Source organism: Aotus nancymaae, unplaced genomic scaffold, assembly GCF_030222135.1.
Source record: "Aotus nancymaae isolate 86718 unplaced genomic scaffold, 86718_ANA_hifiasm-v0.15.2.pri h1tg000131l, whole genome shotgun sequence".
Taxonomy (NCBI): Eukaryota; Metazoa; Chordata; class Mammalia; order Primates; family Aotidae; genus Aotus; species Aotus nancymaae.
The window spans coordinates 10,832,850-11,121,207 of NW_026988546.1; the positions used below are offsets into that span (position 1 = coordinate 10,832,850).

The following is a 288,358-nucleotide window of genomic DNA, read 5'->3' on the forward strand; positions in this document are numbered from 1 at the left end:
CTTATCTCCAATTTTCCTGAGGTAGGAAGCACACTGTGGAATAAGGAGAAAGAAAATGCAGATATGAGTAGCCTCTCCAGGAAGCAATGTGACTAAATACTCTTTATACAAAACCAAAAAATTAGATAAATACGTATTGAAGTGTTATTCCTGAAAGCTGGAGAAAGAAAACTTACTTCTAAGGTAAGTTGGATTAGGTTTCTCTCTTAATCTGATTACATTTAAATACAAATGACTTGCTTCATGAGAGTGGATAAGAACTGATAACTTCTTGGAGCAGAGGGTTACTAAAAAACCATTTGGAGGCAAAAAGAACATGGTATGTGTTCTAAATTCGGGCCCTAAATTAAGTTGAACAATAATTCTGTTCATATATTTCATGTTCTTTCCAAAGATCCCTATTAAAGTCACATTTTTAAATAATTTACATAAAAGAAAAGCTAAAAGTATATTTTAAAATGTAGGGAAACTAGCTACAAACAGTATCCTAAATAGACAAACACAAAATTTTGTTAAAATGGAAAATGGAAGCATGGGAGAAGGAGGAGATAAGAATTTCTAAGTCATAGTATATTATTCTTTCTGAATACAGTATTGATTTTGACATCCACGAATCAATATGGAAATATACAAACATGCAAAAATTCCCAAACTGCCCCCAAAATCTTATCTTGAAAATGATACTAGTCTATACTTTAAGAAAATATTGCAAAGGATAATTCATTCTGTTCTTTGATTATTTAAAGCAGGAAAATCCTTTTCCACTAATAACCTGTTATTTCAACAGTTTAATTAATATCGTTTTATACTATTTAACAGTTTTATAATACCTGGAGTGGATAAAAAAATTGTACTGCCAAAATAAATTTGAAGGATCACTTGGAATTAATATCCCTACAGACTGCATTGTACACTGTTTAGTCACTCTGAACAATTACAAAGACTTTGAAATCACAGCAGTTATTTGTGATACTATTAATATTTCTTCTTCACCTCCTATTATGTAAACATAAGTGAGTGTACAAAAGTACATAGTTTTCCTTTTCAGTTGAGTGCATTTCCCATCCCCTAAGGGAAAAGACAAGATACACTTTTGGATTCTTCAATGATGCCATTCAATTGTTTTCCATGTAAAAAGCATGAATGATTTCTCTGTTACTGACCTATTTCCAAGTTGTTGAATTACTACATTTAAGCAAGAGAAGGAAAAAAAAGAAGAAAAGATATTATTATTCTAACCTTGTATTATGAGCATGTCACGTGTTCTTAAAGAATTGTGGAGTGAGGGAATAAGAAAATGTGACGCCTGGAAGAAAGAACACAGCGCCGAGAGACCTTGTTGCTGAGTGTGCTGAACAATAGGCAACCTCCAAGGATGCTTGCCTGCAATTCCAGCTCTGCCATCAATTCACTGTATGCCTTTGGGTAAGTCACTTAACCTTTCTGGGTCTCAGTTTCCCCATGGGCAAAATGGTGGTTATTATAATAACCCTCTTACCAGTATTTTGCAAAGAACAATGATTACAAATGAATGCAAATCATCTTGTGTGTGTTAAGAATGACATACAAGTGCTAAGAAATAGCACAAGCTTGTAGTTCACAATACACTTTTCCAGAAACAACAGGCAAATGTTGCAAGCATAGAATGATAACAAGAATCAGGGACCACCAAGCAAATTACAACCAAGGGAATCTTTTAGGAAGAATTCACGAGTCACTGGACCAAAATGGCCAAGTGGAAAAGGAGAATTAACTCTCATTTTTTAATTTAAATTATCATCAGAAGTAATGTTGGTGTAACAAACCATGACATATACTTAGTTTGAGTTAGTCTAAAATTCTTCTAGAAATATTGGTTGGGTGTTACATGTTTTCTGTGTGGAAAGCAAATACACAACTTAGAGAAGGTATTTCATATAAAAAAAATAGGATGTCTCGTTTAGGATTTATAATGCATATCCTGTTCTGTAATGCAGGAAGATTTTACAGGTAGCTTTCTGAGAGGATGAAAGAACACATAATGATTAACTAAAAATGTTCAGTAATGCTTTAGTTTGGACCTAAGCAGAGCAGTCTTTATTTGCACTATATATTTGACATGCAATAACCGATGCTTTTGCATCCACATTTACTTCTGAAGAATCAAAATGTTCATGTTTAAAAACAAGTTATATCTAAAAGCATGCTCAAAGTCATATACAGTCATGTATTCTTTTTAATTAAATCTCAAAAATGAAAAAATGACAAATGAAGAGCATATAATACTTATGACAGCAAAAGTTTAATAGCGTACACTCAGGTAGAATTATTACAAATCAGTAAGAAAGGCAAACAAGTCAGTAGGAAAAGACAGTTGGAATGAACAAGCAATTAGCAAAATAATAAATACAACTGTCTAACTCACATATGACAAAGTATTTAATTTAAATGATAGACATACTAATACTCTGTGCCATACATCAGGTGGTAAATGAATACATTGATACTTTCTCAAGAAACCACCAGGAATAACTATCACACACTATAGAAAGTGCTGTGCCTTTATCCCAACCACTTCATTTCTTGGAATTTTTGGTAAAAAAAAAAAATCATTATCATTATTATTATTGTACCCTAAGACTTAATTATAAAGATAAATATTACAGCATCATTAAACTGAGTAAATGGGAACAATTCTAAGTGTGCAACAGTGGAGCAATTGGTTAAATCCACTATGACATGCGCATACCATGCAATGTTATGTAGCTGATAGAAAAGATGCTGTGATGGAGAGGAATGTGTAACAAATAGAAGGATATTTTAAAAGTGTTAGATGCAAAAATAGGTGAGAAACAACAGACAGGGCATGGTCCATTTTGAAGAAAGAAAGAAATATCAGGCAGGATAGGGTAGAGTATGCTGTAATATAACAAAAACACAAAACTTTTTTAGAGGCTTACAACAACCAATGTTTAGAGCTCATCGTATCCCAGGTCCTTCTTGGCAGTAGGGAGTTCTGCTCTGCATCCCCTCACTCTGTGACACCAAAATAGATCAGTCACCACCTCAAACTTGGCTACACTGCAGCAGAATCAAAGAGCACTCCAGAGCCAGCCTCCCCAACTTAGTAGCCACTTGCCCCATGTTGCTATTAAGTACTTGAAATGGGGCTTGGGTGAATTGATATTGCTATAAGTGCTAAATATATACCTGATTGCAGACTTTGTCCAAATAAAAATAGTAATTAAAAAAGAATATAAAATATCTCAATAATTTTATATGGATTTCATGTTGAAATTATATTTTAAATATCTTATGTTAAAGAAGATATATTATTAAAATGAATTTCACCTGTTTCTTTAACATTTTTAATGTGTTACTAGAAACTTTAAAATTACACACCTGACTCAAATTTGTGGGAGCCACAGTCCTCTAGAGTGTCTTGTACCAGTGATTGAATGCTGCACCTGGTTGGCTAGAATCAGTCACCCAATCTCAGGAAGGCCAGAAAATGCAATCCCACAACATAGCTGGAAGGCAGCTAACTGGAAATCAATGGTGAGAAGACCTAAGAAGTACCATAGTAAGAGAGAGAGGCAGGAGTAGGCAGGGGTCAGAACAAATTTTGGAAAGTAGATTTAAGATCATCTGGGTTAAATGTGTGTTACTTGACATCCAAAAATTTATTTGGAAAGCCCTTGAGAATACCTCCAGGATCTAAGCAATCAACCTCTAAAGCAACCATTAATAAAATGGAGTCATGAGACTGCCCTATAATAGCTTGTGGAGAAAGAAATGTCTCAAATATTGCATTAGTGTGGGCAAAGAAGAAGATCAGCAACAATTCGGGCACACACACACACACACACACGCAGACATTCGCAGACTTTGGTTTGCTATTGAGCTGCTTCTTATCAGGGCAATTCTATGTAGTACACTCTAGGGTACCAAGCAACAGTTAGGCGAAACACACACACGCTCACACGTACAGACATTTGCACACTTTGATTTGCTATTGAGCTGCTTCTTATCTGGGCTACTTTATGTAGTACACTCCAGGGTGAGAAGCAACAGGGATTGATTGATTGATCGGTCAATGAGTATTATTCTCCTGAGAAAAGCTAAGGGGTCGACAAATGTACGCAAATGTGTGGGTATGTCCCTAAGTATTGAAAACCTTGAAATACACACTGCAAAAGGTACACCATCATTGTCACTGGATACAGGAATCCCACGTGATTTTAAATTCTTTCTTTTCCCTTATCTTTCTTTTCAGATCATCTACAAGAAATGAATGATGTTCAAAATTACTTGTCATGCCCTTTGCTTGGGGCTAAAAACAAGATGCAGTCATACAGATTTCAACTACAGAAGGGCAAGCAAACGGAGTGTGTACTCTAGAGGCAGACTGTCTGGGATCAAAATGCTTGCAGTATAACCACTGACAGCTTCCATAACTTATCTCTTCCCAGGTTAACCAACCTGTAAAATGGGGGTAATATTTGTTCCTTCTTCATAGGGTTGTGCATAAAAATCTGATGAGATTATAGGTGTAAAGAAGTGAGAACCTACAGAAACCTTTCCATAAATGCTACCTATTATTATTAAATTGCAGCTTTCATTTAGTTTTCAAATTTAAAGTAAAGACTAAAATCAGCTGAGATATGCTCCAATCTCCAGCTAATGTTTGCAAAAGTATTAGTAGTATTCCCTTCATCTTTCCTCATCCCTTTTTTTTTAAAGAACTTTAACTGGTAAAATGCATGTATTTCCCTTCTATCTGTACAAGCCATTGATTTGTCAGGAGAGAAATACAAAGACTTTCACATTTTTACTGCTCTCTATCCTGAATTAACACTCTGCCTCTGAATTTAAGGCAGCAAAACTCTATTCAGTGTTTTAAGAGTGGCTAAAATATATAGAAATGAGAATAGCCTTGACAAATTAACATCAATGTGAATGAGACTAGAGAAATAACATTCTGTATATGAGTGCTTTTCTTTTAAATAGTCTTACCAACTTTCAAATGATTAGACAATTTTGTTTCATTCCCTTCAAATTTACAAATTAGTATTTTTAAGAGATGGAGTTAATAATCAGTTAAAAACTATAAAGACTTCCTCAACTGAAGTTCGGAGTTTTGCTATATAAAACTGACTTAGAGTTACAATAAAAATAGCAATATCATGCAATACTATATTTGTATTTCTCCATTTAATTGCTTTTTATTTTCAAACAGTATGCAACTAAGGCATGCCTGAGTGAAGTTTCCTAGGAGCCAAATAATTAATCCAACATTTATCTGAAATGAAGAACTAACTTGCATAATTCTTCAATTGAATATCACAACTTTGATGGGGATATACAAATTGTTTCAACCTGAGGCTTGAAAAGATGTGTCATAAAGTATTCTGATTAATCAATAACACCTTGTAATTTGCTGCATTTGGAATGTAGATACCTAACTTCCTGAATATTTTAACAAAATACCTGTAAAATTGCACGATCAAAACTATACCTCCACTGAGCAAAGTGACAGAGATGGTACTAACATCAACAAAAGGTAAGAGAAGGGTAGATTTCAAAAGGTTCTAGTTGTTTCTGTACGCTCTGCACTCTTACAGTGAAATCAAGAGCCGAAAAAGATTGTAGGGTTTAAAATTCAATTAAAGCAAACACTTTTGACATTTATTTTACTATTTGATGTAAAAAACTAGATTTTTTTGGTCTAATACTTTAGTCGTTTGCCTCTTTTTAATTTTTTCATATGTATGATTTTATTTTAAAGTTCCACTGAGGCAGTATACATATGCCAGCCAGAAAATGCAGATATTAAGGGATTTTATTCATAACAGGCTAAATTTGTCTCTTGTGAAAGATAAAAACACTTTAGAGTTGATGAGTCTATGATTTTAAGTAAAATCCTCATTCAAATGTGATTGCTTTATAGGTTTAACTCTGGTCAGAGTAATTTGTGTTCTTTCTATATATTACTCCAACTATAATAAAGCTGTTTATGCAAATGTGAAATTGTTGCTATTGCAGAATCTTTCCAACCATGTAAGGTTGTAATGTTAAGTTCCCATTCACGATCAAAATTCCACATATTTACAACCTGCAAATATCCAAAATTCACACTTCAACATCTGTGTGGCTGCCAACTTCTACTGAAATCTATAGTATGCTTTTTTAGAAGTGGAAGAAAAAGAATATAAAACCTTGAGGTAAGTACAGTTCAATACTTATGCTAAATATTTACCAAATGTTTGTTAGGGAATATATTTTATTAGTTGATAACACTTAGAAACTGATTAGGGATGCAAAAGGCTTAAGAAGTTTGCAGAATTTTTACAGCAGACTGTGGATCAAGAATTTAAAGCATGCCAAAAACACACAGCATGCACAATTCTCAAACACAAGCCTTAAAAGTTTTTTCATTTACAATACTCAATTCCTCCAAATTCCTTTTATTATACTAACTTTGGCACTGTTCTGATAATGAGTATCGTTACACTCTTAATAGAGCCTTTATCTTCCCATATTCTCTCTCATTGAAAAAGTCAAGAGTTTCTATCATATCTAGTATGCTAAATATCTTCAGAGTAAATAATTTAATGTGTAATATTTTCCCAGATCTTTTAAAAATAGTTTAAGTGATGCTTCGTGTTTCTGCACATTAACTGGATTATGAGTTAGTATTTTAAGGGGATTATGAGTTATTAAAATCAGACCATAGGATCTATGGACAACCCAATTTCTTTTTCGACTGTTTTTTTATCATATCTATTATTCCTTCAAACTGTATTCTGGTCCCTCTGAATTTGGAGGTAAACGAAGAAGGCAATAGGTTTTGCAGGAAAAGTGAGTAAAATGACAAGCTGCTCTGACACATGAGCTAGTTGCTGCCTTTTGGAGGAAAAGGAATTACAAGTTACACGGGAAAAATGACCATGTGCTACTCTGCGGCACATCTGGTCACCATGGAGTGTCTTACTCTGTTTGGGTGCTTGCACCGTGACGTCCTCAGTGTCTATGGCTCTCTGCCCTGGACTCTCTATTCTCTAGTCCATTCCCTACAAGGCTCAGATAGAGACACCTCCTCCACCAGGGCTGCCTAGTCTAACATCCCATACGTACCACTGTATTTCAAGGACAGCTATCGTCTCCCCTGTATAACATGTTGTAGTCTTATTTCTGCCAGTAAATCTGTGTTGCCTCAGTTTGCTCATGTCTGAAACATGAATACAGTGTAATAATAAGTAACATCTTCCTCGTTATTTGGCCATTATAGCTTTTGTGAATTCCACTGCACCTCCTTCAAGTAAGTTGTATCGCTGCATTCTGCTGATGCACAGTGTTATGTTTTGTTTTGATTTTTTTGATTGTATCTTCCAACCAAGTAAAAATAAACACCACTGGGATGTTGAGGCCCAAAAGATAAAATGCAGTAGAAATAAATAGGAGGCTACACATTTAGGTTTGAAAATCAGTTTCAGAGTACAATATTTATGCATCTGATGGGCGTTTGTATTAAGTACCCACTAGGTCTGGGCTAGGCTCTGATGACAGAAAGATTTTTTTAAGTCCCCATAGGTAATAAGCTCACAGGCTTACAGTATTCACAAGAGGGAAGTAAGATGAACATTTAACAAATAGAGTATATATTTCAATAAATATTATGATAAACTTGAGTACATACTCTATGAGAGTACAAAAAATGAAAAAATTAATTTTACTCCTGGGAGGGTGGGTGCAGGTTGGGGAAGCCTGGGAGGATTCTGAAAGGAGAAAAAGCTGTCAGCCATTTGGCTAGTGGTTGCTGTTAGCATTGATTCACCCAGCTTCTTGCTAAGATAATTATGAAGACAGAGAAGATAAGAATTCATACTATCACCAGCTGATAAGTTACAGAGTAAGTTGCAGAGCTGAGCCATCAAGACAGGGGCATCCTGCTTTTAACCAGGAAACGAAGCTGCCTCTCAGTCTAATAAATGGCAGCCTCCTGCTCCAGCTAAGCTTATCACACAATTGAGACACTAGGAGAACTATTACATTAAAAATGCATTTTTTTTCCTTCCAAGAAATCTGTAAATAAAATAATAGGATATTTTTGGCATTATGATATTTTTATTGCCAAAAACTTGAGTAATGTTTTAGTGCATCTTTAGAGGAATGCCTAAACCATTTAGGATTGTTTTCTTTTAATCAATAAAGACCACTAAGGCACCCAGGGGCAGCTGTTATCTACTGCTAAACTACCCCTTCACAGGCTCTTCCGTGTAGAAGCTGTGACTATTCCTGTGCCAGGTATTCCCAAAAATCATGTCAAAAGTACACCCTTTAGATGTTCATGGAAAAAAAAGTCCTAAGCAAATACATTGAAATATAGGGTGAAATTCTAGGAAATGTTTTCTTTTGGACCTTTCTATATATTTTAAATATTCTACCAAGAAAATACTTTTAAAATTAATCAAGGAAAATTTTTAAAATTCTTTAGGATTTTTTATTTTTTAAAAACCTGTGGGAGGTAAAGTAGCCAAAGTTACATATAGAACTATAGTGATTTCTGCTTTGTTGCATGATTTGTTGTCTTGTATTTTGTTTTCTTTTCTTTTTTTTTTTTTTTTTTTTTTTTTGAGATGGAGTCTCATTGTGTGGCCCAGGCTGAAGTATAGTGGCATGATCTCAGTTCACTGCAACCTCCGCCTTCCGGATTCAAATGATTCTCTTGCCTCAGCCTCCCGAGTAGCTGGAATTACAGGTACACACCACTATACCTGGCTCATGTTTTGTACTTTTAGTAGAGACAGAGGTCTCACCATGTTGGCCAGGCTGTTCTCGAGGTCCTGACCTCAGGTGATCCTCCCACCTTGGCCTCCCAAAGAGCTAGGATTACAGGCGTGACCCACCGCACCTGGCCTGTTTTCTCATATTTTCTAAAATGAGCTTTTATCAATCCTAAAATTGACTATATTAATCTATTAAGAGCAAATGTCGATGAATGACAATAGATAAGCAAAAGAAGAGGGAAGCCCTAGCAGGGCTGTCCAGGCAGAGGATGGAGGCTGGAGCAGCCTTGGCACATCACAGGGTTACAGCCTACCAAGAAAATGGCTCGGTCCCAGCATCACGAGGGAAGGAGAGAGCCCTAGCCCTTGAGGGCTGGAAGAGGATGGGATTGAGAGCCCACCTGAAGGTATCTCTCTATGAAAGGAATAGGGATGGCCCTCCCAGAGAGAGATAAGACAGATGGGTGAAGATACTCTGCCTAGAGGTACAGAGTGAGAAAGCTAAAGAAATGTGCACCCATACTTACCTGGCAAGAGAGATACCATGATCATGAAGGTGGTTTTCCCAGGGCACGGCTTATCCGTTGCACTCCGGATGTGCTGACCCCTGCGATTTCCCCAAATGTCGGAAACTCGACTGCATAACCTGTGGTAGTGGGGGACTGCATTCGCGCTCTCCCCTGGTATTAAAAAAAAAAAGAAGAAAGAAATGTGCACCTGCGCCAGGAGACAGAAAAGGGGCAGAGTAGCACTTGAGTGGTGCCACAGTTATAAAGGAAAAATTGAACCAGGAGAGGGGATGAGTTTGAAATTAGGGGCCAGGATGTGACATGATGGAGGTGGTCACACCTTGGGCTGGCAAGGTTGGCGAACAGAAGCAGTATCGGAAGCAGCATCCGGATTCTAGTCCTAACAGGCCACTCACCAACTGTGCAAATGTGGGCAGGACAGGCCTCCCCTGTCTGCAGCCTTTTCAGAGCCAGAGCCAGTAGCTCTCACACCACATCCTGCCCTTGTTCTCACTGACTTTTTACTCACTTCTTGCCCTTGTTTGAATTTGTCTGGTCATCCCTTGAACAACTGTAATTGAATGAATCAGGATGCCACCACCCCCATCGTCCTTGAGGTGCTCACATAACAGCTGCCTTTTGAAGGCAGTATGGAGGGAATAAGAGATGCTGCATTCCACAATTCCACAAATAAGTGACAATCCATGTGTGTTGCTGAACTCTGTCCAACGAAGAGTTGACATGCCCAGTGTCTCCTCCAGAAGACAGGGCAGAATCTTATCATTCCTGGTCATTCTCCCAGGAGGTTCATCCTTTCTCCCCTTTCAGGAAGTGAGTTTCATAATTTCATCTGCAAATTTATTTATTTATTGAGTCAAAGAAATAGCTCGCTTCATATTTTAGGTAAACTGCTTATTCTTAATTTACCTGAATTTTCAAAACAGCCTGTAACTGAAAACTCCACTGTAGCCTGGTAGGAACAGGACTTCCTGAGCATTTTGCCAGGAGCACTTGGCCTCCGACAGACCAGGAATTCTATAGTGCCCTTCATTACTAGGTTTCAGTATTTCCATTTCAAGCCCTGGTAAATACAGGGCTATGAAGAAAAAAAATTAATGGGAATATTTTCAAACCTTGGAAAACTTAGGATTTGGTATTTGGCAGGAGGGCTAAGAGGGTGGTTAAAGAAAAAAAGTGCAAATGCTCAAAACGTTCTTTAAGGTTGCATTTGAGTCCAATTTATTCTGTTCCTTTTTCACACTGGAGCTAGCAAGGTTGCATTTTTTTTTCCCCTCGCTAACAACTCTCTCCTTATTCTATGGAATGTTTAATTTGCCCTTTGAAAGAAAGTATGATTTGTTCCATTTTTCCATGTGCAATTTCTATGCTATTTACAGACTAAGATAAGAATCAAGAAGGATTCATGTGCCAAAAGCGCACATTCAAGCCTGGGAGAGGAAATCAGAGTCCTAAGCCCCAACTTGGAATGACTTACTAGATGATTGTAGTGACAGAGCCATCTCCGCGCCGGGCTCTCATCTGACTCAGTGATACACTCTGCACTAACAGAGACGATTATCCCAAGCAGCCAGTGAATCAAAGCAGAGTCTAAACCACAATCAAAGACTGTGTCTAGCAAAGTATCACAACTTCTAGAGGATTTGCTGAACAAAGCTACCAAAAACTTTAAAAACTGCAGTCTTAATCTAGTCACCCCTTACACCTAAATGATGACAGTGTGATATGAAAACACCAGTTATTATGCTTTACAAGTCAGCATGCTCATCAGCAAAGGATCTAAGTTAAAATGAATCCCTGTCAATATAGAGGACAATATCAAACCAGGGCCTTTCAAAAAAAAAAAAGAAAGAAAGAAATATGCAGACTGAACAAACTCAAACTTCTAACCAAAAACGAAGTGATAAACCAGTTAATCAAGCTATGAGAAGAACCAGGTAAATCTGATAGGAAGCCACCATTTTACTAGAGCAAACGCTTACTAAGCTCTGTTTACATCAGTTCTGCCTTTTTCTCTTTCTCGGTAGCTCAGCTATGGATGGTCTCGTGGACGCTCACCATTGGAATGATTTGCTTTCTATTCCAGTCTGTTCTCAGCTGTCTGGCCCTGCACAAGTGTTTGCAGAGCTCACTAATACCGACCACCCCCCACCCCCCACCCCATCTGCTTTTTACTCTGAGCATGCAGGGCTCTAATCAGTTCTCCATAGCACAGAGACTACTTCTTGTTTTTACAGACAAACATGTTAATTGCCATCACACTCACAAGCAGAATGAAAGACTGTCTTTTTACCCTCCTCAGTCCACCCGCCTGGATGCAACACAAACTACAATCTCCATCTCACACAAGCAAGGACACGCCCCCTCTTCTCTAAACAGCACACATTCTTTCAAACAAAAAATCCCCACAGCTTAAACACATACATACACAATTAAGATATGTATGCATAGAAAGTGCATCATTGCAATGATGGATGTAACTTATTACATTGACCTTACTAGCTAAAGAGTAAGTGGTAAAAGAGACTCAACAATATGAGTTAGAGCATCTGGATAAGTCCAGCATCTTCAGCTGGGGAGTCAGCATTCCTGAAGTCTGTTTTCTCATCTGATCCTATAACCAACCTCTCTCTCTACCACTGACTCTTGGGAAGCAGTGTATTTTAGTTTTAAAAAAAAAAAAAAAAAAAGTCTCCCTTTGATCCCTCTTTAAATGTCAAGAGTAAGCCCTTACAGGCACCCAATAGTCAGTACCCAGAGTTGGTACCCAACCACCAGGAAAGAGATTAGAAGAAGGTCTTGTGTGGAAAAAGATGTAGACCTCTTTCCCTTTCTGAGGACACACTGTCATCACCCACATTACAGGAAAGATGAGGCTGCTGAATGATGACTGGGTGGCCAAGGACTCTGGATTAATTGCCTTAAATAAAAGGCATTATTTTTATAAATATTTTCAAGTAAGCATAATATTTGTCTATAAAATGATTGTTGAGAGCTGCATTTCACCTTTCATATTTGTGTCTTGAAGACTTTCAGGTTCATTTCTGTACTCTGGGAGTAGCCACCTAAGGGAAATCTGCTCTTCAGGGTTACTCTTCCAACATCACCCAAAAATCACCAGTGAAAAGTGCTGTAAGGTCGCCTTCATCTAAGAAACCAGCAGCTTCCAAAACAAGCTCTTGTACATTATCCACCAGTGGCCAAGGTCTGGTGAAACAAAAACTCTCTCCCATATGGAAGCAGAGAATATAAATGAGGGCAAACTTTCTGAAGAGCAGATTGACCACATAGATCGAGATTCTTACAAATGTTCTTATCCTTTGACTTAATAATTACGGTTCTTGGAATTTATCCCAAGGAAATTATCGGAGAAGCAAACAAAGAATTATGTACAAGGATGTTCATTGCAATGCTATTTATAATAGCAAAAAATTGCCACTGCCTAATTAAGCAACAATAGGGATTTAGTTAAGTAAATTATAGTAAATCCATAGAACAGAATGCTATTCAGGCATTAAAAACCATGTGTTCAAAGAATGCAGAATGGCCCAGGGAATTGCTGACAAGATAATGTTAAGTTAAAAAGCAGGCTGCAGCAGGTTAAATGCAATGTGACCCCAGTTTTGTAAATATTACATATGCATATGACACGTAATATGTCTACATGAAGTTTGGAAGAAAGAAAAAGAACACTGAAGTTTACTAAGTGCCAAGGAATGAATAAAACCTTTACATAATTATTTTATTCACTCATCAAAATAATTCACAGGATGAACTACTTTGATCTCTATTTTGACAATGGGAAACCCAGAGCAAAGAGAGATTAAGTCGCCTAAGATCATTCAACTAATACATTGGGTGGCCAGTGTTTGATCCTAGACAATCTATATCCTACATAACACTATCCTCTGTGTCGTTCTATGGGTTATTTTCTCCCTTGTGTTATTTGTGTAATGTTCCATTTTTTTAAATAAATGTATTTCTTTTATAACCAGTTTTTAAAAGGTTCTTAATATTGCAAAGTGAGAGTAATTAGCGTAAGTATGGAAATTAAACTCATATTCTTACTGAAGTGAACAGGGTATTTTTGATTTGTTAAAAGCAGAACACAGTTTTGGGTTTTTTTTTTACCTATTAATTATTTAGATTCTGAAAATGTACCATTTGCTTTGCTTTTTATGTATTTTGGTACTTTTATGTTTAATATGGCATTTTGTGAAGCAGAAGGGGAGCACTGAAGTGGGGATTTATTAAAAGATAAGGAAAAATACAGACAGGGATTTTCTAGGTGTCTTCAATCTTCCTAATGGAAGGTAAGGTAAGCTGCTAGGAGTGAGTCAAGCAGGGGTGGAAATTGAAATTAAGGAGAGTAAAAGATCTGAAATAACTGCCATGATATGAGCCAATAAGAAATAAATAAAGGATGGAATACTATGGTTATTAATAATGATGACAAAGGAGACGTGAACAGGGAGAAGGCTTCAGGTTTGCATGCGCTTGAGTGGTGGGTGGAAGATGGAAAGTATGGTGAAGACGGATAGGTTTCTTCACAGAGCATCAGCTGGGCAGCAGCGTGGTTTTGGCCATGAAGACTGTGATGGGCAGAGAAGCAGTGCCCGTCCAGGAAGGGCCCGTGTGACAGCCACCAAAGACAGATGTAGGGCAGGGAAGATGGTGGGCAATGCGAGCTTGCTACCTGAGACCCCACAGACTGCAGATAGATTTGTTAGGTTGATTGGCAGTGTCGCAGAAGCGAAAGGAGACATCTAAGAGTGGACACTGTAAATGCAAGGGCAAGGGAGGGAGTGCCCATAGGTGGGTCTGATGTCCTCAAGGGAGCTGGCTGTGGTCCAAGAGGGAATGGGGCCCCTGCTGCCATGAGTTTTAGTCAGGTGGCACAGATTTCCAGTAAGGAAAGGAGTAAATTGGGGTATAATTGTGATGTATTATGAAAACAAGGGTTAGACAATGTATAATACAATTCCTTTATAAAAGTTTAATGCTGAATGGCAGTACTATACCAACAGGCTACCCTAAAACAGGGGAAAATATATGTGAATTCTGGGATATGATAGAGCCATTAAAATTATGCTGATTGAATTGTAGGAACATACATAAGGGAATTTATACAAAGCTATACATATGCAAATTTACATGTTTACAACATATACACATTTATAATAAGGAAAATATTCAGAACATGTATATAATATCTTATTTGTTTTTCTTAACTTTGTAAAACAGAAATAAGCAGGAAACACCTCTGAAGATCAGTGGCAGTGTATGTCAAGATGGATGGGTGTCTTAGTCTGGGCTGCTTTAACACACCATAGACCAGGTGGCTTATACACAACAGAAATTTGTCAGCTGGGTTCGGTGGCTCACACCTGTAATCCCAGCCCTTTGGGAGGCCAAGGCAGGCAGATCACCTGAGGTCAGGAGTTTGAGACCAGCCTGGCCAACATGGTGAAACCCCATCTCTACTAAAAATACAAAAATTAGCTGTACATGGTGGTACACACTTGTAATCCCAGCTACTTGGGAGGCTGAGGCAGAAGAATTACCCGAACGCAGGAGATGGAGGTTGCAGTGAGCCAAGATGGTACCACTGCACCCCAGACAAAGTAAGACTCCATCTCAAAAAAAAAGAGAAAAGAGATTTGTCTCTCACTATTTTGGAGGCTGGGAAGTCCAAGACCAAGCCACCAGCAAATCTACTGTCTGGTGAGGGCCTTCGTCCTGGCTCATAAATGGGGCCTTCTCATTGTGTCATCACAGAGTGGACGGGGCTCATTTAACAGCACTAATCCCACTCACCAGGGCTCCACCCTCAGGACCTAATCATCTTCCACAGGCCTCACCTCCTAATACCATCACCTTGGGGGTTAGGATCTCAGCACATGAATTGGGAGCAGGTGAGGGAGAATAAGCATTCAGAACATAGAACAGGGTTACAAGGGATATTTTTCTTCTTGATGCCTCTAAGTCGTTCCTGATTTCTCAGAAAATAAAATATTTGGAAAATCCTTTGGCAACTCTGACTGAGATGATAACCACCGTCTTGGTCCACCACAATCAACCCCCACCACACCCATCACCTCTCTCACAGCCCTTCTTCTCTCCCCACCAGTACACACACACCTGCACACATATGCACGTATGCACACCCATAGTCAGCGCCTGGGTCACCACTCTACGCTTAGCATTTATCATCCTACCTGTCTCTGATTCCTGCTCTTTGTGGTCTTAGTGATCTTCCCCTGACACCCAAGCTCTGATATCTAATAACTGAATCCCAACCACAGTTCAAGACCCATCAGAAGTGCCACCACTCCCTGTAGTTTTCCTCCATCCTTTTATGGAGAATAATTTTACTGCCTATTCTGCAACACTTCAAATCTCTTTTCTATTCCCATATTGGATCCTAAACAGTGATGTGTGGGAATAGAACTTTCCTCTACCCAAGCCTCGCCTTCTCCATGGCTGGAACGCTCATCTTTGTATTTCGGTATCTACTCCCTTCCCCTAGTCTCCAGCATCTAGCATTTGCAATATAATAACCACGCAACAAGGATTTACTGAATTGATTTGAAAATCTTCCCCCAAAGAACAATGAGAGGTATGATTTCCTCCTTTCAGTTTGGCTCCTGGGCTCTCGAATGTAACCTCCCTATGAAAATGAACAGAAACTAAAGCATATTTGGAGAAAGACAAAGCCCAGTCCTGTTAAGAATTTAAAAGAAGAGATGAAAAATGTGTTTCTGATCTCTAGGCTCTGCCCACCATGAGGCAGTGAGATTCTGGGAGACAGACCAGAGTGTGGGAAAGGGGACAAGAGCAGGAATATGACTTCACCTGAGGACGACAGCAGGGTAATAGATGTGCCTTTAACAAAGTGGCGCTGAAGGCCATGAAGGAAGCTCCTGCCTCCTCCAGAGCTGAAGCCAAAGCAGAGGCTCTGAAGACCAAGAAAGCACTGCTGAAAGGCATCCACAGCCACACACACTTGCACGCATGCGTGCACGCACGTGCGCACACACACACACACACGATCCACATGTCACTCACCTTCCAGCAGCCCAAGGCACCATGGCTCTGAAGGCAGCCCCAGGAAAAAGTAGCTTAACCATGCTTCCATCAAGTTCTCCCAACCACTAAATCTGCCATGAAGAAGTTAGATGAAAGAACACACTTGTGCTCATTGTGGATGTTAAAGCCAGCAAGCATCAGATCAAACAGGCTGTGAAGAAGCTCTCTGGCATTGATGTGGCCAAGTCCACACCCTGATCAGCCCCGATGGAGAGAAGAAGGCACGTGTTCCACTGGGTCCTGATTAAGATGTTTTGGATGTTGCCAACTAAATTGGGATCATCTAAACCAAGTCCAGCCGGCTAATTCTAAATATGTATCTTTTTACCATAAAAAAAAGAAACGTGCGCTCAAGGCTTCTTCTCCACCACGGTATGATGTGCAAAGTGGAATGAAAATGAGTAAGCGAAGAGGAGAGGCACCTGCAGTGTTTCAGAAGAGAGCTAAGTCACTAGGAGGAAGAGGTATCACTGTGTGTACTGGGTCCTGAGTGAACACATGCAGGTAACAATAGCCTGCTGAGCGGACCCCAGGAAGTAGAATGGAAGGTATCCTTAGATCCAGAAGCTTCCTCTTCTAACCAATATAATTTTAATCAGAATCTTTGGAAAATTATTTAAATCTAAATACTTAGTTTTATTTTCCTACAATCATTTCCTAATCTGGTTCTTCACAATCAAACCTTAAGTAACCTGTAGTCAGTGCATTGGCTAAAAGTTTAAGTGGGAAAATGATACTCAGTGCTTTTTTTTACCTACTGTTTAAGACATACAGGGACTAAATGCTAACAGTAGAATCTTCTGTTGTCCTGGAGCTGGTACTAGAGAGTCCATTTAACCACACTAACATTTTCCTAGGAAGCTACAGTTTTAATATGGAATAATTCAACATATTCATTATCGCCTATTTACACTCATGTAAACCAGTGCTCCCTGAGTAACCAAACTTTAAAATGTTAATATAAACATTATGCCTCTTTTAATTGCAATAGACACATTCCTAAGTAACTTAATTCCAACAAGACCCTTTACCAATAAACAAAAAACACATTTTGGGCAGCTTTCCTGTACAGTACGTAGTAAGGAAGAAAGTAAACCATTTCCACAGCAAGGACCAGCAAGATGACTTGCAGCCTCTGGGTTCTGAGGCCAAAGTTGTAGATTGACTCTCTCCAATCACCAGTTTGTTCTCAGAACATCTAGAAACTAAGGGGAGGTTTGAACTTGGCTACCTATGGGCTTGTGGGTCAGATCTGGAAAGTTATATAAAGGTGCAAACCACCAGGGTTTGTCTAAATGTTGGCTTCTCCAGAAATTATTTCCACCATGTTGGAGAAGGAAGGGCCCAGGCCATTTTCATGAAGGTCATTTACTGAACTGAACAGCTCCCCTGGCCCAGCTGGGACCACACAGCCTGCAGCAGGACAGGCCCAGTCGTCCCTGGGAGCCACCAAGCACAGGTCGAAGTGACTGGCGTTTATTTGGATCACTGAAATAATAAGCAATTCCAGAGGAATTTGTTTTTACTAACCTGTTGGATAATTTGATGTGACGGGATTGCATTCCCACATAGAAAACTGAGAAGAATTCTTGGTGTCAACTGAAGAGACTGCTTGACTTTTTACTACAATGGATTTTCTTTCTCCAAAGCTAAAAGTCTCTTAAGTGTAGTCTCTGTGTATGTGTTCCAATTTAGGCTTTAGTTCGCTGATTACTCGACAGTTACCATTAAATTGCTTTCTTCCTTCCCAACCTTGATGAAGTTGTTGCTCAGTCCATCATTACTCATACCCCATTTAAACGGCTGAGTTTACACAGGAGGGTGATCTTGCAAAAGATAAGGATTTGTTAATATTTTAATCAGCATTTCTGGTACAGCATTTATTCTCTTCTCCCAATACCGGTGTAGTTTAAGTGTTTGGTTTTGAGGCTTTTTGCTTTGGGCACCAAAGTTACCGCCATACTTGTTTTTGCTTTTGTTTTTGTTTTTCAGAAAGTGCATATGAAAAATACCAGACAGGTCTTCTTTCACTTGGAGACTTGTGTACCTCAGCACACACTTGATTTACGTGGGCAGAACCACTTAATCACTGGGTATTGGCTTTGATAAGTTTGTGTGGCCCCGCTGCCTTTCCAAATTTATCTTGGGAATAGTTTCCTCTTCCCCTGCAATGGAAAGAAATTGAATCCTTGTCAATATGACATTCACGTCATGGCATTAACACAGAATAGATGATGGTTGATCATGTTTCTCTAAACTTGGGAGAAAAAAAACAGTAAGAACTGTAAACATGACTCTACAGGAACTTTGGTGATCTAAGCGGTCTTCAATTAACACTGTATGACAGTTAGTAGAGTCCATTCTAATATAATTTTTAATATTGTGTTAACTACATAAGTAGAAATTCTAAATATTTATAAAGTGGCTTATATGAAGACTATAAACATTGTTAGGATAAAAATCCTATTATTTCTGGAATTCATGAAATAAAGAACAAAATAGCATTTATTCTCTTACCAAGGTACTAACCTTATAAAGGCAAATAGAGATATAGTTAATGTTAGGGCTGGGGTTTAACTAAGAAGTTCAAGGGGGGCAAACAAGGCTTCATTTAGAATTTGTAACAGTACACCATCCTTACAATTCCTTCATTTTTCTGTGGTTGCCATAAGGTATGTGGTGTTTGCCAATAAGTAATTTTATGACAAGGCCAAAATCCAAGCCCCAAGTCACTCTTAGTCCAAAGGCTTTGGAAATTAATGTGGAACGGTGTCAAAAACCACCAAATTGGAATTCAGAGAACTCAGACCGGGTGCCTGTTTAATCCCAATTTTTCACATGGCTAATTTGATATGGATTTCTTAGTTAAGAAGTCGTACTTAATCATAGATAGTAATTATGACGAGGCCAGATCCTCTCTGGGCCTCCATTGCCCCTGAGCTCCTTTCAACAATGATGTCTCTGCGGCAGTCCAGATCTACAAGCAGGGTGTGGCCCAAATGCTGGGTGTGTCTTTATAAGGTTTTTAAAACAAAGGGAATGACCCTAAAGGAATTGAAAAGCGTGAGGAGACCACTCTAGACTTCAGAAAAGATGCAAAGGTGATGGAAGATTAAAGCTGCTGAAAATAAGAGAGAAAGGGTTCTTTCAAGGTATAGGAACTCAGAATGTCATGAAGTAACAGCATGAATGAGAAAAATAACCAACAAGATAAAGAGACAGAACCATTGCCTTCCATCTGCTGTTGTCTGCTAAATGTCTGTATTTAATGATCATTTGCCATTGACAATGATTAATTCATGTCATTTTCTCCGTTGGCAAATGCTCTCCTCTATTCAAGAAAAAGTGTCCTTGTGAAATTGGATTGGATTACATTCACTATAATTTAAATGTATCTGTGTCTTTTGATATAACTATAAGCCTTTACTGAGCACTTACTGTGTCCCAAGAATTGCTTTAAATATTTTCACTGCACTAATCTTCACAATAGTTCTATGAGTGAGCTTCATTATCGAGCACCTCCTGCAGAAGCACAGAGAGGGTCAGTAAGTCACCAAGCGCTGCCCAGCTGATGAGTGATGGAGCTAGGATGCAAACATGGTCAGCTGGACTCTCCAGCTTGAACTTTTTCACAGCTCCCTTCTTATCACACTTACCTGCTCATGTTTTATTTCTAACTGAAGTCTGGGAGTATGGAGCATTTGGGTGCAATGCAGTTACTTTTCAAGAACACAAGAATTAAAAATATAAAATGTCACCTGTGACTCAATGAAGAAAAATAATTGAGGAAGTTATGTTATTTTTTTAATGTGCTATCTGCTAAATTTGAAAATCAAAGACAAAATTTCCAAGAATCCTTGCCTTGCCATGGATATAACCACAGAGCATTGTTAAGCTAGCAAGATTAGCTACTTCTGTACTTGAAGTAGGTCAATTCTGTGCCTCTGGACTTGATTCAGTAATAAATGGACTGTATGTCTGAATAGCAAATTGTGTGCTATTGTTAGGTACAAGCAGCAGAGAGCAAGAGGCGTCGCCTTTCACCCATGGTAGTGCCTCAGTACCTTCATTCACATGCTCCGGGAACTTTTCCTTCCAGATAATGTCCTATAAAAAACCTACTAGTGTTCTCCAGAGAACTGTTTCTACAAGTCTAGTGTTTAATGTTTTTAAATGACAATAGGTTAATGTCAGTAGCCAGGCAAGTACCATTTCCTGGAATGGTGTGGCGAAGTATTACACTTGGATACATTTTTTTAAATTACATATCACGTAGTAGGCTCTCTATAAATATTGGATAAATGAAATAGATTTGATAAGTAAATACAAAGATGAGTGGTCTTCAATTAATACTCTATGACAGTTGGTAGAGTCATGCAAACATAATTTTTGAATTTTCTGTAAGAATCATCCTCAGACTTCAGGACACATTTTTAAATATCTTTCTAATAGTTTAATTGATTTTCTTTCATTTTCCAAAATTGATATATATTATTGCTCACCTATTGGTATAACTATAGATAGATCAAATTATTGAGATTTGGAGAGGGACATTGACAATACAAGCCCAGGTTTTTATCCTGTGAGAAAACATCCAATAAGTAATGATGTATTTTTAAAAAGGCCAATTTAACAACAAATCAAAATTCTGTTTTGTTTCAGAAAAAAAAGAGGCAGAATAATAATTCTCTTAAGGTACATAAGAATTTCATAAATGAAAAGATTCGTAGTATCTGGATAAAAGAAGAAAGAGAAGGAAAGAAAAAGGAAGGTAAAATGAAAACAAAAAGTGGAAGGGCAAACAGAATTTTCTTCCCAAGCAGCAACTGTGGAGGAAGGCAAGTGTCCTGAGAATATTAATTGTGCAGATGTGTGCTAAACCTTATTTTTATTTTTCACTTGTCTTGTTCAACGTAATGGAAAATCTATGGCAAAACTGTAACCAGTGTTAATTCATGTCCACTGAAAGAATTGCACAACCTCTTTATCCATGCAGGATGGACCACATAATGCCAAAATGCTCAATCATACCCAAATAAAATGATGTGGTTTTTCTTTTCTTTCTTATTTTGAGACAAGGTCTCACTCTGTCACCGCAGCTGGAGTGCAATGGTATGATATCGGCTCATTGCCACCTCCCACTCCTGGGCCCAAGCAATCCTCCCGCTTCAGCGTCCTGAGTAGCTGGGGCGACAGGTGCACACCATCACACCCGGCTAATTTTTGTAGAAATGGAATCTCCCTGTTTCCCAGGCTGATCTTGAACTCCCTCAAAGTGCTGGGATTACAAGTGTGAGCCTCTGTGTCTGGCCCATAAAGAGTTTTTTGTTTTTGCTTTTAGAAAAGAAGAGCTACCACGAGCAGTAGAATAGTATTTTCACTAAAGAATGAACAAGAAAAAATTAAAATAAGACCCAAAGTAAGGCTTAAAAGGTCACATGCTAAGCTAGGGACTAGCAAAGAGAAAGCACTTCAGGACCCCAGTAGAAACCTTTGAACTACAGAAGATGTACACTGCATTGTTTCCATTGATTGATTTCTGACAAACTATTTTTCCTAACTCACCTTTGTGTTCTAATAAAATTTGTAACTTGACATTCCTAATATCCCGAGTTTGGGGCCAGGCTTGTTCTGTCGCCCTCTTTTCCAGTTTTACAGGTTTCTTATCACCTTCCCCATCTTCAAGCTCACAAAAATCTTATAGAGAGGACCGACCAAGGAAATATGCCATTCAATAGGTGACTTTTTAAAATAGGAGAATTTGGTACCAACTTAGAAAAAAGACTTGATGACAATGTTAGGTGTTGAACAAAGGTTATCCCAAACTAAGCAGATCAAACTGGAATGCAGAGAGGAGCAGGGCTCCCCCTCTAGGAATTTCTATTGGTTAGAATGTTCCTGAGCTTAGCATCTCTATGTATGGTCTCCAGAGTTAATGTACCACATTTTCCATGGTTTGATGAAGACTCCAGAGCCCTTAAGATATGAATTGCTATAATTCCTAAATCAAACAGCATTCAATTCAGTTCCAGACCATTTCAGGGTAATAAGACCGGTATTTCTTATTTTAATTAGTCATTTTATATTTCTAACAACTTCTTTGACAATCTTGGATTACTTGTTTGTTTATATGTGATAAAAGCCATGTTTGGCTAAAAATACGAATGCTACATTTGAATGTCCATTTACATTTTAGTAGTTATGGAAATAAACTATCGAGGCCTTTAGATTATGGCTTTTTATAGACACTGAATACAATCACCTAATCTATTTTAATATTATCCCTTTCAGCTGTCTCGTGAGCATCCCTTAACACAGCAGAGATATCAAGTTGATAATATAAATTCAAGACAAAATGCCTGAACACTCATCAGAAACTGTTTTTTAGTTTGCAGAGAAATTTGTGCCTGACATTTGAAATTTTCAAGATAAATAAAAAAGTCATGTGGCCACATAGAAGTATTATGTTCTATTTCTAGATTTTAAACTCCTTAAGTGTGAAGACTGTTTCTTATCCTTGTAACCTGAATACGGTCTCTTTATACATGATGTTTACCCAAGAAAAATTTTATTGCATTAATAAATACAAAAACAAGTGAGATTCATATCATAATTAAAAACTGTATTTTCTCCAAGTCTATATGCTAGTGACAGCATCCCTCAAGCACAAAAAACAACTAAAATAATATGCAAAAGTATATAAACATATATATGTGTACAGATACATAGATATAATGATATATATTCATCCTTTGATCATTGACAGTAATGTTTCCTATTGATTATATATCTACTATGTTATTTTTAATAAATTAATTCCAGCTGGACATGGTGTCCCATGGCTATAATTCAGGCACTTTGGGAGGTCATAGCAGGACCACCTGGGGAAACATGGCGAGACCCAATCTCTACAAAGAGTGGGAAAAAAATTAACCTGGCATGGTGGTGTTTCTGTAATCCTAGCTGCTCAGGAAGTTGAGGTGGGAGAACTGCTTGAGCCTGCGAGGTTGAGGCTGCAGTGAGCTGTGATGGCACCACTGCACTGCAGCCTGGGTGACAGAGTGAGACCCTGTCTCAAAAATTTTATTTTTATATACAATAAAAATAAGTTAATTCTTAGCATCAGCATACAAAGGGAATTACATTCTCCATGTCACAAAGAAGCAAAATAATATGGACAAAGGACACAGCTGAAATGCACCTGAGTCAAGATTCAGTCTAAAATTTACCTCCCTGTCTTTAGGTAGCACAGTCACTCATTTCACCCCCTGTTCCTACGGTTGGCAGAATTCTGGAATGATTCTCATCCTGAGGGCAAGTTGAGCGGCCCCAGATGCCATGCCTGCGAAAGGGAGCTGAGACACTGATCCAGTCCCTCCAAGTCCTTCGGTGTTTGTGCAAAGGTTATTACTAAACTTTAAAACCAAAACAGCTCTCAATACACACGTTCCTCAAAATTAGATATGCTGACAAGAGAAATGGAGACCAAGTTTCTAAAGCTCAAAAATGAATGTCAGTGTTACAGAGTTCTGTATACACAGGGACCATTTGGAAGCCCCAAGGAAGCACCTGCGATTGGAATCAAAGCTTTCGTCCTCACTCCTCTGGCCCCCAGTGTGTGACATTAACAAGTCACTTATGTTCCTTAGAGGCCGGGTCCTTCCTTCTAATAAAATTGTATATAAAATTACAATGTAGAAAACAAACACAAGAGGGACTGATGGCTGCCACCAAGGCAGCCTCCCCCCTGAAGGCTCCATCACAGCCTCTGGGACCTCAGTGAAACTCTGGGATCCTGAGTATTCAGGCACCTATCAATCCAAGCCATAAGATCATGAAACTCTTAACTACATCCTCGACTAACGTTAATTTTTTAGAATTCCTTTAGGATCCAGTTTACAAAAAGAGAACCCATGAGTCATGATCACAATCATATGGGTCACGAAGAAACGTAACTTCCAGAATATATTCTTGGTTTCTGTAACTGCAAGTTGCAAATGTCCTGAAAAGGTCTGATTTTATTCCAGAAACAGAGAATAGATGTTGCTGCTTTACAAGCTTGAGAACCACAGATGCAGGCCCAACCTTGCTAGAATCAACTAATGAAATGCTGGATGTGGAGGCAACCTCACGAGGCACTGCAGGCCCAGAGAGGCAAATGTAAAGGCCATGGCATGAAATGGTGTCAGACCCATAAGCTGAAAGGTCATCTAGGAACTAGAGGCCAGTGAGAAGAGAGGAGCCCAGGACCCAGGGAACCAGGATGGACCCTAGGGAGTCTCCTGCTCACTCAGGAGCACCCAGCCTGAGTGAGGCCAGCAGGAGAGGGTGCTGTGTCAAAGGCCAGGAGTTCCAGAAGGAGGGAGCTTCCCGAGCTTCCAGAGTTGCTGTAAGTGCTGAAGGCTGAGTAAAGGGGTGACTGAAGACAAAGCAGCCCTGCCAGTGGCAGCCTGGACAAGAACACAGGAGCGCAGCTAGGGGCAGAAGCCTGGCCCTCGTGGGCCCAGGAGGAGCCCGAAGGGAAGAAGCGGGTAGGGTGTGGTCAGTGCCACCCGTGGGGCTGTCTGCACTGACACCCTGTGCTTGGAAGTCAGTGCCCCATGCTGGCCTGGACATTCTTATGACTTTTGTCTTTGAATTTGCTTTGTAAGTGAAGTCTGATGGAATGACGAGCAGAAGAGCATGCACTGGGGCCCTGGGCTCTCAGGTCTGCACAGTCCTGCCCCGCCTCCTTCTTCAGCCTCCAGGGGATGGGGTATCCCCGACCCCCAACCCCAAACCCCAGGCTCTGCCCAGCCTTCTCCTCTCCCTCCTGCCCACCACCACTTGTTGACTAAGAGAGACCACCACTCTGCAGTCACCCTCGGCCCCCTGATCCCCAGTGGGACCTGGGCCAGGATTTGTGAAGGTAGAAGGTCAGGTTCAGTTGTGGGCCTTGTGACATCTCAGTCAGGGGTCCCTGGCCATCTCCGTCCCTCAGTGCACGTAAGCGGCAGCTCTGTGGGATCTTCTTGCCTACCCACGATGCAGGTCCGGAGCGCATCTGGTGCAGAGGCTGCAATCCCTGGTGGGGTGCCTTCCACTGGGGTTGCACTTCCACTGGGAAGGGAACATGAACTTCCCACCTGAGTGGGCCCTACACTCATTTTGCATGGGGCCCAGCAAATTATGTAGCCAGCAAAGGCAGTAACTTCATGAGGTTCAACTTTGAAAAGGCACAGAAACTGGCAGGAAATGGAAGATCAAACAAAATTTCTAATTTTCTCGGGTCAGCAGTGCTGCGTACGTTTGTATGGTTTGGGGGATAAATGCATAGAAGGGAAAGACTGAGGCAGCGAGAAGGGGATGGGAGGAGAGCTGCAGGTGGGAAGCCCTTTCAAACCAACAGGAGCCAGTGCCGAGCTGGGTGGCCTTCGCCTAGCAATGCAGGAAGGAAAAAGGCAGAGGTCTGGTGGTGGCAGGATGAGGAAGGGCGAGGCTGCCAGCTTCCGTTTAATGCCTCACATCTAAGCAATTGCCCCGGCTGGGTGTGAAGGTGGAGGAGGCATGTGGATGTCTGTGGAGAGAAGGCAGGCCCGGCAAGGGGAAAGCAGGGGAACCAGAGGGTCTAGTGGAATGGACGGCTTCCTCTGCGCCACTTTTCACAATGTTTAGTTGTTTTGTCTCTTTATCTGTGCTCTTTGCATTTTGTCTCTCTCCTTAATGAGAAGGCCTCATGGGAGCCTCCTCCCACCTTCGTGCACATGGGTCTTCATGCACCCCCAGGCCCAGGGCCTGGCTCATGGTGGAACTCAGCAAAGTTGTTAGTAGAAAAAAGGGACCAAGGAAGGCAGGTGAGGAGGAAGCGTCAGGTCTCGTAGCCTAATGTAATCATTATTCAGATTTAGCCTATGTCTCCTAGAAAAAAAAGGTGTGCATTTGACATAATTAGCACCTCGGGGGCCAAATTATCAGGAAATGGTTTGCAGCTTGTGAACTGATGGGACTGTGCCGTGGTCTCTTGAACTGGATGTGCTGAATGAAGACTCTATCCCCAGCAGACCCCACCTGCCTCCATACTTAGTACGCTTGTTTTCTCTCCCTTTGGGAAGATGGGTAGTATCCCCTTGGACTGTTCCCCTTTCAGTGTGCAGGCCTGACTTCACTGAAGGTGGAGATGGTTGTGAAGCCATTTGTTTTCCCTGGGTGGCTGAGCCCTAACAAACAGCAGGTACCTGTCCTTCTGGGTTATTCTGCAGCACATCAAAGGCTGGCCCAGAAGATTACATAATTGCTGTAAGTTCAGGCTCTTCCCCAAATCATACTCCACTGGCGATGAGGGGGAGGGAGCATTTCATGAGGAAGGGTGCATGGGGTAAAGGCTAATTAGGGCAGGGCTTTGACAGGGTGGAAGCAGAGGTGCACTAGAGTAGTGGCAACACACGTCAACCGCTGCTGAGATGCCTTTGCGTGCCTGGTGTGGGAGTGTCAGACCTGCCTCTGATGGGCTAAATGCAAGCATTCAGCTCTTGGGTAGATTTTTCAGATCGAATATATAACATTTCTGGGAAGACCTGACTAGTGTCAACATTCTGTATCATGATATGCAGGTTTGCACAGCCTCACTGAGTGTCTGTAGTGAGCTTTCTCTCGCCAGTCAGTCCTAGTCATGTGAAGCTCCTCTGAGGTCAACTGCAGACCAGGATCATTTCTCTCCCCATTTTACTGTAAAGAAACTGAGGCATAATGTGTGAAATGGCTCACAGATTTTTTTTTTTTTGAGATGGAGTCTAGCTCTTGTTGCCTAGCCTGGAGTGCAATGGGGCAATCTCAGCTCACTGCAACCTCCACTCCTGGGTTCAAGCAATTCTCCTGTCTCAGCCTCCCAAGTAGCTGGGACTACAGGCATGTGCCACTATGCCTGGCTATTTTTGTTTGTTTGTTTGTATTTTTAATAGAGATGGGGTTTTACCATTTTGTCCAGACTGGTCTTGAACTCCTAACCTCAGGCAATCTTGGCCTCTCAAAGTGCTGGGATTACAGGTGTGAACCGTGTGCCCAGCCTAGAGCTTTATACTGTAGAAAACTTTACAAATTTACAAAATATATTCACATGTATTATTTTATTTGGCTTTCATAACAACTACAGCAGGTGACCTAGATGGGTATGACTATTCCCATTTAGTAGAAGTCAGAGGGACTAATGTTGCACCATTGATAAGTGGTAGCTTTGGAACCCAGGTCATTGGGTTTCCAGTATCATGGACTTTTAACCTCACTGCCCTTCTTTGTAACCAGATACTGGCCAGATACAGTCATGGTTCTGCAGTCAGCTGTTCCAGACTCCTGAGGGAGTTAACTGTAGGTTCCCTGGGTACTGGGGATCTCTTTCTCTCCAGAACTGGGATCTGCTTCTCTCCACTCTTGTCCAAAGGGCTGACTGGAAAGTAGGATACTAGCCTCAAAATAGGAGGACACTCAAATAAGTTCATGATAACTGAGTATAAAGGGAGATGGCCACAATCCAAATCCTTCTTACTCCATGTACATCTCCTAGATGGAATCAGCGAATACAAAGAGATATATGGCCAAGGGAGACTGCCCAGCTCCCCAGGGCTGCTTCCAAGACCCAGATGTCAGTAGCGGCGCTGGAGAGGGATGACTTATAACCATATGCCAATGACTTCAAACAGAACTTCAGGTGGCTTTCATAGACCCCAGACACTTTTGCCTGCGTGAGTACCTTCCTCCATAAAAATGAGATTAAAAATAATGTTTTCCAACTGTGTTGATATAAAACAAATATATTAATATTTTATATTAAAAGATTGTTTTTGAACCTTAAACTTCATTTTTTTTTTTCTGAATTTATAAGAAATAAAAACATTTTTGTGCTCTACTAAAAGTATCGCGGGCCTTAGGCACTACGCCCCTAGGCCTAATATGTTGACCAGAGCTGGCTTCAAAATTCCAGGCCGTCCTCCCCCAGCCACATGCTCTGCCTTCTCTCCCTATTGTTTTTTGCTGTTGAGTTCCAGTTTTCAAAAATGATGACTAATCACAACCATGTCATATATAAGAGCAAAGAAGGGAAAACTTTTATTTCTTCTCTATGATGTCAGAGAATTCTCGAATCTCTGCCTATGGTTTTAATCCTCTGCTTTTGTTAAGCTTCCAAGCATTGCGTTGTCACCAAATACGTTAGTGCTACAAAATATCATTAAGTGAGCTGAGCTCACCCTTCCAGCTGTTACAATAAACGGGCAAAATAAAGGAAAACCAAAACCCCAAGCGGTTTTAACAACGTGATGATTGATGATTGAGTTCTATTTCTCTTTCCTCCTCCCCTGCATTTGGCTGCAAAGTACTTAAACCACCTCCCCAGCGTTTTTGGCCCTTGAGTAGGAGTGTGTGCCCTTGCCAACGTAGGGAAATTGAGCTAGGCTTTCATGCTTGGAATCCACTATGTACTCAACTCCCAAGCCTTTTGAGCTTCAGTCATAATTAGTTGTAATGTGTTTATGGGGCCAAGAGAATTTAAAACATGCAAGACATGAGTCAGGACAGGATGATATCAAAATCCTTATTTATTCTGGGTTTTAGTCTAATCTCATTGGGTTCCACACGCATCATTGTTTTTCTTGAATATTAGCAAGGTAGGGAGAGATGGGAAAATCCCTGCAGGATTTAGACATTCAGGCCTGTACCCAACCAATCCTTGTGGAAGGGTTTATGTTTCTTAAACTCATATCCTAGACAATGGGCTTGGCCCTGGAAGGTCATGTTTTGTTTTCCTTTCATTTGGCTAATAACCCAGTAAATATTTGCTCTCATGACCAAAAATCATCCTGAAATATATGCGAGCATGTTGAATGTTAAGAAAACACGGGCATATGGTGAAAAGCCGTGGAAGAGAAAGAGGGTATGACATTGCAAAGCTGCCTTCACTCTCTGCAGCCACTGAGCAGTTCTAAAGGAACTCCTAATACCGTGATGCAAAATTCATGCTAATTTCAAGGACCCCTGTAAATTCCTTCCAGTTCCATGGCCTAAGTATTCCATGAACATGTTTTCTAAAGACAAAGCCTGGACTGGCTTCAGAGAGCAGCCAAGTATTGTCTGAATACTTGGAGGCAACAAATTCCACAGTATTATCTGAAAACCTTTAAGAAAGTACACTTTCCCCAGAGATCCCAACCTGCACCCATCTCTAATCCCACTCCTCAGACCTACCATCATGCTGAGTCCACCATTCTGAGTATTACTCAGCCTTCAAAAAGAATGAAATTCTGACACACGATTATACTAAGTAAAATAAGCCAGATGCAAAAGCCCATATATTGCGGGATTTCACTTACATGATGTTATGGACTGAATGTCTGTATCTCTCCAGAATTCAAATGTTGAAATCCTAACATTCAGTGTGATGCTATTAGAGGTGGGGGCTTTCAGAGGTGATTAGGCCATGACAGGGGAGCCCTCATGGTGGGATTAGTGCCTGTATAAGAAGAGACACAGGAACTTGCTTCCTCCACCATATGAGGACACAGCAAGAAGACAGCCAATTGCAAACCAGGAAGAAAACCATCACCACAGCCCAGTGCGTGGTATTTTTGTTATAGCAGCCAGAAATGACTAACACATATGAGGTATCTAGATAATCGAACTCATAGAGACAGAAAGGTAGTTGCCAGGAGCTGGTGGGGCAGGAGAATCAGGAGTAGATGTTAGTGGATTTTCAGTTTGAGAAGATGAATGAATTAAATACATTCACATTGTTGTGTGACTATGACCACCATTCATCTCCATTTCTGGAGATGTCTATTTTACTGTATTTTTTTAAAAAAAGATTTCACAATTCCCTGCCGTTCCCTTGTGTAATGGCCTTTCTCCAACAAGCCTCCATTAAAGTGCAGTTACCCCAAGGCAGCTCCTACCTTCATCAACAGTCACTAATGTGGGAAGAGCAAGGTAGAAAACTAATCCGGGGTCCAGGGGTTCTGGCTCCCGCTGGGGATTGGGGATCTATAGGTGCTATGTGAAATGGTTGTGGAGGGCAGGAATGAGAGAAGAGAAAAAGAGACAGAGAACCAGACACACAGAGAGAGAGAGAGAGAGAGAAAGAAAGAGAGAGAGAGAGCACGCACCAAAATTGTTTCTAGGACAGGGGTCACGATTTTCATTAAATTCTCTAGTAAATCTGAGCTGTTTTCCTGACCCCCTCCCCTGAAAAAAGCCCCAACCTTACAAGGCATTAGTTGATGGTGTTAATCCTTGTCTTTGGGGTGGAAGAAAAGTGACAGTAAGAAACATCCCGAGGCTACTGGCTGTCCTTTGTGGAGCACTGGTTATGTGCAGGGCACTCCTCTGCACATTTCTACAGGGTTACTTCAAATGATTCTTCTAGCATTCTTACACAGCTAGAGTTTTTTCCAGCTTTATTCTTTTTTAATGGGGGTAAAATATACTTAACATAAAATTTACCATTTTAACTATTGTTAATGCAGTTCAGTGGCATTAAGTGCATTCGCATTGCTGTACAAGCCATCTCTAGAAATTTTTTATCTTGCAAAACTGAAACTCTGTACCTGTTAAACTCCACATTCTCTCCTCCCTCCAGCCATCGGCAACCACCATTCTACTTTCTATCTCTATATATTTGACTATTCTAGGCACCTTATATAAGTGAAATCATATATTTTCATGTCAGGTTTATTTTACTTAGCATAATGTTCTCAAGGTTCATTCCTGTTGCAGCACGTGTTAGAATTTCCTTCCTTTCTCAGCTGAGTAATATTTCATTGTGTGGATAGACCACATGTCATTTGTCCATTAATTCATAAATGGACACTTGTGTTATTCCCACCTTTTGGTTACTGTGAGTAACACTGCCTCGAACACGGGTATACCAATAGGGGCTGCTAGTTTTATCTTCATCTTATAAAAGAGAACATGGACACAGAGAAGGAAGTCACTGTTGAAAGTCACACGACTAGTGGTAGTGGAGCCAGGATTTGAACCCAGAGCGGTGGGCCCCAGAGCCCACACCAAGCACATTTGTGCCTTGATCTATATGTTAAAAGCAAGCAGAGTAAGAGGGTCAAGAACTGTCATGTTTGTGTTAAATTTCTTTCTTCATAGCCCATCAACATCCAAAAAGCACTTATAATTTACTAAAAAAATTAAATAGATAACACATAATATTGAAAACCATGACAACAAGAATGAGCCAGAAGCCAGTAATAGGAGAATGTGTGTTGGGGAAAGGATATACGAAGCCCTGGCCGCTTAGCTTAATGTAAGTGTTGGCAGGTCTTTCTGGAAAATCAGTTCTACTCCGATGTTTGAGGGAAGACACTAGTTTATTTCATTGGTAGTGTAGTCATACTTTTACATTAGAAAAGATACTATGTGACTTAAAAGATAAGTTTACATAAGTTTTTGTATTTTGTAATTTTTTTTTTTTTGACAAGGTCTTGCTCTGTTGTCCAGGATGGAGAGCAGTGGCATGTCTTATTGCAGCCTCAAACTTCTGGGCTCAAATGATCCTCCCACCTGAGCCTCCTGAATAGCTGGGACTGCAGTCACACACCACCACCCACCACTCCTGGCTATTTTTTTGTAATTTTTGCAGAGATGTGGTTTTGCCATGTTGCCCGGGCTGGTTTCAAATTTCTGGGCTCAAGTGATCCTCCTACCTCTGCCTCCCAAAGTGCTGGGATTACAGGCCTGAGCCTCCACACCTGCCCAGTAAATTTTTATTATGCACACTTTATTATAAAAATTTTTAACTATAAGCAAAAGTATAGAAATTTTGATATAGCGAGCTTCTGTATCGCCTCTCCAAACCTATTAGCAAGATTTTTGTATCATTTATTCATATTTCTCTTCCTTCTTTCTCCCTTTCTTCTTTTCTTTTTAATTGGTAGAGAAATTTAAAATAAATTCCAACCTTCATGTCATTTCACACCTATGTACTTAGCATATGTACCTTTTAAAACAAGACAGATATTTTCTTTTTTATTTTTTTGAGATGGAGTTTCACTCTTGTTGTCTTGGCTAGAGTGCAATGGCATGATCTCGGCTCACCACAACCTCTGCCTCCCGGATTCAAGGGATTCTCCTGCCTCAGCCTCCTGAGCAGCTGGGATTACAGGCATGCGCCACCATGCCAGGCTAATTTTATATTTTTAGTAGAGACAGGGCTTCTCCGTGTTGTTCAGGCTGGTCTCGAACTCCCGACCTCAGGTGATCCGCCCACCTCAGCCTCCCGAAGCGCTGGGATTACAGGTGTGAGCTACTGTCCCCAGCTAAGACAAATATTTTCTTATATAACTAACATGTCATTATCACATCTTAAAAATTAATAATTTCTTGGTGCCATGTTACACTCCTTCCATATTCAAATTTCCCTGAGTGTATCAGTTTTTCTATTACCATTTGGCCTGTGTGAATCAGGATCCTAACAAGATTCATGTATTTTGTGACTGATAGTCTCTTAAGCCTCTTTTAATCCAGAGCTGGATCCACCCTGTTTTTGTGTCATGGATTTTTTGGAAGGTCAGCCCGGTCAGTTGTCCCGCAGAAGTCTCTCTCCCTGGGTTCTTCTGTTTGCTTCTTTTTGATATCGTTTAACTGCTATTTCTATCTCTGTATTTTCTGTCAGTTGAAGGTTAACTCTAAAGTATCCATTAGATTCTTCTAACTCTAAGTCTTTTGTGTTTTGCTTTTCAACAAGAATATTTCTTTTCTTTCTGTCTTTATTTATTTATTTATTTATTTATTTATTTATTTATTTATTTATTTATTTTGAGATGGAGTTTTGCTTGTCACCCAGGCTATAGTGCAATGGTATGATCTTGGCTCATCACAACCTCTGCCTCCCAGGTTCAAGAGCTTCTCCTGCCTCAGCCTCCTTAGTAGCTGGGATTTCAAGTGTGCACTACCACGCCTGGCTAATTTTTTTTATTTTTAGTAGAGATGGGGTTTCACCACGTTGGCCAGGCTGGTCTCGAACTCCTGACCTCGGGTGATCCCCCCACCTCAGCTTCCCAAAGAGCTACAAGAAAATTTCATAAGTGAAGCTGAGTACTCCTTATTATATCCTATCGAAAGACCCCTACTGTCAGCCTGTCTCACTCTTAGTAAGGTTCAGATGGTGACAGATGCTTTTTCCAATATTAAAATCCCTGCCAAACTTACATTTATTGGTTTCCTCATTGATCATCTGTGCCCACCTGAATCAGATACTTCATGATAGTTCCAAAACAGTGAGTTTTAAATTATGCAGTAGCTGCTGCATAACAAACTATCCCAAAACTTGATGGCCTAAAACAATTATTTATGCACAGGTCCATAGGTCACAGTCTGGGTAGAGCTTTGCTGAGCAGTTTTTTCTGATCCAGCCATGTGGCATTAGCTGGATTCTTTTATTCAACTGCATCCAGCTGGTGGCTGGACTGGCAAGTCCAACAAGCTGTCGCTCATGGGTCTGGCTCCTCAGTAGTCATTCTCTCTTTTCACATGACTAGCTTGGGCTTCCTCATAGCATGATGATCTCTGGGTTGCTTTTGCGCCTGGCTTTGAGGAGGGTGTTCTATTGACAAAGGCAGAAGCTCCAGCTCTCTTAAGGCCCACCCTTGAGAGTTACAGAGCATCACATCCACCTCATTCTACTGGCTAGAACAAGTCACAAGACCATTCTAGATCAAAATGACTCGAAATAGATTCCACCTCTTGCTGGGGAGGTCACAAGGTCACAGTGCAAAAGAGGATGGGAGGTACCGTTGTGTCCATCTTTGGGAGCACAGTTGCAATTATGTGGGTGCAGATGAGGTGGTGACAGCCTAATCCCTCCACCATAAAGTTCCAATCACAGTTTCATCTCACGGTGTCCTCCACTCATCTGCTTTGCAAAGTCAGATCATCCATTCCATGTCGTAAAGGATAACCTTCTAATTTGGTTTGTTTTTCCACTTTTTTTGTAAATAATTTTCTTTCATTAACTCGGACTATCACATTAGTCCTCGAAAGGCACGAAAAATGTTTTGTTCCTTTCCTTCAAAGGATTTGAAGTCCTAGTTACCTGCAGTGGTCGCCAGTGAATTGTTTTGTTTTGTGTGTGCACTTTGTTTTGTTTTGCTTTGCTGTTGTTTCTGAACTCCCCCCAGCAGCATCACGGAAAGTTCATGTCTTTACACATTTAGTGTATTTCAGTCGTTAATCATCATTTTTCGGTGCTCAATTTGCTGTCTTGGGCCAGTGGCGCCCTTGCATATTGTCTACTGTGTCATTTTGACATGCACCCAATAGTCCTTGATAGCTTCTGTTTATTTCTGACACACCAAAATGTCCCACTTCGTTTATATATTTTCTGTCCCAGAATGGATTTCTTTCAATGGGAAATAATATCGACAGACCACCCTCTAGGCATTAAGAATAGTAATGTTACGCCTGTAATCCCAGCACTTTGGGAGGCCGAGGCGGGTGGATCACGAGGTCAAGAGATCGAGACCATCCTGGTCAACACGGTGAAACCCCGTCTCTACCAAAAATACAAAAAATGAGCTGGGCATGGTGGCGCGTGCCTGTAATCCCAGCTACTCAGGAGGCTGAGGCAGGAGAATCGCCTGAACCCAGGAGGCGGAGGTTGTGGTAAGCCGAGATCATGCCATTGCACTCCAGCCTGGGTAACAAGAGCAAAACTCTGTCTCAAAAAAAAAAAAAAAAAAAAAGAATAGTAATGTTGTCTTTGTTTTTAGGCAGGGCTAGTAAAAAAAAAATTAAATCATGAACTAATCCTTATATTTTCAATTATATTGCAGGAATTTTTCTTATCTCCTTTGGCTTTACACTTGTACTTTTTCTTCTCTTATGTTGAAAATATTGGCTTCAAATTACTTATTTGTTTTATCATACAAACGACGTAAAATTATCGCAAAGTATTATCACTAATGTTACTACTAAAAGTAAGATTGCAGAGTGGCGTTGAACACTGTGGGCAGCTCTATTTGTCCCTATGAAACATTTCACCATGGATGCACAGGTTAAGTAATGTCTTCTGAAGTCACTTGATATCATTATTTTCTCTGTGCGATTATGTCACCAAATTGATGTAGAGTCGGCTCATTCAACTCTACATCAATTTCAGTATATTTTGAAATAGAAATTGTGTATTTTTTGAATCTGCAAAACATTGACACGATTCAGAGATGTCTCCTTTCCTTCTGTCCTCTGTGCCCTCTTCTACAGAGAGTGATTTATATTTATTTTGTATTTATCTCTTCAGGGTTGCTTTTTGAAAATGGAAGCAAATCAGTAAATTTATTTATATCGCCTCTCTTTCTTACACAAAAGGTTTGTGTTCTACATTTCTCACTTTTTTTTGTATAGACTTTCTTTGTGTGGATGGTCTACCGTTTATTCCCACAGTCCCCTATTAATGGAGACACCTGGGTTGATTCCAATCCTCTGCTAATGTAAATATGCTGCAATGAATAATTTTGTGCATAGGCCTTATAGTATTTTTGGCAGCATGTCTACAGGATAGATTTCTAGAAGCGAGAGTTCTGTTTCAAAGGGTCAAATCCTATGCAAGTTTTCTGGTTGTGGCCTAATTAGCAGCAAATCTAAACTTTTTGAAATACAATTTCTTGAATACCTTTTGTTTTAAGTGGAATTGATACTTAGGTTTTATGTAAAGACAAGTGCCCGCTGGGTGCAATGGCTCATGCCTGTAATTGCAGTACTTTGGGAGGCCAAGGCAGGCGGGTTACCTGAAGTTGGGAGTTCGAGACCAGCCTGACCAACATGGAGAAATCCCGTCTCTACTAAAATACAAAATTAGCTGGGCATGGTGGTGTGTGCCTGTAATCCCAGCTACTCGGGAGGCTGAGACAGGAGAATCGCTTGAACCCAGGAGGCAGAGGTTGCGGTGAGCCAAGACCGCTCCACTTCACTGCTGACTGGGCAACAAGAATGAAACTCCATCTCAAAAAAAAAAGATGAGGGTCACATTATTGAAGACCTTAACACCCACCAGATGAAGCTCTAGGGGCTTCCTGTGTTAGCCCCTAGCCTAGGGCCACAAGACCACTTTGGATAACATCATTTTTTGAAGCCTAAAACATATAGGAAATAGCTGCTTTATTATTCAAATCAGGCCAAATTCCCCTGCAAAACAAATAAATGGAGTAGAAGAATTTGTTTAAAAAAAAAAGAGAGAAGAGAAATGTTTATTTTACTGGAATTTTATTATGCCAAATATTGTTCCAATATATAGGCCATAGTGTAGAGCTTTAAAATCTATTTCGTGTAAAGAGATATATAAGAAAGCCGTGTTTGTGTTGGTAAAATTTAATCAGCAATCCCCTAGTGAGCTGGAAGAATTCTTGCCACTTTCAAAGACACCTGCCTTAACCATAGGACCTGTGGAAATCTCATTTGTGGTGTCACTCTGGGATCACAAAAGGCTTCCATTTAAAATGCATCTATAATTTTGCTCTAGAAATGTATATAGATTGCTATCTAATATTTGAAAATTCATAGATTAATTAATTTAAAAGATGTTCAATAGAAGGAAAGATGAGAAAATGAGCAGTGATGGTTAAAGATAAAGAAAGCCAGATCAATGTATATTTGCTTTTTCAAAAACCGTTTAATAGGAAACCCTCATACTCCGGGGCCCTTACTGACCACTGAAGCTCGGGGACAAATGATGTAAATATAAAACATTTTAGTAAATATAATTACAATGAGTTCTAATTACTTACAGAATATATATTTTTTCTTTGCACCGTGGGTCATATGCAAAACTGTTGTATTAATTTTAAGGGAGAGAGAAATGCTTCCTAACACACATTAGTTGGAATAGCATAATGTCCAGTATAACCAGTTTCTTAAACAAGTCAATTAGAGGAGATAATCTTTCAGGTATCCAATTTGATTTATTATTCACTTGGGAATTAACAGAGAATGGATCTTGATATAAATTCCTCTGTAGGTTTTATTATATTGGCATTTTGTGGATAGATAATATATAGAACCCCTGGGCATATCACTATCAAGGATGCTATTGATTGTATCAGCAGCATTATCCTGCAATTTTCCCTCATAACTATTTATGCAACTCTCTGTGATTTGTAATTCAACGGTAATCTTTTTCTGTGGCTGCTGTAATTTTCTTTCCATGGGGTACCTAGGCTGTGTCCTGAAACAAGGCTTGATGTTAAGCCCAAAGATTTGGGTTTTCGTTTGAAAATAATGGAGAGGAGATCAAAGAAGTTTTAGAATTAGAATTAATTGTTAAGCATGAGAAGGAAACATTAGTCCTTTATTTTATTAGTTCCACGGTTGGATCAGAGATAAGCAGTGGCAAAGTGGGAGAACACAGATAAAATCAGAGGTGATTTCATCACGGTAGCAGGAGAGGAAATTAGCAGGAACCTGATGCTTCCACAATGTTGAGTCTACTTTTCCCTGCTGGCTCCTTCGGTGGCTGCTTCTGAGCACTTCGTGGGCTTGGAAAGGGAGTAGAAACTAACTTTTTTAAAGCCCTGCTTATCCCATCAGGGAAAAAAAAAATCTTTGAGACAGAGTCCTGGTCCTGATTGAAAGACAGTTTCAACAAGGTTGGAACCTTGGCCCAGAGCAAGGTTGGGGAGGAGGGGCTAGCTTTTACTTGCTTAATTGAAGAGTGGCAACACGAAGGTGACTGCAGAAAACACACTTGTTTACTTTTCCCCATTCATAGTGAAGAAGAGACACACAGAAAAGAACCACTGCAACACCCATCCTGTAGGTGCATCAGAAATAGAGAAATATATTCACATCCTGAAGCTGATGCCTAGACCTTCTTAAGGAAACTTCAGGGTTCAGAAAGGAGTACTTTGATTAGGTCTCCATGACTGAGGACAACTAATACACCAGAATTTCCACTAGTAATTTTGCTCAAACTTTGTCTCCAAGATCAAACATTCTCAGTCACAGAACCACGAGTCCTTATGTTTCATGCAGAGATGATCTGCAATCCTTGTGTTGTACTTGCCACACCCACAGCAGTGCGCCTGATTTCCTGTAGATTAAAATGGTCCAACAGCGGGCGCCCCTCCTCACTACCTCAGAAGAGCACCTGTTCGTCCTTTAGAATCTACTTTGTCCAGGGCTTTTATATGCCTGGCCTTTAAATCAGTCATCTCCTCTCAGTATCTTGACTCAGGGAGAATCTATCTGGCAAAATCGTGTCAGTGATGTTGATTTCTCCTCCACATTGCTGCTGAAACTGGGATGCAGACTTCCTTCACATTGGCTTTCTTCTTCAGGAAATGCACAGGAGTCTCTTGCCTTGTAATACACAGTCTGTCTCATTCATAAAGTCTTGTCCTGGAAAATGCCTCATTCATCCCTGCAGAAGACCCGCCGTTGGGAGGGCAGGGGCATTGGAAACCTTGGGAGACAGAAGACAATAGTGGAGTGCTTGGCAGCAGTGCCCGGGCTGCTTTAGCAACATGCTCCCACGCCAGGGAGAGGATAAAACGCTGCGGTTGTTTACTTGCCTCTCTAGAGCAAAAGAGTCTCTTCGCCTACAATGTAGATGCCAAATCCTCAGGTCCTGAGTGAGGAAATGATGAGCTTTGCCGGGGATTGGCATGAAGTCCTGTGCTCCAAGATAGTATGGCATTTTGCTTGAAAGCATTCGTTGTTTAAAGAGAAAACGAGAATTGTGTGATTTTTTTTGTCAATCAAGAGTCAGCCAACTTCCTCTCCCAGTGACCGCTCACACAGAATGCCCACCATGCCCTGCGGTGCCCTGCCACGGAGCCAGACTGGCCTCCTTTCTGGCCACCGAAGGCACTTGCTTTTCTTTCGGAATCTGATCGCAGGCAACTTAAATTTGCCAACGTTGCCCCTATTAGTAATTGCAAAATAATAAACATGGCAAATTTCATATTAATAGGGCATCCAGTGTAACTCCTTTTGCAGAAAGAGCTCTCTGGAATCCTAAGCCTAACAGAGCTGTGTTTATTTCTCCACCAGCAGCATAATGTGACTGATTTACAAGAGTTTAACTCAAGTGTTAATCTGACAGTGACGAAGAGCTCCTCACTGGTGCAGTCACTTACACTATCATATTAGTTGCCTCCTCTATTAAAGCAGTGTGGTCGATAATTGGAATGCTTTTATGTCTAGTGGTTCTGACAAGCCTCTTCTTCAGGTCACATATGGGCGGTCTAGCTCTCTGCTCAGCCCAACAGTGGCAAATAATTTAAACTGAGCAAGTATTGTTCTCCTCGTATTGTGGAGCAAGGGCAGTTCAAGGGAAGTGAGACTGTGCACTGGCTACCTGCTGGTGTGCAGTAAAATAAGGTGGACATGATACAGGGTTGGGAGTACAATTAAATCTATTTTGCACCAATGTGTTGCTGGACAGATGAGTTTCCACATGGCAGAGCTTTATGATCTTTAAGGTAGACTGAACTAATAGATTGGTGTGGAGCGCACTGAAGTTACCAAGGATGAGAAAGCAGGCAGTAGTACATTTGAACTACAGGTTTCTCATATGCTCCACGTCATGCTGAGTTTTTATAGCTCCTGGCTTTCAAAAAGCCTGTTTCAAAGAGGTTTGCGCTAGACTGGGCATGCAGTTTTGCTCTGCAGATATTGTCGCTACCGATTTAGTGGAATGCAATTAGGAAGCCTAAATTAAGTGGTAATGGAGAACCAGCTCTTGAAACTGGGGTTTCCACGGCAACCACTGCTTACAATACAGCCTTCAGTTAGTTTTCCCACTTTATCTGCAAAATGCACAATTGAGCTTTAAAACAGCTCCGCGCTGAAAAACGCACTGTAAACAACTGTTTTCAATGAGAGTTTTACACTGTCTTTAAATACAACAAACTATCACATAAAATTTACTTGCCCTCCCTAATAAAGCAAAATCTGGGTTGCCAGTCGGTGAGAGATTTTAAAATTTATTATTCCTTTCCTCTGTCTGGATTTATTTTTAAGGGAAGATGTCACGAGTCATTAGGTCTCCTAACTTTGGTCATTCTTGCTGCATTTTCAGCTCCCCTGACAATCTGCCTATCCCGCCAGTCCCTTGCTAAAATGTGTTTCATCTCAGCGAAGAGTTGTTTCAAATAAACATACAATGTGCTCCTTTTCAAGGTTCTTTTCCTATTTGGGTAACATTTTACAGATTCTGCTTGTATTTTCCCTTTGTAACGTGTCACAGACTTGCGGGACTTTCCTATTTACTAAAATTTGTATTTATTTTCTTTCCTTTTAAAGTCCACGTTTCATTTCTCTATACATGGGGTGATTTAACCATCTAAGCTGGCTTGTGCCAGCCTAAGTAGCAAGAGGAGACAGTTAAAAGACCATATCAAAGCAGGTGTATTGTTAAACACACAGTTGTTTAAAATAGCTATGAAGAACTTGTACTGTTGTAAAACTCATTTTCTTTCATGCTAGGGAATTCATATTGTATTATTTTTGCTTAGGTGCATCAGAAATGCATACACCCTGCACACGTATACAGCCACACTTACGCATGCAATTTTTTTTGGTGAGGGAAAAAATCAAATTGGGTTCTGCAAAGAGGAGAGGAGGATGGAATCAAATTTGGGGTCTCCCAGCTGTAATACTCTGTTTAATTGCCAGTCTTAACAGGATGAGCACTGGAACATGTCTGGACAGATCCAGGCAGCTGGTGAAAACTCATGAATTCTCTGCAGCACAGAAGGTAATGTTTCCCAGCAGTTTGTGCTCTCTCAAGGTTGTCGTATTATACGTGTGTTATTTTCACTGTGAGAACATGCAGAGAGGGAGGCAGAGAGCGTGTGTGTGTCATTACAGTACCTCCCATTTATGTGGCGTTCGGTGAGAAAGCTCCATTCTGGTGTCAGCGGTCATGTCTGAGTCTCTGTCTGATAGGTTCTCTGTAGACTTGGAATATGTCAGGTGGGGAGTGTGCCCTTCACAGTAAGCGTGTACCTTCAGCAGCGCGGCCTGGCTGTTTGATTTCTCATTTGTTTCAGAGTCTTCAGTTTTGACCTAAAGCTGAGTTTTTGGTACCAAAGCTTTATGCAAAACCCCATTTTTCTACTCAGTGATACTCTTGAGTGCTTCCTACAGTGTTCACATTTTGAGAACATAAATGTTGAAGAAAACCAAAGAACCACGTAAAAAAAAAGAGGTTGCTGTTTTAATTTTTGGTTCACGGTATTTTTACAAGTGTCTTTATTACATATCTTCACATTGTTTTAAACACCACTGATGCTTTATTGTAGGTCTTTGTGATAAAAATATGTCTGCCACCTTAAATCTTTAAGAATTTAATCTTGGAGAAGTTATATACATCTTTTTGTTTAGTGATTGATAAACTTGAGAGATATTAGCCAATCTCATTTCAACTATTGATGAGGCACATTGCATATTTTTCCCATGCCTTAAAATAAAATGTTAATTCAGTGAGTTCTAAATTTACATCTTCTATAGGAAGAAACCTGGAGTAGTAATGTGCTCACAACTTTTGTAAGGCATCTTGTTTCAACATGGCTGGCATTTTCTCCAAAATACACAAGGATACCCTGAAATTATCCTAGTCTGGCAACAATATGCAGATTGATGTGTGTGCATTCAATTCCATTTGACAAATCTTTGGGGCAAAAAGAAGGTTCTAGTGTAAGGAAATATCTTAGCACATTCCAAAAGTGCATTTTTTGAAAGCTGTATTTTTAGACTAAACATATGTTCAATGATTTGCCCTCTCCAGGGAGCAGGTTTGCATTCAGGCCACTGAGAGGACGGAGGCTGCATCACAGAGGAGGCCGTGGGAGGTCACAGGTACGGCCTCTCCTTCTGACTGTACAAAGAATTCCGCAAGCTGTGTGGTCAGAGTGCCAGGGACAGCCAAGAACGGCTGTCATCGTTCCAGGTGGAGCTGACAGACTGTCTCCGAAGCGCCCACCTGCGCGTGCGCCCCCTCTTCCCGGCACAGGATAGAGATGCGCAGAATCCTAACCACAGCCGCTGTTTCCTGCCTCAACTAGCCATGCCCTAAAAGAAACAAATGCATCGCCCCAGAATTCTTATAAAGTTACAATCATCCCCTTAACTATTTTAATTTCCTTTTCCTTCAACTTAAACTTTCATTTCGAGTATCTTCTACACAACACAGAAGTCACGTTCTGAATAGAATTAAAAGGAAATTGACTTGGGGTTCAGGGTGGACGTTTTTTGTCTTATTTTGCTTCTTAGTAACCGAAAGTGAAGCCTGAATAATGAGAATATTATTAATACATCTCCACTTCTCTACTTTAAAGTCGCAAGGTAGATTTTGGTTCCAGTTGGGAAAGTTCTATGAATCTTTGTGTTTCGTTTCAGTTTTGAGGATTAAATGCAAGTTTAATCCTTTAATGAATATATGTCTGTTGATGCCCTTTCTTGAGGAAGCTGTGGTTAAATTATTGTGTCAAATTATCGTATTTCATTCTATCTCCAGTGTGGGGGTCGCATAGAGAGGTGGTGGGTGGAGCTGGGGGTGAATATGTGTGTTTTTCTTAAGTGGCGGTCATTTGGGAACATATAAGGATTCCAAAGGTTAATGTGGATTAAAATGCTGTCTGCCATGAACTTTAGAAATTGAAATAAATGTGGTTGGTAAAAGAAGATCTGTGTTTTGATTACACGGAAATGCTTTTGTAGGCCTTTTCTTTCAGGTGCAGTAAACATCTTAAAAATAAGTACAATAAATATGTTTCTAAGCACGGTGCATTGTAATTGTAATTAGCTCTTCCTCCTTTATGAGGTTGCATGCATCAGATTACGTCTAATTACTCCCAAGCAGTTTGCTGGTTTCCTATTTTTGTGAAAAGTCTCACAATACATCTTTACAACCATAAAGACACTCATTTGCTTATACTGAGGCCTTTATGGGCAACTCGCTTTCTTTTTATTTGAGGGGAAAAATTAAAGGTGAGCATCATTAGGAATCTCTCTTTAAACCCAGTAAACTCTCTATGCACACCGCAAAGAATCAATGCCCGGTAGGGGGGCTGGAGTTCTGCAACGCGTTCTTGCATTTATAGACTTTTCCTTCACCAGGTAGCTGGTAATGCCATAGAAATTGATTATTTGTGATGTTCTCATCATGGTTTAAAACATCTCATTGCTTTTCCTCCACAGATTTGCATTTAGCCTGCTGGACACAGGGTGACTAAGGAAGGAAGTCCCTTAATTATACAGACATGTCCCAGAGTGCAAGGTGGTGTTGATAGAAAATCTGACCTGAATTGTGTCAAATTCTATTTCAATATAATTTAAGGTCTCGTTTTGAGTAGACATGAAGATGGAACTGAGTTTTCTCTGATTCAAAAATTTCTTTTAATTAACTCTTTCAACCCTATAAAAAGTACTCAGAGTTTATAGCTTTACTTAGAACACTTAGACATTTTCAAATCCATTTTCCATAGATATAATATATCTTAGCATTTTTATTTTGGTTAACAGATGGAGACATGTGACTTCGAATTCTATGGATAATCTTAAATGCCTAACATACAGGTTAACACAAGTTAAAATTAAAATAAAAAACAGAACTTTAGATACAAAGGACTAATCTTCCAAAAAAAAAAAACATAATCTTGGATCAATAATCTAATAGTAGCTGTACTTAGCCTCATACATGTTTTTATCAAATTTAATAATTCTGGATATTACTTGGTCTCCTGATTAGAGACATATCAATTCATAACCAAATATTGTTTCATATCCTTTAATGCCTTTAAACAAGCCTTTTTGTTAGAACAGCAAAAGCTTAAAAAAAGAAAAAAGGGCACAGCAATATGCTAAATTGGTGTCCAGATAATAGTTACTTGAGTTCACCTTGTTATAACACTCTAACCATTTTGGTTGAGTCAAACAAATTGTGCTTTTGTCCTAATTCAAAATAGCTCCGTTGATCCCTCAACCTGAGCACACCCTAGGGGGAAGACACTTAAGCCCTTGGTTAGCTCAAGTGAAAATTTTGCTTTTGCTGAAAACTACGTGGACAAATCCTTAGGTAAGTTTTCCTAAAATATCATGTCAGGCAAAGCCAGTTTCATCTTTGTGAAAATGCCAAGTCTGCAAGTATCAATATGTTTCTCCTCGTTGCACTGTTTCCTATGTAGTTTACTGCTTTTTCAGAGTTTGCATATTTCTGCAATGACAGTTCCTTTGCATACTGTCGGTCGTCACTTAATATGTATTTTCTGCATTTAATTGAAAAAAACTAAATTAAAAGAGTTTCACAATAATCACATTGGCATATCTTACTATCTCATAATTGTTTGCTAAAGTAACTGTCTCCTGTCCAATTATACTGTAAGCCCTTTGAGAGTAGGGATTCCGTCTTATTTATTTTTATATCACCAACGTCTAACAGAGTGCCTAACGTAAAGGTGCTGAGTGAGACTGTGGAAAGAATGCTTGCATGCATGAAGAATGTGCTGGCCCGATAGCTAGTTCAGTCCCTACCTGAAGCAGAATGGGAAAGTTTTCATGAGGGTAGATGGTTGCATTGAGAAAATGAAACTATGATAAATTGAGAATCATTTTCAGAGCCAAATATAATTTTTGGAGCCCATCGGATTGCATGCTATTTATTAAAGACATGTTTAGGATCTGCAACCAAATAGGGTAAGTTCACGCCCTCTCTCCAGCAGTTGGAATATAACTGGACCCCAGTTGGAATATAATTGGAGACTGTTACCACCTCTTCCAATTCTAACTTCTTTGCCATTAAGTGAAGAAGATAAAATCCTCCTCAGAGTTGACAGTGAAGATTAAATAAGATTGAATATGGACAATGCATAGATTATAAACACTATATACATTTTAAGTTTTGGGGGATTTTTTTTTTTTGTCTTTTTTTTGAGACGGAGTCTTGCTCTGTTGCCTATGCTGGAGTGCAATGGTGCAATCTTGGCTCACTGAAACCTCGACCTCCTGAGTCAAGTGATTCTTCTGCCTCAGCCTCCTGAGTAGCTGGTATTACAGGTGTGAACCACCACGCCTGGCTAATTTTTGTATTTATAGTAGAGACGGGGTTTCGTCATGTTGGTCAGGCTGGTTTCAAACTCTTGACCTTGTGATCCGCCTGTCTTGGCCTCCCAAAATGCTGGGATTACAGGCATGAGCCACCGTGCCTAGCCTACACTTTAGGTTTTTTCTCCTCTTCTGATTTTCAATGAGTTGTAATCCCTGATTTTTATACTGAGAAATCGGGTATAAAATGGTTTATTCTTATTATTAATTCATTAAAATGGTTTATTGGACTTCATTAAAATGGTTTATTCTTATCTGTAATACATTTTAAGTCTTTTATATTTTTCAATTATTTGGCTTAATTATTGTTTGGGCAATCTTCTAGGATTATTTTTTGTCTTATTTTCACACCCCTCATTTTCTGTGTGTTTATTTCCACAGTGATAGAACCTGAATCTCAGCATCTGATAATAACCAACTTCTATGACACAAAATGCTACATAAAGATTTGGTTTTGCTTATCCACATCTTCATATCATTTGGGAGAAGGGAACTTGCATCATATCTTGTGAAATACATTTTCCCCCAGAATTTTTCTTTTCTTTTTTTTTTGAGATGGAATCCTGCTCTGTTGCCCAGGCTAGAGTGCGGTGGTGCAATCTTTGCTCACTGCAACCTCCACCTTCCAGGTTCAAGCAATTCTCCTGCCTTAGCCTCCTGAGTAGCTGGGATTACAGGCACACCACTATGCCTGGCTAATTTTTGTATTTTTAGTAGAGACAGGGTTCCACCATGTTGGCCAGTCTGGTCTCTACCTCCTGACCTCAAGAGATTTGCCTGCCTTGGCCTCCCAAAGTGCTGGGATTACAGGCATGAGCGACTGCACCTGCCCCCCACCAGAATTTTTTTGAGCCCCAGTATCTGAGAAATTACTTATAAAAAGCACAAGCTACCAAGTTGTCCTTTACTTTTTCATTAATCTTTTAGGAGGGCAGGAATCTATCTCCCAAGCATCTAGAACAGTGCCTGGCACACAGGAGGCACTCAATAGACATTTGTTGAATGAGAGCTGAAGGAATATAAAAAACTAAGATATATTTTTGATATTCAAATAAAATTAAATGAATAAAAGCATATGTTACTTCCTTCCTTATGAAATTCATATTTTGCCATTTAATGGCACTTAGACCCTAACATACCAAATTTCACAAAAAAGTTAAAAGTAAGGGCCCAGTGTCAGTGCTTCTGAATGTGTAAAACTCCCTACACTGGAGTACAGTGCAAAATTAATGGTGAGTATGATGCATCATCTATTTAGACCCCATCACATAATAAGAATAAAAATAATAATAGTTATATGGGCTCAGTGCTTTACAAATCTTAGTTAAATTCATCCTTGTTACAGCCCTGATTTTACAGTCCCATTGCACCCACGAGAAAACAGACTGAAAGATTTAGTAATTTGTCCTAGGAAGAAGTGGGGCCAGAATTTGAAACCTGGTAGTAGACTTCACAGCTACACAATACACCGTGGGATCTCACAGGCAAAAACAATGATAATAATAAAATAATATTCATAAAAATGTATGTGCTTATTTCCTTGACATGTCAACCCCACTGTGTGTGCTGTGGCTTTATGAGACCCGTCTTGCCACTAGAAGCTGAGGACCCTCTCTTGTCCTTGTGCTTCATCGGCCTCTCTTGGAGCCCTCCAGCCCAACACCTGGGTCACCTTGACTATTCTGTCAGCCTAAGACCCTCCCAGGTCCCTCCAAGCGATCTTCTGTTCTAAAACTGCCATCAACCACTGTTCCTTCCAAATACCTAACCCCAAACATTTCCTCTTTTCTAATTTACTCCAATGTTCTTGGCTTTTAGTTGGAGGAACACTGCTATACTTTTTCTGCTATGTCTCTAAAATAACCTACCTGTTATTGACAGCTGGGTTTTTTTTTTTTCTATTGACTTACTTAAACAATTTATTCATCTCTATTGAGGGAAAAAGCTTTTAAGATTAATAAAATAGTATGTTAGATTGTCTTGCTCACTAAATCCTTGTCCTGAAAAGCGAAGTTATATTTAATGAGTTATCTAACCTGCATTGTTGCATTTCAGGAAATGAAATGCCATCCCCATTTTCATAACTTTATTTGAAAGGAGACTCTGTATGATGCATCAAGATACTTATCTTCTGATTTCATTATCTGAAAGTGACAAAGCAGATGACCAAATAAGCTCTTCATTGCTGCGCAGGATTTTTTCTTCCTCCACCACCCTTTTCCCTTAAGGAATTTCATCCTTTGTATAGTTAGTCCATATTCTTCCAACATGGAAATTGCTTTCTTCACATTGAAACCATGCCTAAAAACATTCTGTTTGCAACTTATACATTTTTGAATTTTTTTAATTGTTTAATTTTAATTTTGTGGGTACATAAATATATAGGTGTATGTATTTATAAGGTACATTAGATGATTTGATACAGGCATGCAAAGAGTAATAATCACGTTATGTAAAATGGGGTATCCATCCCCTCAAGCGTTTATCCTTTGTGTTGCAAACAATCCAATTATACTCTTTCAGTTATTTTTAAATGTACAATGAAATTATTACTGACTATAGACACCCTGTTGTGCCATCAAATACTAGGCCTTATTCATTCTTTCTATTTTTTTTGTACCCATTAACCATCCCTAACTCCCTCACAATCCCCCACTCTTTTCCCAGCCTCTGGTAGCCATTCTTCTACTCTATGTCCATGAATTTGTTTTGATTTTTAAATCCCGCAAATAAGTGAGAATATGTGATGTTTGCTTTCTGTGCCTGGCTTATTTCACTTAGCATAGTGATCTCCAGTTCCATCTATGTTGTTGCAAATGACAGGATCTCGTTCTTTTTAATAGCTGCCTTGTCCTCCGTTGTGTATTAGCACTACATTTTCTTTATTCATTCGTCTTTTGATAGACACTTAATTTGCTTCCAAATCTTAGCTATTGTGAACAGTGCTGCAACCAACATGGGAAATATCTCTTCCAATACTGATTTTCTTTCTTTTGGGTATATATCCAGCAGTGGGATTGCTGGATCATATGGTAGCTCTATTTTTAGTTTTTTGAGGAACCTCCCAACTGTTCTCCATAGTGGTTGTACTAATTTACATTCCCATGAACGGTGTAGTGGCAGGGGGTTCCCTTTCCTCCACATCCTCTCCAGCATTTGTCATTGCCTGCCTTTTGGATATAAGCCATTTTAACTGGAAAGAGATGATAGCTCATTATAGTTTCGATTTGCATTTCTCTGATGTTCAATGAATAATGTTGAGCACCTATGAATTCACCTTTGGTGTGTGGATTTGTTTCTGGGTTCTCTATTCTCCTCCATTGGTTTCTGTGTCTGGTTTTATGCCAGTATCATGCTGCTTTGGATCAATAGCTGTGTAATATAATTTGAATTCATCCTAATGTGATTCCTTCAGTTTTGTTCTTTTTGCTTAGGATAGCTTTTCGTCTGTTGTGGTTCCACATAAATTTTAGGATTTTGTTTTTCTATTTCTGTCGAGAATGTCATTGGTATTTTGATAGGGATTGCACTGAATCTGTAGATTGCTTTGGGTAGTATGGACATTTTAATGACATGGATTCTTCCAATCCATGAACATAAAATATCTTTACATTTGGGTTGTCTTCTTCAATTTCTTTCATTAGTGTTTTATAGTTTTTATTATAGAGGTTGTTCACTTATTTAATTAAGTCAATTCTTAATTTTATTTGTGGCTATTATAAATGGGATTACTTTTCGGTTTTTGAGATGGAGTCTCACAATGTCGACCGGGCTAGAGTGCAGTGGCAGGATCCCGGCTCACTGCAACCTCGGTCTCCCAGGTTCAAGTGATTCTCCTGCCTGAGCCTCCCAAGTAGCTGGGATTATAGGTGACCGCCACCATGCCTAGCTAATTTTTTGTATTTTTAGTAGAGACGGGGTTTCACTATGTTGGCCAGGATGGTCTCACACTCCTGACCTCATGATCCGCTTGCCTTGGCCTCTCAAAATGTTGGAATTATAAGCATGAGCCACCGCACCAGGCCAAGATTACTTTTATTTCTATTTCAGATTGTTCGCCGGTGGCATATAGAAACGCTATTGAATTTTGTATGTTGATTTTGTATCCTGCAACTTCACTGAATATGTTTATCAGTCCTAGCAGATTTTATGTGGAGTCTTTAGGTTTTTCCAAATATAAGATCATAGCGTCTGCAAACAAGGATAGCTTGACTTCTTCCTTTCTAATTTGAATGCCCTTTATTTCTTTCTCTTGTCTGATTGCTCTAGATAGGACTTCCAGGACTATGTTGAATAACAGTGGACATCCTCGTTATGTTCCAGATCTTAGAGGAAAAGATATCAGGTTTTTCCTATTCTTGTTACATGTTATTGGTCTGTTCAGATTTTGTATGTCTTCATGGCTCAATCTTGATAGGTTATATGTCTCTAGGAATTTGTCCATTTCTTCTAGACTTTTTAACTTATTGACATTTAGTTGTTCATAATTGCCACTGATGATCCTTTGAATTTCTGCAACATTAGTTGTGATATCTCCTTTTTCATCTCTGATTTTATTTATTTGGATCTTCTTTCTTTTTCTTAGTCTGGCTAAACTTTTCAAGAAAACCAACTTTTGGTTTCATTGATGTTTGTATTTTTTTATTTCAATTTCACGTATTTCTGCTCTGATCTTTATTATTTCTTACCCTCTGCTAATTATGGGCTTGGTTTGCTCTTGCTTTTCTAGTTCTTTAAGATGCATCTTTGGGATGTTTATTTAAAGTACTTCTTTTTTGATGTAGGCACTTTTAGCTATAAACTTCTCTCTTAGTATTGCTTTTGCTGTAGCCTATAGGTTTTGGTATGCTGTGTTTCCATTATCATTTGTTTTAACAAACTTTTTAATTTCCTTCTTAATTTCTTCATTGACCCCACTGGTCATTCAGGAGCATATTGTTTGATTTCTACATATTTGTATAGTTTCCAAAATTTCTCTTGTTATTAATCTCTAATTATATTCCACTGTAGTCAGAGAAGATGCTTGATATTATTTCAGGTTTTTTGAATGTTTTAAGACTTATTTTATGACTAAACATATGCTCTCTCCTTGAGAATGATCCATGTGCTAAGGAAATGATTGTGTAGTCTGTAGCTGTTAAATGACATGTTCTGTAAATATCTATGAGGTCCATTTGGTCTATAGTGCAGAACAAGTCCAGTGTTTCTTTGTTGGTTTTCTGTCTAGAAGATCTGTTCCATGCTGCAAGTAGAGAGTTAAAGTCTCCAGCTATTATTGTATTGGGGTCTATCTGTCTCTTAGCTCTAATATTTGCTTTATATGTCTGGGTATTTTAGTATTGGTTGCATATATATTTGCAATTGTTATATCCTCTTGCTGAATTGACTTTTTTATCATTACTTAGTGACCTTCTTGGTCTCTTCTTATCGTTTTTGTCTCAAAATCTATTTAATCTGATATAAATACAGGTACTCCTGCTTTTTATTAGTTTCCATTGGCATAGAATATATTTTTGAATCCCTTCATTTTCAGGCTAAGTGTATCTTTGCAGGTGAAGTGTGTTTCCTAAAAGCAACAGATGATTGGTTTTTGCTGTTGTTGTTGTTTATCCATTCAGGCACTCCATTGTTTTTTTTTTTTTTAGACGAAGTTTCACTCTTGTCGCCCAGGCTGGAGTGCAATGGCATGATCCCGGCTTACTGGAACCTCCGCGACCTGTGCCTCGTGGGTTCAAGCCATTCTTCTGCCTCAGCCACCAGAGTACCTGGGATTACAGGCACCCGTCACCATCCCCAGCTAATTCTGGTATGTTTTAGTAGAGACAGGGTTTCATCATGTTGGCCAGGCTAGTCTCAAATTCCTGACCTCAGGTGATCCAACCACTTAGGCCTCCCAAAGTGCCGGGATTACAGGCGTGAACCATCACGCTCTGCCCACTCTGCCTTTTGATTGGAGTGTTTAGTCCATTTACATTAGTGTTATTATTGATAAATAATGACTTGCTCCTGCCATTTTGTCATGTGTTTTCTGGTTGTTTTGTAGTCTTTTCTTCCTTCTTTCTTTCCTTCCTTTTTTTCTTTTATGAAGGTGATTTTCTCAGGTTATACGATTTAGTTTCTTGCTTTTTATTTTTTGTGTATCTCTTATGTTTTTTGATATTAGTTACCATGAGGCTTGCCATTACTATCCTATAACCCATTATTTTACACTGAAAACAACAAAACACTGTTTGCATAAACAAACACACAAGCAAAAAGAAAAGTATTCATGAAGACCCTATGCCTTAGGATCGTACCCATGCTTTTTAACTTTTCCTTGTTTCTATTTGCATCTTATTGTACTATGTCTTGAAAAGTCATTGTAGTTATAATTTTTGATTGGTTCATATTTTGTCTTTCTACTTAGGAGTAATTTACATAGTAAAGTTACAGTGTTACAATATTCAGTGTTTTTCTGTATGCTTACAGTGAGATTTGTACCTTCCAATGATTTCTTATTGCTCATTAACATCTTTTTCTTTCTGATTAAAGTACTCCCTTTAGCATTTCCTGTAGGACAGGTCTGGTGCTGATGAAATTCTTCAGCTTTTGTTTGTCTGGGAAAGTAATTTCTTCTTCATGTTTGAAGGATATTTTCACCAGGTATACTATTCTAGGGTAAAAACTGTTTCTCTTCAGCATTTTGGATGTGTCATGCCACTTACTCTTCCACTGAAATGTCTGCTGCCAGATGTATTGGAGCACCATTATAGGTTATGTATTTCTTTTCTCTTGTTGCTTTTAAGATCCTTTCTGTATCACTGACCTTTGGGAGTTCCATTATTAAATGACTTTGGGTTAAATCTGCTTGGTGTTCTATAACCGTCTTGTAGTTGGAAGCTGGTATCTTTCTCTAAGTTTGGGAAGATCTCTGTTATTATCCGTTTGAATAACCCCTACCTCTTTCTCTACCTCCTCTTTAAGGCCAATAACTCTTAGATTTGCCCTTTTGAGGCTATTTTCTAGATCCCGTAGACACACTTCATTTTTTTTTTTAATTATTTTTTCTTTTATTTTCTGACTATGTATTTTTAAATAGTCCATCTTCAAGCTTACTAATTCTTTCTTCTGCTGATCAAGTCTGCTACTAAAAGACTCTGATGCATTCTTCAGTATGCAAACTGCATTTTTCAGCTCCAAAATTTCTGCTTCTTCATAATTATTTCAATCTCTTTGTTAAATTTCTGTGATAGAATTCTGAATTCCTCCTCTGTGATACCTTGAATTTAATTGAGATTTCTCAAAACAGCTCTTGTGAATCATCTGTCTGAAAAGTTATGTATTTCAGAGCCCCAGGGCCTTCAGCGAGCATAAGCCGTATCCTAGGAGTGGTTACAGCGGGCTCTGGGCAAGACTCTGTTGTGCTGACTTCACGTGTGACCCAGCATAGTTCTGGTGGTCGTGGCCACAGGGCGCTTGTGTCCTTCCACCCTCAGCTCCAGGTGGCTCAAAACAGAGGGTGAGAAAGAGAGACTCCATTTGTTTGGGAGAAAGTAAGGGAAGAAAACAAGAGTCTCTGCCTGGTAATCCAGAGAATTCTTTCAAATCTTGTCTAAGATTGGTCTCTGGTGCCTTGTTGAGTTCATTTGGTGACGTCATGACAACCTGGATGGTCTTGAAGCATGTAGATGTTCATCTGTGGATTTGATGAATTTGGTATTTATTGTAGTCTTCACAATGTAGGCTTGTTTGAACTTGTTCTTCTTGGGAAGACTTTCCAGACATTCACAAAAAAAACCTGGGGTGTTGTGATCTAAGCTGCATCTGCTTTGGGGCCACCCCAAACCCAGTCATGCTGTGGTTGTTGCAGACTCATAGAAGTACCACCTTGATTGTCTTGGACAAGATCTGAAGGAATTCTCTGAATTCCCAGGCAGACTCTTTTCTTCTCTTACTTTCTCCCAAACAAATAGAGTCTCTCTCTCTCACTCTCTGTTCTGAGCCACCTGGAGCTGGTGGTGAAGGGACACAAGCACCCTGTGGCCGCCACAACTATGCTGGGTCACACTTGAAACCAACACAGCACTGAGTCTTGTCCAGGGCCTGCTGTAACCACTCCCAGGTTATGGCCTCTGTTTGCTCAAGGCCCTGGGGCTCTACAATCAACAGGTGGCAAAGCCAGCCAGGCTGTGTCTTTCCCTTCAGGGCTGGTGAGATCACCTAGGCCCCAGGTGGGTCCAGAGGTGCCATCAGGGAGCTGGGAACTAGAATCAAAAACTTCAGAAATCTATCTAGTGCTCTATTGTACTGCAGTGGAACCAACACTCAAACCACTCAAATAGTGCAATCCATCACCACCTTGTAGTATTGTCTGTTATAGAGTTTTAACTGCTCAAATGAGATTCAGTCCTTCTCATTCTTCCCTCCTCTCTCCAAAAGCAAAGAAGCCTTGCCCCATGGCCATTGTCACCACAGGCCCACAGGGATACTACTGGACTACCACAGATATCCCCTTAAAACCCAAAAGCCGTTCAGTCAGTTTGTGGTGATTGCTGCCTGGTCTGGGACTCACACTTCAGGACAATGGGTTCCCCTCTGAACCAGGGCAGGTCTAGAAATGTTGTCTAAGAGTCAAGACCTGGAACCAAAGATCATAATAGCAGCCCGCTTGGTGCTCTATGCCCCGTGACCGAGTTTGTACCTAAGGTTTAAGACAAGGTCCCCTTTACCTTTCCCTCCACTTTTCTCAAGTAGAAGGAGTCTCGCCCCATAGCCACCACAGCTAAGAATGTGTGAGTCTCATCTGAAGCCAGAAAGTCTCAGAGGGTCACCCAAGGCACTTGACATACTACCTGAGTGTCACTGCTGGTTATTCAGCCCTCAAGGGCTCTTCAGTTAACAGGTGATGAATGCTGCCAAGACTGGGTCTTTCCCTTAAAGGCAGTAGGTTTTCTTTTGGCCTAAGATGTGTCTAGAAATGTCATCCAGGAGCTAGGGCCTGGAAGGGAGCCTCATGACTCTAACCAGCGCCCTATCCTGCTGTGGCTAAGCTGGTACCCAAGACGCAAGACAAAGTCTTCCTCAATCTTCCCTGTCCTCTCTGGAACTAGAGGGAAGTGGTATCTTTTGGAGCCATGAGCTGTGCAGCTTGGGGTTAGAAGGGTGATGCCAGCATCCCTTAGCTGCCTTAGTTGGTGTCTCAGTAGGTCACGTGCCCTGTAGTCCACTGTCTCTGGACCCAGTTCAAGCATGAGGACATTCCTAGGTGTTGCAGTTCTTGTGGCCTAGACTGCCTTTCAAGTTTATTTACAACAGCAGATCCCTTTAGCCCACAGTAGCAAGGCTTGTGGGAACTCAGGTTCAGACCACTGGAATTGGTGACTCCCCCCTGCGTAGGGCTGGTTTCAATGCTTCCTCCATGGGCAGGCATCAGGTGAGTTTGGTCCAGTTTTGTCTTCTGTTATAATAGGGCAGCACCAAGTTTAATGCCTCACAGTTAACTGTGGTCTCCCTCTTCCCAGCACACAGAAACACTACACCTTGCTGCTACTATCAAGGGATGGGGGAAGGGTGGCACTGGTGATTCAAGACTGTCTTTTCTACCTCTTCAGTGCCTCTTTCAGCAGTAGAAAGTTAAAACCAGGTACTGTGACTGTTCGCCTGATTTTTCGTTCGTATGTCGGTGCTTTATTTTTGTAGATAGTTGCTAAGTTGGTGTGATTGCCAGGGAGATGATCAGTGGAGCCTTCTATTCTGCCATCTTGCCCCACCCACTAGCAACTTGGGCTTTTTAACAAAACAGTATGATGACTGGAATACAGGAGGCATTCTTCCTTTCCATTGCCACCTTGTAGGATTGCCTGTTGCAGAGTTTTAACTGTTTGAAACTGTTCAGTTCTGAGGAGGCCATAACAGAGTGATACTGGGAATGTTTGCTCCCCTCTGAATCAGACAAATGTATCACCATTCTTATTCCTCATTCAAAGGTCATAACTCAACTTCATGCATTTATTCTATATCTGTGTGCCAGGAACTGTGCTGGGCAGAGTCCACAAAGGAAGGCAGACATGGGCACACATAAATAAGGTTCAAAATCACTGAGAAAGCAAGTGCAAAATGTTATCAGCATAGCTGAGGGATGGACTCACTGCTAGTGACCCCTCTGGAAAGGTTTCTTGTGGGAAGTCTTTTGATGACAGTCTTCCTGTCGACAGAGAGGTACAAAGACCTGACACCAAGAAGAAATAGCATGTGAAAAGGCACAGAGGAATGAATATCTTGGAGTATTCAGGAAAGAGCAAGAAGCTTAAGATAGCTGGAAGTCTGTAAGGGTGGGAAAAAAGAGGCAAATCAGATGTTTTTGAAGCGATATCCAGGTAAAGCCATTTATTTGTTCATGAGAATATGTATTGAGCACATATTAGACCCAGGCCCATAGGGGACACATGGCAGTGAATAGGAATATGGCAGCCCAGGGAACTTGCAACCCAATGACAAAGTAAGGCTTTAAAGAGGCAATTAAGCATTGATCAGAATATGGAGTTCTGAATAGTATTACCATTTTCTATTACTTTCAGGCTTCATAATGTAAGATAGATTAAAACTAGGATTTTCTAAACCTAAGACAGAGACATAATAGAATTTATCGAACTTAATCATATACATCTTCCAAAATGTGGTGTTTTCTCTGCTGTTTGGCATACAACAGCAATAACAAAATAGCAAGAAATAAGTGTGATGAAGAATTGTTCATCACCTGGATGAAAGAACATCAACATTCTCCTGTATGCCTTTGATATGATTTGGCTCTGTGTCTCCAGCCAAGTCTCACCTTGTATTGTAATAATCCTTACCTGTTGTAGGAGGGACCTGGTGGGAGGTGATTGAATTATGGGGGCAGGTTTTTCTCATGCTGTTGTCATGATAGCAGATAAGTCTCATGAAATCTGATGGTTTTCATAAAGGAGAGTTCCCCCGCACATGCCTCTCTTGCCTGCCACCATGTAAGACGTGACTTTGCTCTTCATTCACCTCCAGCCACGATTTTGAGGCCTCCCCAACCATGTGGAACTGTAAGTTAATGAAGCCTTTTTCTTTTACAAATTACTCAGTCTCAGGTAATTTATTAGCAGTGTTGAGAACAGACTAATATAGTAAATTGGCACCAGTAGAGTGGGGTGCTACTGTAAAGATACCCAAAAATGTGGAAGTGACTTTGGAACTGGGTAGCAGGCAGAGGATGGAACAATTTGGAAGGCTCAGCAGAAAGCAGAAAAATGTGGGAAAGTTTGGAACTTCCAAAAGACTTGTTGAATGGCTTTGATCAACATGTTGATAGTGATGCAGACAATGAAGTCCAGGCTGAGGTGGTTTCAGATGGAGATGAAGAACTCTTGGAGAACTGGAGTGTGTCTTTATTAGCAGCATGAGAACAGACTAATGCAGCCTTGAAAAGTAGTCTCATCATTCTCCTCAAGACTGTTGGCAGGACATTCTGGCACTACATTTTCAGCCTATACCTTGTGCCAGGTACTCTTCTGAGAGTTTTACAAGTGCCTGTTCATTAATCCTCCTCACCACATCTTTCTAGTAGCTGCAATGTTTCTTCCCATGTTACAGATGAAGAAACTAACAACTAAAAAGATACAGTGCTTGCTGGAGACCTCACAGTATAAATCCTGGCAGAACTGAGGCCTGAACTGATGAGTTTCTCATGCAACTCATACCCTTAATAATTAGGCATTACCTCCTCCCATATTCCTCAGAAAGAAGACATCAAATATGTATGGGGTGGTCCATGTATTTGTTACTTTCCAAATCAAAATACCAACAGAATTTTAAAATGCTTGACAATTTCCTAAATTTTATTGACATGAGTTAACCTATTAATATAAGCACCACACACTTTAAAAATAAGAATTCTAAAGTGTGATACAGATCCAGAAACAGAAAGATCAGTGGAAGAGAATAGGCGATTCAGACTTAGGTGCATATAGGAGGAATTCAGTGTATGATAAAGTAACACCTTCAGCCAGTGATAAGGAACAGATGATCCAAATAGTGTGAGGATGATTGGATTACCATTCGGAAAACACAAAGTTGGATTCTGAATCCATATTATATTCCAAAACACATTACAGATGGGTTAAGTACTTAATGTAAAAATAAAGCCAAAAACTGTACTCAAAAAATTGTTGTATATTTCCATAATCATAAAGTGGAAAAGAACCTTTAAAATTAAACTCCAAAAGCAGTAGTCATGACAGAAAAAAAGTAAAATGTTTGACTATCTAAAAAATTTAAACTTTGCCATGACCATCTTTCAAAAAGATAAAATATATAAAAAGCTCTTATAAATCAATATGGTAGAAATAGACACACCCAAATAGCAAAAATGGATTTTTTTTGAAAAAAAAAATTAAAAAAACACCAGAATTGGATAAAGCATTCAACTAATGAAGTGCAAGTTAAAATAACAAGAAAATAGCTTCATTTATTAAACTAACCAAAATTAAAAGGATGCCAATATCTAATAAGGTGAAAGTTTGAGGAAGCCCTACCTTCCAAACCCATGGTGAAGACTATTGCTTGTCTCATTCATTATCCAAGTCAACTCCTTCCTAGAGTTCCTTCCTTTACTGCAGAGGCTGGGAAGCTCAAAGTCGTGTCACTTGTATTTCCTGGAACTAAGATCTGAATGTGATTTAGGATCCACCAATCATATACACTCACCAGCTAGAGATATTAACCTGCGTGGCACCCACCTGGCTGTTGAAATAGAGATTGCCTGCAGCAGCAAAAAAAAATGCTTTCTCAATCACAGTGGGAAAATGGTGATCCTAGACCTTACAAATTATTTCTTGGAGTTTAGCTAGAACATCATCCACCACCATTATAATGATTTTTAAAGACACTTAACATGGTGATAAATACAATACCCTTCAGATTAATCTACCTGAGATGGCTTCTTTTGTCTGCAACTAAATGCTAATCTGTTGAGTAACTGGTCCCAACCAAATACTGAGTAACCCTCAGAAAGTAGGAATCTGGGATTAGATCCTGTTAATGTGAAAGGACAAGACACCGTTGTTCACAGTATGCAATGAGAAAACATTCACATAAATCATCATCTGTGGTCACCTAGGAAGGCGAAGCTCTGGCCGACTGAGTGCCTATTTACACAACCCACTGCCGTCAGAAATAGGAATGCAGGGGCTGTGGGGTGATGGTCTAGAGCCTAGAAAGACATGCTGCATTCAGGGCATGGTCAGAGGACCCTAAAATAATCTCTTCTTGTAGCTGGCCTAGAATAACCCAAAATTGGAGCCTGTGCGTGATGGTTGTTAAATTATAGTAATTGACAGCCTCACAATGACTTTTATATGAATGTTAGAGAATTGACTGCAAATGGAGGAATCCCAAGAATTGGCATAGGGAATTTTGGGCATACTTGAATAACTGAAGTTACCTCAATCCCGAGAACCCTTGCCAAGAGATGTAGGTCTTCTCCCACTGTGGAGTGAGGTGGTTCCTGCCTTGATTGAGGATCCTGAAATAACCTCTCCTGGGGTTGTTATTTTGTAAGAAGATTCCAATTCTCCTCATGTCCCTGCCTATCTGTATTCCTTCCATGGCTGTAAGCACGTAATGAGGATGAGTGAGACGAGATGGGGAGCATGATTCCACCAAGGAGATGGAGGAGATGATCAGAAACTTGGGGAAATGTGTGGAAATGAACTGTGAGAGGGTCAGATCATGGAGGAAGAGATATCATTTGATATTGTGCTGGATTTACTAATATAAGTGCACTTGCTAAAGATCTATTGTGCTATCTCAAGCAGCTGGGCTGATTGGTTCAGTGGTATACTTCAGTGGTGTGCTTAAAAAAAATGATTTTTAGTATACTGTGGAAAGAAATAGAAAGACATAAAAGATGATCATCATGGAGTGGATGTATTGTGTGAGACTCACCCAGCTCCCCTTTCACTACATCTCTGGAGAAGCCCAGCAGAGCTCCCATTCATGAAGGCATTCAGACATGAATTACCAAAGGACATTTCCAAAGCCTTAGAAAATGCTATATTTTAGTGACTGTAGCTGCATGCAAGAAAGAAAAGTGAGGGATGCTGTCAGTGAAATGGGCTGGCTGGTTTCACCAGGCATCATGAGATCTCAGATGTATAGGGGCCAAGCAACAGCCCTTAACCAACTAAGTAAGTGGCATGGCCACCGTGATAACCAAATACAGCCAAGATGACAATCAAATTACTGTGACATGAAGGGCTCTTTGGCAGGAACTCATAAAGAAGGGGCCCCTTGAACTGAAATGGATTGGGAGCTCTCTATGATCCTGCTTAAACTGTATATCACTCCACCCCAAGCTCCAAGAAAACCCTCTAAATTTGGTTAACAGATATCCAACTGGAGCAGCAAGATGTGGAGTCACATCAGCTTGTTCCACTTCCAGACCCAAATTAGTTCACAAATCAAGAACACTTGAATGCAGGGAATCTGGATACTTTTGAGGAAAGAGACTATCATAATACACAAACATATGCTGTATACATTCTTCTTGCATCCTTTTAAAGAGCTTATAACTCCTGACTTAGTTGACTGTGCAATGAGGAAAGAAAAGTACCCAGTCCGGGCATGGTGGCTCACGCCTGTAATCCCAGCACTTTGGGAGGCCAAGGCAGGTGGATCACCTGGGGTCAGGTGTTTGAGACCAGCCTGGCCAACATGGTGAAACCCCATCTCTAGTAAAAATACAAAAATTAGCCAGGTATGGTGGTGCATGCTTGTAATTTCAGCTACTTGGAAGGCTGAGACAGAAGAATCACTTGAACCTGGCAGGCAGAGGTGGCAGTGAGCTGAGATTGCACCATTACACTCCAGCGTGGGTGACAGAGCGAGTATCTGCCTCAAAAAAAAAAAGAAAAGAATAGAAAAATACATCTTGGCCGGGCATAGTGGCTCATGCCTATAATCCCAGCACTTTGGGTGGATGTGACATGAGGGCTATTTGGATCCACCCAAGGCGGGTGGATCACCTGAGGTCAGGAGTTCAAGACCAGCCTGGACAACATGGTGAAAGCCAGTCTCTACAAAAATACAAAAATTAGCCAGGCATGATGGCAGGTGCCTGTAATCCCAACTGCTTGGGAGGCTGAGGCAGGAGAATTGCTTGAACCCAGGAAGCAGAGGTTGCAGTGAGCCAAGATTGCACCACTGCACTCTAGCCTGAGCAACAGAGCGAGACTCCATTTCAAAAAGAAAGGAAGGAAGGAAGGAAGGGAGGGATAAAGAAGAAGAGAAAGAAGGATAGAAAGAAGAAAGAAAGAGAAAGAAAGAAAAAGAAAGAAAAGAAAGAGGAAGGAAGGAAGGGAAAGAAAGAGAAAAGAAAAATACGTCTTTCAAGGATTATGAGATACTGGCTCTGAGCTAAGATCAATTCCTGGAGATCCAGAATCCCACTGTGGTCCACCAACCAAGTGAAGCGTTATGAAGGTGAGGTGAAAGTAGATCTTTAAGGCCATCCTGTGGTTATGTCTCCATTCCCAAGTGTATAGCTGGAATAGATATGCTGGGAAATTGAATCATAGCATAAAGAAGGCCCAGGTGGGAACCTTTGAAACTGAATTCTCAAGCGATGTCTTTATGTGAAATAGCAAATCAAAAATAATCCTACCACACATGACAGGTGGAATCACAGAGATAGGACTCAGCATTACAAACCCAAAAGGTTCAAGAGGGTTGATTCTTATCTTATCCTCATAGGATTCACTTATTTATTCTATGCAAAAAGAAGATAGACCTTGAAAAATTATGTTGGATTATTGTAAACTGATCAGATGGTAATGTCAAATGCTCCTTCTGTTCTTAAAGTGATCTTACTACTGAAGCAAACCAACAGATCCTGGTACCTAGTATACATCTGTCAATCTGACAAACTTTTTCTTTCCCAATGACCATAATTAACTAGAAGCAATTTGCTTTCACCTAGAAGTACACCATCACCATCTGATCCCAGGGTTATATGTCTGTTCTCTGACTTTTTCATACTTTGTTCCTCAGAGACCTTGATCATTTCACCCTGGCATAAGACAAAATGTTGATAGTAGTTACTGTAGATCCTAGGAGATAAAAATTCCAAGACTTGCCTCCATATCCAAAGTTCATCAGCTCTAGTTTTCTGGGACATATCAGGGAAGCCTCTCCCAAGTGCAAGAAAATGTGCTGCATCATGAACCCACTACCCCTAAGAATGTGGCTTCTTTGAACTTTAGAGGCAATAGGTACCATATTCATTTATGCTGCTTTGATCCATTCACCATGTAACACATAAGGGCACCCCCTCTTGGGGAGGCCAAGGATGAGAAAAGGCTCTCGAGATGGCCCCGCAGCTGCAAACCTTCGGATAAGCAGATTCCATCGTGCTTGAAGTGTCTGGGGAAGAGTGGAATACTGGACAGAACCCATGGCAAACTCTAATAGGAAAACAAGTAGTCAAGGCTCACAAGACTTTGAAGCCAAGTTACATTCCCAAGAACATAATTACTGTTCTGAAAAATGGATTGTGGCTTCCTTCTGTATCCTGGTAGACAAAAAACCTGATTATGGAGCCACAAGTAACCATGTGCCCTGAGTTGACCATCCAGAACCAAGTGTTATCTGAGTCATCACACCATGAAGCTGCATGTGCCCAGCCCTCAAGCACGTCAGGCTCAAGACTCATGGGGAGTTCAGTATGGACAGTTGGCTAAAAAGAAAATAACAAAAAAGTAACATGGTTAACAGTCCATTTTGCATGATAATGTGAGTAACAATCTTGAGTCAACTTTTCCCATCACAGCAGCATCCCTTGAAAAATGCTGACACAGGAAGCTCTCCCATTGGGCAGAACTTCAGGTAGCACTTCTCATTTGGTTTTGCTTTGCACCTTGTCTAGAAAGGTAAATAACCAAAGTACAGATCTATACTGATTCGTGGGAGACGGTTAATGGTTAGGTCATATGGTCAAAAGTTTGGAAAAATCAAGAGTGATGGATTAGTAACAAGGGGATTTGGAGAACAGGTATAGGAGTATGTATATTAGAACAGACTCAGTGTGTGAGAAGTGAATCCTCTTCAAACGGTCTTCTTGAGAAGGAGGTTCTCAATAATCAGGAGAATAAGATGAATATCCTGTGGGTGTCCATCAGCCCTTTCCCCAACTACCCTGAACCATGGGCTCATGAATTAAGTAGCCATAGTGGCATGAATGAAGATAACACATGGATTGCCTTTCCCAAGGCTGGTCTAGCTGGTCTCATAGCTCAAACAGAGGGTCCGGTCAGCCACTAGGTAGCATATCAGTTACAATGGGATTCCTTCCAAAATGGTAGGGGCGTTGTCTTTATGTCTGAAAACATTCGGATCCATATGTCTTTCCTGGCATGAAGAAATAGGGATCTGAATGTTTACTTTGCTGCCCACTTTGCTTCTGTCAACAACTCTCCATGACTTAATGAATGCAATAGTCACAAACACAGAGTCCAATACAATGCTTCTGATTAAGGAACTGATTTTGTAGTAAAGGAAGTGAGACAATGGGATGCCACTCAAAGGACTCACCAAGTTTACCTTGCACTACATCCCCAGAAGCAACTGGCCTTAAAGAATGCCAGAATGTCCTGTTGAATCCTCAGTTGTGGCTCTAACTGATAAGAACCTTCCATACTTAAGGTGCTATTCTATAGTTGCAACGTGTGCTCTGAACCAGCAACCAACATAGGGCACTCTTTCTTGCTTGCTAGAAAACGGTCCAGAATCCAAGAGAAGGAAGTGGAGCTAACATTCTCACTTTTCCACCAAAAAATGCCCCCACAAAAATCTATCTGCTTCCTGTGCCTGCAGCTTTGGGCTTTACTTTTCCAAAGCCTTTACTATCTAGGAATGAATGCTTCCAGAGGGCAATTTAGCAATGGCCTAATGCTGTAAAACTTGAAACTGCTACCTTGCCACAACTCCAGGGGCCTCTATGGACCATCCTTGGGGACCATGACAAGGTATCTGTGTGGTGGTGTAGATTTTAGTGGAGGAAGTTAGGGTTTACTACCAGCAGCCCCTGATAGGGCAGAACTGGCTGCTTTCTTCAACCATAGCACAGGTAATGAAGTTCCAGGAACTAAGTGTTTCTCTAGAAGCTTAGCCTAAAGACAGATCCTCCAGCCCTCCAACAATTGTAAATACCAAAGAATTAGTGATAAATTCCTTTCCATTTAAACTGGCCATGTTGGTTTTGGTTATTTGCAACTGATCAATAACTAAGTGGTGGAAGCACATATTGGTAATATGCATCAAAAAACTCTTAAAACATGTATGCTTTTTGTTGCAGAATTCTCTTCTAGAAATAAATGGACAAGCACACAAAATTCATATGCACAAATATGTGTTTTTCTAACTTCAAAAAAAACTGAAGTTAACCCAGACACTAACAAATGGTAATTGATAAATAAATAAGGGTAATCAATACGATGAAAATCATCCCAGAAATGTCAGGATATTTTACCTTTCCATAAAGAAGAAAAATCTCATGGAATGTAGAGTGAGTATGTGTTTCTCAAAGAAGATGCAATCCATGAAGACATGTAGCTTAGCATTTAACTTTCCATAAATGGTTATTCTTTTGTCTTATATTTGGAGAACAGGAGAAGAAATAGTGAATAGCAGGCAAGACTCTAAAATGCTTTGAATACAGCTTGCCAGATTCCCAATTAGTAAGTGAAATACGCATTTTTTTAATCATTTAAATTAGGAACTAAAATTATAGCACACATTTCGGTCATTATCTATTTCACGACCATTTATTGAGTGCTGGGAAGACCAATACAAAAAAGACATGGGTCTGTTTTATGGAGAGTAGGAGGGAACTGAACTTACTGGCTAAATTTCAAAAGTTGGTCCTAATTGCACTGGTGCTCTCCTGGCTCTCACCCTCTCTGCCCAGTGGGTATGGTATAAGGAAGCTGCGTGTGATATCAGATGTGGTCACAGTTCAACTATAACACATGACAAGTGTCTTCAATTATTTCTCTCCTGCTACATTTTAGATCTAAGGGTGTTGCCACATAACAACTTGAAATATTTTCCTGGTCTTTATTTATTCATTATTTTTATAGTTCAGGACTTTATTCACATGTTTGTAGTACCCAAACCCATCTTGTCTTACTCTGGAAGCTGGCTGCCTTGGCACAGAGTGAATGCTAGTGCAATTTGAGTCATATCCCCAGTTGTGAGCCCTTGATCCAAGTGAGTTAGTTTCAGCTGATCGAAGTCTCCAATGCTATATTCCATGGCATACATTTTCAACTTCTGGGCATGCCTGAAGCTAAGCTGAGAGACATTGAAATCTACCTGTGCATTTGAAGTTGTAGAGGACCATAAACAAGGATTTCTCTAACCATTTTTAGGTATTAAAAACTTCCTGGGTCAGATTTTCTTAATCACTGATTTACAACCAAAATTTCATGAGGTGAAGAAAAGAACTGTGTCATCGCAGTGTATTTGAATTTTTTTAAATCAAAACTGAACAGTTGGAATATAATATGGTTTGACTGTGTCCTCACCCAAATCTCGTCTTGGATTGTAGCACCTATAATCCCCAGGTGTCGTGGGAGGGACCTGGTGGGAGGTAATTGAATCATGGGGGTGGGCTTTTTTCCCATGCTTTTCTCATGACAGTGAATAAGTCTCCTTAGATCTGATGGTTTTATAAAGGGCAGTTCTCCTGTACATACTCTCTTGCCTGCTGCCATCTAAGACATGTCTTTGCTCCTCCTTCACCTTCCACCATGATTGTGAAGCCTCCTCAGCCATGTGGAATTGTTAGTCCATTAAGCCTGTTTTTCCTTTATAAATTACGCAGTCTCCAGTATGTCTTTATTAGCAGCATGAGAACAGACTAATACAGGATGTTATCAGCTAAGAAGTTGGTACAAACATCCACATTCTCCTCATAAGAATTGGGGTACTTCCAGAAATAAAAGCATTTCCTCTACATTCACAGCTCTATTTTTAAAAAAAAAAAAAAAAAAAAAAAAAAAGATAACCAATTAGTATTTATTTTTCACATAGCCTGAACCCTGCCCCATCCAAGACACGACTCCTATGCTTGAAGACATTCTAGCAGCGTGAAGAGGACTGAGACACAGATTCTAACATTGTAAACAATTATTAAATTCCAGGCTATGAAGGCTCAATCTAGATGAGTCACAGAGATAGAGATGGAGAGATTGAAAAATCAATAGGGAATAGAGAAATAGGCTTGAGGGATAGACAAGATATAGATAGGCAAAGAGAGGAAAGATGTCCCAGGCAGAGGGAGGTAACAACCTCAAAGACTCTGAACTAAAAGAGATGCAGACAGCAGGGAAGCACATTGAAGAGACTCTTCATGACTTCCCTCATCCAAATCCATTATTTAGAAATAACCAGTATGCTGTAATCATACTGCGTTCTGTGCTTTACACTTCTTCTAATTAATCCTCATAACAACATTTGGAAGTTGGCATTAGTACAAAAGAAAGAAACTGAGGCTCAGAGATGTGAAGCAGTTTGGCCAAGGTCTATAACCAGTAACGGCTACAGTCAGAAGAACTGAAATCCAGATGGGTCCCACTTCAAATCCTGGGCTATTTTTCCCTGTCTTCACTGCCTCTCCAGTAGCAGCCTAATTTTCCATGCCATAAAACCTAAGTGTGAGGGGAATCTTTCTTGGCTGTCATGGCTGAAATCAGAACCATCCTAATTTCACGGAAAGGTCCAGGTCTGACCACCTGATGAGAGTCTGCCCACTGCCAGGTTGTCCAAGGGCAGACCTTGCAGGACACACTTGCTGATAATAGTTTCTACAGTTGAACCTGTCTCTCAGAGCTTACTGTGGAAGCTGGAGGTGCCTTCAAAGACACCTGCTTCAGCCTCTAAGCTACAAGAGAAGAACCATTCTCATAGCATCTCCCTCGGCACTTCAGGGAGCAAAGGAGCTCATTAATGATCATGGCTGTGGTTAATACTGTTGGGGCAGTGCTAGGCAACCAGCTACCACTCTGAGCTCTAATGCTAATTTTTGCTTAGGAACCCATGGGCCAAGGGAGCCTTCTCTCTCTCCACACAGGCATCAGAAAGGAAATATTACTACATAGAGGAGATGTAGACAAGTTTAGTTATCTTATCACTCACTTTCAAAAATGGACTCTAGTCCCTACCCTAAAAATCTGCAAAATGAGACAACCTATAATAAATTGAAGGGAATTTTACTTTTAGCTAGGATGGCCATAGACTTTTCCAAAGCTGGACACGTCTAAGAGTGAAAGAGGGGAGCATTAATAAAAAAACAGGCATAAAATAGTCTTTCTTCTACCTCTCAGATTCTCTAGGAAAATTACCTTTGAAAAAACATATTAGTTGGCAACCCAGTAACTGCTATTAAATGCATTATAATGTGACTTAAAAGAAGGAATAGAATCTGGATAAAGGTAATGGAGATAGGAGGATACGTCAGCCCAGGGAAGCAACCACACTAAAGTTACAGTTGATGCATAAGTGTGTGTGGTATGTCCAAACAGTAGTAACATTGACAAGTGCAAGGGACAGAATACACAGAATAATTGATAGTACAAATAAGTATAATTTGTTTTTTGCCCAGATTCCTTTGTCAAGAGAATTTATTTTCATATAGGATGGTGGTTGCTATATTTCTGGGTTTTCATTATTTGCAGGTAATACGAGTTGCTAACTCTTAGCAATCTATTGCTGCATAACAAACTGCCCCAAACCTTAGTGGCTTAAAACATAAACATCTATTATTGCATAGGTCAGGAATTCAGGAGTGGCCCAGCTGGGTGGCTCTGACTCAGGATGCCTCGTAAAGTTGCAGCTGAGATGTCAGCTGAGGCTGTATCATCTGAAGGTTTGACTGGAGCTGGAGAGATTGTTTCCCATGCTCACCCACACAGCTGTTGGCAGTGACCCTTGTTTCTTCTCTAGCTGTTCTTCACTATGTGAACTTCACTGTAGGACTGCACACAAAATGGCAGCTTATTTCTCCCAGATCCAGTGATCCAAGAGAGAGCAACTGCAATAGAAAATAGTGACTTTCAGAAACCAGTCTCAGCACTGACTGTAATCACTTCTGCTACATTCTGTTGTTCACACAGACCAGCCCTGGTACCAACCCTATACTGTCATGCAAATACCACCATGAAGAGATCACTGGAGATAATCTTGGAGCCCAGCTACCACACCAACTTTTAACTGTGCTAATTTTTTAGTCATCATCTGATAGAACAATTATAAATAAATATAAATTAAATTTTGATTCTAAAATACTAAGAAAGATACAATGCTGGCATAGGGCAATTTTTTACATTAAAACTAATTTTTTACATTAGTGTATAAAAAACATAATACATTTTCCTTATTTTTAAAATTTCACCAAGAATAATTATATATCTACTTGTTTTATTTACCATTGCTTATCTCCCCAACTAGAGTTGACATTTTATCTGTCTTATTGATATCCCCAGTGACAATACCAGTAACTGACATAAAGTAGAAGACATGTAAATATTTGTGGAATAAATGAATGATGAACACTTCACTTTGGATTGGGAATTAGTAGCAGAATAAGGTTTGGAAATAAAGATACTGGGACCCAATCCTGAGATATGCTTTTTGTTCAAAATTGCAGAACTTGTCCAGTTGACTACACTAAGAGCAAAATCAGGGCACACAGCCTCTAGAGCAACAAACTGTGGCAGAGGCAGAAAGAAAAGCCACCCATGAGATAGCAACCATGATACTTTTCTGTTTCTTCAAAAGGTCAACCTTCTTTGGAATAATATTCATGAGATTAGTCTTTTAGAGGGAACGGGGGTCAATGATAGGTGGAGACATTGAGAATGCAGTTCCTTGTCATTGGCCGAATTTCCACGCCTAATGGTACAATTAAGGCTAGAATGGGTTTAAATCCTTACCCAGGGTCACAGAGCTGGATTCCAATGATGTCAGTGGTTTCTCCCATTCCATGATCTTTGATAGTCTTCACCATGGGAATCATTCCCATCCCCACCCGCTACACCCACCTTCACTACTCCCACTCCAAGACAGAAAGGCTCGCCCAGGGCAGCCATTGGCTCCACAGTACATTCGACTTCCCCTCAGCCCCACTCCCTAGTGGAGACCCAAGGAAGCTCACACCACCAGGACATCCCTAGTGACCCAGCCTCTTATTCCAGACAGGAAAAGGAGACAGCGCAAACATGAGCTCAGCGTTTTTTGCTGACTAATTCTTCCTCCCAAAAAAAGGCTTGGTAAATATGAGTTCGAACGTAACCTAAAGACTTGCTTAACAAAGGGGAAAACCCACCAGTGTTTCTTAATTCTAACACACCTTGTGTTATGCAACAGGCATGTTTAAAAAAAATGAATTAATTTTAAGACACGCACACTAGCAATTTAAATTCACTAGAGAGTTAGCTATTTAGAGGAACCCTGTTGTAAATCCTTTCACAAACTGAAGAACATTTAAGTAATTACCCTCTAATTTATGTGCTCTGTAAGGTCAACTATTTAAATGTCTGGTTTTCTTAATTCGAGGCACACCCGCATGTGTAGAATGTCTTTAAAACTCATTATGGCTGACGAATGTATTTCTTTGTTTTCTTTAACAGACAAAATTGTATTTTGGTGAAATAGGCAGAAGATACCTATTATTCTGGCAACTGTTTAAATACTCGCTTATTGCAAAAAGGAATTCTGTGGAGGTGATGGAGAACGGATATGATCAAGAATCAAACTATCTTACATTTAAGAACATATTGTGAACACATACATTCAAAGTCTTCGTAATTTGTATGCAGTCCTTAAACCTCAATGTAATCCTAATTTATTTAGTGGTTAAACATGTGCTTTTATTTCTCAGTAAAGTTAACAAAAAAGCTATCAACTAGTATAGGTTAATAACAGGAATAGTTTTAAATGTTTAAAATACTTGGAATATTAGAAAACATTATTTAAAATATTCATTGAATAAGTTGTCTTTTTTTTTTTTTTGAGACAGAGTCTTGCTCTGTTACCAGGCTGGAGTGCAGTGGCAAAATCTCTGCTCACTGCAACCTCTGCCTCCTGGGTTCAAGTGATTCTTCCGCCTCAGCCTCCCGAGTAGCTGGGACCACAGGCGTGTGCCACCATGCCCGGCTAATTTTTGTATTTTTAGTACAGATGGGATTTCACTATGGTCAGGATGGTCTCAATCTCTTGACCTCGTGATCCGCCTGCCTCAGCCTCCCAAAGTGCTGGGATTACAGGCATAATAAGTTGTCTTTTACATGTTGTTAAGTCAAGATCAACAGACTCAATGAAAACTTCACTTCTTATTGGTGACAACATGGCTTTGCACGCTTGGTGTTTACTTGGTTGAAGCGAATGTGCTGTGGAGGAATATACCAGAATTCACATGCTCAAAAGACACACACTGGGGAGTTGGAGGAAGTTGCTCCTGAGGATATCTTGCTGTTCTGATTTTATAATAGAACAGGCTAAAGATTGACTATATTAAGACCACTCATGTTTCCCCAGTCCTAATTCTTTCCCCAGGTCTGGTTTTACAAACGCTGGTAATAAACCGTGTCAAGAAGAAGGTGTTTGGCTATCAGTGTGAATAGCTTGGAAAGAATGTCAGCAGACAAGAGGCGGTGCTGCCAAGTTCTGAGAGCAAGGCTGCGAGTGCTGTGACCTGGCCAAGGGGCAGAGCCCCAGACACCAGACCAAGGCCACCACACATGCCTACAGGACCCCCATTCACCTGGAGTCCAGCATGAATGGCGCCTTCTAGAGCACAGTGCAGGGACGACCTCTCACATAGGTAACCCGCATCCCTGGAGGCGGACCACAGCCCTGCTAGTCCCTCCTCACAAGTTCAGTTCCACAAGAATGTGGTCTAGATACAAGTTGAGGGAAGAGGATTGGTTTGACCCTTTCCATTTCAACCCAACCATACTCGTTAGCACCAAATGCTAGCTACTCTAGACCACGGAACTTTCTAACTCTTCTAGGTCACTAGCAACTTCTCCACGCCAAATGTCAAGGCTGCCTAGGGGATGTCACCTTCCAGGGTGAACCCAAGAAGTAGCTGGCAAGGCTGGAGACTGTAGAAGGAGCAATAGCCAAACGGCACAGTGCCATTCACCTGACTCAGGCAAAGCCACGTGTTTCAAAAGTCTGAACTGCACAGGGGCCAGGTTCAAACTAGAGGCTGCCAAAAACTGGCTGATAGGAGGGGACATCAGGGGCCCATCTATAATACATGGCATCTTCCTAAGAGAGCGATACGCATACTCAATCTTGTAGATGAGTATGTTGATGGCTGCTTGATTCTTTTTGCTCCATATAATAATAATATCATTATCATCATCATCACTGTCACAGTTGACGGATCTTTAGCCGTCACACATACCAGCAGTGTTCTGAGTGTTTTGCACACATTCATTTAGTGTAAAGCGCAAAATGAGTTGCACACCAACCCTCTGTGCATTCCTACTTCCAATCCTCCCAACCTCCTGTCTTGTTCCAACCACAGCTGCAAGCATTTCTGCACGGGTGCAGCCCTTCATGACAGGCTCTGCTTCATGACTGCTCCTTGCACTTCTTACCTCCTGCCCCAGGGATTCCCTGGTGTCACATGTGAACCCACAGAATCCTGCTCACCACTCCCACATGTGCAACTGGGAAGTGCAAAGGTAGTGCCCATCCAAGACGATAGATGCACAGTTCTGAGGCATGTGTCTTCAGGTCCCGGGCAGCAAGCAGCCCAGCCATGCACGGTGGTCACCTCAGTTAGTCCCTCCTGCCCTCCAGGCTTCTCCCTCCCAGCTCTTCCCTTCTGTGCCCTAAGATCTCATTCCCATAAACTACTCACATGTTAACCTTTGTCTCATCCTCTGCTTTCAGGGGATCTAAGCTAGGGTAGTTGGCATTATGGATTGAATATGTCACCCCAAAATTCAGGTATTAAAGTCTTAACCTTCAATGTGACTGCATATAGAGATGGGGCCTTTACGGGGTAATTAAGGTGAAATGAGGGCATAGGGGTGGGACCCCCAATCTGATAGGATTGGTGTTCTTATAAAAAGAGACCTCAGAGGGTGAACTCCTCTCTCTCTCTCTCTCCCCCCTCCCACATACAGGCACACAAAGAAGAGTTCATATGAGGGCACAGTGAGAAGGCAGCTGTCACAGGAAACCAAGAAACCCATCAACCCTGGCAGCTCCTTGGTCTTGGATCTCCAGCCTCCAGAACGGTCAGAAGTACATGCCTGTTGTTAAAGCCACCCAGTCTGTGATATTTTGAATGGCAGCCCTATGAGACTAAAGTGATTGGTAAAAGGATATCCCTGGAAAGAGTATGCTCAGAATAAAATACTAGAGCTGGGTCACTGACCAATCAATCAGATGGCCATAAAGATGCCACTGCTGTGGTCAGTGAGTTTGTACAGGCAGTCCCCATGACTCTTGTCTGTGACTGATTAGGATGGGGGACAGGTGATGGTGAAGCATCAGGTTAGTGACAATCATTAAAAAGGAAACGACACATGTCATTCATTCTGCAGGTATCACACCCATAAAATGAGCAACATCAACCTTGAACCCTGATGTAAAGTATGGACTTCAGTTCCTAACAATGTATCAATATTGGCTCATTCAGTTGTAACGAATGTACTCCCCCAATGCAAGACATTAATAATAAAAGAACTGTGCATGGGGGTGAAGGGAGGTGTACGTGGAACTCTCTGTACTTTTATTTTTCCTGTAAATGTAAAATTATCCTGAAAATTCTATCAACTTAAAAGATAAAATACATTTGAATATGAGGAAGTTAATAAAAAAGAAAATGACAGGCTCAGATGAGTCAACTCTCACCTCAGTGTGGACTCAAAATCATGGTCAAGGTCTTATGAAGAGAGGCAGAAGTGCATAGAAGACTGCGTGCACAGGCAGGACGGGCCTGCTATGTGGAAATCAGGGCACGCATAGGAAAGCATAGGTCCCTGAGACCTTGCAGAGGCCAGGGAGGCTGGTGAATGAGCTGAGTCTGAGAATCTTGAACGTCAGATCCGCTAAGCGCTCTGTACTGGCACAAGCAATGCCCTGCTCTCTGATGGAAGAGAGAAGCCTTCCCCACCTGGAAACCTGCAGTCATCTCACCTAGAATATGCTTCTCAGACGACAATGCCTGTCCTCCTCACGATCTGTTCCCACCCCACCCCCTTTGCCTCAGCAGAGCCTGTGTGGGAAAATAAAGTCCTTGATGTGAATGGAAATGACTCATGCACTAAAAGGATGGCAGGACTTGGTGGATACGTACCAGCAGAAACCAGAACTCAGAGGCACAGGGCAATTGGGTTGTAGACACTGCATGTGGCACCAGGCTATTCACTTTAATCAGTCTTTCGTAAAATCCTCACAGTGTCCCTGTCACATCTTCTGCCATGTCTGCATGTCTCTCTCTTTCTTTCTTCTTTTTCTTTCTTTCCTTCCTTTCTTCCTTTCTTTCTCTTTCTTTCTTCCTTTCTTCTTTTCTTCCTTTCTCTCTCTTTCTCTTTTTCTCTCTTTCTTTCTTTCTCTCTCTCTCTTTCTTTCTCTCTCTCCTTTCTTTCTTTAGCTAGGCATGGTGGTACACACTTGTGATCCCAGCTACTCAGGAGGTTGAGGTAGGAAGATTGCTTGAGTCAGGGAGGTTGAGGCTGCAGTGAGCTATGATCAAAACACTGCGCTCCAACCAGGGTGACAGAATGAGACCCTGTCTCAAAAAAAATTAAAATTAAAAAAAGAGACTGGGCATGGTGGCTCACACCTCTAATCCTAGCACTTTGAGAGGTTGAGGCAGGTGGAACATGAGGTCAGGAGTTCAAGACCAGCCTGACCAACATAGTGGAACCCCGTCTCTATTAAAAATATAAAAATTAGCCAGGCATAGTGGTGCACACCTGTAATCCCAGCTACTCAGGAGGCTGAGGCAGCAGAATCACTTGAACCCAGGAGGCGGAGGTTGCAGTGAGCCAAGATAGTGCCACTGCACTCCAGCCTGGGTGACAGAGTAAGACTCCATCTCAAAACAAAAACAAGAGGCCTCCTGTACTCCACAACCCCTCATCCTGGGTCCCAGCCCCCAACACATACACACACACACACACACACACTCACACACACATGCACTTCAGCCAAACCCAACTGCTTACACTACTTACTAAGACACCAAACTCCTCCATGTCTCTGTTCCATGCAAGGAAACAAAAAGGGATTCATTTCTTTTCTTCTTTCTCTTTAATTCTTATGCATGAACCCCAAGGTTTACATACAATTTTAGATGAAAAGTTCATTTCAAGGACAAAGAAGTTTTTTTCATCTCTCATACAGTAGTCCTGCACCTGCATGCTCAAAGCCAGTCGGTCCTCAGCTGCTCTGCAGTTCAGCACCAACCACAGGGAAGGTTGTGTCAGACGCTGGGCCTAGAAACGTCTCCCATCCCTTCTGCTCACATTCCATTGGAAGGAACTCAGACACTCGCCAGCAAGGGGCTCTTGAAACATAGTCTCCAACTGAGAGGTCACATATTGGGCTAGACCATTACGTTGAAAGAATGGGAAGATAGATTTGGTAGGCAGCCAGCTGTCTGCCCACTGGGATGTGTTCACAGTTCTTGGGTTCACGGTGCAGCAGAAACTTTAGTCCAGTTTCCATAAGAGAAATAAGGAGTAAAGGGGAAAAGAAGACCTGATTAATTCAAATAAACAATAAACAAAAAACTATTTTACCTATGTACAAGATTGTGAGCCTGAATGTTCCACATATTTTCTTCGGATCTCTGTTTTACTTAGAACAACTTTTTGAGAATGAAAGGCACAACACCTTTCTGAGCATATGGCCATGGGACTCATCTAAGAAGAGTAATAATGGCTAACGAAAATGTTTCTGCATGACACAGAGGGTCAAGGACATACCCAGGATGCCTCCAAATCTGAAAATGATGCCAAACTGGAAATCAAAACAAAATCTAAGACTCTCCAAGGCAAAACATAAGGGCCTTAGACACACATATGGTTTCCATCTCTAGCTGAAAGAGCTGGATCTAAACGGAGTTTCAAAGCACATATGCAGTTTCATAAATAGAATTAGGTATATCAGGATACCTTCCAACCCAGAAGTTTAGCAATGTCCTTTGCACAACTAAAGATCTGCTGTTCTGAAATCTAGTCTTTGCTAAAGTTTCCTGGCTGGTCTTGAATCCTCATAAAATTTGGTTTTCACATGTGTTGGGGAAGCTTTAAAGACTTGCTTTGTGAGAAGGCTAATGAGAATGCCAGAATTTTCATTTTAGGGTAAAGGGTATAAACTAAGCCATCCATAATTTGAACATTTGAAAAAGATCTTCAAAACATGCCTTTTGGAACTGACCTCTCAATAAAATGTACTTTCTGTCCAAACAGTTTGACCAATGAGACAGTAATCATAGTTTAAACTAAGCCATTGCTACGGTCCGGAAGAATTTACAAAATCTAAAATTGTAGTTGTTTCAGATTTCATTGTCAAAATGCAATACCTAGCCTGCACTAAGACCATAAATCTGAAATATAAAAGAAAATTTAAAAATTATGAATCTGAAGTGAGAACCTAATTGTTTCTATTTTCTCCAAATTTATTGAGCCACTGGTCAAGTCTCAATTTTATCAAGGTAATGACACACACATGGAGAAGGTCCTAATTGAGGGATTTTGTTTTCAGAAAGTTTATATCCTGCTTATTTCATTTTATAAGATGTGCTATGTACACACACCGCTTCCCAATAACCCTCTGTTTGAGGTGGGAGTGTTGTGATGATTTGCTTTTCAATTAGTTTTGGTTTGAGATTGGGTGACTTATTTGCTCAAACTCATGATGCAATTCTTCTAATTGCTATGGTCCTAGGGAGAAAAGAAAGCAAAAGAAGCTAGAATTATGTTTATCCTTCAAATTGGTCAGTTGACCCAACTTTCATATTTTTTATAAATTTTTTACCCAACCAGCACTAGATAAATAGAATAGTTACTCAAATTATTCATGAAAACAATTCCATTTGAGGTCTCTCAAATTAACTATATAAGCTGCACAAAAAAAAAAATCCTCTAAGAATTCCCAACCTGTTCATTTGCTTGACAGTAATTGTCTGGATTAGTTAATCTACTCTGTGAGGCGAAGGCTGGAAGCCAGCCAGTGTGCAAGCCTTGTGGTTAACTTCTTGAAAATTTGTTTTTCATATGAAATCCAGATAATGCAATTGCTAGGTGAATTCAAAATTCTTTCAGACTCACCTACAATGGTATGGTGAAGGATGTATAAATACCTTTTTGCCAACATACATGTTCTACTCTGGAGCACAGTTCCTCTTGACTTACAGGATTTGACAGTTGGAAGCATCCTTCATTCACTCTCTCACTTACAGCTGATGACAATGAGGTTGAGAGAGGTGATGTCACTTGCCCTATAGGGTTCACAACACTTCCTGACTCCCATGCCATCGCTCCTTATCACACGGTCTGCTGCCAAACTCATCCCAATATTCATCTTGAGGAAAGCCAGTTGTGGAAATCCTGAGATCACATTGTCAATGCCAGAATAACTTTAGTTTGTAGTGGAGCATTTGAAAAGCTGATAGGAAGTCACAGAAATGGAAAATGTGGCCATTTCAAGACACTGCCGAAGGAAGAGGAAATTCTCAAGGGGAACAGGCTCATGCACAGGCTGCTGTTCTTCTGAGATAAGCTAGCAGGAATCTTCCTGAAGAGCATCCTGGAAAGGAAAGGAAAGATTTCTTTGCTTATTCTCTCCTTTACCAATAAGAGAAGTAAACATTGGCAAACCAGCAACATGGAAACTGGCATAATGGTTCTGGGAGCCCTCATTTATTCACCTGTCAGAGATGGGTTACTGAACACAGTTGGCGGTGCCTGAAGCTCCTTGTTGAGGGAACAAGTCGTGACCAACCTTTCCCTTTCTGAGAGGTTTCAGATGAAGGAGGATCCTCTTGGTCTTTGAAGACGAAGCCCCAAGAATCAGAGAAAGGTGGCATTTAGTTAGACAGGACCTCTGGCTCTTTGGTTAGGAGTATTAGAAAGAGGTTTTCTTTTAACAAAGGACATCCCCTTATATCCCAACTCTGGTTTCATGCTGCCTTCTAATAAAGGGGTTTTCTAGAAGCAGTGCCAGTAATACACCAGAGCAGGACTTTTCACTTGCATTTTCATGGGTAGTTTGGGTTCTTCAGGAGCCTCCATGATGTAGAGCTGCTGTTCTGTGACTGGAATGTCCACGCCTGCAGGAACTGGATCAGAGAATACGGAACAGAGGATTAAACTACACACAACATATGCAGGCTTAGCTGCCCCAGATCTCGCCATGTGTGTGCCAGGCGGTGAGCTGCATTAGATGATACTAACCACCTCTCTTAATGACCAGAATCTCCAATGATAACTGATATGTTTACTCTCTTAACTCATGGTCACCATAAGATCAATAAATATTCACTTTATGCTTTCTTAGGCACTCTGTCGGCACTCTTTAAGCTTCCAAGAGTAGAATATGATGTTAATTCTCTGCTATCCGAATCTTATTGGGGGTTTCTTTCCCTTCCCTTCTCCTTCTTCTCCAACCGCTAGTCCCATTTTGCCAATATTAAGAACAGATTCACAGTAGAACAGAATGGACACCGAGTATCTTCCAGGGATTTTTGAGCCTGGTGTGATATGTGTTTCATTGTTATGTCTGGTGATTACTAATGGAGACAGAGCCTCAGATTCTCCACTGCTTTGAAAGGCGGAATGGTAGCATATGGATTCTGCACTGCACTCTCCTTTTAACTAACCTGCGGGAGCACCTGTGTCAGGCTGAATTGTTCCAGAACAGCATATCAATTAGGCAAGCAGAGGCTTGAGGGGTTTTTTGCAAACCTTCCTACCAAATGCTTCTCTCCAATTTAGTCCGTGGGTCTTTCTATTTCAGTACCTGTCACCTTATTACCTAGTCTCTTTGAAATGATGACCACTTAAGAAAAAAACAACAGAAATAAATGAAGAATACAAAAGAAAAAAATCATCTTACTTCTTCCAAAACATCCTCTGACCAGCAAAACTTTAGAAGCTACAAAATATCCAGAAATACTCCAGTGGCAGAGCTGCATAAAACCATATAAATTTCCATATGATCTGTGTTTGCTGGGATACATTATGCTATGCTACAGTAACAAATAAAGGCCAAAGTAGCAGGGGTTCAGCCTCATAGAAGCTTGTATCTTGCTCATGCAAAGTCTGGTGCAGGTCAGCAGGGCTCTCCTCCAACTGGTGTCTTAGAGATCGAAGGTCTTTCCATTCTGCGCTGCTATCATTTCAACACCAGGCTCCCAGGGGAAGAGAGAGCATGGGAGACTCTTAACTGCCTCAGAACACAAATGATATGCCTCTTTACTCAAAGTCCACTGGGCAGTGCTGGTTAGATGATCTTGAACTACTTTCAAGGCAACTTGAGTCTCCCCATGTGCTCAGGAATGAATACCCGGATGTGGTAAGCACTAGATATCTCTAGGGCTTCCATCAATGGCCCAACTTGTACTCTGTGGAGCGGCGTTTTCAATACCACCATCTTCACAATTGTTAGCAACTGCCACATCTGACAAGTAGCCAGTCCCATTGCTTTAGGACCTCCCAGTGACCTCACCATAATCCCAAGGTCCTGTCTCCCAGGCCCACATGAGGGACCAGGATTTCTCATCACCACTTTCAACAGATCATGGCATTGGTTTTTGACCTGGAGATTTAGATTAACTTCTGCTGCACCAATAAATACAGTCACCAAAACATCAAGAGTAACAAGGGGAAAAGAGTTAATTCTCCAGGATCTCTTACAGCATGAGGAATCAGATTTTGGTGAGGAAAATACTTTCATAAATTGGTTGGGCATAAAAATCACAAATGTTGAGGAATCATGTGTTAGACATATAGCTGAAGTTATCCCAGAGGAGGGAGAAAAAAGGCAAAAAGGGTGGGCCTTTTCTAATCAAAGACTAGGGGGATTCCTAGGAGGGGGTCCTATCTTGGAGAATGATTCTCCGATAAAGCTGCTAAACTGAGAGCAGGCTTGAGAATGACCTTCCATGAAAATAATGGCGTGGACTAGGAAGGTGACATTCAGGCACTGAGGTGAAGGGAGGCTGAAGGAAGAAAGCATTAAGGAAAAGAAACTGCAGGAAGGATTCTGAGTTCTGCCAAGGCCATGGAATGAGAATTCCAGTCAAATTTGACTAGATCCTCTAGGTCAGGGGCGCAGCTGACCCCTGGCTCACACAGTAAGGAACTTAACTCGACTGGGCGTGGACTGGTGAAGCCCTCCAGGCAAGCCACAGGAAAGGAGGGGTAGCTGGGTAGACTCGTTTCTTGCTGCCCTTCAGATATCTCAACCTTACATCTGCTGAACACCTGCAGTGAAAGAAACCTACTTTCGCCTCTTAGGGGACATCCCAGTTGGCCTTATATCATATGGGAATTGTGTTTCGCTTCCTCCAGCTCCCCTCCCCTCTGCTCTACACACACACCTTGAGAACTAGGACCTGGAGAAATGTGCCTTCTCCCCAGGACTCAGCACTGCATCTAGCCTATCATGGATACTTACTCACCTTCTTCCCTAACCTATCAGGTCGGGGTGGCGACAGAGATCATACAGGATACAGGAGAAGTAGTGCGGCATAATGACTGGCAGCAGGGATAGGGCATGTGGTCACACGGGTGTGGACCACAACTTTGATCCTAATTTCTAGGAAGAGCAATCATCTCTTAGCGCTGTGCTGGAGACTAAGTGAGAAAAAGAATATAAAACTGAGTTTCAGAGCCAGCATACAGTGAGCCTTGGAGAATGTTGTCTGCTTGACTACCTGAATGCCCTCTGAGAGTGTGGACAACAGAAAAAAAAAGAAAAAAGCTATCTTGGAGGTGAATCACCTAGAAACCAGCCCAGCTGGGCTGGGGAAATATTGAGAAATGAACAAATCAGCACCGGGAACCCTCCAAGTGACCTGGAGCAAGACGGTCTCTCAACATGAGAAAGTTCACTTTGTCTTAGTGAGAGACTTAACAACAACTGAGAAATGCAGGCATCAGCCAAGTGAACTGGGAGATGTGAAAAGGCCGGGGAAGGCAGAGGCACTTCCCAGAAATCTGGAAAACAGACAAATGGCAGAGATCATCAGTGCTGCCCAGTGTGTTCCCCACTTCTTCTACAGTACTTGTTTTTTGCAGGCACTGGCTGACAGTGTAGAGACAGCTAGGTATGGCCCTCGACCGAGGCCCAGCCCATGGGACATAAGTGAAAGTGTGTGCTGTAGCTTCTGGGAACCTTCTTTAAGAGACAGCAGGTGTCTGCCCTTTGCCACGTCTTCCTCATTCCTCTTTCTTGCTAGCAGGAATGCAGGCGTGATGGGCAGCGCTACAGCAGTCATCTTGGACCTAGATGTATCCTGGGGAATGGAAGCCCATGTGGAACCAGAAGAAAGAAGAAGCAGTGAGCAATGGAGGCCAGACACCCCAGTGTCCAGTGTGTCAGATAAGCAAAGTCGCCCTCACTCCAGAGGAGACAGAGAAAAGAGGGGAGGAGGGTGTCCAGATTTTTATGTAAGAAAGAAATAAACCTCTATCTTGCCGAAGCCACAGTTATTCTGGATCTCTCATTTTATGCACAGTCCAACTCAATCCTCAAAGGTAGTAACTTACTCTACCTATGTGACCGTTGATGACATTTCCACTTACCAGCCTTGGCTGTTCATTATATATCTATTCAATTGTTCTGGGATGCTAGCATTTATTATAACATTAATCTTATTTTAACAGTGTTATAATCTCACTCCCATTTAACTGCTCTTCAAAATGAAGATTGAATGTCAGTTCTACTATTGCCCATCTTGCCTGGATATTGTAACAGTTTTCACAGATCTATTTTTCAAAAAACGGGGATGGAGGGAGCAGAAACGGAGCTTCTCAATTTTGCCTAGAGCTGGCCTAAGGAACACCTTAGTCCGCAGTGGAAACATATACAAAGAAAATATTATTTGAAAAGGATTCTGGCCTCCCTTCATCCAAAAGAATCATCTCCTAACACGAACTTGGCATTCTGTTACTCACCCAACGTAAATTGGTTTTCCTTCTGGGTGAGCAGTGATTTGCAGAGATCACCGGGTGCAGGGCAGCTCTTGATACTGGGCCGGGTTGGCAGGGGCTGCTCTGCACGTTCAGACAGCTCCTCTGCCTCCGTGGACCGGGAGAGACCGCCTGCTGGCTCTCTGGATTGTGCTACCGACTCAGGCTGGAGAATGAGAAAGGAAGGCACGAGAAGTGATCCCAGCCAGGTGGTGCTCGGCACTGTGGCATGTCATCGTCTTCCTGACTGATGGGAGGTCACGTGGTAAGGGCCGGGGGCCCCCACCCCTCCACTGTGACTGCCTCTGTCGGGCAGGCCTGGGATTCGTACTGATCTGTTATTTAGTTGGAACGGATATTTTTAACACCTCGTGTGTTTAGGTTGCTTTATTCTTTCACCAGCCTTCACAGGTATGAGTCTAGGTAATCTTCATAACAGCTTTTGGAAAGTAGGCCTGGAGGATACTGTTCTCAGTATTTCCAATGGAGGAAATCAAGGCTCTGAGAGTCGCCTCCTATGACTTCTGTAGCTGGAGCCCTGCTCCCTCTTGCCTGGCCTCAGGACAGCCAGGAAGCTGGGACAACTGCATAGATGGTGGCTGGGAGGGGAGGCTGGCAAGAGGCTCTGGGTTTCTCCCTGCACGCTGCCTTCCCTGGCACAGCCTCTGCTTGAAGTCCCCAGCAGGCAATGCCAGCCCCATACAAGACAGAGACCTGGGGCCTCACACTTCACCTCGCCCGCCCCTCCGAGGGCCCAGCAAGTACTCGAGAATCTGACTTAGGTGATTTAACTGCTTTTTCCTTAAAGATGGAGAATCTATGCAATTTCTCCTTTTTTCCTTTTACTACAGCCGGAGTGGTAAATGCTACCTACTGCCAACAAACACGGGCATCCACTCTTTTCTTCAATGCCTCTTCCGTGAGACATTTGAACTGAAATAAGAGGTCTATCATCCAGAATGAGTAACCAAGGGGGCCAAGAAAGGCCTAGACTGAAGAAGCAAGTTAACATGAGCGTTCTCCAGCACAGGTCCCTCCTTGGAGACGCAGTCAGCCATGAAGCCAGGAGACGCAGATCCACAGCTCTCGTGCTGATTCAGGACTGCACAAGCACTGCAGAAGCCAGGGAGCCTGTGTCCTGGGCATCCTGGCAGTTCTTTCCACGTGGGCACAAATGAGCAATGCGCACCAAGCTGCACCATCTCCTCTGCTGCGATTTCGCTGCCGAAGACCCGAGGAAGGTTAGGATGCAATTAACAGAGCAGAGTGACCTGCGACGGGGTTAACCTGCAGAGCAGAAGCAGCCATAAATCAGCATCCTGGCCTCACGCACGCACCAGCAGAAGGAATCACGCTAGGGGCTTTAAGTCAGCCAAATCAAAAGCGCTACCAGATCTAGAGGGTGTTTTCTTTTCTAGAACCTAGAATAGGTCTCTAGAGACAGATGGACGCTTGGTTTCTGAAAACTGTAAAACAGGGAGGCAAGATGCAACATGCACAGAGAATTAATGTCAGTTGTGTTTATGGCTTTTTTTTTTTTTTTTTTGCTTGCCAAAAAAGAGTATATTCCTTATTCTCATGTGGTGAAAGATGTGCTCTGTTTTCTTTAAAATCTAATAGTATTTTTGGTAACAAAATGGAAAAATATGAACCTTCCTTTGCTGCTTTCATTGAGAATTGATAAAAGCTTATCTATGAACAGACGTTAAATAACCATGATGTGAAAAGAGCAAGACCATTTATTGAATACTTATTATGTGCTGGGTGTTAACCTTCCTTAGCTCTTTGATTTTTTTCACACTTTTTAGAGGTAGGTTTAGTGGGGACCATTTTGCAGATGATGAAACTGAGGCCCAGAAAAATGAAATACATTTTCTAAAGTCACACAACTAATTAGTATAAGAAGTAGAATTCCAAGTTTCAAAAGATACAAATTGGAAAGTTATCATTTACCATTGAATTTTCATACCTTGTCACATCAGAATTGGTAAGAATCTTACATAGGGTAAAGGTGTCATGGTATAAACTACTTGTTTTTTTTTTTTTTTTTAAGACAGACCCTCACTCTGTAGCCCAGGCTGGAGTGCAGTGGCACAATCTCAGCTCACTGCAACCTCTGCTTCCTGAGTTCAAGTGATTCTCCTGCCTCAGCTTCCTGAGTTGGTGGGAATATAGGTGCCTACCACCATGCCCAACTAATTTTTGTATTTTTTATGGGGTTTCGCCATTTTGGTCAGGCTCGTCTCAAACTCCTGGCCTCAAGTGATCCACCCATCTCAGCTTCCCAAAGTGCTGGGATAGCAGACATGAGCCACCATGCCCGGCCATTCTAACTGTTCTTGACAACTGATCCTGTGCAGGCTATCTGACTTGCACTGTTTGAGAGTCATTAAATTCTCATGGTCAGAACTCAGTATGTATTGTTCTTGCTAGTACTTCATCAATCCCTCTTAGCACCTCTGTGTAAGGCCGGTTGCCTCGCTGGGAGCATGGACACCCCCTCCCTTTGCCGGGAGCTCGGACACCCCCCCTCCCTCGCTGGGAGCTCAGATGCACCCCCCTCACCGGGAGCCCGGAGAAAAGCCCCACCAGGACCTACCCGATAGCATTTTGTCCCATCTGGGCCCCACTCCCTGCCTACCATTTTGTCCCATCCGGGCCCCACTCACCTTGGGCATAACCAGTCAAACGCCTCCACTCCCTATAAAACACCATGTCTGAGAGGAGTCCGTGCAACTTCTCCGGCCCCTCCTGTCGGACCGCAGAACCTCACCAGGGAGCCTGAATAAACCCTTCGCATTGGATCTTCTTGTGCTGGCCTCAGTTTCTTCGTTTTAAACTCGGCAAGAACAAACCTTACACTCTGTATTTCCATACCCATTGTAGAGATAAGAAAGTAAGGCTCATAGTATGCAATTTACCCAGTATCTCACACAGCAAAGAAATGCCAGGGCCAGAGAGACACTGAAACGCTCTTGAATTCTAAAGCCCATATCTCTCCCACTCCTTCACACAGATTCCATCAATAAGGAAAGACAGAAGAGAGCCTGTGGCTGTACCTTCCAGATTGCTTTATTTGCTTATTTTAAAATAGAGTTAAGTAGGGTGCAGTAGCATGCACCTGTAGTCCCAGCTACTCAGGAGGCTGAGATAGGAGGCTCCTGTGAACCTCGGAGTTCAAGGTTGTAGTGAGCGACGATCATGTCACTGCACTCTAGCCTGGGCAACAGAGTGAGATGCTGTCTTAAAATAATAATAATAATGATAGATTGACCAAAGTCAGAATTAGATAGGAAAGGAACCAGGCAGGTAGACTGTGGTCTTGTGAACGCCTGGTGGCTGAATGTCACAAAGAAGGGAGGCCAGTACCTTGGGTGTTGAGGCTGCAAAAGGAATACCATAGCATTTCATGCAGGAAACTACACATGGATGCAGGGAAGATTTGGATAAAAAGGGATTGGACCTTTGACGTGAAATATGAGCTCCGAAAGGCTCACAAGTGGCCAGGGTTACTAAATAATTAATCAAGAGCAGGCAGGTGGCAGTTTGAAATGTAAATGGGATGGAGGAAGGTGTGATGCTGTCATCCAGGAGAGGCTGATATGGCTGGAGCGCTGAGACACCGTGCCAGCTCCCGGGAAGGCGTGGGCACAAAAGAGCAGTGAGGCCATCCGACAAAGAGCCCCAGAACCCATAATTCCTGCCTTTGACCTGCGGTTCACTTTCATGTCCCTGTCCCCAAAGAGATGTTAAAAAATGATGAAGAACTGGCTAGGCATGAGGGAGGGGAAGCAAAGCCATCTAAAGAAATACCTGCGTCAGGCAGCGGCCGACACACTTGAGAACATCTTTAATTTTCCTTATGTTTTCTTGCTTCTTAAAAAAAAATGCACCTTTTGTCTGCCCTCTCTCTCCTTTCTTCCCAAATTCTCTGGAGTTCTTCCTGCAAGTGGTTCTGTGTGACTCAAAGGCAGAGAACAGCTGCAAGCAAAGGAACAAAAAAGAAGATTGACAATAGGAAAAGGGGCAGGGAGAGAGACTCCCTTTACCTTATCAAACCAGAAAATGCCGTGGCTTAAATAGCAAAAAAAATAAAGTCTGCGGAAGATGAAATGTCTCTCTTCTCACTAAACAGTGATAAAAAAAAATCTCTGTTTTAGAAAAATATGACAGCTTGGTATTCAAATCACAGCATCTTAGATCCGGAAGGAATGCTCATGCCTAGCATAGCCTGGTACTTAGTAGGTGTTAGATGTATATTCATTCTTTCTGTGTGTTCCTTTCCTTGTTTATTACACCTTGCTGCACAGGCCAGCCAACCTCCCCTTAAATCGGCTAGTCTCTCCAAGCTTCGGTGTAAGCTCTGGAAAACAGAGATAACTTTGGTGCCCACCTGGTAGGGTCGTGCATGTCAAGGGCTGAGCCCACGCCTGGCACTGGAGTGAGCTGGTTTAGTGATCGGTGTGTTTGTCATCCCAGACTTAGGAAGCAACCTGCGCACTCCTTGATTTGTGTGGGGAAACTGACAACACGGCTGGGCAGCAAAAGCACAGGGTTCCAGGCAGAGGTGGCAGGAGAGGCAGCTGGTGAGAAGGAGTGGGCCGGGGTGTCTGCTGTGGGAGAAGGGACTTGCTGAGGCCTGTGGAGGTTGGAGGAGGAGGCAAGGCGGGTACTGCCCCGCTGGAGAGCAGGCTCAGGAGGTCCTCACTAGGTGCCCTGAGGATGGGCATGGAGGGAGGGAGTGGGGCTATTTGTGCTCCTCGTCACCACCTCAGTGCCTTGGGAGGGGGCGAGGGGGCTGAGAGGGGTGGGTGCCACACTGCCAGCTCCTTCAGGGGCTAAATCTATGGAGGAGGTTTTTAGCAGCCTGGAGGTGGAAATGGTGTTTTCTGCTTCTTCTCCCTCCTGACAGCTGCTCCCCGCCTCCTGTCCATTTCCTTCCTCTCCATTCCTCTCATCTCCCTTTCTCCTCTCCCTTGCTTAACTTTCTTACCTTCTCTAGCAGAAAAAAATCAGGAATCCCTCCCCTAGAAGTCTTATCTTGCAGGAGGTCGTGACCCTGCAGGCCAGAGCCGAGGACAGGAGCAAGGGCAGCTGAAAGGAGGCAGGGGAAGCTCTGTGTGGTCCTAGGGGGTTCTGCTCCCATCCCGCCTCCCTCTCTTCACCCTCCTGCTCCCATGCCCATTACTTCAGATTTTGGCCAACCGGAAATCAACTGTTGACTTGCACAGCTCTGGCTACTTTCTGAATAGGATCTCATTAAAACACACAAAAGTAATCCACAATGGAAATAAAAGTAGAACAGAGCCAAGCGCTGCAGCTTTTCCTCTTGTGTAGAACAAATTGCTATGAGGCACACATTGTTCCAGATTCAAAATCCTGTTTCTTAATGCCTTACAATTCAGGGAGACAATATCACCTAACTCTTAGGTTCATAGACACTTTTTTTTCCAAGTATTTATTACAGGTGGTATGTATTTCTTTAGGAAGTTTGTCTAGTGCATAATTTTAAGAGTATATGGGTCAGGGCTTTTAAAACTCTGTAATTTATTTCTGCTATAAAATATACATACAGAAATCGTATCAGCTAGAAAAATATTAATTTTGAGAAATCGAAAGCTAACTTAGATTTGATTTCGGGAATGTTTTCCAAACAAAAGAAAATAATCCTAAAGTCAGAACTCGGAGCTTTTTACTATATTACAAGGAAGGCATGTAGAGGAATTGGTGTGTGTGTGTGTGTGTGTGTGTGTGTGTGTGTGTGTGTGTGTGTGTGACTTCTCAAAGAACTGTAGATTTACACACAAAGCATTGTAACCAACTTCATTCTTATCTAATAGGCAGTGAGAAGCTTACAGCTTAACATTGTGTGAGAAGGATTTAAGTTTAACAGCAAAAAAAGCGTTCCCGGCAATGAGGGTTGTGAGGACATTTGTAGAGGTTGCCTAGAGGGACGGGCCCGTCCTTCCCTGGAGAGCTGTGCCACTTCCCTAGATTCAGCCTAAGATGAATGCCAGGAGAAAATTTCCCAGGTTATCTCATCCCACAAATCCTCCCCAAGACCTCCTGGATTTCCACATGGGTGGAAGGGTAGATTGAGTGCACGAAGCCCAAAGGCCAGCCCAGACACTTGCCAGCATGGGATCATAAGCAAGTCATATGCTCAGAATCAATTTTTCAGTTACAGGGCAAACATGGTAAGAACCATACATCCCTCCTAGGTTTGTGGTGACGTTAAAGAGGGTGAAAAAGTGCCTATTAGGGTGAAGACTCCTACAAGTTTTGGTCACTAGTAGGTGCTGCATGAAATTCACAGATCGAAGGGCATGGTCCCTGTCCCCAAAGGGATTAAAAACCTGCAGAGGTACTAATAATAAAGTTTGCAAGTCCTTGGTCTAAGTTACAATTTTTCCCCACATATGAGAAATCTCTTAAGTTGTAGAAATAAGTCATTCAAAGGCCAAAGTACTACATATCTCATCTTAGGTGACCAGCAAGTTCACCCCGAGCCCCAACAGCCCACGTGCTAAGGAAGGCCACAGTGTCCATCTGAGCAGTGACCCCCAGCTAAACTTAGACTTAGTGTCTGCCTATACAGAGGAGCAAGCACTGGTTCCACCTGGAGGAACTTCCTTGACTGACCCCATGAGTGGGACCTCTCAGTAACATTTCTGCTGTGGGAAAGCCTGCCGGACCCATCAGGGTCTTCATGCCAGAAAGGATGCACCTCCAGAAACTCCTGGCTCTCAGGACCAACTCTGAGGTGGCAACCCCTCAAAATCTGACCGGAGAAAAGGCCAGTGCAGCAGTGCGGGCCTCATGAGCAAGCGTTGCCACCAATTTGCCTTTGGAATGTACTTCCTGTTTCCCCTCAATATCCCTGTTGTTACCTGACTGAAAGCCACAATGAGAACAATATCTGCGTGCCTCTGGTCATCGTTTCGCTTTCCTCGGAAACTGGAATAATTATCCTACAGGCGTCAGCTGTGGCAGAAGGTGGCAATAGTTTGTACTATAAGAATATTTCCAAAGGTTGCACTAAGCCGAGATCACATCACCACACTCCAGCTTGGGAGACAGAGCAAGACTCCATCTCAAAAACATTAAAAAAAGAAAGACAAATATCACATGTTCTCATTCATATGTGGGAGCTATATAGGTGACCTCATGGAGGTAGAGAATAGATGACAGTTACCAGAGACTGAGGCTGGGAAGGGCAGAGGGGAAGGAGGAATTAAAAATGGTTGGTTAAAGGGTACAAAAACAAAATTAGATAGAAGAAATTAGATCTGGTGTTCCGTAGCACAATAGGGTGACTACAGTTAACAATAATTTATTGCATATTTCAAAACAACTAGAAGAGTAGAATTGAAATCTTCCTAAGACAAGGAAATGATAAATGCTGAAGGTGATGGATATCCCAATTACTATGATTTGATCATTACACATTGTATGCTTGTATCAAAATATCACATGTACCCCATAAATATGTACGATTATGATGTATTCATGAAAATTAAATTTTAAAAAAAGAATATTTCCAGGGGTATAACCTCAGAGGTAACATAGTATCTGAAATAGAACTTACTGGGCACAATAAGTGCTCTGCCCATCTTGAGGACAGAACTGTAGACAAATCTGGTCTAGCTTGTCTCCATTGACCATCCCTTCCCTGTTGCTGGTGTCTTTCTGGTGGAATGAGTGCCTACCAATTCCTAGCCCATAGACACAGAGAGGCCTGACCTTCTGGAAACCAAGTACAGTACAACCTACATCTTCCACCAGAACCATCTCAGGTGTCTCACTCTCATTGCTAAGAATTTAAAATATGATATCTTTTTGTTTGTTTGTTTTTGAGACAGTCTCACTCTATTGCCCAGGCTGGAGTGCAGTGGCGCAATCTCAGCTCACTGCAACTTCCGCCTCCCGGGTTCAAGCAATTCTCCCACCTCAGCCTCTTGAACAGCTGGGATTACAGGTGCCCACCACCGCACCCAGCTAATTTTTGTATTTTTAGTAGAGATGGGGTTTCATCATGTTAGCCAGGCTGGTCTCAAACTCCTGACCTCGTGATCCACCCACCTCAGCCTCCTAAAGTGCTAGGATTATAGGCATGAGCCACCACTCTTGGCAAAAGTGTGATGTCTTTTTTGCATAAAGTAAAATTGAGGAAAAACAAAAATGTTTATGGAGTACGTATTTTTAGGAGTTATATGTAAAATGCGCATATGCAGAATGTTTTTAGTACACAGGAAGGAAGGGTAGCAAAATGCTTTCTTGGTGGCATTGCCTCCTCCACTAACTACTCACAAAATAGTGAAAAATGAACGTCCTGCTAGATTCTTTCCTGAGGATATGAGTGGAAAGGATAGAGGACTATGTGTCTCTCTCAACCCCAATCTGGGGCATTAGCTGCATGCACGTGGTCTTAGATGCCATCTCTCTGGGTCAGCTTCTGTCCATCCTGGGCTGGTAGATGATTCCTCAGCCCCAGTCTGGCAGGGTCAGCTCTGGCTGGAGAGACAGCTACTGCTCAAACTTGAATGAAGGAGGCTGTGTTCAAAGGGCTCCACCACCTGAACTGAGGTTTTTGTCCTGAACTTACTAGATCAATGTTTGCATTCCTACAGCTTGATGACTGCATGTTGCTCATCACTGTTATAGAGAAAGATAATCCTGACACATGCCATAACCCACCTGAATGTAAGATCAAGTTCATTCAATTTAGAGAGAGTCCATGAACTCAGCCCTGTTCCTTTCTCTACCTGGTATCTCTTCCTTGAGTATCCCAAAACTCATACTCCTTTGCCAAAGCCCCTAAAAAGAGTGGAAAATGAAATCATTAAAACTCAAGAACTCAGGAAGAGAGCATGGATCAGAGTATAACATGTTATGTACTCAGAATCCAAATATTAGGGTAAAAACCACACCCATGCACGATCAGCTGTGCAACCAGGAACCACCCTTTTTACCTGAGTCCCAGTTTTCCATGCTTATAGCACAGATGTTCCAAATTCTCTCTGCCTTTCCAGGATCTAGGGGTAAGGCCTAGATAAGATAAAGCACTTGACAGCCCCCAGACCAGGCCCCACCCCCGCACAAAGTGCTCAGTGAAGGTTGATTGCAAAGTACTGAGGGAGCATCTGCTAAAATCTCACCACTGATGGCGGCGATCAGGGGTTTAACACTGCTAAAAAGTCTGCACCAACCTGTAAAAGACATGGCAAGATCCTCGCTCTTCTCTGAAGCCACACCCTTTGCCTGTCCCTGGAGCCTGCTCTCTGCAGGAGAACCTGGAGCTGGTCTCCAGAACACAGCTGCTCTCAGCCTTTTAAGCCAGGGCCCAGAGAGGCACTACCAGAATACCGGATTACCAGGAGGCAGGGCAGCCGAGGCTCCGAAATGGAGGAGGAGCCCCTTGTTTACAAACTAGGACCTGCTGCCTGCCTGGAAGGGCTCTGGCAAGAGATGAAACCCCTTAAGCCACAGCTGGGGGAAAGGATCAGGTTGTGAGCTCCTCTCCGGCCTTCACAGTGAAGGCAGGGCCCACATCTGTATGGATATGAGTGCTCTCCTGTGACCAGGACCGAGCTTGGTACTAGGAGGTGCTCACCAAGTACTGATGAATGCCTGATTGTCCTAGACGGAGAAAGAGGATGGGTCGCATATGCTCACCCCAGGGCACTGATTGGGGAGCCACAGAGAGCCCCAAGATGCAACTGTCCCACAGCAGTGGGGTTGGAAGCAGAGGGAAGAGGGCCTCCAGGGGAGAGAAGCAGCCACAGAGCCTCTGCCTGCTTCCTGCCACTACCTGCAGCCAGCCCTGCAGCAGCGTTTCTGGCTCCCTTCCTCAGCCACCTTACGGAACAGGCAGGCCCGGCGGTGGCACAGCCTGAAATGCCCAGGAGCGGCACAGCAAGACTACTAAACTCTAGCACTCCCTGGACTCAGCTCAGCCCCACAGCATATATTCTTACTCTCCTGTTCTGGGGACAGATATTGCAGCCTGTTCACATCTTCCCAAGCCTCGCTCAGATCTGGGCACATGGCACAGGAAAAGCGCTGCACAGAGGATCTAGAGAACAGCTGGTGTCGGGAGTCGGGAGGCAGGAATCATCTCAGCAGTTCCTCTCTGGATCGGGAGGAAGAACGTTCCTAATGCATTTGCTTACTGCTAGGGAGGCGGCTCCTCTTCTGAAAGAAGCCACTCCCTTTTCCCACAGCCGGCTCCTGGCTTTATTGCTCTTCTCAGGCACTGCCATTGCCATCACCTCCTCATCAAAATCTGGCCCCTTCTCTCTCTCTTATTCTCTCCCCTCACCCCTGCCTGTCCTATTAATACTTTCCAAACACATCTCCAATCCACTCCTCTCCTTCTTCCCAGCTCCAGGTCACCCTGGCAACTGCGTCTGTGCACTGCCTCAGTATCCCCCCTGCTGAACATGCGGCCCACAGCTCACTAGTTTCTGACCTTTCTTCTAATCCATATACCAAGATGTCACAAAGTGTTCTTTGTAAAGAGTAAATCTAGCAGGGCCTTCCCATGGCTGAAGACCATTTGTGACTCTCCACGGTCCCTGTTCTCAGCCCAGGCTTCCATTCCCCTTAGAAGGGTGAGCCCTGGCTTCACCAAACTGTCACATTCTGAGCACTCACCAAAAACCCTGCTAAGCGCTTTCATAAAAATTCCCATTGAATCCTCATGATGTCACTGGAAGGAGGCATTGCTGTCTGCATTTTACTTATGAGGAAGCTGAGACTGGAAGGGCTCCATCATTTGTAGACAGTAAGGCAGTAGCCCAGCCCCGATCCTCAGGCAGGCAGGCTGGGGCCTAAGGGCACTGGCCCCTCCCACCTCCAGTGGCTCCTAGGGCCACTTACAAGTTTCAAGTCCTCCCCAGCTTCCCAAGGCCAACTGCAAGAAGTTTCTCGTTCCCTTCCAGGTGTCCCCATAACTAAAGCATGTGTCCCTCTGCAGCTTAGTTGTACATCTTTTTTTCTCCCCAGGGTGGATGACTTGAAGATAAGAATCATCTTGAGTCCTCAGTGCTTAACACAGAGCTGTACTCAGGAGAGTTAATCTAACTAATAAATGGTCAGCAAAATGAATGAGTGGATGAATGCATATCACGCATTCAAGTGATCACATTCCCCATCTCTTCCACAAGAAGTCTCAATTTATTGGCTTGGCTGTGTTAGTTATGTTAGAAACAGGTTTACCAGTAACAGAATAGTATCAGGGCAAGGTTACATTTTCAACATCTAAGGGTCAAATGACCCTTACAATAAATGCGTTGTTGTGTTTTTGTCAGCATTGTCGCTGTTGTTGTTTACTACGGAATGTCACCATGCCTGAATCTTAAGCAGATGGGCTTGGGCTCCATTCACAATTTTCCTGCTTTAGAAAAAGTTATGATCACAGAAGGGGACGTTGGCACTTGCCAACTGCCAGAGCCCCGCAGCAGCTTTGGTTTCAGCACAGGTGGATGTGATTTTCTTTACCGGTGATCTGTCCCCGAGCTGCCTGTGCAGTTTGTCCCACTGATGATGTGGGTGAAGGATGAAGCCAGGGCTCACCCTTCTAAGGGGGACATTGAGATTCCCGGGCATTGTACCAATTCAGCCATATGTCACCCCAGAAAGTAACTGCTTTTTCCATATATGATCATAACTAATGTTGCAAAGCCTGTTTTGCCTGGATCCTTTTACAGAACCTATGCAAAATATGCTGTGCGCTTTCACTCCAGATTTCTTTCTTAGGATGAATGGCTCTGTGAATACACGGGAACAAGCTCTTATTCTGTTCATCAGGAATCATCATTATTCCATAGGCTAATTCCCTGTGCATTAGTTAGATGGGGTAAAGTTCTGGCTCAGGCACAGGAGCTGATGGAAACAGAGATCCTAGTGGCCAAATACATCCTAATGTTCTCCTTTCAATTCTTTCATTTTTTCTGTCTTTACCTTTTAGAAAATGTTAATGTATTCCTGATGAATTCAGTGTGAAAAAAAAATATGTTTATCAGCTTGGGTTTAAAATTTTTATTCATAATAAGAATATAGTAGCACTGCCAGGACCCTCCAAAGCCAATCCTCGGATCTTCACCAGCTCCTCGGGGCATCGTAAACAAGCTGACCACGCAGAAGAGTTACAAGAAAGGGATTCCCATGCCAAAACAATAAGCAAGCGTATTTTCATTAGGTAGTGATGCTTTGTTCTTTCCATGAGTAGGGATGAAGGAAGTGTGCTCTCGTAGCAATAACCCTGCAAGTTGTCATTTGGTAACTGCATAAGTTGTGCCTTTAGCCAGGGCCAAATGGATGATAAACTTGTCACTGCTAACAGGCGCTAGTTATTTGGAGCAATCCACACTTTTTCTTGCAAAATCACACTACTCAATTTCTTGACTACATTTCCTCATCTATAAAATGGGAGAAAGGGAAGATAAGTTCTGCGACCCTTTTGCACTCTGCGATCTCTAAGTGCCTTTGCATTTCCATCCAGCCCCACCCCACCCCACCCCAACAAGGGGGTGGATGCCCACAGTCCCCCACCCTGGCCCTGCCAGCATTGCAAATCCTGCTGAGGATTCACGCAAGTAAACCCACCTCAGCAGCTTCACTGCTCCCCTTGGTAAATAACTGCATACAGAAAGCCTGCAGGTTCTCAGGCTGCATCCAGCACCACAGCTGGGTTCTTTAGTTTGTTGTGAAAAGAATTCCAGCATGACACAGCTCCTCTCAGCACAAAGACGTGCTGAAGCACTAGGAAAAAAAATGTTTAAAGAATGCTTCTGAAAGCCAGGCAGCCAGGAGAGAGATGTAGGCTCAGGCCAGCCTCCTCCCTGCCGGGGCCTGGACCTGTTGCCTGGGCTCTGCTCCTCTCAATGGTAAACAGAGCCGTTCACAAATCACCAAGGCTCAGAACCGCAGGTCTGGCCACAGGGGCGCCTTGGACGCCTCCTGGGCATCTGCGGCAAACAGTGCCGCCTGCACCGTGGTCAGAGCTGGGACAGCCAGTCCCGCCCGTTGTTTGATTTCTAAACCTGCCTCCACCTCCCCAAGGCCTCTGAGAGCTCAGGGCTTGCAAATCAACACAACATTTAATTAACTGCACATTAAAGTTTCCATCTTTCAAAGAAGGGAATTAGGGACAGTGCACTTTCTGAAGCATTCGTTAATGAAAAAATAAATTCTAAAGCCTCCCGAGTTCAGGGTGGTCCTTACCGTTCTAGGTGGCTTCCTGCCTTAATGCTCAGGGCTGGGCAAGTTCCCTGAGATGAGCTGCGATCTTCAGGGTCCTCTTCCAGACAGGTGTTTTTAACCCTCTGAGAGCCAGTCTTGGTTTTTCCCCACACCATGCAGTCTGAATAATCCTTAAGAGTTTTCAGGAAATATTCAGAAATGTTTCAATTATATTGAATTATGAATTCTTTTTTTATTAAAATAAAAGGCATACAGATGTTACTTTTAAGAAAGGCATGAATAATATAATTAAACAACTGTCTACGCTACCTATGAGATGGGTGTAAGCTGCTATTACCCTTGAGAATAACAGAGGCACACGCACTGCTGGCATGGAGGGACACAGCCATCAGCTTGACAGTGGGGAGTGATAGAGACCCAAAGAAGACCAAGGGAAAGACAGTCCCCACTAGACATGGTAGCTCATGCCTGCAATCCTAGCATTTTGGGAGGCTGAGGCAGGTGGATCACTTGAAGCCAGGAGTTCAAGACCAGCCAGGCCAACATGGTCAAATTAAAACCCTGTCTCTACTAAAAACACAAAAATTAGCTGGGTGTGGTGGCACATGCCTGTAATCCCAGCTACTAGGGAAGCTGAGTCAGGTTAATGGCTTGAACTAGGGAGGCGGAGGTTGCAGCGAACCGAGATCACTCAGTTGCACTCCAGTCTGGGTGAAAGAGCAAGACTCTGCCTCAAAACAAAAGCAAAAACAAAGACCTGAAGAAATCCAGTGCAACACATCTCAAGCAGGGTAACTCTCCATGTGCCAATTCAGGCTGTGGCTAGACACACACACACACACATACACACACACACACACACATCACTCATCACTCACTCACATATCCTGCCTGGAGGCCAAAGAACAGTGAATGGGAAGAACATTGTTCATGAGGCTGTGCTCCTACTTCTACCACAAACCTATTCCCTGCTTTTTCTACTCATCTGAAAAACCATGGTACCCACCTGTACATGCACCAAGATCACCTGCAGCTCTTTCTATGAGTTGCATCATTTTTAAAAGGAATTATGTTGCCATGCTTTGTTTTGTTACTTATCTGTGTACACGGCTTTTCCCAATATTGTCAAGTTTTAAGAAAAAGGAAGGGATCTGATTTAATTTCATATTATGCTTTGTGTGTATCTAGTCATCCTACACATTTTACTTCACTTACGTGCCAGACACTGCACCAAGCATCAAGGATATTGATGCTGATTCTGCCCTTTTAGAGATGGCAAACAAATAGCAGATAAATGAATGGATTGTCAATTATAATTATGGTTAGGTAGGGACAAGGGCCTAAGATAAGAAATGGTAGAGAAGAAGAGACCAACTTCCAATGAGATGCTTCAGGACAGCCTCTGGAGGGGATGTTGTAGGTCATCCCGTAAAAAGAAGAGAAAGTGCTAGCTGTGCAGCAAGTGGGGAGAGTGGTATCCCTGGTCGAGGTATCTTGCACATGACAGACACACAGTCAGTGATTCCTGATTTGTTGATAAAAGTTAATATAATATATCTAATACATTCAAATTACTAATACAATCTAACCACAGTAGGTTTATGTATAGAAAAAGCGGCCGGGCGTGGTGGCTCAAGCCTGTAATCCCAGCACTTTGGGAGGCCGAGGCGGGTGGATCACGAGGTCAAGAGATCAAGACCATCCTGGTCAACACGATGAAACCCCGTCTCTACTAAAAATACAAAAATTAGCTGGGCACAGTGGCGTGTGCCTGTAATCCCAGCTACTCAGGAGGCTGAGGCAGGAGAATTGCCTGAACCCAGGAGGCGGAGGTTGCGGTGAGCCGAGATCGCGCCATTGCACTCCAACCTGGGTGACAAGAGCGAAACTCCGTCTCAAAAAAAAAAAAGAAAAGAAAAAGCACCCAGTAAATGAATTCTTTGCTATCCAGGAGGTGACAGAGCCATGTGCAAGCAATAGGCTCCTTCTCCTTGATAGGTTCACTTAAGACACTAAAACTCACCAAACTCAGAGCTCTTGTACCCTCAGCCTTTTCCTTTTCCTCTCTTCTCAGCTCTCCAGTCATTGCCCAGCATGTATGTATGTAGTAATCGGAATACCAGAGGATTCTAGGTATTCATCCAGAATTCCTTTCAATCAACCATTTCTATCCAGTCTGGATTTTTCTCTCCAGTGTGACATCATGGAAGAGGCAGCATCTCAATTTCTTACACGTATTCCTGAAGTAACCTGCAATGTCATCACATATTGCAAGAATGCAGAGTGAGGGTGTGTAATCATCAGACACCATAGCTTGTGCAGCTGGCTGTGGGTCATTGAAATGTGCGTCCCATCTTGTGATGAGAGGGGGAACTGAAGGAGTCCAAACTGCTCAGCCACTTGGCTGTCATGGCACAGGTGCCCCATTCCCCTGACCTCCCATTCAGCTTTGTCAAAAGGGGAATGTAGGTGGAGGCGAGGTAGGAAATATCTAGTGAGGTGAGTTTCCCTGCCTGGACCCTGACTGACACGGCCACCCAGGAGATGAGTGATCTTCTTATCTTTTCTCATTACTTAATAATTGTTGCCTTTGTGCCCAGGTTGTCATGTAGCCCTTGGGGAAGAAGAAGAAAGGCTTATAAAGACTAAAAAATCTGTGTCTGCAGTCACCTGATGTGCACAAGCAGCATCTGGCTGGAAGCTGGGCCCACATACCCCTTGAAACAGTCAGATGCTATTGTTCTTCTGCCCTCCTTCCTTCCTGTCTGTCACTAACCCTTCTGGGGGCCTTCTCTGTATCAAGCCCTATGTTATACTGTTAGAAACACACATACGATGATGGACACAGTCCTTACTCTCAAAATTCCAGTCTAGTGGGGATGTGTGAGCAGATGATGGGTACACAGTGAGAACTACTGTGATGGAGGTGGGCAAAGGGAGTGAAGAGGACACAGGCAGTGGTCCCGTTACACAGCCCAGGGGGAGCTGATGGAGAGCTTCTCAGAGTAGAGGCCAGGGTCAACTTGCAACTGATCAAAGACAAAACTGACACTGAGTAAGCAACAGGGAAATTTAAGAGGTGCTACATCAGCAGGTACATCACTGAAATGTCTAGTCCTTATTGGTTCCCATACAGGTCTGGGGGTTGCTGAAATAGATTCTGATGACTGTATCAGAATCAGAGAAGGCCCCACTCCCACCAAGAAAGTCTAGTCTAGTGGGTCCATGTTGAAGCTTAAGAATCTATTTGCTTGTTTTAATTCTCTAATAGGGGGTATAGTAGGTGCCTGGTTATCTCATTCTCATAACATTCCTTTGAGAGTCAGGGAACTACTCCTCTCTATTGAAACTGTGAGCGGGGATCAGCCTGGACAATGAATATGAGTCATTCAGACCCAGGAATAGTATGATTGAACCCCACAAATGGTGGGCCAAATGCTTTCTGCTGCAAAATTTTGATGGATGATGCTTCTTTAGCCTGGGCAGAGGTTTAATTTGTGTTACTACAGAATACTTTCAGTTGTCAAGGACAAAAGGCGATATTTCCAATACTCCTTGAGAATAGACTTCAAAGGCATCAGCTCTTTTTTTAAAAAGCGTTTCAGCTTTATTTTGATGTGGCAGAAAAGTTTTGCATGCATCCTTGCATCCACTGTTGTGACAGCTGTGTTTAATGAGTGCAAAATGATCAGAAAAACATCCTCTGCTGTTGGTTGCCAGTTGGCGACAGGGGAGAGGTGATGCAGTAATCAGAGCAGTAAAGTCAGATACACATCTGCGGAGGAGGAATTCTGCTGTCTGGTCTGTACTGGGTGGCTCAATGCATAGCCTAAAACCCAAGTAAGACCTGTAGACCCATGTCCCACAGTACTCTTCCTCAAGCATCAGGGCAAAGACTCAACTGGACCACCTCTGGCTGTTTCTGCTGGAAGTTCATTCAAAGTCAAGTATTCCTAAATCTTCCACATATCTGTCTTAAGGGGAGAAGATCTTTCTGGCTACTCTAACTTAACAAACTCAGGAGAAAACCAAAAAAAAGTGGGGAGAGGGGCCAATTTTAAATAATTCATGTATAAAGGCCTAAATCAGAAAATAAAGGACTTTCTTTAAATATAGTCACGATAGATCAAATTATTGTTTAACAAATATTCAGTACCCCTCCTGCACGCCAACATGGAAATATATTGGCCTCCAATGGGAAGAGTTTACTTTTTCACCCTAGTGATGTTGAGCTTGACTATGGGATCCCTTTGGCCAATGAAATGCGGGCAGAAATGACCGTAAGTCAATTTGGAGCCTAGGTCTTAAGGCATTGCATGTTTACACATACCACTTAGAGAGCTGCTACTTGCACCTTAAAAAGATTATAAACCAGATCGCTCTATGCCCTCTGATGATCCTTGCAGAACGAGACAGGTGAAACAGACCTGAACACAAACTGCGGCTTGAAGCAGAGTTGCTCCAACTGACCCATGCATCTGCAAAGCATACCTGGAGGAGAGGCGCCTACCTGTGCCCACTTAGATCACCCACGGCACAGCTGACCTGCAGCCCAGGAAGCATGAGCATAGACGATGGTTAATTTAAATCACTGAGATTTCGAATTGTTTGTTATTCAGCATCATTGTGTTGCTTCATAAGCTTTTGATAGAGATTACCAACAATGAATGCCTGATTATGTGCCAGAGAAATTTTTCCAGCTGTGCTAAATGCCTCCTACATCTCTGTCGACATGGTGGGAGGGTGCTTTGGATTAAATGCTTGTGTCCCCCCAAATTGTATATGTTGAAGCCTTAACCCCCAATATGATAGTATCAGGAGGTGGAGACTTTGGGAGGTGATTTGTGTTAGATGAGGTCATGAAGGTGTCACTGTCACTATGAGATTAATGATCTTATAAAAAGGGGAAGAAACCCAATCTCTGTCTCTGTCTCTGTCTCTCCCTCTCTTTCTCTCAGCCATGCAAGGACACAGAGAGAAGACATTCATCTGCAAATCAGGAAGAAAGCCCTCACCAGGAACTCTGATCAGCCAGCATCTTGATCTTGGACTTCTCAGCCTGCAGAACTGTGAGAAATAAATCATTGTTTAAGCCCCCCAGTCTACAGTGTTTGTTATAGCAGCTGAAACTAAGAGGGAAAGTAGATGAAGCAAATACTCAAGTCAATCAATCAGATGTACACAAAGCAAGACAGGTAATAACTCCATGCTGAACTACATTTTTCAGCTTTTGGTTCCATTTTGGGGCCATGGAGTCAGTCACATTTACAAATAATGGAAGGGAAGCTTCAGGAAGGTTGCCAGGGCAGCTCCTTGGTACCAGCATTCCTTGTTGATTATTACTTTCTTGCATCTTATTTTTTTTTTTTAAATATTTTATTTAGAGACAAGCTCTCTCTCGCTCTCATCCAATCTGGAGTGCAATGGTGCAATCCTGGCTCACTGCAACCTGGACCTCCTGGGCTCAAGAGATCCTCTCACTTCAACCTCCTGAGTAGCTGGAACTTCAGGTGCATTAACCACAACAATCAGCTAATTTTCTTTTCTTTTTTTTTTTTTTTTACTGAATCCAGTTCTGTCGTCCAGGCTGGAGTGCAATGGCACAATTTCCACTCACTGCAACCTCTGCCTCCCGGGTTCAAGTGATTCTTCTGCCTGCACCACCACACCGGGCTAATTTTTTGTATTTTCAGTAGAGACGGGTTTTTACCATGTCGGCCAGGCCGATCTTGAACTGCAGCCCTCGTGATCCGCCCACCTCAGGCTCCCAAAGTGCTGGGATTACAGGCGTGAGTCACCATGCCCAGCCCTCCTTACATCTTACAGGTGAAAACCAAAAGTAACTACGTGTATCCATCTCTTTCCGTTGAACTGGTTTCATTTCTGTATGGCTCCATTTTCAATCTTCTCTTTCCTCAGTCATGGAAAGACAACAAAAATAAATTGTCACAGAGAACCATTATGACAATTTACTCTTGCGGGGAGAATCCTGTGGGTGTCTGAAAGCTTACTCTAAGTTATATTTGCTTCATTTATGCTTCTATTGACGAATAATTAGGGCAGCAATTAATTTTAAAATGCAAATGAGCAATGGGTCTCACTGTTTTGTTTTGTTTTAAATATCCTTTGTCTTCAGTTCTACTGGTGTCTTAATGGATTTAGTTTAGCAAAGGAATGAAATTATTTTTTCTAGTGCTTTATTTACTTGATTGTATCGGACTTTTTATCAAATATTGACTATAAATGTTTGTTCAAGATTACATGCCGTAGAAATTAATAGAAATAAAAACCTGGAGTAGAGAACCACCAATTTTTTTTTTTTGAGGTGGAGTTTTGCTCTTGTGGCCCAGGCAGGAGTGCAATGGCGCAATCTCAGCTCACTGCAACCTCCGCCTCCTGGGTTCAAGTGATTCTCCTGCCTCAACCTCCCAAGTAGCTGGGATTAAAGGCACCCACCACCTCGCCCAGCTAATTTTTTGTATTTTTAGTAGAGACGAGGTTTCACCATATTGGCCAGGCTGGTCTCAAATTCCTGACCTTAGATGAGAACCACTATTTTTTACGTGTCTTGTGGGTAATCTGACTGAATGATGATCAGTGACAGAAGAGGTGATGGCCTTGTGCCTGGCTATTTGAACTAATTGTTGTTTTGTAGTCAAAGGAAAAATTCTTTATCTTTGAAAATATCTCATAGATATTCTTTGAGAAAACTTTCCAACTATAATGATAAGTAAAAGTATTATTTCTTTCTTTTATATCCTCCAGTACTGGAAGGATTGGAAACATCATGAGAAGTCCACTAAAAATGCCTTTCATTTGCTCATTCATTCAGCATTGACTGATGTGTAGTATATGCTAACACTCCACTCCATGCTAGATTTACCAGTCTCTGCTTTCAAAGAGTTCATAGTCTACAGGGAAAGTTCAACAAGAAAAACCTCTGTTGTATCTTTGTCATGGCACTACCTGGCATCATTTTTGTGCACATTTATCCTCTTTCTCCTCACCTGGAATGTGAGCCACAGGGGGTAGGAACTGTGCCTGTATTCTCACCATGTGAGCTGTATTCTCACCACATGAGCAGGACCTACCACGGAAAAGGCACTCAGTAAATATCTGTGGCTGTTGGAAAAGAAAATAAGTGATATTTTTGAGATGTAAATAGGATGAAATAGAGGCTCAAAGGGCAGATACGCTTCTCAGCATAGAGTGTGGTGGAAGATGGGTTGATTGTAAAGGTATGGAGGAGTTGATGAGGATGGGAGCAGGGAGCCCCATGAGGGGATATACAGGAGGTTACCCAAAGAACAAAGTCTGGGAGCACACAGCAGGTGTGAAGTCACGGAGGCGTGGGCCATCTGATGAGATTGGGAATGCCGAGGAGGTTTCGCTGGAGTATGGGATGCTGTGGGGAATGGCCAGAGCTGGGTCTAGATGGGCAGCAAAGTCTAAAGCAGCAGTCATCTTATACCCAGGTGGAGAAGCTGTTCTCTGTAATCGGTGTTGATTACCAATTGACTGAAACAGTTAAATGCCAAATTATCAACTAGTATGAGCATTTAAGATAAAGAGGCTGGGTGCAGTGGCTCATGTCTGTAATCGCAACAATTTGGGAGGCCAGGTTGGGAGGATTGCTCAAGCCCGGGAGTTGGAGACCAGCCTGAACAACCTAGTGAGACCACCCTCATCTCTACCCAAAAAAAAGAAAGAATGAAAAAGAAAGTTTGCCAGTCATGGTGGGACTACAGGGCACACACCTGTAGTCCCAGCTACTCAGGAGGCTGAGGCAGGAGGATCAACTGAGACCAGGAGGTAGAGGCTGCAGTGAGTTGTGATCATCCCATGGCATTCTAGCCTAAGTGATAGAGCAAGACCCTGTCTCAAAAAAAACAAAAAATGTTATCCACCTTTGACAGATATCTGAATCTCTCTTTTATAATAAACCTCAAATGCTTTCCACTGACATGGAACTTAGTTTGAAGGTACAGCCAAGACATCACCCACTGTCCCAAAGAAAGCACTCGGTCACTAATCACACACCTCAGCTGTAGCTGTTTTTATTCCATTATCTGAATATTTAAAGAGAAGCCAGCATTTTGGTCTGAATTATCTGAATAATTCCACAACTCACCATTTGTTTTTGGTAGAGATTCAAGGTTAAAATAATAATAATAGGTATCTTTAAGACTAAATGTTATGCATATGAAAGTCTATTTTTAAACATCTAAATTATTTGCCTCTGTTTTTCACCCATGTAAGAAAATATTTTATACCTCAAGAATGAATGAAAGACCATCACATGAGCTGGGTTTTTTTTTTTTTAATTGCTTTTTGTTGTTGTTTCATGGATTTTTCTGTTTTATTAGGAAAAAAACAACTAAATGGAGCACATATGCAGATCCAATCACTGCCTCCCGCCTGTTGCAGGTGGAGGTCGTGAGTAAGTGGTGGCAGCCTACTTCTGATCTCATTATGAATTCCTCTCATGTGGACACAGACTTCAGCCGGGGATGACAAGGATTTTTGAACTTCAAAAAAAATAAAGGAGGAATCATAATAAATATTTTACTGTCTAGTCAACCCAATTTATGAAGCCTGATTATCTCTCAGGCTCCGGAGATTGCTACCGGAAATCTCCCCAGATGTTCCTCCTTCTAACCCAACTCTCCACTGTCTGGCAGGAAGGCAGCAGGGTATCTGCATTCCGGAAGAGCCCAGCTGCCTGGGAAGAGAGAGGGAGCGGCCTGCTCGACAGCCCTGCCTGCTAACCAGTCCTCATTTGGGTTCGTGGACCAGGGAGTTACCCAATTTTCTTCCGCTCAGGTTGATACTGTGCTCCAAGCTGGGGTCCCCAGGGACTATGTGGAGGGAGAGTCCCTGAGGCAGCAGGGAACTAATCACCCTCACTTCCCAAGTCAACAGATATCCTGAAATGGTGCTGTTTGAACGATATTGGGCAAGAAATGACGAGTGCTTCTGGGGTTCTTTGTATGGGCCCAGACACTTTCATTTCTGTTTCTAAGCTACACAGCCCCAGGGATTTTAGTAACGATTGGACTCTGTATACTTGTGTTATTTGTTGTTGGTGTAACTTTGAAAATTCAGCTTATCTTATAAATGTCATTATATTACATATAATATATAGCATAGTTCTTTTGATATGAGCAAGCATTCTTCCCCTTTGGAACACACCTATACATGTTAGTTTGCCCTTCCACCATCTAGTCCTTGGCTGTGATCCCAGTGGCTACACTACAGTACACACTAGTGCCATGAATAACTTGGACCTAATGTGAAACTCGACAGAAACTAACACCCTTAGGAGAGATCATCTCACCACAAATGGCCTTTGGGAGTCAGACCAGCCAAACTAGAATTCTTGAAAGAGCTGTTCCAGAAAAATTCTTGCTTGGGTTTTTTTCAAGCCACAAAACCAAAAGTTTGAAGGTGAATTTGATATTCCTATCGCCTGGCTGCATGAAATAAGTGCACGGTGAGCTTGTGACAAAGAACGTCATCCTTGCAGTGCCTCCGCAGAGCCTCTGAAGGCCATAACTAGAATCTGAAGGGCAGGTAACCTGAGTTCACACTGGAGATCAGAGTCTCAGCAAACTCAGAGGGTTCACATTTACTTGGCAATCTCTGAAAAGATAGGAATTGGGGTTGTCTTGCATATTTCCTTTTTTTTAACCCAGTTTTCAAAAGATGAGGAGATTCTAGTGCTGTAGGTGATGATATATCACCTACTGACCAAGGCTTCAAGGTACCATTTGTGTCTGCTAACGATCAAGCTTCACCAAAAATAGAATTGAAACATGAATGAAATATAAATCATTTTGTAAAACACTGGATTTCTGTGTGTGTTTCTCATAAGAAAGTCTGCACAGACCCCATAACTTTGAATTATTAAAACCAGAATTTTATAATATTAGTACAAAGACTGAGCTATTTTACCCACAAAAATAAGAGTTTCAGGTAGACATTTATGTACTTGGACATCAATGAAGGGGAAAAGGCTTTTGATCAGCAACAACCAAAAAAAAAAAAAACTTCTCAAAAGAAAACTGTAGAAAAGGAATCAATTGCCAATTTACCTAATTAAACAATGTCCAAGCTGGGCATAGTGGCTCACACCTGTAATCCCAGCACTTTGAGAGGCTGAGGTGGGTGGATCACCTAAGGTCAGGAATTCAAGACCAGCCTGGCCAACATGGTGAAACTCTGTCTCTACTAAAAATACAAAAGTTAACTGGGCATGGTAGCAGGCACCTGTAATCCCAGCTACTCCAGAGTCTGAGACATGAGAATCCCTTGAACCTGGGAAGCAGAGGTTGCAGTGAGCCGAGATCATGCCACTGCACTCTAGCCTGTACAACAGAGAAAGACTCTGTCTCAAAAAAAAAAAAATGTCTAAACTAGAGTTTTGAATTTTTTCAATGAGCATTCACGACCCTCCAATAGAAAACCTTATGTAATTATTTTCTTTTAGATATGTCATTTTCATTAACACCACTGTGATATAGACCTAACAACAGTGAAAATGATGATGACAGTATTTAGAAATTAATTGTGGTGAGACAGTATTTTGTGGTTGACTTCATGCTACTCCTTTTGTGCTGCACTCTTTATCTCTGCCCACTCATGACCTCTCCAGAAAGCAGAACTTAGGAATCACAAGTATTAGAAAGGACAAGACATTTCTCATGCTTTGCGTTCTTTCCATTTTGTTCCATGCTGTTTTTCCTTCATTTATGATCTTATTCTTTAGACATTTCTCTCTGAATGGAACTGATTACACCTATAAATAAAGCATTGATAAAATGGCCTGAAGTTTTAAAAGTATGATTTGACTTTTAAAATAAAACTGCTACCCTGCCAAGGGTCTCCCAGATCCAACTATCATTTTGTTGTGTTTTGTCGCTTGATTTTTTTTTTTTTTTTGCACCAGTTACCAAGGATATTCTGAAGGCCTGCATCTAAGTTGCATAGGCTCAGAAAATACTCAAGATGAAGAGATTATATTAGCATGCATGGGAATGTTGAGTTCTGGTTACTATTGTTTTAATACTGGCTCACTGTGAGTCATCATACTAAGTAAGCAGTTTCACAGGAAAGAAAAAGGTTTCCGAATAAATTTTATGGGGGACACACAGGTAGTTACCTAGGAATTTAAGAAGAGACTAAAAGTAGGAAAGAAGTGAAAGAGAACTCAGAGAAAAGTTTTGTCAAATAAGGGCTGGGTGCTCATGTTTCTCTGAAATGAGGGTTAGAATGATGGGTGCTAGAAAAATCAAATGTGTTCCAAAAATTAATATGTCACAACATATAAAATATTGACAAAAATTCTTACTGGATAATGAGAGTATTGCCAAGGAGCTAAAGGCTAGGAGGGGAGATTTAACAGGATTTAGAAACCATACAAAGAATGGCAGAATTATACCACATTAACAGACTGAAGAGCCAAAACAAATTATGATTTTTCTCTAATGATACAGAAAAAGCATTTGACAGATTCTATACCTTTTCATGATTAAAAAAACTAGTCAACAAACTAGGAGTAGAAGGAAACTACCTCAACATAATAAAGGCCATATATGAAAAGCCCACAGCTAAAGTCATACTCAATGGTGAAAAACTGAATCATTTTTTCCCAAAATCAGGAACAAGATAAGGATGCCTACTTTTGCTGCTTGTCTTCAATAGTACTGGGTGTCCTAGACAGAGCAATTGGGCAAGAAAAAGAAACCAAAAATACCCAAATTAAAAAGGGGGTATTAAAATTATCTCTATTCACAGATGACATCATCTTATACATATAAAACCCTAAAGATAATACCAAAAAATATAACTTTTAGAATAAACAAATTCAGCAAAGTTGCAGAAGGTAAAATCAACATACAAAAATCAGTTGCATTCCTATATACTAACAATGAGCAATCCGAAAAGGAAATTAAGAAAACAATTCCAATTACAATAGCATCACAAAGAACAAAATACTTAGGAATAAATCTAAACTAAAAGGTGAGAGATTTATACACCAGAAACTACAAAACATTGGTGAAAGCAATCAACAAAGACTTTTAAATAAATGACACTTCATGTTCATGGATTGGAAAATTTAATACTGTTAAGATGTCCCTACTACCCGAAGCAATCTATATATTTGATGGAATTTCCATTAAAATCCAAATGGCAGTTTTGGAAGAAACAGAAAAAAAGTTCTGAAATGAAATATCAAAAAACCCCAAATAGCCAAAATAATTTTTAAAATGAAGAAAAAAGTTGTTGTGTTCACACTTCCTGTTTTCAAAACATATTACAAAGCTACTGTAACCAAAACAGTGTAGTAATGGCATAATGACAGACATATAAACCACCTCTTCCCCAAAAAAATAGAATAAAGAGCCCAGAAATAAGCACTTGCCTATATGGTTAAATGATCTTCTGCAAGAATGCCAAGAACCCTCAGTGGGGAAAGGTCAATCTCTTAAATTGTGCTGGGACAACTGGATATCTGCATACAAAACAAGTAAGTTGGACCCTTACCTTATATGTTATACAAAATTAACTCAGAATAGATGAAAGACTTAAACATAAAACCCAGAACTAATAAAACTCCTAGAAGAGAACATAGGGGAAATTCTTCGTGACATCAGATTTGGCAATGATTTCTTGGATATGATGCCAACATCACAGACAACAAAAGTAAAAATAAATAGTATTATATCCAAACTTGAGCAAAAACTTTTATGCATCCAAGCACACAATCAACAGAGCAAAAAGGTAGTATACAGAATGGAAGAAAACATCTGCAAATCATGTATCTGATAAGGGGTTAAAACCCAGAATACATAAAGAACTCCCACAATTCAAAAACAAAAAAAATTAAATAACCTGTTTAAAAATAGGTGAAGGACTTAAATAGACATTTCTGCAAAGATGATCTACAAATGGCCAAGAAGCACACAAAAAGATGTCCGGCATCGCTAATCATCAGAGCGACGTTCATCAAAATCACAATGAGATGTCACTTCACACCCATTAGGATGGCCACTACAAAAAAAAGGGAGGAGGAGAATAACAAGTGTTGGGGAGGATGAAGAAATTAAAAACTGTGTACACTGTCAGTGGAAATGTCAAAAGGTACAGCTACTATGAAAAATAGTATGGAGGTTCCTCAAAAAGTTAAAAATACAACAAAATATCACTTCACACACATTAGTATAGTTACTACCAAACAAACAAGCAAAGGTAAATAATACATGTTAAGGAAGAATCCTTGTGCACTATTGGTGAGATTATGAAATGGCACAACTGCTATTTTAAAAAAGTATAGCAATTCCTCAAAAAAATTAAAATATAATCACCATATGACCCAGCAATTCCACTTCTGGGTATATATCCAAAAGACTGAATTAAAAGCAAGATTTTAAGAGGGAATTGCACACTCATGTTCATTGCACCATTATTCACAATAGCCAAGAGATGGAAGTATCCCAAATGTTCATCAAATGAATAACTAAAGAAAATATTGCATATACATACAATGAAATATTATCCAGCCTTAAAAAGAAGGAAATCCTGAAACATGCCACAACATGGGTGAACCTTGGAGATACTATGCTATGTAAAATAATCCAGTCACCGAAGGGCGAATATTGTATGATTCTACTTCTATGAGATGCCTAGAGTAGCTAAATTCACAGAGACGGAAAGTAGTATGGGGGTTCCTTATGAAAGACCTAAACATAAGACCCAAAACTAATAAAACTCCTAGAAGAGAACATAGGAGAAAATCACACATTAGTATACTTACTACCGAGTTACTCTCCCAGGGAGAGAAAGAGTTTTTGTTCAACGGGTACAAAATTTCAGGTTTGCAAGATGACAAAGTTCTGGAAATCTGTCTCACAACAATGTGAATGTAATTAAGACTATGAAACTGTACACTTAAAAACGGTTAAGATGGTAAATTTTATGTCATGTATTTTTTACTAAAATAATTTTTTTAATTTTTGAATTTTCTTTTTATAAAAGATGGGTGGCAGCGGGGAGAAGCCCAGAGCATGTGAAAGTTCATTTGTGGTAACGGGGAGCGGGCCAGAGGAACTAAGAGATTTTAAGGCAGTAAGAGAAAAGAAAAAATTGTGTCCAGCAATGAAGAAGCGCCACGATAAAACAAAGTCCCAAGAAAACTGGACCTCCTGCTGGGAACTAGCAAGGCTTCAAGTGCACTGGATGGAGGAATTGCTAAAAATGGCATGAGAATGTTTTTGCCCAAAAGCTGCAGTTTTCAATTTGAATAAATCAGTGAGACCATACACAAAAGCTGAGCCTTGGCTTCCCTCCATTCCTTCTCCCAATCTGGAAGAAAAACAACCTGAGTGTGCACTAAAGTGCTATTTCAGATCCCAAAACAGTGGAATAGGTCTTCAGATTGGCACCAATCCATGACAAAATTTGTGTCATTCATTCACTCAGCAAACCTTTCATCTGTGCCAGGCACTGCCCTAGGTGCTGGTATAGGAGTCGGTTAAAAGACTCTCTTCCCCCATGGGACTTGCATCTTAGAGGTGGGCTCTGTTCTGTCACACATTTCTGCTGTGCAGGTATGCACTGGTTGAGTATCTCTGTTTCCTTGTTTCTCTGTACCTTTAAAGAACTGGAAAACTTCTTGAGACCTTGGGCCCATCGTTTCATGACCATCACTCTTGGCTATAAAAAGCCAGTGTTTGTACAGCTGTGGGTAAAGAAGTCCAAGTCCCAAATGACTAGGATACTGTGGACTTCTAAGCAGGGGCTTAGCCCACAAGGGAGAGGAGAAAGGCTGGAACTTCAGGCATCACTTAGGACTTGGTCAGCCAAGTATGAGTCCTAAATCAAGAAACAGAGAGCACACAAGGGCAAACAGAAGAGCCTGCCGGGGAAAGAATACATGAAAGAAACTGCAAGAGAAGAATAATCTTTCAGATTATTTGCAGCATCACAATTATGTCCTGTGGACCTGGTGGGCAGCTAGCTGGTCCTGGACAGATCACTATAGCAGGAAGCCTTGCCCTCTTGCCCTTGAGGAGAGCTAAAGAGTTTGTAGTGCTCTTGAGACCTCTAAAGTTAGACTTACAAAGCCTTCTCCACTTCTTTTCTTTTTTTTTTTTTTTTTTTTTTTTTGAGACAGAGTCTTGCTCTGTCACCAGGCACCAGGCTGGAGTACAGTGGCACAATCTCAGCTCACTGCAAACTCTGCCTCCTGGGTTCAAGCAATTCTCCTGTCTGAGCCTCCTGAGTAACTGGGACTACAGGCGCACTCCACCATGCCCAGCTAATTTTTGTATTTTTTAGTAGAGATGGGGTTTCACCATGTTGCCCAGGATAGTCTCAATCTCTCGATCTTGCGATCTGCCCACCTTGGCCTCCCAAAGTGCTGGGATTACAAGTGTGAACCACCGCGCCTGGCCAGCCTTTTCCATTTCTGATCTACTAGTCATCAAATAACCTCCATGAAATGCAGGAAGAAAATATTAGAACTTCTAGATATACTTTTAAAATCTTATCTTTTTGCATTTTTACCTTTTGTATATTTTATAATGTATATAATCTACTAATACAATAGGAAGGGTGCACAACTTATAAATATATAAATACGCAAAATATATATGTGCCTAGTTGCCAGTGTAGTGAAAATGATGGACATTACATACCTTTAAAATTTTTACTTATTTAGTTTTACTAGTTAGAGATTTAACATTACAGCAATAAAGATTTGAAACAAATCCATATTTCAGAGCCGTGGACTTAAGTTATGCATATGTTGGAACTTCATGATCAAAATGTTTTAGTGATAAGGATGAACAATCAGAAAAGTTTGGCAATCACAGCTCTAGGCAATTTATTCCTTCTTTAATCAACTTCTGTATCTGTAAGACCAAGAGCATCCAGCATTTTGGGATACGCATTGCCTTTTGTACCAGACCACCAGGATGGAAGGAGGGGGAGGTAAAACGGAGAGGGAGCAGGCAGGCAGAGGCATAGTTCGCAGGTGGCATTGGTTCTGAAGGAAGAGAAGCAGTGGACAAAGCCCCAGGAAGAACAGGAAAGGAAGTGTGATAATTTGCAAACTGTTTAGTAGTAATTGTGGGGTTTGTTGCCAAATAGCAAATTTTATCAGACTTATCTGGTTTCCCTTGGCATCCACATCCCACGCTGTTCCATTCAGGAGATAAAAGGGTCCTACATGTGGAAAGGTTTTATCCTTAGGGAAACCGAGATTTATATCCTTACTTGTTTTATTAATTCCCTGAGTCTATCTTAAAAGAGAGCAGTAATTTCTCTAATAGCTGGGGTGTGGCTGCATCTTCACCTGGATGTTAGGCTCTCCTAGAACCTTACGCTCACACACAGGCATGCACACACGTGTACATGCATACAAACATACACTGCATGTATGCATATGTGCACACACATATACGCAGGCACACACAGGTGCAGATGCACACATGCTCATATGTGTGTGCACAAACAAACTTAAGTCTATGGCGCTGAAATATGGATTTGTTCAAAATCTCCATTGCTATAATGTAAAATGTAATATCACTAACTAGTAAAAACTAAATAAGTCAAATGTTGAAAGTATGTAATGCTTTCCAGGGATGGTGGCTCACACCTGTAATCCCAGCACTTTGGGAGGCTGAGGTGGGCAGATCACCTGAAGTCAGGAGTTCAAGACCAGCTTGGCCAACATGGTGAAACCCCAGCTCCACTAAAAATACAAAAACTAGCTGGGTGTGGTGGCACACACTTGTAGTCCCAGCTACTCATGAGGCTGAGACAGGAGAATCACTGGAACCCGGAAGGCGGAGGTTGCATGGTGGCAGAGGTTACATTGAGCCAAGATTGCACCACTGCACTCCAGCCTGGGCAAAAGAACAGCTTTCATTTAAAAAAAAAAAAAGTACGTAATGTCCATCATTATTTTCACTAGGTTGACAACTATGACACCTAGGTGTATTATTTTGCATCTGAATGAATCCAGGAAAAGTGTTTCTTAATAAAAGAAGAAGGCAAACATTTTCACCAGACTAAGAACAAGAATATTTATAATCTATATTAATGTTGAAAATTCTACCTCCTTTGCAATGACTTCTTTGAGATCAATTGTATGGATATACCACTACTTGTTTTATCAAACCTACTGATGAACATTGAGATGGTTTCCAGGTTCTCACTGCAGCAAAAAAAAAAACCACCTTTATGTTAGCTTTCTATAGGTTAAATGTCCAGAACGTGACGCTGTGTAGTCAAGTCATGTACATTTCAAAATGTGATCTTTACTGCCAGATTTCCCTCCAAAAATATTGAATCCAACAATGTTAGAAAGCCCCTTGCCCTCACTGGGGATTCTCAAATTTTTTTATCATGTCGGTGAAGTCAACAACAATAAAAATAACATCATCTTTTAATTTACCATACATTTGCATCAGTTATCTACTGGATTAAACATTTATGGTATCATGTTACTGCTCATTTGCAATCACTGCATCATTGCCAGTTTCCACATTTCCCCCTTGGTTTGCACTCTTCAGAGTCTCATTCACTGAAAAGAGGTTTTCACTGTTACATGAACTCTTTGCCTATAACAACAACAACAAAATACTCTTCCCAGGTTCATTTTGTTCTCTTTTAAGTTTTACTTATACCACTTTCACCATACAAAAGTTTTACATTTCAGGAAATTGTATCAAATTGTAGCCATGTTAATACAACATTGATGCAAAAAATTTCAATAAAATACTGGCAAGCTGATTGCAACAGCACATCAAAAAGATTATCCACCATGATCAAGTAGGATTCATCTCAGGGATGCAAGGCTGGTTCAACATACACAAGTCTATAAACGTCATTCACCACATAAACAGAACCAAAGACAAAAACTACATGATTATCTCAATTGATGCAGAGAAGGCCTTCGACAAAATTCAACAGCCCTTTATGCTAAAAACCCTCAATAAACTAGGTATTGACAGAATGTACCTCAAAATAATAAAAGCTATTTATGACAAACCAACAGCCAATATCATACTGAATGGGCAAAAACTAGAAGCATTCCCTTTGAAATCTGGCACTAGACAAGGATGCCCTGTCTCACCACTCCTATTCAATATAGTACTGGAAGTTCTAGCCCAAGCAATCAGGCAAGAAAAAGAAATAAAGGGTATTCAACTAGGAAAGGAGGAAATCAAATTGTCTCTATTTGCAGACAACATGACTGTATATCTAGAAGACCCCATCGTCTCAGCCCAAAATCTCCTGAAACTGATAAGGAACTTCAGCAAAGTCTCAGGATACAAAATCAACGTGCAAAAATCACAAGCATTCCTACACACCAATAACAGACTTAAAGAGAGCCAAATCAAGAACTAACTGCCATTCACAATTGCTACAAAGAGAATAAAATACCTAGGAATACAACTAACAAGGAATGTAAAGGACCTCTTCAAGGAGAACTACAAACCACTGCTCAATGAAATAAGAGAGGACACAAACAGATGGAGAAATATTCCATGTTCATGGTTAGGAAGAATCAATATCATGAAAATGGCCATACTGCCCAAAGTAATTTACAGATTCAATGCTATCCCCATCAAGCTACCAATGACCTTCTTCACAGAACTGGAAAAAAACACCTTAAACTTCATATGGAACCAAAAGAGAGCCCACATAGCCAAATCAATTATAAGCAAAAAGAACAAAGAGGGAGGCATCACACTACCGGACATCAAACTATACTACAAGGCTACAGTAATCAAAACAGCATGATACTGGTACCAAAACAGAGATATAGACCAATGGAACAGAACAGAGGACTCGGAGGCAACACAACATATCTACAACCATCCAATCTTTGACAAACCTGACAAAAAAAACCAATGGGGAAAGGATTCCCTGTTTAATAAATGGTGTTGGGAAAACTGGCTAGCCATATGCAGAAAGCAGAAACTGGACCTCTTCCTGATACCTGACACTAAAATTAACTCCAGGTGGATTAAAGACTTAAATATAAGACCTAACACCATAAAAACTCTAGAAGAAAATCTAGGCAAAACCATTCAGGACATAGGCGTAGTCAAGGACTTCATGACCAAAACATCAAAAGCATTGGCAACAAAAGCCAAAATAGACAAATGGGACCTAATCAAACTCCACAGCTTCTGCACGGCAAAAGAAATAGTCATTAGAGTGAATCAGCAACCAACAGAATGGGAAAAAATTCTTGCAGTTTACCCATCTGACAAAGGGCTGATATCCAGAATTTACAAAGAACTAAAACAGATTTACAAGAAAAAAACAAGCCCATTCAAAAGTGGGCAAAGGATATGAACAGATACTTTACAAAAGAAGACATACATGAGGCCAACAAACATATGAAAAAATGCTCATCATCACTGATCATTAGAGAAATGCAAATCAAAACTACACTGAGATACCATCTCACACCAGTTAGAATGGCGATCATTAAAAAATCTGGAGACAACAGATGCTGGAGAAGATGTGGAGAAATAGGAACACTTTTACACTGTTGGTGGGAGTGTAAATTAGTTCAACCATTGTGGAAGACAGTGTGGCGATTCCTCAAGGACCTAGAAATAGAAATTCCATTTGACCCAGCAATCCCATTACTGGGTATATATCCAAAGGATTATAAATCATTCTACTATAAGGACACATGCACATGAATGTTCATTGCAGCACTGTGTACAATAACAAAGACCTGGAACCAACCCAAATGCCCATCGATGATAGACTGGACAGGGAAAATGTGGCACATATACACCATGGAATATTATGCAGCCATCAAAAACGGTGAGTTCACGTCCTTTGTAGGGACATGGATGAACCTGGAAACCATCATTCTCAGCAAACTGACACAAGAACAGAAAATCAAACACCGCATGTTCTCACTCATAGGCGGGTGTTGAACAATGAGAACACATGGACACAGGGAAGGGAGCACTGCACACTGTGGTCTGTTGGGGGGAAATAGGGGAGGGACAGAGCGGGGTGGGAGTTGGGGAGAGGTAGCATGGGGAGAAATGCCAGATATAGGTGAAGAGGAGGAAGGCAGCAAATCACACTGCCACGTATGCACCTATTCAGCAATCTTGCATGTTCTTCACATGTACCCCAAAACCTAAAACGCAACAAAAAAAATAAAAGAAAAAAAAATGTTTGCTTTCTATTGTCTTTTTTGTCAAACTTAAAAGCATCTCTTTATACAAGATTATTGAGATAGTCATCAGTATTTTCTTCTGGTATATTCAGTTTCTTTTTTAAACATTTAAATATTTTATTTCTCTGAAATTTATTTTGAAGGAGTCTGGGGACATCTGGCTTCATTTTCAATATGGCTAATCTCATTAAGAATTGTCCAACACTCTCTGCTGAGTAATCCATATCTTCCCAACTGATCAGAGATACCACCTCTGTCCTAGGTTTCTGTGCCTTTCCCAGCCTTCTAGTCGTTTCTATGACCTGCCTGCCTCAGCACTAGCACCACTTTCCTTCACTTTTACTGCTCCATGACTACTGTACTGTCTCGCAAGGGAAATCTCCCCACCCACTCTTCGCTTTCAAAATTTGGGTCACATTTCTATGGTATCTATTCATCCAGTTGAATCTTAAAATTATATCATGATACAAAATAACTTTTGTTGAAACATTAGAACTTCCACACTCTCATAATAAACTTCCCCTAAAATATTATTTATGACAGGGATCAGCAAACTTTTTCTGTAAAGGCCTAGACGGTGAATATTTTAGTCTTTTTTTGCAGGCTGTTATTATCTGTGCCGCAACTACCCAACATAGCCATTGAAGTGCAAAGGCAGCCATAAACAGCATGTAAGTTAATGGGCATGTCTATATCAAGAAAGCTTTATCTACAAGAATAGGGAGAGGTTCAATGGCATATTACTCAGCTACCAAAAAAAAAAGTACTGATACATAATATTATCTTGGTGCAAAAACCCGCGATTACTTTTGCACCAACCTAATACAATGTGAATGGACATCAAAAATGTTATGTGGAGTGAAAGAAGCCAGATACAAAAGGTCACATGTTGTACAATTCCATTTATGTAAAATATACAGAATTGGTAAATCCATACAGATAGAAAGCAGATTAGTGATCGCCACTGGCTAGTGAGAGAAAAGGGAGTAATTACTTACTAGGTATTATACAAAGTGATTTTCTGGGAAATAAAAAAAGTGTTGAGAGTAGAGACGATGGTTACATATCACTGTAAATGTACTACGGACTTTTATACTCTAAAGTGGTTAATTTTATGTTATATAAATTTTACTTAAATTAAAATTAAAAAGCAGAGGGCTGAATTTGACCCATTGGCCATACTTTGCCAATGCTGATTTATAGGATAAACAAAATAATAGCATTAAAGAAAAGTTTCATAAAGAAGGAACTTGCATTTGATAACATAATCATGTTTTCTTCTAATTTTTGTCCCATGGAAAATGCAGCCTACCCAAAAAGGAGTTGAGAGGAAGTTCCAGAGGACAGTAGAGGTAGGCACAGTTAAATACAACATCAGGGTGGATTCTTTGGGGTAGGATAGGCTAGTAACAGATAAACTCCCATGCTTTGGTTTACCTGTTACTCAAACTAACCTCAGCACAACAGAAGTTTAGTTCTTTTCATCTAACAGACCTTTACAGGTATTCAAGTTGGTAGGGCAGTTCTCTACCACGTGGTCATTCAGGAACCCAAATCCTTCCATTCGGTAACTACAGCATTCTCTGGGACCAGGATATTTCTTCACAAACTGCAATGTGCATCTTGTTAAAATGAAGAGAATGACTTAGTAGGTCTGGGTGAGATCTGAGTTAGTGCATCTCTAATACACTCCTGGTGATGCGGATGCCTCTGGTCTGGGGACCATACCTAGAGTAACGAGATGACAAAGACATTATTGCCAGCTGCATCCTAACAGCAGCAAAGATAGCAGGAAGACACAGCTGCTCTCCTAAAAGGCTGAGCCTTGAAATGCATGCTGCATTTCCCTTTATATTCTATTGGCCAATCTGCATGATGCCACCTAAGAAGGAAGGCTGAGCAACATACCCGACAACAGTTCCTCAGTGTGGAAAGAGAAAACTAACTTTGGCAAACAGTTAGCAGTCTCTACCCTATACATTTCCAAAATGCATTAAAAGATAATAGGCCGGGCACAGTGGGTTATGCCTGTAATCTCAGCACTTTGGGAGGCCAAGGCAAGTGAATCACCTGAGGTCGGGAGTTCAAGACCAACCAGACCAATGTGGTGAAACCCCATCTCTACTAAAAATACAAAAATTAGCCTGGTGTGGTGGTGCACGCTTGTAATTCCAGCTACTCAGGAGGCTGACATGGGAGAATCGCTTGAACCAGGAGGAAGGGGTTGCAGTGAGCCAAGATGGTGCCACTGCACTCCAGCCTGGGACACAGAGGGACACCCTGTCTCAAAAAAAAAAAGAAGACAACAATGCTGAGACTCAACCAGATTAGCTAGCATTTCCTATCAATATATATATAATGGGTTTTTTGAGTTGCAAGACCTTAGAGAACTGCCAGTCAGACCCCTGGTGTATCAAAAGAACTGAAAATTACATGGTGGAGGAAATGCAAACTACAATGAACTAAGGGCTTTTTTGTTTTGGGTTTTTTTTTTCCAAAGAAAAATTGGTTTAGACAATAACTTAAAAGAAGGTAAATTGATCCACGAGTAAAGATTTCAAAAATGTATACGTTAAAAGAAAGATCTGAAGACAAAAATGATGAGTAAATAGTAACTGAGTCTCAGATAGGAAACTGAGTAAAAATTTATCTAAGATTTTTCTGGCCAGAGCCCAAGGGATACCAGCCAAACAGCCAAATCAGCAGGGCACTTGTGATAGAAGGAATGAATTTTAGACTCAAAAAGATCCTCTGCTTGGCAAGGATACGAAGAGCACACATTGGGAAAGGACAGTCTCTTCAGCAAATAGGGGTGGGGAAACTGGATATCCACATATGACGGGATGAAGTTGGACCCTTACTTTACACTATATACAGGATTTTAAAAGCTGCCTGGATGATTATAATGTGCAGCCAGGTTAGGGAATCAGTGGTCTACAGACAAGGCGATGAGCTCCCCCTGATTTCTTCCTTGGGCCAGACAAATCCATGAAAACAATTCAAGTGGTTCTTAGCCCTACTGCACATGGGAGTCACCTGGGGAACAGTCAATATGACCAATGCCTGTCCCATCCCCAGGTGTAGCCTGGATACAGGGATTTTTGAAGCTTCTCAGGTGATCCAAAGGGCAGCTGAGCTGAGTTCCCTGCACAGAACACTATTCCCAAACATTCCTGAAACACCCATCTGCTGGAGCTCTTCTAAAGCAGAGAGAGAGAGAGAGAGAGAGAGAGAGAAAGAGAGAGGGAGAGAGAGAGAAAGAGAGAGGGAGAGAGAGACAGAGGCCTGAGGGGACTGATTCCCAGTGTTCATCCCAGACCTACCAACTCAGGGAAGAGGGCTGGTAATCAGGGAACTTGACAAAGCCCAAAGTAATCTTATCAGTAAAGGTTGGGAGGCTCTGTACTAAAAATAGTTTATGCTCAAAAAGCAAACATTTCCATTAGTGTGTATGTGTCTGTGAGACAGAGAAAAGAGAGCAAGAGAGAACTGCCTCTGTGCTCACACTTGGTAGGGTCTGGGGATTACGAGAGACACATAAGGCATGATGCCTCTAAAGAGGACTGACCCTCATACAGCAAAATAAAAACTCAGGCTCTTATTCACCCTACACACTGCAGTGTCCACAGGGCCTCCACCATCTTGCTCTCCTGTGGCCCAGCTCAGAGTGTGTAACTGACTTGCAATCACTCCCCTAGTTAGTGGGCCAGCCAGAATCACACCCCTCTATTTCACCTCCCGGATCAGTGTTCCGTCCTCAAAACTGTGATGTTTGGAGCCACAGTCGTTGTATGGGACCTGCACCCCTGTAAAATATTTCACCATAGTTGAAATGAACATCAAAGAGAAACTTGCAGTGGGGACAGCAAGCATGTATGCACAAAGGCTTGAGAGCTGGGGGCTCTTGGTGATGGTCTGAAGTAGTCAGCCTCAGGGCACAGAAGCAGTGGACACACCATTCTCTCCACCAGCCACTCCCCAGCTGCACGCTGACTGCTGCCCTCCCAACAGCACAGGGCCCAGTGAGGCAAGGAGCCAGTTCAGTGGCCAGTAGCTTCTGATCCAATCGAAAGTAAAACAGAAGACTGTGGATGACATCTGACCACGGGATCAGTACCCCTGACTCACCCCTCTCTCTCTCAGAACGCGTCCTTGCATTCAGTTATTCAAACACAGGGTAACTGTACACTCTGAGCTGGGCAGTGCCGGGGTGCCCCTCAATAAGCAAAACAGGCCAACCACGGGGCTTCACTTAGCTTACAGTCTGAAGCCCGGTTTCTCAAGCCTTGCTACACTACCTGAGAGCTGTCGGAAAGGCAGGATCCCAGGTCCCACCCCATGCTTCCTGAACCAGAATCTGTGTTTTAACACGACTCCAGAGGATCTAAATGCACATTAAAGTTAGCACTGATTTCTATGCCTATTTCCATGGGTGAGAATCAGAGCATGAACTCCAAGGAAATGCCACGTGAGCTCCCTTCCCTTGGCTTTCAGTGGGAGTGGGTATTGAAGAAAATAACTCTTCAGCTGTTAGGTCTCAAAAAGATCTCAGAGTTCACCTAGTTCAACTTCGTCCTTTTACAGGTGACTAAGTCAAAACCCAGAAAGGTAATATGGTTTCTAATGGGAAAAGCTGGGATCAGAACCAAGAATTTTATTCCCAAATTCAATGTGCCCATCACATGCAAAGGCTCCTGCAGACCATCTAAATCTTGGGAAGGCTGAGGATGGTCAAGTAGCAGCGTCTGTGAGAAAAGGGGAGACAGGAATGAACCAGGAAAGATGTGAGGTTGCACCAATGCAGATCCTGAAGGATCCCCTGAAACTGGAGGTGGGGTGGGGGCAGGTCCACTCTGCAGTCCATTTTCAAGTTGGCTTTTTCACTCTCAAAGTTGGTCCCAATTCTTTCTTTCTTTTTCCTTCCTTCCTTCCTTCCTCCCTCCCTCTCTCTTTCTCTCTTTCTTTCTTTCTGCCTTTCTCTTTCCTTTCTCTCTCCTTCCTTCCTTCTTTCCTTTCTTGCTTGCCTGCCTCCTCCCTCCCTCTCGCTCTCTTTCTTTCTTTCTTTCTTTAATGGAGTCTTGTCCTGTTGCCCAGGCTGGAGTACAGTGACGCAATCTCAGCTCACTATGACCTCCACCTCCCGGGTTCAAGTAATTCTCTTGCCTTAGCCTCCCGAGTAGCTGGGACTATAGGCATGTGCCACCTCGCCTGGCTAATTTTTGTATTTTTAGTAGAGATGGAGTTTCACCGTGTTGGCCAGACTGGTCTCCAACTCCTGACCTCAAGTGATCCACCTGCCTCAGCCTCCCAAAGGGTTGGGATTACAGGCATGAGCCACCACACCCAGCCCCTGATTTAAAAAATACTGATCCCTCTTGGCTTCCCATCATGAATGTGCTCTGACGTGAAGGAGGGCATTCCAGCCCCTGAAACCCACAGCGGCACAGGAAGATGACCACCGAGAATCAAGTGCATTCTGATTCTGCCTGCATTCCTCCAACTGGGCTGGACCCCAGAGGCTGAGACATACTTTCTAAGGTTCACCCCAGGCCTTCAAAACGCTTGGCTGGATTATTGAAAACTAAGCAATATCCACTGATTCAGAATGCGTATAAATTATAGCTCAATGTGTTAAGACAAGCTTCCCCACCAAAAGCGCCCCTTTAAGTCTCAGCAATTGAACAGATTGTTAAGGAAGCCGACAACTCCGTTCCGCCTCCTCTCTACTCATTTTAAGTATTCTGCACTGCACTGCTTCAAAACTCAGACTTAAATCAACTTGAAAGATTCCTCCCCAAGAACCAGCACATTTTGTCAAAAACCAGATAGATTTAAAAGGAACACACCCACCCACTACCCTTCGAGTAGTACCAGAGCACAGTTGTCTGAGCCTTGAAGTGAGAGACGGGCAGATGGGGGCCAGGGGTGTGTGATAGGCCAGTCACTTCCTTTTCTTCCCACTCCAATAATAAATAATCAATTTCTTAAAGTCGATAGAAAGAGGCAGGAGTGGAAAGTACGCATGGCACATTCATAAGATGGATGTTTCCTGGGCTTCTTAAGTAAAGTGTCTTGATTCTTCTCAGTTGTTTTAAAAGTAGGAGAGAATACGTTTCATGTTACCCGCCCACAACTAGGCTGTGTGATTTAGATGGAGCACACACTATGAAGAACAAAAAATATTTGCGGGAAAGAATGGCTTGACAAGTTAACAAAATTTTTTATTTTCTTTCCAATTCAGAGAGAGAGAGACAAAGGAGCCGAATTGCCAGAGGATAGAAACACTTTGTTTCTAGTTGAACTCTCATAAAAGGCTTCTGAATGCGGTTTCTGACATTGGGACGGAGGGTATTTTTATGATGGATTTTTTAACCTTTTCTTCAAAAGCTGAGATTTTGTTATGACAACCCACTGCTTCCCAATGGTGATGACTTAAGTAGAAGTAGCATTTCTCAGCCCCACTATCTGATGTTTCCACTGAAGCGAAAGGGGTTAAGGATTTGTTAATTGATCTAATGGCAATGACTTTCCAATAGACATGCACGGAATCATTGATCAACGTACCCTCTCCTTGTTTGCATTGGAACACTGTTCAATTTACACCAATTAAAGAATGCTTGGTTTGGGTATTGAAGAATAATTAAGGGATGCAAATCCCCAAGGGCTTCTAAAAATGACATCTGACTAGAATGGTGATTATGGCATGAAGGCGGCATTAGTATTTAAATACTTTGATTGATATACAAAATCATTACAACGTCTCTCCAGGAAGAGTGACATTAGGTCAATGTATGTACCTGCCTGCTCACCCTAAACAAATTTGACAAGTCTAATTTTAAGTAATTGCTCAGAGTTTAGTGGCAGCCTCTGTCCCCACAAGGGCAGCTGTCCAGACCACATCATGTAATTGAGATGTGTCTTTAAACTATATATGTCAACCCAACATGCAAATGGGCTCTCAAAAATAAATGTTAAGGATTAGTGACACTCCAGTGAATTATTTTCCAGTCAAATTTCAACATGAAAACTTCACTGTAGCTATTTGTTAACTTATCAACAAATTCTACCTCTTCCTCCTATGGAAAAATCAGGTTTTCTATCTAGATCGGGCTCATCCGGAAACAGTTTCAACGTGTGGTTCCTGGACCAGCAGCCTGAGCAGCACCTGGGCACTGGGTAGAAAGGCAGAGTCCCCGGCCCCACCCCAGGCCTCCTGAATCAGCAACTCTGCGGGGGAAGTCCCACAGGGATGCTTTCCCAAGTGCCCCCAGTGACTCTGAGGCCCACAGATTCACTATCTGGGATGGAGGCCCAGTGGTTTAGGTAATTTACCTGAACTACACAGTTCACTTGAGAGTGGAGGTTGGGGCTGATTATATCGCGTTCAAAACGTTTAATTCCTGAACCTTGGTCCAACTTTTATCTGAAATGTTCATCTTAGATTTGTCTTGTAATAAGAATCCAGCCAATTAAGTAAGACTGACTTTTCATTATTCAGCTAAAGTCTTGAAAGTATTTCACTCGTCTCTTTCTTCTTCACCTCCCTGGGAATCCCTGAGAAGGTACGCAGTGTCTGTACTGGTGGAGGGCTGCTTGTTGTCTTTCTCCTGGTTATCAGAAGCTGAGCCCGCATGCAGCTGTAGTCACTGGATTAGTTGTAAGAGGAAGTATCTCCAGAGCCAGTGGCATGATGAGCAGTGTGAGAGCCTCGAGAGGTCCCCTCTTCAGTCCTTGGAGATCAACTATGCATATGTAGAGTGATCCTCCCTTGCTCCAAGCCCCTGCACTGATAGGCAGAGCCCCTGCTGCCCCTTACTGGACATGGAGTGAGAGTGACAGACTTTGGTATATGAAGCCACTGATATTTGGAGAACCTTTGTTACCACTTTACAACCTGGAATATCACAGGATCCTCTGGGACCTCTAGACCATCCCTTTGCACCATTAAAAGCAGGCAATCGGTAGGATAGAGGATAGGTGGGGAAAAAAACTTCCCTATGTAGAATATAACTTAAGAGAATTAAGTTATTCTTATGATATTTCCAAGAGGACAGAAGAAAGTGAACTAAATTTGAGTTACTTACCGAAAGATTTCTAATTTAATTTTCTTTTTTTCATCATCACTGTATCTTTGGCCCCTTACCCCAGTCTGACAATCCTTGAGCCACACAGAGCCTGTATTTACCTAACTACAAGTGAGTGAATCAAATCAAAACTGAAAACTGAGTGGTCTCATTTGCAGGCTGCACAAGTTCGTCATTTCCAGTGCCCTGCCAAGTAGCCCAGCCATACAACTGAAGCGTTCGAAAAAGACTTCTTTCCCACTTGCCCAGGCTCCCAACAGATGGAGAAAGCCTATCTGAGATGGCTGTCCCCCTCCCTCTCCCTACTATCCTTTTCTTCTTAAACACCCTCACCACCAAGGTGAGCCTGTGCGCCCAGCAACCGCCCCCCACCCCACCTGCCTTCCTCTTCTGTCTCTCTCCCTCCGTCCCTCTCTCAGTAGTGATGCTGAGCCTTTCAGCCATTTCATCCCTGGGCTCTCTGTGCAGGGCGAGGGCTAAAATGTGCCTCTGAATGGGGAGGAGTAGACAGGGTGGATTAATGGCAGCAGCAGAAGAGTGATACAGCAGAGCAGAACAAAACGAGGGCGACCCGGACAAAACAAAGCGCCACAATAGATCATTTCTGAAAAGTCATCCGGGCAGCTTTGAAACCCAGGGTTGTGTGTTCCAGCGCAGTGTCACATCCACGGGCTTTCAAGAGACATGAATGGAAACGGAACAGTAACTCTTTTTCATGCCTCTTTTCAGGGGTCTTGTCAGCAGAGAAGGATTTACCATTCAATTCCCATACTTTTATGTGGGAAATTAGGAATTTGCCCCTTAAAAAGAAATTGCCTTTTAAACTCTCATAAATTGTGGTGATTTTATAGATTTACCAAAACTTCTTCCTCCTTTTCCTCTCCACTTTTATTTCATTTTTTAAAATACTCGTAAACACCAATATGCACATACACATACACAATTCCTATCTTCTCCACTTTTCTCTGGAATCTTCTATTCAGAACATCTTTAGCCAAAGAACTTTTTCATCTTTCTGCTTCATAAAGTACTTGGTTTCTGTCCGTAATTTTGTTTTACCACATTTCATCAGACATCCAACCTCGTTTCAGAATGAAGAGACATACACTAGAAATTATTTATCACTGTGTATCGGAAAGATTGGCATGGGTTGGGCTAAGCTGGTGAAAAGGTCAGAGGCAAAAACAAAATGGGACCCTCATTCATTCACTGGTCAGCAGGAATTCACTGGGTAGCCACTGGTGAGACTTCCTCCGACTAGCCCTGAATACATCCTACTTTGGAATTGCCTTAAAAAAAAAAAAAATCAAGTTTAACTAGAAGAGAGCTCGATAAAACGTCCCAAACTGGAGTGGACTGGCCCGTAGTTTCCTCGTGGACAGCACGTATCTGGCCCCTTCCTTCTCAGAAGCGCGCAGTGTTTTGCCATGTTAATCTCATTAACCTTCCCTATCAGTTTCAACGGGACAGAAATGAAGACTTGAGAACCTGGAGTTCCTGGCCGGAGAAGTCAAGCTTTGGCTCGGAGCCAGTACATTTGATCTGGCTCCCCAGGCCTCTTCCAGGGGCTTTTTTTTGGAGCAGAGGAAGAAAGCACAAACAAGGGAACCTTGCCATAGGAAACCCAGCCATGTGTGATTCCTCGCTGCCCTCTTCCCTCCTCCTGCCCCCAGGAGAGTCCCCATTCTCAGCGAAGGGAGCAGAGCGCAGCTGAGCTGACGGCAGGGCCATTCTCCTGGGGCGGTCAAGCATGCCTGGATTCCCCGGCCCATTCCCTCCGAGAAGCCTTTGGGGCAGGCGAGAGATAGAAAGGAGGGACAGGGCGGGGGGAGGGAAGAGAAAAGAAGTTTTTTCTCCTCAGCAGGTCTGTAAGGCGAGACTGGGGCACACTAACCATTTCCTGATGTGCAAACGCAGAAACTTGGACTTCTTTTCTTGTCAGATTTCTTAGATATGCAAAAACCTAACTCAACAAAAGCAAGTCTCAAAATAGATTTAACTTGGAACGGTTCAGACCCGGGTGTCACTTCTCTGACCAAAAAAATAATAATAATAATAAAGATTAAAAAATCAATTTCCTATTTCTAAGGGCAGTAAAGAAACAAAACTCCAATACTAACTGCATCAAGCTCCGCAAATCTGGGAACTGTGTGATTTCCTTCCCTGTCAATAGTCATGCCAAAAAGAGTCAGGATCTTGCTCTTTAAGAAGCAAATCCCCATTAGGAATTAATAAATGAAGGAATGGTGGTTCTTACATACGGACCTCACTTGCTTGAAAAACAGAGGCAGCTTTAATGATCTGGGAAGGTTTACTTTATAATTAAAATATTTAACTATATTTCATTTAACTGTATATTTAAATTATAATTAAGTATATATTCAAATTACATTTAAATATTTAATTTGAAATTAAAATATTTCTAATTCCTTCTTTGCTCTCTCTAAATAAAGAGCAGAAATTCCAAAGACCAGGCCGTTCACAAGCTTTCTAAAGCCCCATGGCAACAACTCTTACAAGCCCCAGAAAGAGCAGTGCCCAGTGCCTCTGGGGAGACATCCTTTTCAACAGCTTCTCCCACAACCAAAAACTACAAATGGTGACAAGATGACAGCACCACTAACCTCTAAACCAGCAATTCCCAGCCTGTTTGGAATTAGGGCAGCATCTTGGTTCAGAAACCCTCTTCCAACGAACCTCTTTAAAAAAAAAACTGGCTTACACTGTTTTTTAAAAACTTAAATTGCTTTCAAATATTATTATGTAATTAGAAAAACATTTTCTGTGATTTTTCTTAAAACCTGTTCCAATCTCCACTGCCAGGACCACTATGGCCTACGACAACTATAGAAACTCTTACCTTTTCCCTGTCCTTTCTTTATCAAGCAGTGAAATTTATCCTAAAATAATTAAGTGAATTATCTCACCTCCCACCTCCACCGCTGGCTTAAAGATCTTCCACCAGGGAGTTTCCTGATGCTCTGAGGGTAAAACTAAAACCTGGCTCCCATCTCCATTGCCAGTCTCCTGTGAGGCTTCTCTCCCCTCTTCATTCTTGTGTTCAGTTCCTTGTGCTCAACTTCTTCTTTGCCCCAGGGCCTTTGCACATGCTCCCCTCCTCTTGGACTCCCGCTCCTGGCATCCCTGGCTTCTTTCGTCCATTAGGGCTCAACTAAAATACCACCTCTTCACAGGGGCTTGCCCTGACCATGCTGTCTAAAGTGGGCTTCTCTCCCATTCATTACTATCCCAGACCCAAGATTTTGTCCTTTGCAACACATATTCCAGTCCATAGTTGTTTTAACTTTATGTCTGTCTACTTGTTTTTGTCTGCCTCTTCTTACTAGAAAGTAGGCTTCACGAGAGAGGAACCATGGCTTTTCTGTTTAGCATCACCAGCAACTAGCATAGTGCCTGGTACAGAGTCAATGCACCATAAATATTTGTGGAAGGAAAGTGGGAAAGAAGACAAAATATTGACTTGAAGTCAATGTTTTACTTCCTAGCCTGGAACTATTCTGCATTATTCAGAGTCAAACCTAAGCTCTTACATTAAAAAGACCCCAAAATAGAGTAGCTCATAAGGTCAAATTGATTTTTCTTTTTCTTTTTCTTTTTCTTTTTTTTTCTGAGACAGAGTCTCGCCCCGTTACCCAGGCTGAAGTACAATATAGCGCTATCTCAGCTCACTGCAACCTCCACCTCCCAGCTTCAAGTCATTCTCCTGCCTCAACCTCCTGAGTAGCTGGGATTACAGGAGCCCACCACCACACCCGGCTAATTTTTGTATTTTTAGTAGAGATGAGGTTTCACCATGTTAGCCAGGGGGATCTTGATCTCCTGACCTCAAGTGACCCACCCGCCTCAGCCTCCCAAAGTGCTGGGATTACAGGTGTGAGCCACCACGCCCGGCCTGAACTGATTTTTTTTCACATGTATTGTGGAGTTGGTTGGTTTAGGCTGGCAGGATGTTCTGTCACACATAATAATTCAAAGGTCTGGATTCTTTCTCTGTTGCTCCTCTGTCCTGCAGGGCAGTACTCATCTGCTTGGTGGAATGGGATTACCAGCACATCAGGTGCCCACCTACTGGAAGGGAGAAAGAAAGCACGTCCAAGAAGAGTGATTTCCATTTAAGACGGGAAACCCATTTCAAAAGCAGTAATTTAGTCTCATAGCCTGCAAGGGAGGCCGGGAAGTATAGTCTCTAGCTGAATGGCTTCATACCCAGGAAGAAAGGAAAGATGGATTTGGAGGAAACTAGCCATTGGCCACATGTTCCTAGACTTCTCTCTGAGTATAAAACATTACATGACCTGCCCTGGAGTAGAGAAGCCTATGCATAGACTCTGTCCTTAATTGAACAAGGAAGATGTCCTACCCAGGATTCCTCTACCACACCGCAGAGCTCATGGGAGCTAGAAAGGCAACACAACTTAAGGTGGCAAATGGCTGCAGCCACCTTGAATACTGAGACTCCAACATACTTAGCCCTTCTGTTCCTCTCTGTAGCTTGAAGCTTAGAAAATACCCAGATGCATTTTTGTCTTAGCGCCTAAATTCTCCCAGTCAGTTCTTCACACACAGTATCAGAAGAACATGCAAAATGCAATTGTCCAGAGTGCCAGCCATTTTCATTTGTAAGGAAGGAAATAGATAGGCAGACCTCTTCTGTATCCCCAAAACAATCCCAGCTCAGTGGCTTCCTTCTGGGTGATCTTCAGCAGATTACTGAACATCCTCGACTCAGTCTGCTCACTTCCAAAATGGGAGCCAAAATACCTGTCATATGATTATTAAAATGCAAAGTCACGAATGCATGTAAAGTTCTTGGTTTTTTAAAAAAGAAATACAAGGCTAGGCTTGGTGACTCATGCCTGGAATCCCAGCATTTTGGGAGGCCAAGGTAGGAGAATTGCTTGAGGAGAAGAGTTCAAGACCAGCCTCAGCAACATAGTGAGACCCTCATCTCTACAAAAAATAAAAATAAAAGCATTTTTGGGTGAGGTGGCTCAAAACCGTGGTCCTAGCTACTTGGGCAGGAGGCTGAGGTGCAAAGATCGCTTGAGCCCAGGAGTTTGAGACTGCAGCGAGTTGTGATTGCTCTGCTGCACTCCAGCCTGGGTGATAGAGTGAGACCCTGTCTCTAAATAAATAAATAAGTAAATAGAAACACCTGACAGATACATATTTTCTTACAATTAGTGGCTTTTCTTTTGCCAATTTCCAGCCTGGTAAACTATCTCTCTTCCTCAAACTAATCAAATTCCTCTGCACTATATTAAATTGTCCTGTTGCCTAAAGTCTTCTCTGAAGTAGTCCAGTAGTCCTTGTCTCTCTCTCTCTCTCTCTCTCTCGCTCTCTCTCTCTCTCTCTCTCTCTCTCTCTCCCCTCCGTTTCTGTCCCGTAAGTGTTCACATTTTTTGCAATGTCTTGGGCTATCCGCTGATTGCTTCATAAGTATTTACCTCATTGCTAAGACCGCATGCTCTGTGAAAGTAGAAGGAACCATGGTGGTGTGTTCTGGTAGCTCCTAGCATCTAACACAATGGGGGCTACATCATATCCACGCAACAGGCACTCTGTTGAGTTATTGAAATGGAGACATCAGCAAATTAAAGTTAGGTCTACATGATCCTAGAGAAACAAATTAATTCAGCAGATTAGTTCCAAACATTGGTTGATTGCAGATTTCTTTTTTTAAATAGTTAAATCTGCTGCTTATCTGAACTGAATGACTAACTTACTATCCCTGTGTAGAAGAAGCTGAAAATGTTGCCTAAAATTATGTTACACATGGGGACTTCTGGTAACTCATGATACTGCCTTCTGGGTGGTGTTTATTCTATGCCACAAACACCTGAATTACTGAAATTGAAATCCATCCAGGTTCTCTGTTTGGGGTTCCAGCACTTTGTGGACTGGCACATGTGTCTGACAAAAATCTGGGGAATGCTTGGCCTTTCATTCCTCTGAGAATTATGCCATTTTCCAAGAAAAGCTAAATAGCTCATTCATGTTTCACCCTCTGTTCTTCCAGGCTGGTTTCCTGAGGATATTTTTTAGCCAGACTGGTGTGTTTTCTTTTTTTTTTTTTTTTAAATAGGCTGCTATACATTGAGAATTTTCAACTTAAATGGGACACTGAATAATTCTTAAGTGCATGGTTAAATGACGAATATTATCTTTATTTCATCCATTACAGATGAAAACAATGTACACATTTGTGGTGTCCACTCAGTGGTGTATATTGACAAATTCCCCCAGAGTATAACTGAAATGTACCTGAAATCTCTCAGCGCTGCTTCTGAGGGGAGCTAACTAATAAGTACCATCAGGTAACGAAAACTGTTATTTTTTCTTTCTGCATCACTTTTATCATCAAGAGAAGTGAGGAATTTCACATTGCAAGGGCTTTTTGCTCAGGAAATTCTAGTGTGGACTTAACACAGATTGAAGTCTCTAGGGGGAAAGTAATGGAGTAACCTGAAAAACTTGAACAGAGGAGCAAAGTTCCTTGACCGGATGGCATCCATCTGGGGCCTCCAGAAGGAAACTGATAAGTCTATATACTACCCGCAAACACGGACCAAGCTCCAGCCCATCTGAATCCTTGGAACATATTTTCAAAAAGAGGAGATACCTGAACTGCAGAGCTCGGAGCCCAGGTTCACTCCCCAAAGCTAAGCAATAAGCTTAAATGCAGACAAAGGAAATATTGGGTTTGGCTTATCTAGCCAATGCAGGCCAGTGTGAACTGGACAGGGAAAAAACCCAGGAATCTTTAAAAGTTACTTAGAAACAAAAAGGTACGAGTCAACTGAGACAGCCTGGTGATGTACAAATGTGTGTTTCCCAAAGCTAAAGGGAAAGGCCCCCCACTTCTTTGAAATGATGAAACCAATGAAGACTTCAGAGAAGAGGACACTTGAACTGGGTCTTTACTCACAGCCGAATAAGAGCACGAAGTGGACTAGGAATGTACAAGTGGCCCCATGAGCACAGGGCAAGGGCTGGGCTGGCAGGGGCAGGAGGCAGAGCTGGGTGGGAAGGTTCTCAGGAAACACGTTAAGGGGACACCACCTTGTGTAGACTGCTCTGAGTTTGTTGAACTGGGCTGTGGATAAATAGGTGTTTATCTCCCCTCACACTACATGAGGAACTGAGGATTCACCAAATATCACAGAACATGGTTGCTGCCTTCAGGGTTCTCTTGCTTTAGAATGTACAATGATGGTGACTGAATTTGTACAGCTTATCAGCAAGTAATTGAACCACAGGACAGCAATGCAACCTGATGCTAGATGACACTTGGTCCAAATGTGGCAGGTAAGAACAAGTAATATTACTGCTGAACTAGGGAGCAGGGAAGAAATGACACTTTTCCATAGCATTGATCACCATCTAAGCTACTGTGGTTGTCAGCATTCCTGTGGGAAACAGATGGCTAATTCAAATGGTGAACTGGGGTGACACTAATGAAGACGTGGAGTGAGGGTTAGGAACACCAAGACAGTGGCGAGCAGTTATCACTCATAAGCTTGAAGTGCTGCTGGGAAGGGCCAATTCCCTCCATCGTGGAGACTGAAAGGAACTGGCCCTTCTCCCCAGTGGTACCTCTCCACAGCTGGAGAGGGCTGACTTCTTCCACTGGGAAGGGCTGGTTCCCACCTTTGGGGAGGGCAAATTTCCAATTAGGAAGTGCCAATTCCCACCATTAAGAAAAACTGCCTCTGAGGAAGGTTGACTCCCTCAACTGCGGAAGACTCATTCCCTCCATTGGGGAGAGCTGATTTTTACCACTAGGGAGAGCTGATTCCCACTGTTAGGAGGAATGATTCCCACCACTGAGGAGAGCTGATTCCCACAATTAGGGAAAACTGATTCTCACCATTATGGAGGACTGATTCCCACCTTTAGGGAGGTTTGACTCTCGACATTGGGGAGGACTGATACACAATGTTTGTGAAGAGCTAATTTCCAACATTAGGGAGGGCTGATTCCCACCCTTAGGGAGGACTAATTCCCAACATTGAGGAGGACTGATTCTCAATATTGGAGTGGGCTGAGTCCCTCCCAAAAAGGCCATTGTGTTACCCTCAGGCCATCAGGAGGGACAGAGGCATCGGGATGCTGAGCTCACTGTTGTGCTCTTCAGTCTCAGATTGCTGACTCAGTTGGATTCTGAAGGGCAAGGAAACGATTGATGCCCTCTTTAATGATCCATGCCCTACAGGGTTCTCTACAAAGCAGGGCAGAAAAGGGTATCAAGGAGGTATGGGGAGGCAATGGAAAATGGCCCACCCACTTGCGGTGTAGTTTACTTTTATATGTTCATTGACTACCTTCCCCTATTAGAAAGTAAGATTCTGGAGGACAGCAATTTAGCTAGTTTCATCCCCTGCTGTGTTCCAAGTATCTGCAAGCTGTGAGTATTTGCTGAAAGACTGAAGAGGAGCAAAGAAGAAAACTGTTTGCCCAATATTGAACAGGAATTAAGTAATAAGAGACAAGCAGTATTTTTTATAATGAAAATATTTCTTAATGGAATGTTTCCCTATGGTATACTGGGTCTTATTTTGGCCATTCTGCCCAAAGCAATATAGCCAAGATATATAAGAAGGAAAGTATAATGCGATACCAAATTTGCTGAAAAGATTATATTTATGCTTTGCTTGGAGTGAAGAAACATTTTGAGACTGAGGTATTTTAAATTGCCTTTTCAAAAAATACAAGAAATACGTCTTTCTCCCAACTTTTCAAACCTGTGGTCTAAGAATGAGGAATGGTTGCCAGGATTATTAAAGAAACTGTGTTCAACAGGAGAAAGACGACAGGCTGTGGGATTTTCTGCCAGGAGAAGTTTTAGAGACCAACATTGTCTGGATTTGATGACAGGTAATGACATTAACTAATTACAAAACTAATCACATTTGGAGCAGTGGAAGCTGAGATCATGATAAGCGTAATCAAATCCCTGACTTCAGGGCTTCAGGAATCGGAGGATAAGTTTTCTTCTCTTGTAAAGTTTGACCAGATGACTTTCAGGGCTGTTGGTCTGAACATTTTGGAAGCTGCAGATACCAATGGAAGTTGGAACAATGGTGCTGAATTGCAGCACTCGGTGGCCTAAATGGCAGTCAGTGAGGGGACTGCACTGTAGGAACTAAGAGTGGGTCCCAACTGGCTGAAGATGAAACCTGCACACTCCGCTGTCAGGAGTTCCATCGAGGTAAATTCCTGGCCCCATTTCTCTTCCCCTTAAAGCCTGAAGACCTAATCACTGGTTGGGTTGCCTTGAACTAACTACAATCTGCAGGAGTGTCCGTTTCTTCCTCTATAAGTAAAGAGCAAAATATCTTTCCCATTTGCCTGAACACATGGATGTAAGAATCTGGTGAAATATAGTTTACTTTCCATGCTATAAACTTCTCTAAATAGAAAACATATTGTGAATATTAAGCCAAAGAAAGGCCCATGCCTACATTATGAGCCCCTCAATCACCAAAAAGGTAGGAAACTATTCATATCAAGAAGCTGGCTACCTTCTAATGGTCAGTTCCTCTGCCATGTTGTCCCCTCTTCCCTCCTGCTCTCTCTGGCCTCCTGGAAGGAAAGCGATGAGGTCCGGCTCCTTCAAAGCCTTTCAGCCCTTTAAGGAGACAATAGGGCACGGAGTTGTGCTGTGAAAATGCCCTGGTCATTCTTCCCGTCTGCTCACATTCCTTCATCCCCTGATGTAAAACTTGAAAGGAAATGGAATCCTAAATGTAAACACTATCTTTCAGTCACTTGGAAAATTATCTACCTCTCTTTTCTCTCTCTTACCAATTCACTCACCCTCAATTAAAGCCGTCCTTTGAGTTCAACCTCACTTTTCAGAAATCAAGCAATCACTTAAGAAACAGAAAAACATTAAGAGATCCAGATTTCAATTAACTTTGCCATTGATTTTTGTGTAATTCTGGGGGAGGCATTATTCTTTTGGCAAAGTGGGGGCAAGGAACTCAAAGATTAATGAAGGTTCTAATGACAGCAGTGGGCAAGGACTGAGACATCTGCAATCCTGTCCCCCAGGCCCTGCTGAAAAGAAGCAGCAAAGCTAGGAGGAAAATGGCCTGGAAGCGAGGCCTGTGAATTGCAAACGACAATGGAGAGTCTGTCATTCAGGTGGAAAGGCTTTGGTGGATACAATGTTTTTTTTTGTTGTGTGTTTGTTTGTTTGTTTGTTTGTTTGTTTGTTTTTGAGACTGAGTTTTGCTCTTGTTGCCCAGGCTGGAGTGCAATGGCGCCATCTCGGCTCACTTGCAACCTCCACCTTCCAGGTACAAGTGATTCTCCTGTCTCAGCCTCCCAAGTAGCTCAGATCACAGGCATGCGCTGCCACACCCAGCTGATTTTTTTGTATTTAATAGAGACAGGGTCCACCGTGTAAGTCAGGCTGGTTGCGAACTCCTGACCTCAGGTGATCCACCCACCTCAGCCTCCCAAAGAGTTGGAATTATAGGTGTGCACCATCATGCCTGGCCAGGGATACGGTGTTTTCTTGTACTTTTTCATTTTAATGTAATTTGCATATTTGATGTTTTACATAATTGTGCCTGTTTTGTTTTAACTAATCAATAATATATATATATACTCCAACCTTGCCTTTTTAAAAGCTGCAATTATTTCATAATTTTGGATATATATTGATCATAACTAGGAACCAGTCGGTTAGCACACAAGAGCATGCATGCACACACACATACACACCACATAAATATAATAGTAGAAGCCACTGATACAGATATAATTTTTAATGTGTTATGTCATTGGATGTCTATCACAGGAAAAGGTCTCTGCAAAAATAGATTTAAAACAACAGGCAGTTTAATCAGATAAGTACACAGCATTCATCTCTGTCTGCTACCAATATGACTGCAGCATAATGAATGAAGGGTGGGAGCTCATCGGAATATGTCTCTTCTGAGCAATAGAGTGAAACCAGCTGTCATCGAGAATCCTTTCCTGGGGTGGGAGCTGGAGCGGGATCTGCTGCTGTGATCATCATCATCATCAATAGCTAAACTATTAGACTTGAACAAAGGAAATAAATGATGCAATTTGGGATTTTACGTTAAAAGGTTTGTTCCAACTTTATGCAACTCCCTAATGGGGAATTTAGCCTTGCAACACAACTCGCCAATTTTTGGAAGCCCCTGCTAGGGTGGAGCAAGGGTTCCCTTCTGTGGGGAGTCAGTGAGGAGAAACTACCTTTCAAGGAAGTATAAAGGGAGTGAATTGAAGCAAACATCCTCCTCACAAACCAAACGCAAAGAGTGAGGCTCTTCAATTACAAGGCCATCTAGGTAAAGCCATAAAATGCACTTGTTGCTTGCTGCTCGTGTGCAAAAAAAAAAAAAAGGGTTAGATGTGTGCCTTGCTCTGTAGCTCAGTCAGAGTGAGGCTGATGGCCGCTGTCTCCAGGGAACAATAGGGTTGGTGAGGGAACCTTAGGACACCAGCAAACCCAGTGGCCCACGTGACGCTGACCGCCTGTGCATTAGTTGACTGCCTGCTATAAGCCAACCCTGTCCAGGGTTTTACCCCTCACATGACCTTGTGAGGCAAGTCCTATTATTCCCTCCATTTTCCAGACAACACAGAGAGACATAAAATGACTCCAGATCACACAGTTACTGGGTTTTAAAGATGCATTCAAAGCCAGTCAGTGCTGAGAGTACCAGGTAACCACCGTGTAGCTGCTCAAAGGAATTGAATTTAATCGAATGAAAGATCAGAGAAGTGATGGGCTGAAAGAAGGCAGGAAATGATTTGGCTTAATTATAATCATCTCCAAATCAAAAACTGATTAGCCCAGTTCCCCCTCCATCTCAGCAGTGTTCAGCAACATTTCCATGAGTGCCACAGACAGACAAGTGTCCTCTCCCTGCCCCACCACCTTCCAGAATCCCTTTCCATCACCACGCCTCCAGAATCCACCTGCATAGTAAAACCAGTCCCAGGGCAAATGTATGCCTCATAGATTGCTAGAGAGAATGGGGGCCATGAATGGAGGTCAGTCGACACCCTAGAACTGTGAACCCAGCAGCTGTGCCCCAACACCCAGTCCCGATGGCCTCAGCTCTGCACTGAAACCCTGTGCAAGTGTGGAAGGCAAGCAGACCCTCCATACCCCAGCATTTTAAAGGCCATCCACCTATTTCGCTCTTTCACAGAGTACTTCTATGCGCTCTCCCTATCCTAGTAGAGGCTGGTATGAATCTCGGGCCACAACTTTGGTATTTAAAAAGTATAACTTTTTATAATTTAATTTTTATTTTGAAAACTCATTCTTTAAAAATGGCAGAAACTCAATCTGGCAACCTCTGAGATATCACATAATCCCTCCACTTGGTCCTCAGGCATTGGTTCACCTAAACTGCCTTGGACACACTCTCGTTCCACCCAAGTGGCCCTTACCCTGGTGTCTGGAGAGCAAGGACAAGGCTCTTTCATGAGACCCCACCATCATGACCATCACTTCCCCACAGACTTGCCTACTGCCTGGATGTATGGTCTCAAGTACTCAACTGGGCTCTGAGGCCTTTGTTCCCCTAATAACTGGGGCTGTTACAAAACAAAACAATGTATTGGGTAAGGCTTGCCTATGGACAAATATATCAGAAACCCCAACAACAATAGCTTGACCAATAATATTTATTACAGGACATAAAAATATCTGGTACAGTGCTCAAAGACACAAGCAAGGAGCCAGGCTCTTTCTGTCTTTCAATCAGGTCAGTTGTGTCCTGACTGTTGCCTGCTTCAGGAGTGAGGAGGAGCAGGAACTGGAAGAGCAGCCACGATGGACTGTGGCCTGCAGCTCATGGGGCATGCTACTGTAGCCATCTGAGCACCCCAATTTGTAGGGCAGTTGGGAAGGGGAGCTTTTGACTTTCCAGCCTCCACAGCAGGAGACTGGTTAGAGTGGGGATATCTAAATGCCAGTTAGAATGGGGATTGCAGAGGGGATGGAGGGAGTCATCCTAAAGAATCTGTCACACACAGGAGAAGACTCATTTTCCGGAGTCGTTTCCCTCCCCGAAGCCCCAAGCAGGCAGTGGCCAGTTGCTTGAATGAGGTAGAGGTGAAAAGAAAAACTGAATGGTAAAAATGTGAGTAATGCTCATACAAAATTATCCCACCTCATAGGTTTAAGAACACCTCGGTCTAGGTAGACAGCCCAGAGGGTGCTCACAAGCTGTGTGTGGGTCCACCACAGAACCCAGACTGGGAGTGAGACACAAAGATCTCTGATTCCAACCCCTGCCACTCACTCATGGGCAGCATGAGCCACACCAAGGACCTCTATTTTTCTATTCTGACCTGGGCTTGGCCTAAGAGACCCAACAGGCACTTGGCGAATACATGCCAAGCCAATGAAGCTCCCACATTTGTGAATGGCAGAGATTGGGCCAGAATACTACAGGAGCTTGCTTCCCTGACATACATGACTCCAGGAGGCCTCGTCGCTGAGCAGAAACACAGAGGTCCAGCCATTCTGTACCAACTGTGTGCTACCGAGCTCCTTCAGGGGCTCCAGCACAGTCAGTTCCAGGCTCGGTCCAACTACAGAAATTCAAGGTACCTCCACCCCCTTGAGCTCCACATTAATTCTGGCTCCCACCTGGTGTGGCAGAAAGTCTGACCTGCTGAGCCCATATCTTTATCTGCAAAATGAAGACACTAATGCCTACCTCGCAGGGCTGTGTGAAGATGAGCGATGATGAATGCCTGCCCACCCAGGCCTTTTTAGTCTTTTAGAAGACCCTGAGGACTTGGACTGGACCAAGCAGCACAGAATCCAAATCAGTGCTGACTGCTAGACATGTGAAAGGTAACATTCTCACCTGGGTAAATCTACCTCCAGAAGCGGCTCCAGAAGTTGGCTTTTTGCGGGGAAGGGTTGGCGGTAGGCAGACTTGGCTGAGAATGCTCCCCAAGCTGGCATTGGTACCAAACCGTGGGAATCACCTACTGACCTCAATTCAGCATAAAACTGTGAATGTTGATATGCCCTGATGCGGGGCGGCATTTTCGTCTCTCACCTACATTGATAGCATTTGCAAACAGATTGAGTCTTGGGGGTTCTTTGAGTACCTTTAAAACTACGTGCTTCTATACAGGCATCTATATCCCAGTATACAAGAGCATTTTAATCAGCACTAAGTATGGTACAACTAAAAATGATGTGTTTGTCAAAAATAAACAAAATAAAATGAAATCCACCTCCAGCAACATCCATAAAGCCAAAGTCCTTTGTGTTTGAACAGACCATACCTGAAGTTCTGGTGCATTCTGTGAGCTGCCTTGTAAGGTGAGGAGAAGATAAACTGCAGCCTGTCCAGAGGAGGGCCTGCTGTGGCCACCAGTCACAAAAAGAAAACTCCTCCATAAAGCCAAGTTGAAAAAAATAGGGAGTGTTTTGCCTGGTTTAAAAAAAAAAAAGATTAAAAACAATCTTCAAGTATTTGGAGATAGCTTTTATGTATAAGAATGAGCTTTAATTTATGTACATGAAGAAGGAACGCTACACCTGTAATCCTGGCACTTTGGGAGGCTAAGGTGGGTGGGTCACTTGAGGTCAGGGGTTTGTGACCAGCCTTGCCAACATGGTGAAACCCCATCTCTACTAAAAATAGAAAAATTAGCCTGGCATGGTGGTGTGTGCTGGCAATCCTAGCTACTAGGGAGGCTGAGGCAAGAGAATCGCTTGAGCATGGAAGCAGAGGTTGCAGTGAGGCGAGATTGCATCACTGTACTCCAGCCTGGATGACAAAGCAAGACTCTGCCTCAAAAACGAAAAAAGAAGGAAAACTGGAGCTAATGATAGAGATACAGGAAGACAGATTTTTGCTCCAGTGGGAGACACAGCAGCCCTGAGGAGCAGCAGGATCCTTCAAGACTGTAGGATGGGAGCCTGTTAAAGACGTCATCTCCCACTGCTTTGTGGGTTGTGATGCCAACTAAGGAGACCATTATCTCAGAACCCCCTGCCAGCTACCTCTCTGGTGCCAACTCAGCCACACTGCCCAGGACCTTTGTCCTGTTGTTCACCAGAGCTGCCTGACAATAGATTTTATAGTGCATGACCCAGTAAAGCCTCTCCTTGGGTACCTTTCTGGCTTCTCTCCTTCCACCCTGAGGCTTCTCTGTTGCCCCTGAAGCATGAGACATTCCAGCAAAAATCAGTGCACAGCCACACTCAACCCAGAAGTAAGAGGAGGAAATAAAGGAGGATTCATAACCCAAGGCAAAAACCACTTACCAATCAATCAGAGGCTGAAACTGGCAAACAAATTCTTTCCCCTACCTCCCTTACCCTCCACCCAATCGGTTTGTCCTGAGATTTAGTCCCTTATGCTCTGGGAGGATGGTCCCTGTATTAGTTTCCTGTAGCTGCTGTAACAAATTACCACTAACTTGGTGGTTAAAAATGATAGAAATGTATTATCTTATAGTTCTGAAGGACAGAAGTGTGAAATCAGTACCAGTGGGCTCACAGCAAGGCATTGGCGGGGGGTGTGCTCCCTCCAGAGGCTCTCGGGGAGAATTCCTCCCTTGCCTACTCTGGCCTCTGGTGGCTGTGGCTTGGTTTATGACCACATCACTCTGTCTCCTTCATCACACTGCCCTCTCCTCTTCTGTGTATCAAACCTGCCTTTGCGTCCTTCTTGCAAGGACATTTGTGTTGGGCTGTAGCATTCACCCAGAAAACCCAGGGTAATCTTTCATCTCAAGAGCCTTAATGACATCTGCAAAGTCTTTGCTGTATAAGGTAACATTCACAGGTTCCAGGGATTAGGATGTGGATATTTCTTTGGGGGCCAGTGTTTAGCTTACCACAGTCCCAGGTGATGGAGCAATCAGCTACATGTCATTTGATGACAGCTACGTGTCATCAAATACATCAATAACACACCCTTGTATTTGCTCCTTGCATTTCAGCCACACTGCCCTTTCTTCCAAACTACTACTACTCTGGGATGAAATTCTCCATGAAAGAGGTAGTACATGAGATTTTCCTCAAGCTCTACTTTCTGGAAAACCCAGGGTAATATATGTAAGCCACTAAGAACAGTGCGCACAGTAATGATAGTCACAGTGATAGTGGTAATAATACAGTACAGTTTTCAAAGAGGTTTAACTTTCTTTCACAGCATTGCTTAATCACTAAAAAACAGACTTACACACTGAGGGAATGGAGGCCATCTATTGCAGTGGAAGTTTACACTTTGCTGAAAGATCTATTTCCCCTCTACAAAACATTGCCAACTTGATGACAATTTTTTCAGTAGAATACCTGATAAGTGAATAGAATTAAAAAAAATAAGTGTATTCCACAGCAAATGGAAGAAAATTCACTCTGTTAAAAGAAAGTTAAATACGTTTGTTGACAAATTCCTTACAGACAAAATGTCTTATCTGTGGCAGCACTATGAATACACCTTTTGTGTGATGAAACAAATTATGTTTCTTAAAACAGCAGTGTCCTTGGTCCTAGGAATATCTGAAGAGTATCATACTTCAAGGATGAAGCACAGAATTGATACTACCACCTCCAAATTCAGTCAGCAAGGCTGTGACTGCCTTTGGAGGGGGAAATGAGGAGAGTAAGGCAGAACTTTCTACTTGCTCCTCTCAGAGGTCTTTGCAGGTGACAACTGTATGATGGAAGATTCTGGAAGGTTTTTTTTTCCCCTGGGCAATTTCATTGACACCTTTGTTTTAGAGAATCATGTGACTTTTAGGTTCACCAATAAATCTGAAGAGAGCAAGCGATATGGTTTGACTATGTCCGCACCCAAGTCTGATCTTAAATTGTTTTTCTCATAATCCCCATGTAGGAGAGACATGTGGTGGGAGGCAACTGAATCATGGGAGCAGTTATCCATGGAGCAGTTCTCCTCATGCTGTTTTCATGACAGTGAGTGAGTTCTCATGAGATCTCATGGTTTTATAAGGGGCTTTTCCCCCTTTGCTCAGCACTTCTCTCTCCTGCCACCACGTGAAGAAGAACACGCCTGCTTCACCTTCCACCATGATTGTGAGTTTCCTGAGGTCTCCCTAGCCATGCAGAACTGTGAGTCAATTAAACCTCTTTCCTTTATAAATTACCAAGTCTCAGGTATTTCTTCACAGCAGCGTGAGAACGAACTCATACAACAAGTATCCAGTGACACTGAATATAAGGAAAATATTGGCAAACTTTCCCTACTGAAAGGGCAAATATCAAAATCAGAAATTTTTAAGAACTTTACTTCTTTCACTATGACAAGGCAAATCCAATATTTTGGTGGAATTTGCTTCCTCCAGGCATCATCTCATCTCAAAAATGACAAGACACATTGTTCAATAAATATAATCTGAATGAAGAACTGTATTGAACAGCATGGTAAAATAAGCCTATATCTGGCACACTCATGTTTAATATATGCCATTTAGCTGGGTAATTCATATTTGAAATTTCTTTGATATAGATTCACTTGGACTTTATGTACAAAATCTTAGCTTTCGCATCTCCCAAGCCTAGATCATTTTCATCTTTTAGATGCTAGTACAATCTGCTATCAACATTTCAGTATCTCTCTTCCTCTTTCCTTTCACAGTATGTGCACTCAAGAGACATGCACATGCACACAATATAAAACAAGGTGTCAGGCAACATTTTACAGAACGGCAGGATTGCTCTCCCTCTCCAAGTTCATCTACTCTCTCTTTCTCCATAGCACAAATAAAAGCCAACTCTTTGGACAGCGCAGGAAAAATCAGAAGAATCATCTATGGACTTCTAGAGGATTCCAGCCACAGGAGTCTAAGAATAAAAGAAGAGTTACAACTCATCTTTGTACAGTCATCATGTTCCCTGGAAAATTTCAGCTCTTTTTCTAGCTCATACAAGGCTCCTAAATGATGTTAAATAGCAGATGAATGAATGAACCAATGAACTAAAGGACTGAACATTTCTGAAACTATGGAAAGACACATGATATAAAGAAGCATTATGGTATACTAGAAAGAGTAGTGATTTAAATCCAGAAGATGTAACTTCTAGCTGTTCTACTGGCTTACTATTTGATCTTGGACATGCTACCTAAATCTCATTTTCCAACATGCCAAATAGGGATGATATTTTATTATAAAGTTTTATAGATAGCATCTATACCACAAACAGTACCTATATGGCTTAGAAAACACTTGGATTCACATTCTCTCATTTGATGCTCCCAATCACTAAATGATGGGAAAGGATGCTCATCTTTTGTCCTCAAGGCAGAAGTCCACAATGTTGACCACAATGCCTTGATACAGTTAATAAAGGTGCACTCCAAGCTAGAAGTTCCAGACACGTGTACACCTTCTTCTCCAGAGAGCAGGCAGAGAAAAAGACGGCCATAATCAGTGATCTATCTCTGAGACAATAATGGCAGAATCTTATCTCTAACCATGACTTCTCACCTTAAATCATTCCTGCTGCCTGCCATCCATATGCCTGCTCTGAATACTCATAAAATTTACTCAAAGCCAAAGGTCCTGAGCGTTTCTTCAACTGAGTACTACATAAAAATACCTACACATTTATTTATCAGTATGGAGTAGGTATTGAGTAAATGAACAATGAACTGCATGGAGAACATCAGGAGTTGGCAAATTTTTCCTGTCAAAAGCCAGAAAGTAAATATCTTAGACTTAGTAGGCCATATGGTCTCTTTCACAACTTCTCCATGTTATGGCACGAAAGTAGCCATAGATAATACAGAAGCAAATGGGTGTGTCTGTGAGCCAATAAAACTTTATTTACAAAAGCAAGCAACAGGTCAGACCTAGCCTGATTGGGCCTTGTTTTCCAACCCTTAGACTGCATTTACTTTGAGAAAAGTCTTGTCAAAAGCATCATTTTAGCCCTTTCTTTTAGAGGCAGGGTCCTGACAACGCTTGATTAACACACACACCCAGGCACTTTGTCTCTCGCCCTCCATTGTCCTTTGATAAACATCAACTGGCAGAGGGGACATGGAGCATTTTTCCTTCAATTGCAGTGATTCTGAAAGACAAAGCCGGGGCAGAGATTAAAACCAGACCCGAGGTCTTTATGCCATGCTCGGCATATCAAGTGCCCCTCTTCAAATTGTACTGAGCTAGCTGTATACCTTCATAAAGAAAATAGAACTATTCTTTCACTTAATAGTCTTTTAGTGAGGGTATGGGGGCCAGGTTTACGAAAGCCCTTATAAAATGCCGGCTGAAAGGAAATAATGCTCCTTGGCACCACAGAATCTTTTTCATGTGACGCTACATGATCACTTTTCATTTTGTTTCTCAAGCACTCCATGGCACCCATCCATGTATTAGGCTAATAACTGCATGAATCTAGTTAAAAGGAGCCAAGCAATTATTTTAATTAGAAGAGAACAAAAATAATGCTCCTGGCTTCTGTTTTAAGGGGCAAGAAGGAAGTAGTCAGGGTTCAAAAAGATCCCACAAAATATTTTTGTGAAAGGAAAAATAATTAAGGCCAAATTTAGAATGTACTTGCAATAAATGGGCCAAATAAAATGAATGGCATCACTGTGCAGCTAGAACCCATTCATAGATAAGAGCCCCAGAAAGTCCGTTTCTATGTGATACCATTTTGAGGGTATAGCCAATTTTACAAAGTGAAAGTGAATGTCTAGCAGAGACTTAATGATCCTTGTGAATCTCTCACATGATTTCCTAAAGAGTGTCTGTGTAAACTCTTTTACTAATAAGAGATGGGGGAAGGATACTGGTCAATTTGCTTTAAAGGCAGGATTTTTTTTTTCATTTAAATTCTTAAATTGCTCAAATTTGTTTCTCTGGAAAAATTTATCTTCACAGCAAATCCTTGTTGCTAATCCATTCTGTAAAAAGCGGATTCCACAATAAGAGGATTTTCATCAGCTAGACTGAACTCAGTTATACAGGAAGAGATTGCATCTACAGCTCTTTCTGAGCTTTTGCCTTCCTGCCTCCCTTCTGGTCATGGCATTTTGACCATTTTATTCCATCTCAGCCTTCCAAAAAGAAATGAAATGAAACTCAAAATAGTCAACTAGTCACCATTCTTCCTTCTGTTTGGATCTATCATTGTTTATTAAGCACCTGTTATCTACCAGCAAACAGGAAGTTATGGGTATACATAGGCTACTAAGACCCAGACCCTGCCTGCAAAGAGCTCACAGTCCAGTCCAACAGAGACACGTGCAGAAAGGAGAGCCAAGCAGCCCAGCTGGGTAGAGGGCAAGGTTACCTGGCCTGAGCTGACTGTTAAAGAATGGATTATCCAGAAGGATATGGATAGTCTATTCCAGGGAGAAAGGTCAGCACAGGCAAAAGGCAAAGACTAGAGTGAGACAAGAGAGCAGACCGGAGAGCTGAACAAGAGCCAGGTGCTCACCTCTGAATGTTGGTGTCCTTCTAAAACTCATGTTGGAACCGAATACCTGATGGGATCATACTAGGAGGTAGTGCCTTTGGGAAGTGATTCAGTCATGGAGGCTCCACCCTCATGAGTAAGATTGATGCCCTTATAAAAAAGGTTCCAGGGGGCTTCCTTGCCCCTTCCACCATGTAAGAATGCAGCAACAAGGTGCCATCTATGAAGCCCTACCAGACACCGAATCTGCCGACACCTGGATCTTGGACTTCTTAGCCTCCAGAACTACCAGTGGTATATTTCTATTGTTTATAAATGACCCAGTCTAAGGTATTTTTATTAAGCATTGAATGGACTAAGACACCAGATCATACAAGAACCTGCACCACGTTGATAAACCTGGACTTCATCTTGCAGAGCAATACAGAAATTACCTGGTTTTCAGCAAAGGACTAATGTGGTTAGCTTTCTGTTTCAGAGTCAGCACCTGCATGGCTGAAAAGAAGATGAAATGGAGAACAGTATCCCATAGATGCCATTGCCCAAGCAAGAGGTGACAAGGCCTTGAACTGGGACAATACTAAGTAGGAAAGGAGAGCTGGGATGAGGAATGAGATGTGTGCTACTAAAGGATATTTTAAAAATAAAAATTTAAAAGTCTGTGGAGCAGTGACTGATGAGGTCAAAAGTCAGAGATAAAATTAGCTTCGAAGATTCTTGGTGGGGATCAGATGTTTTATCTGAACGCTTGTCATATGTCCAAAAAGGTTTCTCAAATGATGAGCCTTGATTATGAGTTCCAGGACTGAGATGCAGTAACAAATTTCAGCCTTGGGCACATGAACATACTGCTGAGTGCCATATGGAAACTCCTAGAAGATAGTCTAATTCCTATTTACTTTCCCACGCAAAACTCACACAAAATCAGCTTCCTGCTAAAAGTCTAAGTTAAAACACACAGAAACATGGAAAGAAAGAAAACTGTAGTGAGTACTTACTCAGAATAAACTACATATATGTTTAATTACTATATGAGATTAGACTCACTTATTTTTTTTTTTCAAGACAGAGTCTCGCTCTGTAGCCAGGCTGGAGTGTAGTGGCACCATCTCAGCTCACTGCATCTTGCCTTCTGGGTTCAAGCAATTCTCTTGCCTCAGCCTCCCAAGTAGCTGGGACTACAGGAATGCGCCACCATGCCCAGCTAATTTTTGTATCTTAGTAGAGACAGGGTTTCACCATGTTGACCAGGATGGTCTCGATCTCTTGACCTCGTGATCCACCCGCCTCGGCCTCCCAAAGTGCTGGGATCACAGGCGTGAACCACCATGCCTGGCCTCATTTATGTTTTAATTTCCAAAAGACTGTATACTTCTCAACTTGTTTCATGAGCCAGTGGAACCTTGATAACACATCTGACAAAGATATTACAATAAAAGAAAGTTACAAGTAAATTTTATTTATAAACATTTCTATAAAAATTATTTTTAAAAATACGACCAAAGCATGTGTGTAAAATAAATAATACAACACAACCAAGTTAAATTTAATCCAGAAATACAAGATTGGTTTAACATTCAAAAACCCATTGAATAACTCACCATACTAACAGAATTAAAAAGTCATATGATCATTCTATAAAGAAGTGGGTACTTAATTTATGATAAAAGTGTCCCTGCAGAGCATTAAAGAAAAGAAGTGCTTTCCATCAATCATGAAAGGTAAGTAAATATCATGGAGTAAAGAACCAAACTTGATTCCAACCTCACACCATATACAAAAATCAATGCCATGTGGATTGTAGATCTAATTGTGAAAGGTGAAACAACACAACTTACAAAAGATAATATGAAGGAATATTATCATGGCTTTGAGATAAGCAAAGCTCTCCTAAATAGGACACATAGAAAGCGTTAACCATAAGAGAAAATAGACTATATTAACAATTGGCTGGGCACAGTGGCTTATGCCTGTAATCCCAGCACTTTGGGAGGTTGAGTTAGGAGGATCACTTGGGCCCAGGAGTTCAAGACCAGCCTGGGCAACATGTCAAAACCCTATCTCTACAAAAATGAAAATACAAAAATTAGATAGGCATGGTGGCACATGCCTGTAGTCCCAGCTACTCAGGAGGCTGAGGTGAGAGGATCACTTAAGCCCTGGGGATTGAGTCTGCAGTGAGCCATGAACAAGCCACGGCACTCTAGCCTGAGCAACAGTGCAAGTTTCTATTTCAAAAAGCAAAACCAAACACAAAAATCAAAATCTTCTATTCATCCGAAAGCACCATAAAGAGAGTGAAAAGTCAATCTCAGAGTGCTAAATGTTTTTAAGATACATAACCAAAAAGCTATATCCAGAATACATATCTCCTATGAATCAATGAGAAAAGATGAAAACTCCAATAGAAAAAAGAGACTTAATATGACCATTTACAAAAGAGAATATCCAAATAGCCAATACACATGAAAAAGATGCTCGATGTACTAATAATCCAGGAAAATGGAATTAAGACCACAATGAGATTCTATACATACCACCAAAATGACCAAAATCAAAAAGACTGAGAATGTCAAGTGCTAGCTAGCAGGGATGTAGAGCATCACCCACTGCTGGTAAGAGTGGAAAATGACACAATCTCTTTGGAAAACTGTCTGGCATTGGCATTATTTATTAAAGTTGAGCATAATCACACCCTACAATTTGGTAACTTCCCCTTTAGTCTATATCTAGACTAAACATAATGCGTATACACAAGCACAGAAGATGTGCACAAGAAAGCTTCCAGGAGAACTCTCTGAAAATAGCCTAAAACTCAAAACAACTCAAATGCTTACCAAGAACAAAATGGATAAACTGTTGGGCACAGTGGTGCGTGCTTGTAATCCTAGCACTTTGGGAGGCCAAAGCAGGCAGATCACCGGAGTCCAGGAGTTCAAGACCAGCCTGGGCAACATGACAAAATCCTGTCTCTACAAAAACAAAAAGCAAAAATTAAAAAGAAAAAAAAAAAATTAGCCGAGCATGGAGGCAGGAGCCTGTAGTCCCAGCTAACCTGGGTCTGAGGTGGGCTGATCACTTGAGCCGAGGGGATTAAAGCTGCAGTGAGCCAAGATCATGCCACTGCACTCCACCCTGGATGAGAGAGGGGCCCTGTCTCAAAATAAATAAATAAATAAATAAATAAATAAATAAATATTTATTAACTGTGCTATATTACCAATACAAGGGAAGAAAATAAAACAAAGAAAATATACTACTAGTATACCCAACAACACAGATACAGGTCACAAAAATAATGTTGAGAGAATGAAGACAGACAAAAAACACCTATCCATGTTTAATGTTCTTATCACAATAAAGATGAAATTTTAAAAAGAATACCTACCATATGATTCCATTTACATGAAGTTCAAAAGAAGCAAAACAAAGGTATGGTGTCAGGGGTCAGGCCAGTGGTTATTTTTGAGGGGAAAGGGGCCTTCAGGAGTGTTGGCCACATTCTCCTTCTTGTCCCGGGAGGCAGTCAGAGCATATGGTCACTCCAGATTAATTTATGGAGTCACACACTCCTGATATTTGCAGTCTTCCATATGTGGAACCCCAATAAAGCTTCCATTTAAAAGTTTCAAATGTTGATTTCCATTTTCCTTGAAGTAAAGGGAATAAGAAAATATTATAGAATATCTTCATAAAAATCAATCAATTTTTCATTTGCTAACCAAGCCAACTCTTACCTGTGTTCAGTTTGCTCCCCTGATGTTAGCTACAGAGCAGGAAACGGGAAAAATCACCCATATGATTTTCATGCAGCTGGAGGAAGAAGAAGAGAATGCCTTCCCGGTGAGGGAGAATGAATGAAACTGGGACCCTCTGCAATTTAGCTAAGAGTTGAGTAATGCATAGAGAGGAGAAAGAAAAAAAAAGAGAGAGAGAGAGAGAGAGATGGAGCTGAAGATCCAATGTATAAAATAATGACAATAGGCCGGGCGTGGTGGCTCATGCCTGTAATCCTAGCACTTTGGGAGGCTGAGGCAGCTGGATCACGAGGTCAAGAGATCGAGACCATCCTGGTCAACATGGTGAAATCCCGTCTCTCCTAATAATAAAAATTAGCTGGGCATGGTGGCGCGTGCCTGTAATCCCAGCTACTCAAGAGGCTGAGGCAGGAGAATTGCCTGAACCCAGGAGGTGGAGGTTGCGGTGAGTCGAGATCGCGCCATTGCACTCCAGCCTGGGTAACAAGAGCGAAACTCCGTCTCAAAAAAAAAAAAAAAAAAAAAAAAAAAAAAAGAATGACAATAGTAACGAGCCTGCTGGAGGCTCATATATTTCTAGCCTTATATAAAATGGGATCAAAAGGTAACAAATTTAGTCTGGCTATAAGAAATGCTTTTTTTTTTTTATGAAATGTATATTAACCTGTAGCCAACAGTTTAGTAAAATCCAACTCCTCCCATACACCCCTCACCAAAATAATTAGTTATTTATAACAGCCAAACCAGCAACATCGACAAATATTGCATTACAAAGACTCCCCCGCTTCCAGGCAAAAACTGATCACCAGCTGGGGTCAGGAAGAAAATTTTCCCTTTGGTGTAGTATTTAATGGCTCTGTTATCTAATATTGAACAACTCTCCTGGGCTGAGTAGCATTTGCACCTCTATTCACGGGACCTGGCTCTGGGATCCAGGATGTGATATCGAAATAGGCTATTGTTTTAATCTCTGGATGGCAACACCTGCAGGCCTGTATTTAGGCAACACCTTGTGTTTCCAAAAGGTAAATACAATGAATATAATCAAAATTGTTCCTAACACTACTGTTTTTATATCAACAATCTACAAATATATGGAATAACTCAATATATGCGAGAAATAAACAGAAGGCATGCCTACATTAAGGTAATTCAAAAGACGGCTCTATAATTTACCAGCTTGAATTTCAATTGTTGCATTTTTAAGTATGAAACATTATAAAAAAGAGAGATATTATTCATCAAAGTGATTGTCCTGTGCACTTGTATACCTTATATAATTTATTTTTTTCGGGGCTTTTTACTTCAAAGAAATCACTAGCTAATGACATTTCAGACTTTAGAAATTTTTTCTGATAGCACATTGGAATTCCCTCAGGGACAGAATTGTGAATAAGTGGATTTTTTTAAAGATCATTAACAGATATTACAAACCAATTCAAACTGAGCATTTTCTTTGCAAATTACCTTTAACTTTTAAAGCCATTGGAAAAAAAAAGACAGTGAGTGATTTAATTTACTTAACCTGTCTACAAATTGCAGTTTTGCGCTCCATCGGCGATTGCATTTTCAACCAAAAAAAAAAAAAGGTCTCTAACTATCTCTAATAGACATATTTTTCTAAATTATCACGCCGGATGAGTGATATTTCAAAAGAAAGTAATGTTTATTTTTTTTTCATTTAGCAAGTTGCCCTGGAATTGAGAATGTTTATTCTATTGATATGTTTAAAGTAAAAGCACAGCCCAATACTGTCTATATCTGTTGCTTAATTAAAACTCTCCAGCAATTAGCAGGTTTATCATCTCCAGAGCAAATGGATGGGAGAGCTTTGGCGGTAGATTGTGGGTTTTTTTGAGGGGAGGGGAGTGCTCTTTTATTTAATGATCAAACCATAGTTTCTGGGCTAAAGAGCTAATATTTAGGGTGAGAAGCACCTTTATTCCTCACATGCATCAGGCCTGATTCTTACTGGCATCAACACCCCGTTGTGTGTGTTTTCCATTCAAAGAGCTCCCATGGACTTCAAAGGGAGTCGCCTGCAAGGATGGGATATGTGGAGTCGTGACAAGCCCCAGATCAGGCCCAGAGCTGGAAGAAACCATGCCAAGAGTACCTCACGCTGGCGCCCCCTCAAACCATGTCACAAAATTAAAGGGTCTCCCCTGCCTATGCCATCCCACAGCACTCGTGGAAAACATCCTCAGGCTTGCCAAACACTGCTCTGACTTTGCAGGCTACTAACTTATATATATTTGATGAGTAAAGCTCCATTTATAAGAAAGTATGTTAATAGAATATTCTTTGAGAATGGTGTCCAGCGCAGACTTTAAACGGCTCATTGTTTGAGGTACCAGAGGTTTCCTTTTTCCCCGTTTTTTTTTTTGAGATCAAGTTTCACTCTTGTTACCCAGGCTGGAGTGCAATGGCATGATCTCGGCTCACCCCGTTTTCCCCTTTTAAAGTGCAAAGTCAACTTACTATACACCAAACAAAAGAACTGCACATCCCTTTGGATATCCCATCAACAGCAAATGGGTAGGAGTTTATTCTGAAGGATGTTCTATTTTTGGAATGATTAATTAAATTATTAAGAGTAAAGGGGAAGAAAAACTAATATTTCTTGAGTGTTTCTTATGTGCCAGGTATTTTAATTCTTCTCTTTTAATCCTCACCAATATATTATGAGGTATATGGTATTATCCCCCATTTAAAAGGTGATAAAAATGGGCTTTAGTGAGATCACGGAAATTGTCCACTCCAAAGTCCCATGACAGCAAGTGAAAAGCAGGTGGAACCCAGCCCTCCACATCTCCAAATCCCATGTTTGTCTCTTTACCTCACACTGACTCCTCGTTGTCTGCTGATTTCAAATGCCAAGTTCACGTCTTACGGCAGCTGCCATTTTTCTAAATGGCTAGAACTCACAGACTGTGGGTTCTTTCAGTTCAAGCTCAGACAACAGAAACTGTATTCCAAATGCTGATGATTAAGTGGCAAAGGCATCATTTTGCTCCAAAGAATTACCAGCGGAATCCTGTCAGGAAACAAAGAATGGAAGGTGGTTGAAGGTCTACGCTAGCTAGTCTGAATGTCACACACGTGTCCCCAAATGCTGACACATCTAAATGAATGTCATATGATAAGGGGTGAGTCTAGTGATCACAGTAGACTCCCTTGGAAACAAGTTCAAGGAGGAAACTGGGCCAGGGCTTCAGGATGGCAGAGGACCAAGATTCTCATTGGTAGACGGGTACCACATCCAGAATCATTACAGACACAAATATTTCAGCTTAGAGACACGGAGAGAAAGCCAAAACTTCCATTAATCTTTTTGGTCCCTGCCCCAACCTCAGGACTTCAGAATCCTAAGTTTAGGCTGTGGACACCCAGTGGGCACGGAGTGGGACTGGGGAGGTGGAGTCTCCTGTCTGCTTGCTGAACAGACATCAACCAAGGGTTCGACGGTGTGGAAGTGATAAGCGGTATGGCAGGGTCACCCCTAAGCTCCCTCCTGCTACCACAGACTCCTCCAGAAAAGGCCTCTGAAGCCACTGTAGGAGCCCTAACAATTCTGAACGTGGCTGCCATTTGCCTTGGGCTCGCAGAAAGCTCACCAGAACACAGGCACTTGTTCCGGAGACCTTGGCAAGTCTTTTCCCTTCTCCCAGGCTCTGCATCCTTATTTTCAAAGTGGAGACAATGTGAATACCTGCTCAGTCTAGCATGCCGGGTGATGACAAAGGGGACAGATTGGTTCGAGAAAGCACTTTGGGTGGCCCAGGCAGCGGGAGGGCATCTCAAGCTGCTTCCCTCTAGCTGCAGGCATGTGGCTAAACACCAGACCCTATTCTCCCTACTGTAGCTTGGTCTTGCAGCGAAAACAAATCTAAACGGAAGTGACTTTTTATATAACAGAAGTTGAAATCAAGGTTTAAAAATAAAATAAAATGGAATGTTTCTGAGCATGCAGCATCCATACACTGTATTTGTTTTTCGCTTATTCAGCACATTTGTATTAGGCGCTAAGTGGAGGCAGAGGTGCTCCATCGTTGTGTTGGATTTCTGAGCACACTACTTAGCCTTTGCACTTGGGAGAGAGTCAAACTCCTTAACAGGAAGCCATCCTCTCACAACCCACCCCGACCCAGCAGCCCAGCTCATGGTTCTGCAGATGCACAGGACATGAACCAGGCCCACCTCCCGGGCCTCCTTCATCCCACTATTCACCTGTCAGCCCCTCCGCTTCATCCTTGACTCACCTGAAATGTTCTCTGCTCAGCAAGACCTGCCAGAGAGTGCCTCTAGTCCAAAGCGGTCCCAGCCCTGATCTTCACCCTCATGCCTAGTGGGTTTCCTGCGGAGCCATCATTGCCACGTGTGGTGACACTCTGTTGGTCTCGGATCTCTTGTACCATCTGTCTCCTCAGCTTGACTGTGATCTTCAGGAGAGCAGAGGTCACCTCAGCCTTGTTTCTGCACTTCAAGCCCCGGCACAGTACCTGGCCAATGAAGGACACAGGAAACAGAGTTTTGCCTCAAAGCAGTTCACCTACTATAAAGCAACATAAAACCCCACCCGGTCAGGGCTTTTGTTTCAACTTCTGTAATGGCAGCCCTTGAGCTGAAGGAGAAGAAAGGTTTTACCCTCCTCCACCAAGCTCACATTCCTTTTTTGTTTGTTTTTGTTTTTGTTTTTGAGACAGAGTCTCATTCTGTCACCCAGACTGGGGTGCAGTGGTGCAATCTTGGCTCATTTCAATCTCTGCCTCCCGGATTCAAGGGACTCTCCTGCCTCAGCCTCCCAAGGAGCTGGGATTACAGGCGCATACTGCCACGCCCAGCTAATTTTTGTATTTTTAGTAGAGGTAGGGTTTCACCATGTTGGCCAGGCTGGTCTCAAACTCTTGACCTCAGGTGATCTGCCTTCTTCAGCCTCCCAAAGTGCCGGGATTAAAGGCCTGAGCCACCGTGCCTGGTTCCAAGCTCAAATTCTTTCCCCTGCAATTAATCCGTGCCTCCCCGCTGCAAGGTAGCCACCCTCGCCTGATCCGGCAGGAAGACCTGTGTTTGCTCCCAGCCCACAGAAATGTCCCACCTGTTGGTCAGGGTTCTTCCTGCCAAGGAGGTACGGCTTCCCCTTGTCACCTAAGTGTCCCCTTATCTAAGTGTAAGATGGTGATAAGCCTGGTGCCCTGAGAAACCCAGGTGTGACCGTCAGATGGTCCCTGGGACTCTCTTGCCAGAGTGAGCCTGGGCTCCAATGATGGCCCAGAACTTCAGCTCCCATTACCTCATGAATTCCTCACCCTCTGTGCTGCGAAGTGGATGATGGCAAGCAACACTCACAGCATAGTTTATATTCCTTTAATTTTTCTGTTTTCAACTAGAAAAGTAATATGTACCTACTGTAACAAGCAAGACAATATTTTTAAAAGGTGAATAAAAGCAAATATAATTATTTCTCCCTATCCCACTGAATTACCACTATCTCAAGAATACCAAGGGCATGCATGCATATGCCTATATCCATGTATAATATATAAAGAATAAGCAGAGTGTGATGTCTCATGCCTGTAATCCCAGCACTTTGGGAGGCCAAGGCAAGTGGATCACCTGAGGTCAGGAGTTCGAGACCAGCCTAGCCAACATGGTGAAACCTTGTCTCTACTAAAAATACAAAAATTAGCCAGGCATGGTGGCACGCACCTATAATCCCAGCTACTCGGAAGGCTGAGGCAGGAAAATCGCTTCAACCTGGGAGGCAGAGGTTGCAGTGAGCTGGGATCATGCCCCTGCACTCCAGCCTGGGCAACAGAGCAAGACTCCACCTCAAATAATAATAATAAAATAAAATACATATCTAATATGTTATATAGCATATGTAATATATACTACACGTATCTTATGTATCATTTTACATAAGTGGGATCATATACTTGCTGGGGAAATTTTAGTGCTATATTTTGTCTTTATTGAATTACCTATTTTGCATGCCTTTTGCGTGCCCTCCAGGGACTCATTGGAAAGCGCAGGCATCCTGTGGCCATGGGACCACACCTGACTTTAGTGGCACTGTTTCCCTGTCTGTTTTTGAACACACCTGCTGCCTTGGTTACACTGGTTACACTGGTTACACTGGCCTACTGGTGAGTCTTCAGAGAAGTGGCACTGCCATTTTTTCCTCTTCTTCATTGGTGGTTTTGGGACATCTGAGATGTCTTCTGCTCCCACTCATTCTCTTTTATTTTCTGCAGTTCCTCTGGCCTGTCTTGTTCCCTGCTCTTTCTCATTGGCTCTCATTTCCAGCTGCCAGTCCCTGTATTGCTTCTGACTTTGTCTATTTCCAGAGATCTTCCCAGAGTCACAAATCTCTTGGCCAAAGGCCTCTTTCCCTTTCTGTAAAGGTGCCTCTCCCCATCCCTCCTCCAACAAATGTTACCCAAGCCCTCACCCAGTACTCAGCTCATTTGTCAGTAGAGACTATTCCTCCTGACCCTTCCCCTACCAGGTCACACATTTGATCAATACATTTGTGTACTGCTTTGTAGATTTCAAACATATTCAAATAGATTCCTTCAACAAATTCTTAGAACAGCCCTATGAAACAGAAAGGGGTAAGTATACTGCCTTCCAAAATATATAGGTCTTAAAGGACATTTATTGACAATTTGCAAAGAAGACATTAAAATGACCAGATTTTTTAAAAACTCAGTTTCACTATTAGTAAAAGGAATGCAAAGTATAAGAACACTGATATACTTTTTGCCTGTGAAATAATTAGACACTATTTAAAAGAATGATATTACTCACTGTTTGGCAAAAGAGGAGAGTGGTGGCATGCTAGATTTTTGCAAGTAGGAATGACAATTCGTGGCACCTCTTCGATTAATACCTTGCCAACACATATTAAATTAGAAAACCATGGCACCAGGCAATTTCTCTTATAGAAATTTATCCCAAGGAAATAAACAAAGTTATGTAAAACATTTTAGCTACAAGTATATTTTAATACGCAACTGATTAAGTTGAAGTACAGTCATGCAATGAAATGCTCTAAAAAATTTTGTAATGATAATGTGGAAGAATATATAATATCATGCAAAGCATTTTAATATAATGTATAAAAAATTATACAATGATAATACTGTCAAGAGTTCCGTACATAATATGTGTGTGTGTGTGTGTGTGTGTTTGTGAATATAGGTATCATGCACTCCGAAATGGCAAGGAAGGTTATCTCTAAGGGATAACATTACAAGTGATTTATATTTTCTAAATTTTGTTCTTCTCTACTTTCTAAGTTATTTTCAATATTGTTCTTCTCTACTTTCTAAGTTATTTTCAATAATCACATACACTTTTGTAAAAAGAAACACAAGAAAATTATAACATTAAAAATTTATCCTCATCTAAATGGAACCAGTTCTACATTTGGTTCTTTAATCCGCTCACTCATTCATCCAACACGTATTTATTCAACTCCTACTATACACAAAGCACTCTGCTAGGTGAAAGGGGTATAGTGATTAAAATTTTTTAAAAATTAAAAAAAAGAAGAACTGGTGTCTGCCCTGGAAAAGGGGTTCTTGGTAACCGAAAGAAAGCCAGCGGAGCTCATTGGGCATTAGTCTTCCCTAAATCCAAGAAATGGTCTCAGAGGATATCAGTGCATCCAGTCATGCTTGGGAGAGATTTGACATTGGAACAGGACCTGAAAAAGTGGTTTCTGAGGGGGGGCTGGGAGTGGAAAATGGAGAGAATACATGAGAATGAGAATCACCCTCACTCTGAGTGCTCCCAGCTACTGTGTCTCCTGGCAGCTGGAGACAAATGGTTGGAGTGGCCTGGCAATGGCAGAAATGGTCCCACGGGTGGCATAACTTCAGATGTTAATCAGAAGGCCCAAAATGATTCCTATTTTAGATAAGTGACTAGCAAAAATTCAATAAAATTCAACAAAATGCAACAAATTGCAGTCCCTCTGAGTCTGCATTTTCAATAAGCATTCAGCCTCCTACTGTCATTAGATGGCACTCCCCTTTAACTGGGAGGATTGAAATCTCCCACACACATCAATCAATTTTCCCAGCAAGGAAGCCACCCCCAGGAAGTGTGGCACTTGGCACAGTCTGCAAGAAGTCCTTACAGCCTCTAGGGTACCATTTTGTTACCCCATAGGATCATTGTCATATTCCAAATTAACGCAAGTCATCTGCTTTGAGTTGTTTTTACCATAAATGGTGAAAACTTTTGTTGATTTTTTCCCAAAAGGCCATTTGTGACCAGTGGCCATTTGGAGATCTGACTGGGGCTTGGAGGGGGACCACAATGAATGAAGCAGCCCTCTTGAGGACTGAACCCATGACCTCATTAGCACAAGGTTCTAATCAACAGAGCCACCAGGCACATACCTCATTTAAGACACTGAGGCAGTAATTTGCTAAATGTTAATTCTTAGATTAACTACAGATGAGTAGAGTTCCTAGGGGGAAAAAATGAGAGAGATTTGTTCATTCTTGAAGGGAAATTTAGGTCATCAGTTTTTGATCTCTTTGGTTAGTTTTATGGTATAATTCCAGAATTTTAAGATGATGCCCATCTGGGTCTATACCTCCATGATTTTTTTAAATCAATATCTTGGTCAGGAGACTTTCAAAGAAAATGCAAATCGTGCCACTTCTGTACTCGCAAAACACCACACCATGATCTTCGATGGATACCTCTACAGTTTGTATCTCATGCACAACACAGGTGGCAAAATAAAGAAATGAGATTCATATCTGAGTCAGAGATGGTCCTCCCAGGTCAGGAAGGGCTGGACTCCATTACCACTACCCCTCAAAATCTTAAGTCCTATGGATGAAAGATCCCCAACCTCCAGACCTTTCTCAAGGCATGCAGGAACCCAACCCACTCACCTTCTTACCTTATCCCCCAGCCAGTCCCTGAGAAGCCAGTTTAACAAACAGCAAATATGGCTTGAAACAAAGTTTTGACACTGACTTGGTATCTCATGCTCGTATTGCGTTTCTATGAATATTCCACTAACTTTTCAACTCCAAAGAAAAGTTTCCGCTCCAAGGCTACATTTAACATTCAGACTATTTCAACTTCAGTTGCTCCCACCCCAACAGCGATCTTTGAAACTGATATGGTCCTGAAAGAAGCCAGAATAACTTTGTAGAAATGTTAATAATAATGGGCTAGGTTCCCAGTCTTTGTAATCTTGTGGAAGAAGCTCTGTGAGAAAGCACTCTGGGAATTGAATTGAGTGTGTGCCCACACTAGCTTTTCCATGGAAAGCCTGCTTGAAATGCATGGTTGTTCTGCAGGAGCATTTCTACCAAGTGAAGGAGAATGGGATTGTAACCTTGCATTTGTCACCTTTCATCGCAAAAGCTTTAAGATCACAATGAAATACCCAGGCTTCTGCCTGTTGTAAGAGAGTTCCCCTATATTTGGTGGCAAGACCCAGTCGTGAATGTCAGGAGTATACCATTCTGCCACTGCCGGCTAGGGGCCAGTGGGAAAGCTAGGTATCCTCTCTGAGTTGTCAATTTCCTCACCTCCAAAATGATGGTAATTGTAGTTACTACAAAATAGGGTTTCTGTCTCCACACAAAATAATGCACATTTAGCTTATTACCTGGAACATAGCATTTAGTAAGCACTCATTAAAACTTAACTATTTCTGTTGCTACCATCTGCCTCCTGAGCAAAACATAGCTATGTTAGTGTAATGGTTTGCATTCCAAATATCCCTTCCTTTATAAATCCAAAATGAAAATTAAATAGGTACTATAGTTGTACAATCACGAAGAAGATTCTAATGGTAACCTGAATACCAGCAAGCTTTAATATTATGCTCTGATTGGAGTAGCTAAGAGGGAGCAACCTAAAATGAAAATAGCTAGCTAGCCCTGATTTCTAAATAATGCCTCTAAAAATGTTTTCTTATGAAATGCATTGTAAAATAGCATAAGGAACTTTCCAAACTTGCATGACCAAAATATATGGTCTTAAAATCACAATACTCCATAACACAATAAATTTTTAGCCAACCTAGTTTCACAGGAATTTCGTATTCTGAATAGATTAAAAAAAAAAAAACTCCACTAATTCAAATAATCAAACCAAGTACATTTTTATCTAAAAATACCATCTGAGGCAACCCCATTTTATAGTCAAGAAACACTCATAGCGTTTAGTAAGATACAATGTCGAACTTCTATTCAAGTTGAAGTTGACAGTTAGGAGCTAAATAAATAGAAACTAAACTTTGGAATAGTGTCTATGTTGTAGTTACCGGCTCACTTACTACTTTAATCTCCTGCAGAGACAGCTATTAGTTCAATAAAACAAATATTTTTAATTTCCTCTACACATTTCCTCAAACCACACCAATGCACTTATCTATGGCTCAGTTAGAGAGTTTGGTTAAGCACCCTCCACTTACTTAAAAGACAATGTTTGATTTTTCTAAGAAATGGAGAAATGGACGTGGGTGCTCGTTGTTTTAATGCACTGAGCCCTTAATCACTTCCAGTTCTGATTCATCAGAAAAGTTGTACTCTTGAGGGTTTGGGGGCTTTTTTGGTCACTAAATATTGCCTTTCATTTTGAGATATTTATTCCTTGCCAGAAAATGATACTGTATTTTTCCCCTAATGATGAAGGATGAAAGATGGAGCAAATTCCATTTGGTGATTATTGGACCACAGAGAAGTAAACTGATTCGGAAAACAAATCCCCAAAAGGAAAATAAATGTATTATGTGAGGCGGGAGCATGGGATTCTTGGCAAATATTCAATTGGAGCCAGGATTGGTAATTTAATAGCATCCTTGTCTTGTTAATATTTGAAGGAGGAAGGGTAAAGCTCTCGGGCTTTTACCCATGGGCCAGAATCTCCCTATCTTCACCTCTCTGCTGCTACCCTAGCCTGCATGGATGTTAAAGATGCAAATGCTTAGAAGCCTTGCTAAGGGTTGTCAAAACTGCACAGGCCATAGCAGGGGTCCAAGATGCCATCACTCCTCACATAAGCCAGAGGAAACAACCTTAACCTCTACAGCTCAATGGGCGACAGGAATGACCTCCAAGCCCACTGTGAGCACTGTTCTCAGAGGCCTGGAGCATCAGACCCAAATCAAAGACAGGTGAATTTATAATGTGACATCTGCCAAAGACGATTCCACCAAATCATGCCAATTTGGTAAATGTGTCACTCTACTTTCAAGTGGTCCTTCTAGCTTCCCCTTGCTGATTGGCAGAGTTTGGCAGAAAAAAAAAAACCTTCCTTTGGAAATCCTGGCTACATCTTTAGACTACAAAGGGACACCCCCAAGTGGTTTAGATAGGAAAGGAATTAGAAATCAGTGCTGCAGTACACACAGCCCCTTGCATGTTATGAAGTGTAGCATTTTTGAGCTTTGGTTCTCTTTCAAGTTTAAAGGAAGAGAGAAGAATATTGAAAAATGAAAAACACAAAGAATGAGAAAGACAAGTTTAGTCTAAACCCAGTCCCTAAGACAGTTCTGAATCGCCAGTTTTCTGCCATAAACCTTTTTAATTATTGGATAATAAAATGTGTAGAAAAAAGAAATTTAATTGCTACAAATCTTACCTAATTTTATGGTCCCCATGGTGGTTTGAAAAGAAATATTATATGGGTCATACGAGTGTGTGATAGATGGTGGTATTAGTGGTGACGGTGATGGTGGCAGTAGTGGGAGTAGCAGTGACAGTGGTGATATGCTGGTAGTGGTGGTGATGGTGATGGTGGTGGTGGTGGTGATGGTGGTGATGTGATGGTGGTGTGATGGTGGTGATGATGGTGGTGATGGTGGTGGTGGTGGTGGTGGTGATGGTGTTGGTGGTGGTGGTGGTGGTGATGCTGATGGCGGTGATGGTGATGCTGATGGTGGTGGTGGTGGTGATGGTGGTGACGGTGGTGATGGTGGTGGTAGTGGTGATGGTGATGGTAGTGATGGTGGTGGTGGTGATGGTGGTGATGGTGGTGGTGGTGGTAATGGTGATGGTGGTGATGGTGGTGGTGGTGGTGATGGTGGTGGTGGTGGTGGTGGTGATGGTGGTGATGGTGGTGGTGGTGGTGATGGTGGTGATGGTGGTGATGGTGGTGGTGGTGGTGATGGTGGTGGTGATGGTGGTGATGGTGGCGATGGTGGCGGTGGTGGCGGTGGTGGTGGTGGTGGTGGTGATGGTGGTGGTGATGGTAGTGGTGGTGGTGGTGGTGGTGATGGTGGTGATGATGATGGTGGTGGTGATGGTGGTGATGGTGGTGATGATGGTGATGGTGATGGTGGTAATGGTGGTAGTGGTGGTGATGGTGGTGGTGACAGTGATGATGGTGGTGGTAATGATGTTGGTGGTGGTGGTGGGGATAATGGTGGTGATGGCAGTCATGGTGGTGATGGCTGTGATGGTGGCCTTCAAATCCCAAAATATAAATTAAAGACTTTAACTGAAATGTTAGCGACTTGAGAAATCTACTCTACGCATCTTCTCTGAGTCTTAATTTCTACCCCTCAAATGTTGATTAATTTGATCACAATATGTTGTTCTTTGATTAAAACTCGAAAGCACATTTGAGAGAAAAATAAGTGAAGTTAAAGCAACTTCTTAAGGGATGTATTTCTCTCCATGTGTGAGTTTTTCATTTTTTATTATTATTTTCATCACAGTCCTTGTCACTGAAAGGATTTCAAAGTATCAAAAGTCCTTGACGCTGCTGTATTATAAAATTACAAGAATATGGCAGGGCACGGTGGCTCACGCCTATAATCCTGGCACTTTGGGAGGCCGAGGCGGGTGGATCACGAGGTCAAGAGATCGAGACCATCCTGGTCAACATGGTGAAACCCCATCTCTACTAAAAATACAAAAATTAGCTGGGCATGGTGGCGCAGCCTGTAGTCCCAGCTACTCGGGAGGCTGAGGTAGGAGAATTGCTTGAACCCAGGAGGCGGAGATTGTGTGAGCCGAGATCGCGCCATTGCACTCCAGCCTGGGTAAAAAGAGCGAAACTCCGTCTCAAAAATAAAAATAAAAAATTCCAAGAATATAGGAGTTTCAATTCATGGAGACAATTGTGAAGCTATGTGACAGCACTTTTTTCTACCAATGTAGAAATGTCTGGGGCAGAGAAATTCATGCTAGCAGCATTAATTATCATAAACACAGAGAAATCCCTTCCCTGTGCAGTTACGTCTAACAGATGATGTGGTAGTCACAGGGCAGTTTCCCAACTGCTTTGCAGTTAGGCATGGTTATGTGACTTTCTTTGGCCAATAAGAATAGAAGGGACAGGTGTCACTACTGGATAGAGGCTTTAGAAGCCAGGGTAAGCCTCACCATGTTGCCTTCCTCTGGTTATGGTGGATGCGGAAGCAGGTGGAGAGGGGACCTCTATCACCCTGGGTTTCTAAGTGTCTATGACAGATAAGCCCCCTCCCAACCCATAATGGACATGCAGTGAGAGCAAAAAATAAACTCTTGTTGTTTTAAGCCACTGTGATTTTGGTGGTTCTCTTCTACCACATCATAACCTACCCTATCCTAACAGACACAGATGGCAAAGAGCCAAAACAAGGAAGTTAGAAGTCACCTGTGATCACATTGGGGAAAAAGAAATCTACATCTCTCCCCTAATAAACCAAACCCTCAAGCTTTCTGTTATCCAATCACTAATTCCAAGACATTTAATCGTTCTCCAGTGAAGGTCAATTCTGGACAAAAAGTACCTAGGAAAACGGTATTCCATGACCTGCAAGGAACTGAAAGTCACTCACGCACACAAGCTCTGTGATAATTTGGAGATCTCTTTTGGCTGAGTTCTATTTCAGACAATAAACCACCTTCTTACCGTTATCCAGGCAGACAGGCACAGATCTCCTTATCATTTTCAGAACTGTTCATTTCAAAACTGCACTGCTGAAGGTATAAGCCTCCTTAAAGAACCCTGCTTTTAAGAAAACCGAATCTCATAAAAGTTAGTATATTTCCATATTCAAAGTGGGGCAGCAAATGTGAAAAGCCCATCTGTGCCCACCCTCCCCTCCACCCCACAAACTCTACCACCACCCAAAGCTGTAGCTGGGCATGAAAAATCTAACACATGCAAAGTACAGAGGCTCTTTGAAAATTTGGTCCAGTGTGTCTTACATGTGAGTTGCAGCCTTACAGAGTCTTGCCAAAAACAACAAAGAGGAAAGAAAAGGAAAGGTTTTCTTTTCTCTGGACTTGGGAATGAAACATAAAACTCTTCTTTTCTGCAAGGCTGAATGGCTCCAATTTTCCACACTCAGGATGAGCTCTTACTAGCCATTACCTTCATAATATCCCAGTGGTTTTTTAGTGGGCATTTCTTTCCTCCCAAATGAATCGCATGGCGGCAGTGGCCCAAAGAGATGCCCCAGCTCCTTACTGAGAAGGCTGTGGCCTTCACACATCCTCAGGGTTGTTGTGACGATGAAATGAAATGGATGATATGAGTGTGCTTTCAGATACTCAGAGTGATAACGTTGCTGGTATTATTTCTACCCTTCCTAGCTTCTGCTGCATCTACTGTGTCTATTGTGTTTAACTTGTATAGTGTCAGGTTTTTTGAGGTCTCTACCCAGGTAAGAACATGCAGGATTACAGAGTTACTGTTTCTAAGTGAAAAATTTCACAGAACCCTATGCGGTGATCATTAGTGAGTCCACGAATGCAGAGAGGTGCAGAGAATTAAGTGGTTTACCACGGTGTCACAAACAGTGGTAAGCAGAGAGCCCCTGTTTAATCACTGTCTGAGTGCCCAGAGACACACAAGATGCCAACACACACGATGCCAACCTCCTATCTAAATAGTCCTCCTGCTCCCAGGCAAGTCTGTTCCAGAAAAAAAACAATGGCTGTGAAGGTGCCACCTATTCTGTTGCTGAGAATGTACTAAGCTCCCAGGTTCAGCTGGCGAGGCACTCTCAACGCAGATTTTCTTAGATGTGACCAAAGCCTACCTTACAAAGAAAGGGTGAAACAGGCAAGTGAGGGAGAAGAGATGACCTCTGCTTAGGAAGACAAGGCAAGACTGAGCCACTGTTGAAAAGAAATTCAGGAGCAACTCCAACTAGTAAGATAATGAAAACTGTATAAAAAATATTTTGTCCATCAACATTGGTTTGAAATTTCCAGTGGCTTCATATAGAAATCTCTATAGGCAGAGCACAACAAACAATAACTATAGAAGCAAAAAGAACAGGGAGACACCAGGGCACCATGGACAAAGGATAATCAGTAGATGCTTAAGAAATATGGAGAAGGGGGCCGGGCACAGTGGCTTATGCCTGTAATCCTAGCACTTTGGGAGGCCGAGGCAGGCGGATCACCAAGTCAGGAGTTCAACACCAGCCTGTCCAACATGGTGAGACCCTGTCTCTACTAAAAAAAAAAAAAGAAAAGAAAGAAAAAATTAGCCAGGTGTGGGGCACATGCCTGTAATCTCAGCTACTCTGTAGGCTGAGGCAGAAGAATTGCTTGAACCTGGGAAGCAGAGGTTTCGAAGACACAAGATTGTGCCACTGCACTCCAGCCTGGGAGACAGAGCAAGACTCCGACTTGGAAAAAAAAATCAAAAGATATGGAGAAGAAAAATTTCGAGAAGAAATTCTAGCAATATCACTGGAAGGAAGGGAACCAAAGAGTGAAACAAAGAAGAAACAGCATGGAAATAGGAGATTAGTTTTAAATGTGAAGAGGGAAAAAGGACAAAAGGGAAGAAAAGCCAAGGAGCAAAAAGCAATAAACCAAAACTGAGAGGCCAGAAGGAGTCAACATTATTTCTGCAAAAAGTAAATAAATACTATCTCCTTAGAAAACAAGTTGAAATCAGCATCAGAGGCACCAGAAAAACCACCAATGACCAGCTCATCTGACTCAGGTTACAAATGCTGATAAATATATTAGCTACTTAAAAAGCTGTGACCCAAAAAAAGAAAGGAAAGCCTTTCATTATTCAAAACACATGTAGGTTTCTAAAAAATATTTTTGTTGTAAGCCTCCAGATTTTCACTGAAGTCCTTTTCTCCTTTTATTTTCCTACTTTATATTCCCAAAAAAGTTACATATTAATCTCAAATAATTACAAAAGATGTTCTGTGACATCTTTGCAAATGGCATCACAAGAAATTCTTCATTTCAGGAGCTACGTCCATATTCCTTTACAGCAATCTCTGATTTTGATCTATCTACTAGAATGATCCAATTCATTTTTTAAAATTTAGAACTACTTAATTCGTTTACTGAGTTAACTGGTTCACCAACTTAACTGGAATTTATAGCTGAATATATCATTCATTTCAGTCCAAATGGGCCAGCCATTTAAGCATACAGACATATAATGTGCTTTCTTCAATATTAATTAATTTGCACTGCTTCCTCACAGCGGATTATTGGCAAAATGGCTTTTCTTAAGATCTGGATCTACAATATGAACATTCATTATTGCACTCACCAACCCATAAATTCCCAAAGTTAGAGGGATAATTTTGTAGCTCATGTATTTTCTTATGGAGAATTATACCTTTAAGAGAACATTTCCTGATCTCCTTTAGTAATTATTTCCATCAGCAAAACCTTCCTATTGACAATATGATGAAAACAGGAAATTTGAGAACTTGTATAGTATTCTTAGAACAACCAGTGGAAAAAAAGAATTGTTCCTACATTTAAAATAACATTTTCCGGCCCTAAACAAAAATAGTTTACTGAAACTGTTACCTCATTTTTGTAACGCTGTGGTCATATTTTCTGAATAGCATCTGTAGAAGAATCATTTAGAGTTCTGGTCTCAAAGATTTTGCTGGAGAGGAGTAAGGTGACAGAATATTTAATTTTTTTTTTCATTCAGACTGGCTGTTTCATATTTACTTAGCAAAACTGCCCTGGAATTCACATAAATAATTAATTAATGAAATAACTATCAAAGTTCATAAGACATAAAAAGTATTCCCTGGGCAAATCCCAAAGTAGAAATCTGAGTTTAAAGATCTCAATTCTCACCTATGCAAATACATAACCTCTCCAAGGTAAAATTCCATCCGCAGTTCTGAATCATAATATTCAGCCAAAAAAATTACCATGATACACAAATGATGTTTTCAAATTAAAATAATTTAGTGCTGCAGGGAATGCCAGGGCCTTAGCAAAGGAACTTGGAAACGGCTAAATAAGGTGCAGAGCAGAAGAGTATGTGTCTGAAATCTTCTTTTGTTTTTCTCTATCACCTTCATCTCCAGCTGTGGCAGAGCAACACTGAGTCACTGTGAAAGTAACAATACTTTTGACTTATAAAGCAGTTTTTTCTAAGGAGGTTTTGATACACTTATTTCATTTCTTCTTCCAAAGGCTTTATGCTACTGAAGTCAAATGGTATTACCCTTGTGTATACGCATGTGGATAAAGAGATATATTGTTGACTGACAGGGTCATGGTAAACCTAAGCCAGCTAACATTATTGATGGCATGCCATTCCACTTTATTGTGGATGCTTTATCAATGATATGCTCAAAAAGCTTCCTAACCCAAGAATATTCCTAGGTCGAAAGCCAAAGTGTAGTTTACCCAACGACAGATGAGCTGCACACGTGTTGACTGCCAAACAGGAGAAACTCTGCTGGGGTGGCTGGAAAGAAACAAAGAGAAACAGGACCTAGAGCTCTCACGGGACAGGTCATTTCACTTCTCTCCTAATGGAGACAAAATGGCATCAAAAGTCAGCATTCTTTTATTGCCTCTCCTACCAAAGATGAAAACACAGTATCATTAGTCAAATTTACTCTGAACTTCCACCTTCTCAGGTTGAGTCAATGTATCTTTCCATCAAGGTCAATAATGTAAGAGGCAGATTGGTAACTGAATTGCTTAAGGAAAAATTCAGGGCAGAATGTATTTCTAGTTTTGACAATGCTTTGGAGCATTAGAGATATGGTCCTTTAGGGGGAAAAAAGGTACATATTGGCCGGGAGTGGTGGCTCATGCCTGTAATCCCAGCACTTTGGAAGGCCGAGGCGGGCGGATCACGAGGTCAAGAGATCAAGACCATCCTGGCCAACATGGTGAAACCCTGTCTCTACTAAAAATACAAAAATTAGCTCGGCGTGGCACGTGCCTGTAATCCCAGCTAATTGGGAGGCTGAGGCAGGAGAATCGCTTGAACTCAGGGCAGGGTGGGTGCGGGGGTGCAGGGGTTGCAGTGAGCCAAGATCATGCCACTGCTCCAGCCTGGTGACAGCAAGACTCCCTCTCAAAAAAAAAAAAAAAAGGTACATATTAGCTCTGTTTTGTTTTGTTTCATTTGTTTTGAGACAGAGTCTCACTCTGTCACGCAGTCTGGAATGCAGTGGTACGATCTCGGCTCACTGCAACCTCCACCTCTCTGGGTCAGGCGATTCTCCTGCCTCAGCCTCCTGAGTAGCGGGGGACTACAGGTGCACATGCCATTACACTGGCTCATTTTTGTATTTTTAGTAGAGATGGAGGTTTCACCATGTTGGCCAAGCTGGTCTCGAACTCCTGACCTCAGGTGATCCGCTTGCCTCGGCCTCACAATACAAGCATGAGCCACCACACCCAGCCTCATATTAGCTCTTTATTCTGTTTCCTTCCTCACTGAAGTTTGGTTTGTGCTATTTCCAATCCTTAATCATATTTTTTTATCATTTTAATTCGTCATGAAAAGTTCTGTCAAGCATTAGAAATATAAGTTGGTAATAAATAAATAGATTGATAATTGAAAAGTTCGGTCAAGCATTAGAAATATAAATTGGTAATAAATAAATAGATTGATAATTTAAAAAAAAACTCAACATCCCCAGGCTCCCAAGGTTCATCAGTATAAGTTGTAATGTATGTGATTTAAGTTAGACTTCATAGAAAGTTCATGACTGCAGACATCTTAGCCCTATGGGACTCCTTCAGACCGTTCTTTCTGAAAAGTAGTCTCCTTAGGGGCTTAAACTCAAAAAGGTACCACCCCTTATTATATTGAAAGAGTTTTGATAAATCCTCAATATCATTAGACATCTGGGGAGAGGAAGAAGAAAAGAATGGTGGGGTGGGAGCCTGCCTCTGAAGTTAGAATCAGGTTTGTAGCATGCATGTGAAGTTAGTCCACACGAACAACTACCACACAGACATGAAGGACTGTAAGGGTGAGAATCTTTTCAATTAATATCTCTCAAGTTAACAACTGTTGCACAATAGATCATATCAGCATTGCAGGTTGGGTCTATATGGCACCCTAACAACTAAGGTGAGAAACTTAGAAAGCCTTCCAGATGTTGCAGCTACACCATGCCAAACATACGACAAGGTAGAAGTATCTCATAGCCTGACGCCAGCAGGGTCCACCAGAACAATATTCTACTTCATAAAGGTGGGTGCCGCCTGCCTGGCCATATCACCAAAGCTTGTTGAGGTGCTGACACTCCCAGGAGGATAACTGGAGATTCCCTGGCCACTCTTGCTATTCTTCATTTGCCCCTCTGAGGAATTCTCTCTGACCTCTGGGGTTGAAATATCAAGCTGAACCTTTTGGAATGTATCATAAGCCTGGCATCTGTGCTCAGCAGTAGAGCCTCTGAATTCAAAACAGGGCTGTTTCCTGGCTCAGAATTCCAGCTCCAAATTCCTCAGGCTCAGAACTGATGGGAAAACAGATCTTCAGCATTCTTCTGATTTAGAAATCATTCAGATAAGAAATTGACAGCTAAGAAATTGACAAGGAGATACAAAATCCTTAATTTACATAGCTGTCTCTTTTTTTTCTCCATGGTAAAGAACAGAGCGTCCTTAACCTTGATTTTCTCACTTTCAGTTTAAAGCACAGCCCATAACATTAATTAAAGTGTGTGTGAGCTGGAGGGTAGAGAAGTTGTATTTCATATGCCGTACCACATGGCATTCTAAAAGAGCTGTATGATTTTTAGGTGTGCTTTTTTCCCCAACTTGATACATATGTAGTTCTACAATTATTCAGCATAACCTCTCCCATACTCCACTCAAGACCTCCACAATATCAATGTTAAAATAAACGCAGTCCCAAAGAACAAACACTGAGGGCACTGGTGGTTTAAGGATTTAGGTAGATGAAGGTAAATTTCTGACTCAGAGCTCCAGAATCCTGAAGCTGGAAATCACACTGAGATTATCAGTTTTTAATACTGGTAAGCTACAGAAATTTAGAGATGAGGCTTACAGAAGGTAGGTGGCTTACGTACTTCAGGGTGAAACAACTCATCAGGAGTAACCCCAGGTATTTCTTATAACTCCAACTTTTAGGGCCATAAACCACTTTGGGATACTGTTGTAAATTAAGTATTTTCCAGGAAAAAAAATCACATACACATATACATACAATGCTACCATATAAACTCAGGGGGCTCATAGAACCCCTGATGCCCATCTTTAAATGTTTAAGGAGTCCCTGATCTCCAGGTTAAGAACTCCTGCACCTGAATAAGAAGCAGATTTTCTAAATATGAAGTGCTACTTTTAATCCCTTTGAAAACTTACCACCTCTAGCATATAAACTTAGATTTAATGATGTAATCTATAAAATTCAAAGGAAAACAATTCCAACAACTCAAATAGATGATTTAATCCCTAATCAATACTTCCATATTTTTAACATGTGTCAAGGAAAAAATGTGCAAGAGAAATTTAAACCTACATGTATTTTATCACCAATTTCACATATGGACATGGAATATCTTTTCTCCTAATATGGAGATGGCTCAGCAGTATTTAAATGATTCCTTATTCCAAGTCATATAAATATGCACCAGATGTATCTTTTGTAAATGTTATGTTTTTCAACTTCTCAGCATTTGCAAGTAGTTGAAAGCTATGTCAAGCATGCTTTAATGGGGCATAAAAGTGTATTGTATTCAAAGAGATGGCACAGCTCTGTAATAGGTGAAAATACAAATGTTGTCAATGGACATATTTTCATTTTATTGATTTACACTGCATTAATGGAATGTCCTGTATTCTTCTTTACATGCAAGTTCTATAACAATTGAAATATATGTAAAAATATAACTAGATATAAAAAATCATGCTTACATTAATGGATTCTCTAGATGACAGAAAATTCAAAACACAGAATTTATGACTAGAAGACAACTTAAAGATCAACTAAATCCCGTACCCTTATTTTACAGATGAGAAAACTGAAACCAAGAGGGTTATGAGAGGCAACCAAGTCACCAGGCTGGTTGTGGCAGAGGACACATGAATTTTTATACCCCTAAATATAAGGAACCTTTCTGAGGTCTTCATATTATCTGCCTCTTGACTACCTAAACAAAAAACAGAGAAGGCAATAAAACATATATCATTTATTGATTTCCTGGGATTTGCTGGGAAGCAGCAGAACATGACCTACGTTTTGAAAAGTATCAAATTATCTTATAGGAAGTAAGTAGAGAAAGTAAAATGCCAAGTGCTAGCATTAAAGATCATCAAAGAATATCGTAAAGCCTTTCTCCAATGTAAAATTCCAACAGACTTCAAGATTAGCTTTTTTATTGTGAATACAAAAGATGTCAGAGCAAATTCCCCTGTGAACATTTTTCTTTGGGGTTAAAGGTATCAAAGATGTTTAGGAAATATTTTCAAGTAACACATAATTGATAGTTCATCTTGAAAACAATGTCTTTTTTCCTTTTTTTAGATAGAAGTTAACATAGATTAATAGCTCATTGTAAAGCTTTTTCTAATTTTTTTTTTTTTTTTTTTTTGCTATGGAGGAAAAACTCGATCTCATGCCATTTTCTGTGGCTGTGGACATCTCTAAGCACTTAAGCACTAATGGACATACAGTAGTGGATGCTCACTTTACGCTGGCTCACTTTTCCCAACTTCATTTCTTACTGACATACATTTTTGTAAACTGCCTCACATTCTTCCTTGGAATGAGGCAGAATATTAATTAATTAATTAGGTGAAAGTCATTTTCTAAAAGCCAAGTAACTTTTTCACTTCAGCCTTTATGAATAACACTTTGCCCTTTGGGGCCCAGCAACAGCAATGAAGATTTCATTTAAAATAAAATCATTATTGAAGTTTTTTCAAACTTTACGTCTTTGTTGCCATGAGCGGAGTACCCACATCTCAGAGTTCCCTAGCTGATTATATGTCCTCATAGGCCCAAAGCAAAGGCACATATTTTTTCTCTTGCCAAGAACCAGCGTTCGCATGTTCTGCTTGCTTTCTGGTCAATGTGCAGAGAAGCAGTCACCAGGATCCCAGATCTCCCTCAAGGGGCAGGGCCTGGCTCAGAGTCCGGCCTCCCTGATTGATGCTTGGTGCGCCTGAAACAGGGTCATTGTTTCTCCAACAATGCCAAGGCCAATGAGAACGTTTGGATGGTGGCCCTGCCTGTGTGCAGTGAGGCGTCCACACAGTCCCCTTCTAAGTTGTGCGTGAACTGAACACATTGACGAGCAAAAAACCAAACCAGCCCTCTGGGCTGTTCCCTCAGCACTGACTGGGTGTCCCTTGAACCTAGAAACAGGGATAAGCTCCTGAGTCAATAGTCAACGTCGTGATTAGGAACAATGCTTCCCATTAATAGCTGTTTTCTTCCCTAGGGTGTTCATATACAGAGAAGCAGACATACTCCTATACATAGATTTAGCACAAGAGAGTTTAAAGATGTACACACATGCGTTTTCTGAGTTCCCTCTCATAATGCACTGTGCTTCATTGTAAGTGGAGCATCCAAACCAAATTGTAATCATCATTTCAGGTTGCTATGTCCAGCCTTATTCTGTTCTCATCCTCATGAAGGGCTGGGAGATGTGGCAGAAGAGTGCAGTCATGGGGCATGAAGAGGCCTTGGAAGCCTTAGCCATCTTTGTTTTTATGGGAGACAGAGCTGGGGAGAGGGCGGGGGATGCATTCACTAAATGCCGCAGAACCGCTTTGCAAGCCAGCACAGACTAGGCCCTAAAGGGGCAATGTTTGGGGAACTCCCAGAAAGGCAGAAAGTAGCAGTGTCCCCCAGAGTTCAAAAGACTCAAGTTCAAGACTCAAGAGAAAAGACTCAAGTTCAAAACCCGGTGCCACCATTATGTGACCTTAGGTGACTGACTCAGGCCCATAGGCCTCAGTGGGCTCATCAACCTAGATACAAATGATCCTTCAGAGGGCTTTCGGGGCTTAAATAGGACAATATGAAACCTGAAGGGCGTGTTTCAATACCTGGTACATGGTAAGTCTTTAGTACAATTTTATCGTCATTATTATTACTGTCGCCATCAGCATTGTTGTTATGGAAATTCTCCTTTGAGCTATTATGCTTGGAAATGAGAAAAGATTTGCTTAGAAGAATTCACCTTTTCTCATCTCCCTATGCTCGGAGATTGAGCATATGCTGCTGAATTCCAGTGGGCAATTAATTCCTCCTCCATCCCATTCAGGGAAGTTCAAAATGGAAACGAGGGGAGAGTGCCCAGGGCCCAATCTCTAACCCATGTGGAGTCCAGCCACCTGGCCCCTCCATGGGTTTGACACCCTGCTAACAAATCTAGGCAGGGTGTGGGGAGGTGAGGGGTATCAAGAACATTTTCACAGGGAGCTGAGTGAAAATCTCCTGGGAAAAAAGCTCCCTCTAGTTCCCCTCCTGGTTTATTGTGAAGACAATGGAATCACTTATGTTTCAGTTCCTGCTAAGGTGACAGTAAAGAGTTTTCTGGTGGGTTAAGAGGTAGAGTTAGTCCAATCTCATTTCCCTCCAGTGAGTAGCTTTGCGTTCCACCCCTATTCTCCATAAAGAACACACCCATGGCCAATGACCACGGTTAGTAATGTGATTGTTTCTTTGAAATATCACCACCAACCCCACCACCCCAGACCTTGCCTTCACTAAGTTTCTCCAATGGCTTGGGAAACCGGTTCCTTGCTTTGTCAACCCCCATTGTACAGAACTGTAACATCCTTAAACCATAAGTCTTGGCTCAGGAAATTTAAAAATAGAAAACAAATTTATCTTCAATGCTTCATGCACCTATCCCTTAATAAAATACATACAAAACTTTTTTTTTCTTCTCTCCACAAAAACCAATTTGGCTGTTACCCAATGCCATTGACCTTCCTAACATGGCAAGCTAAAATCAGTTCATTGGCACACTGGCCCTGCGCCCAGAGTGCAAACGAATGTGCAACCAGGGGCCTGTGTGGAGCTCCCTCTGAGCGAGGAACTTTCTTCACCTTGCCCGGTGGCTGCTCCCCTCCCACATATGGAGCTGGAGCTGGGCCTGGTGGACTGGTCATGTTTAATGTGCTTAACCAAGGAGGAAGCTCTGTACCGCCTGGGAAAGGGGGAAAAGATGGAGTCCTGGTCACACCCAAGCTCTCTGAAGGGGTTTTCGTGTAGCTGCAAATTATTTCTCCTTGTCCACTGATTTTACTACAAGGGTATCCCATCACGGCGGGTCTACGAGCCTCACAAGTGAAACCTTTGCTTCCAACACACACATGGTCTAATGTACCCAATTCGCCAAAGTCAGTATTGGAAAAGAGCATTATTTTCAAGATGCTTTTATATTTATAATAACGGGCATTTCTTAAGATCACATCACAACTGTTTTAGATGTCTTGTTTTTTGTTTTGTTTGTCGTTGTTATTGTTTTTCTTTCAGTACTCTGAGTTTTGGGCTAAGGGCAGTTAATAGTAGCCAGTCCTGATTGGCCAACATCTGTTTCTTTAGAGGAACCTTACTTGCCAAGTAGCTGGACAGCAATACTCATTTGGTATTCATGGGAAGTACTTGCCGAACAATAATGACAATAATTGCCTCTGATTCTTGTGTTTACAACACTGCCAAAGTATCATTAGGGCCTTATTTATAGATAATAATGCTTATTAATCACAAGTATTTGAATTTTGGAATGTATTAGATTAATATTCTTTTGTACCTCAGTTCTGTACTAATGCTGTGAAAGACATTTACTGAATGCAACTCATTGGGAATGCTTATTTTGAGCTGCAAAATAATGTGTGTAATTTGCAGGTGAAAGATAAAGAAATTACACAGCTACCTCTCAACAGTCTCCATCGCGATCAACGGCCAACATGGAGAATTAGACCCTACCTCTAAAATAAGAAAGGAAAAAAGCAAAATAAATATCCTTATAGATATTATTTTTTAGAAAATCTTGTAAATACTTATGCCAAGAGAAATTCCTGGTAATAATTCTATTATTTTGTTTTGCCTTAAATCTTCCATGGATGGCATCGCTTTATTGAAAAGGGTCTGGGGTTAAGAATAATTAGTGATTCTGGAACAATTTCACACTATATAAGTTTTTGAAGCCTCAATGAAAAAAATTAAAAAGAATAGGATGACTAATAGTTGTAACCAGCAAAATACAATCTTAGGTTTAAATGCCTACTTGTTTAACATCCTTTATGTACTTATTCACTAATATCTTTGTATATATTTCATTTAGATACAAACAGACATTAAGGCTATTAAGTAGTTTTCTATTTTTATGTGCATCTATAAATAGGAATCATTAAAAATTTCAAAAGATTAGCACATTTTTCAAAGGTTAATCTGAAAATACAATTTCTATTAATAAAACAACTTTTTAAATAAATAGAAACCGTTACTAACCCATAGGTTTCACTTAGCTACTCTCTCTCTTGAAATTATAGCAAAAATGAATCAGCAATATTCTTTTTGTCCAGCGCATATTTTTACTTATTCTTGGAATACTTAAGCTTTATGTGTTAGAACAATACTTCACTTATTTAATTAGATGAATATAAAATGAAGTGACATAATTTTCCAGAGAGTTTCAAGAAAAGCAGAAAGATTATTAATATAAAGTCTAGGTGCTCTTTCTAAAAATCATATTTGCAACTAGATATATTTTTAATGGGCTGTAAATTTTGTTTACTATTGTTCTTTAAATTAAACCCAAATCATGTTCAATCTTATTCTGCTCTACCAAAGACTACTTTAAAATAGTCAACAGGCCTAATTACCACCTACAATATTTAACCTTGTCCTTTCTTATTTTCTTTTGCCCCCGAACAGAAAGTAAAGGCACCACACCTTTCAAGCCACCAAATTACACTGAGAAAATTGTTCTCCCTAAAAAACCCTTGAAGATTTGTCCAGCAAATGTTTCAAGTCAGAGCACACAAGGAGACTAAGATCTTAATTCAATGAATGTATAATGCTAACATTTTAATCCATTGCTAAATGTAAATAACTTTAGGGATCCCAGTTGGACTATTTAACATTAATTTAAAGTATTTCATAATATAGCATGTGTCTCCTCTCATGGGGCAAAGTAGAAAGGTGAACAATTATCTAATAACTGCTATCAATGTACTCAGCAAAACCTGGCAAGTCATGCCCCTCAATTCCTTTTATTTATATCTGGGGTAAATGTCTTAACCCATATAACGACCTCCACTGGAGGCCCATTCAGGTGTGTGTATCCATCTCTGTTAACATCGGTAGAAAGAAGAATAAAGCAACAGCTTAGAGAATTAGTTGATATCTTACAAATTTAATCACAGATAGCCAGTCCAAATTGTTCAAATTTCAGTCATTTTTTTTTTTAGCAGCTAGAAGGGAGAACAATAATGCCTGCATTATCCAAATGATTAATTCAATTCTTCAATTTATTTTGTCTTCAGTAGACATCGTCTGCTTCTTTCTTTAAAAGACACTGGTAGTTGCATGAGGAAAGAAAAAAATGTGTCTTGAGAGAGCACCAATATACCTCAGTACACTCGATGTGTTTCATTGATAATGTCTAACCACTGAGACTGAGGACCTTCAGTCCCCCTAGGGTGCCTCTCCAAGCCTTTCTAAATAGCCTTGTCCAACTCCTTACAGACTTGGAGGTGGAAGGAAGGAAAGAAAGAAGGGAGAAAGGGAGGGAGAGACATGGGGAGAAAGAAAGAACCAGAGAAAGAAAGAAAAAGAAAGTGAAAATGGTTAGTCTATGAAGTTGGAGTTGAAATTTGAGGGTATTGAAAAAAATAATTAACAACGAAAAATGGTTTGACAGAATAACTTGTACTCCACCAATATCCCAGCAGTTTTCTAAGAGCCTAGTTGGATATGAAACTTGAGATCTGTCAACATTTTATAGTTGCCCTGATTTAATAAGCATTTTTCCTTCTTTTCTTTAACTGCCAAATTTTTTAATGAAATTGAATCTTGGATGCCTACATTCTGGGGAGTTTTATTTGCTATATTATAGTTCTGTCTGCTTTTAGGCCACAGAATGCCAAAGTATTTATTCTTACAAATCTTTCTACATATGTAATTTGAGTCTACTAAAATAGTCCTTTACCCACTTCATTAATTAAGTTGACAGAAAAGATTATTTTACAATTTTGCAGCAAATGACTCTTCATCCAAATTTTTGAATGAAAGTTGTGCATTTGTATGTTATTTTATAGCCTATGCCTCCTCAAATCACTTCACACCATCAGATATAAACTTTTTAACATAAAAGACTAACTTTTGCAGTTGATCTGAAACCTCAACGAGAGTAAAATGTTTTTACCTCTTTCCAAGTAATAGTCTCTCTTTTTTTTTTTTAATTTTCACAAGCGGTGAAAATTTTAATTTTCTAGTTTAATTTTCATCATTTTAACCTCAAACTTTTTAGGAGATTAAGAAACAAATCTCAAAAAGTAGTTAGGCTAAACCGATTTCTATTTTCACAAGCTCATCCGTAATATTTAGACATCACCAATGAGTCATCAGTCTTTTAAATACTCTCTCTGAAATCAACAAGCAATAAATCACATGTAGGAATAAATGTCATCATAAACATCATATATGTTTTTTTTGGTAAAGAAATATACATTTACATAAACATGAATAAACAAAATATTTTATGAGTCAGTACAAATAACTCTCATTACATAAGAGAGCTCCTTTTATCATGGTCCTCCATAAAACTTCAAATTTTTATCATTTTGATTCCTTTATCAACTAGGACAAATAACACTTAAAGTATAAAATTCTGGTATATCATTTCTTTGCATTTTCTTAACACAAATGAGCATCTGGACCCTTGCCAATGAATGCCAATGTATTCATTTTAACTGTAGTTCTTATTTTAACCAGAAAAGGCCTCTGAAAATCCAAAGATTCAAAATACCATTTCAAGGAAGCAAATAAGTAACCTGGCATTCCATATTATACAAATCAAGTATAATATATGCCTCGAATTTGCTTTTACATTTTGAATTATCACTAGACTACTGAATGTCTTTTAATGCATATAGAGGACCATAAGATCAACTAGTTAAAAATGTTTTCTTTACAATAGAATAAAAAACAAAAGGACTAATCTCTTTTATTGCCTCTAAACTTTAATTTTTATTCTAAGACAACAGTTTTTTATGTGTGGAATAAAAGCCAAAAAAATAGGTATTTGACTGTAGATGAAATGTTTATATTTTAAATATGCTGTCCTTATTTTATGTAAAACAAGTTATTCAAGTTCACAGTACTTTTAAAGGGGGCGTGCATAAAATATTAATACTACGAACCTATTATTTACTGATTTCTGTGGTGCCATCTACAGTTAGCACAATTCAGATTTCAAAACAAATTTTGAATTTTTTTCAATATGAATAAGATTCACTCACTTCTTATTTTAAGACTATCTGTTATAGAACGTATTGTTAATCATAGAAGTTTGGTATATTACACATGGGCATGTTATATGCAAATGTATTCAGTTGGGGTATGTATATATTTTGTTATGTTATGTACATAAACATCTACCCTTGTGCATATGTATATTTACATCATGTATAAATATGTGTAGTATATTACCAAACTGTACTATACTTAAGGAGGAGGAGGAGCTTCCAAGGATTGCCATACAATATTTTAGTTAACTGAGTACTGTTTCCTGTGAAAGTAATTAGGTTGTTTTTTGTTTTTTGCTTTCCACAGTCCCAAAGGTGGGTGTTTATAGACATAGTTTAGTAATTCGCTGTTTTCCAAAAGCCTAGTTTTAAAATTTTATGTCAACAAATGCTTTAAATAAATAAAAGTGATCCCCTCCCCTTCACCTTTCCCTTATTTTAGGAAGGCCTATGGGCAAACAGCTTGATAAATAATTCAGAGAAAAGCTAAACCTTGATTCTAAAAACAAAAGCTCACCCAGTTAAACACTCACATTTTACCATTAACATTATTTGTTAAAATGTACCTGCCTATAAATCATCTTTTGAAAAAGAGTGACTGAAATTGTGTCAAGACACTAGCTGGGGAGGGCCTCTGGCGGAAGCTAGTGGGTGTGTTACTTAGAACCTTTCTCTAGAACAAGAGGTCCTATAGAGAATTATGGCTAACGGTAAAATCATCTCATATTAATAAATCCAAGACAGAAAAAATATATATCACAGGTATTTCAAAATTCGTGAAAATCATTAGATGCAAACAACAGGGCAAAAAAAGGACAACTAAAAGCCTGTGCTCCGTTTCTCTTTAGAATCCCTCTGAATCTCAGGTTATCAAAAGTACATTTTGGCAACTAGGTTCATGGCCTCATTGAGGGAGAGGAATGTTTAACCTTTTTCTGAATTTTTCTGTCCTGTTTCCCCTTGAAAGTAGAACAAACTTGGTGGGACCAGGGAGGGAGGGAGGCCCTGGTTAATGTTTTAAGAAGGGGGAATTTAATTTGGTCCAAGTTTTCTTCTGCTAGTTGCCTTTTCTCTTATGGAGAGATCCTTGACAGCCCTTGTTTTGTATGAAATTATGGAAATCACAGACTGGGAAAGGGGAGTCATTATTTCAGAACTGAAAAGGTATGGGTGTCTTTACTCGAACCCCCTCCCCGCTAATTTCCCATATCTGGAAAGAAGCTAGTAGGTTGGAAAGCCGCACAGGAGGGCTACCACTGGTCAGCTAAATAAAGAGAAGCCCCAAAAGTGATTTGCAAATGGTTCCTACCTCATCCCATCACTCCAAAACTAAAAACAGCCTATGCGCAGCAATTTTTAAGGCCAAGACAGAGAGAAAGCAGATACCCAAGTCCCCCCAAACGTGGCTTCCTGGTGCGTGAAATCCAGCCTAACGAGCAGGCTGGATGATGGACATGCCCTCGGCTAACACTGTCCCTTTCAACCTTACCCTGGCTCACGTGAGTCAGGGTGTCCATGAAAATCCCCGGACCACAAGGGGGATCTCTTTGGGAATCGGATTGGGAAGACTCAGGCGAAAGAGGGAGATGCCTGTGTAGAGAACCGAGGATGGGGCGGGGGGAATAATCCGCTCTGCTCTAAGGTTGCAGATTTAGATCTCAGGCTGAAAAGGATATGCTCGCACCAGAGCATCCTGTAGCGCCTCCTGTCCTGCCCTGCCCTGGCCTGCGCGCGCACCGCACTCACACGCACACCCGTCCTCGCACGCGCACACACGTACACTGCTCCCCGCCGCTCTACCCTGTAGACTGCAAGGGAAACAGCTCCTCCGGGACGCGCTCGCCGGGGGTGAGGCGGCCCAGCCGGGCACTGCCCAGCCTGGCCCAGCCCAGCCTGGTGCCCGGCGACGGTCGCTGCCCCTGTGGAGAGGCAGCGCTGCCTTCTGGACTCCGGAGCGCGCGGGCCGGGAACTAGGCGCGCGGCCGCTGGCACACGCGGGGACTGCCCAGCGCGGACCGGAGAAGGGGCGCGAAGGGGTTGGGGAGGGGGTGACGCCGGCTGCCCCACCCCGCTCCGCGCCTCGCTCCACGGCCCTCTCCCCCGTCTTCCTCTCCCACCCTGCCGCTCCCCGCCGACGGAAACTCGCGTTTGAAAAAAGCACCGAGCGCCTGCGGGCGCCCCGGAGTTGGCGGGCGGCCGTGCGTGTGCGCGCCGGCGGCCCCGGACGCGGCCAGCGCGGGGACCTCGCGCGGCAATAGCGCCCCGGCGGGCCCTCAGGTGCCGGCCTGCAGGGGGCGCCGGCGCGCTTGCGCCCCGCCGGGTCCCCGCCGCCCGCCTTCGCCTGCAGCGGAAGGTTAGGAAGGAGGACCCGGATGGGAGTTGGTTCCCGGCGCGGCTCTCCGGAGGGTTGGCGGAGCCCTCAGGCTTGTGCTCACCCGTAGGACCGGGACAGGGTTGTCACACTTGTCACCAACGACGGGCCGCGTGGCGTCGCAGTCGGCTTTCCAGTCTCCGTGGCTGGAGGAGGCCTCGGGGCGGCAGGGGGAGTTTGCCCTCCTGCGGGCTGGCTCGCTAGACTCCAGTCGTTACTACGGGGTTGGGAGGGGGAGCTTGTCTTTTCTCTCCTCGCAGAGCTGCGGGAGGCGTCGGAAAGTTTACCACCACTGGAGGGACGAAGGCGGATGGATCGAGAGCCTTGTTTCCCGGCTGGGATGGCCCGAAAGTCTCGCTGGCGAGCAGCGCTCTCGGCTTCCCCGGCAGTCACCTCAAACGCACACCCTTCCCCTGGCCCAAGGAACCCCAGGCTGCCTAGGAAACCCCAGGCTGGCGGGCCCTAGGGTGGAGAGCCCGGCGGGGTTGGGGGGGACCCGCGAATCTGCTGCGGGCGCAGCGTCGGGGCGTCTGGCCCCTGCCCAGCCGGTGGGCCGCGCCCGCCTTCCCACTCGGTGGGGCTGTGCACCCCCACCCACAGGAGTTGCCCATGCTGCAGCAGCGTTCGAAGGGGAAAGTGAGGGCCACGTTCCCAGAGGAACAGAGTTCCAGACCTCTCAGGGCACTGATGGGGACTCCGTCGGACCCACGGGTTCCGCAAATACTCCAGAGGAGTGCCCAGGGCCGAAAGTGCCTTCTGAGCAGACCTGAGCCTGTGAAACTCCGAAAGGGTGTCCTGCTTCCTTTCTCACTCCAGAAGTTCAACTGAGCTTCGTGTAATGACTGTCCCCTGCTCTGACCCGGCCCCACCAGCCAAGCCGAGGCCAGAGGTGTGAGGATTTTTTTTTAAGACCCACATCTTGTAAATGTGAGATTTTTATCAGGCAGCACAGATTACTTAAAGCGTTCCATTTCTCCGCGATCCAATTTTATTAGGATTTACTCTCATTTGTGCTCCGCTTCTCTGGGGAAATAATGCTTTGATTAATGTAATCCTGGCCCGGGATCCGCCACATGCCCCTCGACCCTCTCCCAAGAGAAGGACCCTATTTGACAAACAATAACAGAGCAGTAACTCTTGCAATCTGCCCACACCTTTGGGGTTGGCTGGGGAGAGGGTGACACACGTTCACTCGTCGCTTGCTAAAAGCAATGGCGAGAAGAGGGAGCAAGGTCTACAAGAAGCGAACTTTCCAGACGCAGAGCCCTGACTCCCAGTCGTGGGGGCTCGCCGGGAGGGGCCCAGGCGAGAGAGCGCGTGGGTACGTGGATGCCTGTGCGCGCCTGCCCTTTGCTTGCTCGGGATGGCCGCCTTTGTCCCCCGCCACGGGCCTCCACGGCGGGATCTGCGCGCCGCCGGTTGGGCAGCCCTCGACCCGGGGCGCGTCCACAGCGCTCACCCGCGGCCCCCAAACACCTCGAGAGCAGATCTTAGGGGTTAACTAGGCACCGACCTGAGGCGCCCTGCAGCTGCCAAAAGCTCGACCGGAAACCTAGAACATGGGACCCAATTCACCGGTTTTCCTCATCCGTACATGCATCCATCCATCCCTGCATGCGTACATGCATACAATACAAATCCCCGGACGCCGGCACAGAGGGCTGCGCCTCGCCCTTGCCGCGGGCTGAGAGTGGGTACCCTCTTCCAGCTCTTCCTCCTCCCGCGCAGCCCCGGCCCCCTCCCCGAAGGGAGAACAGCTCAATTACGAAAACGAGCCAAGGAACGAAATCCCAGGCTCAGAGGCGCCCGCCGTTGCTCCTCTGTTCCCTGTCCCCGTCGCGCAGTCCCCACCCCCACCGTCCCCAGCTCGGGGAGGGCGGGGACGCGGCGGTGCGAGGGGTCCTGCCCTGCTCCGCCGGAACAAAGCCCGCCGCGGGAGCCCGCGGCCGCGCACCGAATCAGTGACAAAGGCAAGCGGGCGGCGCCGAGCTCCAAGTCTGCGCTCCTACGGCTTGGCGGGAAGGAGGCCCAGAAGATGGGGTGCGATTTGCACCCGGGTTTTCCTGGGCTGCCGCATTTCGCTCCCGTATACCCAGTGACCTGTTAGGGTGACTCAGCGTTTATCTCGTCGCCTCCCTGCTGTCCCATCTCCTTCTCTCTTATCCTTTTCTGTCCCCAGTCTCCTTCACCGCTCCCTGCATTTTTAAATCCACCTCACTCCTTGTACCTTACCCGCTTCTCACTTTGCCCTATTTAGCTCTTTCCCTTTTTCTTTCCCATAGAAAAGCAATGCTAATTCGACTTCTGAAGGCCGCTCTAGATGTTCAAATAACAGTCTGAAAGACCTCGCTGGGCAGTGCTCAGGGAGAAAAGGGGAGTAATGGGATCCTTTTAATTTTATTATGCAAACTGTGCGCTAAATAAAATAAAACGTCCTTAGAATGCGATCTAAGGAAGCGGAGCTTAGCCCTGGGGCCCCACAAATCGCCAGGGATTCGGGAGAAGTCGCTTCTGGTGCCCACAAATCACAGGAATGGGGGGCGGAGGTGAGAGGAGGACCCCGCCGCTGTGGAACAGGGACCTCTGCGTTGGAGCCTCCAAAACAAACCTTTCTGGGGAACGTTCTCATCTTACTTTCTAGCCCTGGAAAGGAATTGCTTGCCAGACCCTTCCAATAAAATCATAGTATTTTCGAATTTAGGATACTTTACTAGTCAGTGTTTTTCCAAGTGAAGTTTTACTTGTTTGTTTTTGTGATGTGAATTAAAAATGAAGGGAACGCAGACCCTTGAACAATATATAACTTGACTTCTGGAGGCTTTTTGTACCCTGATTTAATAGTAAATTAACACTGGACGTGTATTAAATGACACTGTAAGCCTGAGCTCCTTCCCTTGGGCTTTATTGAGTAACCAGGCTCCCTACCGAAAATTTAGGGAGAGAGGTGAGCATTCAAAGCAACATCAGACACATAACTTTTAACTTGAGACTAACAAACTCGAGCTGCCTGAAGCTGCAGTGAGCAAGGTCACTTAGCTCTACCACCAAAGCGTTTACCAGATATGTCCGTGCTGAAAGTGTATCACTGCAAACCATGGTATTTGTAGTATCAAATATCAACGAATATACCCAGCACTGTATTTTTAAAGTGAACAACAATAAATACACTTTCTTGAAAACAACCCTGAGGCTGGCTGTCCAGGGTTGGCACTGGGGCAGCTTAGGGCCCAGGGAAGGAGCTAGATAGTGAACTGGGTGTTTTAGCATTCACTGGAGAGAGGAGACCACAGAAGCACAGTTTGAGGGGAATGCCGAAAAGAGCAGCCACAGCCTGACGTGCTGCATCTGCACCCAGCTCCTCAGACAATAGCTAAGTTCAAATGTCAAAAAAAAAAAAAAAAAAAAAAATCTAACAATAATAAAAACAGAGGCGCCAAAGTGCAAGAATTGTCTTCTGGGATGTATGCCACACGAATCTCTTATCCACCTCCAGACTACCCGGTTCCGACCCAGAAAGGTGATGCTGTATAATAATTTATGAGGAATACAGAGTGTCCCCAAGACGGAGAGAGCAGTTCAATTCTGTTAGGATCACCACAAGCTCAAAGAATCAAATCACTTTTCTGGTAAAGCTGAATTAATATTTCTGGGTGTTGTTTTTACACATACAAATATAAAAACCACCAATGTGACCCTGGAATGTTTTTCTAGCTAGGAAATGACCAAATTTTGTTAATGAATCATCACCATCATCATCATCATCATCATCTCTGGTCAATCAGCTGGGCTCTACGTTACCTAGCCCTATGAATTTAAATTTGAAGAAGAGCATTGCACTCAGCGGGGAGGCAGGGAGGGTGGTGAGGGGGCAGGCAGGAACAGTCCATCACACTGAGTCAGCTCCAGCTTCCCTGGCGATTGGTAGCTTTCATTACCAGACTTGTCAGGTGCACGCCCGCATGCAGCTCGAGTGGGCAAACTGTTGGAAATGGGTTGTTTTAAAAGCATTTGCTCAATTACCAACTTACTGTGCTTTCTTAGCTTATTTCCCACAATCTGAAATGCCCTGTAGTTTAAAGCTGTCCTATAAGTATCAGAAAGAAAGCTTCTTGCTTTCAGGTGAGAAATCATAGTGTCTTCGAATGTATAATTACTCTGACACCATCTAAAAACCTAAGTACTTGCTCCTTTTCTATAGATCAGATAAATCAGTTATCAAAGTGATACAAAGAATTAGGAGAAGAAACATTGCAAAAACTTAGCAAGACCAAGAAACAACTCATCCACTGCCAAGACGACAAATCCCTTTTTCCACCCAAAATCTTCCGTGGTAGAGCCATCCCCTTTGCATATAACACAGAGTGTGGGTTGCGAGTATACTTAACATTTTAATTTGTAAATGCTAATGGTAAATGTGCTTCCAAACTGCAGCGATATCAGGGCACCTTAACATTCTCAAATGGAAACAAATGAGTAAATACTCACTTTGTGTTTTATACATTTGACCCAGGTAATGTTTTTCATTCTCTCATGTGGCAAAAGCAATTTCGCCATCCTCAACAATTAAAAGTCTGTAGCTTTGCCCAGCACTTTGTATCTTAATTCATATCCAGCTTGATCACTTCCACCCCCAAATCATTATAAAACGCTAAAGCCATCTCTATAATATGTCAGTTCTTGTCAAATTAACTTGTTGCTCTACCCAGATTTCTTATCTTCTGCTTCTTTTACATTAAGGACTCTAGGACTATAGATATCATGAGGGGCAAGCATTTTATCTTTCTGTTTATTGTTTAATTACATTTGCAAAAAAAAAAAAGGAAAGTAGCAAGCAAGACAGTAACAATCACAGATCTCATGAAAAGTGGCACACAAAAATTATGCTCTACGTATATAAAAATGATTGCTTCACCAATGTTTTTTTGTAGAATGTCTGGCTGAATTGAAAAGTTTCCTTTCTCCTTAATAATTTTTAAATGCATTCAGCAGCACTGGGCATGCAAAGAAGCAGGAGCTTTGAGACAGTCATCCACTTCATGTGGATCTGCCCCAGAAGTCTTTTGTCTGAAATGTCCCGAAAGCCAAAGAGAAAGCAGTGTTTGGGCTCAAATTACAGTTTTCTCAATTCTCCACTTTGTCTTATAGCGCGAACCTGAGAGTACCTTTCCTGACTCTAAATGTGAGCGCTCCGTTTGAAAATCACAGATTAAAATGTGTTTGAGTGTGCCTGTTTTGCTTTACTGTTCCCAGAATCTCTTGACCCTCCTAGAGTACCCGCCACTTAAATCCAAACTCTGACTTACTAAAGTTCATGTCAGAAAAACGTCTCCTGGTTGGAACCTGGTTGACTTGGAGCTAGGTTAGAAAGAATAAAGTGTCTTTCCCTCTCTTGCACAGGAACGTGAGAGCCATCACGTAATGAAGCCCTTACTAGGCTCTGTGACACATTCACAGGTGTGTTCGCCTACTGAACCGTGGAAGCCAGCTTCTCACTTCCAGTCACTCAGGGCTTCCCTTTCCTAGTCACACTCTCTGAATCTCCTTGGGAAAATTCTTAGTGACAAACTGGCTAATTCAGAACCAGTCCGGATCTGCCCTTCACTACTTTAGGAACTTTTCCACATATCTTTTTTGTCCTTTACCACAATAAAGTTCAGTCTTCATTGGCAGTATGTAAATATCTCTGAGGCGGAAACCTTGTGCTCTATTGAAACTTTTCTTCAACTGGGTTAAGTAATGCACTAAAAAGTTTCAAGCCCACAGTTACCTCTAACCCTTGGCTATTTTGTATTTTCCTTTCCCTGCCAAGCTTTTCAAGGATAAATCCAAAATCTTTCTAAAACTGTAAGTGGTAACAAGAATGAAAGTAGCCACTAAATATCAAATGGAGTAAAAGTGATCCCAGGCCAGTGGACTAAATCTCCAGGACTCAGAGTTGCATTTAGAAGTCAAAGCATGTATCAGGTTGAAGAACTTTCATTATTTAAACAGATAATACCTAAGATGCATTTCTTTTTCTTGACTATTTCGCTCCCTTCAAAACAACAACAACAACAACAACTAAAAGGTAGCTTCTTAAGTAGCCTATTAAACCCCCTTAATAATTTTCAAAAACTATTCTTGCTTTCACATCTCATTTCTGTTTTCCAGCCCAGAACACACTTCACTGAGAGAAATGGAGGAATAGTTTTTGAACTGTATTTCTTTCTGGATCATTTCACAGACATGGGCCAGTGGGGGATGGGGAAGTCATTGTCCTCATATTTTAAAACCCTGTGTTATGCAATGAATTCACTCCTCATTGTGACTATGCATAGAAAGGTAGGGGTGTTTGAGCAGATTTGCTTTTGAAACAGCTACATTTTACTCAGTACTCTCTAAGACGAGTCAGTGCGCCCCCTGCTGACAAGTCAATAGTGCTACTCCTGAGCAAAGTTTATTTTGTTCAGTAAACCGTGTCACATAAAATTAACAACAACCAATAAAATTAGCTTATATGTTTCAACTGTAAAAGTCCAAAACAAAATAAAGCTAGTTTTAGTGGCACTAGAAATCTCTAGTTTGGCTTCTCTTTGGCTGAACCAAGGTCCTTTTATCTAAAGCCCAGTGCACAAACATATAGCTTAATGTGACTAGTGTTCTTCCTTTTCTTTCTTTCTCTATGGCAACCAATATGCTCTGCTCAGAAATGTTCCCCATCAAGGAAACAAATGATCTTCAGGGAGCAGCTCTATATGGCATCTGGTCCAATGGAGCACACAGAGTTAACCCCAGTCAAAAGCAACGCTGCCAAGCACGTAAACAAGGAGTGGAAAACTGGCGATTCTTAGCCCCCTCCCCAACTGAAACCTCTTCCTCCCTCGTTACAAACCGTTTCATTGATTTGGCATCAACTGTTTCCAAATAAATTGCCAATTCTAAATTGCAAGGTGTTCTGTGTAAAAAGTGTAATAAAATTCCAGCCATTGGATTCTCCCCCCTCATCATCACGGACGCAGCTTCCTTTAAAAGAACAAAACCAAGAAGCTTTTAACATTTTCTCTGGCCTATTTCACTAAGGTAAGGCACTCAAATGGGCCTAGACTTGGCCTAGCTATGTCGTCCAGCCATGTTTATCTAATTAACTGCACCTAGCAAGTAACTGCACCCTCAATTTTCACAAAACCCAGAAACAGTGGCAAGGAGGGGACAAGTGGGGCTGTCAAAAATAGAAAAACAAAGTGAAATCGACTCTGCGATGCTAAAGCTCCAGCCTCCTTTGGGAATGAAGTGTAGGGATGTCCTGGTTAGTTTTGATTGATCACCCTCTTTCTGATGGGCTTTCACTACCGAGCTGGGAGGCTGCAGCTCCCCGCCTGCTCCCCAGACACAGCATTAACCAGGGGTGCCCTGACTTCCTGCCTGGTTTCCTCCTCCTCCAGCTCTCTGCCTTCTCTTTGCCAAGTCCCCCTCCTCTCTCCATCCCCCTGCTCCCAGCGTGCGTCCCCCTACCCCAATCCAGGCAGGCACACACAATTCAGAACATCACCACTGGCTACAGAAACAGGGTTTCTTCCCCTCTAGTACTGATTCTCTGGAGGAGGGGGGGAACAACCCCAATCAAGAAATATTTATATACAGAATGCTTAATAATCACTTCTTTTCCAGGGTTTCTTCCCCCCGCCCCCACCTTCACAATCAACCATTAAAATGAATAGCATTCTCCCCCCACCCCTCCAAAGTAAAGTGGCTTGCTGTGTGGGGCTTTGGACTGAGTCCATCTTTTTATGTAATATTTTAGCAGGGTTGAATTTTTTTTAACTCCCCCCCAACACATCTTCCCTTCCTTCCTTCCTTCAAACAGTTGCTCTGCGAACCTCTCTTGTCCTAAGCAATTAAAATAAGCTCCTAAACCTACAAGAACATAAATAAATAAGCCAAAAAGGAGGAGGAAAAGAAGAGAAAGCAGGGAAAGAAAATGAAAAAAGACTTACCGAGCAAACTTCCAGGGTTAGGTTTTTAAATAAAAGGTTTGTTTTTGTTTTTGTTTTGTTTTGTTTTTTTCAAATAAGGTAACTGGGTTGGGGGTGGAGGGGAAGGTATATTCTCAACTCTCCAGCACCGTTGCGTCCTTAGCCTTCCCTTCACACTGACGCCTCGAAGCCCAGCTCTCCACTAGTCTATTATTTTCACCAAAATATATGAAAATGTATGCAAATGAAAATCAGCACTAACTGTTCTCCCCTTGTTATATACTTTGGATTTTTTTTTTCCAGACAAAACAATCACATTCGCAAAGGGAGGGGGGCGGATGGGGTGGGGCAGCGTGGAGCGGGGGAGAGGCCGGGGAGCGATTCGAGAATTCAGTACGACGAAAGGGGGGAGGAAGAAGGGGACAGACCTAGGAACAGAAGTGTATTTCGGTTATTGAGGAGGACAACGTTTTGGGGGGCTTCCCATACGCACACACACCCTTCTTGAAAAGAAAGAAAGTGGATCTGTTTGCAGAGGCGCTATCACGTTTCATCAGGCCACCTGAGACTGCTTTTGAAAGCGTGTACTGTGAAATTCATAGCAGTAATTTAGACAAAATCCTCACTGTATATTAATGAAAGGCGGCCCCATGGCTCTGTTCCTATCCTCCCCATTCAGTGTAAACAAAACCACGAGACTCTCTCGGTTTTTGAGCCGGATCCAAGCAAAATCGGCAGGAAAGGAAAACACGGGGTGCTGGCACCGACTATTCAAACGTCTGCACCTGGAGATCTCAGATTTATTCAATGAAATCTGTGTTCCATCTTTTATATATACATATACGCATACATAAATATAAAAAGCAACCTTTGGGGGACGCAGAGGGAAAAAATCCGTTCTGTTTGGGGTTTGGTTACCACTGCCTTTCATATCTATACCTTAGCAATAATGGCTTTGCTAAAACCTACCTACGATGGTATCTCACCCGGCAAGCAGGAGCTGGACAAGAGCCTACATAAATTCTAAACATCTAGTGTTAATCTTGAGATCACGCAGAGGCTGCGTGACTGCGGCTGGGCAGAGAACTCCTGCTTTCACTGAGTTCACCTAACTGCGCTCGGCAGAGGCAAGATACAGCGGGAGAAAAGGGGAGGCCGGTTCACATTTTAATCGAAGCGCGCCGGCAGCAGCTCCTCGTCTGCGTCCTGGGCCGCCGCTCCGGCTCGGGACTGCCAGATGCAGGCGCAGGCTGGGGGCCGCGGGCGCAGGGCGGGCGCACCCGCAGCTGGGGGTGCGGGATGCACGCACACGCACGCTTATTAAGAGCCATGTATTTATTGAATGTCCGAGTTGGGTTAGTTCATTGGAAATCCCCGAGGAGGGTTCAATTTGCCCTTGTTTTCGTTGCCACTTTCTCTTTTTTCTTGGTTCGCTGAGGTTCCTCTGTGCAGCGTTTCCGCTTGGCCGCGTCCCCCCTCCACCCCACCCCACTCCACCCCTGCTTCTCTCGCCTACCGGGTGCACTCCCCCTCCCGTCCCCCTTAACTCTTTCAGCTGGGCTAGAACTGAGAAAGCGTTTGTCGCCGCCAGCCCCATCCACCACACAAATCCATCTGAGACCGAAAGGAAAGAAAGAAAAAAAGCACCACCATGCCTAAGAATAGGGAGCGAGCAAACCCCCCACCGCTAACACACACACACACACACACACACACACACACACATACACATACACACACACACACGACGAAGCGCTGGAGCAGAGAAGGGCGCGGCCAGCGGATCCCGGTTCTTTCGCCCGGCTCCTGCTGCCACGGGAATTCCTAAAGCCATTGGAGTCGAATACACTTACGATGAATCTATGGGGGAAGGTCGGACTGATTGCTTTTCAAATACATCGCACAGCTCCGCTGACCGGCACCCTCCAAACTCACAAGGGCACGCACGCTACTTGCACGAATCCCAGAGGAGGGAGGAGGGAAGAAGGGAGGGAGAGCGAAGGAGGGAGAGAGGGGGTGGGGACGCGAGCGAGCGGCGGCAGCGAGCGGTCCGTCTCGCACGCGCGGGCACTGCGCTGGTCCTGGGCTGCAGGTTTCCCAGATGATGGCATCCGAGAACTTAAACAAAGGGGGCCGCCGCCGGCGCGCAGCGGCTGCGGAAAGTTGCGGTGGCGGACTTCCAAGGAGCGTAGTGGCCACGACCAGAGCTCTTGTCGATGCGAGCCCCCGCTTCCCACCCCCGCCGATCAGAAATGGGGGCCGGCTGGTGAAGGGAAGAGGAAACTTTGAAACCACTGGGGACACATCTGTCTATAGGTATTAGCTTGAACGGTACGTCTGTGCCGCGCGCTTTACAAATCTCTGGCGGGGCGGGGGGAGTGGGGTGAGCAATCCGACGCGTACTAGGTGGGGTGGGCAGGTTGCTATTTTCATATTTCCCTCTTCGTTTCGTTCCTTCTGATTCTCTTCTCCCACCCCCATCTCCCGTCCCTCCCTCCCTTTTATCTCCCCTTTCTTCCCCCGGCCCAGACCTATTGCGAACGCCCGGAGCCGCCGAGGGAACGCCAACGTCTGGGCCGGACACTAAGAGTTAAGATGTGGCGGAGGGGGCGGCGGGGGAGGGGCGGGGAGGGGAAAGTGGCGAAGGGGAGGGAGGCTGGGGGACGACAGATTTCCAGCTTCTACGACGCTCTGCCTAAATTAAAAAGCAACCAATCGGAACGGCCGGAAGGGGGGCCTCGCGTCCTGAGCCAGTCATTCCGAGCCTGCCAATCACCCAGCAGGTAGCCAATCAGCGGGGGCCCTGGTGCTCGACTTCCTTGTATTTGGGAAAGTGTGGTGGTGGGTGCGCGCTCGCGGCGGAGGGTAAACATTCGACAGTCCCCGCTCTGAGAGGGAGGGACAGAGAGCGAACTGTCAGATCGGAGAGAGAGCGGGCGCCCGAGAGAGGGAGAGAGAGAGGGAGGGAGAGGAAAAGTGAGAGAGGAAAGAGAGCGCGAACGAGGGCGCAGAGCGAGCTCCTGCTGCAACTCTGCTCCAGCACGGCCAGCACCAGCGCCCGCCGTCGGTGCACTCTACGAGCCGTGGAACGTGCACACTGGAGTTGTTGTGTATCAAGGATCGATCCCCTATATGCACACACACACCTCCACCTCCACCAATGCACTCTTCTTCCTCCTCCTTCTCCAGACAACTGCTGGGAAAAAAATAAAACACCAACCCCAACCGTCAGCAACAAGGTAACAAAGCGATTCGACATCATTTTTTTTCCTGTTCAATTTTTTCCTTGTTATATTTGTTTCCTAATTTCTGCCCAAAAGGAAAGATGTCGCATCAGACTGTGACTGTTGCAAGGAGAATGAAAAAGGACTCTTGTTTCAGAGGCAACCAAGAGCTCCGGCAATAGCAACTTCAGAGAAATGCACCATCGCAAGAAGTTTTCCTAGGACAGAACAAAACTTGAAACGAGAGGACCAGAGGGGGAGAGCAGGAGCCAGCCTCCCCTCTCCGCACTCGAGAGCAGCCAGCAGCACCACGCCTTCAAGGACGAAAAAAGTTTTACTACTCTAAGGGAAAACCAGTGAAATGTGTTCCTGAGGAGGAGAGGAGAGAGTGGATCAGAGAAGGAGCGGACCGGTTGCTGGTCATCCGTAATTTGGCTAAGGAAGAAAGGAGCATCTTCTTTCTTTGTTGTCTCCCGTGAAACCTTCACTTAGCAGGTGGACCGAGCCCCGCGGCCGGGCAGGGTCCGGGCTCGCCCGAGGACAGGAGGAAGAGGAGCGGGAGCCCGCGCGCCCCGGCAGAGCGCCCCGAGTGCAGGTCCCCGCCCTGCCCGGCGAGCCCCGCTGGAGCCAGCCGAGTGCGCCGGGGCTGGGGGGCGGCCACGACCCCCCCTGAAAGGGGTGGCCACGGAGCGCACCTCGAGAAGCGAGCCCCCCTCCCCAGAGCGCTGCTCCTGCGGCTGCTGCTGGTGGTGACCAAGGCCGGCCGGCGACCCCCGCGCCCTGCCGAGCGGCCTTGCAGCTGCAGCCGGGGGCCGCGGCGGCGGCGGCGGCGGCGGCGGGGGCGGAGGCGGCGGCGGAGGAGGAGGCGGCGAAGGCGGCGGGGCCGGCGGGGGCCCGGGGCGGGGGCGGGGAAGGAGGGGGGAGGAGGCGGGAGGCGGGAGGCGCGGCGGCGGCGGCGGCGGCGGCCGCGGCTGCTGCTGCGGCGGCGGCGGCGGTGGTGGCGGCGGTGGGGTGGCGGGAGCGGAGCGGCATGGCCACGGCGGCTTCTAACCCCTACCTGCCGGGGAACAGCCTGCTCGCGGCCGGCTCCATTGTGCACTCGGAGGCGGCAGGGGCCGGCGGCGGCGGGGGTGGCGGCGGCGGCGGCGGCGGCGGTGGCGCAGGGGGCGGGGGCGGCGGCATGCAGCCGGGCAGCGCCGCCGTGACCTCGGGCGCTTACCGTGGGGACCCGTCCTCTGTCAAGATGGTCCAGAGCGACTTCATGCAGGGGGCCATGGCCGCCAGCAACGGCGGCCATATGCTGAGCCACGCGCACCAGTGGGTCACAGCCCTGCCCCACGCCGCCGCAGCCGCCGCCGCTGCCGCCGCCGCCGCCGTGGAGGCGAGCTCGCCGTGGTCGGGCAGCGCCGTGGGCATGGCAGGCAGCCCCCAGCAGCCGCCGCAGCCGCCGCCGCCACCGCCGCAGGGCCCCGACGTGAAGGGCGGCGCCGGGCGCGACGACCTGCACGCGGGCACAGCGCTGCATCACCGCGGGCCGCCGCACCTCGGCCCCCCGCCACCGCCTCCTCATCAGGGCCACCCCGGGGGCTGGGGGGCGGCCGCCGCCGCCGCAGCCGCCGCAGCCGCAGCCGCAGCCGCCGCGCACCTCCCGTCCATGGCCGGGGGCCAGCAGCCACCGCCGCAGAGTCTGCTCTACTCGCAGCCCGGGGGCTTCACGGTAAACGGCATGCTGAGCGCGCCCCCGGGGCCCGGCGGCGGCGGCGGCGGAGCTGGCGGCGGCGCCCAGAGCCTGGTGCACCCGGGGCTGGTGCGCGGGGACACGCCAGAGCTGGCCGAGCACCACCACCATCACCACCACCACGCGCACCCGCACCCGCCGCACCCGCACCACGCGCAGGGACCCCCGCACCACGGCGGCGGCGGCGGCGGCGCGGGGCCTGGACTCAACAGCCACGATCCTCACTCGGACGAGGACACGCCGACGTCGGACGACCTAGAGCAATTCGCCAAGCAGTTCAAGCAGCGGCGCATCAAGCTGGGCTTCACGCAGGCCGACGTGGGGCTGGCGCTGGGCACGCTCTACGGCAACGTGTTCTCGCAGACCACCATCTGCCGCTTTGAGGCCCTGCAGCTGAGCTTCAAGAACATGTGCAAGCTCAAGCCACTGCTGAACAAGTGGCTGGAGGAGGCGGACTCAAGCACCGGCAGCCCCACGAGCATCGACAAGATCGCGGCGCAGGGCCGCAAGCGCAAGAAGCGGACCTCTATCGAGGTGAGCGTCAAGGGCGCGCTGGAGAGCCACTTCCTCAAGTGCCCCAAGCCCTCCGCGCAGGAGATCACCAACCTGGCCGACAGCCTGCAGCTCGAGAAGGAGGTGGTGCGGGTCTGGTTCTGCAATCGGCGCCAAAAGGAGAAGCGCATGACGCCTCCCGGGATCCAACAGCAGACGCCCGACGACGTCTACTCGCAGGTGGGCACCGTGAGCGCCGACACGCCACCGCCGCACCACGGGCTGCAGACGAGCGTGCAGTGAAGCCAGGGCGCAGCGCGATGAGGGCCGCCGCCGCCGCCGCCTCCGCAGCCGCTGTCAGCACCGCCGCAGCCCCCGCCGCCGCCGCCGCCGCAGCCGCTGCCGCCGCGCGGACCATGCACCTGGGCCGCTCCGGGCTTCAGCCCAGGCCCATCTGCCGCCCTCCCCTCCGCCCAGAGACAGGCATGCCCGCCCTTGGAGGAGAAAACGCGGGAGAGACGGACCCAGGAGGCATTTTTGCAGTCCAAGGAAGGAGGGGCCAAAAAATAAAAAGCATAATAAACACCCAGACTGTTTTATATACATATATAACAAACAAAACCGGAAGAGAAAACGGGGCGATCATGAGATCTCGTTTATACTGTGGTGGTGTTTCGTTTTTGTTTTTGTTTGTAAAGAAGGGTGAAGATGCCTGACGCACCAAAACTGCACTCGTGAGGTTTTCCCACCCTGAGATGATCTACAGGGCAGCGGTGGACAGCACCTGCCTAGTCTTCTCTTTGAAAAAAAGAGAGAATCCCCTTTCCTTTCACTTTCTCCCTCTAAAACAGCTGCCTAAAGAGATCTACGGAAACTTTATTTCCTGGGAGCGACCTGAGACAAAACAGAGGCACCCGGTTTCATTAGGGGATGACGCCGTGCTCTGGGACCCTGTTTTTCTTGGCCGTATTAAAGTCATTTGGAAACAAACAAATCAACTCTGAAATGGGAAGGAGGGGGAAAAAAAAAGTCTCCGGGAAAGAAAAATAATAATAATGATTATATTCACAGCTTCTGAAACTAACAGACTGAATAGCAAAGCCAAAAGAAAAGTATCCTCAAAGTAACCTTGGAAATAAAAGCATCGGGAAAGAGCAGAGGAAGAGGGGAGTGGCGAGAGGCCCGGGCTGAGTCGGGTCGCAACGGGCGGGCGGACTGGGAGCAGAGCGGGGCCCCAGCCAGCGAGGCCGCCGAGCCAGGCCCGGCCGCGTACTCAGTCTTTGAGGACTGCCATTCGGGGTGGACGATGCCTAAAGATTCCACCGCTAATATTTTTTTTAATAATATTTTTTATTTTTTATTTCTGGACTGACTCAGATAAAGGAATTTAGAAAGACTGAGCACCAGCCGCTGCACTTCTCTGGACTTCTCTCCTCAGTCCTTTGCCAACTTTGATTGAATGGGTGCTGTGGATGTGATTATATAATACTGCCATTTCCAAGCAGTGTTTTTGGTAGGTTTTAATAAACAGACTTTTCAAAAGACGGCAATATAGAATTGTTAGATCCGTTGTTGATCTAAAAATATTTGCTTTATATTTTCATTAAATGACTTCTTTTAATATTTTATTCAGAATACTTATGAACTGCTGCAAAACGGTAATTTATTTTTCCCCAGATCTTGTATTACGTGTTTTTTTCAGACGAGCACAAATCAAAATGAAATGAAAATATGGACAGTTGTTAGGTAACAAGGGTATCTTTTGATGTGATCATTTGATTGTAATTTAATTTGAGTAGTGATTCCGTAAGAGCTGATCGAGAAAATAAATTTGTTAGAATGAAATAGTCTGTGTCTGATGCGTAAACACTGTGTGGGAAGAAAAGAGTTCTTTAGGACCTATTTTTTTACTAATGAAAATCCTTAAGTAATATCGTTGAGGAAGTAGAGCCTGCTCCACTTAAGGTACTTTTGGAAATCTAGAGAAAGCATAGGCATTGCTGAGACAGTATTTTAACATAGTAGTCATTCCTCGTTAATCCATAAACTCACAATATTTTCCCCTCCCTTAGTTTTAGTGAATGTCTTTAGTGTTTTTAGGTGAGATTGCCTAAATACTGACCCTTTTCTTGGCGATACCTGTGTTTCTTATTGGAAGACTGAACAATATCACCAGTAAAAAACAAGCCAACTGGTTATTAATGGTTAACACAGCCCCTCCCCCCAAGTGCAGCTTCTTTTTTCTTCTCTTGCCCCCTCCCAACATGTTCCTATCTCTTTTCTTTTTCTCAAGACTATAGTTGTTAAGAGTTGCTTATAAGTCTATAAAATATTTTGATGTCAATTACTTCCCATCAATAACTATATGTAATTAAATTTAAATTATTAAGCTTTTTGGATTTTTTCCCCTGTAATGAAAGAATATACTTCTACAATCCTGACTGTGGTCTACACTGCATACCATCTGTACAATTACCAACTCAGACTTAAGGTTCTATGTGTCTGTATTTTTGTCTCTCCCCAGTGTGATTCTGTATCTTCTTTACTGGTGCTGGGGGTTTTAGCTTTTAGGTCACCTTTCAGATAAACCCTGCAGCGCGGTCACATTGATCAAGTTAATGTTTCAATATTTACAATGTGGGAAAATGAAAATGTAATGCCTCAGGTTGTGAGTACTTAAGACGCTAAAGGCTCTGCTTAGTTGAGTCCCTACATATTGCTTTAAAAAAAAGTATTTAGTGGTGATAGAGCAATGATTTTATGGACAGATTTCCCCCAATCTCACTTAGCTGTCACTCACTTCTTTCCTCCTTCTCTCATCTTCACTCCCTCTCCCTGTGATATCAATTCAGGGGTTAAAAAACCCGGAAAACTGTGAGAGCAACAAGGAACAGTTATTTCTCCGAGACAGGCTCTGTGTCACTTTCATAAATCAAGCCCAGCCAGATGGCCATGTATTGGGTTGCATTATTTTAAACACCAAATCGTACTAAAAATCACAATCATTTTGATTTGTGAAATCTGAAAAAGGCCACATTTGTTAAACAGAGAGAAGAAAAAAATGAAGACAAGAAACCACAATTTAGTTTTCTTTGCCTTCTTGTTCCCTATTTCTCTTGCTGCTGTAATCTCTATGCCCAGCAAATTTACAACCTGGAGTGGGGGTGGGGGAGAAGTTCACCCTTTGCGGGTGTCTACAGAGGCAAGCAAAGAAGTCCTCATGGGAAAGCTGAGGACTGGTCAGGTTGTTTTTATATGGTGGATACAACTGGCACGTGAGATGGAATCTTGTTTTTCCTACGGGAATGGTGGTGGTTGATTAGACAAGTAATGGTCTATTAAAAAATTTTAGGAGGTATCTGCTTACTTGATTTAGCTGACAACAAAAGAGCTAACATTAGATTTCACACTGTTTTCTATTAAAAAGCAAACTTTGCTGATTACTCTGGAAGAATCCCTGATTTGGGGGTAACAGAGTAACTTTTAATTGGAGAAGCTGGGAAAGCAAGCCCATTTTGTTTCGTTATTTTGCATTTTATAAAGTGAGCTAATGCTTGCACTCCATTTTTTTAATCAACCCTTTGAATGTAATTACAAAATGAAATTCATGGTAGAAAAACAAAAGAGGGCAGATATAACTGAGAGGTTTTGTGCTAAGGCTTATATTGTTACACATGTAAATAATGAAAATATTGTTATATATCACCAGATCTTTTTAATGAATTTGGTCATTGTGTTCCTTTGCAGCGCAAGTGTCTTGTGCTTCGTAAAGTGCCCATTTGTTTCCTCCATTTCAATCCAACCCCCCCCCCCCCCACAAAGGAAAGTGACAAAGTTCTGTTCCATCAGCCTGGCTAATCCCAAATAGGCCCATTTACAGTTTACAGTCTCCTGTGGCTCTTGATCAGTTGTCCAGGCCTCCATAGGGTCACCTCACTCCCACAAACATCTTCCCCTGGCAAGTCTGTGAGATAAATCATTCAAGGTGTATTTAAAATTGTCACTTTGCTGTTGTTGCTCTGCCTCTTTTTTTTTTTTTTTTTTTTCAGTGCTTAGCCAAGGACTACTTCTTTGTTCCAAAATAGAACTGTTCATTATTGATCTTTAGCGATTCCCTTTGCTGCCCTGTAGCCTCCAGTGTTTGCTCATGACCACGCTCATAATCTGTTTTGTATGAATGGTTTTCAACATTCAGAGAATAATTGGTTCTAATATTAAATGCAGTATATACTATTGATAGTTTTATCGATAAGTGTAATATTTTAAATAATTTTAACAATTAAATTTGTTTTTTAAATTATATATTTGTAAAGTATTTATCCTGTTGGAAGCAACAATATATTGTTGTATTTATTCGTTTATTTTTGTAATAAATGATCAACCTCTTTAAGCTAAATCAAAAATGATACTTTTATATATTTATACAAAAATGCACTTTAAGAGATGGGCATATTTGCACTAATTTGTATGTAAATTGAGTAAGATCCATTAATAACTTGTAGCTTTCAGAACTAAATTGAAGGAAGAAACATTCTCTCCACATGGAGTTTAGTTTGCCCAAGTTCCAGGGTAATTAATCAACTCTAAAATGGATGCAACAAGTATTGGCAGTGGATGCAGACTTGAAATTAATTATTTAAAAGGTGGACCTGATTGTTTTTGTTAAGGCAGAAAGACAGAAATTAAAGAATTTTCTTCTTTCATGAAATGCACGTGGCTGGCTGCAACGATTAGAGCAGATGCTATGTTTCAGTGATAACCTAATACCTGACTGTGCTCAGACATCAATGTTGGGAAAGGGAGTTGAAATAAGAGATGGGAGTTTGAGGTTATCAGTGACCCAGAAACAAGGTGATATGAAAAAAGAAGAGTTGTGCTAGACTGAAGAAAAAAAAAATTAGATGATCTATAAAATGACTGTGAGTGGAGAAGCCCTTTATCCTAGTCCTGCTACTAACAGCATAAGCAATTGGCACAGGTGTTGTTGTTGTTGTTGTTGTTGTTGTTGTTGTTGTTAAGAGTGATGAATTTGAGAAGTGTGGGGCAACCTCTCAGGCTCTCCAAGTTCTGTAGGTCAGTTGGTCATCTCAGCTCCACAGGGCTGCAGGTCTGAGGCCCTGAAGGTCACCCATGTCACCTCCTGGGTGCGGGATCTTCACGGTAGGCTTGACGTTGATTTCAATAGGGAAAGCAGAGGGCTCTGCGTTTGCATCCTGAACTTTGCAGCCTAGGAAAGGAAATAGTGTGCAGGCTGGAGGAGCTGGGGATGGGGGCAGCGGAGATAGCAGGAGGGGTACTTGTGTAATCAGATTCTTTGATTTTGTTAGCCTGGCTCATGGCCTATTAATTAGATTACTCTCTCTTTCATTCTTGATTTCACATCCGTGTTTGTTCCTGTATCCTAAAATGTGGGCGCGAGCTTGGCGAGCAGGAGCCTATGATGTCACTGCCGGCCAGAGGCGGCCGCCTGGCCTTCTGGCGGGCTGTGGGCTGCGTTCTTGATGAGACCGGTCTTCCTCAAGGAAGAGTCGGCTCTGGAAGTGACCTCAGAGGGGTCTGGGAAGAGGGCAGCAGGCATTCTCGTGGTGGCACGTTGTGTGCGCTAGTGTGTGTGTGCGCGTGCCGTGTGCTTGTGGGTGCGCGTGAGAGGAGGGGAATGCGGACATTCGCAGTCTGGACCCCGAAACCCTAGGGATGCAGGCGACTGGGTCAGGTGTAAGGCCTTGCCTCCGGTGAAAACCCGGGATCTGAAGAGGCAGAGGGGGAGGGAGACCCGGGGCAGCCGGTAGTCCAAAGCTCGCTTCTCTCCCGGAGGGAGGGCAGGGCTGGGCGCAGAGGTGGGGCGGTGGCGGTCGCGGTGGGGCGGCCGGGTCCCTGCTCGGCCCAGCAAGGCCGGGCGGCCAGACTGTGGCAGCTGCTGTGGGTCCCACAAGTTGTTTTCCTCGTGGCGACCATTCAGCAAAACGCACGATCCTTTCTCAAAGATTTAAATTTCGCGGATGAATTACCATACACCGGTTGCTTAGCAACTAAATTCAAGCAGGGCTAAGAATATGCAAGCTTTTTGTATTCTCATTAATAAAAATGCCACTCTGACACAGCAACCCGACTTTGGATCACTGCAACTTCTATAAAAGCCGTAGGAGAATACAAACCGATCCTGCCTTTCAATTACAGATCAAAATGGCTTGAAACGCGATGTTTTGTTCATCTATCTTCCTAAAAAGCGATGTAAAAACTAACGGCTTTCAAGAGCAGTAGTAAATTCTTCTTCTTCTTTTTTAATGGAGTTGTCTATGGGGTTACTGATAATTGTCAACTGAACCTTTTTGAAACACAGGTTTAAATAAACCTTTTTATAAACATTTCCACTCTCCCCCTCAGTCCCTCCTACCCTCTGATCCTGTTCTTCCCTAGCCTCATAATAACAATTATTATTATTATTATTATTATTATTATTATTCGGGAAACATTCAGGCCTGGGGAGTACTAGAGACTAAAGGGCAGTCAGCAAAGTAATGAGCAAACTTGGGGCCTGGAGAAAGTCCCTGAGGAGCGAGGGAAAGGGAAACTTCTGAAAGTTTCCTTGGAAGGTTGAGGGATTTGCTGGCGACTGGAGTCGGCTCAGGTTCCAGAGGTTCTGTCGATAACTTTCTGGGGAGCTTGTGGAAAGAAAGGTAGAAATGCCGTGGGTCTCTGCGCGATGTTTGCGGATTTTCCGTTCTTGGGGTGTAGCCTCCTCCCGGGAGAATTGAGTTGCCTCCCCTGCTGCGGACGGTGGAGTTCAGAGGGGCTGAGTTCAAGGCCTGGCTGTCTCGGCCTCTCTCTGAAATCACCATCTCTGCTGCCCAGGGCCCTAGAGCCCTGGAGCTGAGGACAAAGTAAAGACGGATCTGGACCCGTGACCCCTTGGGTATTCTAGGACTGTGGCCCAGACCAGGGACTGAAATTGACGTGAGGGGCGTACTCTGTTTGTCTTCCCGAAGGATGCGGCGTGGAAGGAGATGCACTGGCTGGTTCCAACCCATAATCTTTCGCTCGGGTCCCAGTGTGCGGGGAGAAGTCAGAGCAGAACGGCCTAGTGCACTGGCAGGTCTCATTGTTTGGGAAGACACCGAGGTCCAGGCAGCTGGGACTGCGGAGCGGAGGCAAGGCGGCAGGCGGCAGGCGGCAGGCGGCTTTGTGGAAGTTTCGCGCCTCCAGGCCTTGCGCGCCGCACTGGGCAGTGGAGTTCTTGGGTAGCTCCCGGCGCTTGGCCCACTCCTCCGCTTCCCGCGTGTGGGAAACTCTAGCGCCCTACAGGCACCAGGGTAGACTGCCTGTGTCTGGCCCGGTGACAGTCACCCCCCTCTCCCCCGACCCCGGATCCCATCTCCGCCGGAGGATTGCAGGCCTGGGCCTACGGGGCGATACTGACTGAGACCGCGGTGTGCGGGCACCGGCAGCTGGGCAAGGCAGGGGACTGTGCCCAGTCCGCCCGCCAAGGAGATCGCACGCCGGCTTCGCTTCTGAAGCTGCAAACGGAGGCCGTGGTCAGCGTCAGAAAGATCCAGGGACAAAAGCGAAACCCCAGATTAATCCCCATAACATTCCCAGGGAGCCATCCTTCCTCCCCCTAGTACTTAGGTAAACATAGAGGTGCCGCCTCCCCTCCCCAAGTCAGCCTGAAAGTTTAAACCCCACAACTGACTCCATTTAACCCGGTTTCTTTCTAGTGAGTACCAGAAAACAGTGGAACTTAAACAAACCATAAGTGGAAATATTTGCTGTATTATAACATGCTCAGAGGCATTAGAGTTCGTTTTTTTATCCCAGTAAAACATACATAATAAACAGGGAGCCATTTATTTACAAATACAAATGTCCAAGACAAGCCACATTCCATGTATATAATTCATTAATGGAATTTGTTCCTTTTCCTTCCTTTGGAAACAGAAATTTTAGCTTTTAAAAATGACTTGGTTTTGGGGAGGGGTAGGAAAGTAGTTTACCTGTTCTTTGAAAAAGGAGCAGAAGTGCCCAGCCAATTCCTGTCTGGAAAGAATGTTAAACAGTATAAAATAACCTTTTAAAATAGATGGAGAGGTTTTTGTTTTCTTTTTTACTCTTCAGAAAGGAAGTCTGTTGGTTGTAGTTGCTGTCACCAGAATTGCCCAGTGGAAATGGGCTGGTAATATCACCCTATTTGACACGTGCGTGTGCATATGTGTGCACATGAGTGTGAACAAAATTGCATTTTAAATGCCTTAAGCTGGATGGGAATATACCAAAACTGTATCTGTAAAATGTACTCAGTTGCCACAGTTTTAGAAATGTCCGTGGAAATGTGCCCACTGGCCTGCCTCCTTCCTGAGAGTGTTAGGTGATGACATCCTAGTCACTGGTATGACCAGGATCAGTTACCTGGCGAAACTGAGTCTGGTATTTTTAAATTCAGGAAGTTTTCTCTAAGTGAATCCCCTTTCCCTATAAGTTCATAGAGGGGTGTTGTTTGAGGGAGAGTTGTCCAGAGGTAGGCAGAATCAAGTGTGAATGATCTGTGTGGCCCAGTGAGCAGTGAATAAATGTGAAAAGCACAAAATACATCCAAGGTATGTCTGGGGCTTCGTGAGTTCCCAACACTAGGCATGGTTACAAAGGACAAAAAGAATGATCACTGCTGCCCATGTTTCATTATTGTAGCTACAAAATAATGAAACAGACACTGAGAGGGAACCAAAAACTTTTTATTTTTTTTTAAAGAAAAGGGACAAGAGGTGTTCTGATGAGCTTCCTGGGAGATCACATATTAGCTCTGTCCTCCAGGACTGCCTCTTGGCATAAGGCAAGCCCATTTAGTTGTCTGGAACACTGCACACTGAAATAAAATAGATATTCATTTCAAAGAATATTCCTTGAGCCAGCAATAAAATAAAAGGCGTCAAAACCCACCATGCTCACTGTACCCAGGTACAGACAGGGAAACTTCGAGGTGTGAGTGAGGCTAGCTAGATTTGTTCCTTTCTGCCCCTAACCAGGGTCTCAGAGGAAGGGCGAGTCTGTGTTTCACTTACATTTTCAAGGTTGAAAACTGTCCTGCAGAGTTAAAAAAAAATAAATTAAATAGGTCTAATCAGAAAGTATAGTATCACCCAGAAACTAACCAAATCAAAAGAAATGTCTTAGTAGCTTGGTCTTGAGAATCTTTAGGTGACAATAGTGAAAAAGCCATCGTAGAACAAAATAACATCTACAAACTATTTTAAATTAACATTTCATGGGGAGAAATCTTTCAAATTTCAAAATCGCTCAGGCAAGCCTACTGATTCTACTTTGTACGCCTTAAAGATTTCTGCCAAGCAAGGCTTTTAAAACATTTCACTCCTGAAAGAAGGTCTTAAACTCTTCCAAGAACTATTTAATAGTTGTCCTGAATGTTTTTTAACAAGAGAGGGATGCTAAGTGAGTAGCCCTGAGTCTCACGCAGTCTGGGGGAGTAGAAGTGGTGGACACTCAAAGGCAGGGAGCAGCCTGCACCTGAAACGGGCTTTCCGCTTTTCAGTGAGAAGGGGAGGCCGAGGTCAGTAGTATTTACATATGTACCTGATCCCACTGGCTTTCCTCTATTTATCAAAGAGGAGGGTCTGCAGGTGAGGGGGTGGAAGTGAGGGGAGAGGAAGACCAAAAGAGAGATCAGTTACCTTTCCCCTTTGTTCCTGGGCCTTGAACTGGGGCTTCAAGGAGGGGAATAAAAGCCCCCAGGGAATGAAGCTTTCACCTCCATTTGCATCATCCTGACACCCCCACCAGAAAACCAAGTCCTGGCTGATTTGGGGCAAAATGGTAACTTGAGGAATCCCAGTGTAAGTGTGTTACGTAACACACAGAATCCTCTGTGGGGAGAGGTGTGCTCACTTGATTTTCTCCAAATGACTGTGTGCAGGCGGAAAGCCCTAGAAAGGAGGAATGAAGACAAGTTAAATAGGAAGACTGTGGGGGAATGGGGAAAAATGTAACCATATATGACAGGGCACATGTAAGCTTGTGTGCATGTAAAGTCATACCTCCACCCTCTGTGTGCCAGAGCATCCTTCAGGGATCCTGCCTAGAGCTGCACCTTGGCTCAGCAGGAGTCCATCCTTTACAATGGTGATATGGTGGGGGCAGTGGTACCCAAGACTACGGGGACTGGTTGCCCTGTGGGGCAGTAGGAGCCAGGTTAGTTCACAACTGCGTCATTCTCAACCAGTTCTTTTTGTCAGAATCCTCAAATCTTTAGCCTGGGCAGGCAGGTTACCCCCTCCTCTGTGCGCCCTGCTGTGGCCACCGCAGTCGCCCTACGGTGGCAGGCGAGCTACTCGATCATCAGTAGCAGTATGGCGCCGCTGCAGCAACCCGAGGTCACATTCAGAATGCCTGTTCTTCCAGGACAGCATTGCCCCAATCCTGCAGGCGGGACGAACTGTGTTTATCTGCCCCAAGCACGAAGGGGAGACTGTAACCAACGGACGAGAATCTTGCAGGAGTGGGGGTGGAACAGGGCAGTTGATTCTGGGCAGATCCCCTGCGCCAGGCCCTCTCCGCTGGGGGCGAGTCGGGAGGGAACCGAGGGGCCCGGGAGGAGCTGCTGAAGGCGCGCAGGCTGACAAAGCTGTAACAAAGGCTTCCTGCAAAACTAGTACCAAGGATCTTTAAAGGATCACACACCTTGCAGGCGTGTCCCCAGCTCCCGGGACGCCGAGCCCGCTGATTGTTCCCCCGGGCTCCGCAGATGTGCCCGGCTGTCAGCGGTGTGGGGCTGGCAGTCCAGCCTCTCGGCCTTGCCCGTGAGCTCCCACAGGCCTGCACGGGTACTGGTAGGTGACCGCGCCTGGGCCCGCGGGGCTTTGGCAATGGCTGTTCCCCAGGAGGCTCAGTCAGGCGGTGGCCTTGTTGGGCAACATGCCTCGCCCTTGGTTGGCCCGGGAAGGTCGCGGGCTGCAATCTGGCCCGACGAGGCAGGCCCTGAAGCCTCCCCGCTGGGCAAGCAGAAGAGCGTTCGAGAAGCGGGGAGCTGGCGGGGCTGGCGGGGCGTCTGAGTCACCCGAGCTGCAGAACGGACGCCCCCACGACACGCTGTTGGGCACTCACAGTGACTAGTGGGGCATTTCCCAACGGCCAAGGCTATGCACTCCGCCCCCGCTGAGGTCCCCTTTAGTCCCCGAAGACCCAGGTCCTCCCGCCCCTCTAACCGGCGCCCCCCGCCGCCATTGAACCCTGGGGCAACCCTGGGACCCGACCTCCAGCTGGTGGGTAGGAATTGGAGGGAAAGGATTGGCGCCCCAACACCGGGAGACTGGAAGAGTTGACATAAACGCGGGAGAATGATTGGGAAATAGTAAAAAAAATCACCCGGATGATCCCCAACTTCACCCCCACGCCCCTACGGGGTTTTGAAGGCTCCGGCGCCGCTCCCACGGGCCTCTCGGAGTTGTGGGAGAGGCGCTGCTCCGGCACCTCCCGGGCTCAGGAGTGGGGCTCAGCGCAGAGCAGGCGGCAGTGAGCAGCTCAGGGCCCGAGTTCAGGGCTAGGAGCAGGTGCAGAAACCCATCAGGCAGAAGTGTTTCTCCTCCACCGACAAAGTGAATGGTGAGAACACAACTCTGGGAAAGGGTGGACGTGGATGTAAAATATAGTCAGTGACTGTTCCCCTACTTCTTGGTGTCCCCTTTCTTGAACTCAACTCAAGAGAAGCTCAGAAGTATCGCTGCAGGCCTCCAGCTTCCAGCTGCGGGCACCCACCCGCCAAGCCTCCCAGAGCCCAGGTCTGCCAAAGCTGGTTCAAGCCCTCAGGCCAGACCTCCAGACACATTCCCTATCCACTCTCCCACCCGCGCTGGCCTGGGGTGGGCTGGGGCTTCCACCTCCCAAATGGCTGCTGCCTTGGGGCCTGCTCTGAAATTCCAGCCGGCTGATCTGCCCTGGGAGGAGGAGGGGGAGGCAATGAGTGGCACAAGCCCCCACCCCTGGCTACAAACAGTGCAAATGAGATGCATTTAGGCTGATCACGCTACTGTATTTTATGCAACTTAATGTGTCTATGTCTTGTCAACTCTTCTAGTCAGGAAGAATAGCAGAAAAAAATCTTAAAAGATTTTCTCTGTGTGTGTGTGTGGTTTCCAACTATAATCCCATATAGGGCGGTGGGGTGTGGGTGGGGCAGGGAGACTTGCTAACATGAACAACATTATATCAACCCTCCTAAAATGCAATTTTAAGCCACAAAAAAAAAAGAAGGGAAAACAGGTGGGGAGGGGGTTATGGCTCCTGGCAAGAGACATTAATGAAATTAGGTGGATTCTGAATGGGAAAAGTTTAATATTTAATATTTCTTTTCTTTTTTACTTTTTAAAAAAAATTTTTTTTTTCTTTCACTAGCGTGGCTCTTATAAGCCTGGTAATATTTCTTTTAAAGTAACGAACTCATTTATATTTATTTGGGTACAGGGGACAGGTCCTGAACAATATGTAGGCCCACCTAGGGGAGTGTCAAGGGTGCCCTAGGAAGGGATAGGTTTTCTGACACAATGGAGGCACTGTATGGGTGATGGAGTGTCTGTTCTCCTCTTTATGTCCATTTTCAAACAAGTTGTAAGTAGAGGAAACCTGCCTTCGATTCTCACCAGTCTCTCCCACCAGGTGTCCTGAGACCTGAGTGATGTGGGTCTCCGGTAAGGTAAGTGGAGGGGGCGTCAGGTTCTAAGAGACAAATAGCTTCTGGTACTGTGCCCCAGTCCTGCTTCTGCAGTTTCCCCATGCACTTTGGGAGCGCTCTGGAACTCCCCGCAGGACAGCTGGACAGAATCACAGAGTCAATAAACCCAGAGCCAGCACCACCGCCAGCCCTTCAGGCTTCTTTGCCTCTGACCCCAGAAAGGGGAACAACTGATTATCTTTGCCCTGTTCAGGGACCCTGGCTCCCCACCACCAGGCTTAGTGGTAGGCAGAGCCCAAACGGAACTTGTTTGCTGGGAATCTTTGCTGGGAGTTATAAGCCGACCCTTGTGGCAGCCTCTTGCCCCCTCTTTCAAGGGGTGTCCAGGGTCAGCAGGGAATTTGTTTGAGGGGAGCCTCTGTGTCCTCTGAGTTCTCAGGGTGCCTCGTGGTGCCCTGGAACAGAAATGAAATTGTGTGAATACCTGAAGCTTTCCTCTTTAAATTTGCCTCTGGGGTCAACTGTCCAGCTACAGAAAGTGACTAACTTCACTTTCAGGACTCAAGGTCATCAAACATAGGCTGCCCACAGTCTGGGCCAGACCAAAGGGTCTTGTCCCTAGAGAGGCACCAAAGGGAGAATGCCCCAGGCCCATTTCATTCCACTGACGTTTTTGAACTTCCTAGGCGTCTAAGGTAATACCACGCCATCCTGTTACCTGTGCAGGATTCCTTCTCTGCTGTATTTCTTGGGACTGCCTGAGGTGTGAGCTGCCCCACTGCAGGGCAATTAACTCTGACAAATAGAAATGGGGAGGGGGGATCATGTGCTTCACATCAAGAGAAGAGGCCACCCAGTGCTCAAAAAGTATCAAAACTTTTCGCTGCTTAAGAGAGGAGTGTGCTCGTCACTAGTAGCTCGGGTTTCTGCCATGCAGCCTGGGCATTTCCATACCAGCCTGGTAAACACATCAGAACCAGATGCTGGGCTGCTGCTGCTGTAGGCTTCCACCTAGGAGGGAGGTGATGGGGAAATATCCCAAGCCAGGGACTTGAAGTTCATTGCTCCAAACACTCCCTGTGTCCTGAAGGGCTGAACTATGGGACAATGAGCAGAGATGACCTATGTCAAGATGAACTGCTGGCTCCTCCAGTGCTCAGCTGCCTAGCCTGCCTGCTACACAGTGACTAAAGAATCCCTGCTAACACCCCCCTCCTTTCTTCTCATGGACTCCAGCAGAAATGTATTCCCTTCCTCCCTCCAGGCGTCCTCCTCCCATCCCAGAATGAGCAGGGACTTCCATGTGGGATAAGAAGGGGTGTCAATCAAGAGGCAAGGAGGGTTGGCAAATCATCTTCAGTAATAAATAAACCCAGCCACACAGTAGCCTTTACGCCAATATACTGCTCTCAGTAGCCTTTTCTTTTCAGTCACTTAGCTTATGACATGCTAAAGCCATTTCAACCTATGAGCAGAAATAAAATTCAAAACATAGGCCAAATTCCTTCTTTCTCTTTGCTGTCTGGGTTCCCCATTCTACATTTCCTCACCTTCCAACCATCCCAATAGCCATTTCTTCATCTGAAGAATTAAAACACTTGTTCCTTAAAATCGTCCAGGGTCTGCTGCATTATCAGAGTAATTGAAGAGAGAAAGCACCCCTGCTCCTTCCCGATTCTGCATCCAAACTAAGTACCATATATCATGTAACCACCATCATCAATTACACTTTGCATAACTTGACAGAGCCAGAAAGGAAGACTCCATTATTTACCAGCAGTCGCAATAAACTTTACTGAGAGAAATAAATTCAACATTGACCATGAATACCTCCTAGAGAAGTCTTTGAAAACCTAACCTCCGTTTTTTTAATCTCTTATTTTGGGGAAGGAGTGCAGCAAAAACGTTAGGTAGCAGAATTTTAAAACAGCTTGATTACCTCAATTGGATTTGGAGTCCTCTACTCCAGTCATTAGTAATAAAGTCATTAATAGTCATAATTGGTATTTAATTGCTTGATCTGATTGGTGCTTTATTCCCGACTCCATTTAGTTTCGTGGAGAAGTACAGGTGGTGCAGTCAGTAAACGGAAGCCAGCCATTTGCAGGCAACTTTTCAAGCAGAAGGGAAAGTACTTTTGTTATATTTGCAGACATGTGTCTCACACATTTTCCCCCTGCTTTTGGTAAACTATCTAAGAATAAACATTACAGATCTGGATTTTAATTCCTCCAGATGGGATCATAAAGTACCTAGGAGGTGTGTGTGTGTGTGTGTGTGTGTGTGTGTGTGTGTGTGAGATATAGAATTGAGGTCACATGGCTACTGTTCACACTGTAAGTCAAAAAGAATCTCAATGCCCAATGCGAACGCAGAAAGAACTGAACAACTGAATCGCCAGTGGAATCCAGTATCTGGGCAAGTTCACTTTTATTCCTTCGCACGAAGAGGGTCAGCGACGGCCAGCGGAAGTTTCCCCCGCTCTTTGAAGAGGGAGGTAGCGAGAACTGCCAGACCTTCCCACGCGCGGGCCTCCTGGGTTCTGGGGCTTTCATGACCTCTTCCCTCATCTCGCTCCCCACTCCCCAACGCACATACACACTGTCTCTGAGACACACACACACACACACACACACACACACACACACTCTTCTGTGATCGGGAAACTTGGTTTCAGCCTGGCTCCCCCTTTCAAAACCCCCCGGAGAACTTCCTCTGCAGGGCTGTCCCGCGCCCGCCGGCTGCGCCCTCCCTCTCCTCCGCCCTGCGCCTCCTGTCCGCTCCCCCGCGCTCTGGACTCACCCGGCGCGGTCCTTCCATTCCACACACAGACAGGAAACCGGCCTCTTCGGGACAACATTTGAAACCACATTTTATCAACATCATCAAAGACCAGAGCACACACTTCGGGCTCTGAGCTCCGGAGCCCGCTTCTTGCAGTAAACCGGGTATGGGGGAAGGGCTGCAGGGGCGAGAAATCCTGCTTCCAACTGCGATTTCAGCTTTCTTATGGAAATGAACGCGACGGCCCCGAGCCGGGCTCCCGTCCCCAGCCCCCCCTTCTGCCGGCCCTTTCCTCCCGCTAACCTCCGCCCTCCTCGTCCCCGAGTTCCCGCGGCGGCCAGGCTAGTGGGAAAGCGCTCGCTCTGCTCCAGGGTCTCTGCGCGCGCGGAAACCCTGGCCGTGGGCTCCCCTCCGCCCAGCCGGCCCGCGCACAGTATTAAATATTCATAGGGACGCTACTTTCTTAAAGGAGAACCTACCGCGCGGGAAAGTTCACAGCCAAGCGGAGGCACAAAAGAAGATCTCCGCGCTGGTTCTCGAGGGCGAGGAGACACATCCCTTCTCCAAGACAGTGCGCTTCCAGACTGGCATTAAGGGGAGGAATAGGGGACGGGTCACCTATCGTCAAGTCACTTGCTTTAGAGGGGGTGGAAGAAGAGGTGAACTTGGTAGTGGAGAGAAAGCGAGCTCCCTAACCACCCGTTAAACAGTTATTTTAAAATTAGTTGTCACATCTGACTCCCTAGCGTCCCCAAGGGCCTTTTCAAAAGGAAATCTGTTTAATTTCACCGGTTTTGGGGGCGAGAAATGTTGCCCTGTGTTGCTGGAAACGCGCACGCATTCGCTTAGGAAATCAATCTTACACCAAACAATTTCCTTGGAGCGGCTAAAACAGCAGCAACCAAACCTGCACCTGCCCCATTCTCTTAAAAAGAGAGCAGCGGCTGCGAGCGCTGGGGCATTAAGTCAGGGCGGAGAAAGGGGCCGTCATGTGCGTCCCAGCTCTCCACCCCGCACGTTCCGAACCCCTTTCCTCTCGCGCACTGTGGCCCCGCGGTCACTTGGAGCCTGTGCTGGCTGCTTGAGGCCGCGGGAGAGTGGCCAGGGCCTAGGCGCGAGCCGAAGAGGGAGAGCGAAGGGAAAAGGAAAAAAGTTCTCAGCCGGCCGCGCAGCTCCTCCAGCGAGCGCGCCCCTGCCCTGGGCCGAGCCGACCCGCGACGGGGTCACGCGTAGTGACAGGAGACGCCCGTGCCCTGTGCCCGGCCCCGCGCGCGCACTCGCACTCACACACACTCACACTCATACCCCACGGTTCTTTTTGTTCCGGGCCAGGAGCATTTTCACAAGTGGTTAGAAAGTATTGGGCGCCATCTAACGGGAGCAGCAAAAAGTTGACGCTGGGTGGAGGTTAGGACCGACCTGGCGCCCAGAATGGGCGGAGGGGGTCTTCTCTCCCATTCTCTGCACTCCTGGTCTTGACCCCCTGCCTCCCAATTACCAACACCAAAAACATACACACACGTTGGAGAACTTCGGAGCCTCCGGAAACCTCCTTGCCCAGGGCCTGGGGGAAACCCTGACTGCCCGCTCTGGGAACTTCCCCTGCCCAGCCTTGCCTCCCTTCTGCGTTCCCTAAGGTGCACAGAAGACGAGGGATCGTTTTGTGCCTGTCTTTATAAAGCCCCTGAGTCCTGCAAGCTCTCTGGTTTTACTTTGGCCTGTGATGGAAAGTCCGAAGAGGCCCGGGGCAGGCGCACCTGCTTTTGTTAAGGAACAGCCACGCAATTAAGGAGTCTGAAGCCAGAAGGGCTTCCAGAGTTTGGAGAGGGTGCTTAAAGAGGATAATGGCAAGGAAGCAACTGAGGACTTGGTCCAGCAGTGGCCCCAGGAGAGCTAAAACCTGCGGGTCTCCTGGGAGGAAGGGGCTGTGTCTTGAAGAGCTGTCCTGGGGATTGGGAGCTGCTGTTTGGAAGAGCCTGAGCAGTGGTGAGTCCCAGGAGGGACCTCTGGAGAGGACAAAGGAAGCTGGACACAGGACAGAGACACCGGAGGGACTCACCCATCCAGAGAGGGCTGAAGCTTCAGGAGGCGCAGGCCTCTCCCCCAGGGTTCCCAGCCACCTCCAGGGTTCCAGGAGGGCCAGTGGTCCAGTGGTCGAGGGAGGTAATTGGGACCATGCCCTCCTGTCGAGTCAGGGGGCCTGGGTGGAGTCTTGGAACCTAGCAGAAGGGGAGTGTCCCTGGCCAGATGTGAAAGCAGAAGAAAGAGAGGTGCCAGTAAGGCCCAAACCCCCTCTACTCGGACCCCAGAGTTGCCATTAACCCTGAAGTTGAACAGTGCTGTGGACGTATCTTTATGACTCCAAGCAAAGGGTGAGGCATCCGGAGGTAGCTGAACAGGTGGCTGATTCCAGCGGAAGATGATGGACCTCACCAGGCCAGGCTCAAAGCTTTTAGAGCACTGAGGCCTTCTGCCTGTCTTCCTGTGTCGATACGCAGATTAGAATACCTGCTCTTCCTCCATCACAAATGTTATGGAGGTAGAACATGATGTCGGATGTTCGAAACACTTTTTTAAAGTAGTAAAATATATATGACATATAATTTATCATTTTTACCCTTTTGTATGCATAGTTCAGTGGCATTACGTATATTTACATTGTTGTGCGACCATCACTACCATCCATCTCCCAAACTTTTCTATCTTACAGATCTGAAACCCACTATTCATTAAGTAATAATTATAATTCCCCTTTTCCCCTGCCCCCTGCCTTTGGCAACCACCATTCTACTTTCTGTCTCTATGAATCTGACTACTCTAGGGAGCTCATATTAGTGGAATCACACAATATCCTTTTGTGACTGGCTTATTTCACTTAACATCTTCAAGGTTCATCCATATTGTAGCATGCAGCAGAATTTCCTTCCCTTTTAAGGCTGAATAAGATCCGATTGTGTACACATACTATATTTGGTTTACCCATTCATCTGTCCAGGGACGTTTGGGTTGCTTCCACGTTTTAGCCATTGTGAATGAAGCTGCTGCGAACATGGGGGTGTAACTACCTCCTGAAGTTCTTGCTTTCCATTCTTTTCAGTATATACCCAGAAATAGAATTGCTGAATCATAAGGTAATTTTATTTATTGTTTTTTGAGGAACTTCCATAGTTTTCCCCAGAAGCAGCACCATTTTTCATCCCCACCAGCTATGCACAGGAGTTTTCATTCCCCGACATTCTCACCAACACATCAACACTTGTTATTTTTTGTTTCTTTAGTAACAGCCATACTAGTTGGTGTGAAGTGATAGCTCATTGTGGTTTTGAAACATTTCTTTAAAGAGCAAATATACAAATACAATGGAATAAGACTAGGCAAATTAGCTACAACTTTTAGCAGAATGGAAGTATCCCAATACTTATTTTAAATCTCTTTTAACTTTTGTTTTGCTTTGTTGTGTGTTTTCTTGTTTCTTTGAGACAGAGTCTTGCTCTGTCACCCAGGCCAAAGTGCAGTGGCACAATCTCCAGCTCACTGCAACCTTCATCTCCTGGGTTCAAGTGATTCTCCTGCCTCAGCCTCCCAAGTAGCTGGTACTACAGGCACATGCCACCACGCCAAGTTAAGTTTTTGTATTTTTAGTAGAGATGAGGTTTCACCATATTGGCCAGGCTGGTCTGGAATCACCTGAGGGTGATCCACCCTCCTCAGCCTCCCAAATGCCTGCTGGGATTGCAGGCATGAGACACCATACCTGGACTTTTTTAAACTTTTGAATCTAGCTTTAGAAACAGGAAGAAGAGAAATGACAAAGATAGGGGCACACAGAACAAACACTATTGGATAATTATGTTTAGGCCCCTCGTTCTAACCAGAAGCTGGAAGGTTGAAGGGCTGTATCATTAGCGAGCACTCTTCCTTTCTTTGTTTCTAGAAAGAGACCAGAGACTCACCCTCTCTTAAGTGGAGAAGTCAGAAAAAAAGTTCCCTGTCTTCTTCCTGGATTCCTTGCTGTATTCAAATTGAAATGGAAAGAAATACTAGTGCCCTAGACACTGGCCATGTAAGTGATTGGTGGAAATCTTCGAAGTCCTTTTTCCTAGAAAAGGGCCGAGTAATAGCAACTGTGCAAGCAGGAAGGCTGTCATCCTATGCCTGGAATTCCCTGGTTTTGGAGTTCTCTCAGGGACAAAGTGCCCTCTACCACCTCACATGGTCGTATTTGCCATTACCCCACGCCAGGCTTACTTAGGATTTATGTGTAGTGTATCTACAAAATGCTCTATGATCCTTTTTTCCCCTTTTGTATATTCATCATTCCTTTTTATAGCCTGGGGAGACAGGTTTGTGTTTTTATTTCCCACATTTTAAGTGAAAGTATCCAGAGTGGGCACAAAATAATAAATGTAAACGACTGTGGAGACAGTGTCGTGGCTGCGGCTCCCAGCCTGAGCTTTGACTTGGCGCATCGAACCACACTGTTTCTTTCATCTGACAGGATGGTTGGCACAGGCCAGAGATGAGAGAAACCAGAGCAGCAAGCCTTGGCAGAGACCTCAACCTCCCTTCTGCCACCAGGCCAGCTTTGCCACTTGCTGAACCGCTAGAGCTCTGTGCTGCTTTCGCTCTTCAGGGTTCAGGGGGCTTGGAGGAAGGGGATTGGGAACACCCTTTGACAGGGTGTTGCAGAAGCAGCACCCAGCTCCTCAGTCTGGCCCTCCCCTGTAATTAATTGCTGCATCTGCCCCTGAGGGAGAAGGGTGAACTGCACATCAGGAGTGCCATCACTTAAGACAAAAGAAATAATCATGACTGTGATATACACGAGCATACACAGTCATTGCCTCTTCCCTTGTTACAGCTACTTCCACAAGAAAGAGAACAACACAGAAGGGTTACGTTTGGGGGTGCTGGGACCCGGAGACCTCTCGGCCTTCGGAAAGGGCTTTGTAGTGCTTGGATCCAAGCCATTTGTTTCTAGAGAGAATCACGGTGGGTAAGAGCTTGCTTTTTCCATTTGCAATGGCTTATTAAGTATAAGCATCTCTCTTCTCTCTGTTTACTGAGTGATTAGCGCTCCCTCCAACTGACCCTGCCAGGGGAGATAGCCAAAGCGTATCCTTAACACCCAGTTAGCCTGCAAAATGCCCTTCCCATAAACCCAGATACCAGAGGCAGGACTCTGCAGTTCATTGTGCTGTCTTGTTTTTATATCAGAGGATCTCTGTGCACTAATGCCACCCATGTTTACACAGCTCCATTCTAGTCATAGTGCAGAGGGAGAGGAGGGGACCTAGCTGAGAGAGAGGCAAGAGAGTGATGTGCACAGTGCATGTGGCCTGGCTGGGAAGCACAGCCTCTGGGCTCAATGGCCATCACTGATTCTTTTCTAAGTTGGACATTGACCGTTCTTCCCACAGAAGACTGTCTTTCCTATTTTCATGGGAAGAAGGACAGGTCCCTTCACCCCCCTGGATGCTGGCAGTTAAGTAATCTTGGAACTTGTAAGCAGTAAAGATTAACCAGAAACTGGCTGATTAGTAGCTGGTTGCCTGGCTGAATTGGCTGGTTTCTAGCAGGTCAGCTTAGTAGAAGGACAGACCAGCTGTGTTAGCAGGCCCAGCCTTAATCAGCCAGATTCCAAAGGTCAGAGTGGAGACGAAATCAGGCAATTTACCCAAATTTTAGAAGCTGAATTCAATTGTAGGATTTGGTCTGGTAATAAGAATGAATCATTTCCAATGAAGTGAATCCTTTTTTCCTCCCTGCCAATTTCTCTACTATGCTATAGGGAAAGCCTAAAATATATCATTGATATTGTTATATAAATATTATCTACCTGCACATACTATAGTATAGGCTGTAATGAAATAATTAAATCCAGCTACTTTTAACCTCCTGCATATTCTCAATGGAAGCTTGGTGCTTTTACTCTGCATTATGCTTTTGTGAAAAGGCTGCACTCTTACTGTTCCACAGCTAGAATTACTATGTGACTGTTATATTTATTGTATGAATTTAGTGTTATTTAACACTTGGTAGGAAACAACGCTGAGGCAAATCCTGTGTATAAAAGTTGACATCTTGCCTGAGGGTTGGGATTATTTAATCTGCCAGTCACCCCATCCTTACCATCTCCTGGCGAAGAATAAACTTCTCAGGCGGAATTACTGAGGGAAGGGTTCTGGGTGGGTGGCAAAGATACGTAGGGGCTCTGTTTGGTCTTGAGATTCACTACACTATGTCCAGATTTATGTACGTGTATCTCACACAATACACAGCACACAACCCAGCACACAAATGCAGCACACATACAGCACAGAGCACACTCACACAACACAGCACACACAATACACAACATACACAGCATACAACATATACATACAACACACAGCACACACATGTAGCACAGCTGGAACACACTAAACATTCACATACCACACACAGCACACTCAAAACACGTAATCTTCAGTACACACTCACATAATGCACACATGGTATACAACACATGCACAGAACATGTGCAATACACACACCACACACATATAGATGGAGAGAGCAGGAAGAGGGAGAAGAAGCCGGAAGAGGAGCTATGTCTTAAGCCGCACTTGGGCCCTGATGACAGTTCCTTCTCGGGGTGTCCAGGAGACCAGCTCTGACGGGGGACATGAGCTAGTGCATGGTAAAACACTGCACAGCCTTCCATTCATCTGAAGTAACTGTGGCTGTCACGGGTGAGGGCACGTGCAGAGGCAAGAAAGCTGATTTTTTTATGTTTCTTTTACTTATTTGCCTATTTTCTCCTTATTTTTTTCCCAATTTCTTTGAAAAAAATAATTACCTGTCTCAGCTAGGTTAAGAGAAACTACCAGAAGCAAGTTGTTTCCACATTTGGGCTGGGGCGTGTAAAGGCGGCTAGTGGTTGAGTCCTCTGGTGAGCAGAACAGGGTGGCCCTGAAGTGGGGTGCCCTGAGGGGCAGGTACTGGCTGCATTGATCTCCCCTCCTTCCTTGCTGTGTGACCTCCTCCTGCTACTGTGGCCTCCCTCTGTTTGTTTGAGGAGCAGAGCTCCTGTTCCCTAGCTGTGCTTGTTAAATTCATACCTACCAAGAGGTGCAGGGGAGGTATCAGATTGCAGAAACCAAGTCACAGAACAAGTGTGGGGTGTCTTCCCAAAGTATTGTTTTACCAGGTGGTTTTTGGGGAACAAGCTAAATAACTGAGAACTTCTAACTACACATTTCTATTAAAACAATCACAGATCTACTATGCAATAGAATACAAAATCATCATGCGATTTAGAAGCAAAAACTAAGGCTTCAGCTGCATTTTGTGACTGTAGAGGGTGGCTTTGGGCCAACACCTGCCCCTTCTTATCCAAGCATAAGCAGTTTCTTCTGATATTTCAGTGGAAAATGTTGGGAGTGCTACCTTAGAGCTTATTCTTTCTCCTTTATGTGGTTCAGATTTAAGTTTCAGGACATTATATTTTCAGATTCATCCTCTCCCTACCCGCCTCCACCCTCCACCACATAGACAGATTTGGGGCCACCTGTTCACTCCACAGCCAGGAGGATGGAAAGAGTCCTTGTGCCAGATTCTCCTTCATTCACATAGTCTACAACAATGCAATGCCCTCTCCAGTGTTACAGGAGAAAACCCTCCCTTGGCTCCACTTCCAGGTTCTGTGCTTGGACAGAGTGCAGTCTGTACAAAGATGAGCTCAGCTGGGGCCACCTGGAGTGCAGCCCGTGAGACCTGTTCTTCTAGGGGAGCAGCCTAGGGGGCCCCAACGTGCTCACAAATCCTGCCTGATCCCAGGCCTGCCCTGTACCCAACCTTGCTGCCATGGAGATCTGTGGCCGCATCTGTAAGTGTTGCTGGTGACTGCCTCCCTGTAAGTGTCCACATAAGTCCACTCTTATTTTCTCAAGTCCATTCTGACTTGTTTGCTTTTCCATGCCAATGGATAGGTGCCAGAGCACAGAAAAGAGAGAAACACTTCTTCACTCCATTTTCCTCTTTTCTCCTAAAGATCAGGGTGTACTTGGCTGGCCCAGTCCTCTGGGGGTTCTTTGCTGTTCCTGTGTTTTTTCAGCAATGCCTGAGAACACTGTGTCACCTCTTCTGCGGGCCAAGAGCTTGGGACAGGTTTTCTTTATCCTGCAGGGGCAGGGAGAGGTTGGAAATGATGGGCTATTCCACTAGATAAACCCATACAAGGCTCTCCTGTACCCCCAGGCAGAAGTTGTGGAATTAGATTCAACTTATCACCTAAATGCTCTAAAGAGTCCATAAGACAAGGAGAATGTATCAAGAATAACTTATTGCATTCATAAGGTGAACATATTATTTTTTTCTTTTTTTTTTTCTTTTCTTTTTGAGACAGAGTCTCCCTCTTTCGCCAGGCTGGAGTGCAGTGGTGCGATCTCGGGTCACTGCAACCTCTGCCTCCCGGGTTCAAGCAATTCTCCAGCCTCAGCCTCCCAAGTAGCTGAGACTACAGGCACGCACCACCACACCCAGCTAATTTTTCTATTTTTAGTAGTGAAAGGGTTTCACCATGTTGGCCAAGATGGTCTCCTGACCTCGTGATCCTCCCTCTTCAGCCTCCCAAAGTGCTGGGATTACAGGTGTGAGCCACTGTGCCTGGACTAAACGTATTATTTCTTATAGGCTTTAGACCCTTAGAGGGATGAATAACATGCCGTTTATTTCACTTATAACCTTGTTTTATTCATATGTATGTGTTTTTCTTTTTCATTTCCTTCCTTCCTTTCTTTCTTCCTTTCTTCCTTTCTTTCCTTCTTTCTCTCTTTCTCTCTTTCCCTTTTTCTTTTCTTTCTTTCTTTCTTTTTCTTTCTTTCTTTCTTCTTTCTTTGTCTCTCTCTCTCTTGCCCAGACTGGAGGGAACGGTGTAATCATGGCTCAGTGCGGCTTTGAACTCCTGTACTCAAGCAATCCTCCCATCTGCACCCACTGAGTGACTGGGACTACAGGTGTACAGCACCACATTCACCTAATTAAAAAAAATTTTTTTTGTAGACATGGGGGTATCACTGTGTTGCCCAGGCTGTTCTTGAAATCCTGGCCTCAAGCAATCCTCTTGCCTCAGCCTCCCAAAGCATTGGGATTACAGGCATGAGCCCCCACACCCATCCTAATCTTTTTTCATATTCAGTGGTTACATAGAGTTTCAATGTCTCCTCTCTCTTTCTGTCCTCTCTCTTTCTCTCTGTTGCTGTCTATCTGCCTCCATTTCTCTCCCCACCACCCACCACCCCCACACACATATGTATTCTTTTGCATTGGCTTTTCAACAGATTGTCTTGATTTTCATTAGACATAGCCATAGGTGTATCTATAAAACCAAAAAATGTACCTAAATTCAGGAAAATAATCATGATTAAAGTTTTAAATGATGGCGAGGGAGGGTTCCACGTGGCTCAGGGGAACCCACGTGTTTCCCTGCAGCTTGAGGTGTTCACTACATGAACACCTAGGAAGGTGGTGAGAACAGTCCCTTGGCCTCGGACATGGGCGATACAACTCTCACACCCAGATATCTGTCACTGAATGATTATCCCTATTCCCACCCCACTGCATCTCTTGGTTGCTCTTCTTTTCTTCTCTCTTTGAAAACAAAGAAAGGATAGGTAAAACCTGGACTTTAAAGAAAATAAGTGAGCAGGTTGTTATTCTGCTCATTGCCTGGTTGGCAGAGTTATTGACTCACTAAAAGATTATTACAGCAGATAAAATGTACTGTTAAAGAATAGGTTTCTAAAAATATATACAGAGTGTTTCAAAGGGAAAGGTTGTTTGTATGTTTTTCAAGTTTTATCTGAGTTTCAAATTTTAGGTATTGGCCTGACAAAATCAGCTTTCTGATTGGAAAATCTTTCTTGTTGGCAAGAAAATCTGGATATTTTAAACTGTGTTTTTCTTCCTTCAGCCTCACCTAGGCTCTCCATAGAGTGGATATTGGACTTAAAAGCTATCCTGACTTTTAAGATCTCAAACATTGATGGTCAGAATAATCCATGAATCCTATCATCTTCATATCTGACACTGTGTGACTAAAACACTTGAAATCTGAATTCAGAAACAAATGCACAGTCTGTTTCGAGAGTTATGTATACCTTCCCATGTGATTACTTTCTTTCCTCTTTAAATTTTAATTCAACTTTCTTCCTCTAGAAAGAACTTAGAAATACTACAGAGCAAAGTGGAAGCCTTGCAAAGGGTATGAGGATTAGATTGAATACCAGAACAACAGGTGAAAATGACAGGTGGTAGTAAGAGGAATATTGAATATGAGAAAGTAGTAGCCATCTAAACGTAATTCTGCACCTAGATAGGTCCTAGGGGAAAAGTCATTCCCACAGCAGTTTGCAAGGCAAGCCCCTGGCAAAGAGAGGAGATGAACAGCTCGGCTTCCTTGTGGAAAGCTAGTCTTGTCTGTGGAGAGTTGCAGGGATTAAGAAGTACTGCAGAAAAGGAGCCTGCATTCCTGATCTGTGTTCAGGGAGAAGCCCACCCCAAGTGCCCAGGGCCATTACTGGGGCAGAGTCATCCTGGTGGGTAACGCAGCAGCACAGCATCATGTGTGAGCTGCACCCCTCCCCAAGGCAGATGGCAGCCTTGGCTTTGGGGCTTCATGAAACAGCCTAAGACCCTGGATTCACTTTGGGTAATAGAAGCCACACAATTACAGTTTTGGGTTTTTTTCCCCTCTTCTTCAAATTGGCCATGCACACAGGTTGGTATCTCATTAGGGCTGAAACCGGCAGGTCTTCCTCTGTGGGAGCTGTGTGCACAATATGCTATCACACGTGGAGGAGCTGGCCAAGGAAAAGTCAGAGAGATTACACAGCAGCTTTGGACTCAGTCCAGCGCACCGTTCTCAGCCCATTTCTCTTCTTTTAGCATCTGGGAGACTCTAACAAATGCAATTCCCTACTCCCGGTACAGAGGGGGAAACGTATTTCTAGAACTCTCACATAGCCATTGGTGTGTTTAATGTCAGAAAATCAGCATGTTGTGTTCTAAAGTTGCAAACATCCAGAATGAATATCATTACGGTTCTGAATGCCGGGAGGCGATAGAGGGAAGGAGTGGGGGGATGTTTGTAAAGGCTCCTTCACTGGTGGGAGGTCAGCATGTCCTTGGGATGGTGGGGAGACTGGTTCCTGGAGAGATGCCTTTGCAGAATGACTGAGTTTGCCAGTAGCTTATAGACGGAACTGGGAAAGGGCAGGAAATGGGAGGACGATGGAAAAGAATGTTTCCGCAACTCTCACTTCCCTAGGTGAGTTCCCAGTGGTCCCTTTCAAATTGCTGCAGATGAGGTAGAATTGCTCTTACCTGTAGGGACTGATGAGGATAGAGATCATGCTCATTAAGTTACAGATGACACCAATCTGGCGTGATCCCTAGAGTGGACTGTGTAAGGGATGACAGGGAAGAGTGTGATTCTACCGGATAGAATGTGACTAGAATTCAGAATTACTTTGGAGTAGTGGTGGAATTCAAAACACATTTATCCAGGGGTGGTATCAAAAGAAGTCTTTTGAGAACAAACACAGGGTAATACCAGAGGTTGGAAGCACCCAGCAGCAGAGGACGTCTGGTCAGAAGGAGGATGAGAACTTGTGGAACTGGAGCCGCTGGCAGAGGAGCCCTTCCCGCAGCCCTGCACTGACTCTCTACGGAGGCTGGGCTCACATGGCCACCCCAGGGGACTGTTGTGGTCTCCCTAGGCATCCCAACTAATGACTGTACCTCAACTTAAGAAAAACTTCTCTGTGAACCTCAAGCCAACTCAAGAAGAAACCTGGAAGCTGTTTTTCTGAGGAAGCCAGAATGCACTGTTCCACTTCAACACATCTGGCACTGCAGCTAACGAGGATAACTGCAGGGCACCCATGTCTGAGCTGAATTAGGCAAAACCCTCTAGCCCTATAAAAACCCACAAAGGGTGTAGTGTTGTAATCTTACAAGGACTCTTCTCTGACTCAGAAGGGCCAACAGCAGCCAGCCATGTAGTCTTGTATTGTGGCAGAAGGACCAAGTCCCATTGTGGGATGCGTTGGGCTTGCAGGTTGGAACTCTTTGTGATCTTCTCATTGGGGAGGGACTCCTGTTTTGGAAAACCTAGGTGTTCAAGGGACAATAATAGGGAGAGAAGGAGAGGTTGTTTCATAGGGAACGTGGAAGCATGGGATCACCGAAAACAGAGCCACTCGAGGTGTGTGATATGGCTCGTCACACACTCAGTATGCACCGAGACCTGTTCGGTGGGATGGGCAAAGGGCAGGAGGGCAGCATTTTTACACAAGATGAAGGACACACATCCCAATCTGTGACAAAAAAAATGTGACCGTCCGTCCTTCACTAGGGTAGGAAGGAGGAAATCGACTTAACATTAAGCATAAGGATTTTAGGTTAAACCCTTATGTTACTGAAAAATGTCTGTCCAGTGATCTAAATGGTAGCAGTCTCTCAGCTGTGTAATCAGTCGAAGCATTTTGTGTGTGTGTGTGTGAACACTACAGTTTATATGACTGAAGAAAGTCTGCCAACTTTCCTTCCTGCTACTAATGGTATATACAGTTGTCAGAGGCGTTTGAACCAGAGCGACTCTATCTTGAATAGGGGCTGAGTAATATAAGTCTGAGAGCTACATTGCTGCATTCCCAGGAAGTTAGACAATCTAGGTCACAGGATGAGATAGGAGCTCAGCACAAGGTACGGGTCACAAAGACCTTGCTGATAAAATGATGCAGTAAAGAAGCCAGCCAAAACCTGCTAAAACCAAGATGGTGATGAAAGTGACCTCTGGTTCTCCTCAGTGCCCACTATATGCTAATTATAATGCATTTGAATGCTAAAAGACACTCCCACCAGCACCATGACAGTTTACAAATGCCATGGCCACCTAAGGAAGTTACTCTATATGGTGTAAAAAGGGAAGGAACCCTCAGTTCTGGGAATTGCTCACCCCTATCCTGGAAAACTCATGAATGATCCACCCCTTGTTTAGCATATAATCAAGAAATAACCACAAAAATGTGCAACCAGCAGCCCTCCAGGCTCCTCTGACTATGAAGTAGCCATTCTTTTGTTCCTTTACTTTCTTAATAAACTTGCTTTCACTTTACTCTAAGAACTCACCCTGAATTCTTTCTTGCATAATGTCCAAGAACCCCCTCTTGGGGTCTGGATCGGGACCCCTTTCTGGTAACACAGTCATATGCTGCCTAACAACATTTTGGTCAATGTCAGGCCACACACACAACGGTGTTTGTATAAAATTACAGCATATTTTTATGGTACTTTTTCTGTGTTTAGGTAAGTGTAGGTAAACAGATAGTTACCCTTGTGTTACAACTACCTACATTATTCAGTACAGTCACATGCTGTACAGGTCTGCAGCCTAGGAGCAATAGGCCATTCCATAGAGCCAAGATGTGTAACAGGCTATACCATCTAAGTTTGTGTAAGTCCACTCTGTGATGTTAGCACAACAAGAAAATCACACAACTGTTACAGGAAAGGGGTCCCAATCCAGACTCCAAGAGAGAGTTCTTGGGTCTTGCACAAGAAAGAATTCAGGGCAAGTTCGTAAAGCGAAAGCAAGTTTATTAAGAAAGTAAAGAACAGTCTGAGCACAGTGGCTCACACCTGTAATCCCAGCACTTTGGGATACCAAGGAAGGTGGTTCACCTGAGGTCAGGAGTTTGAGACCAGCCTGGCCAACATGGTGAAACCCCATTTCTACTAAAAAATACAAAATTAGCTGAGTGTGATGGTGCACACCTGTAATCCCAGGTACTCGGGAGGCTGAGGCAGGAGAACTGCTTGAACCCAGGAGGCGGAGGTTGCAATGAGCTGAGATCACGCCATTGCACTCCAGCCTGGGTGACAAAAGTGAAACTATCTCTCCCAAAATAAAAAAATTTAGAAAAAGAAAGCAAAGAAAAGAATGACTACTCCATAGACAGAGCAGCCCAGAGGACTGCTAGTTGCTCATTTTTATGGTTGTTTCTTGATTACATGCTAAATAAGGGATGGATTATTCATGCCTCCCCTTTTTAGACCAAGTAGGGTAACTTCCTGACATTGCCAAGGCATTTGTAAACTGTCATGGTGCTGGTGGGAGTGTAGCAGTGAAAACAATCAGAGTTCACTCTCATCACCATCTTGGTTTTGGTGGGTTTTAGCCAGCTTCTTTACTGCAACCTGTTTTATCAGCAAGGTCTTCATGACCTGTATCTTGTGCCGACCTCCTATCTCATTCTGACTCAGAGCACCTTAACTGTCTGGGAATGCAGCCCAGTAGGTTTCAGCCTCATTTTACCCAGCCCCTCAAGATGGAGTTGCTCTGGTTTACATGCCTCTGACATAATGACACCTTTGTTACAATGCATGTCCATCATTTGATCAAGATATGACTTTAGTTGCACAGATAAAGCTTAAAGGAAGAATCATGGAATAGTGCAAGATCGTTGGAAACTTTCTTCCAAGAGGATTTTAAACTTAGCTTGGTGTCTACCAGTGTGGGGTCATTTTAGATGTGGAATTCTTCATTATCCCCAGCCCAGAGCAGGGAACACATGGATGGAGTGGTTTTACCTGCCAAAAAGATTTTAATTTCTAAAGTTTGAGTAGAAAATCTCATTCATTTATGACCTCTAGAGAGCCTTGAAGCATGCCAGCTGATAAGGCCTTGCCTAGTCCCAGGTGCATTCCCAGGAGAGTGGTGCAAGCTGTGCATGAGCTCCCGAGCCCTCGCCCAACCACAAGGATGGATGCGTCCATGGTCCATGAACTTACAGCAACCCATTCACATGCAAAAGCATCTTTATTTTCAGTTTTAAATGGAGGTACTAAAAACAGTGTTGAAAGGGGGGAACACTTAAGAAGTGCAACCTTTTATTCTGAATAACAATTAGGAGCAGTTATTTAAATCATCTAAAATTTTTCTTTTGTAGGAACACAGCAAATCCTATACAGCACGTGCTTTTCAGAAGAGTGATGGGTGGGCACCAACAATAAGGAAGTGCTATCATTCAAGAGAGCATCCATTTCAGATATAATGTGCCAGTAGTAACAATGCTGTGCTTTAAAAAGACATCTTTCATTACACCTTGCTCTTTCTGCAGGCAACCTTGCTCTGTGTGTGTGAAATGGACAGAGTTTTACAGGTTCTTGGGGGGCAAACAGTGAAACTCTTTAAAGGGTTAACATTTATTACTGTTTAGTACAAAGGTCTAACAGATTAGTTTCTGTTGTGCAAGAAATGGAGAAGCTAGTGTGGGTTTTGAATAGGGTGCATGTGAAGCGCTGTGTGGTGAGATGAAAACATTTCTGGAGAGAAGGGCAGCTGGGGCCCCAGGCTGGTGGTGGGGTTTACCATCTCCCTGTTCTTCATTCTGCCATGCTTTGGAAGGCTTTCAGAAATTGGTGAGGACATTTTTTGTTGTTGATCAAGGATCTCTGAATCTTGGAAGGTACCAGACTTGATTATGGGCAGAAAAAGTGAAATGTCTTTCAAGGCATGGTTTTGTTATCTGGACTCAAGAAAATGCTTATGTAAATCCCACCCCCATGAGAAGGAAGGAAATTTGAGGGAGTATCTGCTAAGATGCATCATATGGAGTCTTTGGTTTCGGGCCTGATTTTGCCACTCCTACCCTACTCGTCCACCCACCCACTTCCTTCCCCACTCTCAGGAGTCACAGTAACCAATTTGGGGTTGTATTTAACACCTGCAAATTTTGGCTAAGCGGCCTCCCTCTTTTCTCCTTCACCACCTCCCTCCCTCTCCCGATCCAAACACTTTAGTCAGTGCTTCCCAAATCACACCACTGAAAAGCGGGGAAACCCTTTTTGCATCGATACTGCAGAGACTGAAAATGTTTGTTTTCAGCCCTCCTACTTGTAACCTTTCATCAAATCTTGATGATGCTTTTTAAAATAAGCAGAACCTAGCCTCTCACAAATGTGTTGAGGCCTTGCTCTGCCACACACAGAGGAACTCCAAGTAAAAGGCCGATTTCCTTAGCTGTAATAACGATGAGAGCCTACAAGGAGCCAGAGGCTGTGCTACTGAATTCATGATGCGATTTCATCGTCAAATGTACTCACAAAAAAGAGTATTGTAGGACTTTCTCCTTAGTTCAGCAAAGAGCCAAGCCCTCGTCACATGGCTGTGAAACATTAGGCTCGTAGACACTTTGAAGGGTGAGAATAATGGAATTTACAGAGCAAAAAGGGAAAAAGGGAAACAGGGGCTCTCTGCAAAGACGAGGACCTGCTCGAGCGGTTTCCTACCTCACAGATTGAATCCCAGTTTCCACCCAGGAAGAAGAGGAGCCAGGATTCTCCCGGCTGCAAATGAGGAACTTCCCCAGCCTCCACCCACCCCAGTGCGCATTCCTCCCAGTGTGCAGGTCGGTTGCAGGTTCTGCCAGGGAGCCCTTCTCACCTGGCTGTCTCAATAGTATTTATATACCTTACAAATGGGAAGACTGAAGGTCGGAGGAGCTGAGTAACTCAGCCAAGGTCCCAGAGCTGGTCAGCAGGGCCAGCCCTCCAAAGCCTGCTCTTCCCCTCTGACAAGGGCCACCTCTTTAAGATGACACAGAATGTCCAACCCTGAGACCCACAGTGAAAGGGGCACCATCCTAGTTAAATTGTCAGGTAACTGTTCTTCATGTTCCTACCTGGCATCATTCAAGAAGGCACATGGCAAGTGCCAGGCAAACGCTTGTTAACTTGAACGAGTTTACAACTTTCATAAACATTATAAAGTCTGGCATGAGGAAGAAGTTCAACATGCCTAATTAACAGCTCTTTCTGATATATAGCAAATCTATTTTTAAATAATCTTTTCTTACAAGTTTTTGTTTTTACTCACTGGCTTATCATAACCCAAAGGGCAAGGAACAAATTGGACCTGGGTGGCCTACCTGGGTGAGAAGTAGTCAGCATGTGACAGTGCCTCCCCTCCCCAACCCTGGGGTTCAGGACCCTGAGATTTAACTCTCCATGTCTTACTGTGGCTGACTGTCACAGGACTCTCAGGTCCCAAGTGAGACAACCAAGTCAAAAGGGCTCCCCGGAGAATCTCCCACCAGCCTGCACACTGGGGGACAGGGTGGAGCTACAGGAAGTTTGCGCCCTTTGCAGTGGGGAGGAGCCTGGCCTCTCCTGTTCCTGGGTGGGGACCTGGGATTCAGTCCGTGAGGTGCCAAGCCTGTTAGCAGGACTCTATCTCACTTTGTCGAATTGTTTATCCTTTTTCCTTTTTTACCAATAAATTCTGCTCCTCACCCTTCTGTGTATCCACGAGCCTGACCTTTCTTGGTCGTGTGACAAGAACCTGACTTTTTCTTCAACCGAAGTTTATCCTTCCTTCATTCTCTTTCCTTTCTATGGCCACAATAACATCATGTCAGAGGAGAGCAACCTCATTAACCCAGCTACCTGTGCGAAGAGCAGCCTTCGTCTCAGGAGAAGTGGCATCAAGCATTCCTGTGCACAAGAAAAAGTGCCACCTGCTGAATACTTTCAAGTACATAAGTGTTTGGTGAAAAACACCTGGGTTGTTCACTCCTCCTTCTCTCTGGCTTTCCTGGGTCTTCTGGCCCCTGATTCACTGCTTCTCAATTACGCTGGGAGATGAGGGTCCTATCATGTCAAAGCTGCTGGGCCTTAGCAGGCATGCAAAGGTATAGTCAGCCCATCTGATATGTTCCTCTACACTCAGGTAAAAGAGGCAGAAAGATTCCCACCTCACCTGTTCCACGGCGGGCCACGTGGGTGCATGTTCATCATGGACTTTTGGAGTTCTGCTTTCTAATCTTGCTGAGTGCACCCCGTGGTAGAATTTTCCAGGCAGAGTAGGGATGACTACTGGAGCCCTACAAGGGAGCAGGTTCCAGGGAGCATAAAGGGGTGAAGCCACGGCCTACGGAACAAGACTGGCCTAGACTATCTTTCTTTTCTTTTTTTTTTTTGAAAACAGAGTCTCACTCTGTCACCCAGGCTGGAGTGCAGTGGTGTGGTTTTGGCTCACTGCAACCTCTACCTCCCAGGTTCAAGTGATTCTCCTGCCTCAGCCTCCCATGTAGCTGAGATTACAGGTGCACACCACCACACCTGGCTAATTCTTGTATTCTTAGTAGAGACTGGATTTCACCATGTTGGTCAGGCTGGTCTCGAACTCCTGACCTTGTGATCTGCCCACCTGGGCCTCCCAAAGTGTTGGGATTACAGGCGTGAGCCATTGCGTGCGGCCCTAGTTTAACTTTCAAGCTTCTCTGGCTACTAGCTGTGCAGCCCTGAGCAACTTCCTTCACCTGTCTGAGGCTTGAGGCTTCCTGTTGGTAAACTGGAGAAAGTAGGCTCTATCCCCTGAGTTTCTGTAAAGATTAAATGAGCTCATTTAGGAAGCATCCAGCAGCACTCCTAGCACCTACTGCATATTCAGTACATATTAGCTCCTCTTTCCATGCAAGGTCTTGTAGCTCTTTGAATCAAATCATTTTACTTACCCGTATATATTAGCCCTGAGGGATATCACTCAATTCAATATATTTTATATTCTTAATTATACATTCATTTATATCAATATTTTATTACTATATAACATACAGTAATTATATGTTAATATTATAGTATATTAAAATTAATAAATATTTAATATTGATAGAATATATACCTAATGAATATATATTGGGTGTCTATTATGCACAAGCCATGAAATCAGTCTTGCTGTATTTTTTGTAACTCAGGTGACTTAAGCATTTTGACCAAATATTCGGGCTTGTTTATTCAAAATTACAGCACAGATAGCACAAATCAATCGGAAGAGTAATTCTAAAATGTGACAGAGGAGTTTGAAGGCAACTGAATCCTGAAGAGGGGCTTAGGTGGGCAAGTTCCCAGGTGGCAGAACCTGGCCATGATTGGAAATGGGCCTTTGGTTGGTGTGGGGGGAGAGAAAGCACATCTTTTCCATCACCGAATTTCTGTTCAGAGTAATCCTATGAAACATAAAATATTTATGGAAGAAAACTTTGACAGAAATCTTCTTTCCTCAGAGGATTTTTAAAGATGCAGTCTCCCCAACATCAAACATTCCTGTGAAAAATTAAAAATCCAGTCAATCAACCAGCTGTTTCTAAATGTACAGAAATATGGCACAAATCATCTGAGTTTTTGCTTTTTGGTTAAAGAAATACATCATTTAGACACAGCCTAAAGTGCATTATGCTCATAGCTCACTGAAGAAGCAACATTCTTGAGGTATAAACGGAAATATTCGCAGAAAAATTTTTCCACCGGGTGACACAAGTGCACACCTGAACTCCGATCAAACCCCTTGATGATGTGAGCTGGACACAGTGCCTGAGATGGAGACTAGGAGACCTGAGCGGGATACCCTGAGCCTTCTGCACACCACTGGGCCAGGCACCCTTCACCTGTCAAGTGACAGGATGGGACAGAATGAGGCATACTTTCTAACTCCATGATTTTGTTATCTTCTCCTGTGATGAAGATGGCCCATCACGGAGAAAGCGAGAGCATGGGAATACCTGTTGCCCTCCAGGTGGGACACGGACAGCCAACTGCATTGCCCCAGAATGACGCCCTCAGGCTTATTCACTTCATTAGTGGCAGAATTGGTGAGAAGCTGCAGCTTTCAAGCAACTGAGTTCTTTTAGCATTTAATAATCTTACTCCCGAAGATGTGGCCATGTGAGATATTCATGTGTTTTATTTTTTATTTATTTATTTATTCATTCATTCATTCATTCATTCATTTTGAGACAGAGTCTCACTCTGTCACCCAGGCTGGAGTGCAGTGGTGTGATCACAGCTCACTGCAGCCTCAACCTCCTGGACTCAAGCAATCCTCCTGCCTCAGCCTGTCAAGTAGCCGGGACTACAAGTGTGTGCCACCATGCCTGGCTTATTTGTTCCCCCTCGAACTGCCTAGTTTGAAACTTCTGAGCTTCAAAGATCTTCTGGCCTCAGCCTCCCTCCCAAAGTGCTGGGATTACTGATGTGAGCCACTGGGACGGGCCGATTCATGCTTTAGATGGAAAGGATGGAAGATGAGTGAGAAGACTGAAGAGGATAGCTCTCTTTGAGAGGTTTACCTGTACCAAGGCTTGTACAATTCCACTCAGGGGTTGGCCAAGGGCATTCATGTTATTTCACTAGAATTGAATGGCAGCCTTATTCACAGAAAACCCCAAATGTGTAAGGAGAGGCCAGCTCTGCAGAATTAAGTTTTATGGATGACTATATATATACCACTTTCATGTGCACGAACATAAAGCAAGAATTTCAGAACCCTCCGAGTCACTCAATGGTGTGCTCAGGGCTCTGGCTAACACTCTTCTGAAAACAAAATAAACACAGGTAGGCAAAGATGATTTAGAAACTCTGGTGGTGAGGATGGTCCCTAGTGACGGGTCCCTTGTGCTTCCTCTTGTACTTACCCTGGGTCTGGATGTCACCTTGAAAAAGCCTGGGCCAGTGTCCCGAGCAGTGAGCTACTTGGATCAGCTCTTTGGATTGCAGAGAGGGCAAAACCTACCACTTGGTTGTGTGGCCGCACAAGCAAAAGGAAGCAGTCTCTGGGTGTCTGCCGAGGGCAGTGGTTGACCTACCTAAGGAAAAGAAATATCTTGGACCAGAACTATCTATACGGATACTGCATTGTTTTCAATGAGGATGGTGATTGCACCAACTTCACTGAGTTGAATGTGATTAAAAGATGTGGCCGGACGCAGTGGCTCATGCCTGTAATCCCAGCACTTTGGGAGACCGAGGTGGGCTCCTGGTCAGGACCACCAGAGGTCAGGAATTCGAGACCAGTCTGCCCAACATGGCAAAACCCCATCTCTACTAAAAATACAAAAACTGAGCCGGACATGGTGGTGGGCGCCTGTAATCCCAGCTACTCAGGAGGCTGAGGCAGGAGACTAGCTTGAACCCAGGAGGCAGAGGTTGCAGTGAGGCAAGATGGGCCACTGTATTCCAGCCTGGGCGACAAGAGCAAAACTCCATCTCAGAAAAAAAAAAAAAGCAATGTGCACCAAGGGGTTTATACCAAGGAGATGCTTCAAGGGGTTTGTACCAAGAAGATGCTTCAGTCAACATTGGCTCCTATGGCATCGCTATGTACACACCATATTGTATGAAATTACATAAACATAGGAGGATGAGGGGGTCAGCTGGTGGGCTCCAGAATCTCACTGTTGGGGTTAAGATCTTGATTCTGCTAGTCAGCTCCATGGGCTTGGCTCATTCTTCAGCCTCTCTGTGCCTCAGTGTCCTTGCGTGTCCAGTGGGGTTTTGTGAAAGTCTCTGCAAGGATTTAACAGGATCAGATATGCATCGCACGTGAGTTGTACCTGGTGCACAGCAAATGTTAGGCATTATCACTATTAAATTAAGGATGTTATATAGAAGGGCCTTTTTCTGCACTGACCACACTGACATATCACTTTAATCTAAAGGTCTGACTTTAAAAACTGCTTCCACATCCTTATATGAAAGGATTGGTTAAGCTTTTTCCTGTGATTTCTGTGAGATACATGTTGACAAGATCTTCCATTTATAGGTGAAAAAAACAAGATGGTGAGTTCCAGAGGGTTCCCGGTCACAGCCCACGGGTGGCGGGTCTGGGCCTAACAGTTCAGCCCATGCTCCCTCTTTCTCCCCTGCAGATTGCATTAGTGCTGGGTCTGCATCCACCATGGGGTGAGAAGAGGGGTTAGTCCACCTCAGCAATGTTGTCACCTCCTGACACGGACGCCCCATTGAGTCATCTGGTAGCCAGGCTGCGCCCTGCAGGACAGACTTCAGAAAACACAGATAGACTAAGAGTTCCTTTACCAAGACCGTCACTATTTCAGTAAAAAGCAGATTGTCCAAAAAATCTGCATAGACATCATTATAAATGACACAATGTAGACATGCTAAGGGGAGCTGGTCTTTCTCCTGTGTTGTTCCAGAGACTCAGCCTCAGCCCTGCTCCCTGCAGCCACAGGGGTGTGAACAAGCAGGGAGCTCCTAGGTCTCCCCTAGGACTGCCTCTTCTATTTCTGGGCCTGGTGCTCTCTTTTCGTCTGTGCATATGCTCATCTTTCCCTTAACTGTACTATTTTCCTAAGGGATTTTATCTAGAGCTTTACAAAAAATCCAAATAAATCAGACCTCCAAGCCCAGACTGGGGCATCTTCACCATGTGTGCACATGCGTGTGTGTGTGTGCGTGTGTGTGTGTGTGTGTGTGTTTTCTCACTGGCCCTATCCCTCAAGCGTCTTCCATACTTCACATAGAGCCGCACCTTTTTGTACTGAGCAGTCCTCAAAGCCTTTGCTATGTTTATTTCTCTACAGGGTCTGACAATTTCAAAGCCAATCAAACTTGATGGAAACATGAAGCGTATTTTTTTTTAATCTTCACTACCAGTTGCTCACATATTTTAGGTAAGCAACAAAATATAAGCAGGCACTGTGACTCTCTTCACTTGGTTCAGCTCCTTCAGATGCTGTAATTTACAAGACTTTGCTTTCTACCTTATGGTTGTTTATTTTCCTTAATAGCCATTTAGGAGGGGCCTTATCAGAAGCTTTCTGAAAAGTACAGTAAATTATGCCTACTGGGTCAACTTTGTCTCCAGTTTTATTAATCTAGAAATTACAACTGTAATATTTCCTGAAAGTGTCTGATACTACGGAAGCCACAAATGCAGTAATTAACAGGCAATTGGAAAAATTTATTCTCAGAGATCCAAACACAGTGAAAAACAGAAGAGCCACGAGAGACAAACAAACGCAAATGAGAAATTCTGCACCCTATTCCTGCTGCTGCTTACTTTACTTTCCACTTCGTATGCCCTAGTTTTTCTATTTAACCTCAGAGGTAATCCTTGGGTCTACTGGATAAAAACACTGAGGAGAAAGTTTGTTCATCTGGGGGTTTTGAGCATTTCTGTAACTACTTAGGATTTGTTTGCTGGGTCAGAAATGGGTATAATTGAGCAAAGAAGCGTCTGACCTGGAAGGCCACGGGCTGACGGCCAGGTAGCCCTAGGGAGGATGAGTTCTCTCCAGCAAGCTTCTAGAGTCATCTCCAAGAAGGGTCAGCACTGCCCTGCAGGTGGGCAGCTGGGGCAGATGAGCAGGGAGGCTGTTTCAGCACACAAGGGCTCGGTAGCTGGGCAGTCAGCAGCAAGAAGCCTGAGCAGCAGGGAGCAGGAACTTGAACGTGGAGACCAGGGTCTAGGATCCAAGAATAAGGCAGAATTGAGTCATGGTGTGTGGTGCTGGAAGCTTCCTCCCAGCTCCAAGGCAGCCGGAAGGACTCCAGAGTCTCTGCTTGGCCCTCCCATCCCCATACCTGTTAGACCCAAACCTGGCTGGGTGGGGGTCCCTGCATGGACCTCATGCCCTCAGCCCTGTGTCTTGGGGAAATGATGGCCTCAGACACCTGCACCCCCAAGCAGCCTGGTGCAGTCCAAAGGATGTGGACTTGAGGCCAGATAGGGTCTAATTCCAGATGGACTAAAGAGCCCTGTAGGATCCTAAGCCAAAAATTCCTGAAACCCCAGAAGCTTGTGAGGGAGGTTCTATGAGATACCACAGCATCTTTCAAAGTTCAGTCTGGTTCTAACACCTGCATTGTTCCCCATACTTTTGTATTAATTCTATTTTAAGTAGGCTTTAAAAATCCCTCTACAACCTCATCCACGAGTGGCACACGAGGCACCCTCGGGAAAGGCTGAGATGGTGCAGCTGAATCATGTGGCCGAGAGCCTGGTTTGCAGCGAGACTATCCCCTCTGCTCAGTTTCCTCATGGCACTCCACTTCCTGGTCCCTTTCTCCTCCTCATTCTCTCATCGAACCTAGGTGAAGCCTGAGTGTTGACCTCTGCACCCAGCCTCTCCTGGAGAGGACTTGTTTAAGTGAAGATGGACTGATGTGGGATCACGATGGTCTCAAATCCCGCTGTGGTGTTCCCTTCATCTGTGGGATCTGGATGCCTGCTTGCGTCACCAGGTCAGGCCCCTTGACATGGGTACAACACAGACTGGTCCTCAGAGCCTCAAATCCAAGGACTCTGGCTGTTGGACGCCCTTTTTCAGGACCAGTCCTACACTGGCATTGCACCTTTGAGTCTCTGCCCTAAATATTTGTTTCCTCCTCTCTCCCTACAAGCTTACCATTAAAATCCCAGCAGACCTGTGTCAGGAATACCTAATAGTCCCGAACTGGAGGAAGAGGGGAGGGGAGTCAACCCCAGGGCAGGAGTGAGATGCCAAGGTTGGCATTGCATTTTAGAGTTGAAAGGACCTGACTTTAGAGCTAAAGAAAGAGAAGCCAGCAGCATAAAGTAAGCTGCCTAAGATCACACAGCTAGTAAGAGTCAGAATGAAGAACAAGACTCTCAACTGTACTGAGCCTTTATTCCTACAGATGCTGCTAGGAGCTCCTTCACTCAGAACTGGGGACCCGGGCTTTCCAACCCTGGCAGGTGTTTAGGAATTTTTCATTTTAGTAGAGCCACACCTGGGAGAAACGAAAACAGAGCATCCCTTTGCTCACCTATTTTTACCTTCCCACCTGGAATAGGGAGAAGAAGGAAGGAGACAAACCCTCCTCCCACTACAGTCTACCCAGCCAATCCCCAGGAGTACTGCCAGCCAGCTCACAAGCCCACTTGGTGGTGAGCAATGCAAACTCCTCCTCCAAAGCCCAAGACAAACCCCAGCCCCACCCATTCGGGGAACACAGACACCTTTGCTCTTAGGCAAAGGAATCATCAATGCTGGAAAGGAATGGAGAATCAGTCAGTGATGACTCAGAAGTCAGTCTTTTTGTCTGCACACTGCTGAAATGTTTAGATCAAATGTGAGACATCACCTCAAACCAGATGTTTGTATGCATTTCGACCAAGGTTTAGATATTGGAAACGCTGATTGGGTACTGACATTTCAGTATCCCTTCAAAGACCAAACACATGGAAGTTAAGAAAGGCTTTCTTTCTAGGCCCTGATGAAGACAGATTAAGAGATAAGCTTGTCTAGGTTCCAAATCACAACTCATGTGGCTACTGAAATGTCTGAGAAAAAAATGTTTTCCTAAGTGACATGAGGGACTGCATGTTCTTGTCCCCTCAAAAGTCCTATGTTGAAATCAAATCCCCAATGTAATGAGATTTGGAAGTGGGGCCTTTGGGAGGTGATTAGGCACAAGGGTGGAGCCCTTGTGAATGGGATTAGCGCCCGCTCAAGAAGAGGCGGGAGAGCCAGCTTCACCTCTCTCCGTGCAGTGAGGACACATGGAGAGGTAAGCAGCCTGCAGCCTGGAAGGAGCCCAGCACCAAGTCCCAGCCATGTTGGTTCTCTGGTTTCAGACTTCTGGCCTCCAGAACCATGAGACATGAATTTCTGCTGTTTGTAAGTCACCCAGTCTATAATGCTTTGTCATAGCAGCCTGAACTAAGATGCTTAAATGAAGATACCTTTTTGTGGGGATGTTATTGTTTAGATAAGAAGCACAAAAATCTGATTATAGAATAAAATAAAATGAGTCTTCAAACCACTGTGATCGATTATGCCATCAAGTTTAATGGCAATAATTATTAAGTAAAATTCTCATGTAGAATAGAAATTCTAGTACTCAAAATGTAAAATATTTGGTACTAGAATGTCTGTTACATATAAAGAGTTAATTAAAGATGGTCATATTTTATGATTAGGAAATAAAGCATACAACAGTGGTCCTTTGGTAGATCCTACTAACAAAATGTACAGATTAAAAGTGTTTTTTAAAAATAAGATACTTTAAATTTTTCTGCTTGAAGTTTTGAATATTTTCCTTAGATGCTAGATTTAGAATGAGATCATTTCTCACTCTTTTCATACGTTTTTCTGCCTGGGTTAAAATGTTCACTAAAAGGTATGCATTTTGAAGGCTGTTACCCACAGGATGAGGAAATAATGTATTCCAGTAGTACACTTTGGGGAATCAACATCTTTTTCCTGTTAAATTTTTCATGGAATTCCTGCTAATAGTATGACAGGTATCTGACAGCAGAACCAGAAGATAAAATAGATACAGAAAGTTATTCGATTAGTGATTGGAAGGAAGGAGGCCAGAGAGTATTCAGTGACTCCTGAAAATTCTCCCTACAGAATGAATGCCAGTGAGATGAAACCAATGAGCTTTGACCAAGGGAAGAAATCTGAATTCTAATCAAGGAGCATGGTGAGCATGAAGTGCCACTGAGACACTCAAAAGGATGATTCCTCCCTGACACAGGAAAATTGACAGAACCAACATATAAGTGATGGATCGGCAGTATGGATTGTGTGTGCCTGGTGTGCCTGGGTCTGTGTGTTCCACATCCACAGAGGAACTCCGGGGCTGCAGCATAAGTGCTGTGTGAGCCCAGAGCAGAGCTTCAGACAGCCCTGATTCTTTCCTTTCCCCTTTCCCATAAACTAGGAGAAGCATTTTCCCCCTCTGTGCCTGAGGATATGGTATTTCTGGCACAATAGAGAGGATCAGATCCTTAAGCCTGAAACACAGCTCTCTCTACAGAGTTTATCTCTATGTGGTGTGTCATAGTCTATTATGGGTTTGTGTGGGGCTGGATCAGGTTAATACCCTGAATCCAAGTCATCTTTCCAAATGAATCCAAATGAAAATACTGGCTTGGAGAAGATTTCTCGGTAATGATATAATGCAGAATAATGAACAGTAGCCAAAAAGAGAGAGGATGTAGAACCAATCAAAGGAAGGGCAGATGTTGAAAATGTCTTTTGTTGTTCGGGACTGTGATCCAACAAAAGCAGTTATGTGTGTGCTTTTTCAATTTCCAAACAGGAGAGAGGCACTTTGAGGGTTTCCAAGCTCTCATCCCATCTACACTTCGGGCGCTGAACAGGGAGGGGATCGTGATGCCATGTACGGCCAACAGCAATGGATGCCAAGCCAGGCTCATGGCATAAGACAGACTTGAGGTGAGGGCACTCCCGACCACGCAGGTGAAATACACATATTCGAAGACTGCCCTTGCGGGTGCGTGTCTATGTGGAGAAGCACATAGCAGTGAGCCTGCTTAAATCCTGCTCTCCAGCAGGTAGAGAATCACAAGATGCCCTAGTTCCAAACTCAAATGGAGATGATGTCAGGTAGCTTGTCTACGCACTGAGGGAGGGAGGTGGCCTTGGCCTTTGTTGAAAATGGGCAGAGCAGCAAGATAGAGTTTCTAGTGACTCTCTGATGGGAGACTGGGTGACTTCCAATTCTTTTCACCAATGGAGGGTTGGATAAAATTAAAATGCTATGGTTTGAGAGTATCTCAGACGAGGGCCATAAACGATGTACACTGCCCACGGTCAGATGACACTTTAGCAACTGACACGTGCACATCAAGCGAAGGCATCCTTACACTGCACGGCTACACAGAAAAATATGGAATGGTAAAGAAGAAAGAAGAACCGTGAGCAGGAGAACCATTCCATTTTATTCCTTATATGTACAAACATGAATAATTTGACATGATGTTTAGACAGTTTCCCCCTAACTTAAGTCTTTTAATTAAAATGAAAGGAAGAAAATACGCTTTAAATATGAATGCGAGAAGGTGTGAGTTGACAGCCCCCAGCCTTCCTACTCTTCTCTTGCTGTTGTTAGCGAGCACAATAAAATCTCATCTTCCCCTGTCGTTTTTCATAATGTTTATGGTTGTTTTAGGTAACACATAAACCATACTGAATGTGATATTCCCCTTATTACATGTCAGGGGCACATGTTAAACTAAAGCCCGTCCTTTATTCTGCTATTTACTTTTGTGGTGAATCAATGTATTTTCCTTGACTCACCAGGCAATATTGCAAGGCTGCCTGCGGCCGGGAAGGTAAATGCTAACTTTTCAGCTTGTGCCAAGTGGCACACCCTCCGCTCACTACCGAGTGAATGAGAGCAGTATATTCTGGACTGAAAAATGGGCTCGGATGTTGGCCCTAATAAATTACATGATTATTAAAATTCTGCGCAGTTCCTGCCCATATTATTTTATTTTACCCCTTGCTGTCTCCCCACCGGTTGCCTGCTCGACTTCACTTCTGTTTTCTGTGTGCTTAACTTGTAAAATGCTAAACAAGTTTTGATATTTACCTGTTTATGATTAAATTGCAAAATGATCTGCTTAGTTCTGTTCTAAATTAAGGTCTGCATTAAATGTCATAGCATTTATCTTTCATAAAATGAGACAGCAAGGACACTAATTTCCTAGGTATTCAATCACTGCCCTGTGCCACTGGAGAGACAGCCCAGGAGCGAGCCTGCCTACAGTTCACAGCTCACTGACAGCCCTGAGATGGAATCATAAAAGTCAATTAATCATTAAAAGCTGTTACAAGCACATATCGAACCAGTCTGGCACAAAATGTTAATCAGTCCAATATCAATATAATAAATTCCTGCAAATTGGAGCGATCGATATGTTTAGGGCCTAATGAATCAATTTGAGGGCACTGGGCCGCTCCTTGGGGTCCCCATGACACGGCAGCCGGGTGAGTGCTACATCTCTAGGCGCACTGCCAACAGAGGTCACCTATCCTAACAGGCTGTTCACTTCAGCCACAGTTACCACGGTGACAGCATGTCACCGCTGCCCTAGTGTCCTTCTAGGTAAGGTGGAAACCAATGCATCACTGCCCTTGATGGATTTGTCAATAATACTTAGCAGGGGAGGGGACCGCTCACATAACACTCGCAGGCCTCCAGTCCCTGAGCAGTTTGGTGTGATTTAATTGTCTGAAGAGGTGTGTGCTTCTGCATATATGCAGGAACTAAGCAGTGGTCACAGGCAGAGGGAGTTAGCAGTGGAGCTGACTGCATTTGAAAGCCTTGGGAAAACAGTATAGAAAATAACAGGCAGCCAGAGCCAGGTCCAAGTTGGTGTTCCATTAACCAAGTCGCTGTGTAAGTAAGAAATAACCTGGAGCTTCTCAGATTAAGAATTTATTAGCTACAAAATTTTAATACATTACTCATGAGTGGAAATGGAGTTGCGTATTAATGCCCCCAAGGCTTAGACTCAGCAGCAACATTTCTAGACACCCGCTTGCAGACTGTCGATGTTCACCAGGAAAAGTCCATCAGGGGAAATTTGGGGAGTCAGGAATGATTGGCGGGGGCTCCCTCTTTTTCTCTCCCCCTACGTCCCCTCACCTCCCTCTCCCTCCCTTCTCTCGCTTGCCCCGTCTCTCGTCACTACCTATGACCTGCAACCTTCTCCTTGCCCAAACACAACCATGACTCCAAAAGTGTGAAGCAGATAGGACACTCAGACGGGGGATTTTAACCCAGTCTCTTCATCATCTGTTTTTTAAAACCAGAGTTTTCATGTTTTAAACATTTTATCATTCATTGCGCCTATTAAAACTGACCAGTGAAAAGGGAGCCAAGAGCATTTCGGCACTGCAGAGTGGCATGAAGCCTCTTTAGAAATGAAAAAAATCTCAGCTCCCGGGACTCTGAGGAATCACCGTGTTCCAGAACCTTCACTGTCATTTAACATAAAACATAAAGGTTAACGCTGAATAAAATCATACCTTGGCTGATTATTTTGATAGTCTCAAAGTACAACTTCTTCCCCTGGATTGCTGTTATAGAATATGTGGACGGTACATGCTTTGGGGTTGTTTTCCACTTTCCTCCTGTACCCATAGGAGAATAGCATTCAGGCGAATCCCCCAGCAGGGACTGCGTGAATCTCCCTTGGAGTCATTCATTCCCTTATAGCAAAAAAATGGCAGCTATGGCGATCTGAAGAAATGTTAATTTCTACTAGCGAGTTATGTTTAATGATTTTTTTCTTACCTGAAAAAAAAAGGGAAAAAAAAATCATTTTTATAATGGTGATCTGAATTATAAGAAACATCAAAATAAATTACAAATTCTCCACTAAAGAAATAGCTATTCACCACATTGAGACAGGGTGATGTTAAGGGTGTGCAGACAAAGGTAATGCAGGGCCTCCGCTTAATTGCCCTGACATCGTGCTTAGTTCCTCCAGCGACACTCTGAGAGCTAAAAATCTCTCATTGTTATTAATTGTATTCCTTTTAGAATGTAATGTCATATCGCTGCAGGCTGAGCTAATGAAACATACCCATATTACCAAAATAGGCATATTTCTTTTTGTTCAACGCATTCTATCAAAACTGTCTGCTAAAGACATTGTGTTAAAGATCCTTTCATAGTGTAATATAAAGAAGATCTCAACTACCTCAACATTTCTATTACACAATTGCTAAAATGCCCAGGAGGACTAAACAATATAGTGTGAATTCAGTTATCCTATAAGACTTTAGAAATATTGCTAATTCCTGCCTCTGATTTATGTTAATATTAATGCTAGATTACATGCTATGGCTTCTGAACAGCCGCTGCATACCAATTCGTACAAAGGCAGGGTGCTCCCATGCACCGGTGCTATATGCCTCTATTATAATGAGAATCTGAATTATTTATCTGTATTTATCCTACAGGAGTTCACCTGACCCCAGTCCCATTTTCTTTTCCTAGTGCACATCAATGCGTGTAAACATGACTTCAGAGCTGCTGCACACTTTATATGTGCTGTTCTGTTTCAGCCACAAGGCACAGCAATAGGCAGTAGACAAAATGTTACACCACTAAGAGAATTCATTTAAGCACTTATTTGAGGTAAACTCTCCTAATTAAGTCAACTTTAACACAGACACGCAAATGGCACCATGCATATGTGTCTGGCGCCTGAACATCATCTTGTGAGCCCAAAGGAAGTCAGGCAGTGACAGGCCAAGGAGACGGTTAATAAATTCAGCCTCTCCTTCCTGTAACCTTTCTGTTAGAAAAACGTTTGTCTGTGGGGGTTAAGAGGCTCTGCGAGTTCCTGCAGGAAGATGGGCTTTTCATTCTTTGGCTTGTACATACATCGGCTACATTAAAATCTAGTTCTGATTTTGCTTTGATACTTACTCAAGTTGGTCTGCTGAATGACCAGCAAGTTCTTTTCCTTGCTCAAGGAAAGGCCAACTTGAGTTGGAATGATTGGAAGTCGTAGGTGAGATTCAGATTCTTAGCCGAATGACCTTAGCTTTCTGGGATGGGGAAGATTCCAGAGGGCCTGGAGTATGAAAGAGGACTTTCGTGGTAGGGTGTTGCGGGGATGAAGCATTTGCAAAGCACTACAAAGCTAGAATTTCTATCAGAAGAAGAGCAAGTTGCCAGCAATTGGACTTGCAATATTTTAGGTAGCCCAAAGTAACACATTAAAGTGGCACTCTCTCCTTCGCAGCTGTGGGGAACTGTTGGAGGGTCAACCGCTTAGCGCTAATTATCAGAGAGTGAACCATTCAAACTCTCTTAGGTGATCAAATGATGTACCTTTAGTTCATCTGAACCCGTTACAGTACAGTCTATCGGATGTCACTGACAGGGCCACTGAAAAGTGTATGTAAAGTAGGAGTGAAATGAGTGTAGCAAAAAAATCCTGGAAATGTTTATATTTATATAGAAAATCAACCAAAAAATCAAGCGATGAAGTATTAATGAGCATATACTGCAAAGGGCAATACAGTGGAATGAATCTAGTTAATAACCAATAATCTGTGAAGTGTGAATCTCAAGAATATGAAAATGTTAGGATTGTGAGACTGGAGCTTTGAATCGTGTAGGATATAATATTATCTATAGTGTTCCTTGTCTAAATCGTGGTGTAATACATGACATGGCACACACACTTCTTTAATAGACCCTGTAGAAAAGCAAACTCAAATGTATACTGAGATACATCAGTTCCTGTCCTTTACATGTCTGATGAATAGGACAATGTATATCAGTTCCTGTCCTTTACACATTCCAAGACCTCCAAGGCTGAAGGTCTTAAGGCTGTGGTACCTGGGGTGCAAGAGAGGGGCATGGAGGAGATGAGAGCCAGGCAGGTGGATCATGCAGTTTGGGTAGAGAAAGGCAGAGAGTGGGTCTCTGGGCTCACTGAATTCCTCAGGCCAGACCTCCCAGTGAGCTCATGAAACAGGTGGGAAATTGAGCCATTATTCCAGAGATTCTAGCCAGCCCCAAGACCTGGTATGAACCCCATGGATATTTAACCAGCACAGACAACTGCCATCGCGGTGACAAGGCCCAGCTGAGATGAGGATGGATTTGGAAATGAGCATCTGGACACCTGGAACTCCTAGCTGGCCGGCTGCTCATGTGCATCCTGGTCTGTTAGCTCAATAGTACGACCTTTCATCTCACACAATTGATTTTGTTGGGTTCCACTCATAGCATCATGGCAGACTTTTACTACTTATTTTCTTTCTTTTAAAATGCCATTCTATTATAGGAGTAATACCTGCGATTTTTAACATAGACCATAGACTCTTTTACAAACTGCATACTTCCAATTTATGCATATAGTGGAAGTCCCTTTATTTCTACCCTCCAGGGTTAACGACTGTAACTGTTTGCTGAATGGTATGTCAGATTTTACCATATTTATTAATATGTAACTGAAGAAGATTTTTGTTTTAACAAAATTCAGTTCAGTGTCCTATGAGACATTAATGGCTGTATTAGTTTTCTGGGGCTGCTGTAACAAATTACCACAAACTGGGTGGTTTAAAACAACAGAAATGTATTCTACAGGCCAGAAGTTCAAAATCAAGGTATCAGCAGGGCCGAGGTTTTAAGAGGGAATGTGTTCCAGGCCTCTTTTCTAATCTCTGCTTTTCTCTGCAGGATGCCATCTTCCCTCTGTGTGTGTCTGTGTCCAAAATATTCTCTTAGAAATTCTGGTCCTTGGATTAGAGCCCACTCTACTTCAGTATGACCATCTTAACTTGATCGCATCTGCAAAGACCCCGTTTCCAAATATGGTCACATTCTCAGGTTTTGGGGGTTTAGACTTGAACATACATTTCAAGGGGACATACTTCAATCCACAGCAATGGGAACATATTTGGCTGGTGGTAGCCTTTGAAAGTCATGAACGAATAGGCAAAAGAGTTTTCAGTTGGCTTGCTTGCTTACTTCATTGGCATACAAACAATTTTCTATATTCATGTAGTTCCAGTTGGCAATCGTTCCTCACACAGTTTCTAATTTTTTTTTTTTTTTTTTTTTTTTTTTTTTTGCTACATAGAAAGGTCTTCCTCACTTTAAGATTATAGAAATACTGTGTATTCTTTTTTTTTTCCTATTGCATCTTTGACCCATTGGAATTTATTTTGATGAGAAGTAAAACAGAGATCCAGTTTTATTTTTTTCAAAGGGTTAGTTGACTAGTTCATAATCCACATGTAATACCCCAGCTATTCTGCTTGGAGTGTCCTTTTTATAATATAGATAATGGGTCAGTAGTTGGGTTTATTTCTAGACTGCCCATTGGATCTATTAATCTGCACATTTATTCCTATCCCTGTACAATGTCTCCTAGTTTTTATTATTGCGGCTTTATGTTGCATTTTAGTGTCTGGTAGAGATTGTTTTCTGTTGCTGCTCTTCTTTTCTCCTTCTAGAAGTGTCCCGGCTAATCCCAAATAAATGTTTATTCTTCCAGATAAACCTTGCTATCCTTTTTGTCATGTTAAAACAGGAAGTTCTGTTGAGATTATGCTGGGAAGGACTGACTTCTTCAACCTGTCAATATCTGCTCTGTGCCAGCCAAGTTTTTTTCTCCATTATGCGATTTTTTTTTTCTTTAAGTCTTTCAGCAGATTTTTATAGTTTTCTCCATATAGATTTTGGACATTGCTTGTGTAATTTATTCTTAAGCATGTCGTGTTTTTGTTTTTCTATTGTGAATGGAATCTTTGAATTACGCCCCGATTTCTCCTCCTACTCATTCTCCACATCAATCTGTTGGCAAGTACTGGTAGTTCTTTCTGAATCTGAAATATACATCAAACCTATGCATGTTTCCCTGTCGCCACCCTACCGCCATCTCTCTCTCACCTGGGCCACAGCTTTCCACCCATACTTTCTACGATCTGTTCTCTGTATATCTGTCAGGACTGGCTTTCTCAGCAGTCCACAAAATCATACCAACACCCCTACCTTCCAGGCCTTCAGTGGCATATCGAACGTGAAAAAAGACCCAGCAGGCATCCTGTGGGATCCTGCCCCGGCCCCTCCTCGCCATCCTGGCTCCTTCCCATCTCTCTAACATGCCAAGCTCCTTTTCTGCAGCTCTTTCCCTGTTTCTTTTGTGCTGCCTTCTCTGCCTTCCTCTTGCTCTTTGCATGAGTGGATACTTCTCATCCATCACATCTCAGCTCCTATTCCACCTTCTAGGAGAGGCCTTTCTGGGCCACCCTAGAGAATGCAGGACTTTCCCCTATCACCTGTGCCTGACCTCTCTAATTCCAACATCCCATCCCCTTATTCTCCTGAATTCCTTCATAGCACTTGCCATTGCCTGAAAAGTCTTGTGTATATACTTGTATATTTGCTTTTAGTGCATTGCTTATTTCCTTTAATTACAAAGCAAGTGATTGGAGAAAATCTACTCTCCTATTTTAGCTGTGTCCCTGGGGCTTGGCACAAAGGAGCCTCTCAAGAAAAAAAGCATTGAGCAAATAAGTGGATGTTGCCTCTGCTTTCTTCTCCTGTCTTATATTTGCAGAATAAGAAGCTGTTATTATTATTTTTTGAAGTAACTATCTATTCCTTTTGCTTTTGACTAAGGCTTGCTTTAATCCTCATGGGATTTTCCAGGTATGCAATCCTATTACATCATCTGCAAGTAATAAAAATTTTGCCACCTTCTTTCCACTATTTATATTTCTCATTTTGTTATTTTAATTACTTTGACTAGTACTTCTAGAACAATTTTAAATAATATTGGTGATAATGGGGCTCCTTGAGTCGGTATTGACTTTAGTAGAAACACTTCTCCGGTAGGGTTTTACTCTAAAGCATGATACTATGATACGGATACTACAATAAATGTGTGATTGTGTGTGTGCATGCGTGTGTGTGTGCATGTGTGTGTGTGATTTTATCATAAGAATGTATGCCTCTAGACCTATTATAGAAAGGTTTCTAGAAGTCCGGATTGAATATTGTCTTCATTAAGAACATTTCAGTACTTGTTCAGGTTAACAAATTATTGGTGATTAATTTATTAAAGTGGTGAATTGCATGAATAGATTTATTAATATTAAATTATTATTGCTTCTGAGGTAAAGTCCATTTGGTGTTTTTAAAGAGTACCCGGCCATTTCTATTTACTAATATTTTATTCAGGATCTTTGCAGCAACATGCGTGAGTACCCCCAGACATGGATGGTTCACTTTCCTGGGCTGTCATTGACGAATATGCTTCGGGATGAGGGCATCTCTAGAAGGGAAGTTAAAAAAGAAAAGGAAAAAGAAACAGAGATTCAGAACCTATATCTTTACACAGGTTTATAACATGGTAAAACAGTGATAATTTTGTAGAAATAGCTCTGGATGAGGAGATGAGAGGTACAATCATTCTTTAAGAGTAAGAAGTCAAGAACTGTAGAAGAAAGACGAGTGAATTTTCAAGAGCACATGACCCCCTTGTCCAAGGAGAAAGGAGCAGCTGAGGAATCTCCCACTGCTAATCTATCCTCACTCATCAAGGGGTCCACTGTGGCCTCATGATGCTCTATGATCTAATGCTGATACATAAGCAGAGTAGAAGCAGCTAGGATCAACTCTATTCCAACAAGTGTGAGGAAGATTTCCCTGTCTCCCAGGTGGGTAACCACTCAGGTTTATTTAAATCCAGTTTAAATATGGTTTCCTGAATGATTTTCCAATGGTCTACAGCAAAGAATGTAAGAATCAATCCTTAAGCTAGGCAATGCATGGAGACATCAGTTATGCTAAAATATTTAAATTATTTCATAAGAGTAGATAATGACGCATAGTAAATTGTGTGCTGCTGATAATACTAGAAAAGACTTAGGGAAGATGGACATAAATGTATATTTTAAAACATTCTTTTCCTTCTTTATTTCTTTCTCTTTCTTTTTTAAGTACTTGCACTTTTTAAAGATTCCTAGAGAACCAGATGGGTGATAAAAAGCCTCAAAATATAAGGTTTCACATGTGATACTAATATTGGGTGAAAAAATTGACATTAGAAATTATTTAGTTCTTCTGAAATCTGTCACTTCTTGAAAACAGAATCAGAATTAGAAAATAAAATTAATCGTGTAACATTGTGTTCTCACATTTTCAATGCAACTAGTGAATTATGAGGCCAAAAGTCCTTAAGACAGTCACCCCAGGGCCTTCGTCAGAGCCCAAGCCTCTGCCTTTCACCTGAGAAAGAATTTCCAAACTGTCTGATGTGGGAGAAAACTATGTCCCACTGGGAACCAGAGGATCCCCTGAGAATTTGGATGAGAATCTGGAAGATATCCTGGAAAAGACCCACAGATAGCACCCTGGGATACAAAAGGAAGACTCCAACATCAGCCACGGGGTGTGCATGTTACTGCAAGAAGCCAGTGTCATGAGATGAAGCTCTAAGGCACCAGTGATCCAGGAGTCTCACCTAGAGGCTGGATGCTGCCCCTGTTCCAGCTGGTCATGGCCCTCTGTGTCTGTGCCTGCCCTTCAGCCTCTGCCCACGACTGGCTGTGCCCCTCACAGCTGCCTGTGCCAGGGTGCTGGCTGTGGGCTGGGCCAGGTCAGGCTGCCTCCCAGCTGGGCTCCCCACAGCCACAGTCAACTCCCATTTTGACATGAAGCCATATAAATGGAAATTCAGTTTTACAAAGCGCAAGTGACTGGTAATGAAGACGTGACTGATGCTTATGCGAATTTTATTTAATTTTAAATCAATTGTGGATTCTAATTCATTAATAAAAGGAAAAAAAGCATGCAGGAATGCCTAATCTCTTGTCATTATTCAAATACGAGAGAGTACTTCTTCATATATAATTCTTAGGGAAATTGTCAATTTCCCATTTTCTCTGAAAATCTATTTTTATAGAAAAATGTGGGCCCAACTCATTCTGTAAAAAATTAGATTTGGCTTTATTGGACATTACATAAACAAGAAAAAAAAAGGTCCAACCAAGAACTTGACTGAATTTTTCACCATTTCACCATTTTTGTTATTATATAGATGGTCTAAAAATAACCTTATGATCAACCAACAACTTGGCTTTGGTGATAATGAAGTATCTGAGGAAAACACAGTAGCCCCTATGACAGACTCAAGCACTAAAAATGGGCTACAATAGAGAGACACGGGTTTTCTTTATGGGGTTCAAGCTCTTCAGCCCATGTCTTCTTTGGGCTTTCCCTGGGGTCAAGTGAAGGTCAAGTTTGGACAACTGTGATGGTTCTAGCTCTCTTTGCCTCCCCTAAGACTTAGAAGAGCAAAATGTCTACAAGCAGCTTCTTCTCTACTGTATGAATTGAGTGGAAAGGAAAGAAATGCTACGTCTGAGTTTTTTCCTCCACTCAATAGGCCCTTCCTTGACTTGCATTCTCCCTGTTCCGCTGACAGCCGTGCAACTAACTACAGGCAGATCACGTAAACTCTCCAGGTCTTATTTCACTCATCTGCAAAATAACGATACCTACCTCATAGTACTAACATGAGAGTTAATTGAGAGACGATTTATCAACTATTGTGCCAGTGAAGTGCTTAGTAGGCTGCTAAAGACATAGTAAGTACCCCAAAAATGTTAGCTAATTTTACTACCGTACCTGAAGGAGATTATAAAGCTCTCCAAATGGAAGAAAGATTTTGAATTTATTGAGAGTTTAACAAACAGTTGGAGTTTTTGCAAAATGAGATTAAGAAAGAGGAAAACTGTGACACAAGAACACAAAATCAAACATCACATGTTCTCACTCATAGACGGGTGTTGAACAGTGGGAACACATGGACACAGGGAGGGGAGCACTATACACTGGGGTCTGTTGAGGGGAAGTGGGGGAGGACAGTGGGGGGTGGGGAGTTCAGGAGAGATAGCATGGGGAGAAATGCCACATATAGGTGAAGGGGAGGAAGGCAGCAAATCACACTGCCACGTGTGCACCTATGCAACAACTTTGCATGTTTTTCACATGTACCCCAAAACCTAAAATGCAATTAAAAAAAAAAAGAAAGAGGAAAACTGTACACAGTTGGCCTTCTGTATCTGTGGGTTCCACATCCATGGATTAAACCAACATGGATGTAAAATACTCGGAAAAAAAAGAAAGAAAAAAGAACAATGCAACAATAAAAAAATACAAATTAAAAAATACAGTATAACAACTATTTACATAGTATTGACATTGTATCTGGTATTGTAGGTAATCTAGAGATGATTTAAAGTATACAAGAGGATGTACGTAGGTCATATGCATATACCTGGCCATTGTATATCAGGGACTTGAGAGTTTGTGGATTTTGATAGCCCAAGGGGTCCTGGACCCAAATGCCCAAGGGTACTGAGGAACAACTGTATGGTCAAAATGTGCTACATGGGCCAGGCATGATGGCTCATACCTGTAATCAGGCTGGTCTTGAACTCCTGGCCTACAGGATCACCTGAGATCAGGAGTTCAAGACCAGCCTGGCCAACCTGGTGAAATCCCACCTCTACTAAAATACAAACACACACACAAACACACACACACACTAGCCAGGTGTGGTAGTGGGCACCTGTAATCCCAGCTACTTGGGAGGCCAAGACAGGGAGAATTGCTTGAACTCAGGAGGCGGAAGTTGCAGTGAGCTATTGAGCCACTGCACTCCAGCCTGGGTGACAGAGCAAGACTCCATCTTAAAAAAAATTGTGCTACATGGCTACATACAGTCATAAGACATTGCAAGGGATGTGCTGAAAGGGAGATGCTGCCTGTGATGACCCAGGCAGTGGGCAGAGTAGAGCAGCAGAGCGGGACATAAAGCTACAGGTTGAGAAGAGAAGTGTGATGGGAACCATGTCCTGGAAGCCTGGGAGACGCACATCTCCCAGAAGGTTTATGGCTGGCTTTGAGGACTTGAAAAGCCCTACATGCCCCCTGATACAGAGACAATGAAAAACATGAATTTATCCATGAGTGTTTCAAATTAAAAAACAAAGATGAGGAGGATAGTGGAGGAAAAGATGTGGAAGAGAAAGAAAAGGACAAGAAAGAGAGTTGGAAGCATCCGAGACTTGGAAGCACGAAAAGCTGATTCAGGAAACTCCACCTATCTGAGACCCACACAAGTGGTCTTGGGAGAGAGAGAGAGAGATGGGAGAGAGGGGGAGAAGCTGTAAGCAACACAGAAAAGTATGTTGTGTAAAGAAACATGGAAATACAAGTATATAATATTATTATATTAAGAATTTAAGAGCCAATTCTCAAAAAGTCTTTATCCTGAAACCAAGCCTAACTGCATCACGTCTGTTGACAGCTCTTTGGGTGTTCATGCCACCCACAGGCCCAAGCCCAGAGCCCCACAGGCCCTCTCCACCTCCAGCACCCAGGACGCCCTGTCATGGGAGCCATGCCTTCCAGGCATTTGGAACAGTGTGTTTGATTGCTGTCACTGCACAGAGCAGTACCAAGTTTGTTCCTATTGGCTGGGCAAGGACCAAGCACAAACCTAGCATGTTGTAGGTGCTTGACAAGTGTTTTTTGAATAAATGATGGAAGGGGGAAGGAGGGAGTTTGGGTCTGGGGAAGCCTCCACTGTAGCTGAGATCACTCACAGGCATCATTGTCCACTCAGCCCTCACAGAAGCCAGCTCTGCTTCTCCTCTTGACTGCTCTTTGCATTCCCACCCCAAAGCTGTTGAGCACCATTTAAAAGCATGCTTAAAAAATCATTTTGTGGTGATGGGGAGTCCCCACAGGAGTTGCTAACAGAAGGATAATCTGCTCAAATTCAATACCTGGGTAGCTTATTTTCTCTTTCATACTTCCAAAGAGCCATTTTTTCTCCCCTATCTTTAGAGTTTAAAGAGAAGACTCAAGACATGTACTTTATTTATTTTCTTTTTTTCTCTTTTTATTTTATTTCTATGTAAGGGTGCTCCAAGCCTGAACACTGAGCATGACCCAGGTCATACGCACAACATGACAGGCTGAACGTCAATGTGCAGTCATTCGGTTTGCTGGGAACACCTCTTGCCCGCCAGGGTGAGCACACACGGCAGTGAGCAGCCCCGGGCACCCCAGGGGAGAAGGATGCCATGATGTCAGCATCCCTTCTGACTTTGAGATGTGCGACATTCACCATGCCAATGTCACTGTCACCTTGCGGATCAGTCTGGGTTTGCTTCGGACAGAAGATTCTGGAATGTGTTCAAGCATTACTCATCTCTAGACTTTTAAAACCCAATAAATTTTCATACTACTTGAGTTATTACTTTCAAGATATGTGTTTTTATTTCATTTACCTAGATTGAAAAGAAAAACACGTAGTGGAGCTTACTGAGTAAATGGCCACAGAGTTGCAAACCACTTGGATGCGGGGCAATTGAACCGCACCTTTGTTGGGCCTTGTTCTCTAGCCCACAGCCAGAGGCAGCGCTTGTGACTGTGACAGGCCATGCAGACGTGGGCCTGTTGATCTTTTTTTTTTTCTTAAAGAATAGAACCCTCAGCTGTGGTTGGTGTTCCTAACACCATCCTCTGTGTCTATCAGAGCTCAAAAAGCAGGTACTATCAGAAGACTCAGGCAGCCGGTGCTGAAGTTACCACTTGGTCCAGGAATCACACAATCAGAGGCTCTACTGTGGGAGTTAACACGGGACAGAGCACTCAGCAACATATGTGTGAATAAGGTTGGTTCACCAAGGCCCAGATGAGAGCTACAATCTTCAGCATTGGCATTTTTAAAACCTTTTCATTGAAATGTAACACACATACAGAAAATGTACCCATACCTAGGCGCCCTGAAACATCTTCACGTCGTTATATTCACATTCTTGTTATTGGGCTGAATAGCTCTCTACCTACTTTGAAAATAAACAGAAGCTAAGGATATTTGATTATCTATCATTACAATGAAAAAAATGCCTACAAGTATACAAAAATTTTGCCTTTTAGTGGAGGCTCATTCACAGTGAATGTCCAGTTTTTTTATCTGAGAAACCCCTGGAAGGTACAGAAAAGGCAGCTAGGTTTTCTACTGTCTCTCACATGCCGTTTTCCTTCCAACTCTCTGTCAAAGCCGCATACTGATTTATCCTCTCTGCATATGTTCTGGGTATTTCTATTCAGTAGAAAAGCAGTATCAGTGAGCATCTCTGTTTTATTAAGTTTGTCAAACAACAGAATATCTGGTCTGTTGGCCAGAATTTGTTAATCTGTTATCACGGCTCTATCCAATACATCTTGGAGAGTCTGTTTTCCAGTACGTTCTTGAGTTCATACTTAGAAATGGTGTTAATCCACTCAACAGAGGACTAATTGTTGATGTAAAATCTTAGCGCCACTTTCTGCATGTTCTTGTGTTTACCAGGAAACATCCTCCTCTCCACCTTCTATCTCCTCTGCTGGGTTGGTTTAGGATAGGAGCTGACCATTTCTTCCCAAGCTGCAGAAGCCAAGACCGTGCTAACTGGAGGAAGAAACTGAGGAGTAAGACTTCTTTTTAGGAGGACAGAGTGGGAAAAAAATTCTCTGTCTTTGCCTGACCAAGAACCCTCTTGGACCTGACGTCTTTAAGCATTGCTATGAAATTACATTAATTAAGGAGCCAAGATCTCAGCTGGAGCCTGTCAGGGTCAGTGGTGAGGGTGTGGGTATATCTGGTATGTCTGGCGATTGGAAGACTGGCTGACTCAGAGCCAGACAGCTTGGGGACTTTTGCTTTAGCTGAAGGAGGAGGGAGAGGGTTGTAGCATGATGTTCCCTGCAGAAAAGGATGGAGAGAGAAAAGGGAAAGAGACAGTTTTTATCTCCTGTTCCTTCTCCCCCCAAGGAGAAGGTCTGACCCTGACAGGAGGTTTGCCATTGGCACAAGCTGCAAACCGGGAGAGACTCCCTGAGACCATGGCAAAAGCAGGGATATTTCAGGGCTAGAGTGACAAAGGGTGACAAAGAGTTGAGGGGAGTAAGGACAGTCTGTGGATCTTTATATGGAGCCCTGAACACCTCAGGTGTCTGCAGGACTTGCATTCATAGGTGGCAGCAGACACAGCTGGGGATATGAGGTAGCATAGGGTCACTCAGAAGGTCATGCTTGATGACAAGTTGGAGACCTGCACAAAGGTGTGACAAGAGCCTGAAGATCTGAGTGATTTTTAGCAAATTGATTCCCATCGGAATTCTCCATCTGGGGAGACCTAGGGCAAATCGGGTTAATTAAATAGTAATTGTATTAGTCTTTCTGAGTTTTGACAGGGTGCCCTGTTTCAGGTAGCAGACAGTGTGGCCAAGGTAAGCCCTGAAGTTCAGGAAGAGCCTACAGATACTTGCTCTTGTGAGCTAGCCTGAGACAACTGAGAAGTTCAACCATGTCAGGTTGTTCAGCTGAATTTGAGTAGTGGCCGTGGATTGAGGGTAGATGAAAGCTATTTGTCTCCTGCCCCACAGCCCTTTGTTACACAGAAAGCAAGACTCTGTCAAAATTATGCCATACAGACATTTATTGGCACAAGGAATAAAAAAAGAATCACGGGGACCCATTCTGAGAAGCTTAGGGTAGTCTCACTCTGTCTTGTACTCTGAATGAAAGGCTGGCTCTGTGGCCCACACAGTGATGTCCATGGCAGACTGGCAGGCGTCCTCTAGTGGGGACTGGGCCAAAACTACTCCATCTCCTTACAGACGTAAGGGTGGTGGGGATTCCCCAAGTCCCTCAAGCCAACCACTGATCTCCAGTGCCATTCATTTCACCAATGAGAGGCTGTTTCTAACATCGCTGACACAAATGGTTGGACTCTCCAGGGCGCATTTAGAGAATGATACTTGAAGCATTTCCTTTGGAGTGTGGGTTCCTGGTGAAAATCTTTCACCTTATAACTCATCACCCCTGAGGTATGAGTTCTGCTTAGGGTCTTTTAGATGCTAACTGCCATTCCTAGGATGTCTTCTAAAGCAAAGGTGCACACACACCTCACATCCATGGTTGATTGTGAAGTATTTAAAGTAAGCAATATGATATGCTGTATGCATCTACAGCAAGGGCGGCCCTTTACAGAAAATAAAACCATCAGTATCCTCAGATCAGTTCTAGAACATGCAGCAAACATACATGATGAAACAATTTTAATATTTGTGCCATCCCTTACAGTGATACTCTAACACAGAAGCCTAATTATCATTTAAAAATAGACATCACTCACTTTAGTAATGAAGAGCTCAAGATTTAGAGAGCGCAAGAGTTTATGATGAAAGAATACATTAATTTATACATTATCTATTTAACTAAATTAATTGACAGCCTACTCTGTGCCAAACATTAGGATAGGTGCTTAGATGTAGTGATGAACAAGGGTATTTGTCATTTCTTGCTTGGTAACAAATGAACCCAATACTTAGCAGCTTATTATCTCATGGTTCCTGTGGTTCAGGAGTCTGGGCATGGCTTACCTGGATGCCTCTGGTTCAAAATCTCCCATGAGGTTACCGTCAAGCTTTCAGCTGAGGCTCCATTTGTCTCAAAATACAACAAGGGCAGGAGAATCTGCTTCCAAGCTCACTCCTGCAGGCCTCTCTCCACAGGACTGCCTTGTTTGACATCCCCTTGCAGGAAGGATCCAAGAGGTATACCCAAAATAGAAGCTGCAGCCTTTCCATTAGTCTCACAAATGACCTCTGATGATCTCTCCCATATTCTAGCATAGCAAGTCAATAAGGTGGGCCCACACCCAAGGGGAAGGGATGTGAGTCCCAGGCAGCAAGGATGATCTGGGGCCATCTTAGAGCCTGCCTACCAGAGACAGCAAGTCCTACCCTGCTGTGAAGGTTTAATCTTTTTTTTTTTTTTTTGAGACAGAGTCTTGCTCAGTCGCCCAGGCTGGAGTGTGGTGGCATGATCTCAGCTCACTGTAACCTCCACCTTCCACGTTCAAGTGATTCTCCTGCCTCAGCCTCCCAAGTAGCTGGGACTACAGGCCACCACGCCCAACTAATTTTTTTGTATTTTTAGTAGAGATGGGATTTCACCGTGTTAGCCAGGATGGTCTCAGCCTCCTGACCTCATGATCCACCAGCCTTGGCCTCCCAAAGTGCTGGGACTACAGCTGTGAGCCACTGTGCCCGGCCCGAAGGTTAATCTTAAGGGTCAACTTGACTGCACTAAGGGATGCCCAGATAGTTGATAAAACACCATTTCTGAGTGTGTCTGGGAGGGTGTTTCCAAAAGAGATTAGCATTTGGATCAGTAGACTGAGTAAAGAAGATTGGCTGTCACCAATATGGGTGGCCACCATTCAATCTGCTGAAGGCCCAGATGGAATAAAAAGGCAGCAGAAAGGTGATTTCACTCCATCTCTTCTTGAGCTGGGACCTCCATCTCCTCCTGCCCTCAGTCATCAGTGCTTCTGGTTCTCAGGCCTTCAGGCTCAAACCAGAACTTACACCCTGGCTCCCCTGGTTGGTATGAGACCCACACCACCAGCTTTCCTGGGCCAGCTTGCAGATGGCAACTTGTCTCAGCCTCCATAATTGCATAAGCCAGTGTGCAATCTAAATCTCCTCTATAATCTACGTATAGGTATGGCTCTATTTATCCTATGGGTTCTGTTTCTCTGGAGAATCCTGACTAATACAATTGCCCTGGTCCCAGGAGCTTCAGATGACTCTTGTCATAGAGACAACAACTACGGCTGTAGAGAAAATTGTTAATCAAATAATTCCACTGTGTTGAGTTAGAATTGATTGATATGCTACAGAGGCAAGGTGTAGGATGTTGCAAGGGTATATAAGACAGGGGCCTGAGCAAGTTTGAAGGTAACAGTTTCCTCTGAAGAAATGATGTTTGAATGAAATTTGGAGGGATGGGAGTTCAAGAAGGGGGTAGCAGGGAAGAAGAAGTGGGCACAGTCTGTGCAAAGGCTCCAAAGTGGGAAGCAACTTGGCTTTGTAAGGCAGTGAGGGAAGGTCAGTGTCTTCATGAAACTATCCACTTGGTTTCAGGTAGCATAGAAGTCATTTTCTCTCCAGGAAAACTACATGAATAAGCAGCTCAGGACTAGGGTCGTGATTCAGCTTCATGTCCAAGAAGCCAGGATTCTTCTCTCTTATCCCTCCCTTGCTGGAGGGCTGCCCTTGTCCTCAGAGTTTATATTAGCTGCACCCACATCTGTGCTTTAAGCAGCAGAGTTGGGGAATGGGGCAAGAGAAGGAAGAAAGACATATTATCCTTCTCTTTTCAGGATATGACCTAGAAGGTGCACCCTGGTGTGAATTTAGTTACATAACCAAACCTAGCTGCAAGAGATCCTGGAAATATGGTCTATTCTGGGCACCCATGTATCTAGATAAAAACTGAAGATTCTGTTCTCATTAGCACCTGAGAATAACCTCTGCTATGGTTTGTTCCTTTGTCCCTGAAAAGAGTTGTGCATATCTCTCCTTTGGAACACACTCACTGACTTCCCAAGTCATAAAATCCCAACCTAAATCTGGATACTGCATCTGATTCAAAGTCTCAGGATTTCTTGCTGATAAAATTCTTCCAATTTGGAATTCCCTCCTGCAGGCCCAGATGTAGAACTCTATTGTGGTGACCTGTGAACTAAGAGACAAATGATCTGTCTTTGACATATCTATTATACAATGGAAGAGAAGGAATCAAGTGTTATGCGTTGAATTGGGTCTCCCCAAAGTTCATATGTTGAAGTTCTAACCCTCAGTCACTCATAATGTGATCTTATTTGGAAATAGGGTCCTTGCAGCTATAATTAGTTACGATGAGGCCATGCCAGTGGAGGGTGGGCCCTAATGCAAGGTGACGAGTATCCTCATAACATGAGGACGCCTGGACACAGGAACACACAAAGAGAACATCTTGTGAACAAAGAAGACAGACACTGTGTGATGCTGTTACAAACCAAGGAACACCCAAGGTCACTAGCAAACCACCAGAAGCCAGGAGAGAGGCCTGGAGCAGAGTCTCCCTTGCAATCTCTGAAGGAGCCAATTCTGCCAACACCTGGATCTCAGGCTTCCAGCCTCCAGAACTGGGAGATGACACTAAGCCACGTAGTTTGTGGCACTTTAGGGTAGCCCTAGTGGGCTAATACATAGAGTAATTGTAATAACATTCTCCTGCCCCAATCTGTAAAGAGAAAGGCAAAAAATTTCCAGTGACCGCTCATTCATGAAAACATTTTATGTGCGCCTTCCTACCTGTGGGGTATAGTGTGCACTGTGTGTGCGTGCACATTGGACCATCTGGCAGCTCCACATCCTGCTCGCTGGGAGGAACTTCCCTGCCCATTGTCTTCAGCGTTCCTGGACTTTGACCTCTGGACTTGATCCGTTGGCCTCTGTGGCAGCATCTGAGATGAGCACTGGTGTGTTTGTCCTTGGCAGCTGTCCAGCTTTCAGAACCCATTCCTGCCGGCGCCACTCCACAGGCCCAGGAGTGGCTTTAGGGGTTGAATGGTCACAGGTTTGGGCGGGCCAAACATCTGATTTGACAATGTAGTTGCCTCAAAAACTCAGTCATCTCCTGGTCTATCAATCCCATGTGCAATTAGCAACAGTTTTTAAGCCTGAAGCTTTGGTTTTTTATTTACTGGCCCTGTGTTCTATTTACTCTCTTTCTCTCAACTGAATGACAGCACTTGGAGATTCCTGAGACAATAGGCTTGAGAAAGGAGGCCCCACATTGTATTTGACTGGATTCCCATTTACCCTCTCCTCTCCTCCCCGCTTCCTCATCTCCTCTTCCCCTCCCTTGTCTTTTCCCTTTCCCTCCTGTTCCCTCCTCCTCCTTTTCTCCCTCCCCCATCCCCTCCCCCTCTTCCTTCTTCTTCTTTTCTCTCTCTCTCTCATTGTCTGGCATAAAGGAAAAATTACACACACACAGGGGTAGCCCAAAAAGACTTTGAATCACAAACTTATCTCCTCTTAAGCATGTAGCTTCACTTACAATGGTTTCATTACGGGGCACGGGAGCAGCTGATTTCTGATTTATTTATTTATTTTATTTTCTTCTTCTGGGTTTTGTGTGTGTGTGTGTGAGATGGACTCTTACTTTGTCACCCAGGCTGGAGTGCAGTGGTGCAATCTCAGCTCACTGCAACCTCCACCTCCCGGGTTCAAGCGATTCTCCTGCCTCAGCCTCCCGAGTAGCTGAAATTACAGGTATGCGCCACCACACCCAGCTAACTTTTGTGTTTTTAGTAGAGACGAGGTTTCATCATGTTGGCCAGGCTGGGCTTGAACTTCTGACCTCAGGTGATCCACCTGCCTCAGCCTCCCAAAATACTGGGATTACAGGTGTGAGCCACTGCACCCAGCCACAGCTAACTTTTGAATGCAGTCCCTCAGTCAACCTAGATTTTATGCTACAGACATTGAGTTCCACCCTTTGCAGCACAAAATCCCCTTCCATCACTGCTTGCCAACTGACTATCTGCAATGTGAGTTTCTCTCTCCCTTTTAGGCCTTTTGCAAAAAGCAGCAAGAAGCAGCCAACACCCAACAGAATTTTCGATTTACCCAACCAGTTTTCCCTAGAGCTAACATTTGGTCAGTACGTGATCCAGCTCTCAGGTTATTGCAGAAGATGGTTTTACCAAGCATTCTACCATACCATAAAAAGGGGCACTTGCCTTCCAGCCTGTAATTTCTGAGTCTTTGAAACTGGCTTCCACCTGAAGTCAAGGCCACATATTTTAGACACTTCTAGTATCAGATTCTATTTTATTTGGGAATGCTATACATGTGGCTATATGTAAAAGGGATATAAAATAAATTTGACATAAAGTAAACAGGCATTCGTTCTCACTTATATAACTGTCTAACAGTAAGTGATCCGGAGCTGCTATGTAGCTTTGCACCATCAAGTCATTTGCAGTTGTCTTATAGTCTCTAAGGTGTTACTCTCAGCCCTATGGTCCGAGAAGTCTCCCTCCACATTCATACTCCAAGCAGCAGGATCAGGAAGAGGGAAGACAGGCACACCTCCTCCCCTGAGGGAAAGCTTGGACAGTAAATTATGGCTAGTTTTGATCAATTGCAGCTCATAGCAACTACTCAGACCCCAGTCCCAAGACAGGCAGCCATATTTACCAGCAGCTTCTGATATCCAGAGTGGGCAAAAAGGACCCTTCTCCTCTGACTGAAGAAACTTCCAGGGGATTTTAAGAGCCAGTACCCTCCTCTCACTTCATTTTTCTCATTTTTTCTATTTTGGGAGCCAAACATTTAAACTCTAGGACATTCAGAAGTGACCAAATAGGAATTTAGAAAGTCACAGTGCATGCTCAAGGATAGATGCAGGCCTTTAAAAAGACCTTAAGTTTATACCTCATGCTAATCCCTGGTACAGAGACAACCTACAAAAATCACAGAACAAAAACAAAAATAGAAATCAACAAACTCTGAGGAAGGGGAAGAATCTGATTTCCAAGTTGCTACGTTATTAGATTCAAATGTCCTGTTTTCAATTTAATAAAAAGATCATAAGGTATACAAAGAAACAGGAAAGTATTGTTCATTCAAAAAGAAAAATTAAACTAACAGAAACCATCCCAGAGAAAGACCGGATGACAAACTTGCTAGACAAAGACTTTAAAACAATTGTCTTGAAGATACTAAAAAAAAAAAAAAAAAAAAAAAAAAGAACTAAAGGAAATCATGGAAAAAGTCAAGAAAATGATAAGAAAATGATGTATGAACAAAACAAAACTATCAATAGAAGAAAGCAAAAAGACATTCTGGAACAGAAAATACAATAACTAAAATGAAAAATGTCCTAGAGTAATTTGAAGGTAAATTTGAGCAGGCAGACGAAAAAAATCAGTAAACTTAAAGTTAAGACAATTGAAATTATTGACCCTTAAAAACACAAAGAAAAGTAAATAGAGCCTCAGAGACCCATGGGATACTATTGAGTAGACCAACATACATTCTGGGAGTTCCAGAAAGAGAAAAGAGAGAAAATGGGGCAAAGAGATTTTTGGAAGAAATAATGACCAAAAGTTTTCCAAATTTGATGGAAGACATAAACATCCAAGAAGCTCAATAAATTCCAAGTAGGATGAACTCAATGAGACTCACATCAAGACATGTTATAAACAGGCTGTCAAAGGCCAAAGACAGAATCTTGAAAGATACAAGAGATAAATAACTTATCACATGCAAGGGATTGTCAATAAAATTATCAACAGATTTCTCATCAGAAATTCTAGAGGCTAGACGGCAATGTGCTGATATTTCCAAAGTGCTGAAAGGAAAAAAACTGTCAAGCAAGAATCCCATATCCAGCAAATCTATTCTTTAAAAGTGAGGAATAAAGTAACACATTCCCAGCTGGGCATGCTGGCTCACACCTGTAATCCCAGCACCTTGGGAGGCAGATCACCTGAAGTCAAGAGTTTGAGACCAACATGATCAACACGGAGAAACCCTGTCTCTACTAGAAATACAAAAATTAGCAGGGCATGGTGGCACATGCCTGTAATCCCAGCTACTCAGGAGGCTGAGGCAGGAGAATTGCTTGAACCTGGGAGGTAGTGGTTGCAGTGAGCCAAGACTGTGCCATTGCACTCCAGCCTGGGCAATAAGAGCAAGAATCTGTCAAAAAAAGAAAAAAAAAGACATTCCCAGATAAACAAGAGCTTAAAGAATTTATTACCACCAGACCTACCCTGAAAGAACTGCCAAAAAGAGTCCTTAAAGTTGAAATGAAAGGACACTCAAGAGCATCTTGAAGCTGTATGATGCAATAAAGAACTCAGTAAAGGTAAATATGTGGGAAGTTATAAAAGCTGGTATTATTGTAACTTTGGTTTGTAACTCCGATTTTGTTTTCTACATGATGTAAGACATTAATCCATTTTAAAAAGTATTTGTTTGGTTTTGGCCATGCAATATTTAAACATGTAATTCTGAAATTAAATTTAAAAAACTACTACTTCCTGGGGGTAGGGAAGGGACTGTATAGGAGCAGAGCAGATTTTTTAAAAATTGAATTTAAGTTGCTGTAAATTCAAATCAGAGTGTTATAACCTTAGGATGTTAAGGGGAATCTTCATGGTAATCACAAAAAATATAGCTGTAGAGTATACACAAAAGGAAATGAGAAGAGAGTTTAAACATTTTACTACAAAAAGTATCAATTAACACAAAATAATAATGCAAGAAATGAAGTACAAAAAAGCTATAAGCCATGCCGAAAACAAACAGTAAAATGACACGAGTAAACTTCTCCTTATCACTAATTACTTTAAGTGTAAATACTTTAAAATCTCAAATCAAAAGAAAACAATTGGCAAAAATACACTTAAAGAAAAACATACATGATTCAACGATGCACAAGAGGCTTACTTTAGCTCTGGGGACCAAATAGGTTCAATGTGAAAGGATGAGAAGATATTCTATACAAATAGTAACCAGAAGAGAGCAGCAGTGGTTATAAACAAGGTAGTCACAAAAAGACAAATACTGTATGGTTCCATTTGTATGAGGTACCTAGAGTAGTCTAATTCTGAGAGGCAAAGTGGAATGATGCTTGCCAGTGGCTGGGGAGAAAGGAGACTGGGAAGATAGTGTTTAATGGATACAGAGTTTCAGTTTTGCAAGGTAAGAATTCAAGAAATGGATGATAGTGATTATTGCACAACAACGTAAATGTACTTAATACCACTGAACTGTGCACTTAAAAATGATAAAGATGGCAAATTTTATGTTATGTGTATTTTCCCATGATTTTTAATAATGTGTTATTTTAAAAATCAGTCCAGAACAAGAGGCACAAACCAGACAGTCCCAGGCAAGCCTGGACACAGGTCACCTATGGAAAGATTTTGGACTTTCAGAAAGATAAGAAGCTACTGACCAATTCTAACTAAGGAAGGACATGATGATATTCGAGTTGTTTAGAAAAACATTTTGACTATGCAGAATTGACAGGGAGGGAGTACACTCAAACCCCAGTCTTCTGTCTACAAACACAATTGATTATTTAAGATCATGAAAAGACTCATTTGCCCCCAAGCAGCCCTTTCTCGGCCCACTCTGATGCTTTTGTTCTCATTACTTTGGATTAACTGTAGGATTTGTCTCCAAGAAGTATTGCATTTCACAACTTTGGACTCATAGTAACAGAATTTTCAACACTATGAAATAATTATCAATCCTTCTCCTTTATAATCTCTAACAAAACAGTTTTCAAATTCATTTGTCACTTCCAACTCTTCATAACCTCATGTCTTCATCTTTCGATCTAGTCATCCTTTCTTTTTCTGAATTGATTTTACTCTTTGTCTGAAATCTTGCATTTCATTTTTGAGCTGCATATAACTCTGTTTCATGAAATGTAACCTCTGCAGGCTACACTATTCACTAGTTCCATTAACCAGTCCCAAAATTTTGCCAGTTTGTAAAAGGTGATTAGTTTCACTTCTTCCTTTGTGAATCTAGAGAATTATGAAAATAGCCCTTTGTATCTATTAATTGCAGCAGATTTCAAAAATAAAGTAGGGAGCATTGTAGACATGGCAATTTTTGCACTACAAAGATATTTTAATCCAGCAACTTTCAGTGCAATTTTAAGAATTTGCAATTTAAGTTCTATCATGAAGCCCTTTAATGAGAAGGCCATCCTTGGAAAAGTGTATACTCACTCCTAGCCTACCTTGGAGCAATCTAGGATTTTCTGTTCTGAATTTTGTACTCATGCCTACAAGTGGTTAGAGGAACTGGGAAACCAACTTCTCCACAAGCAAATCCAGTCTTCTCTTTGGTGGGTATTGTTGGATATCATCTGTGCCTGGGAAAGGTAGCCCTTTATGCCTTTATTAGAGAACACTTTTGTTGATTTGTATCTCAGATCATTACATGAGAATAAAGTGAGAAGGATATTAAATGAAAATGAACATAGAATTGATTCTGGGTTTGGAAGGATGTGCTTGTGAGATTGGAAATAAGAGAAGAAGGAAAATGAGTGGGTAAGAAATTCCCAAGTTTTCCTCTTACTCTCCTGACTAGTGTCCCTTACACTAACCCTCAAATAGAAGCAAAAAAGGGTAGAGAAGAGGCCACTGGACCAATCAAACAGATGCTGTCTGTATTATGCAGAACTTGGGTGCTACAATTATGAGCCATACAGAACCTAGAGAAGGTGTAAGAGAAACATCTTCAAAAGCAAAAAAAAAAAAAAAAAAAAAAAAATTAAAACCGTAAAAAGTAATACCATAAAGGAAAGCTAAATGATTAGTGATTATATAGCCTAGAATAAAAGCTAAGGAGAAAAAACTATTAATTTTCCTCAGAGTTAGAATAGCTTCTGGCTGAACTTCCACTCTGACAGAATCAGAGAAAATTAGCCCAGCCATAAAGTGCTTAGACTTTAAGGCAGAATTTCCCAGTTGGGAGTTATTTTGTGTGTTCATTTAAGAAACCATTTTGGACAAGGGTTTTAGTCAGTTCATGTTGCTATAACAAAATACCATAAACTGGGTTGTGTTAACAGCAAATGTTTATTTCTTACAGTTCTGGTGACTGGGAAGTCCAAGATCAAGGCACTGGCAGATTTGGTTCTTGTCCTCATTCTCAGAAGATTGTCCTCACTATACCCTATCATGGTGGCAAAGGCAAGGGACCTCTCTGGGGTCTCTTTCAGAAGGGCACTAATCCCACTCATGAGGGCTCTGCCTCCAAAACCTAACCCCCTCTTAATACCATCATTTTAGGCATTAGAATTTCAACACATGGCTTTTGGGGGCACACAAGCATCCAGTTCATAACAATGAGATCAGGAACACTTCCTTTTGGTGACTTTTTAAAGACACACACAAACAAAGATGAGAAGTCAGGGAGAAAGAAAAGGAGAAGGGGTGGAGAGAGAGAAAAGGATGGGGATTTAACTCTCTGATAAATATTAGCATGTTTACAATTTTTTAAAAATTGGTCAGGTGCAGTGTAATCCCAGCACTTTGAGAGGCCAAGGTATTAGAATCGCTTGAGCCAAAGAGTTTGAGACCACCGTGGGCAACATAGTGAGACATCTATCTCTACAAAAAAAAATTTAAATTAGTCAGGTGCCGCAGCGTGCACCTGTAAGTCTGAAGGCTGGGACAGCAGGATTGTTCAAACCCAGGAGTTTGAGGCTGCAGTGAGTTATAATTGTGCCACTCTACTCCAGCCTGAGCGACAGAGTGAAACCATGTCTCAAAAAATATATAGAGAGTTGACTGGACAAGGAGTTAGGGGCGGGAAAGAAGAGCCAAGATTTGCTAACTTTCCCTACCCTACTTTAGGCCAGAGCTTATATCACAGCACATTTAGAAGTGGAGAAATGAAAGCAGACATTATGGTCCTCCTTTTAAAATGATATCCAGTGAGGAAATTGATGCACAGAGAAATTAAGTAACTTCTCTAAGGGCACACAGATCACTGATGTACAGAACGATGTTCAACATCAGGTCTGACTGAGTCCAAATCCCATGTGCTGCCATGCCTGTATTAAGGCATGCTGGGGTCAGCAATAGCATCTGGGGCCCAGAATTGCTCAGTGGCCCGGCATGGCCCAGTGATACCCTAAGGTGAGCTGGGGGCTCCTCTGTGCTTCCTGCACTGCTTCTTCACTTCCGGATCTGGTCTTTCAGAATCCTGTAGTCCACTAGTTAATTTAAAACGTGTATTTCCGCTTATGGGTTAATGAGTATTGTAATAGGTGGTGTAAAAGATATCTCTGTGCAAGGTAAAAATTCAAATGCTACAGAAAAATATAAAAGATGAAGAAAAGTTTTTCTTTCTTCTCCCAACCCTCCCTTTCCACAGAGGAAATCGCTATTAGAGTTTTGTATGCGCTCTTCTTGAAAAATGTCCTAAACGTATAACCAGCTAGATCCAGTCTGTCTAGCTGGGTCAAAAAATTTGTCTTTATTAGTTATGAAGAAAACAGGAATCTTAATGTCCTTCTTACAGTAGAATCTTTCTGATGTTATTATTTTTTAAACGTGTTTCAGGGAAAACTTATGCCTCAACATCTTAAAGAAGTGATCGATATTATAAGAATTTGAGGATAATAATCATGAGAAAGTAATTTCTTTTTGTGTTTTCATTATCTTTTAAATGCAACTGATTAATGGCAATTATTTTGGATTGGGCAATGTAAGAACTTCTTTATATATATCTTACGTAATCTTCACAACAGCCTTACCATTACAGTTTTACAGAGAGGACCCATGGAATCCTTAATGAGATACGCCTTTTTTGTTTTGTTTTTTGAGACGGAGTCTCACTCTGTTGCCCAGGCTGGAGTGCAGTGGGGCGATATCAGCTCACTTCATTCTCCACCTCCTGGATTCAAGTGATTCTCCTGCCTCAGCCTCCCAAGTAGGTGGGACTAGAGGCGAGCACCACCATGCCTGGCTAATTTTTGTACTTTTAATAGAGACGGGATTTCTCCATGTTGGCCAGGCTGATCTTGAACTCCTGATCTCCAGTGATCCACCCATCTCGGCCTCCCAAGTGCTGGGATCACCAGTGTGAGCCAACGCTCCTGGCTGAAGATAAGTCTCTTAACGTCTTACAGCAATAAGGGATGAAAGCAGGAATTGAATCCGGGCAGCAGAATCTCTGATCCTGCATTTCTAACCACAACACAGACCAACCACAATTCATTGCAGAGATGTTATATTCACCTTGGAAAATGGAGAAAAGAAGAAACATGACACTCAGAGATCATTCACCCAAATGAAATTCATGTTCACCTTTACTTTGATCTGTTTCCTACAGTGACTTTCTTTTCAGAACTTCAGATCTAGACATAGAACCCCGTAATTGATACAGTTGCCTGGTTTATGAACGGATTCACAATAGGTAAGGAATTCAGCCACTGTTGATTACACAGAAAATAATGAACTCATCTGAAAAAAAAATGACTGTTCTGAAAAATACAGAAGTTGCTTTGTCACTAAGTGGAGGAGGGGAATGAGCGATACTTGCTCATGGCTTTCTCCCAAGGGCCAGTTCCAGCAGGGACCTCAAAATGGGGACAGGGGATGAGCCAGCCAGTGATCAGACCTTTGGGAGCTGAGATGGCAGCTGGATGCCAGTGGCCAAGCCTCTTTCAGCTCCTGACAGCCAGCTGACCCTGCCCCGCTCCCAAAAGCCAAAGAGTGCTCAGTGACACAATTACCAACCACCACCATCTCCTGTTTTGGGTTGACTAAGAACCACAGGGCTGCTGTGTGGCTAAATACAATACAGTCAAATTACAAAGAAAAAAATACTCGCTATATTTAAGCATCACTGTGTTTATAATTGAATCATTATTCAGGTGGGGTTGGCAGCTAGAGAAATTGATTTACAAACTGTCTAGCTGGGTCTAGGTGTTTGTTTTTATTAATTATGAAGAAAACAGGAATCTTAATATTGCTGTTATATTAGAGTCTTACGGATGTTACTATTTTTTAAATGGGTTTGAGGAAAACTGACTGAAAAGCGTGAGTTGCAAATAGTATTCTGAGAAAGCTGCTAGGCAATACATATTTCATACCCACTCCTGAACATGGTCAGATATAAATAGCAGCACAGACATTTAAAAGCTATTCTCACTAAAAAAAAAAAAAAAGTAATTAATTGGTGTTATACACAAAGGACTTCTCTATTTATTTATTATTTCTTTTTTTTTTTTTTTTTTTGGTAACCAGCACAGCTTTAATTACAAGTAATTGTTCTCCAGATCAGGCTGCTCATAAGTTCTGCATTCTAGACAGTGATTATACATCAATATCCTAATCTATCACTTTCATTATTTTAGTCGTTTGGGTGTGTAAATTTGTATTAAATTCAGACAAACTCTGCAGTTCCCACTGTCACTTGCTGTCAACATATGCTTTTTTAAAGCACAATAGGGTTGGATGGTTTAGATTTACATTCATTTACTTTTACTTAGGAAAATAATAGTATATTATTGTGGGGTTTGCTGACTTCTAGGTAAATAACGGTGGCACTAGATGTACAGGGAGCTGGGTTTGTCCCTAGTTAATCAGAAATTGTAGTAGGTGTCTCTATAGAAATACAATTGTTACTGTATCGTAATGAGCTGGAGTTGGCAGAAATTCCCCTGCAGAAATCTCCTAGTGAAGTAATAGGAGCCTATTCCTTACCTCATTCATACATTTCTTCTCTCTCAAGTCAGACATTAGAAATGTCGCCTAGATTACTGAACTCCAGTACACTGCTTACTCTCTACTCGGGATTTGTATATCTGAGTAAATTTCAAAACAAAATTCAAAAGCCTTCCCAGGACATCTGATGGGAATACATTAGATCCACCTTGTCCTTGTGGATGACACCACTGTTTTGTTTCTGATCTCTTATGCATGCAGGCAGATATTCTTTATTTCCTACGAAATATGTTTCCTTCAATGCAAGACAAATGGTGATGAGCTTTGTCCCTTTCTAAGTTACTTTTTGGTGTGATGGTCTAATTGCTATACCACAGAGTTTTAAATGAAAAAAATTGAATTGCAAATTCTATCCATACTTATAAAAAATAAAACAATATGATTATATTTTTGATAATCACTTATTCAGTTGAATAACTCTCATAACACACACACACACACAACCACAAATGTTTTAAACTACACAAATATAAAATTTTGTGGAGGGAGAGGTTATTTACAATGTTAGAAAACAGTGCTGTTGCCAGAAAAATTTTCTTGGTGTTGCAAAGTAGGTCAGATAATGGAAAATACATTATCTGATGACAAACTACGCTTTATGCATTTCGAACCCTATTTAAAATTAGAAATTTTGAAAAAAATTTACGTTTAAAACTAATAATTTTCTTTATTTTTTATTAAGCTTCCTTGTTAGATGTGCATAATATAGATTTCAACTAGCTCAGAATTAGACTGCTTTGTCTACTCTATTCTATCTTTCTTTTCCAGGTTAAGTTTTTTATTGATATTGTGGGAATTTTGCCTAAGCACAATACTGCCAGTAATTTCACAACATTTATTGAGGGAATTCTGCGATTATAGATATTCAGTGAGTATAGGACTCATGATGAAAAGAGAAAAAAATAATAAGAAAAAGATCATGATGATAAAGGATATAGTCCTGTCCTCCTGCAGGAGTTAACAATCCACACAATAACACATGCACGCACAATAACACACACACAAGCACACAGAGCACTTGCTCCAGATAAGAACACGAATATAATAAAACTGGAAAACTGAGATTTTACAAGCCAAAGGTCCTCTGGAGGTGGAAGGACCAGATTTACATTGAAGTTAATTTGGAGAGTTTCTAGAAACATTGCAAAATGAATAACATAGATTGTCATCAAAGAAGTCCCAAGTTTGATTAAATGTTTTTTATTTCATAAAGGTTATTTAACCAATGCTTACCAGTACTAGAGTTTTTACTTAAATGAAAACCTTAGAAAGTTGTTTGGGCATGAGGTGGAACAGACTCCGCGTGACTGAATGACGAGTAAATTTCCCAGGCCAGAATGAACAAATACAGAGCAAAAGGAAGCTGAGATTGGTGAGAAGACACAGTGTCTGTCTGAACTAGCGAAAAACAAGACCGGAAGTTCCAGGAGAAGAAGGAATGGAGAAGGGAGAAACTTTTAAAAGCAGGCAGAATTGCTCTAACAGGCCATAGCACACTAAGGGTCTCACTGGGATTTTCACATTGGGATTACTCTCACTTTCCATATCTTCTTGCTTATGTCACTTAAATCCAGTCATCCAAACCAAAGATTAGTAAAAAGGAGACATAGGATAATATTAATAATATGTGTTTAGCCTCTGCCTACAGAACCTGAAAGCACCATCAATTTAGTGAAAAATAAGCAGTTATCTGACATATTTGGGGGTGGGGAATCAAGCACTTATTTACATTTTTAATTTCCCTTCCCCTGTTAGTGAACGTTAGTGTGTTGTCTAAAACTACAGTAATCCAGGGATGATCCTGCCTTTGAACACATAGAGAACCATTAAGGGAAACAGCACCTCAGTTGTGGAAGTGGGAAGCACTGACTCTGTTTCCAATTATTTACATGAACAAGAAGCTGGACACGACCATATTCCAAACTGATGTGCTTTTACGTATAGCTTTTCTGTCACTGGTGTTGCACATAGTGGGTACTAAGTAAATGATTTTGAATTAAAGAGGTTAGTTTGCCTCTTTCCAATATGATTCATACCATATGCAAAACAAACAAACAAACAAAATTCCAGCAACACATCCGTGAACCAAGAGAGTTAATGCGCGAGAGCTTTACCTTTCAAGGCTCACAGAGAGCCAAGGCAGAGGTTTTGATTGCACGGGCAGCCCCAGATCAGCCCTTAGCTGGACTAAACACACTTCCAGATATTGTGTTTGTTGCTATTTTGTTGTAAGCGATAGGAGATCCCATTCGTAAAAATTAAAGAATTATAAGCAAAATAATAAATAGATATTGTTAGGACTCTGAGAATCTAATTCACAAGTACCCATTTAACGTTTTCAACTATAAAATTCAGATATCCGCATTTATTTTTATCGTGGTCATGCAAAATTGTGTGGAAGGAGAGATGATTTACAATGTCAGAAAACAACACTGTTGCTGAGAAATTTTCTTGGGGTTTCAAGATAGGTCAGATAATATTTTGGCCATGAAACAAACAGCATGAGTAAGGCCTGACAGAGATGAAGCAGCTGAAATAACTGTCACATCGACATAAATGAAAAGGATCCATCCTGCATATACAACTCCAGTGCTTTCAGGAAATGAGGATTTTACTACTTTTGCCAGATACCGGAAAGTTTTACACTAATAGAGCCCAGGGACAGCGTGGCAGTGAATCAAAAGAATCAGAGAATGGAGGAATCCATTGGATTTCGGGAAGAAAATTCGAAGGGAACTGTGGTGCTGTAAAAGGCATGCTGTCTTTCTGAAGAGGTGCTGTTTTGATCATTCCATAGGTAGAGGCTGCTTTGAGTGCGGAATTCAACACGCCAAGATGGTTTTTACGGACAAGGAGCAGCCACGAGAAGGAAAGGGGCAGATCTGTGACCCAAACCACAGCCCTTGCAATGGGAATAATCCCCATCTTCCATGTGTGCTGTGTGTGACACAATCTTTCCGGGCAGGGTACTGGCCAAGCCCCTGTTCCACCGGAGGGGACTGTAGCTTTGCTTCACCCTCCCTCCCTCCTTAATCGCTGGTTCAAATGACAGTCCACCCCAGGCAAGCGATGCTCACGCAGAGAAGAAGACAGCCAGGCCAAGATCAAATTTTTCTAAAAGTTTTCTTTTTTCTACTTCATCTCAACCTTCGTTTTTAAATAAATGGACTTGCAAATAGACCTAACTTCAAAGATCTCATTGGTCGGCTTTCACTGTTTATGTAACCGGGCAGGGAACCATTCAAGATATTATTCTTAATTTTTTAATCTTCTTTTTCTATCTTTTCAATAGCATCTGGACAATCTTTCCATTCTTGTCTGGTGATAATGAAATCATTAAAAAACGTACCAGAACCCTTTTTTGCTTATCTCTGTGCCATTTGGAACATATGTGAATAAATTGAACACCACTTGTTCATTGGTGTTTTTTTTTCCCCCCTCTTCCCTTGTTTTTAAAAGCCCTGTTTGAAATCAGTCATTAAAAGAGCCGGCATCTGAGTTACGTCTGACGCTGGGAGGTACGCCTCAACATCGTCCACATGGCCTTGATCTAGACGGCGAGCCACAATCTACCCAGCACATTTTTGTGGCTTAAGTGACCTGGAATCTGGGGCTTTTCTTTGTTGAAGATTTTCTTTAGGTTTCAAGTTGATTTTACACCAATAATGGTCACTCCAGCTTGGGCGTTGCACAAATAGTTCATAGATGACCATGGGGAATCCAGCTATGCTGTTGGGACTAGTAGCTAGACTGTCTTGGAGGGCTTGACTTACATCAAAGAGCATCTTTCCCTTTCTTGGAAACCACATTGCCAGCCTTTTCCAGCCAAGGGCCTGCTTGTGTTAAGTGAGAAGAGAGAGACTCCGACTCATCCCAAAAGAGGCCCCTCTGGAAGAGATGCGAAAGATTTTTTCAGAAGGAGTTTGCTCAAAAGCATAAAAGGTTCAGCCTCCAGCTTATCACTCAAAAAAGTTTTTAAAGCCTTTTTAAGGAAACAATTTTAACCCAGCTGCACTTATCGATCAGTGATTTGATTTTGCTTTGTTAGGAGGGACTCGTAATCTGCTTTTAAATGTTTTTTGTTCCTGGCCTTCTTTGATAGCAAGTTCTGCCTAAGGCTACTTCTCAAAACTGGTCACTGGAGCTTTTAAGTCTGTGTGAATAACTAGAATAATTTTAATCTGGACCTTTCTTTATTCCCCACGCCCTACCCACTCCTGTACACAGCAGAAAATGTTAGGGGTCTGTAAGACTTTTTTTTTTTAGTCAAATTCTGCCAAACCTAAAATCTATAAAAAGGAATCATTTGTCCTTTAAAAAAAAGAGAGAAAGACCAAGGGAGCAAACTCTATTTACAAAGTCAGAGGGAGTCAATCTGATTTTATTTTCTCAAGTGCATTCAGTAAGTCTCAAAAATAATGCACGTTCTCAAGTCTTGTCTCTGCTTGGTATCGGCCACAATTAAAACATAAATTTTAGAAATAATCTGAATCATTGTAGAACATACTCTTTGCAACAGATAGGTTTTATAGAAGCTTTTTTACTTATAACTTTCAAAGGTTGTAATCATGCCTTTCATGACGTTGTGAACTATAATTTTGTCTTCCTAAGCTACCATGCAAGAGTGGTCGTTTTATTATTATAGTATACGCAAAAAAACAGAACCTGTGCTCCTCATTTAACTAATCACTTCTGATATTTCTCAAGCTAATGGGAACCAAAAACACTTATAAGATATCTGTGCATTGATTTTCTTAATGAAATGCACACTTTTTTTATAATGTAAGCATATGCATACACATGTATGAACTTTACAAGCTTATTTAGCAGGAAACCAAATATGTGAGGAAAGCAGACTTTTCAAGTGGCGCTTTAATTGTCATTCATGCATGTTCTACAGATCATTACTGAATGTTTACAGGTCCTGCCTAGAATGACTTTACACCAAAGAAGAGGGTAACATATCCTCATTGTTTATAAAAATGACAGCTCCTAATGGACCATATTAGCTTTAACACAAACTACTAAGTCTCCTTCATTACATTTTTCTGTGTTCTGTTTCGGCATCTCGTTAGCTCTGAGAAGTGGGTGCAAACTCCTAAGGAAACATGAGCACACATTGAGACGATTAGAGATCATGGTTATTAGATAAGCCTCGGGAGGATGTTTTTCTTGGGTTGCTCACAAGCATTTTGAAAGAGTCGTGTTCCAGGTTTGAGGTCCCATGTTTCTTCCTCTTAAACTATGAGCAGCTGTAGCACATGACCTACTTCTGTAGGGCCCTGTAATGATTTCCTTCCTTCGGAGGCTTCAGGAGTCCTCCTTCTGCCCTGTGAAAAAAAGGGACAAATATTTTAATCCAAGCAAAATGCTGAAGCAGGTTTTGTTGGTTTCAGGGAAGAAACTCAATACAGCTCCAGCGCTGAGTGTAGGCCTCAAATTGGAACCATCTGGGCCGCAGAAGGGCTTAGAGGCGTTTGGGGAAGGCAGAGACAGTCTTGCCTAGGGCCGCAACCCATACACCTGCAGAGATGGCCGACGTCTGGGCAGGCCGTGGGCTCACCCAGGAACTGGAGCCTCTCCCAAAGCCTCCACTGCCTGGCACTGCAGTTGGGAACACCACATAAGAAAAGGTGACAATTGCTCAGGGGATGACTTCCTACATGAATATTCCTCATGGTGAAAGGAAAGCCTCATGATTCTTTGGAACATATTTGACACAACTCAGACATAATGTCCTAACTTTTGCTTTTTAGCAGTCAGAGAGGAAAGTCTTCGGGAAACCATAGGTGGGTATACACAATATTTTTAGAGTTATCCTTAGAACTAGGGAAAGAAAAAGGCTTTTACAAAGCAATGCATGACTGTTTGGAATTCTCCATATTCTTTTTTTGTTTAAAGGGTTATTATTATTGTTGACTAAAGTTTTCCTTTCCAACTAAGTGAAAGTGCTTTTCAAATGTTTTCTAATATCTAAACATAGAAGACTAGGCCAGCTGCTGGAAGGTTATTTTAAATAAAGTATTTTTAAAAATTTTACATTGCAAACTTCCCATGGGTGAGGCATGAGAGTATCAACCCATTTCCAAATATAAAGGACGAGGACTTTTGCTTAAAGATTAGAAACTGTATCATGTGATTTTAAAACCAGTGCAGAATGTTTTCCGGAAAGAAAATGGAACATAAAGAACAGATAGAAATTGTACAAAAGTTGTGCATTTAATAAATATATTTTCCAAATATTGGTTGATGAGGAATATATCATTTTCACTCTGGGTTTTAAATTATTTGCTGTTGTTAGAAGCGCAATGTGGCCATGATAGAGTCCTAAATAATATGACCAAACTTGACATCCTGAGGTGGGAAGCCCCACGACAATCTCAACACCAAGGTCAGAGGATGATTTATCGAGAAAGGATCACTCCCTGGAAAAGGTGGCAATTCAGAAAAAATAGACATGCTTGATATTTTGAGCTTAGATAAATTCCTAGAAGTGTAAATTTATCTGGTTTCTTCTAACTAATCTTTTTCAATTAGCCAGTGGGCCACAATTTTTTGTTTATTGTAAGTAAATTTATTCATTGATTATAATTCTCTATTGGCTGATGGAAATTATACATATAATTACAAATTATATGATGAAAATGTTTAATATTTTTTTAAATTAAGAATGGTCAGCAAGAATACATTTTTTAAAAAATTCCTGAATGGAAAATAAGTCCAAAAAATAGTATTTGGACTGAAGGCTCACAGAACGTCTCATTTTTGCAAAGTTCTAAGGATATATCTGTTGCAAGGTTTCCCAGCACACCATTAGGGGCGACATGACTGTACAGTGTTTCAGTTCTGAGCTGTTCTCACATGCACACTTCATCACAAGCCTACTGGGAGGGGTGCGGGAGGGTTGTGTGTTTTGGGCTTACTTTTTTTCCCCCTGTTCCAAATTTATATGCATGAATCTAAATTTTTAACCAAATCGTTTTTCTCTTTCCTCTTGAGGCTGCTTCACACTCCTGCCTACGCACCCAGCTGCACCCAGAGAGCTCTTCCTCCCTCCCTACACTGACAGCCTGCACCGCTGCTCAGCTACAGGGTGAGACTTAATGGAGCTGAGCAGAGCACTTCCTAGCATGCTTCCTGCCGAGCAGTCAGCCAAGACTGGGAAAGGCCCACCACCAAACGCCAGGAGCCAGGTGAAAATCAGAGGGCCAGCCTGCTGCAGGGACAGCCTCCAGAAAGCGTCTTGCTGCCATTTAAAGGTATTAGTCCGATACCTTTAGGAAGGCTTTGGGTTTCTCTAGAACACAGGTGCTGTCTCATTCATATAGCTCTGTGAGAATGCCCATATTCAGTATCTGGGCTAAGGTGACCCACCAACTCCTTTGAGTTGCGAATTTCTGAAAAGCATCAATGCAGAGCCTCAGAAAAGCAAGAAATTCTGTGGTGTGTCTTCACATGTATTTTTATTTTTACTTTATTATTATTGTGATTATTTTTTTAGAGACAGCACCTTGTTCTGTTGCCCAGGCTGGAGTCCAGTGACAATATCCTAGCTCACTGCAGCCTCAAACTCCCGGGCCCAAGTGATTCTCCCACCTCAGCCTCCTGACTAGCTAGGACTACAGGTGTACTACCAAGGCCAGCTAATTTCTCGTTATTATAGAGACAGGAAACTTATTATGTTGGCCAGGCTGGCCTTGAATGCCTGATCCCAAGCAATCCTCCTGCCTTGGCCCCCAAAAGTGCTGAGGCTACAGGCATGAGCCACTGCACCCAGCCTTCCTGAGTATTTTTAAATACAGGGTTTCATATTTTACTATAACCCCTAAATTAAACCAATGATTATAACAATCGCACATCAACTAAAGCCATTGTTCTGATGGTTTTATTTGAAAAGCACCATTCTCTACAAATGGAAGCTGATCAATAAGAAGTACACATATATTTGAGAGAAATGCCCACCCCGTCCTCAGGAAAAGCAACCCAGAGAAAGTGGGCAATTTCAGATCGATTTATGAACTGGGAAAGTACTTCTGATTTTTTTTTTTTAATTTTTTCTTTGGCCAAACTGGTCAGGAGGTGATGAAGACTGACTTCCCAGCCTTTTGCTGCCAAATCTTAACTGCCTGAAAACTTACAGAAATGCTTGATTAAAACTAGAATAAAAATCTCCAGTTGCCTTCAGCAAACCACAGCACAAGGGTGGGAAAAACAGTGCCAGGTTGCAGTTTAAGTATAGTTACTTGGCGCCTGCTGAAAGTACTGCTCCCTTCCTGTTTAATAATTAATTCAACTTTAAAGCCCCAAGGATCTGGACTCAGCACCAGCTTCACAAAGCAGTACAGAAACAAAATGCTTCCAGAACTGGAGGGGGGATAGAGGAAGAAAGAATCTAACATTTCAAGAAACATCACCACATGGGGCCAGCAAGCAGGGGGTGGGGTTTGGAGGTGGAAAGATCCAGGGTGGAGAAATTCAAAATAAAATAAATACACACAAAAGCAAGGTTATTCACGGCCACTGGCACCAGGACTGGGAGCCGCAGGGCGAGCCGGAAGTCATCCATTTGGGAGGCAGGCTGGGTGCCCGCAAGCTAGCGGGGCCGAGAGGGTAATGGGCTCAGTCTCTGGAAAAGGAGACCCAGCCTTGCTCTTCAGCAGTGGTCTCTGCTCATTAGTCAGAGCATCGTGCTGGAAAAGGCATCCAAGGTGGGCAGTCATCCCTGCCTTCGCGCTCCTCTCCCTCCACCCCACCCCACCTGCACAATTCACCCCTCAGGGGTAGGGCCGGAGAATGCCTGATGTGAGGGCGAAAACCAAGCAAGTTCCCAGGCTTAAATATTCATTAACAGAAGTCAACACCCAGCATAGCAGCAGAGAAATGCAAAAATGTGTCCCCCCTCCAGTGGGGCACCTGCACTGTGCTTTGTGATTTTTCTAAGTTGTTTGCTTTCTCTAAGCTGGTGAGTCCAGCCAGAAAATTGACGCGCCGTAGATGCTGAAAACAGGCAGAAGCTGCTGAAAAGTTCATCAAATCTCTTATCACACACAAGATAGGAGGAGGAATGTTTCCAGAATGACTGCAACAGACCCACCTCCAACCGCACAATTCAGTGTGAAACCACACTGACTGTTCTTCTGCACTCCAGGAATCCCAAGTATCCCAAAGCATTGCCAAGAGATGGTCTCACCAGAAATGAACAGATTAATTAAACGAAACCAAGGCCCAAGTGGCCAAAGGAAAGAGGAAAGCTATTTAAACCCAAATTGTATTTACTTTTTGCTTATTTTTATTATTATAAAGAGTCATGGGATAGAACACTCACACATATCCCCTGAGATTCCAGTTGGGTATTTTGAAATAGACATTCACATAATTAAATGGTTGAGTTGAACAAATAATGACCTGAATATTTTCCATAATCCTTAAAAATGGATGCTTTTAATACTCTGTGATTGTTAAAAATATATGGATTTTCTTTATATTTTACTTTATACATACATTAGCTATAAAACATTTTAAGTACATTTCCTTTATAAGTTTCCCTCCACTGCAGATTGACGGTGTTGCTTTAAAAATGTAGCAGCTGTCTTTTAAAAATAGGATTTTGTATTCCTCTTGACTGAGTTCTTAGAACTATGCCAAACTCAAGTTTGAAACTAGTTTCCAGTTATTAAACAATTTCAAAACCAGAAGGTCAATATGGTTTTCTCATTTTTTGAGGTGGTGAATGTCTGCTGCTGTTTTTTATTTTTCAGTTTCAAGTTTGGTTTCAAGCGCATGCCCCTGCTTTCTTACAAAGCTCATGGTCCTAGACAGTGAATCCTTCCTCGCAGTAACATATTCCTTTGTGATGAGAATAATTATCTATCAGCGTATCTTTAAAAAAAAATGTGAGTATTTCTATAAAGCAGTGCGTTGTCACGGAAACAGCACTGGACTATGAGCCAAGCCAGCCCCTGGGCTGGTCCAGCACTAGTACACACTGGCAAGTTACAACCCCAAGGACACACCCCTGGGTGTCATTGTGCACCGCTGCTGAAGGAGGAGTTCTTGGTGCTTCTCTCCCTGCACTGTGTCTGCAGGGAACCCTGTTTCAGGGGTGGGAAGGGAAGACTCACACACACAGAGCCCACTCTAAATCAGTCCAGACTATGATAAGTGCCGAAAAAGAACCATGAATTAAATGGACCAGAAGATTTATAAGGCCTGCCTGGGTCCCCAGGTCTCCAATTCCATGTGAATCATGGATTCACCAACTGGGTTATGCCCAGCCACTGGCCTCACTCACTCAATGCTCATCGTGTCCTGCTCACTCCTATCCAGCCTGGGCTTCTTCATACAATCCATGGGGAATCAGTAGTAGTAGGTAATTTGGAAGATTAGATTAGATAATTTGGAATATACCCATGGATATAGATGTGCTCTAAAAAAGGGAAAAGGCGTGGAAATCAAGCTTAACTCTGGGGTAATCAGGGCATGTGTAGGTCAAGTGTATTCTATTCAAGGTTTACCCACACGAGGCTAAAATATTGTGTCAGAAGTTAGCAGATAAAACAGGAATATGAAGAAAATGGCACAACTTTATTTTCTACCTTTTTGTGATCCTCTTCATGGTTTGAAAGATTTTGTACTAATTGTCAAGTGTGGGCCCTATAGGCTGATGGGACTGGGGTCCTCACCTCAGTCTTCTCATCTGAAAAATGGGGATTTTAACCTCAGAAGTTTGCCTTGATAATTATCTGAATTAATGTATGTAAATCTCTTAATAGAATGCACAGAATCTACCAAGTTGATATCAGCCATCATTATTGAGTTCGGAGAGCTATGTTTTTGCTGTTGTTGTTTTTTGAGACAGAGTCTCCCTCTGTTGGCCGGGCTGGAGTGCAGTGTCACAATCTCAGCTCACCACAACCTTTGTCTCCTGGGCTCAAGCAATTCTCCTGCCTCAGCCTCCCAAGTAGCTGGGATTACAGGCATGTGCCACCAGACCCAGCTAATTTTTGTATTTTTAGTAGAGACAGGGTTTCACCATGTTGGCCAGGCTAGTCTCGAACTGCTGACCTCAGGTAATCATCTCGCCTCGGCCTCCCAAAGTGCTGGGTGGGATTACAGACGTGAGCCACTGTGCCCAGCATAGGAGAGCTATGTTTAAGCAAAGAGCTAGTGACTAATAACTAGGATTACCATACTGAATTTTTTTTTTTTTTTTTGCCTCTGTATGCGTTTGCTAGGGCTGTCATGACAAAGTGTCACAGGCTGAGTGACTTAAAAAACTGAGATTGATTTCCTTACAATTCTGGAGGCTGCAAGTCAGAGATGAAGGTGTGGGCAGGGTTGATTTCCTCTGAGGCCCCTCCCCTTGGCTTGTAGATGCCACCTTCTCCCTGTGACCTCACATGGTCTTCCCTCTGTGCATGTCTGTGCCCTAATCTCCTCTTTTTACAAGGACATCAGTCACATTGGATTAGGACCCACCCCAATGACAAGCTTTAACCTTAGTTAGCTTGCTAAAGACCATATCCCCAAATACCACCACATTCTGAAGTACTGGGGGTTAGGACTTCAACATGGGAATTTGGTGAAATACAATTCAGCTCATAACAGCCTCCACATCAGTAAAAACATGGCCTCATTCAAATGTTTAAAAATAACAGAAGTTCAGATTAAAATAACAGAAGTTCACTGGTATATAAATGAAAGGGATCAACCTGGAGGACATTATTAAGTGAAATAAGTCAGGCACTGAAAGACAAATATTGCATATCTCATTCATAACTGGAATCTGAAAAAGTTTCCTTAATAGAAATAGAGAGTAGAATAGCGGTTATCAGAGCCTGGAGAGGGGAGGGGTAAGAGGTTGATCAATAGATACAGAGTTGCAGTTAGGAAGGAAGAATAAATTCTGGTGTTCTATTACATAGTAGGATGACTATAGCAAAGAGCAATGTTCTGTACATTTCAAGATGTCAAGAAGAGAACATTTTGCATGTTATCACTACAAAAAAATGATAAATGTTTAAAGTGACAAATAATATGGTAATTATCCTGACTTAATCATTTATACAATGTATACATGCATTGAAACATCACACTGTATCTCATAAGTATGTTCACTTATTATGTCACTTATACATAAAAATTAATTTCAAAAGAAAAAGTATGGGGAAACAGGCTCCATCCAGGCCCTTGAATACTTTCACTGAGATGAAGCTGCATGCTCTGTGACTGTTCCCTGGTAAAGAACAGACACTCACAGTCTGGAGACAAGTTCAAATCAAGCAGAAGTGAGGGTTATTATAACACCAGTGGAATTGATCAGTGTAATATACTTGTTGACTCAACTCACAAAGCTTGAATAACATAAACCAACAGAAATCTGCTTGAACCTGGGATCACCCAGGCCAGAGAGGAGGCTGACGAGTTGCCTTGGTCCTTGGGTGACTTGACCTAGCACTGAACTCTGTGACCTATCAATCTATGAAAAGACAGAAGGAATGTTCTACACACACAGTTCCACACCATGCCTCCATGAGTTCAGTGACAGATGGATCTGCCCTTTCCCACTGCCTTCTCTGGGAGTCTTCCGTTAAACACCTAGTCCATAGCTGCCTTTTTGCACCAAGGCTATGTCACCCCTGCCCTTATGCCAGAGCAGATTGAGTTAAATATTTAACTCATTTCTATTTTAAAATGTGTTAACTCAATAAGTTTAGATGCATATTCATTATCCTTTCAAATATTTTCTCTTTGGTGCTCATTCAGACTCTCATTTTGGGATTTGCCAAATATGTCAGCCCAAGGAAGGTATTTGAGCAGAATATTTTCATTAGATATTGGTCACCACATTGCTTGAGCATGAAACTTTCAAAGAAAATTAAAGCGAAAGAAAAAAAAGATCTAGTATTGGTTATTAACTCCACCTCAGGGTGACTTCTCTTCAGGGGCAATTAAATAGCAGCTCTGGGCTGTTAAGTTTAGTGGCTTTACTTGTAGGTGGCACACTCTTCTTCAAGGACAACCTCCATTCAGATCTGCTTTGATCTTATCTGATGACACTGAGGCTGCCTCTGCAAAACGAGATTTTCTTTAAAATTGTAGATGTGACCACATCCATGTGCTCTGACCTCTCTTCTTTAAGAACCAAGTTTTGCATTACCAGGTAAATGCCCTTTCAGTGGAATTTTCATAGAACACTGGGGACATCCTGTGGTCAGCTTGGTTTAAGGCAGCCAGTCTTTTCAGCAACAATCTCAGGGAATAAAGAAATAAATGTCCCACATAAATCCTAGTTTATTTTTGCAAGACCAAGAAGATAAAAGAAAAGAAAGAAAACAAATACCTTCTTGTTGCTAATAATTTTTGCAGTATAATCCTCTCTTTTTTTAAAGCCAAACAGCTTTTCAGTGAATGTGGATGGAGCAATTATTTTTGTTAATGAGAGATATTTTCCTGAAACAAAATACAGCTTCATCAGAATAGAGGAAGAGTGCCATGACATCAGGCGTTGCTCTGCGATCATACCTGGTTCTCACCATCTGCTGTTATAAATTCTCTGTGCCTTGGCTCAACTTCTGGTCCTCATAGGAGACAGCCGTCTGCAAAAAAGCACACAGCATGGCTAAAAGGGAAAACAGTGGGTATTTTGGCAGTTTTACACCACAGATAGTGCACCAGTGCATAGACACTAAATGGAAGCCATTTAGTTGTAAATGTGATATTACATTTGACGGTTTCCCTTGGCAAAGCACTGAGCTGCCCACGTTGAACAGAGGTAAAGAAATGGAACTTGGGGAGCAAAGCCAGTCACCAGAGTAGCAGACCAAAGGGGCTTGTAAAAGCATTTGTCAGTCATTTAGAATCATAACTCAGCTCAACACACACGGTACCAGGAGCAACCAGCTCAGTTTCAGCAGTGGAGAGCAGGCAATGGAGTTTATGTTGTTCTTCTGTTTATTAAAGACGGATGGGAGCACTTGACAGAAAAATCAAACTTCTGGTCATGGCTCATTAATCCCTGTTGTATCTGTCAGGGTATGTGTTTGGAGTTCCAACAAGCCTCTAGAAGGAAGATTGCTGCTGAGCTTTGGTATTTTCTCCAATTCTGAATGGAAAGAGACGCCAATCACCTAGAAGGAGACATAGAATACAAGGTTATTTTTAACTCACCCATTTTAGTGGTCATTAAATATAAGTGAATTGGTTTAAGATAAAAATGATTACAGTTAATAATTTTGTTACCGATTTTTGTCATAGGGCTTTATTCAGGAGAAGCAGCAAGGTAAAGACAAATGTGAAATAAAGCTGGATGTTATGGCTGTTTTAGGAAAAGCTCAGCTTTTGGAGCTAGATCTTCGGGGGAACCTGTGCAGACTCTGTGTGTTCCTGTGGCCATTGAAGTGCAGCTTTCTGTTAAATTGTCTCTGACCTCCTCAGTCAGAGATGGAGATAAGACCCTGGTTCACCCAGACCGTTTACATCAACCCAGAAGACAGGAGCGGCGCTATTCCAATCCCTCTGTTGGAAACAATGGTCCTTTGTGAGAAGATGTATGCTTCAAAGGCTCCACTCTGTGCTGGCTGCACCAGCACAGCTGATCAAGACTACAGGACCAGGAGAAATGCGGGTTTTCCTGCTGAGTCAGGGCTTGGGCTGTGAAACCCACATTTCTGAATCCCCCAAAGCCTCAGGCTTCTCGTGTATAAAAGGTGCATAATGACATTCATTTAGCACATACCTCAGAGGATTTCTTAAGGATTAAATGAGATAATGCACATAAGTCCCTTAAAACGTAGGTGAAAGCACTTGTAAACATTGTTCTTGGGGTTGCCATTAGTAATATCACCATCTCCATCATCAGAGACAGCGTTGTTTGCTCTAGGTTGCGATCCTCCACACAATATCCCCAACCCGCTCGTCGGGAGTATGTGGGAAGGACAAGGGGAGGTTGGAGAAGGGTCCTGCCAGCTCAGCTTATCCCACCGATTGGGGCAGTGACTGAATTAATACTTTTGAATTCCGTTCTGGGCTAGGTGCTATGAGTGATACAGTGAAGTTTTAAATGTCATCTCTGCACTCAATAAACTTAAATCTAATCCATGTTAGAGGGTACAGGAAATTCTCTGTGCAGGTAATCTTAGGTCAATAGCTTTCAAGTAAAGTAGGTGAAACCCCTAAAGGAAGACAAGTGCTGAGTGGAGCGAGAATTCAGGAGGATGCAGGGAATCAAACCAAGCACCATCTACACATTTGGGTTCACCCCTAGAAGCTAAGGATTAGCTGGAGTCATGCCTCTGAGGGCTTTCAACAGGGTCCAGGCCCCTCTTGCCTATTCCTGGTTTTTTCAAATTTGTTTAGAAACACACACACACACACAGTTGGCCAGGTACAGTGGCTCACGCCTGTAATCCCAGCACTTTAGGAGACAGGTGGGTGGATCACGAGGTCAAGAGATCCAGACCATCCTGGCCAACACGGTGAAACCCCATCTCTACTGAAAATACAAAACTTAGCTGGGTGTGGTGGTGTGCATCTGTAGTCCCAGCTACTCGGGGGTTGAGGCAGGATAATCACTTGAACTCAGGAGGCAGAGGCTGCTGTGAGCCAAGATCGTACTGCTGCACTCCAGCCTGGCAACAGAGCAAGACTCCATCAAAAAAAAAAGAAAGAAAGAGAGAGAGAGAAAGAAAGAGAGAGAGAGAGAAAGAAAGAAACAAACAAACAAACAAACAAACAAACACACACACATGGTGGGTCCCTTCCTTTGCCTAATATTCTCTACCAATGGAGAACTGAGGCCACATCATCAGAGCACGGAAACAGTCTGAGATAGAAGTTAAAAGCTCTGATAGCCTCTCCCATTGTGGTCTTTTCTTCATCCACGACCTAAACTCCAAGTAAATCCTAGAAATAACTTCTGAGCACCCACAATGATGTGTATAAACCACGACACCAGAACTGGCGAAAGATACCCGGATAGCATGGCTTCTCCATCAGGAAGCCTACATTCCTGCAAAAAGCTGAGTGTACACAAACGAGCCTGATGTAAGGCCGGACATGTTAGGCAACGTACGTGAGGAACCAGCAAAACAGGACAGGGTTCAGAGCAGGAGAGCGCTTCTCTTGAGACCAGTCAGGAAAGCTGTCTGAATTAAGGGATTCTGCTTTAACTGGACCTTGGAAGACAGTAAAGAGCCGGACGTGTGATAGAAATGTCTACCAGAGAGCATCCAAGTGGAGGACCCAGCAGAGCAGAGGCTTGCACCACAGCATTGTGTGTTAATGCAAGAAGGAATATTAGGAAACCTACAAAAAATCCGCTGGAAATCTCTGCTTAGTAAAGACAAATATATATATATTTATATATATATATTTATATATATATGTTTATATATATATATTTATATATATATATGTTTATATATATATATTTATATATATATATGTTTATATATATATATTTATATATATATTTCAACGAATGCTTTGCTTATCTTGTCCTGCTAATCTTGCCGTAACCATTTATTCCACGTGAAAAGGTAAATCCAAATTTGGGAATCTCATTGACCCTGTGGGTTTTATTTCTGTTATAACTCAAGCCTGCTTACCCCTCCCTCTCCCACTCTGCCAGCGCCAGGGAACCTGAGGACTGTGAGAGCAGCAGCCTCCTGAAGGAGCATCTCGGCTGTGAGCCGTATTTTCCATTTTTATTTGCGTTTCGTATTTGCCCACAGCCTGATTTCTTTTACGCTTGACATAATTTGCATGATTGAGTTAATCCAAGTGTGAAATGCAGTAGGCACCCAATTCAATGGATGGTCAGAAAGGCAGCATTATTAGGACATAAAAGAGATGGGGCAGGGTGCTGCCCCCGCAACTCCAGGTGCAAACGGACTACCACGGGGGGACGCGCAGTGATCTGCAGGGCGGGACAGCGCTCCAGAAGAATCAACCGCGCGTACTCGGCACAGGAGAGGCATTCTTCAAGGTTCTTCTCACAAAATATTTATCAGGCCAGGTGCTGTATTTGAGATCAGCAAACAGACTCCCTCCATGTGGCATCAAAATCTCTCAGCCTAACTCCTCTAGCACTCCTTGTAAAAGAAATAGTTGCACGTGTATTAAATATATATGTACTTTTCATTTTAAAATAATTTTAGACTTAGAGAAAGGTAGTACTGAGAATCCCCACAGACTCCCCACCCACCTTTCCATAATGTGAACATCTTACCCTACTATGGTAGATTTGTCAAAACATATAAATTAAAACAATTCAGTACTGTTAACTAAACTGCAGACCTCATTCAGATCTCCCCAGTTTTTTCACTGTCACTTTATTCATTTTGAGATATATGTCACCCTACTCATTTTGGTAATTATCTTTAACCAACAGAAAAAGTCGTTATTGATTTCATTTTGCAACCTGCTGGCCTTGCTCGACCTCTGGGCTCATCAGGGTGCAAAACACGCTCCCCACACAGCCAAGCAAAGCCTCAGAGCCCCCGTGTGCACTCCACATCCTTGCTGGGATCTCTGGGGAGAACAGACTTTCTGCTCAGCCATTCCTGGAGCATTGAGAAGGCACGAAAGCCAGCTCCAGGGAGCAGCTGTAAATTCACTGGCAATTAGCAGCTTCTGGCCATGGAGTGCTAGCTGTCCTCAGAGATCTTCACACCAAAAGAAAGACCTCCAAGGGTGACACGAGGACATCACAGACAGGGCATTTGGTGAGAATTTTACCAAGCAATGGTTCTGGCCTTTTTCTTTTTTATTGTTAATTCCTTTAACAGTAATAATGTAATCTCTTAGGTCTCCTTAGTAATTGTTCCAAATAATTCCACTGTTTTTGGTAAAATTTTGTTTAAAAATTTTATGTCAGTGTTACTAAAACTTTATCTTAGAATTCATGTTTAATAGTCTTTAAGTATTGTTATCTATAAAATATATCTTAATTGTACCGAGAAATAAATGACATAGGACGTTTCATTCACTTTAAAGTCATAATTGAGAAAAAAGAGTATTTTGTTGACCAATTTGCTTTAACATAATATATTGTCTCATCGTTGAAGACTGAATGTATGTTAAAACACAGTACAACAATTGCACATTACTATGTCAAATATACTAGAATACCTTTTTATTCCTTGATATAGAGAAATCTTGCGTGTTGCCCTTAAAACTTCGGCAGCTTTATTTTTTATAATTTTTGCTTTTTTTGTTTCTCAATGACAAAACTTGGGAGAAAGTTCATACTGATATTTGTTAAAACTTTGCAACTAACACATTGAGAGTATGGTTTTACATTTTAAATTCCCCATAAGTAAAAAGTCACACTGGGCACATTTAATCTTTCTCACACTGAATTTGGAAATACTAGTGACATGGTTGTGTGTAGATCAATGTAGATAGCTTAAGAGGAGTTTGCAGACATTTCCATTTTTATGGTCCTTAACTACTTTACAACATCAATGTCCTTCGTGCCTATGTCTCTAGCCAAATGGACAAATATAAGTTTAAACTTCACAATATGTAACTAAGAAGTAAAGTAAGTTAAACCTGAACACCGGTGCAAACCACCCAGCGGTGGGGTATGTCTCGTCATTAGCACATCCATGCTACCCAAAGCTTCTCCAGACATACTCACTAGGTAACTATTGGAGGGCTCACAAATCTTTTAAGGGAAAAAAATATTCCAAGAGTTATTTTATCTTTGAATTCACTGAACAATGAGGCATTCAAATTCTAGATTGGGAGGAGGCCCACACAGGGAACTGTGGACACCAGGGAAGAAGGAAGGGAAGAAAGTGGAACAGGAGAAACAGACTGGACATTTAATCCCTCGCTGCCGATGCTCTCTCTTTGATTTCATCACTTTTGACTCCCTTCACTCCTGTGGTTCCTGTATCTGCACATCCTTGCCCTCTAAATTTACAAAGGTTTTCTACCAAAACTTTCTGACAGATCACTCCAGGTGGGGAAGACAGGTGGCCAGGTGGGGCGGAAAAGAGAACAGAGCAAAACTGATGTACTCAAGGAAAAAATCATGCTATGGTCTCTATTCCAGAAAGAAAAGTATAGTCCACTTAGTCTGGTGGGACTAAGGCTAGAAAACACGTGGGACTCTGGATATGGAAGATTGCATTATCCCTTGTGATAGATACAATGCTAAAACAATAAGCAAGGTTGCAGTTTGGCACTTTGTTTTTTGTTTGTTTGTTTGTTTTATTTTCTCCACAGGAAGCCTGGGTTCTTATCTCAGTTCTGTGTTCCTGTTTCCAGAGACACAAATGAATAGTTGAATTTCCAGGTCTTACTGTGATCAAATTTTTAAAAGTACCTGGCATATTAACATGTAATACAACTGTCGGCAAAAGGCAGAATTTATCTTATAGGAGTTTATCTTCAACTTCTGGGGAGAGGAAGTGAATGGGAAAACACATTTCAGAACAAACTGTAAAAGGAAATTTTTATATTATGCACTGGCTAACTCCTAATAGATAGGTGACTTTGCCAAGCTCTGGTCTGATGGTCAATTTCCATCTGGCATTGGAGCTGAGGCGGGGCTGTGGGAAGGAAGACAAATCATGGGCTGTATCGGGAGACTGATGGAATCTGAACTTCCCAGCACTACCCTGGACTCTTCTATGACCTCCTTATTCCTCCATTACTTTAGGTTTGGAGCTAAACCATTTTTAAGAGAACACAGCCCCTGCCTGTTAACAGAAAGAACTATTAATAATAGGAAGGGCTTCAACCCTTCGTAGATCAGTCAACTCATAAACTCAGACCTGTAAATGCTATTAAAAATAAAAAGCTCACAATAAAGAAGAATATTTCTTTTCTTTTTCAAAAAAATTACTTTTTTTTTTTTTTTTTTTTTTTGAGACGGAGTTTCGCTCTTGATACCCAGGCTGGAGTGCAATGGCGCGATCTCGGCTCACCGCAACCTCCGCCTCCTGGGTTCAGGCAATTCTCCTGCCTCAGCCTCCTGAGTAGCTGGGATTACAGGCACGCGCCACCGTGCCCAGCTAATTTTTTGTATTAGTAGAGACGGGGTTTCACCATGTTGACCAGGATGATCTCGATCTCTTGACCTCGTGATCCACCCGCCTCGGCCTCCCAAAGTGCTGGGATTACAGGCTTGAGCCACCACGCCCGGCCCAAAAAAATTACTTTTATTGTGGATATATAAAACATATACAAAAGTAGAAAGAGGAATAGGTGAGTCCTCATGCACCCATCACTCAGCTTCAGTGACTGATTATCCATGTAAGGCCAGACATCTGCACCCAACTCACTCAATAAGCCTCCCAACCTGTCCTGATTATTATTTTTTAATTGTGGCAAAACCACATATAACATAAAATTTACCCTACCAATGATTTTCAAGTATACAGGACAATATTGTCAACCGCATGCATAATGCTTTGCAACAGAGAGCAGAACGCTCCATCTGTGTCTACACCCATGACCAACACCCCTCCCACCCATTCTCCTCCTCTTAGCCCCTGACAGCCACCATTCCACTCTCTGCTTATGAATTTGACTCTTTTAGATACACTCATATAAGTAGAATCTTGTAGTATTGTCTTTTTGTGTCTGGCTTATTACATTTAGCCCATGTCCTTAAGGTTCATCCATGTAGCATATGACAGAATTTCCTTCTTTTCAAAGGCTGAATAATATCCCATTGCATGGAATATTACATACACACATGCATACACACACACACACACACACACACACACACATCATTTCTTTTCTTTTTTTTCTTTTCTTTTCTTTTTTTTTTTTTTTTTGGAGTCAGGGTCTCACTCTATAGGCTGGAGTGCAATGGTGCGATCTTGGCTCACTGCAACCTCCACCTCCCAGGTTCAATCGATTCTCCTGTCTCAGCCTCCAAGTAGCTGGGATTACAGGCACCCACCACCACACCACACTATTTTTTGTATTTTCAGTAGAGATGGGGTTTCACCATGTTGGCCAGGCTGGTTTCAAACTCCTGATCTCATGATCCACCTGCCTTGGCCTCCCAAAGTGCTGGGACTCCAGGCAGGAGCCACTGTGCCCGGCCAACACACCCATCATTTCTTTATCCATTCATCTGTTTGTGGACATTTGGGGTGCTTCCACCTTTCAGCTATTATGAATAATGCTGCAATAAACACAAGTGTACAAATATGTCTTTGTGTTCCTCCCTTCAATTCTTTTAGGCACAGACCCAGAAGCGGGATTTCTGGATCATACGGTAATTCTACTTTTAATTTTCGATGAAACTCCATATTGTTTTCCACAGTGACTGCACCACTTTACATTCCCACCAAGAGTGCATGAGGGTTCCAACTTCACATCCTCACCAACTCATGTTATTTTCTGTTTTGTTTCATTTTGTTTGAATAGTGTCCATTCTAACAGACATGAAGTGATACATCATTGTGGTTTTGATTTGCTTTTCCCTTTTAATTAAGGATGTTGAACATCTCTTCATATGCTTGTTGGCCATTTGTATATCTTCTTTGGAGATATACCCATTTAGGTCCTTTGCCCATTTTTTAATTAAGCTTTTTGGTTGTTATTGAGTTGTCAGAGTTTAAAAAATATATTCCAGTTATTAGCTCCTTTTCAGATACGTGGTTGGCAAATATCTTCTCCCATTCTGAAGGATGCCTTCTCACCCTGTTGATGATTTTCTTTGCTGAACAGAAGTATTTTTTGTTTTTTTGTTTTGTTTTGTTTTATACAGTTTGGCACTTATTTATTTATTTTTATTTTTATTCTTTATTTTATATATATATATATTATTGCATTTTGGGTTTTGGGGTACATGTGAAGAACATGCAAGATTGTTGCATAGGTACATACATGGCAGTGTGATTTGCTGCCTTCCTCCCCATCACCTATATCTGGCATTTCTCCCCATGCTATCTCTCCCCAACTCCCCATACCCCACTGTCCCTCCTCTATTCCCCTGCAACAGACCTCAGTGTGTGATGCTCCCCTCCCTGTGTCCATGTGTTTTCATTGTTCAACACCCACCTATGAGTGAGAACATGTGGTGTTTGATTTTCTGTTCTTTTTTTTTTCATTTATTTATTTATTTATTATTTTTTATGTTTTTTTTAACTTTTTTTAAATTGTATTTTAGGTTTTGGGGTACATGTGGAGAACATGCAAAATTGTTGCATAGGTACACACATGGCAGTGTGATTTGCTGCCTTCCTCCCCATCACCTATATCTGGCATTTCTCCCCATGCTATCTCTCCCCACCTCCCCACCCTTCGCTGTCCCTCCCCTATTTCCCCAACTGACCCCAGTGTGTGATGCTCCCCTCCCTGTGTCCATGTGTTCTCATTGTTCAACACCCACCTATGAGTGAGAACATGTGGTGTTTGATTTTCTGTTCTTGTGTCAGTTTGCTGAGAATAATGGTTTCCAGGTTCATCCATGTCCCTACAAAGAACACAAACTCATCATTTTTTATGGTTGCATAGTATTCCATGGTGTATATGTGTTGCACAGAAGTTTTAAAGTTTGATGTAGTCCCATTTATTTTTGCTTTTGTTGCCTGTGCTTTGGATGTCATATTCATGAAATCATTGCCAAATCCAGTGTCATGAAGGTATCCTCCTGTGTTTTCTTCTAAGAGTTTTATAGTTTCAGGTCTTATCTTTAGGTCTTTAATTCATTTCAAGTTAATTTTTGTGTATGGTGTAAGAAAAGGATCTAATTTCTTTCTTTTACATATGAATATACAGTTTTCTCAGCCAAATTTGTTAGATAACTTATCCTTTCCGCATTGTGTAGTCTTGGTATCTTTGTCAATGATCATTTGACCATATATGTGAAGGGGACATTTCTGGGCTCCCTATTCTGTTGCCTTGGTCTATATGTCTGTCTTTATGCCAGTACCATACTTTTTTCATTGCTGTAACTTTGTAATTTGTTTTGAAATCAGTATGATGAGGCCTCCACTTCTTTCTTCTTTCTCAGGATTATTATGGCTACTCAGAGTCTTTTGAGATTCCATTCAAATTTCAGGATTGCTTTTTTCTATTTCTGCAAAAAGTGCCATTGGGATTTAGGTAGGGATTTCATTGAATCTGTAGATTACTGTGGATGGTATGGACATTTAAAAAATTTGCAACTCATAAACATACTATGTCTCTCTATTTATTTGTGTCTTCTTTAATTTCTTTTGGCAATGTTTTATAGTTTTCAGTGTACAAGTCTTTCACCTGTTTGTTTAGGTTTATTCCTATATGTTTTGTTCTTTTTAATAATATTATAACTATTATTGTTTTCTTATTTTCCTTTTTAGATTGTTCATTCTTAGTGTATAAAAATGCAACTAATTTTTTTATGATGATTTTATATTCTGCAGCTTTGTTAAATTTATCTGTTCTTACAATTTTTGTATGTGTGTATGTGTGTAATCTTTAGCGTTTCTACATATTTGATCGTATCATCTGTGAACAGAAGTAATTTTGCTTTTTTTTTACAATTTGGATGCCTTTTATTTCTTTTTCTTGCCTGGCTTTGGTATCAGATAATGCTGGCTTCATAAAATGAGTTTAGTAGTGTTCTTTTCTCTTCAATGGTTTTGTAAGAATTTGAAAAGGACTGGTTTGAATTATTCTTTTAATGTGCATAGAATTCTCCATTGAAACCGTATGATCCTGGGCTTTACTTTGTAGGGACATAGTTGATCAATGATTCAATCTTTTTACTAGTTATAGGTCTATTCAGATTTAATATTTTATCATGCTTCAGTCTTGATGTGTTATATTTTTCTAAGAATTTATTCATTTCTTTTAGGTTATCCAATTTTGTTGTCACATAATTGTTCATTGTAGTCTCTTATGATCATTTTATTTCTGTGGTATCAGTTGTAATGTCTCTTCTTTCATTTCTGATTTAAACTGGTTGAATCGTCTCTCTTTTCTCTTAGTCTAGCTACAGGCTTGTCAATTTTGTTGATCTTCTCATAAAACAAATTCATTTTTAAAAATTTTCTTGCTGTTATTCTATTCCCTATTTCATTTCTTTCTGCTCTAATCTTTAAATTTCCTTTTTTCTTCTCATTTTGGATTTAATTTATTTGCCTATATCTAGTTTCTTGAGATGTAAATTTAGTTTCTAAAATTTGCAATCTTTGTTCTTTCTTAATGTAGGTATTTACCACTATAAACTTTCCTGTTAGTACTTTTTTTTTTTTTTAAGGCTTTGGAATTTTGTTGGTACTGGGTGCTGAAGTTTTGCTCTAATCTGTGAATTATTGGGGATGTCCATTGCTGAAATTAACTAACTTTAAAAAATAATTGGTCAGTTTACTTGCTTTATTTCATTCATTCTTCAAACTACCCGGAGAGGTAAATGTCATAGTTTCCATTCTGCTGATGGGAAACCTGAAGTTCAAAGAGGCCTGGGGAATTTATCACAGTAATACGGCTAGTATGTGGCTTCAAATCCATGTCAGTTATTGTAGGTTTACCGTAGTGGACAGTTTGTTGTCCAATAGTGGTATTTTGAGAATGAGAGGGGCTCCTATTAATAATTATCTCAGTACTGAAAGTATAAACCGGAGTTTTCCTGTGTGGTCAGTAAACTTAGTAATTTCTTTATTCTTATTAACTTTTTAAAGAACAAATTGTTATCTGTGTAATCATTTCTACTTTTTTTATTGCATTTTAGGTTTTGGGGTACATGTGAAGAACATGTAAGATTGTTGCATAGGTACATACATGGCAGTGTGATTTGCTGCCTTCCTCCCCATCACCTATATGTGGCATTTCTCCCCATGCTATCTCTCCCCAACTCCCCACCCCCCACTGTCCCTCCCCTATTCCCCCTTCAACAGACCTCAGTGTGTGATACTTCCCTCCCTGTGTCCATGTGTTCTCACTGTTCAACACCCACCTGTGAGTGAGAACATGCGGTGTTTGATTTTCTGTTCTTGTGTCAGTTTGCTGAGAATAATGGTTTCCAGGTTCATCCATGTCCCTACAAAGGACACAAACTCATCATTTTTTATGGCTGTATAGTATTCCATGGTGTATATGTGCCATATTTTCCCTGTCCAGTCTATCATCGATGGGCATTTGGGTTGGTTCCAGGTCTTTGCTATTGTAAACTGTGCTGCAATGAACATTCGTGTGCATGTGTCCTTATAGTAGAACGATTTATATTCCTTTGGATATGTACCCAGTAATGGGATTGCTGGGTCAAATGGAATTTCTATTTCTAGGTCCTTGAAGAATCACCACACTGTCTTCCACAATGGTTGAACTAATTTACACTCCCACCAATAGCATAAAAGTGTTCCTATTTCTCCATATCCTCTTCAGCATCTGTTGCCTCCAGATTTTTTAATGATCACCATTCTAACTGGCATGAGATGGTATCTCAATGTGGTTTTGATTTGCATTTCTCTAATGACCAGTGATGATGAGCATTTTTTCATATGTTTGTTGGCCTCATGTATGTCTTCTTCTGTAAAATGTCTGTTCATGTCCTTCACCCACTTTTGATGGGCTTGTTTGTTTTTTTCTTATAAATCTGTTTTAGTTCTTTGTAGATTCTGGATATCAGCCCTTTGTCAGATGGGTAGATTGCAAAAATTTTTTCCCATTCTATTGGTCCTGTTAATACTTTTATTGCTGCATCCCACAAGTTTTGGTAT

General features: G+C 42.7%; 1 protein-coding gene, 4 long non-coding RNA genes and 2 other non-coding genes across 15 annotated transcripts in view; 5 read left to right on the forward strand and 2 right to left on the reverse strand.

The window, feature by feature from the left end:
• Nucleotides 1-5,171, forward strand: part of LOC135272795 (uncharacterized) — a 7,275-nt gene extending 2,104 nt beyond the window's left edge. For both annotated transcript variants that reach the window (XR_010340757.1, XR_010340758.1), the window contains exons 2-4: nucleotides 26-183; nucleotides 1,273-1,425; nucleotides 4,256-5,171. This is a non-coding gene — a long non-coding RNA (uncharacterized LOC135272795). The remainder of the gene's footprint in view (nucleotides 1-25; nucleotides 184-1,272; nucleotides 1,426-4,255) is intronic.
• Nucleotides 5,172-9,287: 4,116 nt separating this feature from the next.
• LOC135272802 (U1 spliceosomal RNA) lies at nucleotides 9,288-9,451 on the forward strand. The gene has a single exon (XR_010340764.1). It is a non-coding gene; the product is annotated as a U1 spliceosomal RNA (small nuclear RNA).
• A 57,030-nt stretch (nucleotides 9,452-66,481) lies between these two features.
• On the reverse strand, nucleotides 66,482-187,377 carry LOC105730369 (uncharacterized). 8 transcript variants are annotated; one of them, XR_010340713.1, is made up of 19 exons: nucleotides 185,448-185,676; nucleotides 150,660-150,899; nucleotides 149,237-149,434; nucleotides 146,028-146,289; nucleotides 143,687-144,054; nucleotides 138,432-138,544; nucleotides 136,522-136,670; nucleotides 115,567-115,840; nucleotides 95,912-96,138; nucleotides 93,910-94,058; nucleotides 91,143-93,104; nucleotides 89,380-89,499; nucleotides 84,496-84,663; nucleotides 80,668-81,969; nucleotides 76,416-76,826; nucleotides 75,817-76,294; nucleotides 73,717-74,191; nucleotides 72,834-73,268; nucleotides 66,482-67,544 (listed from the first exon to the last, which is right to left on the reverse strand). It is a non-coding gene; the product is annotated as an uncharacterized LOC105730369 (long non-coding RNA). The 8 variants fall into 8 exon arrangements; XR_010340711.1 differs by lacking the exon at nucleotides 91,143-93,104 and adding an exon at nucleotides 146,377-146,452; XR_010340710.1 differs by lacking the exons at nucleotides 91,143-93,104; nucleotides 185,448-185,676 and adding an exon at nucleotides 187,280-187,377.
• On the forward strand, nucleotides 69,969-70,095 carry LOC135272826 (small nucleolar RNA SNORA72). The gene has a single exon (XR_010340785.1). It is a non-coding gene; the product is annotated as a small nucleolar RNA SNORA72 (small nucleolar RNA).
• Nucleotides 187,378-189,680: 2,303 nt separating the features above from the next.
• POU3F3 (POU class 3 homeobox 3) lies at nucleotides 189,681-191,184 on the forward strand. The gene has a single exon (XM_064371401.1). The coding sequence runs from the start codon at nucleotides 189,681-189,683 to the stop codon at nucleotides 191,181-191,183; it is 1,503 nt and encodes a 500-aa protein (XP_064227471.1). The 3' UTR covers nucleotide 191,184.
• Nucleotides 191,185-228,505: 37,321 nt separating this feature from the next.
• On the forward strand, nucleotides 228,506-231,118 carry LOC135272793 (uncharacterized). The gene is made up of 3 exons (XR_010340756.1): nucleotides 228,506-228,854; nucleotides 230,278-230,427; nucleotides 231,001-231,118. It is a non-coding gene; the product is annotated as an uncharacterized LOC135272793 (long non-coding RNA).
• A 36,366-nt stretch (nucleotides 231,119-267,484) lies between these two features.
• On the reverse strand, nucleotides 267,485-276,280 carry LOC105730360 (uncharacterized). Its single transcript, XR_001110467.1, has 2 exons — nucleotides 276,204-276,280; nucleotides 267,485-268,009 (listed from the first exon to the last, which is right to left on the reverse strand). It is a non-coding gene; the product is annotated as an uncharacterized LOC105730360 (long non-coding RNA).
• Between the last annotated feature and the right edge of the window lie 12,078 nt (nucleotides 276,281-288,358).

Bases quoted from the DNA above. Each gene is read 5' to 3' on its own strand.
- POU3F3 (XM_064371401.1), top strand. From the start codon at position 189,681: ATGGCCACGGCGGCTTCTAACCCCTACCTGCCGGGGAACAGCCTGCTC.